The sequence below is a fragment of the Gopherus evgoodei genome, chromosome 3 (genome assembly GCF_007399415.2).
Source record: "Gopherus evgoodei ecotype Sinaloan lineage chromosome 3, rGopEvg1_v1.p, whole genome shotgun sequence".
Classification (NCBI taxonomy): Eukaryota; Metazoa; Chordata; order Testudines; family Testudinidae; genus Gopherus; species Gopherus evgoodei.
The window spans coordinates 68,678,484-68,922,276 of record NC_044324.1 but is presented as its reverse complement, the minus strand read 5'-3'; the positions used below and the strand labels follow the sequence as shown (position 1 = coordinate 68,922,276).

Here is a 243,793-nt window from a genome sequence, read left to right as displayed (position 1 = left end):
CTGCTACTCTGAAACCTGTCATTATTTGAGTTTAAAAAGAATTAAATAAATTCATGGAGGATAGTTCCATCAAATGGCTATTAGCCAAGATTGTCAGAGAGACAATCCCATGCTCTGGGTGTCCCTAAATATCGGACTGCCAGATGCTAGCAAGTGACAATAGGGGATGGATTACTTGATAATTGCCCTCTTCTGTTCATTCCCTTTGAAGCATCCGGAATTGGCCACTGTTGGAAGACAGGCCACTGGGCTAGAAGGATCATTGGTCTGACCTAGCATGGCCATTCTTATTGTTGTCCTTCTTGACCATTGTGCTTAATTTTGTAAATAATTCACAACATTTATTGCCATTTTTTAGTAGAAGCGTTTCCTTCCTCTTCACATTAGCTGATGGATGGCACCTGTCTCCTAACAAGTCCTGGTTTAAATCCACCGCTAGATTGCGCTGTTGGACAATAAATGATAGGACTAATTCTCTCCCCCCCCCCCCCCACACTAATTCCTTTGTGGGAGCTGCCACACAGAAGGCTTACAGAGGGAGGGAAAACCTTCAAACACAGAGCGAGCGAGAGAAATCCAGTCCCTAGTCCTAGTATCTTCCATGGATGCAGCAACGCTGGAACCTGGCGCTCCTGTTCATAGCTCGGGGAGAAAAGGCAGAGTGCTGGGGATGGAGCATCCAGGCGTAATGTCTCTGCAACTGCAGCACTGCTGCAGTGGCTACACCAAAGGGGTGGGGGGCAGCTTATGTGGCTGCGTGTCTGTGGCTGGTTTGAATGTCACTTCAGGCTTCATTTTGAGAGGCAAACGCACAGCTTGTGTGTGCTTGGCTTTTGTGCGCGTGTTCCTAATTTACAAATACTTGCTGGGGATGGGGAAAGATTGGCGCACAGCCGTGACCATGAAGGCCCCCCTTTATTGTGAAGTGGGAGGGGGAAGCCTCCTGCAAGTGTAACCTTCTGTAATAAATGTTTACGATTTCCTGCACACATGGTGGTAAATGGCATCTAAAGGCTAAACACTGAAAAGCTTTGAAGTCATGCCGAGCACCAAATGTAGCCTGCAAAAACAAATCCCCTCGCACTGATGTAAGTGCACGGGTGCAGAAAACCCTTGTTCCGTGCGACTAACACTCAGACAGCGGCTCTGCCCCGGCGTGTTAGAGGGCAGGGCTGTAAAAAATCACCTTCTTTTACGTGTCCTGCAGTTCTACCTTTCAAAGCGGGCAGTGTCAGTGCCTGGAGGGGTTTCCTGGTGTTTGGCAGGCTGCCTTGGATGGATGAGCGCAGGTATGAATCAGGCTGCTTCTGAGGTGTAGGAAGGCGAAAGCTATGGATCAGTGTCTGCAAATGCACACGGGGATGTGCAGGAGCGCGCCCGGCTGTCTGATTTCGGCAGGAGCGTGTCTATGGCTTGGGAGTGTTGAGGCTGGGAATGTCTGCGTGTGGCTGGGTGTCTCCAGGTGGTGGGAGAGCCGGAGTCACTCTGTATTGCTACGTTTTCTCTACATAGCTTTTGCCTTGTGAGCGCCGTGTACAACTAGGGAGGTGTGTGCTTGAATTCTGTCATGGCTAGAGAATGGAAGTGTGTGTGTGTGTGTGTGTGTGTGTGTGTGTGTGTGTGTGTGTGTGTGTGTGTGTGTGTGTGTGTGTGTTTCGGGGCGTTTGTGTGGCCTGTGTGTGTATTTCTGTGTAAGGACCTGTCTCTGATCTAGACAGTATATACAGGTTCCTGAAGCTGAAATTGTATGTTGGTTTTACCCTGACACTGGCTGAGCAAACTAAATACATCCGGATATTTTAATTATAATCACCCAGCTCCCTGATCCGAGCTCTGTTTAGGTTTCTACACACAGGAAACACTTTCGAAGGTACCCGGTAACGGAACCGTTTATTTCAGGGCAATGCAATGATAAACATATTATTACTGTTGCAAAGCGTACAGTCGCTGGGCCCAGGAAAGCTCATGCTCCAAAATGTCTGTTAGTCTATAAGGTGCCACAGGATTCTTTGCTGCTTTTACAGATCCAGACTAACAGGGCTACCCCTCTGATACTTGGGCCCTAGTGGTATCATCAGTGGGCAGACACAGGTAGCGATGGACTGGCCCAGTTCCAAATCTCTGTGCCATGGTGTCTGCGCCCTCTGCCCAGCTATTCCCCTACAACTTTCCTGCCGCCTGGGGCTAGTGGCAGACATTTAGGCTGGATAATAAGTGAAGGGGTCGAAAGAGGAGGCGGCAGGGCGGGGTATCCGGGCCTGTGGCTTGTGGGGGGGGAAATAGGGAGGTTGGATTGGGAAGATGTATCCTTTAATTTAGGTTCAGTTCGTTCTCTCTTATTGTTTCCTCCCCCCAACAATGGACCCTCCATGTCCCCTTTCTATCTAGTCAGATTCTGTCAGCTCGAGCCTCTGTTGTGTGGTGTGCTTACAAACAATAGATCTCTGCAGCAGGAGTGACTAATCTAGCACACATGCTGGTAGCCAGCGCGCTTCTTCAAACTGTTTCACCTCCTCTTTCTTGGCACGCTGCACGTTTGCCTTTCCTTCGATCGGGTTGATAATCTAGCGCCCTCTCGCTGCCGCCCGGCTCGGCTCTGCCAAGCCCTAGCGGGCATGTGCTTTTATTGTGTTTAAAGGGCAGATTGCGACAACCATCGCTAGCGCCACGATTTCTATTCAACTGAGGGGTGGTTGTTGTTGTTTTCGTCTCTGCAAATGGTTTCAATCACTGGCAGTATCGTAAAACCGCCAATTCAGGAAAAGGACCCACTGGAAACAGACAGTTAGTTACTGGAGACCTTCTAACCTATTTCAATCTGCGCCCTGGGCCGGGCAGCTACCCCCCTCCGGCTGCCCAGAATCGGTGTCCCGCCACCTAACGCAGGTCGATTAAGGTTTTTTTTCTCCTTTCCCCTCTTCCCATTGTTCCCCAGTTTGAAAACTCGTCCTCGCCTCTGCCAGGGAAACCTGATCCGGGTGCAGCTTGGCTTCCAAGCGGAGGAGACAGAGATCCGTCTGGCCTTGGCACGCCGGCCCCTGCCCCCTTCCCCGCCAGGGCACTGCTGCTGCGGCGCTCGCCCTCCTCATGCCTTAGGAATGTTGCGAAGTATGCGCAAGTTTCCAGCAGTAGATCCCCTTTCTTGCTGGAGGAGAGAGGCGCGCATATATCATCCGGTGGCAGCTGTCCACCTTCCCTGCCGTTTCGTAATAGCTTACGAGAGTAAATTGCGAGTTGGGAACAGCCCTCTCTTAAGGAGCAGATTCGGGAGAGGCTCTTCCCACTCGGAGAAGGCAAGTCTTCCCAGGCGCACCCCTCACGTTGGGAGCTACAGCAACCCAGGCGTCTTGGTCATTGCCGCTGCTTCTGCTCCTCCTCCTCTGCTCCTGCTACTTGCTGTTCCCTCCACAAGGTGCCCAGGAGCTCATCCCTCTCCTCCTCCCTTCCTCCTCTCTCCAGGTCCTACCGCTGAGGCTGCAGGCGCTGCCGCAGGAGCTCCCCCACCACGGACCCCGCTACCCGGCGGCTACCACTAAAGGTCTGTGTGCGCGCAGAGGAGAGGGAATCCCCTTCCCTCCTCTCTTCGGAGTCCTGTTGCCTTTCTGTGTCGTTCACACACGCGCGCTTCTGCTTGATGCACTGTATGCACTGACAGCTAACGGCACAGGACCGAAGAGGGACTAGAACAGGGTGTCGCGTGTGTATGTGTGTGTTTTACAACCTAGGAGTCCGGCTTAGAAGTGAAATTGAAGTGGGGGGAAGGGGGGGCGAGGAGACCATCGATGAACTGGGGAGCCTTCTCGCCTGTGGTTACCGGAGCTGAGAAATGCCTCTGTAAGGGGAAACACCTATCACTATTAGCGGATTGTAGCTGATTCTGCTGGAGAGCTGCTGTTTCCTTTAGCCCTCGGGAAGCCTGGCAAAATGTTCGTGGTTTTCCCCACTGAATGGGTGATGATCGCTGTTTTGGGCAGCTGTACAGAAAAGTGAAGATTTTGTAGCAAATCGCATTCAATGGTGCATTTGGAGATGCCGCTCCGCAACTGACTGTACATATATTAGATAGGTAGATAGATAGATAGATGCCCATTTAAAAACAGGTTGGATAGCATCATTGGTTGTTGTGTCTAATATGAAATTAGTTTATAATTTCAATGTGGGTTGCTCACGTGAAATCAGCTGTTTAACGCACTAAAAGACTATTCTGAATAGCTTTGATGACTAATTAAAGATATGTTAGCGCTGCCTTCATTTGGAGGGATCTTCCTCTCTCGCCCCTGGTGTGTGCAGTCCCTTGTAAGTAGCTTCTTCTTGTTTCCAATCTTGAACTGTCTGACAGCTAATTGTGTGGGGAAGCGACAAAAGTTGCTGATTGCATAGGCTTGGAATGACTTTTTGCTGGTCTTCGGGGTGGAGTTGGTATAACGTCGAGATCAAACTGATCCTGGTGCAAGGTCTGTGGTAGCTTTTGAAGTTATTGTCTGAGATCAAAGCCAAGAATTCGGTCCTGGTCCAAAGATAATCTGTTTTTATTTCAGTACAGTAAGCGAAAGGAGCATTCCTCCCCCACCTAAAGGCGGCTCAAGACATAGACGTTTGAAAGCAGAAAGTTGAATGAAGTGTTGCTAGGCAATCAAATAAATGTTTTGGCAAAAAAATTAAAAGTTTTATTTTTGGAAAAATCTACAGGAATGCCCCAGTCTGGCAGCAGCAGCAAAGCACGTCTGGCTGAACTGGTTCAGTTTTTCTCCTGCTCAAAAGATGGCACTCTAAGCCCAGACAAAACTTCGCGGACAAAAGTCCTTTTAACGTTTTGTTTAAAAGGCTTTTAAGACCGTTACCAAATGCTCTTTAGCGGATGTGCTGCAAGAATTGTCCGTCCCCGCGCAGAACAGTGGAATGCGTTTGAAGTTATCAATATACTTTAATCATCCTTATGCCAGTGCCGGGGACTCAAATTTTAGGCATAAGCCTAACTCCAAATATGGGCGTTAGACTCTGAAACAGGCTTTTGTTCTCGACTTTCTCCCAGGTCCAAGTAATTTTTTGCAGTATCAGGCAATTAAGCGAAGCAATTTCATATAGAGCAGCATGGTATGCTTTTAAGTTCAGTGCCAGTAGCTGGGCAGGGTAGTGTTGGATCTTGTCAGCGTTTTATACCAATGAAATATGTCTTGTCTTTGGTTCGCCAGATAGCACAGAACTACTTTTCCTTTGAGCTCTTTCTGTGGGCTATTAGCCTAATGATGTATGCGTTTTCCCTCTTTCTTTCGTTTTGCTCCTCCTGGCACCTTCTTGATTAAATATATTGCTTAATTGCTTGTGGATTTCTCTCTCAGACGACCTTATTGTGGTCTTTGTAGCATTTATTCATAAACACACACAACTCCCCATTTATATAAAGCTCAGAAATTTCCGTGTGGTATGTATCCCCTCCCACCCCGAGAGAATAAGGGCCTAACATTTCAGACAAACTCCTATTCGCTCCTATGGGGGTTTTGTCTTAGTAATGACTGTTGGTTCTGACCTAAAACGTGTAGCCTTAAGCAAACACGGTTATAAATGTACAGCTGCTTGTAATCAGGAATGACTAAAAATCTTTTTAATTCCTAAATATGGTTCTAGACAATCTGCAGCGATGGCATCGTTCGTTCTCTTGTCTTCTTTTATCAAGCGCTGTAAAGCGATTTCCCCTCAGATTGTGTAAACGAATTATAAGATGTTAAAACATCAGGGTTTAGGCGGTCGTGTCAGGTTTCGGTTGTGTGTTACATAAACTTCTGTATAATCTATTGCAGACCTTAAAAAAGGAAGACTTGCATATTTGTAGGCAGAACAAAAAAAGTTTTATTACAATTTCCAAACTACCTCGAGACCATTAAAATACTGTTAACTAAGTGCTTCAGCAGTTTTGAAAAAGGAGCCGAGTAAAATCCCCAGCTGAAAGACACATTTAGTGGATTCAAGGCCAAAATGACCTCTGAATAAGCAATCCTCACACTAGAGGATGAAGTCATGAATCTCAGTCTAAGTTTTGCATATCTAGGAGCAGAAATCTTTTCGCCACTTCCGTGATCAAATTAACTCGAATTCAATGCCACGATTGAATTTTTGTCTGATTAACATGATCAGAAGGGCCCAGTAACAAAAGGCACATTATTGGGAGGCTAGACTCTCCAGCTAGTAAGGCAGAACTGTCAAGTTTGGGTGGCTTCCAAGTCTAGAGGCTGTAACCTGGTCCCGTGGGTGGGGGCTGGGGATAAGGGCGTTAGGGAACACAGTGGTCTCTGCGGCTCTTCTTTTCATGTTTTCTGAATACACCCACCACATCCTCTAACCAGTGCTTATTATTTCTTTCTCTTTTTAATCATCACAGATCCATTCATGTTGTTGTGATCCCAAAGGGCAGACATGAAGATCAGGCTGTCTTCAGCAATTGCTGCTCTATGCGCAGCTCTCCTCCTGTCTTCGACAGAGGCTGAAGGTAAATCATTCCCTCCCAAGGCTCCTTGCAGTGATGGTGCAGAATTAAAACAAACAACCCCCTCCCCCAACTTTCTTGCTCTCCGTTCTCAGTGCAGTTACTTCACTTACTCTTCTCTCTCTCCTTCAGAGAAACGCCTCTTCTTCCTTGTCCCTCTGGTCCAGCTCCTTCTGTGTGTTGTTAATTTCACTTAGCAGATCGTCTCTCTCTCTCTCTCGCTCTCTCTCTGGTGTGCTGTCCACACTGAGGGCCTGCAGCCCTGGGAAAGCCAGGGCTAGGCTGGGGGTGCGGCGCGGTGCTCTCCCTGCCCCCCAGGCTGAGTGCACAGGGCTCAGGGAGAAGGCTCCTGTGCAAACACGAAAGCTCAGATTAAAGCTGAGGAGCCCCGGAGCGCTGGCACACGCCCTCCTGCCTGGTACTCACTCTGCTTTGTGTGTGAAGTCAGAACTGTCTCAGAAGCCCTTGCCAATAAACACCTCCAACAGCGCGTGGCTCTCCGCCTCTCTGTGTTGCGATCGGCTCTTCCCCACCAGGGAGTCACGGGAAGCGGGGAAAGGCATTCGCTGCCCGCTGCTTCTGGCAGCTCCCAGGGGAGGCTCAGTCTCCTTCGCTCAGAACAGGGACACCTCAGTGCGCCGCCTCCCCGGCCGGGCTCGGCTCCCAGCCAGGAGCCGGGCTGCTGAGCTCCCGCGAACGCCTTGGAGACTCCCTCGGTAGCTCCTTCCTCCCCTGGCGGCAGGCCTCTGGCCCGGGTTGGTGCAAGGCTGCAGGCCCCTCGGAAGGCATTGCACAGGCGCTGGGGCGTGCTAGCCCTGGACAGTGCCCGAGGCCCCTAGGGATACAGCCCGCGCTGCGCCCTGCGAATCCCCGAGCCGGCCGCGCGGGCTGCCCTACCCCGCCCCTGTGTGCGCACGGAGCGCTCTGCTTGGAGCTTCTGCTCCCTTCGCAGGACGCAAGAGGGGCCGCCGGGGCCCTACTCTCTCTGCAGTGGGTCCAGGGCCTTCAGCGAAGCTCCTGCTGGGCTCTCGCGGGGATCTGGCGCCGTCTTTCCCACCAGGGGGCTTGGGACCTGGGCCAGATCTCGTAGGAGAAGCCGATCCCAAGCGGCCCAAAGCTGCTTCAACCCCAGCTTGGGCAGCGCTACCCAATCAGTGCCGCTTAAAACCACCCTGCTCGCAGGGGGCATTTGCCTCTCGATGGGCAAGTAGGAGGGGGACGGTGTTTATCTCCCTGGTGAGTTGGATGTGGTTTGTTAATTGTTCGTGAGAAAGCTACCGCTAGCTGACTCCCCTGATCCGCCATGCCTAGGTGGACCTCTGAGGCCAGAAATCCTGTCTGGGTAATAGGCTGAACCAAAACTATCCTCCAAACTTTTTTAAAAGGTTCAGATCCCAGGTATGGAGCTCAGGGTTGTTCTCTGGTTCTGCAAGAGGCTGAATCACAACCCAAATCTGAACACAGGTTGCAGAGTTTGTATCCAGATCTGAACTCCATGGGTCCAGCCTATGGCTAATAATAATAATGATTAATAACAATAATTAATCATTAATAATTGATGAAAAACAATCTCAGTGAAACACTAATGTAATTTGCCCTCCAGAAGCAGCAGTGCTGTTGGTAGGGCCCTACCAAATTCATGTCCATTTTTGGTCAATTTCACCATCAGAGGATTTTAAAAATCGTAAATTTCATGGTTTCAGCTATTTAAATCTGAAAATTCATGGTGTTTTAACGGTAGGGGGGCTGACCTAACTCTGAAAGTAGCAGTGCAGAAGTAAGGGAGGCATGGTATGGTATTGCCACCCTTACTCCTGTGCTGATGCTGAAGGGAGGCTGCCTTCAGAGCTGGGCACCTGGCCAGCAGCTGCTGGTCTCTGGCATCCCGCTCCGAAGGCAATGAAGAAGTAAGCGTGGCAATACTGCAATCCCACTACAATAACATTGCAACACCTTCCCCCCCACTCCCATGATCCTCTTTTGGGTTAGGACCCCCAGTTTGAGAAACACTGGTCTCCCCTGTGAAATCTGTGTAATACAGTGGTTCTCAGACTATTATACTGGTGATCCCTTTCACATAGCAAGCCTCTGAGCATGACCCCCCCCATATAAATTAAAAACACTTGTTTATATATTTTATGCCATTATAAATGCTGAAGGCAAAGCGGGGTTTCGGGTGGAGGCTGACAGCTTGCAACCCCTCATGTAATAACATTTTGACCACCTGAGGGGTCCCGACCCCCAGTTTGAGAACCCCTGGTGTAGTATAAAGTAAAAGTACACAAAAAACCAGTTTTCATATGGGAGATTAGATTTCATGGTCCGTTTTTCACGGCTGTGAATTAGGGTCCTAGCCTGTGATCAGACAGGCACAAAGCAGATCGGCTTGCTGAAAAGTCTGACAATATTATCAACATCTGGTTCCGCTGAAAACGAATGTGATCATTGCCTCTGGCTTCCAGCCACACTGTTGAACCAACGGATGTCATTTAAAATCATTTCAGAGTTTGCATTTGGCGTGCGGGAGCAGTGTGCGAGAGAAAGCAGAAAGTATAGAGCTGATATGGAGAGGGGATGAATATATGTATTTAAAATTTAACAAAAGGGCAAGATCCTACCACCTTTACTCATGTTGAATAGTGCCCTGCTGCTTAGATAGCTTTGGGGATTTCAGTGATGTCACTTCTGGAGTAAGATACTATATATTATGAGTCAGTGTGTCTAAGCTGGACCTTGACCAACTAAGTATTGGGATAACTATCGTGATTGACTGAGTATTGCTGCTGAAAGTTACCAAATTATATTTTTGTGGAGTACAGAAGTATTTAGTTATAGTGAAACTAGATCAGGAGTCAGCAACCTTTCAGAAGTGCTGTGCCAAGTCTTCATTTATTCACTCTAATTTAAGGTTTTGCGTGCCAGTAATACATTTTAATGTTTTTAGAAGGTCTCTTTCTATAAGTCTATAATATATAACAAAACTATTGTTGAATGTAAAGTAAATAAGGTTTTTTAAATGTTTAAGAAGCTTCATTTAAAATTAAATTAAAATGCAGAGCCCCCCCAGACCCGTGGCCAGGACCCAGGCACTGTGAGTGCCACTGAAAATCAGCTCGTGTGCCGCCTTCAGCACGTGTGCCAGAAATTGCCTATGCCTGAACTAGATGCATGTTCAGTCCTTTCATCAAAGTTGATATAGTTCTCATTTCAAGCCCTGTGAAACAATATTAAGGAAAAAAGGACTTGGGCCTGATCCTGTATAGTGCTAAGTGCTGACTGAATGGCTCAACACAGTTCATGAGGCACTCAGCATTTTGCAAACCCAACCTTCACTCTGTATTCAGATGTTTTTGTTAAATAAAATTTATCTATATATCAAGGGCTCACCCAATGGTTTTTTGCATATGCTTGTTCCATTAGCAGTGCCAATTCCTGAAATATTTATGCTCATGTCCTTGCTCATACCAGACAGGTTCTGTTTTCTTTTCTTGGCTGCAGTAACTAGCTGGAAATATTCCTAATAGGAAACAAGTTTGCTTCTGTGAGTTCTCTCTAGGGAAGGGCAAACTTTGTCATAGCTCGGGAGTTCTTGAAATGCTATAACATACCTTAACATAAACAGGACACATTTTTGTCATTGTGAGAAAAATTATATAAGGACTTCTGCAAAGTCAGAAGAATAAAAAAATGTTGAAAATTGTGGGAGTGGGAAGTGGAGTGGGAGCTGGAGGTGCTGTAAATAGGAATGCAAAAACTTATGATTACATCAGGACATACTCCAGTGAGAAAAGGGGTTTCAGTGGGTTTTTTTTTTTTTTGGAGCATTTATAGTTGGCCTTATTCAGTGTTTTTCATCTGTACAGTCTCAGTTGCCCTCCTACATTATTTTAATTTTGTGCCTCAATTTTGCATCATCTTTTGAAGGACATATTGGATCTTGTTTGTCTTGGTCTTACTGTCATTTCTTCATTTAATCTGTCTGCTGAACTATAGCTATCATATGCACATTTCTTCATTTGGTTTGACTCCTCCAACATTCACATCATATTGTCTCTCAGTCCTATTCTGGGTAGGACAGTTCCCAGTTTTTGGCTTCTAACCTGAGCAGGTGCCATAGAAGTTTTTGCTTCAGTTCCTGTCCATATCCATTAGGCTACTGCAGTTGTGCATTTGATACTTCTTTAGCTGACAGAAGATTCCTTTCTCTTCCTGTTCATTACTGCTCCTCCTATGGCTTCCATAGGTAGCGAAGTTTCCTCCCATGCTGAAGTTTAAAGCTTTGTATCTGTCAGGGGTATGTGACACCTGCTGAAGCAGAGGAAGAATGGCAAGTTGGCACTGAAGAGCAGGGCCAGCTCCAGCTTTTTTGCCACCCCAAGCAGCGAAGTGGGGAAAAAAAAAGGATAAAGCTGCGATCAGCGGCACTTTGGCAGTAGCTCTACTGTGCTGCTTCATTCTTCAGCAGCAATTCAGCAGTGGGTCCTTCACTCTGAAAGGGACTGAGGGACCCGCCGCCAAATTGTCACTGAAGACCTGGACGTGCCGCCCCTTTCCATTGGCTGCCCCAGCACCTGCTTCCTTTGCTGGTGCCTGGAGCTGGCCCTGCTGAAGGGGGAAAGTTGAGAGTCTCTGCTACTCTGCCCCCCGCCTCTGTTTTTGAGCCTTCCTTCCTCTCCACTGAATAGCTCCAATCTTTGTCTGCTGCTGCTTATAGTATCCCAAACCCTTGCACAGTGAAATGGACCTATTCTTATCTATTTCATGGATACCTTTCAGGGTTCTGAATAACAGGAATACCCTGCTATAGTTTGGAAAGCGATGAGCATTAGCAAAGACACTGGAATGGGCTGCAGACTTAGGAAGACTGCACTGCTGTGGTTTATATTCAGTTCACTTTGGAAATTTATCTTCATACCAGAAGGGTTAGAAACATAGTATTTTTAAAAATAAACTTCTTAGAAGTTGATGGCACCTCAGTGTGAAAGCTATTCATTCACCCTTAGCAAGTGAGCAATTGGATTTTTCAAGCTCTGCATTTTATGGTTCTCTGTTCTACCTATAATAAAATTCTATATATCATCCATTTAGCTACCTTTTTTCTGACATATTGTATTTTCTACTCTCTGCTTTGATTTCTGGTTTATTATGCTAGACCTCATTCGCTACCTAATGTTTTCCCCCTACTTCTCTAGTTCAGCATTTGTGATAGTCTATAGTACTTTTCATCAATGTCTTATGACAACATCCTCTTTTTTTTTACCTCCTCATATAATTTTTCTTCATCTGGGACCATGAAGAATAGAAGGAAGTCAGTGTATTTTAGAGAAAAATATAAATGTTTTACTTTTTTAGCCATGGACAGGCAAAATACTTTAAGGTATGAATAGCCTTGTAGTTACAGTCTCAGTATACTGCCTTGTTTCATGTCATAGTTTATGTATTATGTTATATTTCTCATACAGGGGAGATGTTCAATAGGGAGTTAGTCACCTAACTGTCATTGACTTTCAAGATCACCTTTGTGCCTTTAAAATCTCTCCCACAGTATCTTAATGAATAATGCCTTATATTATTGGCAATATTAAACATTTGAAGATTGTGACATTTCAGCATTTCAGAAGGTGGTAGATTTGATTTAAATTCAAGAAAAGCCTGTTTTTTCCTGGGAAGGTGGGAGAGCATAATTGTGCTAAGCCATACACTACATCTGGGTAGTTGGGGGGGCCTGAGAGAAAAAAGAATGTCTGTAGGAAAACATATCTCCAGGAAATACAATATGGAGAGTGAAAAATAATATGCAGCCATTGCTGTTAAGGGACTAGGGAAGTTTTATATGTAATGGAGTATGCATTTAATAAAGGGAGAGCAATGAATGGTGATAAGCAAGGGCACATGATGCCTTTCAGCTCTATGTCACCTATTCAGATTTGGATCAAGTTGGTAGTGACTTACCTTTTGATGGCTTGTTACCATTTGCTGGCTGTTGCTTGTTTTCTGACAAGTGAATTGGTGATCTCACCCAAATTCCTAGTGACCATCGCACAAAACCACTGAGTACTAAAGGTGATAGTACAATTTAAATATTTAAAGTGACTGTAACTCCTTATTTTTCTCATTGATTGTAGCAAAGTTTATATCTGTATCTCTATATCTATATCTTCATAATTCAAATTCTGCCAAGTCTACACACACACACACACACACACACACACACACAAACGTGTGTGTGTGTATATATAGACTTGGCAGAATTTGATGTTTTTAAAAAAAATTTCAATGGATAATATTTATGTTTATTTTTAATACTTTTTCTGATTATTATCATTTAAATTTTGAAAGTTTTGGGAGGTTGGGCAATTGAAGGGGTCAGGTAATAATTATTTAATGATAGTAGATGCTGATACTGATAAAGTTAAAGTTTTATAACCATTAAAACACAAATTGTCAACATCACATGTAAAAATATGCAAAGTAAATATCCTTAAATCCAACTCTAATAAGTCCTCAAACAGTATTTTTCTTACTTTGCCTATCTGTAAATTTAGATGATTGATGAAAATATTTTTCATCATTTCTTGTGTATGGTGAAATTGACATTTATCAACATTTATTGATAAAAGTCTAATCATTTGAAGCCTGTGTATATATGTGTGTGTGTATATATATATATATATATATATATATATATATATATATATATATATACACAAACACACAGAACTGTGTGTATATTCAAAAATGTATTTTTATTATATATATATTTTAAAATGTGAAATATTAACAAAGTATACTTCACATAAGTTACATTTTTACTCAAAATGTAAGAAATATGTATAGTTTATAAAAATATGAACACAGATGGCAACCTTGTGGTGTTGTGAGCAACACTGCATATCTGACGAGGTGAGAAGTTATGCTTTACTAAACAGTAGCTTTATTTTATTAAAATAAGAGGCTTATTTTTTCCTTCAGTGAGATCAGTAACTTTGACCTTAATGGGAACAAAGCTGGGTTCAGTGTCCAGTTAGTTGCATAAAAACAAATCCATGCCATATAGAAAAGAAAAGAATAACTGATGAATAAACATGAATATTGGGTCCTGTCCATCCTTCACAGAACTCACTTCAGTAGGAACAAGATTAGATGTATTGTTTGACTGCTGCTGCAATGCTAGCCAGTAGGAGAAATCATACCATACTATTTTATGTGCCCCACAAAAATGGTCGTGGTTACTTTAATTTCTCAATGATGAGGTTGGAATTTTTAGTTAATGGATAGTTAGATGCTGCAGGACAGCAGCGTCTAGAATATGATAATTTTACTATAGGTCAAGTTATGGATCTAAATTATTTGACAGTGTTCTTTTAAGTAATCTTCTCCTCTCTCATTAGATATTCATTGGGAACCTCTAGCAGCTCCCTTGTACAATCTGTGAAATGCCATTGGCTTTTATTTTGTATTGGGTTTCTGCTATCTGCTAAGTAATACAAACCAATATAATGTATACATAAATGGGGAAAAAACGCTTTATTTTTAGGCTTAGAAAATATTCTGATATATACAATATAAATAGTGGCATGAATTAGATATATCATGACTGGACATGCATTTTTTTTGGATATATAATATAGGTTATATAATAAAGAAATTTATCTTACGATAGTTCTAGAACTGACTGAAACATATATGAACACATGAAATATTGGCTTCTAAAAATGGCTTATTGTAAGTTGTTTGTTTAATTCATTGGGGCCTCCTCATTGTCCCCAAGCCCTGGTGGAATTAGTGAATTGTGTGCAGGCCCCCTCAGAGGTCAAGAGGGGCCCAGGACACTTCCAGCTTTTGAGCCCCCGTAGCCATAATAAAAATAAAAAATGATGACACATGAAAACAAAATAAGGCACCAAAAAAAGAGTGAGACATAATTTGAATTTTTTTATTTAACAAATGCTTTTCTAGCCATTTTCTGTGCAAATGCAGTAATTATTGAGGAAAAATCTAGCTGTCGTGCAATGTCACAGTTGATATTAAGCAAGGTGAGCCCATTCAAATGCTTTTGTCCCATAGTTGAACGGTAATAGTTCTTTACCTGCTTCAGCATGTTGAAGGTCCATTCACTTGAAGCCACTCATGCAGGCAAACTGACAAAAATATGCAATATTTATGAACATTTTAAACTATTTAATATGACAAAATCTATATCAGTTAACAAAAAAATTATGTCTTTTACCAAATCACGTCTCTTATTTGCTTAAATTTGCAGCTCTAAGCTGAGAGAGTGTGTCACATTTTGGTCCCATAGAGATGCACATAAAACCAAGTTGTGAAACTTATCAAATGCCAAAAAATTAACAAGTGTCTAAATTTGAGGCCCCCTTTGAGCTTGAGGCCCAGGTCAAATGATTGGCCCTGATTGTGTGGTGGATTGAAACCAGTCTGTGGCCATTTAGGTGCAAGTTCCATGATTTATAGACATTTATATTGTTTTAAATGAGTTCTATATCATTAGTACTACATAAACAATGCAATTTTTCTCTCATTAAGTAACTGTACAATCTTATCAAGAATTACTAGTTTTTGGTTACTAGGCAAATATATCTTATTATTCTCCTTTCCCATATTTGCTGGAATATTATGGCATCACCATATATTAAGGTCCTGATCCTGTATCTCTGAAATCAATGGAAGCATTGCCATTGACAGCACAGGACCAGGCAGTTAATGCCTAGTCTCTGTCTTGCAGAGACTTACACACAGGTAACTTTATTTGCATGAGAAATCTTGATGAGGGCTACTCACATGTTATATGCATACATAGGTCTTTGTAGGATCAGAGCTTTAGGGGCCCAGTTCCTTGGGCCTAGCATAGGCAAACCTCCCATTGTGTTCAGTGGACATTTTGTCTATTAAAGTACTGCAGGGTTGAGCCCATATAACAGGTATATGATTTTGTCATGGTGAGCCAGGGAATACGAATAATAATGTGAAATAGCAGTTGTCTCATTTATTTTTGATTAACATAATGAGATTTTTACCACAGAAATCTTTTATGATGCTTCATTTGACTCCTTGTTCTCAGTCATATGACCACAGTTAGGCCCTGAGCATGCAATAAGTCCCACAGGGGTTAACCCTTGGTCTGTGCAGAACCCCACTGGAGTCTGTGGGGTTTTGGGTGAGGCTTGGATCCAGTTGGAGGCTCAGAGTCTAAAGAGCTTTTCTTTCACTCAAATGGTATTAATTCAATTGAAATGTTAATGGCTGGGGGCCAAATCCTGCATATCCAAGGGAAAATTCCTGTGATTTTAGTGGGAGCAGCATTTGGATTTGTTTAGCTTTCATATGTGGATGGCATTTACAGCAGTTAAATATTGATTGTACTCTACTTTTTAATTTCCAAGTACCACTTATGAGTTTTCATAAAATCCTTTAAAATGTTAAAGACTTTTCCCCACAGTCAGTTTTTCAGTTTATCAGGAATCCGGTCATTTGGATATCAACAAGTTGGGCTGCTGCTGTCCTTCAGCAGTTACAGCCTAAGGTCTCTGCTGCATCAGGTCAATTTACTTTCAAGGTTGGTGGTGCTATTTTTTCCATGTACTGATATTTTTTTTCTTTTGAAGCATGCTCAGGTCAGTTGTCTCTGCCTTTGCATTAAATTTGTCCTGAGCCATTGCTACTGAATCAATATTTTATAATGATATTCTTAATATGCAAATGTATTTTACTATTAACATCTGTTGCATGCTTTTGATACTAAATAACTACTTTGCTGTCTCTAGCAGTGTGATTACAGGAAACAGAATGATGAATAAACTGCATGCAGATTAATAGTCTAATCTCACTGCCTGTGTATGGATAATAGGAAAAATAACATTTATTCCAGTACTAGTATATCTATTATATCAATATTACAAAGCCATATTATCCTATGGTTGGAAGTGACAGTAAATATCTATAAAAAGACTGTCTACTTCATTATTATCATTTATTATTATTGTATAAAGGCTTAGCAGCAGTTTAAATTCTGTGATTTATGTCTCAAAGATGCTCTTTTCATTGAAACGTGTTTAAATAACAGAACAAAAAATCCTTAATCTATGATGGAGATCTTCCAGGAAACAGACAAAGTCTGACTAATAAAGAATGCTTGCAAAACAGAGTAAAGTATTTATGGAAAGTATGGCTGAATCTTATCTTACTTTGTAGACCTGTTTAAATAGTGATCTATACTATACCTACCATGCACTGACAGTGAGTCAGTAAAATACTGCATGACTGAGCATGAAAATTTAAAAAAGAGAATATCATTATAAAATATTTTATGAAACGTCTTTGTGTAATGAACCCTGTACATGGAGGCTTTTGTCCATTGTGGGAAGCTAAAAAAATAATTGACATTTCATGTCCATATGCATGATGCTGCAAGATAGCGTATGTAAACTATTTCTTTCTATACTGTTCAATTACTTTTGTCACCAGCTCCTACAAGTTTTTATTTGCAGTCCTTTGTTCCGATCATTGATGCCCTCTTCACTGTTTTCTATAAGTTCTGTAAATAAATGTCTACAAATATACCTTGATGTTGTCTTTTCATAATTAACCAATGTGTTTGAAAGAACCATACTGGCATTTTATGTTAAAATGCTACTTCTAGTATGGGTACACCTGCTGCAAAGGGAACATGATAACGATGGTTTACACCTTAGAAATTGTACAGCAAACTGGTGTAAACAGGAAGAATCGTAGCTTTGCAAACTTTTGTATCAGTTCAGATATTACAGCAAATTTCTTATAACCATTGTTATTTGTTAACCCCTTCATTCCTGAATTCTTTGCAACCATATGCAAAATATACCCGATTAGTGGCTCCGAGGAACAAAGGGGTTAAGCTCCCAGTACTTTGGAATAATGTAATACATGGATATAGTATTCTTGATATACATTTTACATGTATACTTACATATCGAACATAATATAAATTGTTTGACTAAACATTAAAATGCTCAAACTTTTCCTGTATTATTAAAAATCTATTTTTCTTTATCTCTGCCAAGTTTTTAGATTTAGTGAAATATAATTGGTAAGAAATATGAATATGCAGAGATCATCTAAAAAAGATGATTAATTCTTTGACGTCCTATGGAAAAGAGTACTGTATTGATGTTCTGAACAATCTCATGGTGTTGTAAGCAGGTTGTGATTTGGCATGCTTGTACGATCTGCACCCAGCATGTACAAAAAATCCTTTAATTGTCATGTGACATGTTTGCATATGTGGTTATTATCTGTGAAGTCATTGTACTTGTATCCAAATGTGTTTTCTATTGTGCTTGATTTTGCTGGCCATTCTTGAATGACTTGGCAACTCAAGAAACAAATGTTCTGTGCTGTCCTTTGTAATGCGTATGCTCTCTGATGTTTTGTCATATTTCGTCATCTTTTATTTTACTCTTCTTTCCAACAACATATCTTTATATTTGTTGGAAACAAATTTATGCAAAGACAATCTTAGTAAGCTTTGCTCAACATTATTATTTTGTTTATTAAGATGATGGTGGCTTGTTCTATTTAGTAAACATTTCCCTGATGTAAATCTTTTGCAGTTAATCCACCGTCAGACTTGAATTTTACAATTATAGATGAACATACTGTTCGAATGTCATGGACAAGACCACCTGATGCAATAGAGGGGTACAAGATAACAGTGGTCCCTACAACTGGTAAGGTTTTGTTTTATAAAGTAACATGATCTCACACCACTACATTTGTTTTTGTGAAATCTGTTAAAAATGATTTTTGTGTAAGTGTTGAAATGAGGTGTGAGGATAGATGTTAACGTCCTAATTTTTACATGTAAGATTGTGCCTTGTCCTTACACAGCTCCATAGAGGCGTAGGAGGGAGCAAGGATTTCCCTCTCTTGTGTGGCATGTGTTTTATGGCTTCCTGCATTGTAGCTTCAGTGCTTTGGAATACGCAAGGATTGTGCTCTAGATGCTTCTCCCTTGGAGCATCTAGGTGTGGAGGGGCAGGAAGTAGGTGAAGTGAGGACTCTACTTCCTCCTCCTATGTGCTGGCTGGCCACATTGGTGGAGTATGCTATACCTCATAAAGAGGTGTACATTTCTGCCCCTGAGGGAAAATAGGGAGTTCCTGGGAGGGTGGGCCTGCACTACCCCTGGCTGTGTGATGGAGGCAGATAGCAAAATCTAGCCTCTGTGTGGCTGCGTGATGCAGGCAGACAGCAAAATCTAGCCTCTGTGTTATGCCACCTGTTCAAGTCCTTCACTCATGGTTAATCTCTTCAGCAGTTTAGTTTCATAACAGCCCCTCTCCCAAAACACTTGAAGGCCCAATATTGCAAACTGGAATTTTCAAAGGGCCTAAGAGACTTAGGGACCCAAATCTCATTGAAAGTCATTTGAAAATCCTGGCTGCGAAACCTTATTCATTCCAGTGAGCTCTTACTCTTGTGAGTAGTCTCACTAAAGTCAGTGATACTTCTTACATCCATAAGGGTCTACAGGATTGGGCCCTGGAATCCTGCCGTTGATGTAGAAAGTTTACCCACTCTTTCATTTCCCTAGGACAGTGGTCCCCAACCTTTCTGTTGCTATAGCATATTCATGTTCACAGAAGAGTGTGGCGGGTGGCGGATGACCAGCCGCTGAAATGCCACTGAGAAGCAGCGTCATTGAGAAGCATCGCCACCAAAATGCCTCCGAGAAGTGGCATCATCGAGAAGCATTGCTGCTGAAATGCCACTGAGAAGCGGCGATGCTTTTTGGTGTTGCCACTTCTCAGTGGCATTTCGGCGGCTGGTTGTCCGGCAGCTGTGCTTCTCGGTGGTGGGTTGTCTGGTGGAAGCACTCCTTTGTCAGTAGGCGGACACACATAAATGTCCCAGCGAGCATCATGGCGCCCGCGGGTACTGCCTTGGGGACCATTGCCCTAAGAAATACGTAATCTTGCATAGTTATGAGCACTTTCAGCTCTTGTTAACTTAAATGGGAATTGAGAGCGCTATGCACTGCTCAGGAGACACTATGCAGGATTAGGTCCAAATGTTCTAGGGTTGATAGTAAATATTTATTGATGTTGATTACATTTGCAGAACTTTTTCTTAAACATGTAGCCCATTGTCAGAAATAGTTGCTGAATGACGTACATTGATGGTAGATAGGTCGTGGAAGTTCTGCTACTATTAGGGTGACCAGATGTCCCATTTTTAAAGTGACAGTCCTGTTTTTTGGGACTTTTTCTTACATAGGTGCCTGTCCCATTTTTTCACAGTTGCTTTTGGTCACTCTAGCTATTATTGCTTTTAGCTGTATAGTGGGAAAGGTAATGTCCACTGTTGATAATCTTTTTAATGGTGTCTGATTCCTGGAAATCTTGTTTCAGCTGTTATTCTAGTGTAAATCAGGAGTAATTCCTAATGACCTTAGTGTAAAACTGATATGAATTCAGAATGAGATCCAGACATACTGTTTTTAACCAAAACTGACTCTATAAATGATGGGTCTCTGAATTTCCTCTGCCTTGCCCTTTAACAAGTGCAGAGTGAATATAAAATGCTACTAAGTCCAAGTGACAATATTTCTCATGCTAATTCTCCATACATGTTGGTGGCTACTCGCGGTGTAAGGCAGTTGAGAATCAGGCCCAGGGTAATACCAATTTGGAAACATGTCTCTTCTGCCTGATTTTACATATTGGAAAATTGAAAACAGTCCTCTATTAAGAATATTATAGCTTAAATAACATGAAAGTACCTTATACCAACCATGTGCTTTTTCTAGGGAAAATAGTGTGCATCTCTCTGAATTTAAAATATTAGGGCCACATCTCCTCTCATTTATACCGTGTACATAATTTGTAACTCAACTACAATCACTGGAGTTATACCTGTGTAAAAAGAGGTTAGAATATGAGGTTAGAATATGATACGAGGTTAGAATCAGACCCACTGTATAAACTGATTTTCTGAATGACAGCTAATTTTATTGTACACATGATTGGTGTTAAAATTGATGAGTAAATGAAATGCTTTATTGGAAGCAGTTTTGTATGTCCTTTGCAACTAGGTGTTTCAGGAAGGTAAACAGCTGTTTTAAAATTTTATTTACAGCCTGTGGACAGATAGCTCTTTCTACTGTTTTCAGATTATGAAAAACTCATAATTATTATTACTGGGTTTAGACCCTTTGTGTTAAATGTGCTTTGTATGTTGTATTGCAGATGGACCTACTAAAGAATTTACCCTTGCACCTAGTGTTACTGATACTATATTATCAGATCTTACACCTGATACAGAATATGTTGTGACAATAACTTCATATGATGACAGAGAAGAGAGTCTACCTGTTTTTGGCCAACTTACAAGTAAGTGCACATAAAAAAGTTAGACATAGCTGAATAAAGCAACTTAAGTGGCTATTTAATATTTGGGTTATAGGAGCAAATTCTGGCTTGGTACCAAGTGACCAACAAAACATCATTGCATACCTATAGCCTGTCCATCTGTGGCCCATGAACAGCATTTTTCCCATTATGCTTTGCTTCTGACTTTGCCACAGATTTCTCATATAATCACAAGCATGTTACTTAACCACAGTTTGCCCACCTGTAAGATGGGGATAATATTATTTACCTGATTTACATGGTGTTGCAAAGGTTAATTATTAGTTCTCACAAAACACTTCAGGATGGAAGGTATAGTGTGAGTGCAAGGAATTTGTAATTATTTATGTATTGGACTAAGTCTAATGCTGTCAAATCAGTGTCCAGGAATTGTACTTGTAAATTGCACATATTCATTCCCATTCTGAGAGAGGCACACTACAAATCTGGTTGACATATCTCCTTCTCACCTTGTTTTTCTTGACTTTTACAAAATGTAACCTACAGCCAAGTGACAATTTCTTGTTTCCCTTCCACTAATCCTGTTTATGTTGTGGTTTGTTTAGTTCAGACAGGTGTTGCAGTAGGTCCAGAGGACAAGAAGCCTGACCAGAGTCACATAAAAAGTACGTTTTTTGTCTTCCAGCTTATGTGACATTTTAGTAGTAACTAAGGGTTTGATCCAAAGCCCATTTTAGTCAGTGCAAAGTCTCCCAAAGGGCTTTGGATCAGATGATAAAGTCAAATCCTGTGCCTATGTTGTTTAGCAGTAAGTTTGTATTAACATGTAATCTGGCTATGTGTGTGCTGGGCTGACCAAACTCGAGGAGGGTCTAAAAATCTGCCGGCTCTCTATGGGAAAGAGGTGAAAAGCTGAGCTGAGAGCCAGGGATTTCACGCAAATAAACTCACGTCCTCTGAGCAGCCCTAAGCACATCTCAGCCCTTTAATAAATGTCTCCCTGCTGAGGACACACAGGGTTGCAGAAAAAACCTGTACTGCTGCCATGTTGGGATAAAGGTCAGGGAGGGAGAGAAGAGCAGTGTCAGAATTAATTCTTCCCCAGCATCAAATTCTTCTACAACATTGTATATTGCGGGGTGTGCACTGCTGCAGGAGCTGTATGTCTCCCTTTGTAACTACTGAACACTGCGTGACAAGGTGCTCTTTGACCCCAGCCTGAGCAGGACAGTTCCATTTTGGAGCTCCCAGTTGGAAGGCCCCTGTTGAGGGTGTGCAGCTCCATTTGGGTTCTCCAAACAAAACTTGCCATCAGGAGCTCAGGCTGCACATGCTCAGTGCCTCTCCAATGTCATCCCTTAGTTCCTAGGTAGAGAGAGACTGACACCACTCCGGGACAGGGGAAGAGCTGGTGTTACATTGCTACTTCTAAGGCTGGCTTCCTCCTTTAGCACATAAATAGCTTTTGGGGGCTTTGAAGTCTGGTTGGGGTGCACAGCTTTGGTAGGTCCTGTTCTGCAAATGAACCAAAGCCCAGGATTTGGCCCTCAGGGACAAATTCTTCCTACAGATACGCAGATTTCCTTTGGATATCAGTGGAAAGTTTGCACATATGCAAAGGCACATTTGGCCACAAGCAATTTGGTGTTGATTTAAATTAGACCCATTAATAATAGGTCTAATTTATAAAAGTTATAAAAAGTTAAACAGAGTTGTATGTTTTTTGCATAGATGATCAATGTGTCATACAAAAACAAGTCTGTCACTTCCAAAATCACATTTTAACACATTTTACTAATACTATATTTTATTAGTGGTTTAGTGAAGTTATTTTCCACCAAAATCATTGAATGTTTTGTTCAGTGTTTACTGTTTCTGCCCCAGTGCTTATCAGCATTATTGTAATGAATTTCTTTCAACTGTTCTCTGTTTCTGGAATATCCTCCAAGTAGATATATCACTAAAGCTAGGTGAACAGTGTCCAACGCAAGTAAGATATTTCAAATAAGGATTCTAATCTGCTTAATTTCTGTTTGGCTTGGCTTCTACTTGTTAGAGTTCTATTGTTCATTTTAAACTGCTAGCTTTTGACTATGGTATGGGGTAGTGAAAGTGTTTGACGATATTGACATATAAGTGATCTTTCATTGTTCTGTTAAGAGATTTGTGTTGTTTTTAATATGTTTCAGAGTGTTCCGTCAGTGCACTGACAGATTTAGTTTTTCTTGTGGATGGCTCGTGGAGTGTTGGGAGAAGTAACTTCAGATATATTTTGGACTTCATGGCCACTCTTGTATCAGCTTTTGACATTGGGGAAGAAAAGACACGAATTGGAGTTGTTCAGTACAGTACTGATACAAGAACTGAGTTCAACTTAAATCAATATTTCAGAAGGAATGATCTTCTTAATGCAATTAAAGGAATACCTTACAAAGGTGGCAATACAATGACAGGTACAGAGTTTAGCTCTTGGATAGCATATGAAAGCTAAAAGCAAGAGCTGAGGGAAAAACTTCCCCTGAAATCTGTTTGTATAGCATTTTATTTTACAGCTGAAATACTATTTAAATCCTAGTTCACTCATACCTAAGAAAAGCACAGACCATTTTGTTGTTTTTAGGTGAAGCTATTGATTATCTGATTAGGAATGCATTCACTGAATCTGCTGGAGCAAGAAAGGGCATTCCTAAAGTAGCAATTATCATTACGGATGGAAAATCTCAAGATGAAGTTGAAATTCCTGCAAGAGAGCTTCGCAATGTAGGAGTTGAAGTCTTCTCCTTGGGTATATCAGTTATTCATTAATTATGGTTACTATTTAATATTGTGGGTAAATTTAATGCTCATTAAAGTGAGGCATTAACATTCTAATAACACTGGCTTGATTCATGCATTTTACAGGCTAGGGATGCATGGTACCTGAGACTGACCCTTTGGTCTCTCCTGAGCAGAGAGTCCCAGCTGTGCCAAACTGTGTGGTAGTTTTGTAACATGTCCAGATGGAGACTAGGATATGACCAACAAACTCAGTTTAACATATGACCTCATTAAGTAAAAGTCTACCGCATTAACCCACAGCTTTAATTAAGTTTTAGTAGCCTGGTTGTTAGTAATTACAGAGCTTAACCTGCATCAGCTTTATTTCAAGATGCTTTAAAACTTTAAAAATACACTTACAAAGATCTAAATGTTATACACATAATATGGTCTCATCTGTCATAACTTTTAGGAATCAAAGCAGCAGATGCAAAAGAACTGAAACTAATGGCATCTCAGCCATCCTTGAAGCATGTTTTTAATGTGGCAAATTTTGATGGAATAGTGGACATACAGAATGAAATAATCTCGCAAGTGTGCTCAGGTGTTGATGAACAGCTGGGTGAACTGGTTAGTGGAGAAGAAGGTGAGACATTTGACACAAGTTTATTGTTAACTGGAATGTACTGATATGTGTTTTTAATGTGATGCTCCATGCTTATTTTGATAGTTCCATCCATTTTATAATCTGCCATTAGAATATGGAAGACATGTTTCCAGCTGTATAGATTTAAACAGCAGAGGATTAGAACACATATGAGTGACTGGATTTAAAATATCCCACTGAAGTCCATAACTAAAAATTGTTATGTTGCCTCTAGAGTTATCAAATCCTGAGAACATAAAACTTTAGACCACATGGTGGAAAATGTGTTAAAGGGGAGAATTCACTTGAAAAGATCCACATGTGGAGGGCATGAATCATGCCCTATTGTCTCACTGGTTATTCAGGGCAAAGCAGCTTGGATTAAGGGGCAGAAGATATGGTTTGGCAAGGATCCATGGGTAAAGACTGAAGACTGTTGAAACCAAATATTGCTCAAGCTGTCGTCTTGCACTTCTATGCCTCTTCAAGGTTCCAAAATCTTCCACTTCTAGACAACGACAGAGCAGACTGCTCTATTTCTGTGGTTTCCTGCAGGTGCCTTTATTAATTCAAGCCTTCTGATATGTTTCCGGGAAATAGGGAAAGTTTTATTGCTGGTTTGAATGACAAGGTTTCCGTTGTAACTTTTACTCTTTTTTGAGGCAATATGGAACATAGCTTTTGTTGCTGACCTTCTGCCTCATTTGGAGTCCCCCACCACTCTGCTGAGTTTATTTACATCTACATTTTTTTTAAATAACTAGAGAAAATTAGAACAAATACAACTGTATCTGTCATAAAAGTCGGTCATAAAAACAAATCAATTTTGAAAAAAAAATCTGCTTATCATTGTATTTGATCTTTTTGGATTTGTTTTTAATTTTTCAGCTGTGGAGCCTCCCTCAAACCTAGTGGCCACCCAAATCTCATCAAAATCTATTAGAGTCACTTGGGATCCATCTGCTAGCCAAATAACAGGCTATAGAGTGCAGTTCTTTCCAATGATAGCAGGCGCCAAACAACATGTGCTGAGTGTTGGTCCTCAAACAACTGCTTTAAATGTAAGAGATCTTTCTCCAGAAACAGAGTATCAGATTAATGTATATGCAATGAGAGGAATGGCAGCCAGTGAGCCAATTACAATAATGGAAAAAACACAGCCAGTCAAAGTTCAAGTGGGTAAGTTATCGATATGGTTCTGATATTGTAGCTCTTTTTCATACCTCTAAATGTCTCTTTTAATAAAAGACCTTCACTTACTGGAAGACATAGTTTTAGTTAATGGAATTAGTTTAACCAAAGACCATCATCGTTTAGTGTTTATAAGTGATGAGTCAGCTGACTAGAAAAGCTGCAATAGAAGTGCCATGACTATTGGCTTTTATATTGGTAATTTTTCTCTTTACAGAATGCTCCCGTGGTGTGGATGTAAAAGCTGATATTGTGCTTTTAGTGGATGGCTCCTACAGCATTGGTATCGCCAATTTTGTTAAAGTAAGAGCCTTTTTGGAAGTGTTAGTTAAAAGCTTTGAGATTTCACCTCAAAAAGTACAAATAAGTCTTGTCCAGTACAGCAGGGATCCCTATACGGAGTTTTATTTGAACAGATACAACAAAATTGAAGATATAATTCAGGCTATTCACACCTTCCCCTACAGAGGTGGATCTACAAACACAGGCAAAGCGATGACCTATGTGAGGGAGAAAGTATTTGTTATCAACAGAGGATCAAGGCCAAATGTACCAAAGGTCATGATTCTTATTACTGATGGAAAATCATCAGATGCCTTTAAAGAGCCAGCCATAAAATTGAGGGAATCAGATGTAGAGATATTTGCAGTTGGTGTTAAGGATGCAGTACGTACAGAATTGGAAGCAATTGCTTCACCCCCTGCTGAAACCCATGTGTACACAGTGGAAGATTTTGATGCTTTCCAAAGAATATCTTTTGAACTTACACAGTCTGTCTGTCTACGAATTGAGCAGGAACTGGCTGCTATAAGGAAGAAAAGTAAGTAATTATCAATACTTTGAGAAATTTTTTTAAAAATCAATGAAAATACTCTGAGCCAAATTTGAGTCTCAGTTACATTTATTTAACCCCCTTGTTGTCAATGAAAATGTCCAGGTATGAATGAGGGCACAATCTGTTCATCTGTTTTTAGCTAAAGTGATACAATCAAAACATAAAATAACTCTAAATAATTAGCTAAGTGGACTTGATTCTTCACTTCATTACATCATTGGTTTCCATGCAGGAGCGGCGCCAGACTTTCTGGCGCCATAGGCAGAATTCGGGGGGCGGCATTTTGTGTGCTCCCCAAAGGGCACGCGGGAGCTTCTGGTTCCGCTCCCATCATGCCGCTGAAGAAGGATCCTCTGCTGAAATGCCGCAGGCGACAGCGGCAGTCATTGAGCTGCTCAATTGCCTGCCGCTGTTTTCTGCGACACGTCGGCAGAAAGTCCTTCTTCGGCGGCGCGATGGGAGCAGAACTGGAAGCTCCTGTGCGCCCCGTGGGGAGCGCACAAAATGCCTCCCCCTGAATCCTGGTGCCCTAGGCGACCACCTAGGGTCACCTAATGGAAGCGTCAGCCCTGCTTCCATGGAACAATGCTGATTTAAAGTAATTTAAGATTCGACTGGTCATTTTAAACTTACTAAAAACACTGGGGAAAAACAATTATTTTATGAATGGTAAAGAAGAAAATTACCTGGGAAATATGTCCCCCCTGCAAGTGTTTAAGATGACATTAAAGCTGGAGGGCCAGATTTACACTGATGTAAATATGGAATTACTTCAGATGACTTTCAGCGATTTTGCTTTTACAAAGGAGTCATAGAAGCTAAAATATGTCCTCATGAGTAAAAAATTACTTGCCATTGTCACTGTAAATTCTTCTGCGATTATATTTAAAAGAGTTTAGAAAGTCACCAACTTCACAAATTTCAGGGTAAGAGTGAGAAATCCTTCATGACATTAACCTGGCTTACAGCATTCAAAAATGTGAAGGAATTTTTCATCTGCTGCTACATCCTGTACAATCCTTTACAATTTTTGTATTTAAAAGGGACATTGAAGTTGGATAAGCCCAAAATTTGAAAACCCCAGCCTCTTTAAAAATAAGCCTTTGTTTCAGAAAACCTTTCAGAAACTTTTATGTTGGAGGGCTCAAACACTTGACATCCCCACTGGTAGGCTAGCTAAGCCAGCCAAAACTATCTGAGGACTTCAGGTTTATGTTTGTGCCTCAGGCCATTTCCATTACTCCCCTTTCTGGATCCGTTCTTGTAAGAGTGTTGAAATTCTGTTAATTTCATTTATGTGCTAGTGCTCCAGTAAATTGAGCATGCACTGTTGTCCCTGAGGGAACATGAGAAAGAAAGAACTCGGTTTGATTCTCAGATTCCACTTTAAGTTTTCAGGGCTGGCAGTAACAAATGACAACTTTTTAATTGAACCTAGGACACTTGAGGTGGAAAACATTGAGTTGGTGTTTCTACTCATTGTCATATTGTTTAAGACAACTCAGAGATCATCACAGAATTGTATGCATTCATGAGTGAGAATGACAAATGAGCATAGATGCATATCCAAGAAAATATTTATTGAATCAAAGAAATCAACTGACTACAGGAAATGTTTTTGAGTGATTTTAAAGGGGTTTTTAAGTGTTTTATTGTAATGTGTGGCTTTTTTTTAAACAGGTTATTTACCTGCCCGTAATTTGGCATTTTCTGAGGTAACATCTGACAGTTTCAAAGTGAATTGGTCTCCAGCTGGATCTGAGGTTTTGTCCTATCTTATTAAATATAAAGTAGCTGCTGGTGGAGAAGAATTCCTTGTTTCAGTGCCAGCTTCAAGCACTAGCTCAGTTCTCACTCATTTACTCCCTGAAACTCTCTATTCAGTCAGTGTGATTGCAGAGTATGAAGATGGTGATGGTCCTTCCTTGGATGGGGAAGAAACGACTTTAGAAGGTACCTTTCCTATTATGCTCAGCCAGAAATATGTTATGTATTCAAGTAACAGTCTGCTTTATTGATAGAACTTGTGTATGTGGAATACCAAGCTAATGCTGAGAGATGGCACTGGTATGTGGGATGAGAATGGGAATTACTGTTTCCCAATGCCTTGACTAAGGGTACGTATACACTACCCTTTGGATGGCAGATAGTGATCGATCTGTTGGGGATTGATTTATCGCGTCTAGTGTAGATGCGATAAATCTATCCCCAATTGCTCTGCCATCAACTCCTGTACTCCACCGTGGCGAGAGGTGGAAGCGGAGTTGACAGGGGAGTGGCGTCAGTCGACCCTGTGCTGTGAGGATATGAGGTAAGTTGACCTAAGATATGTCAGTTTCAGCTATGCTATTCTCGTAGCTGAAGTTGCCTATCTTAGATCGATCCCCCTCAGTGTAGACCAGGCCTTTAGGTCTAAAATTCCAATAAAGGACAACTATTAGATTTAAGAGTGTGTTTTATTTCCTTGAAGTTTGCTGGATACTGTATTTTCTTGGAGGTTCAGAGGCACCTTTTCCAGTAGAGTTGGTAGTATCAATAAATTAAATAACAAAAAATGTATAATGTGAACACCCGCTAGTTAAGGCTCCGATCCAGCAAATTCCTTAGGACTATTCACATGCTTAAAGTTAAGCATATACTTAAGTGGTTTGCTGCATCTAGGTCTTTTAACTTGTGTTTATAGAAAAAAAGGTTATATGGATAGAATAAAGAACTCTGTTCCCCAGATGGGAACTCCTTAATAGCAGGACTTAATGGGCCTGACACTATAGATATTAGACTACCATGGGAGTTTTCTGTGAGTACCGTCTGCAAGATCACGCCTATTTTAAGGGGTAACATTACAGTTAATTTATTTTTTTTTACCTCTATGATTAGTTATTCAATTCAATCTAAGATAGCTAGGCTATTAAGCTGTACTTCTTACTTTCCATATTCCTAGTTCACCCTATAATCTTTGACCTTTGTATTCCAAAAGATTCTGGTGAACTACATGAACAAAGGAAATAGCATGAAAAGCTATTCTGTTGATGTATTTTCCTTAGTATTGATTAAAATATGTGTTTATTTATAAAATGGCTTGGATTGAGGGAACAATCCTGTTTGGACAATTTTGGCCCAGATCCTCAAATGTATTTAGACACCTAACCTACTTTGAGATGAATGGGAGTTGAGGATCTGGACTTTCATTCTGTATGTGTTGGTATACACAATCTCACTGTAACTGTACAGGCCATAATGTTTTAACCACATGCAACTCTCCCTTAGGAAATCATCTGCTTCAAATGGCTGCTGGGCTGATACTATCCACAGTTCATAAATCATAGAAATGTAGGGCTGAAATGTGAAGAACTAGGCGAACAGCAGCTTTAACAAAAAATTCAGACATGTCAGAAATACACTCCATATTGTGACTGATAGTGCATTTTAAAATGTTTGTCATTTTGATCTGATAAAATCCTGCCATTTTTGAGACGCCACTAATGCCATGTAAATGCCAATAATTCTGCATGGTGAGTTGCCAGCAGCTTGGGTTGAACAAATGGTTTCTTGATAGCTGATTTGGGCTTTTGGCAGCTACAGAGTTTAAATCCTATTCTGTATTTATGGTCAATTGAAAAAATAAGGTGTTTTTTAAGGAAGTGTTTTTTGTTCAACTTTCAAACTTTAATTTAATAACCAAGACCAATATTTCTGGTATACTGATGTTCAAATGATCTTTGTTGAGGAAGTTTACCTTGATGTGATTAGTGAACACTCAAGAGCAAATGTTGTCCTCAAATGCATGTGAATAAACTCCCGCTGACTGCTGGGCAACGATGATATAATTTGGCCCAAGGTATGTGGCAAAGGATTAAATTCTGCCCTGTTCCATCTATCCAATCCAGCTGAATGTCTCAACTGAAGCCATAATTTTTGTCAAGGAGCAGGCTAGGTTAAAAAGCAGGCCTTAGTTTTTATTATCTTCCAGGATAACAAGTGATTTTCTCTTTTGAGGGGAACAGCCTAATTCATAAATATTTTACATAGTCAATAAATGAAAATTTCATATAAATGCTGAGCATTTAGCTTATAGAGCTCCAATATTTTCAATATTTTTCCTGGTTACTACATTAGATGGCTTTTCAAAATCTGGTATATGCATATGTACAGTCAAGTGCATCTGACACTTATCCATGATTGAGGATGGCACAGAAGTAAATACTCACAATCAGTGAAATGTGTGCAAACCCTCCCCCCAAAAAAACCCTTTATTAAGCAACTTGTTGTTTTAAGAAACTGCTTGAGAGTATACACAAATGTACTGAGTTCAGCTCTACTGTACCTTTATTAGAAGGCTTAAACAGCTACTTTGGCAGATCTTTGAGTGGTTACATAAATCAGCAAGCATTGGTGCAGTTTAAGTTGTAGCTCTGGATCTAAATTTTCAAAAGCAACTCATAATTTTGGTGGCCTGACTTGATAAAACCTTAAGAACGGCCATACTGCATCAGACCAATGGTCCATCTATGCCAGTATCCTGTCTTTCGACTGCGGACAGCGCCAGATGCTTTGGAGGGAATGAACAGAACAAGGCAATTTACTGAGAGATCCATCCCCTGTTTTCTAGTCCCCTTCTGGCAGTCAGAGGCAGGTATGCATTAAAGGGGCCTGATTTTCAGAAAGTGCTGTGTACCAGTTCTCTGAAACACCAAGACCTTATAAGGTGTCTCAGATTGGTCATCCAATATTAGAAGCATAGAAAAATAACTAGTCACTTTTTGAAAATGTAGGCCCTGGTCTTGGTAAGTGGAATGAAGTAATGCAGTTGGTTCTCTGAAGACAAATGTGTGCAAATTATATTTTTGTTTGTTTGCAGTTAAAGGGGCTCCTCGAAACTTAATGATAACAGATGAAACTACTGATAGCTTTAAGGTTGGCTGGACGCCCGCTCCAGGAAATGTTCTGAGGTATAGGGTTGAATACAGGCCAGTGATTGGAAGAGAGAGAAAACATGTAACTGTCCCAGCAAATGAAAGATCAACTACGCTACTGAACTTGACTCCCGATACAAGATATGAAGTTTATGTTATTCCTGAGTATCAGTCTGGGCCTGGAAATTCATTGAATGGATATGCAAAAACTGAAGAAGGTTTGTATTAAATAACAGGCTTGTAGTGTGGCTTGAAAAGAAGGTTGTGCACGTTGATATATTCTTTATTTTCAGTATGTGTAACTTGGATGTTCCTTTCTCTTTTTTCTTGTTACAGCAAGATGAATGGGGTGTTTTAGAATCACGCAAGTTTAATTGAGAAACAATTTAATGTAACAACATCCCAAATTCTAATCAAGAACCTTTGGATTTCGTCTTTTGTATACAGTCTTGAATCTGTAACTCCTAAACGTGTTGATGTGCCTTGGGCAAAATGCCCACATATACGTCAGGCAAAGAAAAAAAGACTTCTGAATTGTCTGCTACAAAAACATTTCAATTTGAAAGGTTTAAACTCAAACGAAGTATATAAGCCTAAAAAAGCCTATATATAAAAATAAGCCTAAAAATTGTTCATGTAATATCATTGTAGGTGACACATCTTTATCTACTTTCAGCAGGTTGCTTATTTAGGGACTAATCCAGCATCCATTAAAATTAGCGATAATCTTTACATTGATTCAATAACTGTTGGATTGGACTCTTAATGTTTACGCAACATTAAAATGTTACAAAAATAAAGACCAAAGTTTGATTGCTAAATGGAAACTGCGGGCAGGAGCAGGGGGAAGGAGGAGACCCCTACATTAGACCCCTCTCTCACCCTCACTTCACAGCAAGCAGGAGGCTCCAAGGAGCAGCTCCAACGCAGAGGGCAGGAGCAGGACATGGCAGTGGGGGAAGGACAGCTGAACTGCTGACAACTGGTAGCCTGCAAGGCAGCTGCCGCACAGGGAACTTAGGGGAGCGGGGAGCTGATGCGGGGCTGTCAGTCCACCCTGGTTCTGAGCCCCCACCAGCTAGCTCCAATGGGCTGTTCTTCCTACAAGCAATGGACAAAGCAGGCCGCTGCCAAATGATGCTATAAGGGAGCATTGCGCAACTTTAAATGAGCATGTTCTCTAATTGATCAGCAACGTAACAATGAAACAACATTAACCCAGACAACTTTAAGTGAGGAGTTACTGTATTGTGTACAGTATTTTTGAGTGGTACTTAAAGTGTCTCATAGGGTCGTTGGACTTTTCCATTGGGAACCATATGTGCTTCTGTGCCTATGCACAAATGGTTACCACAAAAATAATTTTGCACTGTTACCTCACATTTTCATTGTTTTTATAAATTTTGTGCATCAACATGAAAGTTATTTTAATGTAGTTTCTATTCCATATAATATACATACCAATAAAAGATGTGCATAGTGACTTACAGAAGCAAATAGTTCTTCCTTGTCTCTCTGTTTTTTTCTTTCTGTTTTTTGTTTGTTTTTGTTTTGTTTTTTGTTACTGATAGTCTTAGACCTGATTCCATAGGGACCTATTCCGTAGGGGCCCAAGTGATTTGATGGATCAGTTCCAGAGTGCTCAGCAAATTCCAGTATTGGGTCTTGAGTATTTGTAGTAGAAAGTGAGAACTGAGAGTTCACAGGCTACACCCTAATGGACATCTGTGTCCATGGGAAATGGGCAAAAAAGAGTTATCATGGTACGAAAAGCTGGACTATATTGTGGATGTTTATTACATCATGGTAATTTCAAAAACACTTAAAAATATCAAAAACACTAATTTGCCTCAGGGAATAACTTCTTGTGAAGTTATATTTAAAAAATTCCCTTCAGGTCTTAGATCAACCCTCTGGGCTGAATCCTGGAATTTGCTGAGCAGTCTGGAACTGATCCAGCAAATCACCTAAGTGTGTATGCTCTCTCTCTTATAATGATCTGAAAAGAAAGAAAGAAATTAGGCTTGTTTCATGATGTGCTTTCAATATCTTTTAACATGTATAGTCCTAGGGACTCCAAGAAATTTGAGAGTTTCTGATGCTACAACATCCACAATGAAGTTATCTTGGAGTGCAGCACCTGGAAAAGTACAGCGGTACCTTGTAACATATACTCCAGTGGCTGGAGGTGAAACCAAGGAGGTAACCATAAGGGGTGATACTACAACTACAGTGCTGAGAGATTTAGAACACGGCACCAGATATGCCCTGTCCGTGACTGCCTTGTATGCATCTGGAGCAGGTGACGCTCTCTCTGGGCAAGGAGAAACACCTGAAGGTAATTATTTTTAGATAGTATATAATCATTCATTTATTTGGTTACATTTTAGGTGCTTTAAATTGCACCATGTTCCTTAAGTTTCTACAGAAGTAAAATTCTGAATAAAAAATATGTCTAAGAACCTCCCTTCTTCCCTTCGTGACCATCCTTGTAAATCAAGCACAGTTGCCATCCCTCTACTCACAGCACAAGGACTATCTAAGGCTAGCATCCACCAGAGGACAGGAAGGGGTGGGGAATGTTCACTGGACAGGGGGATCCCACTATGCCTCCTGAAAAAGTGTGTTGCATTGGTAATATATCCTCTGGGTTCCTGGAAGCTTTGGATTAAGTCAGCCTTAGTGACTCGCACAACTGGGGCTGTGCTCCTCCAAACCAACCTCAGTATAGGTGTCTGCCTTACAGGATACAGCTGGCTGTGAACTTGGGAACAATTTGGAGATAGATCATTTTTATTATCTTGGTGTTAAAAAGTCTTGTCTGATTGAAAATATGAGCAGAGCTTTAACCTGAATTAGCAGCAAAGAGTCCTATGACACCTTATAGACTAACAGACATTTTGGAGCATGAGCTTTCATGGGTATTCACCCACAAAAGCTCATGCTCCAAAACGTCTATTAGTTTATAAGGTGCCACAGGATTCTTTGCTGCTTTTACAGATCCAGACTAACACGGCTACCCCTCTGATACTTAACCTGTATTGAAACTCTGGTTGGAAATGACATTTACTCTAAATGTAAGACATCCAAGATCACATAAAATGAGCAACAAATAGCCTATGCAGAGGGAGAATGGAATACAGCTGTTTGTGACCAATAAGAGCTAGAGCCTGGAAATGAATGCTAACAGAACACTGGCAGGAATAAGCAGGAGCCATAGGTTTCCTTATATGGACGGTAGGATGATGTCTCTCTGCCTTGCTGTGGTGAATTTTCCAGGTGTATATGTTGCTACTTGCTGTCTGAACATTCTCATTGTCATCCAATATTTGTCAGTGTGTGGGACAACTTTTTGCCACTAGGCTATGAAAGGAACCGTGGCTATGTTCTATGCTGGTCAGAGGTGTATCTTGATTCCCCTAGGAGGTAAAATAACAGCAAATGAATGTAGTTCACAACCAAAAGATAAACTAAAAAGGAATTGTTAATCTCATCCTGGAATATGTTAAGGCAGTGGTCCCCAACCTTTTCTGGGTGGCGGGCGCTGGATGACGAGCCACTGAGGACCGTGGCCGGCGGACAGTCATCCGCTGAGAAATGGCACCGTCAAGAGACATTGCTACCGAAAAGCTGCTTAAAATCAGCAGCATTTTGGCACTGCTGCCTCTTCATGACGCCGCTTTTCTGCAGCATTTCGGCAGATGCTTTTCTGCCGGCCAGTACGTGGGCGCACATAGATGCCCTGTCAGGCGCCATGGTGCCTGCGGGCACAGCGTTGGGGACTCCTGTGTTAAGAGCTTGCTTCTGATTTACATGTGGTCCCTTTTACACTGTGAGAGCAGTATGAAGGGCTCTTAAGGCAGATGAAAATAGGGCCCTGAAACAAGGCACTTCCCAGAAATGCTGTGAGATAAGGTTCCAAATACTGAGAGGAGTATGAAATACACAGCAGAAACCAAAATATAAACTACATAGTCACCAGAAGATTAAAGTTTAATTTCAGAAGTAAAAGGGGGAGAAGGAGTTTAGATTACCGTTGTGTTTGTATATCACCTAGCAACAAAGGGCCTCAATTCTGAGTCAGGCTTTTGTACGCCACTGCAATGTAAATGAATAAGGATAAGAGGAATATGAAAAAGAAACTGGTTGTGGTTTGGAATTTAAGCAATTCAAATTGATAAATGGGACTTATCTCAAGGGTGGTTTTATATAAAAGCACCCAGCCCAGATTTTAAGATCACTTTTTTGCCAGCGCAGGAACAAAAGGGAAGGAGTAAATATGACTAATGTAATAAATCTCACTAACGTAATAAATGAATGGGTGTTTTTGTGTGCTCCATTCATACTGGAGCCCATTGAGAAGCTTAAGTGATTTGCAGTTCAGGAGTGCTCAGCAAATTCCAGAATTGACCCCTAAGTTGGTGTAGTAGAAAGTGAGAATTTAGAGTCCACAGGCTACATCGTAACAGACATGTGTGCCCAAGGGAGCACGTTATCATGATGGTACTAAAAGCTTTCCTATATCATGAATGTTCAAAAGTGATTTATCAAAATTAAGTATTTTATCGTAGTAATTTCAAAAACACTTTCAATGTCTTTTCACATGTATAGCCCGAGGAAGTCCAAGAAATCTGAGAGTTTCTGATGCTACAACATCCACAATGAAGTTATCTTGGAGTGCAGCACCTGGCAAAGTAGAGCGGTACCGTATAACGTATACTCCAGTGGCTGGAGGTGATACCAAGGAGGTAACCACAAGGGGTGATACTACCACTACAGTGCTGAGAGATTTAGAACACGGCACCAGATATGCCCTGTCCGTGACTGCCTTGTATGCATCTGGAGCAGGGGATGCTCTTCCTGGGCAAGGAGAAACACTTGAAGGTAATTATTTATAGATATTATATAATCATTCGTTTATTTGGTTACATTTTAGGTGCTTTAAATTGCACCACGTTCCTGAAGTTTCTACAGAAGTGAAAATATGCGTCATGCCTACATGCACTACTGCAATGCAAATGAATAAGGATAAGAAGAATATGAAAAAGAAACTGCTTGTGGTTTAGATTTTAAGAATTTCAAATTCAAATTCAAATATACGGGCCTTATCTCAGGGTGGTTTCATATAAAAGACCAAGTCCAGATTTTAAGATCACTATTTTGCCAGTGCAGGAACAAAAGGAAAAGAATAAATGTGTCTAATGTAATAAAGATCTATGTGGATTGGCATCGGGCAGGTGCTCACTGAACGGTACTGTATTTTATTTAAAATAGTAAATTGGAAATTTGAAGATATTTAGAAAAAAACTTCTCCAGGTAAAGAAGATGAGAATAAGAGCACAACAATTTTAGATATAAATGAAAGTATCTTTTGGAGCTAAGACTAGAAGTGCACTTAAAATTAGGTCATGTTACTCATGAATTTGATGAACATGGTAGGATTTAGCTGAAATATTACATAAGTCACATCAGCTTCTGAAATGAGGTGAAAATGTAACTAGTGGCATACTTGGATGGCGTGTCTATCTGCTTTGTGCAAATATTGGCACAGACATTAACTCCTGGATAAATCAATGCCAGTCCCTGCGTCCGGCACCCCACCATCAAAATAAATAAAGTCTTTGCTATCTGGGTTTAATGTTAGGAAAAGTGTTTCAGATTTGTTTTTTCCTGTGATCATTACAAAGAAATAAACTGGTTAGTCCAAGGAGGGAAGGTTGAGAAATAATAAGAAAAATAAATAAGCCAATTGAGAAAAGGTAAAGTTAATGAAACAAGGGCGGATAAAACAATCTATAACTGTATCTCCTGCTCTTGTTTAGTCATGATGGATGGAAACAAAAGGAAAAAATCCAAACTTTCCCGTGATTCCATGGAATTCTAATGAATAGGCAATAGAGCCCTTTGGGTACATCTATACTGGAATAAAAGACCCACTGTTGGCCTGGGTAAACTCAGTTGGGCTTGCAGGTCTCAAGCTGTGGGGCTAAAATTGTCACCACCTCATGGGATCCCAGAATTTGAGCTCCAGCCCGAGCCTAAATGTTTACAAAGGGGCTTTGCAGCCCTGCATCCGGAGGCCCACTAGCTTAAGTCAGGTGGTCTTGGCCAGCCGTGGGTGTTTGGTTGCTGCGTAGACATAGTGACTTAAGGCAACATCTTCTTTTTCTTGAGGTCCCTCCAAAGTATATTGTTGCATTTACTAATCCCACTTCCCTATTCTTTCACATCCGTCCTTTTCCTCCCCATTGCAACATGTAAATGTTCTACAGTGTGTTGAGCCTTGTGGGACAGGCTTGTCCTTTCTAGGAGTCTCCCTCAGGAAGAAATACCTCCAAAACATTCAATTGCTGTGGTACTTGTAGTCCTTGTTTACCATTTGGATCTTTTCCTGTTTTCCCTTCCCTTCCCTTTTATCTTTCCCAGGACTTGGTCTGCACTTGTCCAATCTTTTCTTCACTAAAAAAATTGAGGTGCAAAGTTTTCCATAGAACTCCAGCTAATCTCAGCGGTATAAAATGTTTGCATAGCTATCTGATCCAGCCCAAGGATAAACACATTCCAGAGGCCCGGTGTTTTATAAACTGTTCAAAGACAGTCAAGAAGGAAGAATTTAGCAGATGAGAAATTAGAAATGGAGGGCAATATTCCATACTATGAAAGTTATTCCTGTGTAGGGGACATGGGTTTCTTCCTAACTGTTCTGTTGGGGATGGGATGGGGAGGTGTCTTCCCCCACCCCATGAAATAAGCAGGGTTTTTTTTTGTTGCCCTTTGGTACTGCAGTCCATTGACATGCTTAAATGATTTGCTGGATCAGTTCAAGAGTGCTCAGCAAATTCCAGGATTTAGTTCTGAGTCTTTGTAGTGGGAGGTCAGAACTTAGAGTCTACAGACTGCATCCTTACAGACATGTGTGACCATGGGAGATGGGACAGGGAGCATGTTATCATGATGGTACCAAAAGCTTTACTATATCATGGATGTTCAATAGAGTTTTATCAAAATTAAGTATTATATCATGGTAGTTTCAAAAATACTTTAAAAATATTCCAAAACACTAATTTACCGTAGGGAATAACTTCTTGTGAAGTTGTATTTAAAAAATTCCTTTCAGGTCTTAGATCAACACTCTGGGATGGATCCTGGAGTTTGCTGAGCAGTCTGGGACTGATGCAGCAAATCACTTAAGCATGTATACTATCTCTCTTATAATGATCTGAAAAGAAAGAAAGAAATGAGGCTTGTTTCATGATATACTTTCAATATCTTTTCACATGTATAGCCCGAGGAAGTCCAAGAAATTTGAGAGTTTCTGATGCTACAACATCCACAATGAAGTTATCTTGGAGTGCAGCACCTGGAAAAGTACAGCGGTACCGTATAACGTATACTCCAGTGGCCGGAGGTGAAGCCAAGGAGGTAACCATAAGGGGTGATACTACCACTACAGTGCTGAGAGATTTAGAACAAGGCATCAGATATACCCTGTCCGTGACTGCCTTGTATGCATCTGGAGCAGGGGATGCTCTTCCTGGGCAAGGAGAAACACTTGAAGGTAATTATTTATAGATATTATATAATCATTCGTTTATTTGGTTACATTTTAGGTGCTTTAAATTGCACCACGTTCCTGAAGTTTCTACAGAAGTGAAAATATGCATCATGCCTACGTGCACTACTGCAATGCAAATGAATAAGGATAAGAAGAATATGAAAAAGAAACTGCTTGTGGTTTAGATTTTAAGAATTTCAAATTGATATACGGGCCTTATCTTAGGGTGGTTTCATATAAAAGACCAAGTCCAGATTTTAAGATCACTGTTTTGCCAGTGCAGGAACAAAAGGAAAAGAGTAAATGTGTCTAATGTAATAAATCTCATTACTCAGCTCAACATCCTTTGAAAGATGACAGTGGCAGAGTAAAAAGTGTAATAGTGAACTCATTTTGTAATAAATGTGAATATCAGTAAATGCAGTGCCCATTTATTTATCTTAGTTTCTCAAATAAGAGAAAGCCGCATGAAAAGGAACCATAGTATATTGTGACATGAAAGCTATGAGATTCAAACTGGCACAGACCTTAACTCCTGGAGAAATTAGTGCCTTCCCAAGGCGCCCCCCACCCGCCATCAAAATAAATGAAGTCTTTGCTATCTGGGTTTAATGTTTGGAATAGTGTTTCAAATACCGGTATGTTTTTTAACCTGATCAGTACCGAGAAATAAAATGCTTCATCCGTGGAGGGAAGGTTGAGAAATAGTAAGAAAAATAAATAAGGCAACTGAGAAAAGGTAAAACTAATGAAACAAGAATGGATAAAACAATCTAAAAATGTATCTCCTTCTATTGTTCAGTCATAGTGGAAGGAAACAAAAGGAAAAATCCAAACTCTCCAGTGACTCCATGGAATTCTAATGAATAGGCAATAGGGCCCTTTGGGTACATCTACACTGGAATAAAAGGCCCATTGTTCGCCTGGGTCAACTCAGTTGGGCTCAAAGGTCTCAAGCTGAGGGGCTAAAAATTGTCAGCCCCTCATGGGAAACCAGAATTTGAGCTCCAGCCCAAGTTCAAATGTTTACAAAGGGGTTTTATAGCCCTGCAAGCTGAGCCTCACTAGCCCAGGTCAGCTGATCTGAGCCAGGCACAGGTATTTGCTGTGTAGATGTGGTGACTTAAGGCAACTTCTTTTTCTTGCCGTTTCTCCAAAATATATTGTTGCATTTACTAATCCCGCTTCCCTATTCTTTCGAAACCATCCTTTTGCTCCCCATTGCAACACCCAAATGTTCTACAGTATATTCAGCCTTGTGGGACAGGCTTGTCCTTTCTAGGAGTCTCCCTGAGATAAAAAAACCCTCCAAAACTTTCAGTTGCTGTGCTAGTTGTAGTCCTTGTTTACCATTTGGATCTCTTCCTGTTTTCCCTTCCCTTTCCTTTTATCTTTCCCAGGACTTGGTTTGCACTGGCCTCATCTTTTCTCCTTCTAAAAGAATTCAGGTGCAAAGTTTTTCAAAGAACTCCAACTAATCTCAGCTATATAAAATGTTAGCATAGCTTTCTGATCCAGCCCAAGGATAAACACATTCCAGAAGCCCAGTGTTTTATAAACTGTTCAAAGACAGTAGAGAAGGAAGAATGTAGCAGATGAGAAATTAGAAATGGAGGGCCATATTCCATACTATTAAAGTTATTCCTGTGTAGGGGACACTGGTTTCTTCCTTACTGTTTTGTTGGGGATGGGCTGGGGAGGTGGGTTTCCTTAGCCCATGGAATAAAGCAGGTTTTTTTCATGCCACATTCATACAGATCTGAGAAGGTTGACAGTAGTCCTGGGCCTGTTTTTAGAGCACAAGTCTTCAGCCTCTTTTAGCCATTGGCTGAGTGCACCTGTTGGTGAGGAGTAACTGTCAGGGGAAAGTTTGTGGAGGATAAAAATGCTTAAACTGCATCAGCCCTTGACTGGATATCTGCAGGCTCCAGAGATGAGAATGCTGCTGAAGTTGCTCCGTACTCATCCTCTCTCTAAAATATATGGGCCTGACACCACAAAGCTCTGGTTGGATGGCACTGGTAGGTTTCAAGAGGGTGAGCCATTCCTCTTTCCCAGACAGGATCTGACCGCTTTGGCTTCCGTTCACCTCACAGAGGTGACTGGTAGAAGTTTTCCCTTACCAGTAGCTAAATAGAATTGTATTGAATTTTAAATGTGACAGAAATGAAACTGTCAAAAGGAAAAGAAAATTAAACCAACCACAGAATTCAGCTAGTGAAACAGGATATGTGACAGTGAAGGACATAAGCAGGGTCATCTTGTTTTTCATGCAACACTAACAGTATTCTTCATTATTTGTGGTAATTATAACAGGGTGAGGCTCCTTCTCGCCTTTCTTCCTCTGCATATGCAGACCACGTGGAGACTCTTTGCTTGTAAACACCACATGTGGCTTATTTACAGTGTTTCCCCACCATCTTCAAAGCATTGTGCAGCACCTGATCTACAACAGCAAATCACCCTCAGCCCCTTAGACCAAGGGTAGGAGGGGTTGGAGATCTTGCCCTCAGAGTTCTCTCGTGGGACTGACTCTGAGAGCCTGCCTCTTTCTGGTTCTCTCTCCACCCTGGCACTTCCTTCCAGTGCCTTTGCTACGTTCTGGGCTACTGTGTTAATTAGTCTTGTAGCTCTCTCCAACCTATTCCCAATCTCTCAGTTAGGCACAGCTATCTTTGTCAGATTTACTCCCAGGCAACTAATAACAGTTGCAGTGACTGGAGAGCTACATCTGCTGCTGTTCCCTAGCTCTCTGTCCCAGTGACACAACACAAATCACAAGTTGACATACAGACGAGACTTAAGAAAACCCGCAGAAAGATTTCCCCCAGCAGCACACTGAGATGTCCATTTTATTTGGTTACATAAATTCAGCCAAAACCACATGTCATACCCCAGAAATGGAATATAATGGTGAACACAGTGAAGGTGGTGAGTGGAAATCCAGTCGATAGCTAACAATCAACTGTTTCTGAGAGCTACTGTTTTTCTAATCTGTTTTCCCCTGGGAAAGGGGGTGGGAAGAGCAGGCCTGGCAAGAGTTTCCTTTTCTGCCTAGAGGCATATTGTCAGATAACAAGAACATACTATACACAAGCTGTTTAATAGCTTAACTTGAACAGGTAATAGTTTGCAGTTTTTAAAGGAAAACAAATTTCTCTCTAGGTCAGGCAGTCTATACAGGTACGTTTAGTCCTAATCTATTTCTTCATGCTTTGGAAGATGAAAATCTATTTTATGAGCCCCCTGTTGCTGGAAGCTAGGATTTTTGAGAACTGCCTTACGGATATCACAGCTACTGCTGGTGAGGGTGAATGCATCAGACATCTAAAAGCAGAGGAGTTCATTACTATTTTAAATATGAACTTGAGAGCAATGTCACCAAAAAAAGCATTTATGGCTGTTTATCAGAACAAGATACAGTGGGCCCCATTCTGACCTTGCTTGCACCACAGTGATTCCAGAGCAACTCCACTTATGTTAGAAAAGTTACTGGACCAGAATCTCTGCAGGTGTAAATTGACATAACTCGATTGAAGTAAATGAGCTGTGCCAGGCTTTATGCAAGGTGAGGGGTCAGCTCATCATGCATCAGCTCAGTGAAGCTGAGATCAGAATCTAACCCAATACTTATAATGTAGATTAGTGTAATGTAAACAATAAGAACTGCATATTTTACTATACTCAGGAGATATTCTTTACTGGGGATTAAATAATGGTCTTTCCCTCCTTAGTATGAAAGTCTTTCCATTTAAATGTTGTACGGTCCAGTTCTGCCATTTCTTTTAATGCTGTGAGAATTGGGATGTGAGGATTCATTATAGTTGATTCACTTTCTAGTTTCAGGGACTCTTTGTGCTGTATCCATTTCTCAGAGCTTGGGGGGAGAGGGGTTTGCCAGGAAATGAATTGTGGTTTCTTAGTAGGTATATGTTGTTGTTTTTTTGCTGTTTCTATAGCAACATAAGAATGTTTTAGAAATGAATGACCTCTTACAGAGTGAATGGGGCTAACTCAAGTGACATTTCCTGACAAAGAGGTTTTTAGCATATCATAGGAACTTTCCGTAATGTTTGAATTACGTAGTTCTTCTCCATACAGACTGAAACAAGGACTCAGTGTCTTTCAAAGAGATTTAGTGCTGTCTCATGCATTTTTTTCAATGATACATTCCAAGATTTTTCACCCTGACATTTGCAAGTGACTTTTGATAACCATCGAGCAATCATTTGAATTTTCTTGTCAGGGGAAGTATACCACTTGCAGGAAAAAACAAATCCACTCAGAGGAAGTGATTAATTACATAAGAAAAATTGAACTGATTTTCTAAATATTATCTATCAAATAATTAACTAATTAGTTGCTGGGTAATTAATTAATTGCTGGAATAGAGAGATAAGGTAGATTTTCAGGGGCTGATTCTGATCTCATATCAATTTTATGCTGGTATAACTCTGGTGGAGCAGATCCAGGGCTCCTTTGATTCAGCCTCCTGTGAAAAAGAGCCAGCAACCTGGCTTAAAAGGGCAAGTGAGGACTCTGCTTATGTAGAGGAATCCTCCCCTAGCAGAGAGCTGGCACAGGAAATTCTGTTCTACCCCCTTCTGACTTCCCCAGCATAGTGGGTTATGTCACATGACAAGAGGTGTGGCCAGAGTGCTCTGCACTCCCGTATTCAGCTGCATAATGGCCCCTAGGGAGACATTACCAGCCAACATAAGTAGTTTTCCTATCTTATGCCAGAGGCCAATATGACCAGCAGCAGGGCCTGGATGAGGAGTAGTGTTAAGGTAGCTTCCTGTGTCCCACCCAACACACACACACACACGCACGCGCGTCCTACTCTGAGATGAACTTGGCTGGATGTGAGGATCTGGCCTTCTGACTTCAGTGGAGATACTTGTGATTTACACTGTTGTAAACAAGAAAGGAATCAGGTCGTAAAAGTTCAGAGTGTGCAAGGCATGAGGGGGTTTGTTTCCTTAGTTGATTAAATTCTGACCGCTTAGGATATTGGCTCAGATCTAACTTACATTTAATTTAAGTGAAATATGGATCAGTGTGAGATTTACGGTTACATATTAATCTTGAAAACTAGCTTGAGTACATGTATAGAAATGTATATGTTTTAGGCCTGATAGAGGTGTGTATCTTCTGCTGAAATCAGAAGGAATTGTGGGTATGTAACCGAGGACAGAATACAGACATTTATTTTTTATGACTGTTAAGGTTTTTACCCTAGGCTATGTCAACACTATGAACTGTGGATGAGATTCCTTTGCGGGTGTACATACACTAGGGGTAGTTCTGATCAAGCTCAAGTAGAAGCAGTGGAGGCCCAGCCCAGCCATACTGAGTACAGACCCATCGGTTTTAACTGGGCTTGTACTCGGCATTGCTTAGCTGTGCCTCTGCTACAGCTACCCATGCTACTGCAGCTTTGCTGGTGTTTATACGCCCACCCCTAGCTAGTAGTGTAGGTGTAGCCTTAACTGATTAAGTCATGTGTTCAGGAGCAAAAATGATTGCTGGAGAGCTCAGGAGACAGGAGCCAAGCAAGTGCAGGAAAGTTACTTAAATTGGATATTGTGTCTCTCGCTCAGCATGGTGAAAAACCTTGATGTGGAAAGTGAAGACCTGAAGAGATTCAGGGCTGGAAGGAAGAGAACCTGTTTTATATCTAAGGATCTGTCTACACTAAATGAGGAAAAGTATCAGAAGGGTAGCCATGTTAGTCTGGATCTGTAAAAAGCGACAAAGAGTCCTGTGGCACCTTATAGACTAACAGATGTATTGGAGTGTGGAAACTATTGTAGAGACATTGAGAATCTGAGCCAAAGCCCACTGAAGTCAAAGGGAGTCTTCAGTACTACAGTGGGCTTTGGATCCGGCTCTGATGGCAGGAAATGGTTGCTTGCCTTTGCAATGGTTTGACATGTCCACACAGCAGCACTGGTTTGATGCTTATAGACACAGCAAGGCTTCAACTGTGCTTGTGCTAGTGAATTCTGGAACTCTTGAACACCACAGTGCCGAGCACAGAATCCTTCTTGTTGGAGCATTTAGCCAGGGCCAGCTCTAGGTTTTTTGCTGCCCCAAGCAAAATATTTGCCACCCCAAGCTCCAAGACTGCAACTTCTCAAGCAAGCAAGCAAGCAAGCAAGCAAACAAACAAACAAACAAACAAAAACACGGGTGGTCGGAATGCCACCCCTGGAATCGTGCCACCCCAAGTACGTGCTTGCTTTGTTGGTGCCTAGAGCCGGTCCTGCATTTAGCAATTAAGATTCTTGAACATTTAAACAGAAGATCAGAATAATTGCTCAGATATGTTAGTGATAGGCAGCAGTGCAAACAGATAAATACTAGGTAAGCAGAGTTACCATGTGATTTGCATAATTGTACTTCTCAGACAAACTAAACATGGTTAATAGGTATAATTGTATGCCTACTAGCCATTACATTATACTGGTAATGTTACCGAACTTAAGAATATTTCTAAACTCCCAATGTAGCAGCTTAGTTAATGCTTAGTGGAATCTTAGGACTTTGCACCACATTCTAAACACAGCTGCTTTTCTCCCCCACTTCCAGACCCATAGATACTCATGTGGTAGCTTCTTGTGAAAATATCTGCCTACAAACTTATACCTCACACATGAGGTGCAAATCAAATTAGTGTGTTATTTTAGATAAATGTTTTCAGTTGCAGTATTACATATTAAAAGTCTAATTTCCCTTAGTTGGTAAGATGTCTTGTCAGCAGTTTCCAGCTATTTGAAGTCAAATTTTTCCATTTAGGCCCAGCGGCTTGGTAGGAAGCCCGAAGTTTATTTTTATTCAACAAAAAATGGTACTTTAGTTCCATATGATTTATTTTTTCTTTCCAGAGCTAACATTTGTCAGTAGCTGGGCTTGATTACACTCCATTGAAAATAAATTATTTTCTTCTGCTATTTAGTGGCACATATAATAATTTAATAATTGGTTTAAATATGTAGTGATTGTTGCAGTGCCTCCAACACATCATTAGCCATACTATCCCGATGTTATTTGCTGAGAATTGTGCTGTGGTAGCAGATAGTTTAATACTGAAATCACATTGTGGCAGAGACTTGATTTGAAGTAGTCAATATAAAGTGACTTGTGTATTTATATTACATTAAAATATGGAAAAAGAGGTTTTTATTGTGAAACATCTGCGCATTCTATCATGTTGGGTTTTCCATAATATTTCCATTTGGAGTATATTCAGATTTTTATATTGAATGAAAAAGCCAAGGGTTGGGAGCAGAAACTTTAGAGTAGACAGAAAATTGATGTGATTTACTTTTGAAGACAAATCTTTTTTCAGTCTTCCAGGAAAGTTACTCTTTGGGGTCCAAATTCTGCCCTGACTTAATGGACTGAAATCAGTGAATTTGCATGGAGTGTATATCAGGATGAATCTGGCTCTTATAGCATAACAGGGTAAAGTTACACTGAAAGATGCAGTAGTGTAGTTATTTTTTCTTATGACAATAAATAATTCAACTGTAACAAAAAGCTGGATCTTAAAATGTTGTTTTTGAAATCAAGAGTGCCTCTGTGTGCGTGTCATATTTAGAGTGGCGGGCGAGAAGGATTGAAGGAATTTTTGTTTAAGTTTGGATGGAAAAACCAGTTATCTCCAGAGAAAGGTGATAAGATATCCAAAGGATCCTTGTCTGGATCACATACTAGCAATGGGTTGGGTTTAGAAAAATAAGATTTACAAATATATTCTGTTTATTAAAGATACAACTACTAAGAACATTTTAATAAAATTCCAGCAACTGTGTCCTATCATCAATAAACCAAAATGGAATTATTCTTTCACTGATTCAGAATTCATGTGAGACTGTGTTTATTTAATCTGTTGATTATTGCTACAACAATATCATTCAAACCTTCAGCCTTTATACAAGTAGTCCTACCAATTCCAATGGGATTAAGCTCCCTCCATGCATCTGAAGAAGTGCGCTTTTTACCCGTGAAAGTTTTACCCAATCTGTTAGTCTTTAAGGTGCCACCGGACTCCTCATTGTTTTTGTGGATACAGACTAACACGGCTGCTCCTCTGATATCCAGTGGGATTGCATGTGTTGGATCAGGGTTTAAATAAAGACAGATGCCTAGGAAGATTAAACCATGGTATATAAGTTGGGACCAATCTCAAAATCCTTCCAGACATAGTTCTGCATTGAAATCTGTTCACAATTATAAACTTCTTGCCTGATAGTATTTGCAAAGATGAGCCTGCTCTATGGAGGTTGGATTGGGGTTGAAACTTCCCCCGCATTCAAAGAGGTTTGATTCTGGTACTATGGCTTTGGTCAATCTCAGATATATTAGTGGGTACTTGTCACTGTGGGTAAAGCTTACCTGTGGTGCAGAGGGCTGGCTCAAGGCCCTCCTCACTGCTTAAGCCTAGAACAGAGATTGGTTTGGGGGAACCTCTTGCTAAGCAGCTATTCAGGGGAGCCACTGTAGCTCTGCTCACTGCAGGAAGGCCTTACGGAGATCAGTAAGGAATTCCACATAGAGTACACGTCGAAGTAGGCGCTGCATCTGTGTGTGTGGGGATTTTTGTTTATAACTACAACTTTGCCATTGCATAAAGAAAAAAAACTAGGGCTCTAGCCATTCCAGTAGCATGTTTTAGCTCCCATTAATAAGTGTACCCAGATGTCACAATGAATGCAGCAAACTCCATAGACCTAATCCTCCGGGCTGTTTCATTAATTTTAAACCAGTGAGCTCTATTAAAGTCAACAGAGTTATACGGGCATGAAACTGGTGTATTAAAGTGAGCATCAAACCGCTAGCTTATACCTTCTTGATTATACAAACTAAGGAACTGTTTAGTGCACTCCAAGAAATGTGAGGACAACCAGCTATGAAGAACAATACAACAGGAGTCTGGCAAAACTTAGTACAGACAAGATAGCACCTCCAGCCTACAATTACTACACTTTATGTTGTAAATACATGACAGCTGAGTTGTAAATAGATACAATGGGTGCAGCTGACAGGTATATTCTCACACCATTCAGGAAGACGGGTGCTGGTAGCAATGGTAGCAGCCAAATGTATAATTCTCAGGCACTGGAAAGAAAGGAAGGGCTGAAAACAATGACAGACATTTCCTAAATGGGGGCATGTTATGAAAAACCTGTGTGCAGTTCTTAACCCATTACTATAATAAAGATGTTATACAACAAAGAACAAGTAGAATGACAGAGGAACTTGATTATCCTACCTGATGCTTTAGGTCAGCCGGGATCCAAGTCACATAGATGTAAATTCTGTTAACTGCAGTTGGACTCATAATGTTTCCTGAAAAACAAGCAAACAAAAACTCTTAAGTGTCTGAATTAATCAATCAGTGGAAAGCGATTTATTTCTGGTAAATCCAATAAACCCTATATGCATAAATGCCCTTGCATCAGTGGTAGAACAGACTTCTAAAAAGGGATCTCATTGGCGTATATAGACATAAAAGAAAGTGAGAGGATAGCTGTTTTGGGGCAGTGTCAAATATAAGGATAAGGGGATATGAACAAGTAAAGAAAAGGTGAAGGACTCAAGAAATTTAGAAGGAATTTTTTTCACAGAGATTTAACATCAGGAAAAAATTACCCAAGGTTTCATTATTTGCCTATAAATGAGTTACTTGAGCTTTTGGGATGAAGATGGATTGTGAGGCATAATTGCTAGTCTGGAAGATAAAGCTAACCTAAATTAACTGCAGAGTACTGAAGCACATGCTTAATTTTAAGCATGTAAGTAATTCCATCCCTGTTCAGCAAAGTATTCAAGATTGAGTGTCTTGCTGAGTAGTGTTGAGATTGCGCATGTATTTAAAAGTGGTAGCCATGTTAGTCTGTTTCAGCAAAAAGAACGAGGAGTACTTGTGGCACCTTAGAGACTAACAAATTTACACTTCAGCCTCCCTGGTCCCTCTATTACAGACCTAAAAGTCACAATTATTCAACAAAAAAACTTCAAAAACAGAGTCCAATGAGAAACTGCAGAACTGGAATTAATATGCAAAATGGACACCATTAAATTAGGCTTGAATAAAGACTGGGAGTGGATGGGTCATTACACAAACTAAACTGGTTCCCCATGCTAATTCCCCCCCTACTGTTACTCACACCTTCTTGTCAACTGTTTGAAATGGGCCATCCTGATTATTACTACAAATGTTTTTTGTCTCCTGCTTTTAGCCCACCTTATTCAATTAGTCTTATTAGCATTGGTATGGCAACACCCATTTTTTTCATGTTCTGCATATCTTCCTACTGTATTTTCCACTGCATGCATCTGATGAAGTGGGCTTTAGCCCATGAAAGCTTATGCTCAAATACATTTGTTAGTCTCTAAGGTGCCACAAGTGCTCATCGTTCTTCATGTATTTAAAGTTAACCATAGTCTGAAGTATTTTGCTGAACAAGGGCCTTAATCTTCCTCATAAAAGAATGACTGTATGTCATTTGAGCTGGTGTTGTGAACATTTTAATTTTATTCTGTGAGCATTTTATTTTTCTGTTCCTATTTCGCTGTGTCTTAGTCATAGTCCCTCTCTTATGACTTCCTTTCTTGCAGACCGTGGCTCACCTCGTGATTTGCTTATTAGAGACATAACTGACACTACAATGGGACTATCTTGGACAGCAGCTCCAGGAGCAGTTCGTCGTTATAGAATAGTATGGAGATCGCTTTATGATGGTCAGACTGGGGAGAGCACAGTTCCTGGAAATGTAATAAATACTGTGCTGGAGAATTTACAGCCAGAGACTAAATATAAAATTTCAGTCATTGCTTCCTATAGCAGTGGAGACGGAGCTCCTTTAGAAGGAGAGGCAACTACTGAAGGTAAATGCAGTACAACATAGCCACCCTAAAGAACAGCCTGAATTGTGACCTGGGATATTGTGACACTTATTATCCCACACACAAACTCTTGATAATCCTATTAATGCAACTTGCATTGACAAGAGACTAGACCTTATTTTTTATTAACCCCCCTCCTTAAAAAAATCAGCCAAACCCTTGCCCATCTCAACTCAGTGAGGTACCAACCCTCCACTTTTTTTCTGAGCTATGATTATTTATAATCATAAGTCATTTATATCTCATGGAACCAGATTCAGCTACTTTTATTCATGTTAAATTGTATCCTATTCTGCAAGGAGTCCCCACTGAAATTAACGGGGTTTCTTAGAGAGTAAGCTACAGTTTAACGTGAGTAGAGTGGCAGAATCTGGGGATAGTTACTGGGGCTTTGTGGGTTGGAGGGTATATTGTTGGGGAAGAAATGGGAGGAACAAGTGACCAGGGTAGAGAGGAAAGTCAGAGTTCATTCCATTGGGGTTAGTAAGTTTCCTGCCCTGTGATTTCCTCCTCCCAGGCTCAGGTGAGTGGGTTTGAAGTTGGCTACATCTCTTACTCACAGTTCTAGATTTTTCTTATGTGACCAACACCACATAGTATTAATCTTCCTAATGTTACAGCTGTTTGAAAGTGAACAGACCAGAATAGAAAGACTAGATGACCCTTGCAGTCCCTTCTAAGCCTATGAGTCTATGACCAGTTCCAAATGCTGAGAGAGATTATTTCAGCATTCTGTGGCATAGCTCTTAGTGAAGTGAAAACCAACTCTGACTCTGGCACACCAAGAAGGCTCTGCATTGCCAAAACCTAGGGTAGCATGCCCAGCTGACAGCCAGATCCAGACATGCCTTCCATTTCACTTCAGGTTTTTTATTTGATGGTGTTTGCTACAAGGCAGGAACATGACTTAAAAAGCCTGGGTGTTATTGCCTGGAGAATGAAACTGAAGTTCTTTATAAGACATCCACACTCTTCAGAATTGTTATTGCCTTAAGATTAGAGGTGGGAGACTTACAAAAGATTGGGCTGGTCTGTTTGTTTTGAGATAACCATCCAATAGTTTGGATGCTTGTCAGCACCTTGTCAGAACAATCTGAACTTCTTTGGTCTGAAAAATGGCTTCACAGGGAGATTCGCCTGTATAAAAAAATCCCCCTTCCCCCCCCCCCAAAAAAAAACAAGTCATGCTGCAGGATTTGGCCCTTTAGCACTAGCATTTGGAAGTGCTGAACTCATTATTTAAACAATAGGTTACCAAAAATGATGTTTTACTGTGTAGAACTCCCTATTATGCTGGATTGTTGTATTACATGAATTGCTCATTTTTTTGCTCTGTGATGGAAAGCATAGTTATCTAAGCATAGCTGTTGTGTTAATTTACTCCAGCAGGATCAGAAAGTTTTCATGGTGGGCTCTTAGAACCACAAATGAACTCCTGTTTAATGATATGCTGTAACATGAAAGGACAAATCACAGATGATATTTGTAGTGCTGAATGAATGTGTAGACATATCTGTGCATGTTTGTATGTGACAAAATATTTATCTATATGTTTACACTGAAAAGTGTCACCAAATGCCAGGAGGGTGAGAGTAGATGAAGAGACGGAGAATTCAATGAGAGTTACATGGCAGCCTGCACCTGGGAAAGTTGTGAGCTATCGTGTAGTTTATCGACCTGTCAGTGGAGGAAGACAGGTGGTTGCAAAAGTACCAGCTACTTCCACAGCTACAGTGTTAAAACGACTTCAGCCTCTAACCAAATACAACATCTCTGTTATTCCAATGTATAAATCTGGGGAAGGAAAACACAGGCAAGGAGAAGGAACAACAGGTATGTATTACATATAATTAAATTAGAATAAATAGTAAAAAGCTTATGATTAAAGGTATTCATTGTAGGGAGTAGAAAAGCAATTGTACAGTAAGTAGACCGGGTGTTAGCTAATCCATTATCTACAAAATCTCCAAGAACAGAAATTAACAAAAAATTGCTACAGGATGGGCATGGAGTTGGGACTGCTGAAAATTTTACCTGTGCCATGGCCTGATCGTTGCCTCCTGCTATTTGAGATTGGGGTATACCACTTTTGTTAGAGCAGCAAACCTGTTCTGGTGGCTGGTCCTTAGAAGTCAATGGAAAATAAATGTTTCTGGCAGTTTTGTGAGAGAATATTGTTCCTTCAACAGACCACTTCTCAGTGGTTTGTTAGGACTTTGTAATTTGTCTTTGGTTCTCAGGTGTTCTTGAAGTGGCCTATGGGGAACTTATTCCTTGGCATTGTCCTCATGGGTCTTCTTCATATGGCTGATATAAATATAGAGCAATAACTACACATTGGCATTTAAATGGTTACGCCAAATAATTGCATCTGAAGTAGCAGAGTGAATTGAGGTGATGTCTCCTTAGTATTTGTGAATTGAGCATTGAGTTGTTATATGTTCCATGGCACTCTGGAGAATCTTTAATTTTCCATTTGTGTAGCAAGTATCTGTATCTGCCCTGGTTTGTGCGGATGTGGTGTATGATTGCCCATGAGCTTCGTGGGAGATTGAAGCCAGGAATCTTCTGCATCAGGTCTTTCACGAGGGATCTGGGGCAAAATCAGTCCTCGGTACTGCTAGTGAAGGCAGGGGGCTGGACTCGGTGACCTTTCAGGGTCCCTTCCAGTTCTAGGAGATAGGTTATCTCCATATATAATATAAAAATTAAAAAGTGCTTCCTTTTGCAATGCAATTATCTGGTGCTTTGCAGAGAAAATCAAATGGATTTGGATTTAATTGTGTTCTTCCATGGATGTAGGGCAATATCTGAAAGAGACAAATGTTACAACTTCTCTGCTTCAGTTGCTGCCAATGTGGCTCACTGGGGCACTAGAGTCACTGTGAGCACATTGTGCCACAACCTGCACTTTGGACCCATCTCATGCTGAGCTGGTGGTGCTCAAGGAGGATGAAATGTGTCCATTATTGGTGGAGATTGTGAACATTTTGGTTAGGAAAGGCAGCTTTCTGGCTATTAAGAAAGTGCTTATAAGGCTGTTACTTGACACTGACAGTCTGGTCAGCTATTGTCAAATGATTAGCTTGCAAGCCTTGGTTATGGTTATTGTGAAAATTGTGGTGAGATAATTCTTAGATACTCAGCTGCCTAAGATCTCCATGGCCTGTGATAATTGTGGTACAGGCAAGGCTATGACATAGAGACTGCACAGGCATTGTAGTAGATGATCTCCTCCTGGTGACTGAATATCTATCTGACCTACCTGTGAACTCAAGTGGGAGAAAACAGGTCTTCCCTTTCAGTTTTTAGATGGTTCTGCATAATAGCTCTTCTTCTTCAAGGACTGCCTTGTGGGATTCTGGACAGCTCTGTCTTGTCCCTCTTCTTCCACATGTGTATGAGGCTATTGGAAGAGTTAGGGAGGAAGCATGTGCTATAGTGCTTTCAAGATACTGATGACACTCAGCTTCATGTCTATTTTATTCTGTAACCAGACCAGCTGCCACCCAGATACCTCTACATGGCCTAGGATCATGCTACAGGCAGCCTGCCTCAGTTTCCCCTCTTAGATTGTTCACTTTAAGCTTTTTATTTGTCAGAAAATACCCCTGCTTGGGGACTGGGATTATTAATATCAAATAAGTGGTAAATAAAACTAAAAATCCCAATATAAAGTCCATTCATAAGTCCACACAACCCAAAGTTTCTCCTGCTCCTTCTCCCAGGTCTTTCTACCAGGGACCATTGCATTTCCTCCCCTGCTTGGTCAGAGTCTCTCCCTGCCTGGAGAGTTTTCCTCACTTTCTGCAGATCCTGCCACAGATTGCTGAGCTTTCCCCCCTCTTTATATTGGAATCACCTGATTCCTCTCAGGTGGGGCTCATCCTGTAATCAAAGTTGACTTAGCCCCAGGCTCTTCAGCTCAGGGGCAAGCCACCCTGTTACATATCTGATTAAGGTAGTTCTGTTGAGCACCTTACCCAGTGCTTGGTAAGGACTGAGACATGAACAGCTAGATAGCTGAGTCTCCAGCTGGATAAGGCTGGTGTCATTTGGCTAGGATGAGGAAGTAACTGGAAGATGTACAAAGTTATTCATGATCTATTAAGTGAGGGGGTATGCCCACCATTCGTTAGCTTCCTGCCTTACATGGTGATATCCCCAGCAAACCAAATGGCCTAAAAGACGGGTGCTCATGCCTGTGCTTTGCTTTTTGTTCAAGAACTATTACCATATATTGTCAGCAGTTATAAGTTATCACACAGTTCCTTTTAAGCAAGCACATTTATTCTTAAAGTAAAAGCATTTCAGAGAAAATGTATTAAAACAATACAAGAACATACATACATTCTAAAAAGCTTACCAGAGGTCAATCCTGATTCCAAACTAGAATGCTGATAGGTGTCAGTCCTTCAAAACCCACAACTAGGTGTTTCCTGTGGTCACAAGTTCATCCTCTTAGATCCTGAACCAGAATGAAGGCTCGGCAGAGCAGCCATTTTTTTATACAGCTTGGGCCTTGATCTTGGTCTTTGGGAACAAGTAATCAGCAGAAAATTACCTTCTCCTCAGGGTGTAGCTTCAGACAGCTGGATTATTGTAAAACTGGAATTGGGGAATACTCATGAACAAATTGGAGAAAGTCCAGAGAAGAGCAACAAAAATGATTAAAGAGCTAGAAAACATGACCTAGGACCTTTACCCCATCTCTCCCTCGAGAGATTACATAGAATCCTGGCCCACAATAATATGTAAACTTAATACAATAAGGTCTTTCATGGACTGTGCAAGAAATTGCCATGTCTATCAACCACTTGTTTGCTAAGCAGTGTCTCTCACCAGGAGCACATGACACCAGTGCGCTCTGATCTGAACCGGCTGCCTATCAGTTTCAAAATAAAGAGTAAAGTTTGACATGTCAATCTCTAAATGGCTTGAGACCTGCCACACTGCCTTCTGAGCACAAAAGGAGGGAACTGCTGGCAGGGCATTTTTTATGAAGGACTTCAACTTTGGAATTTATTTCCCTCCTTGGTGTGAAATAGCCTGAATCTTTTGAACTTCAGGACATGCTGCAAGGCCTGTCTCTTTACCCCTAAGGAGGAAGAGGCTGAGAAGGTCTGGTAGTATTTGTGGGTGAGGACGGTTGGGCTTTTTTTAATGTCTGGTTGGTAATTTTCTTATTTTCTGGTTCTGGGTTGAAAGCAAGCATCTGGTCTTGCCTCTCATGGCTTGGTACTAGTGATTATGTCAAGCAAATCCAGTACGAGCCTGGAATAGGTGCTTTTAAAATATTGTTTTAAATTGAAAAATACACAAACAATTAATAACCGATGTCAGTTGTACATGAATTTTTTGCAGTAGTATTTACTAATATTTTTCATATACATAAATGATCTAAATTATGGCTTTTTCCCCTTTGCTCCTGGCAGCCTCTCCGTATAAACCACCCAGAAACCTGAAAACTTCTGATTCCACTATGTCAAGTTTCAGAGTAACTTGGGAGCCAGCCCCTGGGGAAGTGAGAGGTTACAAAATAACTTTCCATCCGACAGGAGAAGATAGACTTGGAGAACTAATTGTTGGGCCATATGACAATACAGTTGTATTGGAGGAGCTTAGGTATGGCTAATAATTCTTTTTAATTTTGTGTTAATAGTTTAATTAATAGAAATAAAATGGCTCAGGTTATGAATAGCTTTACCATCCCTTCTTTACAGCAATATGTTTATGAAAAAAGTATGTGTTTTTTCACAAAGATACCCCTTTTTCCTTAGTTTTAATGCTATTGTAGGTAAAGGCTGCACTAGGGCCACGATGATACAGAGGCTGGTAGGTAGGATAGAATCAAGCATAAGTAAGAAAAACCTTTAAGGGCCAGGAGCTTCCAGGGAATTGTTATTCAACCCCAGAAAGGCATCTGCAAGCATGGATTCCAATGTTCTGTTTGTGATCTCACTGGGGCATGTGAGAGAGCAAGATGGCATGCTTGATACTAGAAGCAAAGGAGAAGATTGAGTTGTCCAAACTTTTTTCTATAGAATTTTGAAGCTAAAACTGTAGCAGTCTAGTTCAGTTCTGGATAGAACTCTATGTTCATTATGGGGAAGACCCAGAGATTTAAAGATGCAATTCTGAGCATGTCATACTCCTCCATGAGCACTGGGAATTGCACAGGAGCATCAGGAATTGTATGTGTGTCAGCTGGGCATGCTCGGAGTGGCACCATTAAAAATCTGACCTCAGATGAACAAACTATGGTATACAGTTACAGATCTGGAACCAGATACTCAGCTGGTATGAAGCGGGAGAGCTCCTTTGACTTCAATGGAATTACACCGCATTATATCAGTTGAGGCACAGGACTCGGGGCTTTACATTTCTGGACCTTCTCCTCTATAGAAAAAAACCGAGTAGCTATCTTTAATGTAACAAAGGGCCAGATCATCAATTCCTTAGTTCTTCACTCAGATACTTCCTTAAGGAAAACTCTCACTGAAGTTAAGAGGTATGTAAGCAAACACAGATATATGGATTTAGAATATGTACTATACCATATAACATAATATAGTAATAGTCAGCATAGAAACTATGATTATGCTTTATATGTGAGAAAAAGCAATCAAATCCACGTTAAAAGATCTAATATATTTATTGGTGAAACCTCAGCATTTAGTTGATCAAATTGATTTGACATATCCATGTATTTTTTTACTATTGTAGGGCAGGCACTACCTATAAGGTAAATGTTTTTGGAATGTTTGAAGGAGGGGAGAGTGCACCACTGGTTGGCCAAGAAATGACCACCCTTTCAGATGACACTGTGATGCCATTCTTAGCCAGAGGTAAACTTGATCACACTGTGGCAAATGGAATATCTGTCTTTCGTTTTCTAATGTTTCAGATAGGTTTAGCATTTCCCTGTCACTTTTATCATAAGATACTGCAATACATTTAACTAACAAACATTTATTTACAGGGTTTGATGAATAGTAAAACCTGCATCCTCAAGTATGCCTACGTTCATGAGTACAGTTCTCTTCCACTTTTATTAAAGGATCACTACTGTTAAGCAGTGCTGATTAGTTGAGACCAAGTTCACTGTATTTAGAAGCTATACATGCCTAACTTCTCGCATACAGGGCCAAATGCTTGATCAGAGAATGCTGCCCTCATAAGTGAGTTATGCACACAGGGTGAAATATACCTCTGCACAGAGAGCCAGAACAAGGCCTATCCACCACTTAGCATCCTTAAAATAGGTCATACGTGGGCATAGGCCTTTTGTTTGCTGACTGCAAAGGGATGAATTTCACCTGTGAGATATTGTGCACAGGACTGAGGAACAATACATGTAATGGTCAAGGCAGCTACTCTCCCTGTGTGCGGTGTTGGGCCTGTGTATCTGGATTGACTCATATTTCCCACCATTGCCCCATACCCCCACAGTCATGGGTGCTGCTGCACCTCCTGGCTTGAAGTGGTTTCCATCATATACAGGGTTTATGGTTTGGTTCAATGGCTCCCAGCACCCCCACTATACAAATTTTTCCAGCCACCCTGCCTGGAGTTGAGCTCCAGTTGGTGTAAGGACTGACAAACATGTTTGCGAGGGACCTCTGCTTCCCTTTACCCTACTGTGCTTGTGCGAACCATGGCATTTCTTCTCCATTTCAGGCCTGGCGTGCCCTGCAGAGAGGGACAGAGGGTTTGGCCCTGAGTATCTACTGTAGAAGTCTATCCTAACCCCTGCCAAAGGTCTCTCAGAAATTAATTTGATAAAAACGTACTTTTGGCTGCCAAACATGATATTCAGGCAAACATAAATTCTTTTTTTCTTAGCCTTTTAAAAGATACTCTTTTTTATTCAATGCCCTCTTTGAGCACCATGTTATGGAAAAATAATACTAGTTTATATAACATTTTTCAACAGCAGTTAGAAAATGCTGATGATGTGCTTCAGTAAGTAGATTTTATACTATTTTTGGATTGCCAAAAATTGAAGTACACAGCTCCCTTTTTTTGCAGCAGGTAGGCAGAAAATTACAAGTGTTATTTAGCAGTAGTTGCTGGATTTGAAGAGGTATTTACCTAGGTGGAACTAGAAAAATGGTATGCCTGAAATATAGTGCTTAAGAGAATTTATTGACCTTAGCTAGAAACTCTAGCTAATACTAGAGGGTAAAATTGAGAAAAGTGGCATAGCAGCATGCTACCAGTGAAATGGGAGAGAAACTAGTAATTCTGGCAGAAAAATAATTGCACCAGGCATATTTATTATATTTATGTTACTGCAGCTACCATTCCTTCCTACAATGTCATATACAGTAAGCTAAACTGTTTTAGTAATGCATGGACTAAAATCCTGGTTACTGTGAAAAATGAAGTTTGTAACTGGGAAAGTAAATTCTGTATGCAGTGGTACCCTATATATTTATTAAAATAACAAAAATTAATAAAGATATAGTGCCTTTGCTAGAACTTTCAGATGTGGGATTATGGGATTTGGAAGAAAAGTAAAAGCCAAAATAATTTAATTGGTTAAAGGTACGTGAAGCTTCGTTGGTGAACATATGCATGCACAGTTTTGATCTAACAAGATTTTACTTAAACTCTACTCCACAAACTATTTGTATTGTCCTGATTAAAGACTAGATCTATATTTTCTATGCAGAAGAGGATCATGATTTTAAACCCTCAGGTACATCGAGTAGTTAGGAGTCTACAGTATTGGATCAATTATGTGGAACATAGATGAAATCACAATGTCTTTCAACTGTGATGAGTTTGGCCGATTTTTCTCAATGGGATTTCTTCCATATAAAGACCAGAAGCTATGATGGCAAGAAGCCAGAAAATTTGCAGCTGGTAACTCAATCTCCCGGAAAAGAGAGAGAACAAGTGTTCTTTTTTTCAAATGACTGATAATAAGATCATTTAAATACTTGTATCTTTCTGCTTTGTATAAACGTTCTGTGATTTCTAATATGATGAAACTGAAATTTTTCATATTTTTATTCCATAGTTTGTAAACTGAGGGTATCTGAGATAACTTTCTTCCTTTTCAAAACATTGCAGCTTTGTATAAATGTTTGTTTTTGTCATTTCTGTAACTCTTGACTTGTGTATTTGTTTGCATATCTTCTTCTAAATTATGTTCTCTCTTTCTTGTTTTACATGTGCAAACTTCTGCACCATCTATATTAATTTATTTTATTTCTCTACAAGTTGCGTGATGTTGCTTACTTGATTATGTTAATGATATATACTAATTATTCCAGTGTATAATTGAAAACAGGACATTAGTTTAGCTCCTGATTCTAGACTAAAATAATGTAAATCTGGATCATTTGAAAATGCTCACATATTTTAATTTTATGTTTAGTTTGTTCAAAATATAGGGCAATCCCACTGCCAGATTAGTTATTAGCTTAAACTTCTGTTCCCTGAGGAATCTGAAAAAAATTTATTTTCCATTAATAAAGATCAAGCTAGGTAAAAGCTATCATAGTAGGGAAAAGCATGTTCATTAATTCTGACATGTTAGAAGAAGTCCTTCTGGGAGGGATGTGTGTATGATGAAATTAATAAATCTTGTACCAGTGAAATAATTCATGAATAGTGGATCAGTAGCTGATATTGACAGGCCACAGAGCATCAGTGGATAATGCTAGAAGTACTTCAGTCAGTAAGTCAATTCAATGTATATTATGTAGTGTAGAAGAGGGCAGAAGAAAATAAAGTACCTGGATTAATATGGATAAAGCATTTTTTTTCTGGTTGGTGTGGCAGGCGTGGAGTGTATTACCAGAGCAGAAGCTGATATTGTGCTGCTGGTGGATGGCTCATGGAGTATCGGGAGACCAAATTTTAAAACAGTCAGGAACTTCATTGCTCGTATTGTTGAAGTCTTTGATATTGGTCCTGATAAAGTGCAGATTGGTAAGTCTTGCAGGTATAAAAGGGGTCTGGGCACATAACTGTTCCATAACTGTGTAGTAACCGAGTGATAATGGCTTTTTCAGCTCTTGCTCAGTACAGTGGAGATCCCAGAACAGAATGGCACCTAAATACTTACGGTTCCAAACAGAGTTTACTAGATGCTGTGGCTAACTTACCATACAAAGGAGGCAATACTCTAACTGGTATGTTACATTCCCTTAGTTTTCCTTAAGCTATACTTAAAAATGTTCCATTAATTGCCATAAATTATCTGGTCAGTATTATCAATTAGCTCAGCACTGTGCATCATAAAAAAATGCCCTGCCCAAAGGTGTTTCCAGTCTAGTTTTGACATGACTAAAACTGTTCAGACATATTATAATACGAAAGGTGATGGCATAAGCTTGAGGTGTTGGGGAAATCTTGATGAGGTTATCATTCAAAGGCAAGGGTTCTCAGTAGAGTGTGTTTTAAGGAGGGATTTGATGGAGGAGAGTTTGGGTGGATAAGGAAATAATTTGGCCTATGAAAAGAGAGGAAGGCAATTTAATGCACAAGGGGCAGCATGAAAACAAGTCTGGAGATAAAAAAGGGGTAGTGTGGTGGGGATTTTGGCAGGAGGGAAGGCTATCACTTGCTGGAAGATTCTCTGCACCTTGAAGTCTTTAAACCATGATTTGAGGACTTCATTGGCTCAGACACAGGTTTGATACAGGAGTGGGTGGGTGAGATTCTGTGGCCTGCGTTGTGCAGGAGGTCAGACTAGATGATCATAATGGTCCCTTCTGACCTTGAAGTTTATGATTCTATCATAAAAGGGAGAGGAGGAAGAATGGGGAGCAGAGATGTTGGCAAGGGCAGAGGTGATGCAGGACCTGGTAGAGGAGGATGAGAAGCTTGAATTTGATGTGGAAGATGATGGGATGTAAAGGGGGGATGTAAAGGATATAAAGAGGGGAGTGATGTGGTCAGTGATGGCTATGGTGAAATATATTTGTTTGCCAGTAAGGTATATTTGTAATAGTGTACAGTGCTCACAAGTTGCCTCTTTATGTCACATTAGGAATGGCTTTGAGTTTCATCCTAAAAGACAATTTCAAACCAGAAGTTGGATTGAGGCCTAAAGCTCGCAAAATCGGTGTCCTCATCACTGATGGCAAATCACAAGATGATATAGTGGCTCCTTCAAGGAGACTCAGGGATGAGGGAGTGGAACTTTATGCGATTGGTAAGTACTGTATGAAGAGAAATTGAATGTAGAGATATGTTTTAAAACATAATAGATCAATAGTAATGCACTTGAATCCATGGAATGCTATAGAAATGATGTGTTTCGGTGTGGGGGGTTTAGCTGTATTACACTTGATTTAAGTCTTGTTTATGTGTCGTGTATTTAAGGTATTAAAAATGCGGATGAAAATGAGTTGAAGCAGATTGCAACAGATCCAGATGATACCCATGTTTTCAACGTTGCTGATTTCTCCTTCCTCACTAATATTGTTGATGACTTAACGATTAATCTATGTAATAGTGTAAAAGGCCCAGGTACGTCTTCTTTTTCAATCAAATTCATCCTTTCCCAGTTTATGTGCTTTAATATCTTGACCTGAAAATTCATTTCCATTGCTGCCTGGAAACTGTCAAATCAATCTGCTTTTTCAGCTACCGACCTAAAGAAGCTGTGCAGGCTACCTGGGATAACAACTGTGTTTTGCCTCCACCAGCATTATGTGGCTATCTAAGCCTGCCTTCTTCCCAGGGTCATGCACGTGGAAAAGATGTTGTTTGATGTGTGTCCCCTTACATGGGGGGTCAGGGGAAAGGTTCTTCACTGGCCGACTGACAGCTACGCAACCCGGGAAAAGTTTTAACAGGACTGCACTGCTGAAATGTGAAATCTGGCTGGCTTACAGCTCAGAAGCAGACCTTAGCGTGGAAAAAGAGCCCCTCAAGATGAGGGTTCTCCCTATCAAATGTTAGTGTTCAGGGTGGGGTAGGAAAGAGAAGGAATTTGCATAGGTCTGTTAGGAAGGATACTGCCCACAGAGCCACATAATGACATAGTGCTGGGCTATCATTGTCATTGCTGTTGTAAGGGCTCCCCCGGTGATGTGAGGCTTCATTTCAGAAATACTACCAAAGAACCAGTAAATACCAGTAAATATTTTTTTCAAAGCAGTTGAACTTGTGTATTATTCTGAGTTCCATTCCCATCGTTGGCGAGCTTCCTCATTAATGAGCATCTCCCTTTATTTGTTTCAATGCTGTAGGTGGTTTGTCATCTCCCTCCAACCTGGTGACATCTGAGGTGACACCTCGTTCTTTCAGAGTGACGTGGACTGCACCTGTTGAGAGCGTGGACAGATACAGGGTTGAATACTACCCTGTTTCTGGAGGCCCACCTCAGCAGGTTAGTGCCTGGAGTCTCTGTTCCGATCTTATCTGTATGAACCGCAGACTCTTGCATATTGAAGTTTCTCTCATCTAGATTCTGCCAAGACAGCATGGTACCAATTTAAGGTTTGTGTTAATCTGAAAGAATACTGATTATGTGTGGAGTGGTGTGAGGTGGGAAAGGACGTCTGTCTCAAAGAGCATGGAGGCATCTTACAAAAGGGATATATTCCTGGCCACAAATAGCACGTTACATTCTTTTTGCTTTGTGTTTCAAAAACCTAACAGAAGTGAGGTTCATACTACAGATGACCTTTGATATTTTAAAATTATAAAACCAGGAGTTTAATATACCTCGGAAATGTCTATGTTTCCTAGTAATGCCCATTGGTTCAAATGTCCACAGTCATATGTTCCTTTAATCAAGTCCATTCATGAAATCTCTCTGACCATATCAGCAACTAGAAATAGTAGTCCTTTAGTCCCCCTTGTTCTGGGTCATGGTTAAAAGCAAGAGGGATGGTGGGCTCTACAGGTTGTGAGAGAGTATTTAGGTTAAGGTCAAAGTTAGGGTCAAGACTGTTAAATCCATACTCAGATCTGACTCAGCCTAAACTAGCACTTTCTTCCAGATTTGTCCTTTGGTTACGGCAGGTGGCAGCCATTCTGGCACATGTTGACTTTATACCTTGCTTATCCAGTGGCATTTTATTTTGAAGACTTTCTGCTTGTTTTTGGTTGATCCTTGTTACTAATATCACTGCATACAGTACATGTGCTATACAAGTCTCAATTTTCCATGGTGCCATACTGTCTACATTCTATTTCCAAAACAAGGAGGAAGAATTTGAACTACATTTCCAAGCATGTTCCCCATTCAACCAAATAATGTGTAGCACAGGAGTTCTCAAACTGGGGGTTGGGACCCCTCAGAGGATTGTGAGGTTATTACATTGGGGGTCACAACTTGTCAGCCTCCACCCCAAACCCCGCTTTGCCTCCAGCATTTATAATGGTGCTAAATATGTTAAAAGGTGTTTTTAATGTACTCAGAGGCTTGCTGTCTAAAAGGGGTCACCAGTACAAAAGTTTGAGAACCACTGGGTAGCATAAATACCACCTGTGATAGCAGAGAGTCATTTTAATCTGTTGTACATTGTTATACGTGTGTATCCCTATTGAAAACATATGTCTGCCTAAATCCCTACAACTTGTTTTTTCATACATAATGGAGGCAGAATACTGAAAAACTAAACATGCAGAAGACTAAGGGATGGATTTATTTATAGTGTAATTCCACTGATGCAAGAGTAATATGCAGCAAAACTGAAGATGCCTTTGGTAAATGAAATTAACATTGCTTTTATTTTTGTGTAGTTTTATGTAAATCGAGTGGAAACTACTACAGTTCTGAAGAACCTGAAACCTGAAACAGAATATGTTGTTAAAGTGTTCTCTGTGGTAGAAGATGAAAGCAGTGAACCTCTAAGTGGCACAGAAACAACTTGTAAGTTAAAATTCCAGTATGATCAATGTGTTTAACAACTGGTGTGACATCCATGATAGTCCCTCAGTAGAACACTTATTACTGCAATACGTCTTGACAACATAAAATGGTAGTTTGGTCCTTTGAGCCCATATAACCATGCCTGGAAAGTTGTGGCCATAAGAGACAGCAGCAGGGTGGAAATTGTCTGCCCTGGCTCTGGCTTCCTTCCAAACTCGTAAAGACACTGCTTTACTAGTCCTCTTGGGCCAGAGCCCTGGAGAAACATTCCAGAAAATAACTTATAACCTCAGGGAATATGGTCCAGAAGTTGTCAAATACACACCTTCATTCAACCTGTGCAACCTCCATATTACACAGATCATTCTTGCTCCAGGCAGCCGAAACGTTGTCTCAAATTGACTCTGATTTTGCAACATTAATGTGTGCCTGGTTCAGAGCAATTACATCAATTTTATGCTTACGGGCATAGATTGTCTCATGTTTCCATTATCAGCTGTTCAAATGATTGATAATATGTATGTTGTTACTGAGTGCAAGATAAAGTGGCATCCTGAGCCTGTCAAAATGTTGATCATTAGCAATTCCCTTCTGTCATACGTGATTGCTCTACGTTAGGCAGGTCATAAATTCAAAATTAATTTATTCACATTAGTGCTTTAAAATTTGAGGTGATTTTTTTTTTTACTGTTCGTGTAGCTTTTTACAGAGTAAGAAAAATGTGTAACAGAGTAAAGAAAATAGATACAAAAATGTTCCCTTTACATGTACAAATCCACAAGCCCGCTATGTTTGGAGTTGATAATCAACATTTAATATTAATTAAGGTAGAACTTTAGAATATTCAAGAATCTTAATATACACTTCAAAATGCAGCTTTGTCCTTTATGAAGGGAATGTTAAAGTTTTGAAAATTAGTGTTATGACAGAAAATCACTGGACACATTAAAAAAGATATGATTGTTACTAATTCTTTAAGTTAATCACCACTTACAACAACAAAATCTATGGATTCCCTATTTCACTAACCCTATACCTCCTTATTCCCAAGTGACCTATTCTCTATAGTACTGCTGGATGCTGTGTAATGCTAAAAGGTGGTGGAGTAGGCAGAAAAATAATAAATAAAGTGATTGAATAAAATGAATAATTTCATATTTTCACAGTGCCAATCCCTACAATCAGAAACCTGAATGCTTATGACATTGGATCGACTTCCATGAGAGTGAGATGGGAACCTCTCAGGGGAGCTACTGGTTATCGGTTATTGTATGAACCTCTCAATGCCACAATACCAGCTGTAGAAAAAGAGGTGTGGAAAGTTACCTTTAGTTCTCTGTAACTTGTCTCTCCTCTCTGGATCACCACAAAAAGCTCTTAGATTTTCAAGGGTATCCCATAATAGTAAGAAAAGTCTGGCAGGTATTTATGAAGTGCAGCACATTTACTGGAGTGTTATATACAATGAAATCAGTCAGGAAGTTGTAAATGTAATGTAAATCTTGGAAACAAAGTTCTCTTTTAATTAAATCATTGCTTTTTTCTTTCTGCTTTCTTTTATTTTTCAACACCTGCATCTTTCTTTCACGTGCAGATGCGCGTTGGATCAACAGTGAATGATGTTCAGCTGGTAGACCTCATCCCCAATGCTGCCTACACTTTAACTATTCATGCAGAGTTTGGCGATCTCAGCAGTGACCCACTTACCACTCAGGAAGTGACATGTAAGGGCTTCTTGAATTCTTGCTTTGCTTTTTGTTGTATCAGTAATATCTAACTTACATTATATTTTAGCAGCGATGTGTGGGTGGAGGAGCAGGGCATTTATTTTGTCACTTTTTGCCAATTTTTTTCTCTAGATATGGATTTTTTATCATTGCAAGGGTTTTGAAGGGTCATAGAGCTACTTCAACTGAAAATGATCTAATTAAAAAAAAAACACCAATATGGCTTCCCCTCCAAGCTCATGGGAGCTTGATAAAGGAAGGGCAATTTGGCTAACAACTTGCAAACAGCAGATTACAGTGGATTTATTTTATTGTGAGCCTACTTATACCAGTTTTCAAAAAGATTCAGTATTTTAAAAATTAAAGTGGAAGAAGACTAAAGGTAGAGGAAAAGTTGGACTGTCTCGCATTACCTGTAGCTACTAAAAGCCAAATTCTGCTTGCTTTACGCACATCACTGAGTTCAGTGGGACTGTTCACCTAAATATAACAACTAGGATTTGGGTGCAAAAAGGATTATTTAAAAACAATAAACACATTTGAAATGGTGTTTATTTAAAATGGCATCACCTGTACTTTCTAATTAAAGCAACCTCCTTTAAATGACATTGAAATTATGTTTATAAGAGGATCTGGGCCTTTTCTAGCCAATACTGATTAATTTTGAAATCGCCAACATGAGCAGAGTACAGGTCTTCAGCTATTCTGGTGGCTGGATAATTTGTTGAAATGACTCATCTGGTGACCAAAACAGGGATTCCCTTTGATAAGTTTTTGGCTTTTTTTCTTTAACAAAAAAAGATGTGAAAAGAGTTTCTTTTCTAGTTTGAGAATAGTAGTTGTATATTATGGTTCTATTTTACAGTACCTTTAGCTGGAGCCAAAAGCTTGAGGGTTAGAGACATTACTCACAGCAGCATGAATGTCATTTGGGATCCTGCCCCAGGAAAAGTCCGCAAATACCTATTGAGATACAAAACAACTTTGGGAGATGAACCAAAAGAGGTAGGTGGAAAGCATTTTAGCAAGTAACTGAAGATTGTTTTACTGTAAGAAGCTTAAATATAATATTAGAAACAGGTAGTAAAAACAGAGAACATCAGCTCTTGGCAGCTGCAATATCATTAAAAGGGTACTGACATCCTGGAAGGTTTACAAGCTTGGATTGAAATACCCCTCCCCCCCCCGATCCCCTTGGTTCTACAAAGGGACTGGAAAAGCCCCTTAGCTGGCCAAAGGACAATTTCTGTGCAGTAAGCACTGGACATTCTGTGTGGCCCTGCTGCCCATAGACAGCCAAAGATGGGCTGAGGTAACTTAGTCAATCCTTCAGGCTTTCTAAGCGTGGCTACATCACCCCTGGAACACCTCAAAGTCAGGAGGGCATAAAGGGGGCTTCAAGCTATTTTAATCCCCTGTGGCCCTGGATTACAGCTGCATGTGCTGCTCTTCCAGGAGGCACAGCACACAATTGCACCCCTAGAGCCATTTGCACTGAGTGATATAACAGGGTGTGCATATTTATACTGAGGGAACATAACTTAGTGTAATGACTTAGCTGTTACTGGAAACCTGACAATAAAGTACATTGTCAAAAGGGCCAAGGCTCCTTTTGCAGGTGCAATTTGCATCTGCATTATTGTACATGGATAATCATAGAATTGTAGGACTGAGAGGAACCTCGAGAGGTCTTCTAGTCCACTCCCCTGCACTCATGGAAGGACTAAGTATTATCTAGACCATCCCTGACAAGTGTTTGTCTAGCTGCTTTTAAAAATCTCCAACAACGGAGATTGAACAACCTCCCTATGCAATTTATTCCAATGTTTAAGTACCCTGACAGTTAGGAAGCTTTTTCCTAATGACCAACCTAAACCTCTCTTGCTGCAATTTAATCCCATTGCTTCTTGTCCTATTCTCAGAGGTTGACGAGAACAATTTTCCTCCCTCCACCTGATAACAATCTTTTATGTACTTGAAAATGGTTATCATGACCCTTCTCAGTCTTTTCTTCTCCAGACTAAAAACCCCAATTTTTCTCAATCTTCCATCATAGCTCATGTTTTCTAGATTTTTAATCATTTTTGTTGTTCTTCTCTGTACTTCCTCCAATTTGTCCACATCCTTCCTGAAATGTGGTGCCCAGAACTGGACACAATACTCCAGTTGAGGCCTAATCAGAGCAAAGTGGAAGAATTACTTCTTGTGTCTTGATTGCAACACTCCTGTTAGTATATCCCAGAATGATGTATGCTTTTTTGCCACAGTGTTATACTGTTGACTCATATTTAGCTTGTGATCCACTGTGACCCCTCAGGTCCCTTTCTGCAGTACTCCTTCCTAGGAACATTTTGTATGTTTGCACATGATTGTTCCCTCCTAAGTGGAGTACTTTGCATTTGTCCTTATTGAATTTCATCCTGTTTACTTCAGACCATTTCTCCAGTTTGTCCAGATCATTTTCAATTTTAATCATATCCTCCAAAGCACTTGCAACCCCTCCCTGCTTGGTATTATCCACAAACTTTATAACTGTACTCTCTCTATACCATTACCTAAATAATTGATGAAGATATTGATCAGAACCAGACCCAGAACTGAACCCTGCAGAACCCTCTTGGTATGCCCTTCCAGCTTGACTGTGAACCACTGAGAACTACTTTCCAACCAGTTATTCTACCTCATAGCAGGTACATATAGGTTGTATTTCCCTAGCTTTTTTATGAGGTGATTCGAAACAGTATCAAAAGCCTTACTTAAGTCAAGATATTCCACATCTACTGCTTCCCCCCATTCACAAGCTTGTTACCCTGTCAAAGAAAGCTATTAGGTTGGTTTGACACAATTTGTTCTTGACAAATCCATGCTCACTGTTACTTATCACCTTCTTATCTTCTAGGTGTTTGCAAATTGATTGCTTAATTATTTGCTCCATTATCTTTCCGGGTACTGAAGTTAAGCTGACTGGTCTGTAATTCCCGGGGCTGTCCTTATTCCACTTTTTATAGATTGTCACTATATTTGCCCTTTTCCAGTCCTCTGGAATCTCTCTTGTCTTCCATGACTTTTGGAAGATAATGGCTAATGGCTTAGATATTGCCTCTGTCTGCTCCTTGAGTACTCTACAATGTATTTCATCAGTCCCTGATTTCTTGAAGTGAACTCTAGGTGCCAGTTACAGTACTTGCTGCTTAAACGACTTATTTTTCACCTACAGTCTGGTAGTCAGAGGTATGACTACCCAGATTTGCACCCACAGTTCAAGTGCAGGTGCAACAATGTAGGTACAAATTGCACCCTCAAAAGGAATGCAAAATTATCCCAGAATATCTTCATCTTTTTTTGTAGCAATGACTACAATATATTAATGTGCAGATATAGGCACAGAAACTTAACTGTGTGCCAATTTACAATTCTTCTCCTTTATTTTTGTTTCTAGGTGGAAGTCGATAAATCAAAAACAAGCACAGTTCTTCCTAGTCTTCTCTCACAAACCCTGTATGATCTACAACTCGTTGCAGTATATGATGAAGGAGAATCTATACCAGTAGCTGCTAAAGCTACCACTTGTAAGCTGTGGGGATATTTAATTTAACTCTGCTATTAAATATGTTGTCTTAGATTCTGTTTAAGCAAAATATGCTGCATATTATTATAGAATTTAGGCAGAAATATCATTTAATCCATTTCCTAACCTTCAGTTTGAGAATTCTAAATTCTTCTTATTAAGTAGGATGCTTACCGGGCAGAATTCTGCCCTCTGGGACCTATACAACTTCTGAAGCTGTCCAGTGGATAAGGCATAGCATTAGGAATCAGGACATATGGGTTCTGTTCCCAGTTTTGCATTAATAAACTGTGTGGCTTTGCATAAGTCACTCTTTCTCTCAATTTCTTCATCTGTAAAATGGGAATAGCCCTCTGCCCTTATACAGGGGAAAAAAGGCTGATACTGAAAAGTTTTTTAACCTAGCAGATTTTTTGTCTGTGACAGAAAAAACATGGAAAGTGTTCAGCCACAAGATATTGGATTCAGTGCAGGAATTCTTGGGTGAAGTTCTAAGAATTATTTATGCAGGAGCTCAGACTAGATGGTCATAATTATACCTTCTGGGAAACCTATGTTCCAGAACTTCAGCTGCTATGAATTGGTGTAGTTCTACTGAAGTCAATGGAGCTGTGCCAGTTTATATTAGCTGAGGACCTGGCCCTATGAAAGATAAATTGCTCTGTATAACTGCTGAGTAACACTACAATTTATATTAAAGTCATTGGAAAGTGTCTGGGAGCGTACTCTGTTGCAAAGAAGGTTGTTTATTAATGGAGCTTTGTGGTTGTGATTATTCTTAGTTTATAGGCTGTATCTTTTGTTTGTTTGTTTGTTTGTTTAAGTATTTTTCCTTTCTTCATAATAGTGCCTGTACCAGCACCAGTCAATCTCAGACTCACAGAAGTAACAAAGCAAAGTTTCAGAGGCACTTGGGACCATGGAGCTCCAGATGTGGCTCTCTATAGAATCACCTGGGGACCCTATGGTGGAACAGAAAAGCAGGAGGTAGGAATGAATAGTCAACATGTAGTTTTCTTTAGGATGCTATCAGAGCAGTACTTTTTATCTGAAATTAAATTCGTGAATGGCCTCAATCTTGGAAAGCCTTCAGTGGGAATTGCATGTGGAGAGGCTTTCAGGATCTGATCCAATATTTGCAGCCAACTAAAATGTCACAATGTAAAGAAAAATGTTCAGTTATCTCCTTTCTTTCCTCTCACCACCAGACCATCCTAAATGGTGATGAAAATTCTCTGGTTTTTGAAAATCTGAACCCAGACACCCTATATGATGTCTCAGTTACTGCCATCTATCCTGATGAATCTGAAAGTGATGACTTGATTGGCAGTGAGCGAACATGTAAGTAATCAATTCCCTAAAAGGGATAATGTGTGTTATTAATTATTATTATTATTAGGGCTGTCAAGTGATTAAATTTTATTGTGATTAATCACACGTTTAATCCTACTGTTAAACAATAATAGAATGCATTTATTTAAATCTTTTTGGATATTTTCTAGATTTTCATATATATTGATTTCAGTTACAACACAGAATACAAAATGTACAGTGCTCTTTATACTTAATACTTATTTTTTTTACAAGTATTTGCATTGTAAAAAAAAAAAGAAATAGTATTTTTGAATGCCCCTAAGAAAAGTAGTGTAGTGCAATCTCTTGAACATTAAACTTACAAATATAGAATTATATACAAAAAACTGCGTTCAAAAATAAAAATGTAAAATTTTAGAATCTACAAGTCCACTCAGTCCTACTTCTTGTTCAGTCAATTGCTGAGACAAACATGTTAGTTTACATTTGCAGGAGAAAATGCTGCCCACTTCGTGTTTAAACTGAGAACAGGTATTTGCATAGCACTGGCGTTGCAAGATATTTATGTGCCAGATGCTCTAAAGATTCATATGTTCTTTCATGCTTCAACCATCATTCCAGGAGAGACATGTTGTTGCTGCTCACAGATTCTGCTCAATAACAATCCAAAGCAGTGCAGATGGACGCATGTTCATTTTCATTATCTGAGTCAGATGCCACCAGCAGAAGATTGATTTTCTTTTTTGATGGTTCAGGTTCTGTAGTTTTCACATTGGAATGTTGCTCTTTTAAGATTTCTGAAAGCATGTCCCACACCTCATCCCACTCAGATTTTGGAAGGCACTTCAGATTCTTAAACCTAGAGTCGAGTGCTGTAGCTATCTTTACAAATCTCACATTGGTACCTTTGCGTTTTGTCTAATCTACAATGGAAGTGTTCTTAAAATGAACAATGTGTGCTGGGTCATCATTCAAGACTGTTATGGCAGAATGTAGGTAAAACAGAGCAGGGAACATACAATTCTCTCCAGGGAGTTCAGTCACAAATTAATTAATTAATGTATTATTTTTTAATGAGTGTCATCAGCATGGAAGCATTGTCCTCTGGAATGGTGGCTGAAGCATGAAGGGGCCTATGAATGCTTAGCATATCTGGCACATAAATACCTTGCAATGATGGCTACAAAAGTGTCTCACTTTCTGGTGACATTGTAAATAAGAAGAGGGTAGCATTATTTCCCATAGATATTTGCCTTAGTGATTGGCTGAACAAGAAATAGGACTTAGTGGACTTGTAGGCTCTGAAATTTTACAATGTTTTGTTTTTGAGTGCAGTTATGTAACAAAAAAAATACATTTGTAAGTTGCACTTGCACGACAAAGAGATTGCCTCTTGTAGTATTTGTGTGAGGTGAATTTAAAAATATTATTGCTTTTGTTTATCATTTTTACAGTGCAAATATTTATAATAAAAAATAATATACACTTTGGTTTCAATTACCACACAGAATACAATATATATGAAAATGTAGAAAAACACCCAAAATATTTAATAAATTTCAATGGGCATGCTATTGTTTAACAGTGCAATTAAAACTGCAATTAATTGTGATTAACTTTTTAAATCGCGATTATTTTTTTGAGTTAATCGTGTGAGTAAACCACAATAATCAGCATCCCTAATTATTATTATTATTAACTATTAAATTAGAATTAAAGGCAGTACTTCTAAAAAATTCTTGTACTTTTTCCTAGTACCTGCAATACGTCCAACAACACAAGGTAAGAACCTGAATTATCAGGTTTCATGTTATTTAAAGAAGTCATCATTCCCATTTAAAACTGAATAGTATATTTACGATGATCTCAGCTTGTTAATAAATATATTTTTTAATTTGGAGTGATACTAAACATATGGTTAACCCACGCTTCATTATTTTACTAATATTCCAGTTAAATTCTCTTCTTGATTGTATTTTGAAAACTCTGGGCCAAATTCTGCACATGCCTGGCTCAGTGAAGCCAGTGGCATCCTGGCTCACACCAAATACAGAATTTGGCCCATTGTTTGAACTGTGTGCTTACCCTGTGCTTCAATAACTTCAAATCAGCACCAAAGAGCGGCCCTCGAAACCTTCAGGTGTACAATGCGACTTCCAATAGCCTGACTGTAAAGTGGGATCCAGCCAGTGGCCGAGTGCAGAGATACAGGATCACTTACCAGCGTACAACTGGGGATGGTGCTGAACAATCGGTAACTAATTTTTAAGGACTATAATTATTAGACCATGAAAAACAAATTTGACCATGTAGTTCTTAAGATTAGTGTGTCAGAACAATTTAGTTTCAAATCAGAGCAGTGCGGATATTAATAGGGGCATTTTTAGATGAAGCTTTATGTTCAGAATAAATATGTGTATTTGTATATTAAATATAACATTTCCAAACTAATATGTTCTTTATGGGGGAAAAAAGTGCCCATTTGGAAAGTCAATTTTCTTGAGATCTTCTTGCATCCCATTATCTGTACAGATCAGATAATAAAGTAAAACTAGCTATACTTCTACCTTAAATATGTACAAATCAAATAAAAATATCAAAATGTAAGTCCTGGAGAACTGTGATTCACAAATATCTTCTAGTCCAGGACTTGTCTGAGATTTTCACTGTGTGGTTAACATGCTAATAGAGGGACTGTGTCACGGTTGACTAATTCAAGATAGTGTGGACCACCGTCTATTCCAGTAGTGAATAAGTAACATCTCTATGGTAACTACAGCAACTGCTTAAGTGAGAAAGTAGTATTAGGAAAGCAGTGAAGGTAGTTTAGCTTCTTTTAATATGCTTTAGCTTTTGTAAACAAGGAGGACAGCTGGCACCATGTGACCAGCTTCCCACGGACCACCAGCTAGTGCTCTTTACACCACTGGTTGTCCATACAGCTCATTTGGGCAGCCACTGATCCAGCCCCTCTCCTAGTCACCCAGTTTACCTGAAATGTATGCTACTAATAACAAAACCAAACCCTACTGACTAATAGCATGCCCAGTTGATTGTCTGCACTTGTGGTTTATTATGAAAAATGTTCAAAATAACCAAATGTAGCCAGTTCTATTGCTAAAAATCAGTAATAGTACAGGAAAGAGTTACTAGGTTACCAATCCTTCTAGCAAGCTGTTTCTTGCATTGTGTCTGTTCACGGTATGCAGAAAGTGCTCCCAAAATACTCCCTCCAAACTAGCTGTATTCATAGTAGACCTGTTTACAAGTGAAAGACATTCTCAGTGTCACCCAAGACTAAAATTCACCAATCAGCTTTTTACCTTGTTTTTTGATACCATAGCATACCCCTTATCTCTTGTATTTGAACAAGCATTCAAAACCGGTTGGGCCATGAAGACATTCCCTACCTTGTACCAGGGTAGAAAATTCATGTATCTTGATTTTTGGCAGGGTTTACAGCAGACACCACATTTAGCTTTGCAGGGTAGCTTTTCGCATAAGTGGGCAAGAGTGAACCTAATGAAACTTAGCGTAAGGTTGTGTTAGCATTCATATATATTATAATTTATATAATATTAACGTGGTGTGTAATACATATTGATATGGTGTGCAATATGTATAACATACATGTTGGCTAACAGCTCTATTCTGTAATATGAGACTATTGTGGTGATTAACATTGGATTCAAAGCCCTTGGAAGAAAGCCAGTAACATTTGGCTCAATATAATAATCCGAGAGCCTACATGTTCACAAGCATATCAAGGCAATATTTACTTTAGATTTGGCTGGATGTTTTCACATCCAATTTTACTTTTCTATGAACAGCATATATTTGAGTTAAAATCTGAAATATGTGATTCTTTGAAAACCCAAACTATGTCAATAAGCAGCAACATGTATTAGAAAGGCCTGGAAGTATCTGTGAGGAATTAAGGGGGTGTGTTTTCAACAGTCATTGCAGCTATAATGAAAAGTCAGTAAATAACAGAGAACAGTGATAAGGTCAATTAAACAGGGAATGATTTGCCAAGAGGGGCTGTGATCTGTAACTGGTGGTTTTCAAGTGAGACAGGGCAAAAAGAGGCATTCTGTAGAAATCTATGAATACTCTGTCCTTAAGCAAAGCGGGGGATGGACTAGATCAATTATTCTCCCTCATTTGGAGAGCAACGCTGTATGGGACTGGGAGAAGAGATCACCCATGAGGAGGCCTCCTCCTGGAGAGCGTTCCTCAGAACAAAAATGTTGAGAACCATCGGACTAGTGATGACCCAGATGCCCCTTTCCAAACCTCACATTTGTATTATATAATACATTATGTATATAATTTTTGGATTCATGGTATATTGATCAATAAAATCAGTATTTGCTAATGATTACCAGCCATATGACAGTAATTTCTTGACTACTTTTCTGGTGTAGGTATTTGATTAAACTGCTGGTACTATTGGATTATATCAGTACCTCATCTAAAACTTTCAAAACCAAATTTTCAAAAAGAGGCTGTAGGTTGCTCTGAGAGATTGGTCGAGTGCCAAACAGCCCCATGATCAGGGAAGAGAAAGGTGGTTTCAAGCCACACCCCAGTATCTGAGCCAATACCAGTGACTTAGGGCCAGGTTTGTAAAGGTATTTAGGCACCTAAAGATGGAAATCGGTACCTAGTGGTATTTTCAAAAACTCCTGGGTGCCTTACTTCCAACAGGAGTTAGGAAGGCACCTAGGAACTTGTGAAAATCCTGCTAGGTGCCTAAACACCTTTAAAACTCTGGCCCTTAGTAACTATATACAAATAATAAGGATTTAAACCTGTTATTTAGATTCCTTGTTTCATTAGCATATGCTAAAGGTTGTTCCGCTAAAGATTGTAGATTACTCTGAAATTTAGAATATGTCAGTGGATGGGTGGGCACTAAGTTAAAAACATCTGGACTCCAGTAAAATGTCCAGATGTCTAAATGCTTACTCATTTTGGGAGTTCTCCATTTTCAACTGATTCTAATTTCTGTGGCATAAACGTGAATTCAGTAGACTGTTAAAAATGTACAAATTGTATAAGAGGATTGTTAGGCTACTTTGAGCAATGTATGAAAACACTGATTTCACATAATGAAAGAAAATTGAGCCTGCTAGCATGGTGTCATTCTCAAGTCACTGTAAATCTTTTACCTATGTGGTCTGAGAAGGACTGTAGTCGCATGGTTAACTGTCTAAGTATAATTGAAGTAGAAAGGTTATTGTATTTTTTGGATTAAAGCAAAAATGTTTAGGACATTTCTAGAATCAACATGCAACGAAATGTGTGAAAGTGAGGCTAGAATTCCATAATTTTAATATTATACAATTATTTGTGTTTTAGAGCTCTACAGAGTGTTATCATCATTTCTTGAAATACACCTGAGCAATAGGCGTGATATGCCTACTCCAAAGCTCGTTGAAGTTAATGGAAAGGCTGATTTCGATGGGCTATGGATCAGGAGCTATCTGGGAAGAAATATCTCTACAGTGGCACTAAATAGATTGAAAGTCATTATTTCATTGTTATATACAAGTTTGGAAATCTTTTCACAAATGCTGGCTTTGTATTACTGTAGTCTTTTAAAACCAGCCTTAATGAATTTTGCCACACTGAACTGAATATAATTACTGTTTAATTTATTAGTGAGCTTTCTGATCATGACAGGAGCAATACCCCATGTAGTCTATACAGGATTCTATTGTGTGTATCAAATACTTGCATTCTTTACTATAGCAGTGAGACTTGGTAAATACGTGATTTTAATGGTTCATTTTTGTCTTACTCCAGACCATGGTAGGAGGGAGGCAGAACAGTGTAGTGCTACAGAAGCTGCAGCCCGACACACCATATACTATTACTGTATCGTCTATGTATGCGGATGGGGAAGGAGGACGGATGACAGGCAGGGGCAAGACCAGTAAGTAAAAGAACTGTTTGTGGTGGCAAATGGCAATGGTTAGCAAATGGCTGTAAAACCATTTATACCTTGTGCTGGAGATCAGCAGATCGACTAGTTTTGCTTTGGGAGGGGGTGTCTTATAGTGTGGACCTTCTGGAGTGTAATCCATCACATTTTGTCCCTATCCTACAACTTAAAAACATCTGAAATCTTCTTCCCTCCCTTCATAGCACATGTGCTTCATTCCCTGTGTTAATTGTCGTGAATTTGCCGGAGAGGGAGTGTGATTTCAGCATCTGACAGGGCTTTCGATGTATTTCAGAGCCACTCAACACCGTAAAGAACCTCCGGGTGTATGATCCAACCACCAGCACACTGAGTGTACGATGGGATCATGCTGAAGGAAGTCCTCGCCAGTATAAAGTATATTATGTGCCAACAACAGGCGGTGCAGAGGAAATGGTAATAATTCTTGTGGGTCTTATTAGTTGTCTCAGAAAAGTTGCCATATAAACCCCTGAAAAAAATTGACAATGATGAGAGCCTCTCTCCAATACAAGGACATATATAGACCTTGTGCAAATTCTGTTCTCTGCTACACTGGTATAAATTCAGAGTAGCTCCATGGAAGTCAGTGACTTATGCCTTAAGACACATGACTTAATACCACTTTTTTAATGTAATACATTAAGAAGCAAATCTTCAGCGATTAGATGTTAGCACATGTGAGCAACTGTATTTGTATTCCACAGCAACTACTGCACTCCTCCTTCTGAAGGCAAAATATATGGGCATGAATGTTGTCATAAGGGGAAGGGCCAGTGGATAAGGACTTAGGAGACCTCATTTCTGTTCCCATCTTTGCCACTGATGGTGTGACGTTATTCAAGTAACTTCGGATAACAGTTTCAAAAACACATCAGTGATTTAGGTGCCTACATCACACCTTCTAAAAGGACTTCGGAACTTAGGAGCCTAAATCACTTTTGAAAATCTTACTATTCACCTCTTTGTACCTCAGTTTTCCCACCAGTAAACTAATGATAGTGCCACTTATCCGTCTTTCAGAGAGCACTAATCTGTTGCTGAGAAGCACTGTATAAGTGCTAAGTGGTATTACTATATTAAACTGAGAAGTTTGTTACTACCTGCCTTTACAAGTATGTAATGTTACTTATGTATGTGATATTATTAGTACTGAACTCTAAAAATAACTGAGTTGAGATATAATGCTATGAGCCAAATCCTTGTCTTAAACCAATCCTTGCGCGTTTTGGAGTTGATACCGGTGGCATCTGGCCCTAAGTCCACCACCAGTCCAGGTCAGTTCCAAGGGAATGTGTAGCATAGCAAATAACAATCACTGTTTGGAATGGAATATAAAGCTTAAGTACAGAGACAGAGTTTTATCAGGCCCAGTTTCAACCTGTGGAACAAACTCCTTCAGGAACTCAGGACTATCACAAACCTCACCACCTTCCGCTACTAAGTACACACATTTCTTTGACCTGCTTCCTCTAACATAAACACACACAGCAGTGGGTGCACACTTAAAAATAATAAACAGTCAACAACACAAAACCCCTACCACCACAACACAATCCACTGCACCCATATTTCCCTGTCTGCGGAGAGAATGAATTAGACATGACAGATGTTAGCTACGTTATTCAATGCACTGATGGAAGGAGCTCAGATAGTACAATGATGAGGGAAATATAAAAACTTGTGTAGAATAGAATAAATAGAATGAAAGTAATTATGAAGGAGTAATATTAATTAAATTAAAAGTTGAATTAAATAATAACTTTCCCTTTAACTATTTTACTTTTAAACTGACAAAGCACTATTAGTCCTTTGCATTGGTTTTGTCTAAGATACTCTCTTCCACCCAGAAAACTGCTATTTTGCTTCATAGTTCCACTATCCATATAAATAGCTTTTAATAAGGAGAAAAAAGTTTCATCAGCTGGTGTCTTATATTTCCAGCCATCACTCATCATTCATGTGTAAATTGGATGGGATATGGATATTTGTCTTTACATTAACCAGCCAAATGTTTCTTTCTTTGGCTGAGTTTCAGTTTCAAGTTTCACCTATGTTCCAGTTTTGGAAAAGATATTGTCACTTCCCACCTAACAGATGACCCAAGGAAGCGCACAGTTGTCCTTGACATCAGAAGCAGGCTTCTAAACCAACGTGCAGCTGCAGCCTGTCATGTTAAGTTGCACGGATGTAGCTGTAGCTGTCACTTTAAGTAAAAAGAAAATGTGCTTTTGAATATCATTTGTAGTAATTACTAGATCAAATATCTTTAGCTGGTATAAATCAGGGTAGCCCCACTGACTTCATTTGTAGACTCCTTTTTGGGATCATTAAGAAAATCTAAAATAGTTTAAACCAGGGGTCAGCAACTTTTCAGAAGTGGTGTGCTGAGTCTTTATTTATTCACTCTAATTTAAGGTTTTGCGTGCCAGTAATACATTTTAACGTTTTTAGAAGGTCTCTTTCTATAAGTCTATAATGTATAACTGAACTATTGTTGTATTTAAAGTAAATAAGGTTTTTAAAATGTTTAAGAAGCTTCATTTAAAATTAAATTAAAATGCAGAGTCCCCGAAACCGGTGGCCAGAACCCGGGCACTGTGAGTGCCACTGAAAATCAGCTTGTATGCCGCCTTTGGCACGCGTGCCATAGGTTGCCTATCCCTGGTTTAAACTGACGTCTGCAGAGACAGTTGTACTTGAAATGCTCAATTGTTTCATCCTTTATTTAAATACCATGCCACTTTTTTTTAAACCGACAGACAACAGTGCCAGGGAACACAAATTATATCATCCTGAGATCTCTCCAGCCTGACACACCTTACAAAATAACTGTGGTTCCAACTTACCCGGAAGGGGATGGTGGACGTGTATCCGACACTGGAAGAACTTGTAAGTAAAGTGGTCTTATTCATAACATCGTTGGATTTATATATAAATAATTCAAAAATATAGATAGTATAGTCCTAAGTATCAGAGAGGTAGCCATGTTAGTCTGGATCTGTAAAAGCAGCAAAAAGTCCTGGGGGACAAAGTGGGTATTCTCCCACAAAAGCTTATGCTCCAATACGTCCGTTAGTTTATAAGGTGCCACAGGACCCTTTGCTGCTTGTATAGTCCTAATTTACTTTACATTTCCTCTGCAAATTTTCTGATCCTGAGTTAGTTGTGGGGCAGGTACACAAGAATGATGTTCACATGTGTCACTGAATATGATATGAGTATATCATGATTCACTTTCACAATGTACTCAGTCTTCATTGCTCTCTGTAAGGAAGGATTTCAGTCTGCTTTTGCTGACAGGAAGTGAGTTCCAATGATTAGGATGTTAGCCTGTGACTTGGGACACATGAGTTCAATCCCTTGCTTTATCACAGACTTTCTGTATGCCCCGGGGTAATTCACTAGTCTACCTGTACTTCAGCTTTCTATCTATACAAATTGAGACAATAGCGCTTACCTACCTGCTATGGGTGTTGTGAGGATAAACACGTTGAAGACTGTGAGATGCTCAGATACTGTGGTAATGAAGGGCATATGAGTACCTTAGATAGATGAACTGTTAGCACCATTTTTGTGCTACTGTGTGAGTCTGGACGGAACAGAGTTATTCTTGTGTATTCATCTCTTTAACACTTATTTAAATTATCCTTGGCTTAGTGGTTAGAGGAGCAGCAAGAAACATACAAGTTTACAACCCTACACCGAACACCTTGAATGTCCGATGGGAACCTGCACCAGGTCCAGTACAACAGTATAGAGTTGTCTACGCTCCGCTGGTTGGCCCAAGGCCATCAGAGTCTGTAAGTTACTCAGCCTCCTGAGTATTCCTCAAAGAAGTGCTGAGGATGTTACCTCCAGTGATCTCTGGCTCACAGTAACAAAACAGTTATAACCGGGGGCACGAGCAGAATTCTCCTAAGCAGAAGGCCCAGAGCTCTCCCTTCCATGCTCTGCATCATACTCTTTCCCCCACACTCTTCACCTGCAACCAACCCCACACAGTATCCCCACTTCTGCTGCCTCTGCCCCCAGCCCTGAGCTCTCATTCGCTGTTGCTGCACCCGGATCCATGCTCACCACCTGGCACCCTACTTTACACACACTCCCCTTCAGGTGTACCCCATCTAACCCCATGCTCTTCCCCCACGGAACCAGCTCCAAACTTTCCCCCTGCATCCAGCCCCATGATCTCCTCTCCCCTCACTCAGCCCTGAGCTATTACCCAGAGGGGTGGTCAGGCTGTAGAGCATCATCCCCACCAGAGGCCAGGCAGATCTGGGACCACTAGAACCCATCTTCTGCTGCATCTCTACTTCTCCAAGAAGCACCAGAAGCCTGGATTCAATCCTTCCACCTCCTGGAGATTCCTGGTGCCCTCTACTTCACTTTCACCTGGGGCTGGGGTTGCCCAGTGCCCCTGTTACCCCATTATTACGCCATTGATTGTAACCATCTGCATGCAGCATCTCTGCTGAAAACCCCATTTCCATATGAATTTAATGTACTGTATGTAATTGCACCATTCAGTGGAGTAAAAGAATAAAAGCCCCACCCATTTTAAATTTGCTATGGAGAATCCTTTATTGTATTGCCAACAAAAGGGAATTAAATTGGAATATTGATTTTTAAACATAAGAAATACTAAGCAAAGACTATTGATATGTATGTGGGAATGGCTTCAGGTCTCTCTGGGGATGTAAAGTTAGGACGTTATATATGCTTTGATTTGGATAAGAAGTTTTAGGAGTACCTGAGCCCTTGTACGTACAGACAATCACCCACACTCTACAATATATTCACTATAAGCAGTCCAACATCTGTGTGAATCTGTTAGAATTTGTAATGTATTGTTTGCATCTGTAAAGTGTGCGTGCTTATAACTGTGCACACATGTGAGACCTAATAGAGGCCCTTTTGAAAATGTATCCTTAACATATGTCAGTAAATCACAGTGGAGCAATATTTTGCTCTGGATTTTTGTATGTCTCTATCTTTACCAGTCGCAGCTTTTCCATGAACATTCATGTTCAAATAACGTACAATAATTATGGTTTTAAACTATCAGCATTTTAGAAAAAAAGTCATTTTGCACAATGAAAACTCCTGTATTGTACTGCCACATAGTTGCATCTCCTGCTGTTGAGTTTTGTGTTAGGCAAGCAGTACTGACTGGTTCCTATAAACTTGCCTTATTGTAGTTGGAAAATACACAACAGGATCAGGCTTTTAAATTTCCTCCTTTCAATATAAATGACTGATAATTAATTTGGATAATAATAATTTTACAAGGCATTATCCATATTAGGATGTTGTATGGACCTGTCAGATAAAACTTCACTGTCTTTTTCCTTCTAGATTGTGGTTCCAGCGAACACTCGTGACGTTGTGCTGGAGCGCCTGACCCCTGACACTCCTTACTCTGTGAATGTTGTGGCTCTGTATGCTGATGGAGAGGGAAATCAAAGCTCTGGGCAGGGGAGAACAAGTAAGAGGCAAAATTATGTTTATTTACTGCTATCTTTGTGTCTCTATTTGCTGCTTATATGAGCAGGGCCGGCTCTACTGCTTTCGTCTCCCCAAGCAGCACGCCGAATTGCTGCCGTGGACGACGGGGGTAGTTCATGTGCCATTAGAGCTGCTCACGCATTTCCACATGGGCAGCAATTCGGCAGCAGCTTCTGTCTTCAGCTGGAAGATAGAAGCTGTGCCGCCGCAGACAGCTGAACAAAAAAGCTGCCACCGAATTGCCGCTGCTGTGGAAATGTGCGAACCGCCCTAACGGCACACGGACTGCCCCCGCCATCCACGGCGGCAATTCAGTGCGTTGCTTGGAGGCAAAAACACATAGACTGCCACCCCTTGCAGATTGCTGCTCCAAGCACCTGCTTGAAATGCTGGAGCCTGGAGTCGGCCCTGTATATGAGTGAGGGATTGCCTACAAACAAATGTCAGGTACACTTCCCCATGTAGTTCTGCCAGTTCACCTGAGTAATGGCTTTTTCGATTTTAGACCTCCCTGGAACAACAGCTGCCAATTAGGTCAGATAATCTGCTGGTTGTAATGCAGATAAATTCTAACTATGGACCAGACTAGACTGACATTTGTGATGTAAGCTTAAATTGAACCTAGGTCTTTAGCAGTAAAAAAGTCCTTTGGCCTGTAACATTCAATTACAGTTACAATCCTAACTGTCTCTCTCTCTCCAAAACAAATAGCACATTAAAATGGACAGTTTGCTGCCAAAACAGAGGCATAAATTTGAGCTTGAATTCTGGATCTTGTCTGCCATAATAATCACATGAGTGCAACCCAGGGCCAGATTTAGGGGCAGGTGACCCAGGTGACCCAGGCTTGGGGTGTTGTTTTTGTTGTTAGCGACAAAAGGGAACATGTTTGAAGTAACGTGTTTCAGGTATTCCATATGTAGATTCATTTTTCACTAACCTCCTAGAATGTTCCAGACCTTTGCAGAATTTCATGGAATCTTTCAGACTTTCTGAGAACTACATTTTTCTCAAACCTCCTAGAATGTTGTTAGCCATGCCCTTGCGGGTATATTATGGTCGAGATGTCACCAGTCAAACAGTAAGATATAAATACAGATTTACAGATCCTAGTGTGCACATTTATTGTCTTATATGACAGGTATAAATCATGCATGCAAATTGTGCATCGAAATCGTGAAATGGGCTACAAATGCAATAAAAAATAAGGTATTCAAAATGTTAACAAATGAAGGGAGCGGGGCTGCTGAAAACGCTCCTTGCCTGTGTCCCCATTTGGTCTAGTGCCAGCCATGGTACAACCCATTGTAGAGAGCCCACAAAAAACTGCCCCCCATTACCTGAAACAGCAAAACCTATTTGTTATTACCTAATGTACATGTACATGCAGGGATCAGTGGAAGTCCTTGATGTGCACTCCAGGGCAACATCTGACCCACTGACAATGACAGTTGTATATCCCAAGGTATCATAGTGTGAAAGGACTTCTGTCTTCACTGCAGTTCATTGGTCCTTATACATATTCCCCCTTTAGCACCTCGTAGTGGGCCAAGGAACTTGAAGGTGTTTGATCCAACAACAAACAGCCTGTCTGTACAATGGGACCATGCTGACGGGCCAGTTCAGCAATACAGAATCATTTATTCACCCACCGTTGGAGACCCCATAGATGAATATGTAAGTACCTATATATATAATTCATATATATAAAATATATATACATACATATTCATTAATAAGCATTTAAATATCCTCTGTTGATATTAGAGAAAAACAAAAATATCTGATATTTGGATATTGTACATTTTGGTTGCTTAAGGGATGAATTGTTTGGGCATTATTATATAGGGCAATGCTAAGTGGGCACTTAAGGAGCTGGGTCTTAGTCTCTTGAGTGAAACAGTCAGTTCCACAGAGTAGTTGCATACATAAAATATAGAAAGACACCACGGCCTTGAAAGCAATGCATATTATAGTGTTAAAGTTGAGATCAAGGAGAAGATTCTGAGCTGAGCTTGTCACAATATGCTTAGTTCAAGTCATTGTGCTCAGGTAAATAGCCACGTGTTGCTTCACATACTATGTATTATCATGCTAAAACTCCCGGTAAGCACAGCACCATACAGTATATGCGGCAATCAGTAGGTAGAATGAGCTGCGTTAAGAAAGCTGGATTAACCTGAATTCAAATTTTATAGTACTTGCTTAACTTTCTGCTGTTTGATATTTATTTATTTTAATTTTGTGGTTTTGTCTGAATTGTAACAGTTTGTGCCTTAACTTTCTGCTGTTTCACATCAAGTTCCATGGCACAAAGATTTGGCCTATAGAGCACTGAATAGGGCTGAATAGGGCTGAATAGGGCTGGTTGAAAATTAGCCATTCAGAATTAGTTTTTGATGGGAAATTGTATTTTCAACTAAATAGTTTTTTTCTCAAAACATGTCTGCTTTCTGCAAAAAAAAAATTGACTTTCCTTAAAAAAACTACACACTGAAAACCAAATTCATGCTGATTTTCAGCCCCAGACAGAAAACATTTTGTCCAAAACCTCAAAATTTCGATGAGAAAATACCACAGCAGTGTCTCATAGGACTTGTAGTTCCTGTGCCTTATGCTCTCATTCTCTTCTTTGGGACCAGCTGCCATTTGGACTACATCTCCCATGATGTGTTGTGGCCATGGCTGTCCCATGATGCACCACAGTGTCTCTGTAAAAGGAGAGACCATGATGCATGGCTGCAGCAGGAAGCAAGTGGGATACCAGATTGCATAACTTAGGAAAATTTTGCACATCAAAATAATTATTGTTGACATTCATAAAACATTGATATGGTAATGTGGAATATTGTGTACAGTTTTGGTTGGCAAGAAGGATTTCCAGCTTTTAGGTAGAGAGTGGAGGAGGGTAATGGGATTGAGTAATAGCGTGACTGGTTCTGTCTGAAAAGGAAAGGTTAAATGTGCTTAGTATGGAGAAAAAAAGGAGACTGAGAGGGTATCTTACTATGGCTTTTCAGTTTTTAAAGGGGATGTAGAAGGATCCAGGACATTGTTTGGTCCAACTACTGTACAAAGAATGTGGAAAATATGTGGTCATGAAGAGAAGCTGCAGACTGTTAAGGTTTAAGCCAGATACTGGAAAGAGCGCTTACTTCTCATGAAGAGTTTTTGAACAATGAAACAGCTGTGGGAGCAGATGGCACAAATTAGGTGTTTTAAAGGAAAAAATCCAGCTGTTTTATAGGAAAGGTTGATTAGTCAGATAAATGTATTAAAATAATAACTAGTATTTGTTACTTTTGAATTTTGAATGTTAATGTGAAGGAATATTTGTGGAGGTTTCATCTTTTCTGTGCCTTGGATGGCTCAGACTTTATATTCTGGAGGCTGATATATATCTTGAAATTCATATCTGGTTTAACTGCAATGGCTCAGTGGAGATACACCATGAATTAATATAGCTAACTTGTGACAGGTAGAAAAAAGTCGTGTCTTTATCTCATTCCCCTCTGCACATAATTTATCATAGTCCCACCCGCTGTCATTCCATAGCTTCTCCTTCCCCAACCAGCCTCATCTTATCTGTGGATTTGGGAGAGTTTCCAGGCCCAATTCACACCTACTTTTCCCTTCTGTGTATGTCCATCCCATCTCTCTTTACCCTGCTGTTCTGGCCTTGTGCCTCGGAGAAGATGACCATGGTGTTTGTGGGTACTCTGCCTTTTCTCTACTCCACACTCTCACAACGGAAACACACCAACACCCTCCTCCCTTCAGTAGCTTTTGTCTTCTCTTGTTTATTCTCTCTCCAAAAACCCACAACAATAACTTGTCTTCTCTCCATGTGAGTGTATGTGAGGAGGAAACAAATCTTTTGTGTGTGTGTAGCTGTTTAATTCTTGAATGAGGTCTGGAGAAGCCACAGGGAGCTGTGGAATATCACTCTGGTGTGAGGATAGCTACAATATTATAAAGGGAAGGAGACGAGGAGTCCAATTTTTTGACAAAAGTTACAAAGTTGTACTTAAAAATAATTTAAACAGGCCTTGCTGTTAATTTTAGGCAGGATGAAATTGTTCTGAAATGGTAAAGCAGTGGAGTCTTCCTTTCAATAAAATGGATTTCTCTATAGCTGGATTAAAAAACCACAGCTGGGTATTTGCAGTGAAATACATCCACAAATTCCGCAAGGATTGCTCGTTTACAGTTCATTACAATTATAGGTCAGGTAAAATATTACAACATATTCATCTGTATTTCTCTCGTGATTTCTAGACAACAGTACCCGGAAGAAGAAATAATGTGATATTACAGCCACTGCATTCAGACACGCCATATAAAATTACTGTTGTGGCTGTGTATGATGATGGAGACGGTGGACAGCTGACAGGAAATGGACGAACTGGTAACTTAGCTTTAGCATTAAGTACTGTATTCTCATTTCTCCTCCTTATTAATTAATAGTTCTGCTGCAGTCGTGCCAGAGGCCCCCATCTGTGTGGGGGCCCTGTTGTACTAGGCACGATACAAACATATCCAAAGTCATAATTTCTTCTTCAGGGAGTTTACAGTTTACCTGTTATGCTGCTTTAAAAGGCAGTTGCTACTAATAACAATTCTAATGGTTATTCTTTCTTTTCAGTTGGGTTGCTTCCTCCTCAAAACATACATATTTCTGATGAATGGTATACACGATTCAGAGTTTCCTGGGATCCCTCACCATCTCCTGTTCTTGGGTACAAACTTGCATATAAACCTGTAGGTAAGAAAACCTGTCTACTTTGAAGAGAACACTTTGAAAACAATGAGTATTGAGTTAAGATATTTGGGTGGAAATATCCTGTGTATCCTCATGAAAAATGAGCCCTTTGCTTTAAAGGTGTTTTCTTTATTTATTTTAATTTGTGGGTTTATTAACTTTAAAGTAGTAAGAAGTTTTTCTGTTAATTTCAGTGTTTCAAAAGAAAGACTATTAGAACACCAGATACATTGTCACACACATTACAGCACATTTGATTTAATTACGTATTTGATATTTAATACAACATGTATCTCCTGTCCCAGGCCTGTTCTCTTCTCACTTACACCAGTTTTTGTATCTTTCATGGAGATGCTCATTATTTACACAAGTGTGTGAATAGAATCAGGCCTAGAGTTTGAATGAATGACAGTCCTTCAATGCTTTTATTTGACATGAGAATGAATCCACATTTGCATGCTTCTCTGGAAATTAAATTAAATTAAATACAAATTGCACTAGTAAAGCTACATTTATTTTATTAGCAGTGAGAATGTTTACTAAAGTAATAGGTTTAAGAAATAACAAGTATGTTTTTTAAAAAGAAGGACCAAGTTTTGGGGCAGGTCTACACATAAAATGCTGCATCAGTGCAGCTGCGCAGTGTAGCACTTCATTGAAGACACTACTATGCCGATAGGAGAGCTTCTCCCATTGGCAGAGTTAGATGTGTGAGATGCAGTCGCTATGTTGATTGGAGAAGCCCAGCTTCTAGACCTCGTGCTGTGTACACCCGGGGCTAGGTTGATATAACTATGACACTCAGGGGTATGGATTATATAAAAGACCACTGATAGTGCCATAGCAGAATGCTCAGAATTGTGTGTCTTTTTCTGTGATTCCCTTTAACTCAAGGTTCTGCTGAGCCGCCAATGGAGGTGTTTGTTGGGGAAGTGACTTCATACACATTGCACAACCTGTCTCCTAGTACTATCTATGATGTGAATGTTTATGCCCAATACGATTCTGGACTCAGCGCACCCCTGATTGATCAAGGCACTACATGTAAGTCCAAACCACTTTTATTGTAGTCACATAGGGTATAATTGTTGAAGTGATCTCATGTTGACTGAAAAGTCCATGTTTAGGGCCTTGATCCTTAAGGTCTTCACACTCCACAATTATGGATGCTCAGACCTGTGAGAATCAGGCCCATAAATAAAATGAAGCTTAGAAACCCACATTATTTAAACACTGCTTTTACTAATGGCTTGCAATAGACAACCCTCTAGTTCCATTTCTTAAAATTTGTTTGGCTGTAGCTGGGTTTGAGCCTGCAAGGTGCTCAACACCTGCTGCACCCATTGGCTAGAATGTGTTCAGTAGATTGCAGGGTGCAGTCAGCACCATGCAGATTAAGGCCCCTCACTGCTTCTGAGTGCATCTCATGGGTAATAGTGACTGACTACACATTCCATCAAAGCTGAATGTGCTCAGTGGAGGATTGTTTTGTTGCTGAACTCAGTTAATGAGCCATTTGAGATTTCAGCAAAAAAGGATGAGTTGTAAAATCCTGATTTTTTTAAATGGTCTCATTAAAAGCTCTTGGCACTGCCAGTAAATAAAATAAAATACAACGGGGCCTGAATCTGATGCACTTTCCTCATGCTAAATATCTTTATAAGTGATTCTGTTGATTTTAGTGGGACAGCCCATAGAATCAGAAAGTACTTAGCATAATAAAGAGTATCAGAATTTGGGCTTTGGTAAATAACAGAGGTCAGATCTGTGGGACTAAACAGAAAGAACAGAGATGAATTGACTAGAACTATTTTTTTCTTCTGTGTACATTTTTAAAATAAAACCACATGCGGGCAAAATTTACTGCCATAGTGATATATGGGCCAGCACTACTGATGCCATTGTTCTTTCTGATCTGGTTAATTTGATATCTAATGTATTATATTTCCCAGATAATAAATTGAACACTTTCCCTTTTTGCAGTGTACTTGAATGTCACTGATCTAACAAGTTACAAGGTGGGATGGGATACCTTCTGTATCCGATGGTCACCTCACCGGTCAGCGTCTTCCTACAGATTAAAGCTAAACCCATCTGATGGTAAATCCTTTGATTCCTTGTGAATTCTGAGGGCAGATGTACGTGTCGGTTTTATGCCATGACTAACTAAGGATTGTAATGTGACAGGCTGAGGGCCCTGAGTTTGCGATAATTACAACTCCAGTGCCTCCCCCAGGAGGCAAGCTGTGTTGGTAAAACTCCCCAGGCTTGCATGCAGCCTGCCTTTCTAAGAAGATGCAGATTGGAAATTAATGCTGCTTCTATCCATGTTAACTCCCGCTAGGATTTCCCAATGGAAATCTGCTGCTCACCAGAGGTTATGAGTGCATACTATGGAGAGCAGCTGCTCTCTGCCTCTTCCCCTTCAAAGCGTGACAGCTCCCCAGCGGGCAGAGCACCCACCACACAGTGTTGCTGTACAGAGGCTTTCTTGGGCTGGGAAGAGCAAGCAGCAGAGGTGCCATTCATCCCATTTCAGCACCCTCCCTACCTGCACTTGCCCTTGTTTTGTTCTGCACACCTATGGAAAGGGAAGTACTGGACCCTACATCTTCCTTCCTTTGGGTTTGTTTACACAGGATCCCGAGGACAAGAAATTACAGTACGTGGGACAGAAACCAGCCACTGTTTCACTGGCCTTTCACCAGACACCGAATACAATGCTACTGTCTTTGTTCAGACTCCGAACCTTGAGGGACCGCCCATCTCTCTGAAAGAGCGCACATGTAAGTCAGGGGCAATATGAACAGTAAGTGTGTGAATAGAATGGGATGGAAATAGTCCAGACTACAGATTTTACAATTGTCTTGTTTGTACAAGACATACAATACCACAACTGAGGGGTCTATTTTGCTGTGTCTCCAAGTGTAAGTCAGTGGGAAACATCCTGAACTGGGGAACAGACAATAGCAATTATTTGGGGGAAATTCAAATGGAGTATTATCTTGCTCAGGTTAATCCCATTGGGCAGTAACCACGGAGTGAGAGATTTCTCAGTTTGTGTAAAAGTGGCAGAATCTGGTCCCTTGTCATAATTAAGGACTTGCTTTTGTAACAGCAGATTTTTCTTTGCTGATTAGGAATTACTTGCTTTGGTCACCAATAAAAGCATTGATAGTTCTTTCCTCAGTCAGACACAGGGTAATTCACATGCGTGGAGTCTTTTCTTGAGTAAAATGTTACATTAAATAAAAGTTTTTAATTGTTTTACTTCAGTCATCAAACCTACCGAAGCACCAACTCAACCGCCTCCTCCTCCTCCACCTCCCACAATCCCACCAGCTCGGGATGGTAAGTGTGCGTTGTAGATTCGTGGTATATTTTGTCTTACTTGCTGTCCATCCAGACACTCAAAGGTTAGATTGAATTATATTTTTCCTAAATTGAAGTAACTTCAAAAATATATGGGCCTAATGATCCTCTGGCCCACTTTGGACCTTTGCGGCAGCTCTGACACCATCACCTGCCTTATGTAGACAGGGGAATGATGCCTGGGCCTCATTCCCTTGATACTAGCTATTTGCCAGGGTGTTGCATTGGGCTCAGATAGCAACTGGGTCATGGTAGCAATGTGCGTAGATTTGGGGGAATGGCCATGACTCTCAGTATGCACTGTGGATTTGTGAGCTTTGCCTTTTAGCATATGAACCTATTTTTGTTGTAGATTGCCAAGAAAACTGGTGTTAAGTTGCAGTCTTCAGGGTTTTGTTTCATATGAACTTTTTGCACATATATGCCAAAATTTGACCTGAGATGTCCTTGAATGCATAGTGTGAAAACCTGCAAAACCCAGGAAATGCAAGAGATACACGCAAGAGAAACACTACTTTAATATTTAAGAGTAGTCTGCAGGTTGAGAATGTGACTGAAGTTTGCTGAATGTTTGCTCATCTTTCTTTCTTTAAAATTATCAAAACAGTGCTGTTTAGTCCACAGTCCTAAATGAGGTGGGTGTTTTAGAGTTCATTGAGCTGTTTGTCTTTCAGTATGTAAAGGCGCCAAAGCAGACATTGTGTTCCTGACTGATGCTTCCTGGAGTATTGGAGATGATAATTTCAACAAAGTAGTGAAATTTGTTTTTAATACTGTTGGAGCCTTTGACTTAATCAACCCTGCTGGAATTCAGGTGAGTAATTTCCATTACATGCTTTTTGCAGGGAAATTAAACAAACAAACCAACAAACCTGAATTCTTAAAGTCTCCTCTATCTTTTTCTATTGTATAGGATTTCTGCCAATTATTCTGGTACTATGTTGTGTGTATATATATGTGCACTGTGCTATACAAACAACAAGGAAAACACAGTCCCTGTTTAAGAGTAGATACCCTGAAAGACAAAAGACAGATGGCAAGCAGATGAAAGGGAATCAGCATACACGCAGAGTGGTTATGGTGCTCTGTGGCCAATGTAATGTTAGTTGCATGTTTTTGCTTCTTTGTGCATATAAAATATCCTCAGCTGCCCCTCTCCATAGTTGTTATGAATGGGCTAATTTTTGTGTCTCAGCAGAAATGGGCATTGAGAAGGAGTGTGGTGATGAATGAGGGTAATGTCTTGGTGTGTTGGTTCAGAAAGGATGGTGCATGTGCAGTGGGCAGAAGAAAGCATGGAGACAATTGCAGGAGAAGTGGCAAAGAGGATTCACTGGATGAAATTGGATGCATCTTTAAAGAGAAAGCTATAAGGAATATTGGAGAGGCTGAAACATCTTGTCTTTGTCCTAGGTTTCTCCATGTGTCCCTGCCAGACTCCTGAGGAGCCTTTAATTATGTCTTATGGTAATCTTCCCATGGTCAAGACCCTACATCATGACTGTTTTCCTTCTAGATAAGGGGAACTGGATAGGAGCTCTGTCTCGCTCTCATGAGCATTGCTCTTTGATTAGCTAGAGGTGAATGGCATGAGTAAGAATGTCTCTGGAGCTTTGCCATCACCGCTTTGTGCAAGACCATCTTCCCATGTAGGAAGGAAGAAAGTGATTTTCCTTGGAAGGATGTTTTATTTCTGTTTTTCTGAAATGCAGCACCCAGTTATCTTGCTCATGAACAGTTCTCTCCTCCTTCATGCATGCCTTTAGGTCATTGGTTCCCCCTATTTCATTCTGCAGACATACTTCTAGAAAGAAAGATCTCCTCCAGTATCTCCATCCTGCCTAGCTCTAACCTCACACTGCTTGGTTTTCAAACATTTTTTCTTCTTTGGCCCAACAGGAGAGTTGCTGCAAATTAGCAATTGGAGGAGAATAGCTGTGAACTTCCTGGGCTTATTGGGGAAAGACTTAAAGCTCCTTTCCTTTTTTGTCCAGGGCTAGTTACACACATTCTTAGTTCTTTATTTTAGACATTTATGAGGATTAAAAAAGATAAACTTATTTCAGTAAGTGTGAATACTTAGACATCTGCTCAAGACCACCTTAGTAAGGCATGCTAATAATAGAAATGCGACAGTCTAGAAGAAAGGACAGTAGCAAAATACGGACCCTGGACTTCAGAAAAGCAGACTTTGACTCTCTTAGGGAACTGATGGGCAGGATCCCCTGGGAAGCTAATATGAGGGGGCAAGGAGTCCAGGAGAGCTGCCTGTATTTTAAAGAAGCCTTACTGAGGGAGCAGGAACAAACTATCCCGATGTGCAGAAAGAATAGCAAATATGGCAGGCGACCAGCTTGGCTTAACAGTGAAATCTTCGGTGAGCTAAAACTCAAAAAGAAAGCTTACAAAAAGTGGAAATTTGGACAGATGGCTAGGGAGGAGTATAAAAATATTACTAGAGCATGCAGGAGTGTAATCAGGAAGGCCAAAGTACAATTGGAGTTGCAGATAGCAAGGGATGTGAAGAGTAACAAGAAGGGTTTCTGTGTGTATGTTAGCAACAAGGAGAAGGTCAGGGAAACTCTGGGATACTTACTGATTAGGCAACCTAATGACAGATGATGTGGAAAAACCTGAAGTACTCAATGCTTTTTTCCCCTCAGTCTTCACAGACAAGATCAGCTCCCAGACTGCTGCACTGGGCAACACAGTATGGGGAGGAGATGAGCAGCCCTCAGTGGTGAAAGAACAGGTTAAGGACTATTTAGGAAAGCTGGACATGCACAAGTCCATGGGTCCAGATTTAATGCATCCGAGGGTGCTGAGGGAGTTGGCTGATGTGATTGCAGAGCCATTGGCCATTATATTTGAAAATTCGTGGCAATCAGGGGAGGTCCCAGACAAGTGGAAAAAGGCAAATATAGTGCTCATACTTAAAAAAAAAAGGAAGAAAGAGAATGTGGGTAACTTCAGACGGGTCAGCCTCACTTCAGTCCCCGTCAAAATCATGGAGCAGGTACTCAAGGAATCAATTTTGAAGCACTTGGAGAGGAGGAAGGTGATCAGGAACAGTCCACATGGATTCACTAAGGGCAAGTCATGCCTGACCAACCTGATTGCCTTTTATAATGGGATAACTGGCTCTGTGGATATGGGAAAAGTGGTGGATGTGATATATCTTGACTTTAGCAAAGCTTTTGATATGGTCTCCCATAGTATTCTTGCCAGCATGTTAAAAAAGTATGGATTGGATGAATGCACTGTAATATAGATAGAAGCTGGTTAGATTGTTGGACTCAGCAGGTAGTAAGCAATGGCTCGATGTCTAGTTGGCAGCTGGTATCAAGCGGAGTGCCCCAGGGGTCAATTCTGGGGCCAGTTTTGTTCAACATCTTTATTAATGATCTGGATGATGGGATGGATTGCACCCTCAGTAAGTTCACAGATGACACTAAGATGAGGGGAGAGGGATACACTGGAGGGTAAGGATAGGATCCAGAGTGAACTAGACAAATTGGAGGATTGGGCCAAAAGAAAACCGATCAGGTTCAACAAGGACAAGTGCACATAGAAAGGAAGAATTCCATGCATTGCTACAGGCTGGGGACTGACTGGTTATGCAGCAGTTCTGCAGAAAAGGACCTGAGGATTACAGTGGATGAGAAGAAGGAAATGAATCAGCAGTTTGCTCTCGTTGCCAAGATAGCCAACGGCATATTGGACTGTATTAGTAGGAGCATTGCCAGCAGATCGAGGGAAGTGATTATTCCCCTCTATTCCACTCTGGTGAGGCCACACCTGGAGTATTCCATCCAGTTTTGGTCCCCCCCCCGCTACAGAAGAGGTGTGGACAAATTGGAGATAGTCCAGCGGAGGGCAACTAAAATGATTAGGGGGCTGGGGCACATGACTTACAAAGAGAGGCTGAGGGAACTGGACTTATTTAGTCTGCAGAAGAGAAGAGTGAGGGAGGATTTGATAGCAGTCTTCAACTACCTTCCAAAGAAGATGGAGCTAGTCTGTTCTCAGTGGTGACAGATGACAGAATAAGGAGCAATGGTCTCAAGTTACAGTTGGGGAGGTCTAGGTTGGATATTAGGAAACACTATTTCACTAGGAAGGTGGTGAAGCCACTGGAATGGGTTACCTAGGGAGGTGGTGGAATCTCCATCCTTAGTGGCTTTTAAGGCCCGACTTGACAAAGTCTTGGTGGGGATGATTTAGTTGGTGTTGGTCCTGCTTTGAGCAGGGAGTTGGACTAGATGACCTCCTGAGATCTCTTCCAACCCTAATCTTCTATGACTGCAAGGAAATGCAAAATGAAATATACATAATATACATAGGCAGAACATTCACTCTAGGTTTACATGGATATATACAAATATACAAGATGAGTTAACGTTCCAGTTCAGGAAGTATATTATACTGTATGTATCAAATGACTTAAATTCTGGCACATTCCCTATTAATTGCTATGTCATGAGCTTCTTGCATTTTTTTGTAATCTTTAACAGTTTTTATAAGTGCTATATTCCCAAGCTGAACTAGAGAATCAGCACTAAATATGGTGCCACCATAGTTCTAACAAGTATTTTCTAGTGAATGCATTAACTAATAACTTGACCATTGTTATATCTATATTTACATATAACTTCAGTCATGGGTTTCCTTTTTCAATGGTGACTGACAACATAATTCACTTTAGTGGAGAGATCACTTGAAGCCACACAGGTCAAAGGCTGAACGCTGTGCTGCATTTCATTTCAGGTTTCCTTTGTGCAGTACAGCGATGATGCAAAGTCTGAATTTAAACTGAATACATATGATGATAAGGCCCAGGCTCTAGGAGCACTTCAGAATATTCGGTACAAAGGAGGAAATACAAGAACAGGTGCGTCTGATGAATAACGATGTATTCCTTCCCAGTAGTCCATTTTTTGAAAACCTATTCATTATCTTAATCCTCTGTAGTTTAAGGCCAGGCCTTTATGTTCTACTCGTATTAGTTATATTAGTTCTTCAAAGCAAATATTTTCAGTGGCAAATGTGGTGTGAGTCCTCATTCTTTGTGCAATTTGCAGGCAAAGCCCTTACATTTATCAATGAAAAAGTCTTGACTTGGGAAAGTGGCATGAGGAGAGGTGTGCCCAAGGTACTTGTTGTTGTCACAGATGGTCGGTCACAGGATGAAGTTAAGAAAGCTGCTGCAATCATACAGCACTCTGGTAAGCAACCTGTAGAACGAAGTTGAGTTTGACATTCATTTTACTAAGGAGTTTAAGTCATGCAATTTAACATATGGGTGTATGACAGTATCAGGTATTGTTGGTCCTTTATTCATCCTAAATAGGTAGTGGTTCCTGAGAGAGACATTTGAATTACAGTATATGATTTGAAATGGCTCAGACTATTTTAAGAATGTTAAGATTGACTGGACCTAATTCTGGCCTCTTCTTTCTCTGTGGACAGAGCAGTCTTAAACTGTTTGCTGGGAATTCCCCTTACATAGTTACAGAACTTGTCCTATATCACTCCTGACCCTTATTCGGAGGGCGGAGACATTATTAAGTGCCCTTCAGTCCAGTGATCCCAATCTGCTGGAATGGCCCTTAGAGCATTTTTAATGCTGGCACAAGTTAGAGCAGCCCTTCATTTACTCTACCTTGAGCAGGGGTCTGACCAGGCCCCTGGCTCTCTCACCCCGGTTTTGAGGAGGAGGTGGCCAGCTATAGTCCCTCCTTAGATGGACCAAGTGTAATTTACTGTATCTGAGGCTCTAGTTCTCCAATTCTGCATTTTTAGTGCATATTTTGATATACAGTATAAGCAGCCTGGTGATTAATTTCCTATAGAAGCATTTGTTGTGTTTCCTTACCTTAGCTCTGTTTCTTTGTGTCTGTTGATTAAGACTCAGATTGCTTTGTTACCTTGGAATTCTGTATTTGTCCTCCTTGGATTTCATATTAGCTATTAAAAATTGTTAAATTGGCCAAATTCAGCCCAAGTATAAGCAAGCATGCTAAAATCATAGTTACAGGGCTGATTGTAGCTCTCAACTTGTGTTTATATCGTACCTGTTTTGATTGCTAATACTTACTGAAAACAAGAACAACAACAAACAACCGAAGGCTTAAGAAAGCTTAAAGTGCATAATAAAGGCAGTTATATCATATTTGTTGAGCAATACATGTGACTGCTGCCATCAGTGTTTGGGCTGAAGCCAGCATTTGAAATGGTACTTCTTGGGAGAATCACTTTTGCATTCTAAACTGTTTGGCGGAAAGTCCGTTTCCTTCTGCCTCATCTTTTCCTCAGTCTTCAGGTGTATCAGGGAGGTGACAAAGAAAGTGGTAGAGGGGATTTATTGATAAGATGAAGTGGTGAGAGAAGGAGGAGGAGGAGGAAATGGGAGAGAGATATAGGCAGAGACAAAATTATGCAAAGTCCAGAAGCTGAAGAAGATAAGCTAACATTGATGTTCAAGGCAAGAAGATGCCATTAGAAGGATTTGAAGAGGAGAATGACATGGTCTAAGACTCAGATGATGAAGATGACTTTAGCCAGGGTGATTTGGATGGACCACGGGAATGAGATGGAAATCAAGAAGCACAGAAATTAGGAGACTTCAACAGTTAAGGCAGAATGTAACCAAAGTATGGATAAGGATTTTAGACATAGGGACAGAAAGGAAGAGTCAGATTTTTGAAATGTTGTAGAACAGATAGGATTCGGTGGCAGCCTGTATGTTTTGTGAAAGAGTAAGGAGGCTGTCATAGCAAGTTTGTGAGCTTGGATGATGGAGAAGATGATGATATTGTCCAATGGCATTGGAAGAAGGGGAGCGAGTTTTGGAAAAGACATGAGGGGCTCATCATAAGCCTTGTTGAGTTTAATTAGGTGATATGATCTCCAGAGTATATATCAGAAATATAGTCAGATGGAAGACTGATGAACAGGAGAGGTCAGAGATAGAGAAGATTTGTAAACTGTTGGCATGGAGATGACAGTTGAAGCTTGGTGAGTGGATGATTTGCCCAGGGATAAGCTATAAGAAAAACAGAAGACCAAATAGTAGAGTCTTGAGGGTTGCCAAAAGTGTGGAAGAGGAGAGGAAGAAGTGAACTGGAAGGAGCAACCTGACAGGGAGGAGAGGAATCCAGGATGAGAGAGTGATCAACAGTGCCTAAAGTGGAAGAGTATTTTTTTAATCATCCTTTTTATTGAAGAGCAGAGCCTAACTATTTTTGATTAGTTTGTCTTGGGAGTAACCCAGAACTGTTATGCTCTTCGTTTCTCCTCAAATGCCTTCCTGTAATGTTTTCAATGATCCCTCTCATAAGATAATATCGTACATTAGAAAACAGTTTCATTTTCAGCTTCCGGGGGTTTATATAGTGGTGGTTTAATACCAGAAAATTCAGGGTTTCTATTCAGTGTCTTCATTGGCATGAGTTTCTTCACCCTATTCTTGCAAAAGGAAATGTTCAGAATAGTATACGTTCCTCTGCTTGGTTCAGGGAGATTGGCTGGGCACTTCTGATCTAAATTGTGTACTTAGGTTTAGTATGTCTCTTCCTTGGGTGTTCAGTCATCTAACTCATAGATTCATCCATTTCAGCCATTTATTTAGCAGCAAGAAGACCCCATAAAAAGACTCCTTCTGCCTCTTTCAAACCGCTTAGTGCAGCTGAATGATTCCATAACAGAACTTCCCTTCCCTGCAGTACATGAGCCCTTTGCGCCACATTTTTGCTGTTGGTTTTAAATTATTGTTTCTTCTGTTTCATCAAGGTAATGGAGAAAAAGTTTCTCCATTTGACATCCCTTGGTCAAAAGCATATTGAATACTCTTCTCCATTGGGTTTTACTTTATTCTCTATTTTATCCAGAAGTGCAAAGGGACTGGGTTCAACCAAAAGCATATTCTATTTGCATTATTTGGTTCTTGTGTTTTTTAACAGAGAATACAGTATCTCTACATGATGGGGATTTGATATTGAGTTACTGAGCCAATGATAATGTATAAGCATGTATATTCATTGCATTTTCATATAACAAACATTATTTTTGCAGGTTTCAGCATCTTTGTTGTTGGTGTAGCTGATGTGGATTACCATGAGCTGTCAAAGATTGCCAGCAAACCCAGTGAACGTCATGTATTTATTGTTGATGATTTTGATGCCTTTGAGAAGATTGAGGAGAACCTCCTCACTTTTATTTGTGAGACAGCTACCTCAAGTAAGTAAGAGACAATGTTTCTCTCACAAGCTAGTAAATTTGACAATGTACTGCTACAACTCTCATGTCAAGGTTTTCCCATTTACACCTTTTTAAAGAAATATTAATATATATTTCCAGTGAGCAAATGCATGTTTCTTCTTCAAGTGCTTGCTCATATCCATTCCAATTAGGTGTGCGCGCGCCGCGTGCACGTTCGTTGGAGACTTTTTACTCTAGCAACACTCGGTGGGCCAGCAGGTCGCCCCCTCGAGTGGCGCCGGTATGGCGCCCGATATATACCCCTGCTGGCCCGCCCACTCCTCAGTTCCTTCTTACCGCCCGTGTCTGTCGTTGGAATGGTGGAGCACGGCTAGCCGTTCTCCACCTCCCTAGCGTTTCACTCTTTTGCAGTTTAGTGTATATAGTTCTGTTATTATAGTAATAGTTGTAGTTATAAAGTTAGTAAGTGTAGTTGTAAATAGTTATACAGAGGATCGGGGGTTCGCCCCTTTTCCTCCCCGCGGTGCCGGGGCCCATGCCCGGTTCACCCGGCTTTAAGCCTTGTGCGGCACGTCATCGGCCGATGCCAACAGGAGATCCACATGACTCCTGCCTGAGGTGCCTAGGCGAGTCCCACCTCGTGGACAAGTGCCGGATCTGCAAGGCGTTCAAGCCCCAAACGAAGAAGGAGCGGGACAGTCGCCTGAAGCAGATCTTGATGGAGGCAGCGCTGACTCCCCCACCGTCGGCACCGACTCCGGCACCGGGGCCAAGTGGCGCCTCTGCTCCGGACCGCCCGGCACCGGCAAAGGCTTTGACTTCCCGCTCAGCACCAGCCCGGCACCCTAGCCGGCACCGCTCCCTCTCCCCGAGGAGCAAGAAGCACAGGGCTCCTGCGGTGCCTACAACTGCATCGCAGTAGGAGCGTGCCTCCAAACCTGACCGCCCGGCACCGTCATCCGCTGCGGCACCGAGTGTCGTCGCACCGTCGACTCCGGCTCCTCAGGGAACGTTGAGTCTGGTGCATCTCAGCTCCCCTGTGAGAACAGCGGTTGAGCTCGTCACGCCCTCCATGCCGGAGACCTTCTCCGTTGCACGCTACCTCATCGCCATGACAGAGCCCGAGCTGCCCCAACCCCCGGCACCGCCGGTGCGGGTTCTCCAATCGATGGGCAAGCCCACCATGGTGCGGCCGCATTCACCGGGCACTACTGGGCATCGGTCCCGTTTCAGATTGAGGGACCACTCTCAGTGACACCGCTCGAGATCCAGACGCCGCTCGCAGTCCCGAGACCGCTACCTGCGGCACCGGTCATACTCGCGGCACCGTTCAGGATCCCGGTCGCCGTCGTACTACTCTCGGCACCGGTCTAGATCGCGGCACCGACGTTCCTACCGCAGCCGATCCCGGCACAGCAGCGGATGGCACCGGTCGACCTCCCGGCACCGAGCTGGTAGCAGGTCCCGGTCCAGATCAAGGTACCACCATGATTCCCGGTACCGCTCGCCGGCACCGCGCAGTGACGTCGGGGTGCGCAGAGGCCTGACGCAGTCATCGACGGCTCCTCCATGGCCTTCAAGGCACTCGTCCGCTTCCTCCCGAATGGACAGCGCCTCTTACGGGGGTTCAGATGTGCAGGCCCACCCGGACCAGGGACCACCACAATGGTCCTTTTGGACGCCCTGGGCATACCACCAAGCCCAGGGTGAACCTTTGGGCCCCGCTTGCTCCCGCCAATCGGAGCATCGAGCACCGGAGGCCACGGTCAGCTGGCCCCCCCCTCAAGTTTGGAGGAAGCCCCTATGGATCCCGTGGTGCAGCAGGATGCTTGGGAAGTGGAGGTCCCTCTGGACGAGGCTTCAGTTCAGGAACCATTCCTCACTGGGGTGTCTTCTTCCTCGTCCCCAGATGAGGCGGTAGCGGGCACATCTTCATCAGGGCCCCCGCCGATTGATCTCCGGGCACACCAGGACCTTCTGAGGCGAGTCACTCAGAACATAAACCTCCCTATCGAGGAAGTTCTGGAAGTGGAGGACCCGGTGGTGAGCATCCTTTCTGCGGAGGCACCGACCAGGGTAGCCCTCCCCTTCATCAAGTCGATCCAGGCAAAGGCGGATACCATCTGGCAGTCTCCGGCCTCCATTCCACCCACTGCCCGCGGAGTGGAAAGGAAGTATATGGTACCATCCACGGTACCCCGTAGAGGTACCCCTCTATGTACACCCCGCTCCCTGCTCCTTGGTGGTACAGTTAGTCAATGAGTGGGAAAGCCACAGCCAACAAGCTCCTGCGCCAAAATCCAGGGAAGCCAGGCGCATGGACTTGCTGGGCCGCAAAGTTTACTCCGCAGGAGGCCTTCAGCTCCGTGTGGCGAACCAGCAAGCCCTCCTGAGTCGCTACAGCCACAACACCTGGGAGGCTGTCGGCAAATTTACGGAGGTGTTTCCCCAGGACTCACGCCAGGAATTTTCATCTCTCCTGGAAGAGGGCAGGAGGGTCGCCAGGACCTCCCTACATGCGTCCTTGGATGCCGCAGATTCGGCAGCAAGAACACTGGCATCGGGCGTAGCCATGCACCGTATATCGGGCGTAGCCATGCACCGTGTGTGCATTCCCAGTGACTGCATGATGACTCAGTTATCCTTCAGGCTCTGACGCCTGGGATCTGTCTTCTCAGAGAAAAGGCCCTGCCCATCGAATGGCAGGTCCTGAATCGTGTACTGTAGCTCCGGCGGTAGTCCGGAAGACTGCAGCCCATCATGCGGTCACTGGGAATGCACACACCCCAGACTCAGAGAAAGCCATTCCACCCCTACCATCAGCACACTTACCCCCCGCCTCGCCCCAGACAAGATTTCAACTGGAGGCGAGGTCAGCCGAACCGTAGATGTCAACCACGTCCTCAAAGGGGTAATACTTCCGGGTCCGACAAGCCACCGCAGGGACCCAAGGCAAACTTTTGAAGGTGCGCCCGAGAGCAGCTTACCAATCCCTTCCCTGGATCCACTTCATTTCCTCAACCGCCTCCACCCCTTCCTGCCGTCATGGTCCCAGCTAACCTCGGATCGTTGGGTCCTGCGCAAGGTGCAGTTTGGTTACCATCTTCAGTTTGTTTCTCCATCTCCCTCCTATCCTCCCTCCTCATCCCTCTTCAGGGACCCCTCTCACGAGCAACTGATCGTCCAGGAGGTTCACAAGCTCCTGCTCATTGGAGCTGTAGAGGAGGTGCCAAGGGAGCTAAGGGGCAAGGGGTTTTATTCCCGGTACTTCTTAATCCCCAAGTCAAAAGGGGGCCTTCGACCCATCCTGGACCTGCGAGGACTGAACAAATTCATCAAAAAGTTCAAGTTCTGCATGGTAACCTTAGGAACCATCATTCCCTCCTTGGATCCCGGAGATTGGTACGCCGCTCTCGACATGAAGGATGCATACTTCCACATTGCGATCTTTCCCCTGCACAGGCGGTATCTTCGCTTTGTGGTAAATCAGGACCACTACCAGTTCACGGTCCTCCCCTTTGGGCTCTCCTCAGCCCCCCGGGTTGTGTATGGCGGTCGTCGCTGCTGCCCTGCGCCGCCGTCGTATCCATGTCTTCCCTTACCTCGACGACTGGCTCATTCGAGGCACGTCGGAGGCGCAGGTGAGTGGGCACATCGCCGTCATCAGGGAGCTGTTTGCAAGCCTAGGTCTGACCATCAACCCGGACAAGTCCACTCTGGTGCCTACGCAGAGCATAGAGTTCATCGGGGCAGTGCTAGACTCCAACCTCGCAATGGCCAGCCTCCCTCGGCACCGATTCCAAGCCATAGTGTCCATGGTCACAAGCCTGCAGGCCTTCCTGACCACATCTGCTCGAACGTGCCTCGCTCTCCTGGGGCACATGGCCGCATGCACCTTCGTCACCAGACATGCAAGACTCCGCATGCGCCCGCTGCAGACCTGGCTCGCGTCTGTCTATCGACCAGGCAGGGATGCCATAGACACAATCGTAACGATTCGACCGATTGTTCTAAATTCCCTAGACTGGTGGACAACGCCCTCCCAAGTGTGTGCGGGCCTACCGTTTCACGCCCCTCAGCCCTCAGTGTCCCTGACAACGGACGCGTCATCGCTGGGCTGGGGTGCGCACCTGGGGACCCTGCGTACACAGGGTCTATGGTCACAGAGAGAGTTGACTCTTCACATCAATGTGCGGGAGCTTCGGGCAGTTCGCCTAGCATGCCAGACATTCCAACGCCATTTGCACGGCCGTTGTGTTGCGGTATTCACGGACAACACAACGACCATGTATTACATCAACAAGCAGGGCGGGACCTGGTCCTCCCCGCTGTGTCAGGAAGCAATACGTCTGTGGGACTTTTGCATAGCCCACTCTATTCATCTAGTGGCCTCCTTTCTCCCGGGAGTGCGGAACACCCTTGCGGATCACCTGAGCAGATCCTTCCTGTCCCATGAATGGTCCATCCGTCCGGACGTCCTTTATGTCATTTTCCAGAGGTGGGGGTTTCCCCAGATAGATCTGTTCACCTTCAGATTGAACAGGAAATGCCAGGTGTTCTGCTCTCTACAGGGTCGCTCCCCGGGCTCACTGTCGGACGCATTCCTTATACCGTGGACGGGTCGTCTTTGCTACGCCTTTCCACCCTTCCCTCTCGTCCACCGAGTCCTGATCAAGGTCCGGAGAGACAAGGCCCGCCTCATCCTGATCACTCCAGTGTGGCCGCGGCAGCCTTGGTACACCATGCTGCTCGATCTGTCCCTGGCGAATCCGGTTGCCCTACCTCTTTGGCTGGACCTGATCACACAGGACTTCGGCAGGATGCGCCATCCGGATCTACAGTCCCTCCATCTGTCTGCATGGCTCCTGGCTGGCTAAGCCAGTCCGAGTTGCACTGTTCCGATGCAGTACAGCAAGTGTTGTTGGGCAGCAGGAAGCCTTCCACGCGTTCAACCTACCTAGCGAAGTGGAAACGCTTCTGCTGCTGGTGTAGCCAGCACGGCCACGACCCACTCGCCGCGCTAGTCCCCACCATTTTGGACTACGTGTGGTCTCTCAAGCAGCAGGGCTTAGCGATCTCCTCTCTGCGCGTCCACCTCACGGATATATCCACCTTTCATCCAGGCGAGGCTGGCAAGTCCGTGTTTTCTCACCCGATGGTGTCAAGATTTATCAAGGGCCTGGAGCGACTATACCCTCAGGTCAAACAGCCTGCCCCTACTTGGGACCTGAACCTTGTCCTGACCAGGCTCATGGCGCCCCCTTTCGAACCCTTAGCCACATGCTCGCTGCTGTACCTGTCCTGGAAGGTGGCCTTCCTAGTCGCTATTACGTCGGTCCGGCGAGTCTCGGAGCTTTGGGCTCTGACCGTGGACCCTCCGTATACGGTGTTTCATAAGGACAAGGTACAGCTGCGACCGCACCTGGCATTCCTCCCTAAGATAGTCTCCGCCTTCCATATTAACCAAGGTGTCTTCCTGCCAGTCTTTTACCCAAAGCCACATTCATCCTGAAGAGAGCAACAGCTCCACTCCTTGGATGTCCGAAGGGCTCTCGCGTTCTACATTGAGAGAACTAAACCCTTCCGACGTTCACCACAATTGCTTGTGGCAGTAGCGGAACGAATGAGAGGCATGGCAATCTCCTCCCAGCATATCGCATCCTGGGTCACGTCCTGCATCACGACATGCTATGACTTGGCTCATGTGCCAGCAGGGACCCTTACCGCCCATTCTACCAGGGCCCAGGCTTCGTCGGCTGCGTTTTTGGCTCATGTCCCCATACAGGATATCTGCCGTGCGGCCACATGTTCTTCTGTACACACCTTCGCAACACACTATGCGCTGGTCCAGCAAGCTAGAGACGATGCCGCTTTTGGCGCAGCGGTTTTACAGTCTGCTACGTCTCGCTCCGACCCCACCGCCTAGGTAAGGCTTGGGAATCACCTAATTGGAATGGATATGAGCAAGCACTCGAAGAAGAAAAGACAGTTACTCACCTTTGTAACTGTTGTTCTTCGAGATGTGTTGCTCATATCCATTCCACACCTGCCCTCCTTCCCCTCTGTCGGAGTAGCCGGCAAGAAGTAACTGAGGAGCGGGCGGGCCAGCAGGGGTATATATCGGGCGCCATACCGGCGCCACTCCAGGGGGCAACCTGCTGGCCCACCGAGTGTTGCTAGGGTAAAAAGTCTCCGACGAACGTGCACGCGGCGCGCGCACACCTAATTGGAATGGATATGAGCAACACATCTCGAAGAACAGTTACAAAGGTGAGTAACCGTCTTTTCTTATTTAAGTGGTTATTATATTTTTATCTTATCTCCTACCCTGAGGTGATACTCTATTAAAAATGAATAAACAGTAAGTGACAATTATTTTTCTTTGAAGATCTAGTAGAATGGTAGCTAAAATGGACTTCTGGACAGATTTCCTCTTTACCACTGTTTTTTGGCTGCATTGGGGATGTAGCTAACCCGTGTCTAATATTACTTTTATAAAGATCTAAAATAAAATCCATCTGTTTTCAAATCTGGAGTCCTTCTATGGCAAAAAGAATAAAAAAAAGGGAAATATTTGTACATTTGTATCATCTGCAACTATGTGTTCCCATATTGCCTCCTCCACATACGACTAAGAAGCCATATAAATCTGCAGTTTTTCCTTGTGAATCTGAGTCATAATATGCAGTCTGACTCATGCATAAAAGATCCATGGAAAGATTGTGTCATTGTGCCCATTTCTTTTTATGAATTGGGCTCTTAAAATAAAATATACTTGAAGCTCATCTGTTTGCTATTCCTTATATTCCAGCATGGTAGAAATAGTACATTAAAAAGCCTCATAAATAAGGATTTGAACATTTCACCAACATACTTGGAAATCTACTGCTTGATCTTGAGCAGAATAAAGCTTAAGATCACAAACAGATGATAATTATTGTAGTGGCAGATGTTGGCTGGTAATTAACAATAGTTCAAACTTACGGGAATAAAATCTTTTGAAAATATTTGTATTTCATGATTCCATTTGAATTTTTTAAAATAACACAGTTTTCATCTGTTTCAGCTTGCCCTCTCATTTACTTGGAGGGATACACTTCACCTGGTAAGAATCATATACAAACATCCTAGCATAGGATAATTCTGAAGGTTTTTTTTTTCATTTATCATGATTTCTCCAAATTGTGTTTCTCTCCCCTCCCCCCAAAAAAGGTTTCAAGATGTTGGAATCATACAACTTAACAGAGAAGCATTTTGCCTCTGTACAAGGAGTATCACTGGAATCAGGATCCTTCCCTAGCCACGTGGCATACAGACTCCATAGAAATGCTTTCATCAGTCAGCCTGCATCGTAAGTTATCTGTGAAACCTGTTTTCCTGGAACACTGTATATAGGGGGGAAAGTGAGGAAGGATAATAGAATTTATAGATAATGGTATTAATACCTGCTGGAGGATGAGTTTTATTTTGTTTTTGTTTTTACTGAAGTCCAAGAAATACACTCCAAAGAATGTGCGACCATTGCTCTGATTAAACGTTATTCAGTTCCTTCATTAGTGGTCCTTATATTGGTAATTCCAGCTTCATGATGATGATCATGATTTGTATTACTGTAGTGCCTAAGAGTCCCAGTCATGGACCAGGACCCCATTCTGCTAGGCATTGTATGAACACAGAACAAAGAGACAGTCCCTGTTCATTTCTCAAGAGGATGCCTCATATAACCAGGCCTACTTTAGTTAATTAATTTAATTCACATTACAGGCCCTACACAATAAAAAAATGTCCTCTGTGGTTACTTGTACAAAGAAACCACTTAGCCAGAGAGACTGTTTTTGATTCTGAAGGATAAGTGCCATTTGTTTAGCAGTTGTAACAGGCAACACATTTCTGCCTGTGGTCACAATGCCCCAGGTATGTGACACCACCCAGCCCAGTCACCATATTGGACAAATGGAGAATTTTTCAAGGAGCTATGTCCTGAAGCAAGTCTTCCCTAGCTGACCACTCTGTTCTAGAGCTCAGCTAGAGAGATACTGAGAGGGGTTATGTGGGACCCTCACAAAAAACAGAGCTAGCTAGAATAAGAGGAATCATAGAATCATAGAAGATTAGGGTTGGAAAGGACCTCAGAAGGTCATCTAGTCCAACCCCCTGCTCAAAGCAGGACCAATCCCCAGAAGTCCAGTCATAGAGGAGAAACCCCTTTCCCTTCCCACCATGAAGGGAGGATCCAGAAGATTCTTCTCTTCCCACTCAGGTAAAGTTTAGAATTTAGCGTTGCTCTGCCAGAGGACACGTCTAGAGCCAGTCCACCCCTCTCTCTCCCCATTTTTTATATCATGTAACTCGAGTTGTCCAGTTATGGGAACTTTTGACAGCTGTGCAATCCTACCGGAATGGATAGAAGGGGGCAGACAAAACATAGAAGAATTGCCAAATATAAGGAATAAATTTAAACAGGCTCTTTCGCCTTCCCCTTGCCAGCTTGCTCAACTCTCAATGTGCCACGGTGGAGTATTTGGGGACTTTTTTTTTTTTGTCTTCTTTGGTCAACCAGTCTCTCTCTTTGATAGCTTGGCCTGGGAAAGAGCAAAGCTCTATGGTTTTCTGGATATTGCAGGACTCATAAAGTGCAGATAGTTTGCATTCAGTAGAATCTTATAGCTTGCTTTACCATTTTATTAAGTCAAAGCCTGCACCTAAGTGGGACCTGAGTAAGATGTTTTCTGTGTATTCAAATTAGGAAAAATATTGAAGAATTGGCTGGCTAACTGTAAGGAGAGAGAGAGAGAGAGAGAGACAGAGAGAGACAGAGAGAGAGAGCGCGCAAAAATAGCCTCTGTGGGATCTTCTTGATACATGTATATTATATAAAGCCAGAAAATTAAATTCAATTTAAACTGTAGTGTTCAGGAAATCAATGCTCCCTAGGAATCCTAATGGCACAGTTGCATTAATATCTGAGTTATCACTTGATTTTGAATTATACATAGGTTTGTCATATTCACTTGCTTATCTTGTCCCTTATGTCAGACGCCTTTTATTGAAGCAGCGATATGGTTACTGTAGTAGCGTGATACTAAATGTAAAGGGTTGTCAGTCTTATCCAAAATATATAAAAGCTTCACTACCGGTTTTTGAGGTTTCTCCGTTTTAGCTCACGGTGCCATATGGCCTTCTCAGCCAATGGCAGAATTTCAGCAGTAATAGTGTCAGCCATGTTGTTGGCTAAATTGAAACAAAATTTGCTCCTCCTCACAGTTTCCCTCACATCCACTCTGCTGCTTCCTTTTCACTCCAGACTTTGCTCAGCCAGGTCTCCGGGTTCCCTTTAACATACTTTTATTTACTTGTGGTTTTCTGTCATTTGGTGTCCATGACACAAGCCTAAAAATCCACAGATGACAACTAAGGAAGCGTGTCCGAAACGCTGCACTACATCTGTGGAATAAATTTAATGTCTCCTTCTCCCATTGCACCCTCTGCATGTGAGCCAGCTACAGCTGAGTTCTTTGTGCTCCCAGTGCCTGCCTACTCAAAATGAGATGTGCATGGCAAGAACTAGGTTATGGCCCATCCTCTTCCTATATGGATCACCAGCTGAGTTTATATGGGAGCAGCCCACTTCACATCCTGTAAATGTAACAGAGGTCAGGCACCAAAACCCTGGCTGAGTCAACCAGAATGCCTTGAAAATGCCTATTCTTGCTGGTCCTGCATCAATTTCTCCCCACCTCTACTCTAATGCAGGCTGGGAGTTAAGGTCTCAACATAGTCCATAATGTGATTTCTATTTGCTAAATTCTTTGCTATTTGATTAAAAAGTTAACAGGCTGAGCTTTGCTAAACGATGTAATTTTCCCATTTTGATTATGTCCTGTCTTTTAAAAAAAGTGAAAATGATGAAGATCTTTCCTTTTTCTATGCATGTTTGATGCAAAATATCCTCATGTTCTCTGAACAGGGAGATTCATCCAGATGGATTGCCACATGCTTACACAATCATACTGCTGTTCCGCCTTCTTTCGGAAACCCCCAATGAGCCATTTGCAATTTGGCAGATTACAGACAGGGATTTCAAACCACAAGTCGGAGTAATTATTGATCGTAAGGACGATTTTACTTATTGCATAGAGAATTTGTAGATAGAAATTTACAATTATTTTGCATTCTTTCCAAAATTGTTTCAAAACCCAAATATTCCTACCGGGTAAAAAGGTATATTATTTTGTGTTCTAAATGTTTTTTTAATATTTTATTTCAATTATTCAAAAATCTGTATAAGCAGTATGTTTCTTTATCATTATTAAATCTAAGACCAGTGGAATGCACACTTTCACTAATCTGGGTCTTTAAAACTGTCCCAGTAATTGCAGTGTATACAATTAAAAAGGTACTTGGTAGAACTGTACAATGTATATGTATGTATTGTTAGTGTGGTGGCGTTCTCTTCTTTGAATAACATCAGCACTATGGCCCAAATGACATTTATTTATTGTATCTTCTTGTTGTAGCTTCCACCAAATTATTGTCATTCTTTAACAAGGATACAAGAGGAGAAGTTCAGACAGTAACTTTTGATGATAATGAAGTAAAGAAAATCTTTTATGGAAGCTTCCACAAGGTAAAGGATTAAAATGATGTGCATATTATCTTGCAAATGCTTCTCTGTTAAACAAACAAGCAAACAAAAACAGCTGTAATATTTAAACTTTGTACAGACACAAGGCTGGCTCCAGGTTTTTTATCACCCCAAGCGGTGGGGAAAAAAAAAAGCCTATCGGCAGCACTTTGAAAACAGCTCAATCGCGTCGCTCCATTCTTTGGTGGCAGTTTGGTGGCGGGTCCTTCACTTTCTGTCTTCCTCTTCTGCGGCACTTCGGTGGCAGCTCAAAGAGGAATAGAAGGACTGAGGGACCCATTGCTGAATTCCCATCGAAGACCTGGATGTGCCACCCCAATACTGGATGGAATGCCGCCCCTTTGTATTGGCCACCCCATGCACCTGCTTCCTTCGCTGGTGTCTGGAGCCGGCCCTGTACAGACACATACATTTACATAGTGGTTTACAAATCACAGTGAGACAAGATGCCTGAAGTAACACTTTTCAAGCTCCTATTGATGTCAGTGAAAATGACATGGGGTCCAGTGTTAGAAAGGATTTGCCAAAGGTGTGGAGGGAGGGCCCTATGTGGACAAGAGGCAGGAGACTCTTCCAGGCATATGAGACAGCAAGAAAATTATGAAGCAGAAAATAGGGAAAAGAATCCATAGAGAGAAACAATTGGGAGGAGCCTAGGGAAAGACAGAGAAAAGAGGAAGAAAAAGGAGCAGAGATATATGTGGGTGTGAGAATATGCAGTCAATTGTGAGGCATCGGTAGTTTAAAAGATAAATAGCTATTTGAATTGAAGTCATGTGCTTAACAAGCACGATACATGTAATGCCTAGTAATTATACTAAGTGCAATGGCTTCTGAAATATTGAGTCTAAAATATTATTTAATATGAATTTTAGCAGAGGTGTACAGTACTTAACTAATTGCATAAATTACTGTATCTGGAGAAAGCACATATTGGTTGATAAAGTATGCTTGCAAGTATGTTCTCTTGAGCTGGAACTCTTACTCACTTCTCTGAAAGCTAGCACCAGAATACAGATTCTGTCTGTATCATCACCTTCAGCTTCTAGCATGAGCATAGCATTTTTGAAAAAATGTTTGCCAGTTACAGCTGTGCCTTGAGCCAGGCAGGATCAAAACTTACTTGATTTCTCAAGATTAATAACCATGTTGGGAGAATGTCAGCTCTCAGTCAGCCATAGGGTTATATAGATGAACGAGATAAGTGTATCTGTTGGTTGAGCAGAGTACAGAGAGTCAGGAGACCTGGATTCTGTTCTTCTGTTGGTAGCCGGCTTAGTCTGGGGCCTTGATCAATTCCTTTAATGTCTCACTATCTCAGAGTGCCCATCTGTAACATAGGGACAACACCATCTTTTGTAAGTCTCTCTGAAATCACAAATAAAATTACTACATAGATGCTAAGGTTTTATTTTTTTATGTGGTATCTGTGCAGGATGCATACACAGCAAATGCCTCTGTTGCTCGTTTGCTAGGAATGGGGTTGGCACATGAATCTGCAATGGCTGAATAGAAAAAGTATATAAGGGAAAATTGGATTAAAAGAGATAATTGATGTAAATGCAATTTTTAGACTGAAACCCAGTATGTCTAAAGCATAAATAACTAGTGAGATGTTTGACTATTACCCTAGTGTCACACAGTTGTAGTAATTTTATGCACAGATTATGCATATCCATTTTTGTCTACTTAATTCTGAAAATTTGATCCGAACAGGCTTGTCTGCCTGTAACCAAAGAGCAGATGAAGGAGTCTGGCCCAGACCGTATGAATACATAGGCCTAAAAATCTCTTTTTTAAGCAATTAGATGTAAGCTATGAAAGTGACTTAGAATAACAACATTTTTAATCACCTGAAATATATGTTCTCTTTGCTTTTCTTTATCTCCCTTTTCCTTAGCTTTCTTCTGGCTACTGCATATGGTTGCAACAGGTCCCTTTATTGGTACTAAATTCAGGTTGCTATTATTGCCCACTGAGCCAGATTATATTGTGATCCTATCCTACTCCTTGGGACCTCAGTGAAAGCGGGCTAGGGTTTTTTAACTTCTCTGTAGTAACTGGGGTTTTTTTGTGCCAGCATTTTAGTATGTTGAACCATGATCTTCACACCTAATTAAAACACAAGTGAATAAAAGTCACTCACTGCTAGCTTTTTATAATGTAACAAGCACAGGATACTGCCAAAAACATCATCTTGAGTACATTTATTTTCTGTTGTAATGAACTTTTCTTTCTCCACTTTAAGAAATGTTTATCCCAGGGACTTTGGGAAAGATGTCAGTAAGTGGGTTGGATCACAGCTGCATAGCCCCTAAATCTAGGGTGGTCTCTGTTTTATGCTTGGCCTCTGGCCCTTTGTCTTTCTTTCTATAACAGTTCAGTAAGATACTTGAATTTTAAGTAGTTTTGTCCATATACAGAAATGGAGTAATACTGTCAATAAAATGTAGAATAAATATTTTTCTTGGCATGAAAGTTATATTCATATTTATAACAAAAAAGCAGTTACAAAATGCAGAATAGCACTTAGCATGTCTTATTCCAGATGTCAGTCTCAGGGTTCAAAGTGCTTTCCTAGAGGACTATAAAATACCTGAGTCATTTTTCTAAAGCTCTAAGTGCTATGCTGCCACCTTTCTTTTGAGGTGCCATCATTACGTATATTGGCAGCTGGTGTCATGTTGTTCTTAGCATCCTACTATGAATACAGCAGAGGTGACAAAGTTCTCTGATACTGCTCGTAATAAAGATCAGCTTATAAATCAGAGCTAATGGGAACAAAAAGATAGGGTATTAGTTGTGTGCATTAATTACATTCAGTAAGGCAAAATAAGAATGTAGCATTTGATGTTATTTCTGTCATTAAATAAATGCAGATAGCTACCTGATCACCACTAATTGAGGAGCAGCAGTCGTTTGCAAATTGTTTAAGAAAATCCAGATCCATAAACTGACTACTAGACTATTCCTTATTCTTTAGGGGCAATTGAAATATGTATCCATTCTTTGATGTAGCGGAATGATTCCTTGCACCCTATTCCCAGAACTGAATCAGTAGATCAGAGTTTGAGATTATTTACACCAGTGTTGATCTGGAGTAATTTTGACTTCATTGGAGGTATTCTGGATTTCACACCAGTATAACTGAAATCGTAATCTGGCCATTGGACTCTCTCTCCAGCCTGACTGCTGTATGTGAGTCGGACTCTTGATGATGGCATGAAGGGCCTCCCCTGCTCATGCACCGGGTATCACTTAAAGCCCAACATGCATATGCAGGGATGAATTCTTTGTCAGACCCGTTGATTATCAGTACAGTATAATTCCAGCTGTCTGAATGCCCTGTATCTGGAAATCCTAGTTAGCCAAATCGACAGTGTGTCCACCACATAGTCCTACACTAGTTGAAATAACAACCATTTATCTGAACACCCAATTATCTGAAAGTTTGGGATGTCCCCGAGGCCATTGGGATAAACAGGAGTATTTTGTAGTAATGAATATCTGTAGTTTCAGCTAGTTGAAAGTCTTAGGTTTGGGGGTGGAGGCAGTTTCGAACACATTGTAAAATGTACTTCAGAATTTTTTTGCCATTCAGTGTGAAAAAGATGACACATCTTTAAAACATGACCAAATGTATTCCAGAATATCAAACATTTTTGTGGTTTTCATCTGATGACTTACAGATTCATTCAGTGAAAAGCAGTTAGCCTACAGCTAGTGGTACAGGGGAAATTCACTTTGGCATATTTGTAGGCTTTGTGTAGCATGGTTATGATGAAAACTGTTGAATCTGGCAAGTGCAGTAGGAAAAATATTGGCTCCTGGATACAACCATTAAAATTACATTTAAACCTCTTGGAGAGACAGATATCTTTTATTGTTCTTTCTTTTTACTATGCTAGATTGTCTTTTAGATTACAGTCTTCCAGAAGTTGACTGCAGAGAACTTCGTAACGCACTTTATTTCTTATGATGTGTAGTTTTTTAATGGAACAATAGTTTACATAGTCTGTTGATTAGTTGTAGCTAACAAAGATCATCAATTTTCTTTTAGTATGGTCCATGCAGACACACGCTACTGCAAAGAATATATTTTTTGTAACTCTTCAGTGCCAGATATGGCAACTGGACTTAGTCAGAAATGATGTTTTACATTAGTTGGTTAGAAATTGGAAGGAACGTTTCTCTTAAAGTGGGGGATGTGAAAAAGAATTCAAACCAATGAACTAATATATCTTATATTTATGATCAACTTTAGGTAAATGTGCAAACATTTTTAATTACAGATGTGGTTGATCTGTGAAATTCAAGCCTGGGTTCAGATTCAGATTTAAACTAGTGATGACCTGGAGAGGATTCTCAAGTGTCTGTGGGAGACCCTTATTAAATTTTCACTCTAAAACTGAAAGGAACCTTAGGGTGTTTTTCTTACTTTTGATGGAGTTTAAGTAGCACAGCACTGATATGAACATTTCCAAAGTTTGTTGGCATTCATATCCATTGTTCTGGTTTAGACCCATCTCTTATAATTCACATTTGTAAATAGGTAGTACAGTGTAACTCTTAACTGCTATGCAGATAGGCTTTGGGTAAAGGCGAAAAATATGTGCACACTTTAAATATATTTTAGTTGAAGTAAAACATATCTATAGCATGGTTAAATTTAATATGAAATTGTTTGGTAAAAGCTGCTATGACAGTTTAATCGTGTGTCATATACTAAATGAGAATGAATTTAGGGTCTTGTCATAATGCCTGAAATTTCTTGTTATGGGAGGTTTCATCACCATCCAGGTCTTTATGCCCAGTTATCTGGACATAACACATTTTTGGCATGTTAGATTACATTCTTATTCTTGTTTTGCAAAAGTTCTTCATTTGATTAACACACAAAATTTGGAAAATTAACAAAAAGCTCATAGTACATGTAATATTAGATCATGAAACTAACTGAATTAAAAAAAAATTATGGCAGTTTGTAAAGTCTTAATTCTAATTATATACAGTAATATGAATGTTTGGAGAGTTTTAGATAAGCTAAGCTAATGTCCTGGAGACAACTCTACATGGAAGATAGTTAGCCTGAAAAAAATCTAATTCTCAGGAGATTGGTCAGTCACTAGTTGACTGAAGACATTTAAGAGAGTTTCTGTTTTTTTCAACTTTATGCCAGACTTTTTAAAGTAATTACCAAATACTGTTCTGTTATTTGTACAGTATGTGATGTGATAAACAGAAAATTTGAGCATAAATAAATATACTTCAAGAATTGTCTGCTCCTGTTTTTAGCATTCCTAAATAGTAACATTTAACAGGCAGAGGTATGTAGGACCTGTGAAACCGTTCTGGTGCCCTAGGTCAGGACTAAAATTATTGACCTCTGGCCAGAATTGGCCAAATTCTGTAAATAGGCAAAACTTCATACATAAATAAGGCAACAGTGGACACATTATCCTTGTGATCAGAGAGTCTTCTGGTTGGTTACTGAAAAATTCAACACCAAGTCAAGTTGAAATGAAAAAGAAACATGTTTCTGACAGCTCATCTGTGTCCCTTTTCTTTCCATCACTTGTTTCCTGGCTGTTGTGTCCCCTTTACTGTTGTCCCAGAGCTTGACCCAATTGGTCCATAGGTAAATATAGTCCCGGAGTGGAACCAAGCTGTAAAATACTGAATATTTTGGAGGCAGGACATCCTTTTATTTTATCCAGGCATAATCTGGTACTTAACCATGTACAGTCACAGCAGGACAAATCAGTATGTTTACAGTGTGTTTTACATATCTTTCTCCCTCTCCCTTTAATTACCCCTGATTTCCTTAACAGATTTCATTCTCCTTTCTCACTAGCCTTGTTTCCTTTGCTCATGTCTTTCATTTCTTTTGACCAGTCTTCTTTCTACTACTTGTCATTTGTCCTTTTCTCTTCTTTCCAGTTTTCTATTCCCTGATGGATCTGGTGTGTTTGCTTTGTTTTTTGTTCCCCCCTTTCTTCTCCCTTCTGGGTTGTCATGTATCATGTAACGACACTCCTGCCTGACTCATCTGTGTGACTTGAACCCCAGATCTCTGGATCTAAAACAATCTACTGTCTCAACTATCGGATCAGGTCTGTTAGTTACACATAAATCTCTTGTGTGGTCCCAGCTCTTACAGGAAGAGAAGTGACATTTACTTCTTTCAGTTCTGTTCTTTGTTAGTTTGTTTCTTTCTGTTTTAGAGAATTTTTTATTCAAGCTTTTAAAACTCATGTAAATTGCTCATGGTAGTTCTATGGTTTAAATGATATTATTCTTTTACTTCTTGATTTTACTTGTGTATTCATTTTGCCAAATTTTCAACTTGTTTTAAAGCAGACGTTAGGTGCTATACTTTCCTGAAATTAGCACTTTCCCCCTTTAGAAACTAGGTTCCTGGAAAGGGAATAAAAATAATATAAAAAGACATAAAAAGGTGAACACTATTAAAGGTCAAGTACATTCACATGTTTTTAGTTACATTGCTATGTTTATACCCTTTTTTGTTAGGTTCATATTGTTGTAACCTCAACAAGTGTTAAGATTTACATTGATTGCAGTGAAGTAATGGAGAAACCAATTAAGGAGTCTGGAAACATCACAACTGATGGCTTTGAAATACTTGGCAAACTAGTGAAAGGTGATCGGAAATCAGCAACAGTAAGCAATACATTTGTATTTATTTCTTAACTCAAAACATCTTCATGATTTCTAGATAAATGTTGATTTTCTGAATAAAGGGACTTGAATGGACCAGTAAAAGACACAGTCGTAGCACCAAATCTTGTACAAATTTTGTAAATTTTTTGTACTGCAAGAACTAAGCTACATGATTCAGAAATTTGATAATAGAGGGCTCTATTATAGCAGACAAAGGTCTGACAAGATCCAGTGGATGGAAGATGAAACTAGATAAATTCAGACTAGAAATAAAATGCAAATTTTTAACAGTGAGGGTACTTAACCATTGGAACAACTTATCCCTGGCACTTTTAAAATCAGGATTGGTTGTTTTTTCTCCCTAAAATATATGCTCTAGTTCAAAGATTAATTAATTTTGGGAAGTCCTATGCGTGCTGTTATACAGGAGGTCAGACTAGATAATCACAGTAGTCCATTCTGGCTTTATAATTTATGCTGAACAACTGCTGCGGCTATGAAAGTTATGTCAATTGTCATAGTACAACGGGCTCACTGTATATGTAGTGTATGATCAATACTACTATTTGGGCTTAATAAGGGCCTTAATTCATCAGTCTAATCTTCATCTGTAGACTCTAATGGGTTTCTGGTGGGCACCTGAGTCTGCTTGTGGGGATTAGATTGCAGGATGAGGGCTCATAGATGAAAGAGAAGAAATTGCTGTCATCCTGCAGCTCTATCTAATGGCCATCTTCTTCCCTTAGTCTTCCTTCCAAACTATTCCCCACTGATGTCAGTTTCACACATGGATCTGGGTCAATGTACAACCCAGTGATGCAGTCTGTAAAGTTACTCCAGATGTTCTCAGGCCAGATTCCATGTTGACATGTACAGGCATTTAGCAGATGTGGAAACTGCATTCTTCATTAAGTGCTGTGAAATATTTGTGTATTCAGTTACCTTTTGTGCCAGAACAGGAGCAGGAGGTCAACAGAAGCATCAGTCCTAGGGGTAGTTCCTGTTATTAATGAAATGTTTTAGTGTTTTCAACATTTTTTTTCTTTTATTCTTATCAAAAATAGCAGAGTAAAATTGAAGTATATTAACTATGTACAAAATGGAGCATTCTGTAGATATTTCATTCCTAAATGTATTCATATTAGATCTGCTTCTCTCTTGAAACATTTATAATTAATGCATCAAGGAATAAGAGAAATTTCCTTTGTTTTACAGTTTGAAATCCAGAGTTTTGACATAGTATGTAATGCAGTTTGGACTAGCCGTGATAGATGCTGTGATCTTCCTTCAATGGTAAGTGTAAGTGGACCAGATCCTGTTCAGGAAATAGTATTCATAAAAGACTTGGCAACTTTAATATTAACCAGCTGTTATGCCTCATACCTATGAGCCTATGTCAATCACAGTTGTCAAAGCTGGCAATGTACAGCTCTGTATTTCAAAGTCTTCTGTAGGAAAGAATAAGTTCAGAATGTGCTGAAATGATTCAGCTCAAGAATGATGGCACAAGTATCAGACAGAGTCAGAAATATATTCTAAATTGCAATAATATTTAACTTCCTTGCTATTATGTATGTCATATTCGCATTTATTTGTATTAAAATAGTTGTATGATTGAACTTGAAAAAAATCCCATTTATTTTTGTCTGTGTTAGCTGATTGTCCAATGCAAAACTTTCTGTCTTGGTGAGGGAATAGAAGAGAATTTGGAATTAGAGCATATGGAACACAATAAAGATTGTGCACCAATGTGTGTTCCTGTCCCTCCACTGTTGTAAATATTCCATTGCCTTAAGAAGATCCTAGAGGAAATAAACTAATAACAAATCTGAAAAACACAGTAGGAAATCTTGGAAATTACTATTTTTCTGTTGAACTCAGTTATACTTCAGAATAGAGTTTCTTCTTAGGTTATGGAGATTGTTTTTGTTATTGCTGTGGGGGGAAAAAAACACCACCAGCTAATAAATTTCTTTTAAAGAGAGTGTGTGATGAATGTGCTTGAATTTTCAGAGGGATGAAGCAAAATGCCCAGCTCTTCCAAATGCTTGTACATGTACACAAGACAGCGTGGGACCCCCGGGACCTCCTGGACCTGCTGTAAGCAGCTATTAGTACAGAGAAATTGTCTGGTTTTCTATACGTAGGGAGATGTTTCTCAAAATAAGGAAAGACAGTAATGGCAGAAATCAAAGAAGCATTTCCGTAATGCCCTGTTAATGCACCTCAATCTGGACTTCACAGAACCCTTGCATTTGATCTCCTGGTGTTCCTTTACTACATGGAAATGTCAGCTGTGCTCATGAGTGCCATACTGTGTGGTGGTTTTTGTCAGATGTACAAACATCAACAAGGAAGAAATTTGGGATCAACAGATCCATGTCACCATTTAAATGAGCCCATTATTCTTTTTTCTGAGTTTAAAACACAAGTCAGATTCTGCAACTTTTATCTTGTCTGAGTAGTATGCTACTTCTCAAGTAGTCCCACTGAAGTCAATATGTTTACCTGTGGAGTAAGACACTCTGTGTGTGGACGTCCAGACTAGGGTATTAAAATCGATTTTAGATACGCAACTTCAGCTACGTGAATAACGTAGCTGAAGTCGAATTTCTAAAATCGAGGTACTCACCAGTCTAGACGGCGCGGCATCGATGTCCGCGGCTCTCCGTGTCGATTCCGGAACTCCGTTCGGGTTGATGGAGTTCCAGAATCGATGTAAGCGCACTCGGGGATCGATACATCGCGTCCAGACTAGACGCGATATATCAATCTCCGCGCAATCGATTTTAACCCGCCGATGCCGCGGGTTAGTCTGGACATGGGCAATGAGGAGTAGTAAGGGAGACACAACCTGGTCCAACAAAAGGCAAATCTTCCTCCACTTTGCACTTACAAGTATCTATAGAGAATATATATGGTGGCTCAGTTAAATACAGAGAATTTACCTTTGTGCATCGGAGGAAAATGTCATAACACAGGAGCAATACAGTTGTCTTCAAGGCCTGGGCACTCATAGGAGGTGAAGTAGATTCTTAGGCCCAGATTTGTAAAGGTATTTAGGCTTGGCTGTGTTCAGTGTTGCAATGCCTAACAGCTTTAGAAGCATGAGTCTCATTTTCAAAAGGGATTCAGGCATTTAAGAGCCAAAATCATATTGACAATCAATGGCATTTTGGCTCCTAAGTGTTTGAATTGCTTTTGAAAATGAGGCTTAGGTTCCTAATGCACTGCAATGCTAAGAACAGCAACACTTAAAAACCTTTAAAAATATGGGCATTAGTGCCATTTACTTTTACTCTGCATTGACCTTTTCCTCACCGGCGGTGATGTAGAGGGGCTTTGTACCTGCTCTGCAGTGAGGATCCTTGGAGCTTCCCTTCAGGATGGAACAATGCAAATGAGCAGCTGATGCAAGTGAGTTCAGCACACTTCTTTCCCAAACAGCCTTCTTCAGATCCCTGAGTCATTCTCTCTGCAATGGGCCTGCAGAGGTTACTGCAACCCTGTGGCCACACTTAGTCCCTCAGAACTTCTGAAGGAAGAGGGGAAATGCTGCCCCCCTTAAATCAATGGGCGTTTTGCCACTGATTTAAATGGAGTCAGGATTTTATCCAAAGAGAGAGATTTTTTACTTTGTTGAGGAAAGAAGTTGGTTACCTCTTTGTGGATGGGGAGATCAACAATAGGGCTGTGTATGAAGGATTATCTTCAGCCTCATGGCCCTTTCTTCTCTCATTTTGAAGTTATCAGCCTAGAATGCTGTATTAGGAATTTGCAGTCCTTCTAAGATCCTCCCAGCTGCTCATCAGTCAGCTCGAGAGAACCCATCCAATTGACTTCAAGGAGTTCAGTGCTCCCAGACTCCATCCCAGGGCTCAGGAGGGATGGAGGTGGGTGGCCTATCATAAGCATTACATGGCTGTGTTTTAGGAGGGGACTTGTAGTGTTTGTGTCTGCAGAGCTGGGTTGGGCAGTACAGCTCCAATCAGTTATGTCATTATTCTCAAAGAAGAATATAAGCAAAGGTTCACTATACCTAGAAGTACAGTTTGCACTGTGCAGTGTATTAAACAATACTATACTTCCCTATAAAATGGAGTTCTGCTATGTCTGAAATCACTCTGAGTAACATCCACTATGCAGTATGGTTCATTTCTTAACTAGTAAAAGCATGAGGTTGGATTATCACATTTACAAGTCAATGTGGGATTTGATCCAGGACCGTGGTAAATTCACATTCTGTTTTTATTGAGCTCTAAATTTGATTGATGGAATTGCACCTGATTTGTGTGAGTCAGAGACTGAGATAGGAGATCCTTTTTTTATTCTTCTATTTACATTTTCTCCAAATAACTATGGTGGTGGTGTTATTTGAGTTTCATTAAGAAACATGGATACCTGTCATAGGAACAGCCATATTGGATGAGACCAAAGGTCCATCTAGCCCAGTATCCTGTCTTCTAACAGTGGCCAATGCCAGGTGCCCCAGAGGGAATGAACAGAACAGGTAAACATCAAGTGATCCATCTCATATTGCCCTATCTCAGCTTCTGGCAAACAGAGGCTAGGGACACCACCTCTGCCCATCCTGGCTAATAGCCATTAATTGACCTATCCTCCATGAACTTATCTAGTTCTTTTTTTAATCCTGTCTCTCTGGCCCTAGAGAAATTTTGGCCCTTTCAAACAATCTTTCAGTGATCTTTGAGATTAGTTTTGAAAGTAAACCGTAGTCTCTCAAAAGGACCAAAGGTTGAAATAAGCTTCTTTTAAGATGCACTGTGCTCCACTGAGCAGAGCTGGCAGGGGCTGATTCCACAGTCACAGAGTTCAACCTGGTATCCTGAGTGGGATCCAAACCTCATGGCTGCCATGGAGTGATTGCTCCTCCTGAGTCTGTGATTGCCCACTGAGTCTCTGCGGATGACACCAGAGAGGCCCTGTGCATGCTCAGAACATTCCCATCTCTGTACATTGAGTTGCAGAGAGCCTTGAAGGGGCTGTATGGTCAAAACAGTAATCCCAGGAAACAAACAGCTTCAAATGGAACTGTCAGTTGGGACAGGAGAATGGGTCTTTCCTCCTCTTTGAGGGCAATGAGGAAGGGCAACACAGAAACCTTCTCCTACTCCGAACCTTCTTTGTCTCATGTTAGTTCTCCTCACTCCTTCAGAAGCTGGTCCTCAGGGTTACTGCAATTCCTAGTCTGCAGTATTTCTGTGATCCCCATATGGAGACAGATGGGGTTCATAGTCCACGAGTGCTGCTTGGAGAGCATAAATTCCCTATTTCCTAGGCATCAACACGGGTCCTCTAGGTCAGTGAGGCTGTTGCTGATTTGGGGCCTGATGCAGGTCTTACTCCTGCATTAGTGCTTCTTTGAATACCAAGCATGCCAAGATCTGTTCATATCAGAACTTTATTCTTGCTTGAAACCTTGGGTCAGCTGGTCAGTTTTATCATGGGGATGGATAATTTGTGCCTGTACAAGTTATCTTCTCCTTCCCCCAGTGCGTATATTTATTTTCTTTTCAAATGTCTATTTTAGGGTGGTCCAGGCACTAAGGGGCCTAGAGGTGAAAGGGGTTTGACTGGAACTGCCGTAAGTATCTCTCTGGAATGCATTTCAAAGTTTATATGCACACCACATGAAATTTTGGATGTTAAAATCCATAGTAAACTAATATATCCAAATACCCAAGTTTAAGTGTTTTCTGAGTAGGGATAAGTCTGGATGTTATTTATATATCTGGTCTGTGTGTCCTAGGATCCTGTTGTCCTCTGCTTTTCGCATAGGGGAGCCAGATCATGTGTAGCAGTGGTAGGAGCCATGGAAAGTTGGGAATGCCAACTCTACCTCATGGTTTCCCTTCTCTGAGGAGGCACTAGGGGGTCAGAGGAGGCAGGCAGTCACTCTCTGGGACACTTTCCTCTCCAGAAGTAGTGGATATCTATGTTTATATTCATACTGCCAAATGCATATAGTTTCTTGGCTTGATCCTGCGATCCTTACTAGGGTAGCAGCATCAACCCTCCTATGGACAATGGTGGAAGCACAGCTTGAATAAGAACTTGCAAGTTCAAATGTTATTCAAGTATCAACTAACCCCATGCTGCTGGCCTGTCCTACATGCATGTCCATACAAATCCTTTAGCTGCAACTCTAGGAAGAAACCATGGTTTAATATCTTTTTAATTTTGTGTTTTAAGGGGCCACCTGGTCTTCCTGGTGAGGAAGGTCCACCGGGTCCTCAGGGTCCACCAGGTCCACAAGGGATCAATGGACTTTCAATTCCAGGAGAACCAGTGAGTAACCATTCTGTATCTGTGAGTGAAACTGTGTGGAGACAGAGAACTGATACATCATGGGAGCGGTCTCCGAAAATCTCTGACCATCATGTTTTGTCATTTCTTCTTGCCCTGTAGCTCAAAAGTTGGTTGCCTTTAAAATGTCACATTGTTTTACCCTGAGTGTTACACGTACTACAGTCTTGGGGATTATATATGAAGTAGTGTGTGGTGTGTATCACTGGTTTATTTTACTGCTTTTCTACACACTGTCCAGACCTTCAGACTCTGAGACTCAAATTTTCAAAGTCGGATGTTGAGAAGTTAAGAAACTGAAGTCACAGCTAAGCTTTTTCACAGATTTATGCATGTCTGCAGTGATTTATATATCTAGCTTCTTTCTTTAGGTAACTAAATCAGCAGTTAGAAGTGTAAAGCAGGTAATGGGTGCCTAAATTTAGGCATCCAAGTTTTAAAGCTTGGCCTTATGTTCTTTTGGTGCTTTGTTGGCGCTGTTCCTTTCTTGTATACAGCTATCCATGCCAACTTCTGATTTCGTTTACATTAATGAACATCTAAAGTAACTCCATTAACATCAGTGGACTTTCCCACACTGGTCAGAGAGCAGAATATAGCCCTAAGTGACCACACAGCATCCTGACACTACTACTGCCAACTCTTGGTCACTTCAACATGTAGCCAGAGAAGATCTTATTCTGTCTTAACTTGCTGTTTCCTATGCGAGTATATTAGGGATATCTGGAATGTTGTAACAATCTATATGGTTAAGTGTTATTCTTCATTAGGAATATTGGCAAAGTTGGCTTCTAACTGGAAAACACACCTTACATTCAATAGGCAATTCATCTTCTCTGTCTGATAGATTTATAAGTGGCCTAATTCAAAACAGAAAACCAAAAAGACATGATGGTAGAAATTAGATCCACATTCCCTTTAGGAAAGGACCAAATGGAAGGTCAGTATATGGTTTTCGTGTATGTTTGAAGGAAAATCTTCATCAGGATGGCCCATGGATGCCAAACAGCATGGAAGGCTAAATGCATTCCTTGTGTTTGTGGAATGTGATAAATATTTTTGTTTTGTCCCAGGCAGTTTGAAAGACTTTGAAGTATGAAAACACAAAGAAACATATTGCTTGGAACTTGTCATTGATGAAATTGTTTCCAGAACAAAACATTGTAATGTCTGTCTGAGGTCTTGCCTTCACTTCCAGAGTAAGTCAACCTAAGCTACACTACTCCAGCTACGTGAATAACGTAACTGGAGTCCAGGTACATAGGTCGACTTAACCCCTGTGTCTTCACTGTGCTGTGTCGATGTGGGATGCTCTCCGGTTGACATCCCTTACTCTTCTCAGAGAGGTGGAGTACCGGATCAACCAGAGAACACTCTGCTGTCAATTTAGCGGGTCTTCACTAGACCCGCTAAATCAACCTCTGCTGTATCAATTGAAGCAGCGTCAATCTCCCCATAGTGAAGACCAGCCCTGAGTCATGAAATTGTATTCCTAATACCAATTTGTGATGATTATAGGGTCGCCAAGGAATGAAAGGTGATGCTGGAGAACCAGGGCTACCAGGCCGATCAGTAAGTTAATTTTTTATGTCATTTGCCTGTGCAGCAGTGCATGGACACTTTTTGTACAACTCTCAGTGTTGTGAATAGAACTTTTTTGTATGTATATTGCATAGGATATGTGCTGGGTAACATTAACAATCTGAATTATAGGAAATATGAAACCATTTAAAATGTGAATAAGAGAAAATAAATAAATAGAGAAATCAATGTTCAATTCAGCTTGTTTGCAGTTGTACATATATGTAAGGGCAATGATTCCATGTTGATTGTGGGATTAAGTTTAGAAGAGGAGAACAACTAAGAATGCATAGAATAATCAAATATCAAGAACACGTCTATTGTCTTTTTCAGGGATTTATTTTCAGGGGGCGTTTTGGGACTATGACTTGCTATGACAGCTGTGGACCATATGTATACTGTTGATATATGAGCCTCAATCTGTCCATGCGTTTACATAAATAGGAACCCTTTGTGTAAATTGAGGATAATATACAGCCTATACTATTTGTATTATCTGAAACACTCACTTAGGCAGTAGAAAATGCCTGGAATGGACCAGAAGATATCTCTAATTCCTGTAATTCTGGGCCTGGCCCTGCAAGGTACTGAGGTCCTCAGTTCCCATTAAGCCCTCTGTAACTACCTTCAAGTGTTTCTTCTTGACACAGAAGCTACAATACTAATAAAGAATATAAAATGTGGCAACAGCTAATTATAAAATAGAACAGGCAGAGACTAGTAGGAATGGGAAAAGGGGGTAATAAAGAGAAACTGCAACTCATGCTCTTCACAACAACTGAATTGATAGAGCATTGTCTTACAACCAGAGTTTAGTACCAAGTGTTTAATAACTAGTCAACATTAGTAAGCCATGGCTGAAAGGCTTTTGAAAAAGATCTATATTCTGGTAATAGGATTGAAAATGTAAACCACATTTTTTTAAGGGAAATAAGGAAAAATGGGATAAATAATAAAGTACATTGCATTGTTAAAATACGGCTGGTCTCGTTGCCATAGGAGTGTTTAGTACAGATCAAGTACATTCTGTCTTGTGTGAATGTCTCATTATTTTTTCCCATAGGGAACCCCAGGTTTGTCTGGCCCACCTGGCCCAGTGGGACCACCAGGTGACAGGGTAAGGTCTTTTCAGTCTACAGTGTTATGGCACAAGCCATGCTCCATTTGTAGCACATGAAACTCCAGCACTGCTTTCTGTTTTTCAGCTTCTTCCTTTTTTTAGAAACAAGTCCTCTGCCCAGAGTCCAGCGAGACTCAGGAAAGATGCTTGGTGGGGACCAGGAAGATTGTGGGGAGGATCACCCATGGGCCATAAAACAGCCACAGAACTTGTGCAGAGGCTACTCAAATTCACTGACCGGATTGGGCTCTATGACTCCTATGCAGAGAGAATGAGAGATCCACTGAGCAGGGCTCCTCTGACCCTGCTAATATCCTGGTCCCCTCCCACATTCTGTCTGCTGTTGTTAGGGAGTCCCATGGAATGGCATGTCCACAACATGGGGGATGTGCATGTACAGAATCTACTGTTAAGGCAGGATTTGTCCCTTTATGCTTGACCTCTGATCACTGGGAGTTAACAGCCACTTAGAGAACTGCTGTGTTAGGCTGTTTAGATGGAACTTCTCAAGACCATTCAGAAGCTGCTTCCTTTATCATTTTAGAAGCTTATTCTCTGCATTGCTTAATCCTCTCCATGAGCAGGGCTTTGCTTTATCAAAGTGGGGCAATAAGGAGGAATCTTTGATCTAATGGGCCCCTTTCTTCTTTCTTATTGAGGTCATCAGTCACTTTGGGCTGAACCTCCAATTCCACCTCTGGGAAGGAGGCAGCAGATTTCTAATGATTATATATATGGCTATGTCTGAGAGACAGGCACTCCACTCTCAGTGAGTCAGCAGCCTGAGGCTCTCTTAATTTGGGTAAAACTGTGCCAATGAGATATTTAACTGGCAATAGCAATGGTGCATATTTAAATAACTGATGCATTAAATTATACATACATTTTAGCATTAATTATGAATAGCACCATTATACATAGCTTTAAGGGCCACTAGTTTTAAATGAAGATTGCTGCGGCCTTAGGCCTGTCCTTATTCAGGGCCGGCTCTAGCCATTTCGCTGCCCCAAGCATGACGGCACGCCGCGGGGGGCACTCTTCTGCTCGCCGGTCCTGCGGCTTCGGTGGACCTCCCACAGGCTTCCCTGCGGGGGGTCCAGTGGTCCCGGGGCTCCTGTGGACCTCCTGCAGGCATGCCTGCGGATGCTACACCGGAGCCGCGGGTCCAGCGGACCCTCTGCAGGGATGCCTGTGGGAGGTCCACCGGAGCCGCCTGCCGCCCTCCCGGCAACCGAAAGAGCGCCCCCCGGCATGCCGCCCCAAGCACGCGCTTGGTGCACTGGTGCCTGGAGCCAGCCCTGTCCTTATTAATCTGTAAATATTTTCATTTTTGGAATAGGGTTTCACAGGAAAAGATGGTGCCACAGGACCCAGAGGCCCACCTGGATCAGCGGTAAATATAATACCTCAGCATAGAATGAACCAAGAGATATAACCCAAAAAGGAGAGAATTCCACAATGCTTATTTTGAACTCCATCAAATGAATCCTTTATCATATTTGAAAAAACATATCAAATGAACATTATGATGTTGAAAACTATTGGAAAGGGAAGAAGGGAAGAAGTTGTTTAAAACTTGCAAACTCTTAGTTTAAAAATGATACACAGAACTACTAGGGCTTGATTCTGTTTTCATAGTGGTGTTACTAAGTTGACTTTCATGAACTTTACTTATTCCTTAATTACTGTTGGGTTAGAAAACAATATAGGGAAACTGGATCAGGTAACTATAGACCCAATAATTATGAAAAATTATCACTTCAGGACAAATAGAAGAATATTTGAGTAGTTATGACTAATTAAAAATATTGAACTTTATAGCACATGTTGGTGGCTGTATTGGACAATGTGCTGGTCTTTCATTTGTTCAAATCTATCCAAAAATCACTGACGTGAATGTTGTAGACTCATGGTCATGACTTCTGCACAAATCACAGAACTACAATAGGGCCAAATCATGTGCTCTTTATTCAGGAAACCCTGAATAAAAACGAAACCAGAGGCACCTGGGTGCTTTTGAAAATCCCACTAGGTGCCTATCTGCATCTTTAAGCACCTAAATGCCATTGCAATTCTGGCTCTATGTTAGGGATAAGAATAATTTTCTCTTAAACGTGCTATTCACTTACGTATATTGGGTGCAGCTACACTGAAAACAAAACCCACGGCAATGCATCTCAGAGCCTGGGTCAACTAAAAATAGCAGTGTAGATATTCCCGCTTGGGCTCAGAAACCCACACCATGAGCCCGAATCAGTTGACCCAGGCTCAGAGACTGGCTGCCATCATTTTTGTTTGTTTGTTTTGTACAGCGTAGATGTACCCATTGTGGCAGATTTCAGAACCAATTACGCTCAGCCACTCACGTTGTTTCTTAGCATTCCTTTGTATGTTGTTCTGTTTTAGGGCGCTCCAGGAGTTCCAGGAGTAGCAGGTCCAAGTGGAAAACCAGGGAAACCAGGAGATCGTGGGCCACAAGTGAGAGAATGATTTATATTTACAGTATGAGTTGTAACATACTCTGGCTGCAGATAAATATGTGACTTACCCTGGCTTTAAAATATTTGTCTCATGTATGTTCATGAAAGTGGTAAATACATTGAAGCTGAGCTAAGGCCACAAACCTAATTTTTAAACAATTTCATTTTATAGTACTTCCTTCTGTTCATTTTAATAGTTGGGCCTGGAAACTGTGGTTACTGGTTTCTACTAAGAAAAAAGCACAGTCTGTACGTGCCAAGACACATATTTCTACACTGTGTAAACATCAAGAGCTAGGTCAGCAGAATTACTGGAAATTGTTTTTTTTTTATAGTAAAGAGTGGTATAATGCTGAAGGTGGAAAATCTTTGATAATGTTATATGATCGCTGGTGGTTTGCAAATGTTTGTGATTTAACAACATGATTTAAACATTATTTAAGTACTGTGGGCTCTATTGAGGCTTTGACAGCCACGGCCCCACATTGGAAGGGAGGGAGCAGAAGTAGCGTGGTCCCAGGAAACATTTGAGCTGAATCAGCCAGAAAAGGAGCTGTGATGTCTCTGAAAGGGTGCAGGATTCATTCCCTTGTGCCAGCCAGTTTGGAAAGGGGCAGAGTTCTCCATCTTCATGGAGTGTATAGTTCTTAGGCAGTGTGGTCTGGCGGAATGAGCACAGGAACGAAAAGTTAGGTGTTTGTGTATTCTAATGCTGGCTCAGTCTCTCTGAGGCATTGGGAAGTCACTTCAGCTTTCTTCTTCTGTAAAATGCAATTAATGCTATCTAACCTACCAGCTTGCTGGGGGGTTGTGCGGATTCATTAGTTTGTCTGTCCAATGCTTTGAACAAATAAAGTGCTATTGTTATTTTTAGTTCTGCTATCAGTGCTAGCCACCCCTCCTCCTAACAGGCCAGGAGCACAAAAGCCAACATTGTGTCTGTCCTTGTACAGGCACTCAAAAGAAGAGAGAGGCTATCTATGCCCTGACCCATGCAGGAGTAACCTTAATCTAGCCAAATCTGTATAAATTCAGAAAATACAAGTACTGTTTAAGTACTTCTAAATGCTAATCCCAGAGTTCATGCCATTTAAAAGTATAATTTGCTTCAAATTTCCCACTTTCCTGTGAAGTGACACTGCACGACATCACATCTAGTGTTTCAAATGTTTTCAGAACAGATCCCAGCAGGAGTTCTGGCTTGTGCTTTGTGCAGATGTTTTCTGAGACTCATGGTAGACAGGATTTCGACATTTAAGTTTGTGTTTTGCATTAGAAGTGCCAAAGGTGCAGCCCAAGGGCCAAGTACAGCCTGCAAAATCCTGAAATGTAGTCCAGGCCTGCCTGGTATTTGTAACCGCAGGTCCAGGAGAGAACTGGTCACCTGCCCGCTGCTGTTGGTGAACTCGAGGAGCAAATAACCTCTCTTCACATAGGATTAGATCTTGTCATTTTTGCTCCTGTTGAGTGGTATGTGGTATAAGGTAACACTCAGTGTAAGTAAGAGTGACGGGACCTGGCCCTTACCAGAGAAGATGCAAATATACTCAAATATTATGACCCTATACCAAAAGTTAAATGCAAATTATATGCAGCCCTTGGGCTCCTGACAAATTGCCAGTGAGTGTTGACATCAGGGTTATACATTTGGCCACCTCAGTTTTAGCCAATAAATGTACTGCAGCTCTTACAAACGTTGCAAATTCAAGTAGATCACAGAAGTTCCTTAACGGATTAGTATGGCTGTAAAAGGTTTTGTACCTCAATGCACATTAGTACTAAGTCAAGCTGTTCTCTGAAGCATTAACTGAATTTTCATAGATTTGCAAAGTTTCACCTTGATAATTTGCTAACAAGTACTCCCAAAAGAAAAGGAAGTGGGATTTTAGATCAGTAATAGACAGAAGGGAAGAAAACAAAAAAATCAGAGCACTATGGCATCTGTTAACTGTTAGGAATAAAGAAGTCATTTATGTTTTCTATATAGAGTTGCAATGGAGAGATCCTTCCAGGGACCTAGCATGCTGTGGCTAGCCCTGGAACCCTCTTTAAAGGGGGTTGCACAGTATGTGTAATGGAACTCTGTTCAGGAGTAAATGCAGCCTCAGATTTTATTCACTTCTGTGAATGGTCCCGTGGAGACAGCACATGAGTAGGGGAAGATCTTCTGGGGAAAGCAATCAAGCCTGTTGTCTTTTAAAGTATATTTCTTGGCTTATCCTTTCTCAGCTGCGGAGTCTTGCCATAATTCCAGCCTTCACCCCACTGCTCAGAAAAGTCCCAGATAAAGCAAAAGCTAACATTGCCTCTCAGTCACCCCAAGTATCCTCATCACAGGAGGTCAACAAACTAGAATGGTGGCAGCAGCCGTTTTCTCTCAACATTCTGGCAAGCAGTTGGCTGAAGTGAACATTTTTCTCCGTTAAAAGAAAATAAAGTGAAATCTAAACAGAATGTTGCTAAGTTGGATGAGGACACAAATGGACAAGCTTCACTCAGTAATTGAAAAGACAATTGTGTTGTTGAACAGGTAGTATTCTCAGTCATCCCAATGGAAAATTAGTTTAGTCTTTAGGCAGGTCTGTCTTTAGTATTCAGCTGTATTAATGTCAACCCTTTGCATCATTTACAAATCAAAATCAGAGTATTTCCTTTGCGAGGTTGCTGATGTGAGGCTCAGGATCATTCAGCTTCAGTGAAGTTTTGAAAATTGACTAATGCACCTTCTCATTAATGAGAAAGGAGAGAAAGGATCCATTTGCATTGGCAAGATTAATGCTTTTGATGTTTCTCAGCTATCGAAATTTTGCTGGCAATAAATATCTTTCAGGAATATTTTGCCTTTTGTATTGGAGCAACACTCTCCAACAAAGTCAATGGAAAGGTTGTTGCTTAGAAACCAGTGATGCAATATGCCCCTTTGAAAAAGCTTTTCAACCAGCTAGCATGGCTTTTGGCTGATGTGAGCCTTGAGAAGTTTCTTTTTGTTTGATCGGCACTGCACTGCAAAAATATTTCTGCAAATAGCATGCAGCATGTGAGCATTTGAAGTTTGCTTCAATTGGTTGCCCTCTTTTCTGTGTTCATGTTTTGTAGACACTCCAGCAAATGAGCTCTATGGAACAATTAATTTTAAGCAAACATTAGAGAATATGGTCAGAAAGTGGCTAGGATAATTGACTAAAATGAATTTTTAATTCATATGTGCATCCATTTAATCAGGGAACTGAGACACACTATATGACAATGTTTCCAATCAAAGCAGCTTAAGAACGTTACAGACGAAGAAATATTTACACAAATATATTCAGCAAATAGGTACCGGTATAAATAAATTCATTTCCAGAAAATAGCAACATGCTGACAATTCGCAAACAGAAAGAGAAACTAAATTTATTGAATAAAATTATTTGTGATGAATTCTGGGTGCGATCCAGGTTAGGTGTTGCAGTGGTGAGTGTCATGGAGCCTAACTTGTAGGCACCTAAGAAATACCAGGGACAACACTGTGATCCACAAAGCTGAGTTAGGTGCCTAGGCTCCCTATACAATTAATGGGGAGAGACAGGCTCCTTAGATTGCGATCCACAAAAGCCGGCATGCGAGGTGCAGAGCCTCCTGAACTAGCCAATGGGAGATGCCAACCAGAGGGGTGTGGGCTAAGCCCTGCTCCGCTCAGAGATAGGCACCTAAGTCTGGGCTGCAGGGAGGTGCCTATCGCTTCTTGCAGTCCACGAACAGAACTCTGGAATGAGGTCGCTTAGGCGCCTTAGCGGCTTCTTGTGGGAATGAGTTAGGCCCCTGCTTTGCTGCACACAAAACAGCACTGGAGGAGGAGGAGGAGGAGGAGATGCCTACCTTATAGCTTTTAACCCAGTGCTTTACATACTGACCTGGGAGACACTGGTGTAATTCCCCCTCTCTCCCGAGTAGGAGAGGGGATTTGAAGAGGGATCTCCCACCTTTCAGTAGAGTGCTCCAGCCACTGAACTGTGGAGCACTTTGATGTGGGATTCCCTCAGTCTCTCCCACTGAAGCTGTTCCACTATGGATAAATAACAAAAACGTGACTGGAGCAGGGGGACTGGACCATACACACATGGGTACCTTAGGGCCTAGGCACTGGGCTACAGAGTCATTCCCACTCTCTGAGCCTAAGTTGCTTTGTGGGTTGCACCCTATTTACCGAGATATTCATATTATATATACTGGAGTAGAAAAAGCCGTAATATTTCCCTATGTGATTCAAGAGAGAAATGTGAGAGATGTTTTTGTATCTAGCAGGCCTTTAACATTGTCTGCATAACCGGGAGTCAACTATTCTTGCTTCAACGCTGTTCTGTCAACGTTTGCTTTGAATTTTGAGTATTGATGTGACAGTGTTTTCTTAGGCAAACTTTAATCTCTGAACCCATGATCATATGGGTTGTGTGCTTATTATTAATCAATTATTAGTTTGCAAATTATAGGCATGATGTGCTCCAGTGGCTATGAATCGTGTCCACACGTGCCATTTCAAAGTAGCCATTCCAACTCCTTAATTTGAGGCCTTATGATCTCAAAGGAAGTTTATGAAACACTGCTATTGCATTCAAATTATATCCAGCTCTACTGTGACCTCAGTGGAATGATTTGTTGTAGTGTGTTATTGAAGTTATTTGTGGGTACAACAAGAATGTTATGAAAAAAATCAGCTACTGCCCACATTCAGCATTTGCTTTTATAATAGTGTTAAATGGGCTGCTTAAAAATATTAAATTGTCAAAGGGACCAGGGCTAAGGATGTTACTAATGACGATGGTAGCTAGGTGAAGCAGCAGACTATTGAACGAGTCATCTTTGGGAATTTGCAGAAGGTCTATATTCAGAACTACTTTGCAGTTTGGCATGTTTTGGCAAAATTTGCAGTCTGCTCATGAGACCGTAGGAGTGAGAATTTCAAAAGCACTCAGCGCTGTCCCTAATTCTGTTCCCACTGAAGTCACCAATGAAATGTCTATTGACTTCCGTGGGAGCAAAGTGCTCTTGAACATTTCTAAAATCTGGTGGGTGTTGTTATAGTTATTATGAAAGTGCATTGCTAGAGCTGTACACAAAAGCATCTCTTGCACTAAACATGGGTCAAGCAAGCTATTTCTTTTTGAGCTCTGGGGATATATTTAAAAAAAGGCTTTAAATGGCACCAGATTTTTAGATTTCTCAGACAGCAAACAAATAGTTAAAATGATCATGTGTCTGATTTTTGGCCTATTTGAAATGGGCATCTGTATTTAGCTTGTGGCCATAATTATGTCAGATGGACCAAAACCAGCTATAAACATCTTTGTGAGGTCATTGTTATCTAATGTGAAAATCTGCAAAATTCAACATACTAAGCATCATAATTACATTTTCCCAGGAAACTGTGTCATGCTCTTTCTTGGTCCTTCTATTTGCTAACAGTGGAATGCAAACAAAAGGCTAAAGTCTCAAAACATTACATGGGAGAGGCACACACAAAATTTAATTTTCAGAATGAATTATGTGTACATATTTTCTGAATTGTGTTATTTAAAAATGGCCTCCAAGTGCATTTTATGCAATTGTGACAATTCAGACATTTGTTTTTATAAGTGGATAATCAGTCATTCTTGTTGGCTTCTTGTAAAAACAACACCAACACCAAAAACAAAAACAAACCACCATGGAATGCAAATGCAAATGGGAAAATGCTGTCAGAGAAAGAAATATAGCTCTTGACAAATGAAAATAATTATGGTGACAGCTCAAGCTCACACTACAACAGGTATTTGTAGTATATTGTAAGATTAGAAGCATTCAGCAACTAGTAAGGGAGATGTCATTGGAAATAGAATAGGTACTTGAAGCCATCTCTCCCAATCTTCTATACCTCCTGCCCATAGTCCTGCATCCCTCAAGGCAGGATTACACTCTCTGTTTCTCACTGCTGGGTTTGGAGGAGATAGCTACCCTTCCTGGATGTGCAGTCTTTGGTCTCAGTTTATTTTGTTAATGAATGAGACAGGACATTGTTTCAGACTGAAATTATTATTTACAATTAAAGAGTAACATAATATATGCAACAAGACTGAACCAGATCATATGGCCCTGTTTTCAGAGGTGCCCTGCTAGGAACACAGCCTTTAACCTTACAGTGTGCCCTGTGTCATAATCCCTCAGTCTCTCTGGGTTTAGTTTGACTTTCTCCTTCAGACCTCTTCTCTTCTGGAACCTGCCACAAAGTTCAAAGAGAATCCAGTTGCAGGATTGTGCTGATAGGGTAAACACTCTTTCAAGAATAACACTTCCAGGACCTAAATGTTGGGTGAAATATCTTAATCCGGCAGCTGTTCCCCAGACAGAACTCCTACTGGAGTAAACAGGGCTTTTCTGTGAAAGGACTGCTGTATCAGGTCCCATACAGGACAAAGACCCAGAATGAGGCACATGATAAAAACAATAGTGATGTTAACTCTGAATCATGTGACATTTTTTTCTAACATTTTCTACAACCTCAGTTTCACAATGTTGCTTTTCTACTGTAAATTATTTATAATAAAAGTGAAGTAGTAGTAGATTTGTTTAGGACAGAGACAAATTGAAGAGTAAAGTAAGAATTTGCTTATATTCAGTAACATTTGAAGAAAATAATGTTACTCTTTTATGTTTAAGAAAGTATCTGGGGAAGGTATGGAAAAAACAGGCCTTCAATTTTGGAGAAAGGACTGCAGTCACTTATCAGAATCAGAATAGATCAATATTTCTGATTTAAGGAGAGATAATCAGCATGGCTATCAACAGCAAATACAATGAAAAATGTGATAGAATTTGTGAGGAAATAATATACTGTTTCAACAGACAGGGACACAATTTACCCGGAGTACAAGAGAGCTTTTAACAGGGTACCTTTTTTAAAAGAAAAAAGTGGCCTCTCTTTTTTTGGGCACAGTTTTGCATCTGCTAATAACTGGATACAAATATTTCCATTGAAACGTCTGACCTATCTGATTTGCTGATGAAAAATTGAAGGTGCTGCATGATTGCAGGTGCATGTAAGGACACAACTGGATGCGGTTATTGAACAGTTGCTCTATCAAATCCATCTAAAGCACCTGTCAGTGTGGTATATATGCACCAGACTGCACTTACAAAGCATGTTTTCTTTTTCGTCTTCATTCTTCCATTTTCTTTCATCCCTTTATGTTTCCGTGTTCCTATACAATAAACTGCAGTATATGCAGATGCATTAAATAATAATGGAAATTAACTTGTTTTAGGGTCCACCTGGAATGAAAGGAGAAAAAGGTGACAGAGTAAGTACTTATTACAATTATTAAAATTAGTTTATTTATCACTTACTTTAATGTAATAAATACTGGCTTTTTAAAAGCACAGACAATGTACTAATATAATACTTGTTTTAATTATTAAGGGAGATATTGCTTCTCAGAACATGATGCGAGCTGTTGCAAGACAAGTCTGTGAACAATTGATAAATGGTAAACAATGTTGTGCTTTTTCTTAGTTCTGTTTTCCATATGGCTAATTTAATAGCTCACTTGTGAAAAGTAAAAATGATTTAAATTTGAGATGAAAGGATCCCAGTTGCAAAGCGTAACAGGAGCCAGTGTGTTGTCATTGCTATCTTGTGTACTACCGATCTGATGGAAGGAAAATGCACCACAAAATTGGTTCCTGAATCTGAAGGGCTAACTTGTTAATGAACTAATCGGTCACCTCTGGAGACCCATATTCAGATCGTGCACATGCCACAAAGGGAATGATTTTGTGCAGTCAGTTATGTCCCTGTTTTAGCACTGTCCATGTCATAAAGCCACCACACATTTTGACATAAACCAGGTCTCACCTCTGAGAGATGGGAGGCACAAGGCTGGAATGGAAGGAGCATTACAGGTATTAGGATTGAAGTATATTGTCACATGCTATCTGGGCAAGTGATGCATACAGGACAAATTGTGTTATGCAAGGGAAGAAATAATTTCACTGGGTAAGTCCCAAAATTCAGGCCCCCCCAAACAATATTTAATGGTTCTTGTTTTTACTTCATCCCCAAAGCTGATGTAGCACCCTGTAGCCCTAATGTGCCCCTACCTCCAGGCAGGAGCGACCACTGGACAATTCATTCAGTGGAGGATCCTCTAAGTTTCCTAGGCCACCCTACAGGGAGTAACCCCAGAGTGCAGCTCTGTGCTCCACAGGAAGCGTAACCCCCCTGCACAGCTTCCTCGAATCATCTCTACCTCTTCCACAGCACAGCTGCCCAGCGTTTGCTGTCGGGAAGTCCCCCAAGGAAGACAGGGCAATATTTGCTTATGCCTTGTTATTTATGCAATATGGCATGTTCTGCTTATACCCTGATACTGCTGTTTTTGAGGTAACCCCAGATAGATACAGAATTGTGACATACTTATTTTGTTCAGCCAAAAAATATCAAGTTGTGCCCAAGCAGTGTCACTTGTAATAGAACTACTAGGATGTCTTCTTCTGTTTTAGGTTCCCTATACTGAGCCTTCCTCTGCATGGTCACCATACTTCTAGTCAAGAATAAATAGCTGGGTCTCCCCTCCAGAACTTCTTGCTGCTTACCTGGACACAGCTGTCTCTCTTGAGCAACACAAACATTCTCGGGGAGTTAAATTTGCCCCTGTGACCAGGGCTAGCAGAGGTGTATGCACCCTCAGAGCTTAAGTGGGTCTTAAGTGATACATCGCCCTTGTGCAAGCCCTCGACATGGGGCTGAATTTCATCTTCTGTTCCCTGCCACTGTAATATCTGTTCTTTGAATGCAGAGTACCCAGAAATGTCAATTTTTGTTGGCTAGAATTGCATTTTAGATCATCTTTTGGAATTAGCCTTTGCTGTCTGCAGACTAGGAGAGAGTTCTTTGCCAGGTCTCAACCAACAAGGCTGTTGTAATCCAAAACTCAGTTTTGGTGGCTGTGAATTTTTATCTACTCATGTCTGCTGCCAGAATCTCCCCTCTCCCCCTCCCCTTCCCCATGTATTTTACGTGATCATAGCTTGCATTCATCTTAATCTGTGCATATGTTCCAATTCTCCATTATTTGGACAGTGGGTGGTGGGTGTGTGTATGTGTGATTTTAATGAAAAATGATTAAAAAACCCTTTCTTTCTCTTTAAAGGCCAAATGAACCGGTTCAATCACATGCTGAATCAAATCCCAAATGATTACTATGCAAACCGCAATCAACCAGGACCTCCAGGACCACCAGGGCCTCCAGGAAGCGCTGGGACAAGAGGAGAACCTGGACCTGGAGGAAGACCAGGGTTCCCAGGAACACCTGGCGACCAAGGACCACCTGGTGAAAGAGGTGAGTAGTGCTCAAACAGCACATGTATGACCATATTTCAAAAACTGTCAGCAGAGGAATGCAATGCAATGCAGCTGCATCAGCCAGAAAGGCCATGAAACATATAGCTTTCCATAGCCAATCGAATTGCTCTGAAGGTATTGGTACAGCTGGTACAGTGGAATATTCAGTGTCTGAAGACAAGATCTAAAATGACAAAGATTTGCTTCTACAGTACTTCTCTCTCCGTGTGGTATTTATGGAACACCAGTCACTGCCGAGTCTCAATGCTATCTCAAGAAAATATATCAACTTAATCAAGATATCTTAGTACAAAGAACATTCTCTTCTCAAAGCTATTTCTGCTATTAGCTGCATCTTGACAAGCTACTTTTCTGAACTGGCATCTGGATGAGGGGAAAATAAGATTCGTTAACAAGAATGTGGGGTGAACCGTAGCTTAGTAACACTGCAGTTGTGTGTCTCAGCTGCAGCAGAGTAGTAGGTATATGGGAAATATATGATTAGATGTGCCAGTACACTTCAGCTGCTTTGAGCTGCTCTGGTGATGCAAAGTTGGTGTAAACTCAGTTTAAATGGCTGATTAAGCCTGGGTTATGGCTGGTTTACAATAGCATAAGGGACCCAGGCTGTAACCAATGAATCTGGCCCTCAGTTGTTCTGGCTCTTACACTTCAGAATGTGGACATAGTGTTGTGTTTTCTAACATAGATTTTACTGTAAATATTTACCACTTAAAAGAAAATAATGAACTTCTGAATCCAGCTATATAATAACATTGACTTACACAATTTCATTAGGTTTTGAAGGATGCATGAAGTGTATTTGTAACAGAAATGTACAAAGCTTGTATCCCTTTACTCTTGTTGGTAGATGTGTGGAATGAATGTCTATCATATCAAGGATACCTCAAAGATGTTACTATGTTTTAAGACAGTCTCTTCACACCAGGTTGCCTCTGTAAACTACATTTAAAAATCTTGTCTTTCAAACTGAGATGTTTGTTTCCTTAAAATATTTTCCTCATCCAAATTAAGACTTCCTAAATTAGAGATATAAAGCAATAAACTATTTGAAGTATATGTTATAATCAATGAGAGAGCATGAAAATATATAGTTTTCTGACATGGTTTCTTTTTGTGTGTGTGGTTTTTATTTCCTTTTGGATCTTTAGGACTACCAGGAGAGAAAGGTGAAAGAGGGATTGGATCACAAGGACCACGAGGTTTGCCTGGACCACCTGGTAAATTTTCTGTTTTTAATTTACATCAGCTTACAGAACAGGAGAAGTAAAAGAGAACAAAAACTTCCTAGAAAGTCAGATTGCTTAATTGCTCTTTATAGCAAATAAGCATATGTTACTCAATGCACTGTACATTTTTGACATTTATTGGAAATAAAGTGAAATCCTGAAAACTGTAACTAGAAATAGTTTTTAGACATGGCTAGTTCAAAGTTGGCTTTATCATATAATTTTTTCTTCTGGCACATTTGCGCATGAAAATATTTTTGATGAAAATACTGATTGAACCTTTATTGACTCAGTAATCAGGAGTTGATTCCCACTGAAATGGACATTTTCTCACTTTTTTCTTTTTGATAGAAACAAAATATCACCTGATACTTTTGGAATGTCTAGTGCCATTGTTGGATTATGTTTGCAGTTACCCTGATGTCCTTTAGCGGCAAAGCATAGCATTACTAGTCCAGAATATGATCCTTTCTCTGTTACTTTTGTTCTTTGTGTCATTTGATTTCATTCACTGATCATTTACTGATGTCTTGGCAGAAATAGTTAGGCTTTCTCATTGTTTCTGCCTTTAATTTACTAGTTTAAACATGATTTTTTCATTACAAGAGCCATAAGAAGCTTGCAACAAATTCTAGCCTCAGTTGAAACTCTACATTTCTGTTAACCATAATACAGCCTGTTCCAAAGAAAACATTACCTCATCTACTCTAGGGTTGCAGGGTAGCAGAATTAATACACTCCTATGTTTTAATTGAAATCCAATGTGCTTGTCTAATGTAGTAGTTTCCCTTGAGATCTTCATATCTCACACAGAGTGGAAATAAACCAGAGAATTCATTGATGTCTTTAGCGTGGCTCAAACCTTGCCAAATCAGTTTCTGTGAATAAAGATCTTAAATTAGCCACACACAGGAAAGCAACTAGTGATGAGTCACATTTTGGTTCTCTTTGGTTGTTTCATTGACCACATGTAGAAGCCAAATATCAACATTTTCTTACCAAAGGCTCATTCATAGTCTAGATGGCAGTAGTGCCAGTGGTTTATGACAGGTTGACTCATTAAAAAAATTATCTTCCTTTTAATTCTAAAATTAGGTCCACCAGGAGAGTCTCGAACTGGCCCACCAGGTTCTACAGGTTCACGAGGGCCACCTGGGCCACCGGGTCGTCCTGGAAATGGGGGTATTCGAGGTCCCCCAGGCCCACCTGGGTATTGTGATTCATCCCAGTGTTCTAGCATCGCTTACAATGGTCAAGGATTCCCAGGTAGGTTATTGACAACTTAAACTGTAGTCATTTTAAATAGCCTTCCCAGATGCAGAGCTGCTTTATGCAAGACAGGCCCGCTAGTGTGGACGTAGTGAATCATTTCAGGAGCAAATGGTACTGAAACTGCTTAGTTGTAACATATCTTGGAACAGTTCAGTCCTTCTAACACAGTCAGGTCTTAGAGCAGCTGTTCAGATTGTTATGCAAACTTGTCTCGCGTTGATTTGAAATGTGTTTAGCTTTAGGAAGGAGGTGATTAAAGTATACAGATAATTGGTTTGTAATACATAGAAGATTAGTAGATGATTATTTTGCTGTTGGGATTTAAATGACCATTTTCTTCTTCTTCTTCTCCTCTCCCTCCCTCCAATCTTCAGAACAAGGTTGAATACTCCATGTTTCTCTTGAAAAGTAAAAAGAACGCTCTGGTTGGCAATTTTTGTGTGTGTGTTTTTTGATCAACATCAGGATTATTTATACAAAATTAATACCTGACATTAAAATTTTCCACAAACAAAAACTGTTCTCTGTTACAGTGCAAACAACTGAAAAACTCCACTATCCTACAATTTACACTGAGTTAAACCCCATGCGTCTCTATTAGCCCTGAGTCATGTCAGCCTCCTGCTGCGAGAAGCAGTTTAAAACAATGGGCTGTCACAGGGAGTCAAATAATGGATGACAATGGCCATCAATTTCTGACTAATGAGAAGACACTAATATATTCTATACCTAGGGTCCTGCAGGCCATTTTCACGAAGAATTCCAGGCCCGCAGTATTGTTAACAAATTCATATGTGTGCACTGTAGCATTTTACAATTAGTGTATGTGATACTGATGTTGGATATGGTTTGCCACTAGCATACTGTGCATGTATACATGAAAAAATATATATATATATATGTGTATACAGACGCAGTGCTGTTGGGTGTAAAAAGCCAAGTACTTGCACAGATCTAATCCAAGATTCCTGTTTAAATGAAAAAGAGCTAAACTTGTACCCATTGTGCAGCAGTGCTATCCTTCCTAGTGAACAGCTATGTATACATATATAGATATATGCGTATGACTTAACCATTGTGTATTTTAGTTGGATGACAATATATTTTTGCACAGCAGTCTGACTTTTTAAAAATTAACATCATCTTTGACCTGTTTCAGGTTCCGGCTAACACATTTTCTAAGTCTCCAGTGCTGCTTACAGTTTGAATACATGAAAAACCTGTTTCTGAGATGTTTGCGCACGTGCTTAGTAGGAAATGAGTCTGTATGGATATTTCACCACGGATATGGTTAAAATTGAACCGTGTTGGCCTTATATAATACTAACAACATTTGTGAATGACATAAGGACAGTGATGTCAACTCATTATCAAGCCTGTTGCATTTCAGTAATAAAGTAGAAAAACAACTATTTTTAACACCCCCTCCCCTCCACACACAAATCATCAGAAGCCTCAGTACTGAAGGAGGCTTATAAAACTACTAACCAGCAGAAGTAACACCATTGTGGGATACAGATTTAACCTGATAAACAAGAAATGACTTATGTAAATAGTAAACTAATTGTGGCTTGTAAATGATTTGTAAGGGATTGTGTCCACTAAAATCAGTTAACATCTTTACATTAAGCTTCTGCATTAAGGCCTGCTGCTGCTTGCTATGTGCCAGAATAACATCTTTGACTCTGTATGAAATCTACCTGTCTGTTGCTTGTGATCAACATGTCTGATTCAGGGCATGTGCCTTTTTGTATATGTAATCTTGTTGGGTTTTGTAATTGCAGTTCTAAATACTAAAGTTTTATAATTATTTTTCTTCTGTTTTGCTGTAGTCTTTGGTGTTCCTTCAGCACCAGCTGTAACTCAGTCTGTTACGAGGAACAGCATCAGAAAATGACATGTACTGCATATTGCCACTGGTGATAGTTATGTGTACATTTATTTCCCACCCTCAAAGAACATTACTAGAAGCCAGTCAAACATTTTCTTTTTACGTAATCCATTTGCTCTATTAATTAATTATTTTTTAAATCAGATCCAAGTATTTTTTAGGTTGATTGAAGTAGATGTAAAAGGCTATTTTTATTTTTTAACAATTTATTGAGCCCTTGCATAACACATTAAGACTGTTTCTACAATGTTTCTTGTGTTATAAAGAGCTGGATCCTGGAAGGCCTTTCAAAACCAAATATCATTTTTCTTATTATTTTACTGCCTCTCCTGCTCTCACCTCCCCCACAAAAATGCCATGAACAAAACTGAAAAAAAACACAGTGAATTATTAATTTAGACATTTATTATATGAAATTAAGATTGAACTAACATTATGTAGCCAAACTAACTTTCATTATATTTGTGGATTCAAAGACATGCGATAACTATAATGTTCAATCAGACAACTATTTTCAACCAGAGTCATACATACCTGAAAGTGGACCCTATCAACCTGAGAGTGAGCCCTACATAGTACCAATGGAGTCAGAAAGGAGAGAGGATGAATATGAGGACTATGAAGTTGAAATGCATTCACCAGGATTACCCTGAACAAATGTGCTGGAAAAGATCATTACCAAGAAAAGCAAAAACAAAACCATAAAAGATCTGTCTTGTTTTGTGTTTTTGGTTGTTTGTTTTTGTTTGTGCTATGCTCTCATATGCAGATACATACAGAGTGGGTGCATCCTATATTCTCCAATGCCACCTTCTCAAATCAGAAATGCACTCGCATCTTGTAGGCGTATCATGCTTATGTGCGAATAGCAATATATGTAACTATAGATTTCGTTCTTGCTCTTGAAATGCCTGTAAAATACTTTTGCTTAAAGTGGCTGCTTAGCACTTAATGTGTGCATTCAGTTATCACAATGCTGCATTTTCTTTAAATAAAAAAACCAAAACAACACAAAACACCAAAAACCAGAGCTGCTGCAAATTTTCAAAGGCCTGTCTGCTTTAGCTCTACAGTTTCCCTCCTTTTATTGCCTGTTTGCAGTAAAGTCACATCACAAGTCTGCATTGTCTAGTAAAAAGCAAACCAACTCCTTCTACATCATTGTCAATTTTTTCTATCCTTAGTTATACCTTGCAGGGCATATATTGCTCTTATACATCTCTTTTAACAACCACAAACCTTAAATAATGTAGCTGAAATCATTGTATCAACTGGATATAGTTTTATAATGCTTTAAATCTCCTTGTAGACTCATTAACATTTATGCCAAATTGCAGTCAATCCTGCAGAGATGGAATTGCATGTTTGTGTTGTATATTTAGTATGGATTTTTTTTTCAGAATATAATGTTTCTTAGTTATCAAAAGCAGTTGGAAATTGTTTGCAAGACTATGGATATAGAATTGCTGCTTTTATATTTTAACTGCAAATTGTGAATTTCACTGCCTTATATTATTTATTTCTGAAACAAAGGAGGCATTTTTCAATAAAACTACTGAAAATTTACTTTGTATGATCATTTCTTGAATGGGGCTGTGAGGATACAGACTTGTAAGTTACAAGAATGAGATGTAACAAACACACCCAGACCATTACATTTTCTTTATTAACTCCTTCTGATGTTATAGTGACCACAAATTAATTTGGAATGTTACTAGTGTTAAAACAGGTCCCTGAGGCTGTGACGCTGGTTGATTAGGGGAGGGTGGTGGAGTTTCTGGATTTAGTTGGCTCCCACCCTGTAGGGTTTTGATGTAGCTGGCAATATAATGCAGCCTGTAACACAGGTGGTAAAAAAAAAACTGAGGCTCCACGCTCCAATTGCTGCACCATCCCCCGTACCTCATTGGTCCGTATGAGATTAGTGGATGGGTGAGCTGCTAGAGAAGCCACTGGAGATTGAAGCAGAGGAATAATGGGGGTGAGAAAATTGCCGGATGCCTCAAAAGTTCTCACTAGGTAGCAGGCAGAGCATGGCCGGTGGTGGCACCTGTTCCACACTTGGCCACACACTCATTGTGCTCTAGCTACATATTTTAGGTACTTATATCCCCCAAAAGTGTAGCATCTGGGTCAATGCCAATGAAAGTGAATGGAAAGATGCCCAAGGTGACACAGGAAGTCTGTGGCAGAGCAGGGAAGTGAACCCAGCTCTCCAGACTCGCACCCTCTCACCATTGGACAATCCCTGTGCTCTAGCGGGAACAATATAGTGAAATTATATTTGAAAGTGCTTAGCTTTTAAAAAGTACGCTTTTTTCCCATTGAATTATTAGTGCCCTAAAATGCAAAATATACAACACAGCTATGTAAACTGCCAGCTTGGTTATATGGTAAATGGAATCCAATCAAGTGAAGTAGCAGAAATGGACTAGAATTAGGGCAGTAAAGTCCATAATCTATTGGGAGTTTAGCAGGAGATATAATGAGCTGAGATGTTCAAAGGAAAGTCAAAGACATCAAGTTCTTATGTTTGGTGTAACCCTCTAGTTGCAAAAGGTAAAGCATAGAAAATGTGGTTCTGCATTATAGTTTTCTATAATGCATTACCTACGACTTGCAGAAAATGATTGATAGGAATTTAGAAAATTGACTGAACTGTGTGTCTTGTATAAAATAATATTATTGGATAAAATCTTGTTTGCAGATTCAGGGATTAAATGTATACCTGGGGAAAGCTTAAAAAGATGCCCAGATCTTCCATGAAGGTGTTCCCATTTATCCACTAAATGAAAAGGCCCATAGCCAAAATATCTTATCTAAAACACAGAATTAAAATTAGTTCTTTATGAAATATATCCAACTCCTGCCAGCTGCAGTGCACAGTAATGCCCATTCAGTAATGTCCTCTATTAAGACTGATAATCTGGAGACACAGAAGATTTAAATAAGAACTATGTTTATGTATAGTTAATACACTTTTATGATTTAATTCTATTCTCAGATCTGCAAGTTATTCCTTAAATGTGTGGAAGTCCCAGTAAAAAATAAGAGGGAAACAGTCAAAATGAGTGAGGATCAGTTCTATGAATCTGAGAGAAGGATTTTGCTGGTAGTCATTGTTTTTCAGACAAGATCAGCAGAGGGCTTCTTCCATCTCAACAAAGGCTGAGAAAGAGCTTCTCTTTCTGAAACTCACTTTTTGAGAAAAAAGACACTTACCAGCATCTCTAAAATTTGGAAGCAATGATATGAAATGTTTGACCTGCATTTAAATGAGTGCTCACTAATGTGGCACAGCGAGAAGGAAGAAATTAAATAATATTTAAGAAATGTAGCCTCAGGGGAATGACTCTCAGGATGGACTAGATAGCACTGTGGTTTTAAGCTTTAACTTCTGGGGAAGTATGTCTGAAACGAAGCCATTCAGTTATAGAAACTAGAAAGACAGCGTATAAAGCAAATATAAACAATCCTTAGTTCCTGCGAAACTCGTGCACATAATGTGCCAATTGCTCAGTTTATTTAGTTTAGCAGTTTTAAACAAGGGGATGGATTAAAGACACACTTCTAAGCTCATCTACAGCTCTCTCGCTGTATTTTGGCAGTGACTGTGCATGTGTGAACAGGTAGACAGCCATGGGCTTCCACTGATCTGAGATTAGAATGGAATGTTTAGGGTGTGACCTTAGTGAAGAAAATAATTCCTCCCCCCTCCACCCACAAACACTCACACACACAGAGCAGATTCTTTGTTGCATTCCTGATACCAAGGATAGGAGAAACTGGAAGAGCCCTGGTAAGGCTGTCTACTTACAATGGCTAAAATTGTACACATTGTGACTGTAGTGTGTAACTACTGGTATGCAAACCAAATAAATAAAGGCAAAAGGGGCTCAGTGGCAAGGATGCAAAGCTATAGCACTTCAACTGAAAGCCTGTTTTTCCACTATTTTTCAGTTGCGTATTTGCAGTAATAATGATTTCTGAAGGAAAGCTGAAGGAAAGCTGAAGTGACTGTGAAGCTAAGACACTTGAAGGAGAGGAACATAAAGGCATACTGATTGATTTTTGCCATGTGCATGGCAGACACCACCATCTGCACCACACAGAGCTGCCATTGGAGCCCAGGCAGGCCCTTCTGGAGAAAATAAATACATAAATAAGTTACAGCTTGACATGGGTCAGCAGGGAGCCCAGGAACATTAATTCCAGACAGCAAAGTCCACTGCAAAAAAAAATAAAAAATGTTCAAGGAACTACACATTCCCCAAAACTCTCCTCTGCTCTAGTGAAGAAAAATTAGACATTGAGATCCTGACTGTGACGTGGCTGAAAAACAAAATCAAAGCTAAAATGGCCACAGATCTACACCTCCTGGGAGACAGTAGAAACCCCAGGTGTTTCGTTGGATATAAATTGGATGACCCAATTTTTAATGGCATTTTGGTTTGGACTTCCTACTAGACTATCTGAACCTGCAGCATACTGATGATCAGTGGAGAACACTCATATTTCAAGTATCCAACCCCGAGGTGAAAAACTGGATTTTTGCAGCCATCAGGCAAATACAAAGTCTAAAGTGCCAAATTGTGTGTTCATTACAGGTAAAAGAAAAGGAGCTTTTCCCTTGGTGAAACTAATTTAAATATGGACAGTCATCTCTTTATGCAATATACAAATCAGCGTGAAACATGAAAGAAAATTCTGTTTTGGAGAATTCTTCTCAGTTGGAAACCTGTTAGCCAACATTCACTTAAGAGCAGTAAATGCAGAAAATGGAGTCAATGGTGAATACAACATGAGCATCTGAAAATAAGAGAAGCATCTTATTTGACTTATCTTTGCACTTCTTTTCCTGCATTGTTTGAGTTATAGGCTTTCGCTCCACTGCTTTTGTTTTGTCGTGTGTTGGATAAGAGTAGCACTACAACTGAGTTCATTGTTCCAAATGACACCTGAGCAGATGGTTAAAAAACTTGGGGTGAAAGCCCATTGAAGTCAAATTTGGAACATTCAGCTGGGGACATACAAGACCCCTCAGCAGATATTGGTTGCAATATAATGAGGAAAGGCATTATCGCCTGTATGAGTTATGATCCACATTCTGCTCTCAGTCACACTCTTATTTTATGTTGTTACTCTGAATTCATACCTGTGTGTAACTGAGAGCAGACTTCAGACCTATCTAGTTCTTTGGGCATATGTACAGAGAGAAATGGTTGGCCAGCTGCCTCATCCTGGCAATCTGCAGTGGCTTTGCTTTAAAGTTGTTTTTACAAGCATATTTTAGCTCACACTTTTGCTTATAATATGTGACTGTGAAATACTTTTTTTTCACCCCCCCTCCCAACTAGCCATTCATGGACACCTCCAGGCTCTAGCTCATGACCATTATGGTTCTTTCTTTAAGTGTGAACTATATTTAAGCCTAAGCTAATAATTGTGGATGTGAACAGCCAAGATTTTCAGCAGTCACTACTGATTTTGGTAGCTAGATCTCCGCATGCTCAGTTGAGACACCCAAGACCAGCTCTAGGCACCAGCAAACCAAACACGTGTTTGGGGTGGCACAATTCCAGGGTTGGCATTCCGGGAGGTTTTTTTTTTTTTTTTTGCTTCATCAGCTGTGTTCTCTGAGTTTTTTTTTTTTTTTTGCTTGGGGGCAGCAAAAAAACCTAGAGCCAGCCCCAGAGACATCTGAGTGAGTTCTGATTTTTAAGGGCCTGCTCAGCCCCTGAATATCCAGCCCCTTTAAGGTGTCTCAAAAGCAGGGCTTCCAAATATTGAGGCACCCACCAAATCATTGGTCCCTTTTGAAAATCATGACCATAAGCTATATTTTAAATGCTTCTTTAGTAAATAAATATTTTCAAAATGTTAAACAATTCATAAATGAAGATGGAAAAAAATAAATAAAAAGACCAATAAGAAATAGAATCTCCTTTTCTGTCATTTTCCTAGCATGTTATCCTTCAAGATACTTAAGCAGAAAATAAAATACAGAGGGAGAGGGATTATGAATACCTACAGCTATGACGAAAGTAGAAAAGCTTCAGCTGTTCAGGAAATACACATGAAAGGGAAAAGGAAAGGATCTGTATCTTTTTTTCCATTAGAAAGGGTATCTGGCCAGTGCCTTCTACCAGAGACATCAGCCAGAATGAGTCTTCATTGACGTGGCACAATAATAAAGACATTTCTAAGTTTACTATTGATTATATTAAAAGTGTTCCTGTCTTGGATAAACAGATGTGTATAACTAATAAATACCTACAGTGAGAATGGTTTTACAGTTGTTAAAGCAAAACAGATGTGAGATGTTTATCAATTACAATGGTCTACTGTTTATGCCTCATAGCAACTGCCACTGGAATGTTGCAACATATTGTTTAATATTTGCAGCTTTCTGGCTCCTTTTATGTAGATAACAGCAAATTATTCAAATTTTCTGTACACTGTACAGTACCTGATTTCTGTTATCAGATCCTCTCACAAATCTCTTTTTGGCCCAGCTTTTCCTCCCCTCTCTTCCCCTTTTGCTCATGTTTGTCTTTGCATTTGGCCCCTTGTTATATTTAGCCCTTTTTTCTTTATCTCTTTTCCACTGGCCCCTTTCTGCTGTATTCAATTCTGTAAAAGCAGCAAAGAATCCTGTGGCACCTTATAGACTAACAGACGTTTTGGAGCATGAGCTTTCGTGGGTGAACGCCCACTTCGTCAGATGCATGTAGTGGAAATTTCCAGGGGCAGGTATATATATGCAAGCAAGCTAGAGATAATGAGGTTAGTTCAATCAGGGAGGATGATACCCTGTTCTAGTAGTTGAAGTGTGAAAACCAAGGGAGGAGAAACTGGTTTGTCAAACTACAAAACCAGTTTCTCTGTCCTTGGTTTTCACACCTCAACTGCTAGAACAGGGCCTCATCCTCCCTGATTGAACTAACCTCATTATCTCTAGCTTGCTTGCATATATATACCTGCCCCTGGAAATTTCCACTACATGCATCTGACGAAGTGGGCGTTCATCCGCGAAAGCTCATGCTCCAAAACGTCTGTTAGTCTATAAGGTGCCACAGGATTCTTTGCTGCTTTTACAGATCCAGACTAACACGGCTACCCCTCTGATAGTTTTCAATTCTGTTCACTTTCCCCCTCTTGCTGCTTTGAGTGCTTACTTTTTCTTTTTATATTTTAGACATAACTGTACTAATACAAGTTTAAGGAACATCCAACTGTACTGCAGATCAATATAAGGTTTTACTTGATTCATATAGTCCAAGGCCAGAAAGGTCCACTGTGATAATCTAGTCTAACCTCTTGCATAACACAGACCATAAAACTTCCCCTAAAAATTCCTTCTGAACTAGCACAGATCTTTTAAAAAAAAATCCAGTTTTGATATAAAAACTGCCGGTGATGCAGAATCCACCACGAGCTTTGGAAAATTGTTCCAGTGGTTAATTACCCTCATTGTTCAAAAATTATGCCTTATTTCTAGTCTAAATTTGTCTTGCTTCAACTTCCAGCCAATGAATCTTGTGATACCTTGCTGTGCTAGATTGAAGAGCCCATTATCAAATATTTGTTTACAAATGTAGGTACTTACAGACTATGATAAAGTCACCCCTTAACTTTCTCTTTGTTAAAATGGAAAAAAAACCATTGAATTCAAAGAAGGCAGGATTTTCCCCATTATGGCTAAATAGTTACATAGAACATAGCCATGGCTTGAATAAGAAAGGAAAACAATTCCCCTGAACTTTAAAGTAACACATTAGTGTATATATACAGAAGGGAGGGGAGATTTTTCTAGTCTAAGAACAAATTCCTCTCACTGATTGCAGTGAACTGGGATTTGTCCTTAAGGACCCAAATGGGATTGTGACCTATGTAAAAACAGCAATATCAGACTTAGCATTCATGTTCCAGTTCTAAGAACTCTAATGGTATGACACATGCCAGTACAGTGACAAATATAGTGAATTTGCTGTGCATAACACCAATAGGTTTACTTGGCAGTCCCTTAGAATGCCACGAACACTCTGTATTGCTACTAGCAATGCCCTGGTACATGGCACAGCTGAAAGAAAATTCTGCTGGACTTCAAAAACCCAGCCAACACATTCTCAGCAGCAGTGTCCTGAGGTTATATTCCTTAAAATGAAACAATCTGCCTAACTTAGCTATGTTGTCAATAGCAGCTAAAGCCAAACCAACACCAAACATTTCAAATAACTGTCCCAAGTTTTCAAGAAACTTTGAAAGGACATTTCCCCCCCCGTCTACAGCATTTCTTTCCCAAAGAAGGCCTTTTATAACTGCTCTTAGACGTTTCATGAATTCAGCTAGAAATATAGTTGTTTTGTATACACCAATGATTAATAGTTTATGATGTTAGGCAGTACATAAGGTCAAATGATCCCAGTATTTGGCCAAACAAAGGACATTTCAGTACAGTTAGAGCTCAAGAGCGCACACACGCACACACTCTGAAGGGGCAATAACTAGTACAGCTGATTGCACTTTTGGAGGAGCCACAGAGTTGATGCTATGCCCTCCCAAATCTGGAAGATGAACAGTGGTTAAGAGGAAGCAGGGAAAAGCAGCTTTTGGCCAGGTTTCTATGGGTATTGACAATGGCTGGGATCTACCTGTTTGGGAGCTATGAATAATGGTTTCTAGCGAAAGTGCATCCTCAACAGCATCACTACTGTGCCATTACAATAAGGAATTTCATAAAGGAAGGTCACCCAGAGAACTCATCATGGGAGCTGTGCCCAGCCTTTGGGTGCACGGTCTTTGATTAATTCCTTTAAATGTAGGATAAATCAAAACCCCTTGCTCCAGCCTACAAGGAAATGTTTTTTGAATTCATTCTTGCTAGGATAAATAAGCTCACAGAGATGAAAAATTCCCACAGGATGATCCGCCAAAACCTGGGTCAGGAATACATGGTTCATTTTATTGAAATATTCATTTTCTCCATCCTCATTTAATAAATTCTCATTCACCCGTCACCATGCTTAATGGTGTTGGTGTCTAGGCCCTGCTACAGCAGCCCAGACACAGCAATAAAGAAGACAGAATGGCAGGGTGCATGGTGGACACCTGATTGTTGCCTCCGGCCACCTGCTGGAGTAGTCTTGGTTGGTTGAGCTGCCTCCCTCCTTGGGAGGAAAATTAAGCCCTCAAGAGCAGAAGAAAAACAATAAACTATCTGGCAGCAGGATGTCCCAGGGACCAGGCAGCAGGAGGGAAAGATGTAACTAATGATCTGTCTGTAATACCTTAAGTTCATGGATTCTAACCCTGTCCAGTCAAGAACAATAGTATATCCTTTTTCTTTCTCTGAAAGAGGGCTGTTATTTAAACGCTTATGCAAGTCAGGAGATGTTTGGGGATATAGTTAATAGCTATAATTAATTGTTGGGAAGGCTGGAACCTTCTCCTTGGGCTGTGGTTTGGCAGTTGAGTTGCTGTTGCATCTTTAAGGCTCCGCTACAGTCCTCTTTTTGGGGGGAGGTGTACAACCCATGTAGTCACAGATCCACTGACTTTGCCCAAGCCTCCCTACAAACTCTTCTAGCATGCCGGAAAGATGGGAGCTCCCATAGGGGAAAAAAGTTCAGGGACTGTGGCCTAGCAGAATGGTAGGTTCCCTCCATCCTGTTTCTTTCATCTCTCATGGCAGCAGAACCACACCATTTATGCTATACTCAGCATTTTTCACACCTGTGGATTAGGGAAGGGACTTGCTTCTTTAAGTTTATAAGAGCCCAACCCCAAACCTTTCAAAATATATTGTCATATCGTGGAGGAAAAAAATGCTAAACAACATGAAGAGATGTGAATGATGGATAGATTCTTCGTAAACTGGAATAAATAATTTGCACACTATGTGAAGATAAATTTCATGGCTAGGTACAGTGACATCACTACCCAAGAGTATATCTTGACAGAAAAAAGTGAGAGGTTTAATAGCTTGAATGATCAGAAGCAAAAGGAGATCAGCCTGCCTCGTGTTCCTTGCCAGTGGGAAATGTTATAAGCTTTGTACTGGCCACACGAACCATAATTGGGTAATGGGAGGAAGTGCTTAAAAATTGGACCCAAAGATAAAAATGTAACCTGTTGCTAACAGATTTTTAAAAGAGTTGAACAAACCCATTTGATATTAAGGTTTTCCCAACTTCACAACAGGGTAGCTGAAGCTTCAGGATATACCCTTTAGATGATGGGTACAGTCTTTTAACAGAGGTGAGGGAGGGACTTCTGATTAATACGTGATCAATAGAGATGTTACTAGGTAGCAACTTAAATGTTGCCTCAGAACTTAAATGTTGGCACAATTTGTATTCTGTATATTAATTACAGTTATTGGCAGATAGGCTGACCTGATGTCCCAAATTAATAGGGACAGTCCTGATATTTGGGGCTCTGCCTTATATAGGTGCCTATTACCCCCAACTCCATGTCCCGATTTTTCACAGTTGCTGTCTGGTCACCCTACTGGCAGATATGGTACTTGCTTTCTTGAAGCCAGTGCTCAAACTTTGTGTGCATTTTCTTTAACGGAGTATTTGACGCCTATCACCAAAGACTCAGCTACTATGGGTCTGTAAGAATTACAAACAAGTGCTAAGGGCTAAATGGAGCTTTGATTATGAAGTGGTGCATAGCTATACCACCCCTGGAATTAATTGCTCCCACTTGCTCCATGGGGAAGGAATCTGGGCCACTCCCTTACCAGGTGCAGGTCATTCCCTTCCCATTCTTCTGGCCAGATATAATGGCTAGTCAAGGCTCTGCTCACTTGACCCTGCTCCTCACTAAACTGCATGGGTAGGGGAGAGAGAGAACTGGACTCTCAGTGCCTGTCATCCCACCTCACCTGAGCAAAAGGCAAAGATGCACAGGGTGTGTGAGTTGGTAGCTTCGAGTTAGGCACTACCTGGTTCTAAAAGTGGGAGAAATTTCCACTTGTTAAATAATCCATTTAGTGCTTTTAGAGGTGTTTGTTGTTGTTTTTTTGGTATTTTATTTTTTAATTCCTTAAATGGCCATCAGTAGGACTGTCCATTTGCCAACTTGAATAACAGATGTGTATGAAATGCGGCACTAATCTTCAAATGGAATATACAGACTTATCTCTCATTAAATTAATGGCCCATCATGAAAAATCTAATATAATCTAATCATATTGTAATATGAAAATGAGAATTAAATGTCACATTGGTAGGAGGTTTACACAAGGATAACAACAAAGGTCTCAGTTGCATGTGGGAAAGGGGAATATTATACAGATCCTAGAAAATTAGGACACTAAATTTACAACAATTGGGCTATATAGACTCAACCAGTTTCATTATTTTAAAAACTATAAAGGGATTGGCTGTATAGATTTTCAAGATAGTTTCCAAAGTAATTTGCTATGGAGATATAACAGGTTTCCCACAACAGGAATAAAGACAAGATAGAGTGTACCTGACTATTTTCTACAATAAAACACAAAAGAAAACTGGCCCACTGTTTGAAATAAAGGTTGCTACTACAAGTTATTCCTGGAAGATATGCAGATAAAGTTGCACACAAGTAACTGCACGTACAAAATTTGCAATACTGTGTATAATCAGATGATTGAATTTGGTTTACATTGAGCTAATTTAAGGATATGATTAAAGACCTTTATCACCAGTGCACCAGAATGAGAAGTGATGACTGGAGAATTATAAGTTTCAGATATATCTTTATAATTAAGATACTTCAGACAATTATCTTTGGAATTTAGGCTCAAGAGGAAATACCTCAATACAGCAGTTCTGTATTAATTAATAGCACCTTTAGAGACCGATCATTAGCATGGTATTTTGGTGTTGGTAAAACTGTGATTTGAGTGCAGACCTTTCAACCAAGCCCTGGTTGAGAAATAAATTTTCTGGTTAGTACAGACTTCCTGAAATAAAGGTTTTCTTTGAAAATTTTGAAAATCCAGCATGAGAAAGCTGCTTCAGTTTTGTGGCTCTGATCAGTGGGTGTGCGATGGAGTGTCTTGAGTTTAGTCTAATTACATTGCTCAGTCTTCCACCTTCTCACTTTCAATTCTTAGTTAGCATAAACATGTTTGTTCTTTCTTCTCCACTTTTACATTCTGAGTCACTATGTTTTTTTACTCAAAGTAGTGATAAGAGCAGGCAGAGAGCATTGAATGACATGACTAAACATCACAGGAAGGGTTTGTCCAAGAGTATCATGAATGCTGTAAAGTATCAGAGGGGGAGCCGTGATAGTCTTGATCTGTAAAAAGCAACAAAGAGTTCTGTGGCACCTTATAGACTAACAGATATATTGGAGCATAAGCTTTCATGGGTGAATACCCACTTCGTCAGATGCATGTAACGAAAATTTCCAGAGGCAGGTATAAATAGGCAGGCAAGAATCAGTAGTGCATTTTTAATAGACATTAAAGTGTGGCTGGCTTATAAATACAGATACCTAAAGTTGTTTATGCTATCTTCAAGCAGAATATACCAAAAAATTGCTCCTTTTTTAAATAATGTCACAGGTAAGAGCAATTGCACCTGTGTTCACCTGCTATGGTCCAACAAGGGCAACCATCACAGACTTCCGGCTGCCAGCCGTCAGCTCGCTTGGGTGGGGACCAGCATGTCTCTCTCCCTACTGACCAGGTTTTTTCCAGGCTGCACAGTTCCCTGCCTTTACTGTGTCATTCCCAACAGAGACAGGCTGCCTAAATAGGTCAACATCTGTACTTTATTTTCTCATTATAGATAATAAACAGCATAATCGTTCATAGTTATAAGGTACTACAAGTTTATTTTTAAGGTGAAAGCATTACAGAGGAAACATATTAAAAACAATAAAAGAACCTATACACATGCTAATAAGCATACCAGAGCACATCTCCCACCTCCCAACTCTTGTAGAGGCTCTGCTCAGAGTCAGTTCTTCAAACCGCACAAAGGGGGGTTTCTATGGTTACAAGCTCATAACAGCTTCAGCTCAGAACAAGCACCCCCATGAATCCTTTAGTCTTTCCTTTATACAGCGTGGCCTTCAGATTCTAGGAACAGGTAACTGGCAGACAACGGTCCCCTTATCAGGGCACAGCTTCAAAAGGCTGGCTAGGGTTTTGCATAATTACAAGTGTGGAATCTGCATTCACCTCTCTCTAGAGTTTCCCCAGGCAAACCATGTAATGCTGTGCATCCAAAAGTTCATTCTTGTCGGGTCCACTGTTCCATAAAAGTACCCAACACTTCCTAGTGCTCACAATAACATCTAACCATTGCATTTAGTACAATGTACTCTAAAGATACCAACTTAAGGCAAGGTTTTTCAAGGATATTGCAGAAAATTGCCATATCTGTCACAAACATGTCCAAGATCCCCTTGCAAAATATGGTCATTTGGGGCTCAATGCTAAACCCATTGAAGTCCATCAGGCTCATAATCAGCAGGGTTCAGGAAAGACAGGATGCATCTTCCTTTTATCAGTTATCAGCTACAGCCAGAGACAGGATACTGGACTTCATCCACCTATTATCTGATTCACTGTGGGAAATGTAATGTTCTATAAACATTTGCCAATGAGAACACAGAAAATTATTCAAATGGTAACGCCCAACAACAAGAGTCTTGTAGAAATATGGTCTGATAGCAGCAATAGAAAAGTTTATTTTGGTGATTCTTAGATAATTCACTACATATGTAAGGAGAAAACTCCAATAAGTTACTATGCCAAAGTCCTGAAGGATCAAAAAACTAACTTACAACCCCCAGATGGTTTATATATCATCGCATTCTTGTTCAGGTTTCCATGCTGGGTAAACAGTGAATGAATTGAGGTATGAATGATGTAGTATAAATGTGTTTTTGTTACACTTATATGTATCATCATATTTTGTCTGATGTGGGATGTCTTTATTTACTTCATCTGCTTGATTTTGTAGTTGTAAGGATCACTCCTGCTGCAATAGTTATGAAAGTTCTCATTATAGCACCAACAATATATTATGTTTTGTCCCCGTGCAGAATATTCCCAGCTTTTATCAGTTACAGCTGATTTGAGTTTGTATATTTTTTCCAGGAGCATCACCAGCACAAAAATGCTGCAAATGATACACATTTCTAAAGCATCTTGAACCAATTCAGCTTTGGCAGTTTAAATTTACAACCGTAATTTCTCATCTTGTTAGTATGTTGACCTGTGGCGTGTTGCCTGACATTATCCATGATGCTTTGGACTGTCGTCATCCTGCAACATTATTGAGACTAAGGCTATGTCTACAGTGCTCCATGGTTGGGACTATGGGGGTGTGAATATCTATATGCTCTAAAGCGCAGTTCTGTAACGCCCACATGTGGAAGCTGCAGGCATGAAGTAGAAGATTCCTAGTTCAGATTAAAGTAGCCCTGTTTAAAAGGACTAAATTAAAACGAACAAGGAACCTTTTAGTTCACACCTGCAGCGTCCACACTGGGAAGTTACAGGCATCGCAGCGCTTTGGCACACACTGTTGTTCACACCCCAGTAGTCCAAAACTGCAGGGTAGCGTAGACAAGCCTTGAGTATCACACTATAGATAAACACAAGTACAGCTCCTATAGGAATTCCAGGAGAGTAAAAAAAACCAGTGGATTTTGACTTGATTAAACTTCTTGAAAACTGATCAGGGTTGAATGTTATACAGCTGAATGTTATACATCTTAAAACTGATCGGTGCTGAATATGATATGGGCCAGATTTTCAAGAGTCCCAAGTACCCACCAACTGAACCCAGATTTTTCAAAAACCTTACCGCCCATTTAGGCAACTAAACGAAATGTCAGATTTTCAAAAACACTCAGCCCCCAACAGTTCCATCATGTATCTCTGTCTTGTTCCATGTAAGCATCCCATGCAGTGTCACTTCTCTTTGAACCTTGCCCAAAAAATGCTAACAAATATCATTTGCAATTCACATGGCCAAATCAATTTTCATGAGAACACAGAAAGACTCTTCTCTGTGAGGACTGCTCTTTCTAAAGACCTACCTTCCAGCCCTCTGACATTTCAGTTCTAGAAATGTTAAAAAAATTGCAAATATTTATTTTAGAATGGGAAGAAGTGTTTTTTGTTTTTTTTAACTCTCTTCTTCTTCATACTTGTTCAAAAGTGAAACCCCTCCCTCTAATATAGGAATGTCATAGTTATGGGGCTGATCACACCTCTGCCCATTTCCCATCTCTCTGAGTAGGGCCCCCCTCAGGGGCCAGGCCTCCTGCCTTTACAACTGTCTTGGGATGGAATCACATGATGCCAACTGCTCATTATCATGCAGGCACAACTGGACTCAGGCGCCAACTTGAACCTCTCTTGGAATCCTGTGACCAGGCCCAGAGTGACTAGCAGTCATCTTAGGACAAATACGTCTATTAGGAAAATTAAACAATATATTATAGAATGATTTCAAAACAACAAACAATCTATACCCATGTTTAATCTAATCTCCTTCAGTACAAGCTAAATGATCTGGGCTTCTCTTTTGAGTTATAGGAAAAGGATGGAACAAATTTGTATTCTTTTAGGAAGCCAAAGAGCTTTTGGGACCCAGTCTGGTCTCCATTTGACTCTCGCTTAGTCTTTTCTTCTGTATCAAACGATCTCTCCTTTCTCCAAGCCCCGCCTTCCCTCTGTGAGTCTGAGCCTAATAACAATATATCTTAGTGGCTTGTGTTACAGGAGGGCTCAGATTATTTTCCTTTCGCCTCAGACTATTTTTCCCCATCAGCCAGACATTGAAGAGAATATCCCTGTGATAGGTGCTCCATCATTGCAATCACAGATCTTTTGATGATTCTTTCCTGTGGGGCAGTGTGCTGAACCTGTCTGCTCCTCCTGACATTCCAACACACCATCTGAGAACTACTATACATAAATCATAATTTCGTGTACAGATCAGTATTCACCAACAAGCAGCCCCTAATTCGTCACAAAACAACAGGCCTGGAAAATTTCATCCTGAAAGGTCAAATTAGGAAATTAGGCAAACTTAACTAAAGATTCTAGTAACCCTGGAAATGGTAGAATTGTCAACAACAATGCAGAAAAGGCAGAAATGTTCAGTAAATATTTCTATTCTGTATTTGGGAAAACCAGATGTTATATTACATGATGGTAAAGAAAACTTTGTGTTCCAATAGTAACTCAAGAGAATATTAAACAGCAACTACTAATGTTAGTCATTTTTTAAATCAGCAGTTCTGCATATCATGCATCCAAGAGGTTTAGAAGTGCTGGCCAAGGAGATCATTGTACTATTAATATTGATTTTTTACTAACTCTTGGAACACTGGGGAAGTTCCAGAAGACTGGGAGAAATCTAATGTTGTGCAAATATTTTAACAAGGTAAATGGGATGACCCAGATAACTATTGGCCTATCATTCTGACATAAAGCCCAGGCTAAATAATGTAATGCCTGATGCGGGACTCGATTAATAAAGACTTAAAGGACAGTAATACAAGGATGGTAATCATTAATGGCAATCAACATAGATTTATGGAAAATTGATTATCAAATTAACTTGTTATCTTTTTTGCTGAGATTGCAATTTTGGGTGATATATTATATTGAGTCTTCAGTAAGGCATTTGGCTTGGTACCAAATATTTTGATTAAAAAACTAGAACACAACAAAATCAACATGGTACCTATTAACTCAACTGTTCCCAAACTTTTTATTAAGGCAATCCACCTTAGTCTTTTTTTGTGACTCATCATTACATATGTATACTCACTGCCCCAGTACCGCAACCCTAATCCCAGCCCTGTGCAGAGTGGAGGCCCTCAGGGGGGATAGAGAGGTTGTTCCAGAGCCAAGTCCACTGTTCTATGCAGCTGCCTACTTGTCTATGGATAGAGTGGACCCTGGACTGGACCTACAATTGTGACCTGGCACACAGGGTTGCAGCACCACTTAGGTTTGGCCTGGCCACCCCTCTGTCATGATGTCTGGAAAACAAATTAGAAAGGACGTTAATAAAGTGGAGAGAATTCAGAGAGAGCCACAAAAATGATTAGTGGACTCCAGTTCAAACATGAATTAATTCAGGGACATTCTATGATCTATTTTATCCGGGAAACAGATTAGATCAGTGGTACTCAGACCTCAGTGGTTCAGGAGCCAAATTAATGACCAATATTACCCAAAAGAGCCACAGTAGTGTGAATTCTTTGTTTCACATACTATTTATACATATATATATTTTTATTATTCTCACAGCAAAATGACTGACCAAGTATTCTACAGTGGTTAATACCATAGTAAAAGCATCCTGACTGGTTAATAACTCAGCCTGGTTACTAATTAAATCACACTGTGTTTTAAAATCAGGTGTTGCAGCAGGAGACACATCGAAGAGACTCTTGTGGCTCCTGAGTATCACTGGACTAGATAATCACAATGCTCCCTTCTGGCCTGAGAATCTATGAATCTATAAAATTAGATATAGGATATAGATATATAATGAATGCTATTGATTTTAAAGTAGTCAGGAACTAAAAGATGTTACAAGGAAAAAATAGGGTGGGATTTTCAAAAGTGCGCAAGAGTTACTGGACTAACTCCCGTAGGCACCTTGGAAAATCCACCCCCCCCATAATTATAATAAAATATAGGGTAGGCACACTTGAAAGTTCAATAACTGCTATAAGTTTGTCTCAAGGAGGAAGTTGTTAAAAAAATCTGTCATTGAACTGAAATATTTAAAATCTTGTACAGGTTGTGAAAACTAATTATTTTAATTAAAGACTGGAATAATGAAACAAATTATGTCATTTCCATATGTCACTCTGTCACCCTATTCTTTTTTATGGACTGTAGTTAGCAAAGCAAGGGCTAGTAAAAAGTTCTTTCTGCTCTGGTTTCTCTCACTCTCATACTGCATTTGAATCTTAAAAGACTTTTCCAGCCAATAATGACTTAATGGAAACCAAGAAATGGGACAAATCCTAGTGGAGGTGGCAGACAACTTACTATAGAGTCATTATTTTTCACTCACTCATCACTCATATAATTTAGTGGAATTATGTACATAAACATATTACCGGCATCTACTGAACTTATATATGCATGTTTTCACTGTTTGCGTAGGCATTAATTCAGGAGACATTAAGCAGCTCATACCCTTATGGAAAGCATCTGAGCAAACACAATAGAAACTGATACTATTCTAGCCTCTGGCCCAATTTGTCATTCTTTTAAACACTTGTTGAGATAAGGCATGGAGATGTTATTAGCAATATATGATCTTTTCCAGATTTTGATGTCTTTCCAATCCAGTCAGCCCCCGCAGCTCCCACTGCAAATTCATTTCAAAGAGAGGGGAAGTGACCTCTACTAATGCACTGTTCTGACATGAGTCATCTAATTTTAATGTTGTTACTTGCTTTATCTTCTTATCAGAGCGCTTAAAAGAAAGGTTGGTCTTCAGAGGTGAATCTTCAGAAAAGATAATCAAGGCAATGCTTTTAGAGACACAAATGAATTGGTACTAAATATAGCCTACTATTCCTGAGTAAGGGTAGAGGCCTATACAGCTGATCTACCTAGAAAGATAGATGTTAAACAACTCTGCTCCAGTCAGCAGGTATCAGTGGGGTTCTATGGAGAAAGAGTCACTCCTCATTCTGGATCTATAGGCAGGGACAGCTCTAGGCATTTTGCTGCCCCAACCACGGCAGCCTGCCTGCTGCCCTCGCGGTGACTGGCAAAGCGCCCCCAGTGGCTTGCCGCCCCAAGCACGCGCTTGGCATGCTGGTGCCTGGAGCCGCCCCTGTTTATAGGATCTGAGTGCCTATATTCCTGTTTAGAACTGAAATACACATGCTGACTCAGAGGTCAAGTTCAGCGATGGTGTAAGCTGCTGTAGTTCAAAACTGGTTTCAGGGCTGAATCTGGACCAGAGTGTGTATCCAGCTGAGTTGATTGAAGGAGAATTATGAGATTAGGAGAAAGACTTTGAGTTAGTTACTTTTCTGGAAATGCCTCTGTAGCTGAGCTATTAAGGGAAGATTCTACCTTAGGGTGGGTACATACTGGGGGAAGCAGAAGGAAACCCTTCCCCTCCACCTTGTATATTTGCATAAGGACACCCTGGAGAGCTTTAGTGAAGGAAGGGATTTCCCTTTAAAGTACTTTTCATAACTATAAAGGGAAGAGTAACAACCCTACTGTATACAATACTATAAAATCCCTCCTTGCCAGAGGCACCAAAATCCTTTTACCTGTAAAGGGTTAAGAAGCTCAAGTAACCTGGCTGACACCTGACTCAAAGGAGCAATAAGAGGACAAGATACTTTCAAATCTTGGGTGGGGGAAGACTTTTTTTTGTGCTCTTTGTTTTTGGTGGTGTTCGCTCTTGGGACTAAGAGTGACCGGACGTCAACCCATGTTCTCCAAATCTTTCTGAACAAGTCTCTCATATTTCAAACTTGTAAGTAACAGCCAGGCATGGCATATTCATTTATCTTTGTTTGCTCAACTTCTAAATTTTACCTTTGCTGGATGGAAGTTGTCACGGAGTGTGGAGGAGACTAGGTCCGGCACCCCCGGCTTCCTGCAAATCACTATGACTCTCAGCCAGTCAGTAAAACAGAAGGTTTATTTAGACGACAGGGAACACAGTCCAAAACAGGTCTAGTCAGTACAGACAACAGGACCCCCTTTGGTTAGGTTCATCTGGGGCCCCCAGGGAGGCCACAGCCCTTTTGGGAAGCCCAAGCCCCGTCAGGGCACCCGTCTACATTTCCCAGCCAGCTCCAAACTCAAACTCCCTCCAGCCTCCCACTCAGCCTCTCACCGGCTCCTTCCCCAGCCTTTTTCCAGTTTCCTGGGCAGAGGTGTTACCTGGCCTCCAATCCCCCACCTGGGTTCTCAGGTTACACGCTCAGGTATGCTTCGTTCCCCAATGCAGGCAGTCCCAAACTCCCCTGCAACATTCCCAGGTTAATACTCCCCACTCAGCATTCACATAACACGTCAAGAACATTCCCACTTCGTCACAGAAATTTATCCATTTTGTTGTAACTTTGAAACTAAGGCTAAACAGGGTTCCTCTGGTCTCTTTGAATCTGATTACCCTGTAAAGTTATTTTCCATCCTGATTTTACAGAGATGATTTTTACATTTTCTTTTTAATAAAATCCTTCTTTTAAGAACCTCACTGATTTTTCCATTGTCCAAAGACCCAGGGGTTTGCGTCTTTGATCACTTTGTAACCAATTGGTTAGGATATTATTCTCAAGCTTCCCCAGGAAAGGGGATGTAAGTGCTTGGGGGGATATGTTTGGGGAAGAGGAACTCCAAGTGGTCCGTTCCCTGTTTCTTGTTAAATCACTTGGTGGTGGCAGCGTACCAGGTTTTAGCCTAAGCTGGTAGAAATAAGCTTAGGGGGCTTTCATGCGGGTCCCCACATCTGTACCCTAGAGTCCAGAATGAGGAAGGAACCCTGAGAGTACTATATATTGGCAATAATCTTGTTTTTTCCCTACTGTTCAATGGACCATAACTTTGGGTTTATCTATTGGGATCAGAGGAGTGTCTGCCATTTGATCAATTTATTTGGAACTAGGGAGTCAGGTGCTGAGGGATCTCAGTCCTTTCTATCTTCATCTGTCCTTCCTTGTCATTATGGTGGAGTAAAATCAATGGAGTACAGTTCCACTCTGTTACCTGGAGAGGAGCAATGCTGGTAGATAACCTTGGGGGGATAGAGAGTAAATCAATATAATGTAAACATTCTTAGCCAGATGAAAATCTTATGACACCTGAACAGAGATGTTTATAATAAGGAAATTCTGACAATCTTAGCTGTAGTGATATGGGAGAAATCAGTGACAACTATGGTAAATAGCTCTACTTCCTCACAGCATATCATCTTACAATGGCAGATCTTTGTTCAGCCACAATATACATTTAGACTGACATTATCTCTGAAATGTTCCAACTGGAGAAATGGATTTCAGGGCTGTCAGTAAGACCCTGATTTCTTGCCAGTATCATGAATAGTACAATAAAGCTTCAAAGAGGCAAGGGAAAAACATCTTTATCTAACTGATCCACCTCAGTTTTGTCACCTCTAGTCCAACTGGCAATGAATACATACACTTGAAGGAAGAAGCGATGTTTAAAGCAAACAGAATCTACTAACTTGCAGGCGGTTCATAATAATTCTATGTCCCTCTCCAGCACATCGGTCTTCAGACCAGGTGCTGAAATGTATTCCATGCAAGTTGGTTAGGAAGTGCTGTCTGCAGATTTATAATGGATAAGGATATTTTAATTCCCACATTACATTTTTCACCCAAACGTATTCAATATGCCAAGTCTAAAGTTAATGATCACTGTATTTTTAAAGCAGAATGTATTTCATAGAAGGGAAAGCTCTCCTAGACTGTGATGTCACTGCCAGAGACAAGTTTGTTTTTGCTGCTGAATGTGACTTGGATTTGGTGTTCCCATTCCTTAATGTTCCCCAGTGCCAGATATTGTACATGCCTTTTAGATTTTGTCTATGTAGAGTCTAGAATGCCAGAGGCATACTATCATAAGGAAATACAAATGTGATCTTTAATATCAATAGGAATTTTTCTTTTGATCTTTTATTTATTTTTGTAATCTCTCTGATGCAATGCCATAATCCTTATTGGCTCAGACATGGTATTAGCGGTTCTAAAATCAGTGCTGCAGCTGCAGCTGGAAAAGCAAGGTTATTCCTGCATTTCCATATGTTTGTGGGCATTTTTTACCTGCATCCCAAGAAGCTTGGGCAGCAATTCAGAATGAGTTTGGTTCTACACTTCATGGTTAACACTGATAATTTTACAGTCTGATTTGATGAGCTGTAAGTAAAATACGCCACGTCTGTGACTTATATGCTGTAATGTCCTTTCCCTGTAGCTGAACTTCTGAATAAAATGAAAATAATAGAGCAGGAGTCGGAGGCCATTCCTGCCTAGATCCTGTCACATTGCCAAACCCAGAATCATCATCATAGGAGAAGGAACCCAGTAAATATCCCATGGCATTACTCTGTGACAAAGAGGGATTTAAAGGACTAATCTACCCGTGTTCAGGTCTGGTCACTGTACCTCAAAACAAATTAAGCAGAAAAAAAAATTTGGCCGTAAAAATGATTAGAGGCAGGGAAAGGCGTCTAGAGACTTAAAAGCTTGAGTAAAGTGAAGAGTTGTCTCAAGACAAATACGATGGGACATGACAGAGTTATTCAGAATATCAAATGGTTCACAGAAGCTAAGTCTGGGGTCTTATTTCCTCTTTTTATAATATAAGAGCAAAAGACATTCAGTGAAATTGAGAGGCAGCAAATTTAAAAGAAAGATACATTTAAAAACATACAGTTAAAAACATACAGTTAACCTGTGGAATTCATTGCGATAAGATATCACTGAGGCCAAGGATTTAGGATTGGACATTTATACGGATAATGGTAAGAATTGCAGATACATTAGATAGGATGAACATTAGTTTAGAAGGGATATAAACCTTTAGACTTCAGATCAGCCACTTTGGGAATGGGTAGGTTATTCCCTAATTATTCATTACAGCCCTTTTTGCACCTTCCTTTGAAGCATCCACTACTAGCTACTGTCTGATAGGATATTAGACTAGATAAACCTCTATTCTGACTGGGTACAGCAATTGATATCTTCTTAACTACTTCAAGGGTGATGTGACCCCCCTCCTAGTAGTCCATAGGAAGTATCTCATTACCAACATTGGCTCTAAAATGAGAGAACCTTGGTAATGTGAAAAGTTCACTGATTCTCACTGGGACTCCACCTCATTACTACTGATCAGTGATACACTCCTGTATTACGTTACACTGGTTTACGAAAAAATTACATTAGACCTTTCGCTGACTTTACCAGTGAAAACAATCAATGACTTATGAATTCAGGACAGATTATCATATTTATGTACTTTTCTATCCTGAGTACTATTATTATTTTACAAAAATAAATGAGAAGGGGGGAAGCATATACTTTCTGGGAGAAAGTCTACACAAAATTCTCCCATTCACCTTACTTTTAGAGTAGTCCTTTATTTAAGGTTGTGATAACTCCAGAATCTGCTAAATGTACTTATGTTTCTACATACTGATTTCTTTCAATGCTAATCTTGTTTTCAAAACTTCTCTTTTTGTAAATACTATCTTATCTTTACTAAGAACCATTTTATTTATTAGTTTATCATTCTGGGCACAGTTACTACACTTACAGATGCTGTCCATGTTGTTTCTGAAGTTTGCTATGAAGAATGAAAACTTTGTACTAAAATGTTTTTAGGTATTATTTTGGACAGTTAATTGGAAAAGGTGCATATCAGTGATATACAAATGCAGTGCAAACAGCGAAAGGTAGTATATAGATCCTAGTCAAATATCTGTGACTCCTGATCCAAGGTCCATTGAAGTCAAAGGTAGTTTTGCTATTGACTTCAGTGGGTTTTGGACAGGTTCAATGTGCATGACTTCCAAAAACACGAACTGTTTGTAAATGGCCCAGGCCATTCATGGTTACTAGAAAATGGATAAAAGGGACAAAGTTATAGTGGAACCTTTTTCAACACCGAGTCTCTCAGAGAGAGAAAGAAGCCTTGTTTTTACAACTCTTATTATGGGTGTCCTGTACTATTGTTCTTGGCATAACTCATGTTAACTATAATTTGTCTCAGGATTATGCAGATTCTTGAATAATCAAAATCTTGGACCATTTTCATTTTATTTTATCCAATAGTTTTCCCAAGCCCATTATCAACAGCCTTGAACCTTGCAACACAAATGTTTTGTGCCAAGTTTTTGCCAATAATAACTTAGTTTGCTCCAGTTTGTGTTATTACTCAGTCTTTTAAAATAGGAATACTAAAACTCCAAACGTAAAGCACTCATTAGCTTGTATACTTGTTATTCAGTGTAAATACTAAACATAAAACCAAATGAAATTTAACTTTAAGGTTGAGAGACATACCCAGTTATTATTCTATTTGCTTTTTATTGGTATAAAAATGTATATTGTACCCTGGGTACACTGGCAGAAATTAAAACATTCCAACTAAGCATGCCAAAAGCTGACAGAACAGCACACAAAAGTCAATCTATTTCAGGTAATTCCATGATCTCCAACTCACACTCTTTAATATATTTTTCCTCCATCTCCATTGTATAGAAGAGAAACTGAAACACAAAATTATTTGTTCAAGGTCACACAAGAAGTCCCTGGCAAAACACTGACTTAAACCCAGGTCTCTTGACTCTCAAACAGCCTAACCACTGAGCCAGCCTTCCTTTCAAGGAGAAGCCACTGCAAAGTATGGTGCAGTGGTTTAATGTGCTCTTGTTTGCTGCACGCAACACTACCTGTGAGTGGTCATTGTAGGTAGCCCTAAGCAGAACCATCTGCAAGTTCAGCCCAGAGTTATCAGAGATATAGAGAGTCTACATCAGAAAGGTTAGGAACTCTTGGTTAGGTTAACTGAAGGTGCTAAAAGTCATGTCAAGCAATGCCTCACAATGTTCTCTAGAGGCCACATATGCACACTGAATGCATGACATGGAAAGATGGAAACTTATAGGCCTCTGCTTATGAGACCCCTTGAGAAGGATAAGCAATTACCTCAGACAGCCCTCTCCAAAAAGGAGCTGTTGTAAACTGACCCTATCCATCATTGCCGGCTCCAGCAAAATGGAAACAATTCCAAAGCTCACTGCAGAATCCCAAGTGCCAAGAGAGCTTTATGCTTAAGTTGTTACCAGTACATCTTTGGCTGCTGAGGGAACTGCAACACTTTGTATGTCCAGGGTTGGGAACTTTACAGAGAGTAGAACCTGTTTACCAAGTGACTCATAACGGAGGGGAACCACTGTTCGTGTAAAAATCTCCAACTTTTGTTTAGTCTTTGTTCTAAAAAGAGCCCTGACTTCTGCTTTTTTCCCCAGTGGTTAAAATTTTGCGACAATAGACAAAATGCTTAGGGAGACTACTAATTTAGTAGCTAATTGAGCTGAAAGGAAAAGGCTCAAGAAATACCATAGACTACATCACCATTTGATCCAGAGCCAGGAAAGTGAAATTCCATGTAGAAACAAACAGAGTAAAATGCTTGGCCTCAATATTTATGTGTTATATATACTCCATGTATAGTGAGCATGCAACCAGCAGGAAAACCAAACCAAATAATTAAAAAAAAAACAAAAAACACTTTTTCCTCAGACATGAAAAATTGAGCAGCTCAAGCACAAAATCTACCCATCCACCCTTTCTCCAGTGATTATGTTAATGACAGACTAATGATAATTTACTTGCCCATAAAAAAATGACTCACACCAGCTCAGTGGAAGTTTGCAAGGCTGGTTTACATATGTGAGCACTGTAATGATTTTGCTACAGACCTTTTATGGGGGAACTGGTTGTGCGTGTGTGTGTGTGTGTGATTCACAGAGAACAATGCAGAACTCATTTCACTGTGTATCAGCTTCCAGTATTGTAGGCATGGAATAAATCAGGGATTAAAAACACAACCTGTCACCCACAGTACAGAACTAACCACACGGAGCTAAAATGGGTGTTTGAGGAAAAGCCCAGAGTAAGGGGTGCTCTGGGATTGCATGCCCTTGGTTGAATATCAGACGTGCTCCCTGGTGTGCAAAGGAAGGATGCATGGGCGATATGCCCCTTTAATGGTTTACAGGCCAATGCAGGAGGAAAAAGGGAACCTGGCTTGACTCCTCCTTGCCCACTTCCACTCCCACTTTTGGGGCACCGTACTCTTGGATGAAAAAGGCCCCAACATGGGGCTACCAGATAATGTGCTGCTGAAAGTGCCAATGGAATCATTAAGGCTTCCCAGGAAGCAGTGTTAACCCTGATGTCCTGACCAAAATTCCTGCTTAGGCAATAACATTCTGCTTATCCAAATTTCATGTGCCACTTCAGTTGCACTTATTATTCTTCACTTCCTATCCTAAACTATTATTGCTGTACATTAAACAGCTCTTGTGTTCCACCTCAGACAGTGGTTGCAAACTCCTTGATGGATGAAGTGACCATGATACATACTTTGCTGACCTTAGATGGTACCATGAGACTCAGTTAACTGATGCATGTGAAGTGCCTTGAGGGCCTCAGTTGAAAAGTGCTATAACACTGTACAATTTTACTATTCAGACATAAAATTATCACAGGCTTCACTGTGGCTAGTATGGTGTGGTATAAGATTTTATTGGCATGAGTTATAATTGGCTGCTTTACTCATCTGTGGTTAGAGACACCATCTATAAGAAGCAATGTTGTCTACCTGATTTCACGGAACTAAAATTCGCCTCAGCAGAAATGCAAATCTACCAAAACTGCCAAGCTACCATCTGCTCAACAACTGGTCATTTCAACGTTGCATATGTTACGGGTTAATTGATTTTAACCAGAAGGGACCAATAGTCTTACTTCCTGCACGTTTATGTTCTATAATGTAGTGACACATTCCCCCAGACTTCTCCTTTGAAAGCTCCATCTCAAAATAAAAAATGGAAACCACTAAACAAAGGAAAGCATAAGATCCAACATTAGGAAGCTGAAGCCAGACAAATTCAGTCCATTTTCTTAAAGAGAAGGTAATTAACCATTGGAATAATTTACCTAGAGACATGGAGAATTCTCCATTACCTGCAGTCTTTAAATCAAGACTGGATATCTTTCTGAAAGGTATATCCTAGCTTAGCCAGACGTTACGGAATCGATGCAGCAATCATTTGATGAATTTCTATGGCCTGTGTTATACAGGAAGTGAGAGTAGATTATCATTATGGTCCCTTAAAATCTATGAGAGGGTTAATGGACACAGTAACGTTTCTGGGTATTATGCTCACTGGTTCAGCAGATTCTTCCGGTTCATCAACAAACCCTTAGTAAGGAGGAAGCTTATTATATTTGGTCTCAGTGCTTTGTCTGTGTCTACTGCCACTTGAATAGATCTGTAACTGACCCATATCCTCTGTGGATCAGGCACAGAGGGGGATGCATAACACATGTTGACTGGTGGGTTACATGATTATCTCAAACATTCTACATTGTGGGGATGCCCTGAATTTGTGGGGTGATGGATTTGTTGTTCATCTCTAACTTCTAGGATCTGGTTTAGGATTGATAGTGCATTTCTAGTCTATATTATACTGTATCAGACCCTTGTTTGGGTGTGCTAGGGAGGAAGGAAAGAGCGTCTGCTAAAGGGCTGGGCACAATGAGCATCCTTAAGTTCAGAAAGTCAAAGGACTCCGCAAAGCTATCACTGTTAGGCCTGGTCTACACTACGCGTTTAAACCGATTTTAGCAGCGTTAAACCGATTTAACGCTGTACCCATCCACACTATGAGGCCCTTTATATTGATATAAAGGTCTCTTTAAATCGGTTTCTGTACTCCTCCCCAACGAGAGGAGTAGCGCTAAAATCGGCATTACCATATCGGATTAGGGTTAGTGTGGCAGCAAATCGATGGTATTGGCCTCCAGGTGGTATCCCACAGTGCACCACTGTGACCGCTCTGGACAGCAATCTCAGCTCGGATGCAGTGGCCAGGTAAACAGGAAAAGCCCCGTGAAATTTTGATTTTCCTGTTTGCCCAGCGTGGAGCTCTGATCAGCATGGATGGCAATGCAGTCCCAAATCCAAAAAGAGCTCCAGCATGGACCGTACGGGAGATACTGAATCTGATTGCTGTATGGGGAGACAAATCTGTTCTATCAAAGCTCCGTTACAGAAGACGAAATGCCAAAGCGTTTGAAAAAAAAATCTACAGGCTACACAGTGCTGCGTGACAAGCATAATGGGAAGCCAGAGACTCAAATGGACGCTCATGGAGGGAGGGAGGTGGTACTGAGGACTCCACCTATCCCAAAGTCCACCGCAGTCTCCGAAAAGTATTTGCATTCTTGGCTGAGCTCCCAATGCTTGTAGGGTCAAACACATTGTCCGGTGTGGTTCAGGGAATAGCTCGTCAATTCACTCCCCCCCCACGTGAAAGAAAAGGGAAAGAAATCATTTCTTGACTTCTTTCAATGTCACCCTATGTCTACTGAATGCTGCTGGTAGACGCGATGCTGCAGCAGTGAAGAGAAGTATCCGCTCCTCTCCCCTCCCCGGTTGCAGACGGTGCAGTAGAACTGGTAACCGTCCTTCTTATCAACCTGTGAGTGCTCCTGGCTGGCTTTAGGTGAGGCTGGCCGGGGGAGCCTGGCTGAAAATAGGAATGACTCCCGGTCATTCCCAGTAGATGGTACAGAACAGCTGGTAACTGTCTTCATCATAGCAACTGGGGGCTGAGCTTCAATCAGCCCCCTCCCTTTCATGTGAAAAGAAAAGATTCTGTACTGCCTGGATTATCATAGCAGTGGGATGCTGGGGTCCTCCCCCCACACTGCTTAATATCCTGCCTGGACTATCATAGCACCGGGAGGCTGCCTCCCCTTCATTTTATGTCACTAAAAACTCAGTGTTTCTTATTCGTGCATTCTTTACTACTTCATGAGACAAATGGGGGGGGACACTGCCACGGTAGCCCAGGAAGGTTGGGGGAGAAGGGAAGCAACGGGTGGGGTTGTTGCAGGGGCATTCCCCGTGAATGGCATGTAGCTCATCATTTCTGCGGGATCTGACAGAGCAGCTGTACTCTCTGATACACTGCTTCTCTAGTACGTTTGCCCCATATTCTAGGCAGGACTGACTATTTTTAGAAACTATAAAGGAGGGATTGACTTGGGGAGTCATTCCCAGTTTTGCTTTTGTGCCCCCGGCCGATCTCAGCCAGGGGCACCGATGATAGCAGCAGACAGCACAGAAGGACAGATAACCGTCATTTCATTGCCAAATTACACTGGCAGCAGACGGTACAGAACAACTGGTAACCATCTCTGCTATCATGCAAAAGCAAATGAATGCCGTTGTGTAGCGCTGGAGTATCGCCTCTGTCTGCGGCATCCAGTACACATACTGTGACTGTAAAAAAAAAAGCTTAACGGGCTCCATGGTTGCCGTGCTATGGCGTCTGCCAGGGCAATCCAGGGAAAAAGGGCGCAAAATGATTGTCTGCCGTTGCTTTCCTGGAGGAAGGAAGGAATGATGACATTTACCCAGAACCACCTGAGACAATGATTTTTGCCCCATCAGCCACTGGGCTCTCAACCCAGAATTCTAAGGGGTGGGGGAGACTGCGGGAACTATGGGATAGCTATGGAATAGCTACCCACAGTGCAATGCTCCGGAAATCGATGGTAGCCTCGGATCATGGACGCACACCGCCGAATTAATGTGCTTAGTGTGGCCACGTGCACTCGACTTCATACAATCTGTTTTATAAAACCGGTTTATGTAAAATCGGAATAATCCCGTAGTGTAGACGTACCCTTAGTGGTGCTAACCTCTGCAAGATGGATGAGGAAAAGCCATGGCCCCGGCACTGCTCAGGAGAGCTGGCTATCCTCTGGAAAAGATCTCATGTTGCACCTTGTATAAGGGAGATGTGTGCGGGGGTGCAGCTCTGCCCTGTCCCTCATACCTAGCTTAGTGGGCTGACAGAGCTTTCTATTTCTATCCTCAATGACAGACTGTGACTGGTTGTTTCATAGAGCTTCAGTCATCATTCCTGTTATCTGAAACTTGCAAACATCACATGAATATGGGAGGAAGCCTGGAAAGTTTTTGTGTGGTTAAAACAATGTCATTACATGTGTTCGGCTTGTCTGTCTCATTCCGAGTCTGGTTTACCATGAAAAAATATTGTGGTGGGGTGGGAAAAAGAAGGAGCCAGAAATCTACCCACTTCTTCAGAATAGCTTCTCTGTTAACAGTCTTGTTTGGAAATTTGCTTGAAAAGCGGAGAGGCAACCTTTCATTTGTGGGGCTGTTGGTTTGGATCTCGCTCTCTCTCTGTCTCACAGTCTCTTCCACCCAGACAGCCAAGTGACGTGAGGCATCTGAGAAACCCTCATGTTCCCCAGCTTCTACGCACAGAATAAAGAGTGAAGAAAAATGGAGTCCTCTCGGAATTATTCTTAATTGATGTTAATGAAGGAAGTAATGGGCTAGGAGTAGTGGGAAGAGAGGAAGGATGGTGGTGGTTATAGCACTAGGATGTGACTCAGGAGATTCAGGGTCAATTTCCACTGCTGCCACATGCTCCCCATGTGACCTCGGGCAGCTGACATACTCTCTCTGTGCCATATTTCCCCATCTGTGATGTGAAGATAGCACTTCCCTTCACCCAACCTTTGCCAGGCTTGTCTGTTTAGATTGTAAGATATTCAGGGCAGGGATTGCCTCTTACTGTGTGTACGCACAATGCTTAGTTAAATTGGTTAAAGCCTACAGGTATTACTGTAATACCAATATTAGTATTATTAATAATAAAAATATGGGCAAATGTGAATGGATACAGAAAAGGGGCAGCAAAGGGTTATAGCAATACAGACAGGAAACCAGAGTACTCTAAAAACACTGCTAAAATGTAAATGACTCAGCCAAATACAATTTCCCCAAGCAACTGTATAACACCATCAGACAGCACAGTAAAAAGAACATTTATTTAAAGCTAACATAACAACACAATGAAAAATTTGTTCTATCTGCTAAGCACAATAAGATCAAATAGGAGGAAAGAAGTTGAAGATCAATAAGAGGCTTTTTTGTGCTTTGAAATATTACTTTGCAGGCTACCTTCTGCTGGAACATGAAAGGGGAAAGATACTGAGATCAAAGCTGGTGGGTGATGGAAAGGCTGAGGAGAGGGGCAGTGAGAACGAAGACTAAGAAAAGAATATAGAGAATGAAACAAGGGGGGTGAGGTAATATATTTTATTGGACTAACTTACGTTTACTGGGACCAACACAGCTACAATAGCACCTTGAGGGCTCGTCTTCACTACTGGGGTAAGTCAACCTAAGTTATGCTACTCCAGCTATGTGAATAAAAGAGCTGAAGTCTACATCACTTTGGTTGATTTGCCATGGTGTCTTCATGGTGCTGCATTGATGGGGGACGTGCTCCGATTGACTTACGTTACTCTTCTTGGGCAGCTGGAGTACTGGAGTCGATCAGAGAGCGCGCTGCTGTCAATTTAGCGGGTCTTCACTAGACCCGCTAAATCGACACCTGCTGCATCGATTGTAGCAGCATCAATCTCCCAGTAGTGAAGACAAGCCATAAGAACATCTGTAAATTTCTGTAAATATCACTCACACTGTCAAAAACTGATGTCCCACAAACTGAAGCTCTGCAAAGCTGCTATAAAGAATGAAGCTACTGTAGTCCTTTGTTCAGGCTAAACCTTTCCATGAATTCTTGGCTTGAGTACATACATGCCACTGTGTTTCTTTTATGAACTGAACTGCTAAAATGCATTCTTTTTGACACTCTAAGGCATTGGCTTATATCACAAGGGAAATGAAACTTCCTACAGGCAGGAGAACTTTTTTTATATGGATAACTTTTGACACACTTTAAAAATGTTTGTATTTTTCTCCTCTTTTCCCTGCCCAGTAAATTATCATTGTCATTTTATTTAATTAAAAAGGACTGATGCCCTCCTGGGCTTCTATCCAATTTCCTATATGTCCTGGGCAGCTACCAGTCTCCAGGGAAAGCTTTTCTACAGAATGATACAGGCCTCTCACCCAGATGAAGTTCCTAGCTTCTGTTTTTGGAGTAAAATTCTTGGCAACTTCAGTAAAGAAAGTTTTCTAATAACACTTTCAGTTTCTTGCTGCCATACTTTCCACAATTTCATACTAATTCTTCATTTGTGCTGACAGTACCTTGTGGATGTCTGTATTCAGTGATTCTTCTCCGGATGCGACTGAAGATGCAGATCTCCAAAGAGGGCAATCAAATCCAGGAGCTTTGCAGATGTTCACACAGAAGCATAGGAAAGGGAGGCCTGTGTGCTGTAATGGGTATGTAGTCTTATTTCTACCTGACACTGGAAATGGGCACTCCTGGCTCTGTGTTAGCTTTTAGATGGAGAGGTGACATCTGGAGAAGCTGAACCTGGAGCAATGGCCAACACACAGGTATTAGGCAGGTTGAGCCATGTGTGAAGCAATGTAATGAGGGATACTAGCTGGAGCACTGCCAGCAGTGGAGTAGTCAGGAATGAGTCCACACAAACCTGAAAGTGGAGTTACTGCTAATCCAGGAAGAGTTATTTCCTGCAATCTAAGACACCAAATAAATTGCTTTTTATTTGTCTGTGGATTAAATGCAATCTAAGATGAACTAACTGCAGTCACTCCAATGTAACAACCCCATGTAGCCAAGGCCTGAATGTATCTTCAAGGCTCAGTTTTGTGCTGGATGAGCATTCCACAAATTTTACTGAAAACTTATAAAGTATTTTTGATTGGCTGTTGATTGCTGCTGTCCTTTGATTGCACTATGTTCATTGGGCCCATCTTCACACTAGCTGTAACTCACCTGGTGAATTCTTAGGTGTAGAATGTGATCACTGCTGCTCTCGGGGACAGATATGATGAACACAGACACATCTTTGAGACTGTTGTATCAACTTTATCATTGTTATCTGTATCACTGTGAGCCAGAGATTGTATGGGAAGGGTTACCAAGCTCCATTCAGGAACTAAAATCAGTGGGGGCTTTGAGAGACTGTCAATGTCCTGTAATATCCTGATAGGGTGACCAACCAGCAAGTTTGATAAATCAGGTCATGGGGTGGGGAGTAATAGGTGCCTATAGAAGATAAAGCCCCAAATATCAGGACTGTCCCTATAAAATCAGGACACCTGGTCACCTTATATCCTGAACAAATTTTATGGCATTAAGACAGGCGCGCTGGCAGCCTTTTTGGTGCCTTAGGCAGCGGAAGGTCCTGCCCCCGAAATACTGCCGACGACTGCGGCGGCCAAACACGAGGCCACTGCGGTCACCACCCCCAAATGTTAGCGCCCTAGGCGACTGCCTAGGTCACCTAATGGGTTGCGCCTGCCCTGTATTAAGATGAAGTTTAACTTAATTCAGTAAAGTTTATCAAAATAGGGTTTTAGTACTTCTGGGGTACTTAGTATATAAAAATGCATTTGTGTATGTTTTATTATGGCATTGTATGTACTTTCCCTAGTAGGGAGGGGGAGATGCTAATATACTTCCTCTCTTACCAACCCTTTGAGGCCATCCACTGGAGAGAGATGCATATATGAATTCAAAGCAGATTCTCCATCAAATCAGAAAGAAAGTATTTTTTGACAAATTTCTTGGTTTTAAACTGGCTCAGAGCCTTCTTCCTGATCCAGCAAATGGAGAAGATCCCTGGTCCATGTATGGCCCCAGTTGGAAGGACTGGATTGACTGGGATCTCATAAGACTGGGTACTTGCTCTGAGCTGAAGCTGTGATGAACTGGTAATCACTTTGGGTGGGGATGTTGAAAGACTGCTCCTGCCAAAATCCATGTGAGGGTTGAGGTTTACTCTGGTAAACTTATTAGCACGTTTTTAGGTCCTTCTATTTTTTTTTAATAAGTTCTCTCTATAATGCTTTTCACCTTAAGAATAAAGTAGGTTTCATGGGAAGTGCTCTGTGGTACCTTATAACTGTAGCAATTGTATCTGTGTTAACCATCTCTGAAGAGAAAGCAAGCAGGTGTCCTTTTAACTGCTCTGTGCTGGGAAATACACAGTGAAGGCAGGGAACTGTACAACCTGGAAATATTTCAGTCAGATGCGAGACAGACATGGGTCTCCACCAATTAAGGCAATTTCTAGGGAGATGGACGTCTGATAGTGGGTGCCCTTGCTGGGCCAGTGAGAGGAAATTCAGGTGCAGTTTCACTGAACTGTGATGTGGATAATTACTGAAGACTCCGAGACAGATAAACAATTCCAGAGAAGAATCACTCCCTGGGGTGAAATGCACATACTGGTTTAGATCAGGTTCAAGAGACTAAGGAGACAAAGAAAGAAAGGGCCAGCTAGAACTGACTAGGTAGACGCCAGATTTTGATAAAAAAATCTGACACAAATCTTTCACAAAGAAGACAAAACCCGCTGAAAGGGTTCAAAGGACTTGAACTTGCCAGGGTCTCCATACGAAAGATGAGAGCCCACAGGAAGTTTAAGTCTGTGTTCAAACCCCTTATTGTTTTATGGTAATTTTTCTCAGTCACGCATTAGCCCTAAAATCAATGCCCTGTTCCCTATGCAGAGCTGTCTGCTCTTTGAGAGAAACTGCAGGTGGTGAGCCAGGTCAGATCTGCTGGGGTAATCACAGTGAGCTGCTGCAGCCTGCAGCCTGAAACCCTGGTGTTGAGAGAGAGGGACAGAGGTCTTTGCCCATAGAGAGGTGATGGCTTGAGGCCTGATATCTAAGGGGGTGTCCCTTAAGCTGACCAAAGAGGGAGTCGGGGTACAGTTACCCTGAAACTGTGGCAGTCTCCTTCCTGCCCTTCAGAACTGAATGGAAGCAAAGGTACCTTACCCTGATTTTAGTAGGAAGGAGTGGTCACTGAGGGACTAGTCAGCTTGACAAGGATGAGTGGTCCAGGTCTATCACTGGTCATAGATAGATGAAAATAAGAAGAGGAGGAGAAGAGAAAACCAAAGAGGGTAGGAGAGTAAGACGACAGGATGCGAAATGCAAAGGATGGACACACAGAGCACAGAAGTAGTGGAAGGAAGAAAGAAAGAAGGGATGAGAAGGGAAATATGAAGTTAGGAGATAAAAGAAAGGATTCCTGTAATCAGTGGTGACAGTTTTAGAAGTAGAATCAGTTAGGGACTGCAAGGGTCATCTTATTTAACCCCCTGCCAAGATTCAGGATTTACTGTGTCTAAATTATCCAAGACAGATGGCTATCATTCAGCCTCCTTTTGAAAAGCTCTAGCGAAGGAGCTTTCACAATCTCCCTAGGCAGTCTGTTCCATTGTCATACTGTTCCTACAGTTTGGAATTTTTTCCTGAGATTTAATCTAAACCTGCTATACTGTAGTTTGAACTCAATTCCTCTTGTTTTTCCCTCTGTGGCAAGAGAAAACAACTTTTCTCCATCTTTTTTTATGGTAAGTATTTGAAGAATGCTACTGTATCCCCCCCTTAATCTCCTCTTTTCCAGACTAAACATACCCAGTTCTTTTAGCCTTTGCTCATATGGCTTGCATTCCATCACTTTGATCATCTTTGTCGCTCACCTCTGGATCCTTTCCAGTTTCTCTACATCCTTTCTATAAATTGATGACCAAAATTGGACACAGTACTCCAGCTGAGGTGTAACCAGCACCGAGTGGTACTATCACCTCCTGTGACTTGCATGCTATGCCTCTGTTAATGCAACCTAAAATTGCATTTTCTTTGTTTTGCAACCACATCACATTGCCGATTCATGTTGAGGTTGCAATCCACCACAACTCTCTGATCCTTCTCAGCACTGCTGCTGCCAAGCCAGTTATTCTCCATTCTGTACTTGTTCATTTGTTTTTTCTTCCCTAAGTGTAGCACCTTACATTTGTCTTTGTTGAATTTCATTTCATTTCATTGTCTATAAACTAGTTCTCCAATATATCAAGATTCCTTTGAATTTTCACTTTATCCTCTAAAGTGTTAGCAACCCTCCTACATTTGTGTCAACTGCAAATATGATTAGTATACTCTCTATACCTACTTCCAGGTAATTAATAAAGATGTTAAGCAACAGCAGACACAAAACAGATCTCTGTGGAACCCCACTTGAAACCTCCCTCCAATCTGACATCATTTCATTAATAGTTATTTTTTGTTTGCAGTTGTATAACCAATTATGTATCCGTTTAATTGTAGTTCTGACGAGCCCTCATTTCTTCAGTTTACTTTTCAGAATGTCATGTGTCAAAAGCCTTGCTGAAGTCCAGGTATATTATTTCCACTATATTCCCCTTATCCACCAAAGCAGTGGCCCTGTCAAAGAAGTAAATCAATATGGTTTGGAATGATTTGTTCTTGATAAATCCATACTGGCAGTTAGTGATTATTCCTTCATCCATCAGGTATTCACAAATTGAATATCTTATACATTGTCCTAGTAGATTCTCAGGTATCAAAGTCAGGCTGATTAGTCTATAGTTTCCCGGCTCCTCCTATTCCCCCTTTTGAAAGATGGACACTGTGTTAGCCCTTCTCCAGTCTTCCAGGACCTCTCCTGTCATCCATGAGTTTGCAAATATTATTGTCAGTGGCTCTGAGATTTCTTTGGCTTATTCCTTCAGTACCCTTGGGTAAATAGCATCAAGTCCTGATGATTTGAATTAATTCAGATTGGTCAGAAGATCTCTGATGTGTTCTTTACTTATACCGATCTCCATTCCTTCCCCTTTACTGACTACGGAAACTTTGCTAGTCATCTGGTCACATGTTATTTTTTGTAAGAAGACTGAAGCAAAGTAGCCATTGAGTAATTTTTCCTTTCTATCATCTCCCGTTACCAGCTCACCTCCATGGAGCAGCTGACCCACAAAGTCCTTGATCTTTCTTTTTTTGTCTGACATATTTGAAGAACCCTTTCTTATAGTCTCTATCATTCCTTGACAGCTGTACATAAGAACATAAGACCCGCCATACTGGGTCAGACCAAAGGTCCATCCAGCCCAGTATCCTGTCTTCTGACAGTGGCCAATGCCAGGTGCCCCAGAGGGAATGAACAAAACAGGTAATAATCAAGTGATTCATCCCCTGTTGTCCATCCAGCTTCTGGCAAACAGAGGCTAGTGTCACCATCCCTGCCCATCCTGGCTAATAGCCATTGATGGACCTATACTTCATGAACTTATCTAGTTCTTTTTTGAGCCATGTTATGGTCTTGGCCTTCACAACATCCTCTGGCAAAGAGTTGCACAGGTTGACTGTGTGTTGCATGAAAAAATACTTCCTTTTGTTTGTTTTGAACCTGCTGCCTATTAATTTCATTTGGTGACCCCTTGTTCATGTATTATGAGAAGGAGTAAATAACACTTCATTTACTTTCTCCACATCAGTGATGATTTTATAGACCTCTACCATATTCCCCTGTAGCGGAGTGGTCACCCCGCTCTGGCCTGGGGAGGTTAAAAGCAGCCCTGGAGAGGGCTGTGGCTGGTGAAAGGCTGACTGGGGAAGCAGCCTCAGCTGGGGCCACAGCTGGCCCTATAAAGAGGCTGCTAGGCTGGAGCTAAGACAGTCTCTCTCGAGCTGTTGAGAGGGATGGGCCTAGCTGCTGGGAGCTGAGCCGGGTACCTAAAGTGGAGTAGGGCTGGGGAAAGGCCAGAGGAGCTGGGGAGCTCTGGCCTGGAAAACCTCCAGACTGCAGCCCTTGTTAAAGGCTGAGAAGGTACTGGGGTTGCAACAGGGCAGCCAAGGGTAGGCAGAGGCAGCAGATCATAGAATCATAGAATATCAGGGTTAGAAGGGACCTCAGGAGGTCATCTAGTCCAACCCCCTGCTCAAAGCAGGACCAATTCCCAACTAAATCATCCCAGCCAGGGCTTTGTCAAGCCTGACCTCAAAAAACCTCTAAGGAAGGAGATTCCACCATCTCCCTAGGTAACTCATTCCTGGGCTTCACTACCCTCCTAGTGAAAAAGTTTTTTCTAATATCCAACCTAAACCTCCCCCACTGCAACTTGAGGCCATTACTCCTTGTTCTGTCATCTGCTACCACTGAGAACAGTCTAGATCCATCCTCTTTGGAACTCCCTTTCAGGTAGTTGAAAGCAGCTATCAAATCCCCCCTCAGTCTTCTCTTCTGCAGACTAAACAATCTCAGTTCCCTCAGCCTCTCCTCATAAGTCGTGTGCTCCAGCTCCCTGATTATTTTTTTTTGTCCTCTGCTGGACTCTTTCCAATTTTTCCACATCCTTCTTGTAGTGTGGGGCTCAAAACTGTATACAGTACTCCAGTGAGGCCTCACCAATGTCGAATAGAGAGGAATGATCACATCCCTCGATCTGCTGGCAATGCCCCTACTTATACAGCCCAAAATGCCATTAGCCTTCTTGGCAACAAGGGCACACTCTTGACTCATATCCAGCTTCTTGTCCACTGTAACCCTTAGGTCCTTTTCTGCAGAACTGCTGCCTAGCCATTTGCTCACTAGTCTGTAACAGTGAATGGATTCTTCTGTCCTAAGTGCAGGACTCTGCACTTGTCCTTGTTGAACCTCATCAGGTTTCTTTTGGCCCAATCCTCTAATTTGTGTAGGTCCCTCTGTATCCTATCCCTACCCTCCAGTGTATCTACCACTCCTCCAAGTTTAGTGTCATCTGCAAACTTGCTGAGAGTGAAGTCCACACCATCTTCCAGATCATTAATGAAGATATTGAACAAAACTGGCCCCAGGACCGACCCTTGGGGCACTCTGCTTGAAACTGGCTGCCAATTAGACATGGAGCCTGTAGCGGGGTGGTTACCCGCTCCTGCCCTGAGGGGTTTAAAAAGTGGCCTGGGAGGGCTTGAAAGCTGCAGCTCTAAAAGCTGGGCTGATTGGAAAAGCAGCCACAGCTGGGCCACACTCTAATCAGGCCAGAGCTGGCCTGTATAAAAAGGCCAGGGAAGCCAGGAGCAAACAGTCTCTCTCTGCCTGTAGAGGGAGAAGAGCCTGGCTGCTTAGAAGCTAGAGACAAGGTACCTAGAGTGGAGCAGGGCTAGGGAGCTCCAGCCTGGAAAACCTCAGCCTGCAGCCTTGATAAAGGCCAAGACACGTACTGGGGCTATAGAGGGGTAGCCAAGGGTAGGCAAAGGCAGCAGGTCCAAACCCCTCTTTGCCAGTGATGAATGGCATGTACACTGCAGTCTGCCCCAGGAAGTAGGGGCTAGATGGTGACTGGCAGTAGCCATATTCTGAGGCAAAGTAGGGGTAGTGGGTTGGGGGTTCCCCAGGAGGGGAGACCCAGATTGGCGGGGTACTGCCAGGTGCAAGCAGGACACTGGCCTGGAGAGGGCACTTCTGAGTGGAAAGAGCTAATTCCCTGGATGTCACACCATTACATCTCCCTTAGTAGTCTTTTTTCCAAGTTGAAAAATCCCAGTCTTATTAATTTATCCTGAGACGGAAGCAGCTCCATACTCTAATCATTTTTGTTGCCCTTTTCTGTACCTTTTTCAATTCCAATATATCTTTTTTGAGATGGGGTGACCACATCTGCACTCAGTATTCAAGATGTTGGCATACCATGAATTTATATAGAGGCAATATGATATTTTCTGTCTTATTATCGATCTCTTTCTTAATGATTCCCAAGATTTTGTTTGCTTTTTTGACTGCCTCTGCACATTGAGTTTATATTTTCAGAGAACTATCCACAATGACTCCAAGATCTCTTTCTTGAGTGGTAACAGATAATTCAGACTCCATCATTTTATATGGAACTCATTCTTTGCCTTGGCTGTCCTGATTTTGTCCCTATATGCTTGCACTATTCCTTTGTAACATGTCCCTCCTTCCATTTCCTGTATGTATCCCTCTTGGGTTTTAGATATCTAAAAAGCTCCTTGTGCAGCCACATTTGCCTCCTGTGGCTCTTCTTATCTTTAATCTGCATCCAAATAGCTTGATGTTGAACCTTGAGTATTACATCTTTTAGGAGCTGCCAGCCCTCTTCAACTCCTTTTCTTCCTAATTGGTCTTTCCATGGCACCTTGCCTACGATTTCTCTGAGCTAGTTGAAATCTACCTCTCTGAAGTCCAGTGTCCTTGTTTTGCTGTCCTCATCTCCTCCTTTCTATAGGATCTTGAATTCGATCACTTCTCGTTCCTCTCAAGTTCCTGACTATCTTCACATCCTCAACTAATTCATCTCTGCTAATCAACATCAGACCCAAAATGAATGATCCCCTAGCTGTTTCCTCTACCCATGCTAAGAATTTGCAGGACATGTTATGTTTTGCTGTAATAGTCTTCCAACAGATATCAGGGATGTTAAAATCCTCCATTAATACTAGCTCATGTGTGTTAGCTAATCTTGTTACCTGCTTGTAGAATGAGACAGCATTACCAAAGCATCAAGAGATCTCATAATGATTTGGGGCCCATTGCATTAGATTCTGTATAAAAAGACAGTAGAAGAGGCAATCCTTGAGCCAATGATCCACAATCTGAGTTACTTTAAGAGTATTAGAGGGGTAACTGTATTAGTCTGTATCCACAAAAACAACCAGGAGTCCAGTGGCACCTTAAACACTAACTGATTTATTTGGGCATAAGCTTTCATGGGTAAAAAAATCCACTTCTTTAGATGCATCATATAAGGGTCTGAGAACTCTGTCCCAATCCAGCACTCTGGATCCAGCAAAGCATTTAAGAAGGGGTAGTTCCATTTAAAAACCAGTGAGGCAATCCATATGTTTAATATTCACCACATACATAAATATTTTTTCTTGATCAGGGTCAGAATGCAGAATTAAGGCTTAAAATGGAGACTTGTGCACTCTCAGCAATCTGGACATCCCACTCCATCTACTAGCTTGAAGCCATTTTTGGAAAACACCATGTTTAGTAATGACTTTCTCTTTCCGTCTGGATATCCAAAACAATGCTGACTAACAGAGACCAGTTGACCTCTGAACATTTTCCAAAATCCTCTTTCCTAAGTAAGAGCTTAGTAAAACTTAGAAACCCGCCCTCCACCCCATTTGTCTCCATAGACATTGCTTCACATAGATTCCCTGAACCAGTGCTCCCACTTACAGGCCTGATGTAAAAAGCATCACTGGAAAAACTCTCACTTATTAGCTGGCTGAAGATAAATCCATCAAAAGCCAAACAATAACTAACAACGTATTTGAAGGATTACGTCTTCTGGTGCTAGTCAGTGAGTGCAACTGTAGCAGCTGGCAGATTATTGTATTTACAAAGAAAAAGAACAGAAGTGGAAGATTAATGTTTTAAGGTCATCACCCTGTAATCCAAGGCTGGAGCAGAAGAATAGTTTCCTTCTTTTTTTTTTAAAGCCAGTTAATGAAGGGATATAACTAGGAATAATTGGAAGTAAATTAGGGCATTGAAATGATTATTTAGTACTTGTTTTTGGTACTACCTGAAGACCCGGCTAAGATCAGGGTCCCATTGTGCTAGGTGCCGTATGAACACATAGTAAGAGGCAATCTCCCACCCCAACCATCTTATGCTCTAACAAAATCACTGACAAAGGTAGAGAGAAATGAAATATTATTTTGCCCATTTCACTTATCTGAACCTTAGGCACAGAAGGATTAAGTGTCTTGCCCAGGGTCATAAAATGAGCCTGTGGAAGCACTAGAAATTGAACTTAGATCTCTTGAACCTGAGTCAAACTCCTAAATCACATGATCAATCTTCTTCTAATCTGGAATGTGCCATTTAAATAATTTCTCTCTTAAAACATGGCAGCCAAAATATCTTCCCTATATCCCTTCTACTGCATTGCCACAAATAAGTGCTGGTAATTAGGGGCAAGGAAATGTGCTCTTAATGTTTCAATCAACAATTAAATTCATAACTAAACATGTAACTCAGACCTGAGTCTATCCTTTCAAGCATTAAGGTATAGTATAGGCTTGCATGCTTCAGATGTTGTTATGTAGTTGACATCCAACCAATTTTAATTAACTGAGAAATGAAAGACCCGCTTTAATGTGCAGAGCCTTGACTGTTCTAAGAAATGGGAATTTCCCGTTATAGACATTTGGAAAAAGAAAATAGCCAGATGAAGGGCCTGATCCAGCTCTCATATAGACCAGCTGGAGTCATTCCATTGACTTAAGGGGGACATGGATTGGGTCCATTTAGGGATTGATGCAAAACCCATTGATGTTCTGGGAGTTTACATTTTAAAAAATGCAGGAAATGTAAAGTCAGCGTTGCTGGTAATAATCTTAGCTTGAAACACTTTGCAATTTGATAGGGTCTTTAATTACATAGTGACAGCCTACTGGTTAAATATTTATTTTACAGGGTTAAATTTTTTATATGTTGGATTCAAAATTAATTTTGAAAAAATGGATACAAGCAACAAAGCACTACAGGCAACCTGGTGGCTGTTTTAAGTGAAAATCTTGTCGCTAAAACAAGTGGTTCCACATGACTGTTGTGAATTTATTTTTGATGATAAACATTTTGATGTTTCTGCCTCGCACTTTAGGTGTTTTAAGTTTCAGACATAAGTTTGGTACCAGACAAGAAGATATGATTATGGCGAATTTTTAATCGTTTATTTAAAAAAAATGACCAATAAATCAGTGAGACTTTCCAAAGGTTAATTCTCTCCACTATGACCTTTTCAACAAATTGTGAATGGTCCCCTGAGACATTTGAAAATGAATGGGAATATCACAATTTAAATTAAAAAGCACTTAGCTGCAATCAACAATTCTTTGTGAAATTGTTAATAACAGTAATTGATTAGTTTAAAAAATCACTGTTGCTGGCGGTTAAAAGGATTTAAAGTGCACAGCATATAATTAATCAAATCATGCATTGCTTTGATTGGAGCAACAAGCTATATTTAAGTACAGCCTATTACCAAGGGGAGCGGAGTTATAAAACACAGCCTGCTGGAACAGATTCAAGGACTCTTTACTGAGCATCATTTATTATTATTGATAATTAACACTATTTATATATAGCACCATAGCTCTGAATGGTTCTTTACAAACCAAATGAATACATTGTCCCTGCCTGGAGTAGTTTACAATATAAATATGTAGGGGGCCAGTCCTATTGTTTGGAGGAAGGAAAATAACCAGGATGCCCCTTTTACAAACAGGGAACTGGACCATGGACAGACAATGTGGTTTGTACAAGGTTGGAAAGAAAGTCTGTAGAGAGCAGGAAACTGATCCCATGTGTCCTGAGTCAAGGTTATTACCCTAACTATTACACCGACCTTCATGTCCCCCTATGTGATCTCTTTGTCTCTCAGTGGAACTTAACTGGGACTGGAGATTTTTGGGGAAGAAAAAAGCTTAGGGTGCTAACACCTTTAAATCTGTTTGGCACAAGCAAAGCAGCAGAAAGCTTCCTAGATTATACTTTAGCCTACCTGGAATTCCGTTTGATTTCCACTAGGAATCTGCTTTTAAGTTATAAAGTTTATTTGTAAATCATAGAACCATGACCAAATAAGCTTAGATCATCCCTGACAGTTGTTTGTCCTTCCTATTCTTAAAGTGATGGGGATTCCACAACCTCCCTTGGTAACACATTAAAGTACTTAATTATCCTTATAATTAAAAAGTTTTTCCTAATATTAAACCTAAATCTTCCTTGCAGCTGGTTAAGCCGATTACTACTTGCCCTTCTTTTGGTGGACATGGTGATTATCATCCTCTTTTAAAACAGCCCTTAACATGTTTGAAGACTGTTATCAGTCCCCCTTCAGTCTCCTTTTCTGAAGACTAAACATGTCCAGTTTTTAACTCTTTCCTCATAGATGAGGTTTTCTAAATCTTTTATCATTTTTGTTGCTCTTCTATGGATTTTCTCCAATTTGTCCACACCTTTCCTTCAGTGGGGTGCACAGAATAGAATACAATACTCCAGCTGAGGCCTCACAAGTGCAGAGTACAGTGGGACAACTACTCTCCTAGTCTTACATGCAACATTCCTGTTAGTACACCCTAGAATGATATTAAATGATTATGTAATAAGAACAGATTGCAAGATCAGAATGGGGAGACAGGAGGCTCATGGGAATTAGGATGAGGGGGACCAGTCTCTAATGCCCCATTTTATCCCCTCAGCCTGCTCCCCCTTGGATCTCATTTTCTTAGTGAGGACTCTCAGGTTACTTTCCAGTTTCAATTAATGTCAATTTTCAAAAAACAGATAAACTATGGACACAGAAGTTCATCCACCTCATGAAACACTGTACAAATTGTTGATACACATGAATATTGGATGAAATGATGATTCAATCTTAAGAAGTAGAAATCTGGCCATTTACTTCAGTAGCATAAGAATTTCACTCATTGTTTTTCTCACTTGAGGGCCTAAACTCATATGCTCTGACAAAAGTGGGGCCTGAAGGTGAGAAGTTTGAGAACTACTTATCAAAGACACAAGACAAGTTTACTTGGTTCAAGGAGAAGAGACAAAACACTGTAAAGGACAAGAACAGAGAGAAAAGAAAAGGCAAAAATGCAAGAAATCCAAGCAAAGGCCTGTGAACTTGGTATGACCTTAGAAAAAGAGAGAGAGAAAGCTTTAGGGTCTGTTGGATAAAGAGGCTAGGCCTGTAAGCTTAGAAACAGCTCCTTTTGTTCTTGATTTCTCCTGCATTCAGAGATGCAGAACTTGTACATTCCTTGTAAATAAACAAGACTGCATCAAAGAAAATACCAGATCCATCAATTTCTCCTTCCAACTGGAATTGGGCCCTGAATTTTGACTAGCCACTCATGTCAAAAAGGGGCAACAGTGGCATTTTCTGTTTGGTTTCTGCCCTGCAAGATAGAATGGGTGTGTGTCAGTGTGTGTATGCAATGGACTTTGCTTATCAAATATTTCCAACTTGAAGGGTTCTGTGATATGCTACAATTTAATGTGAATCTTCAAAGAATTTAAAAGATCAGCAAACCTTATGGTCACTTAGTTAAATCTGAAAAGGAAGGAGACCTTTTCTTTAATTTAATCTTGATAAAATAATTTTATGTGACCAGTCATATGGCTGTTTTAGTTGTTTGTTTAATATTGTGTATTTAAAAAAAAATCTTACATTTTGGTCTGTTTCAAGCCCACATCACAAATTCTGGCACTTTGCAGACCCTAGAAGACAGCAAAGTCTCTTTTGTAGACATGAAAAGAGCAGATAAACCATATTTTGGGGGTTGTATAAACATTGAAAAAATCAAATGAATATGAATCAATGCTGAGTAATAATTCAATTTCCACCACAGGCTGTAATTAAATGGAATATGACAGACAACATTTATACAGAAAGGGCTAAAAAGAAAGATTACTATGCTAAGAGGTTTAAATAGTAGCATTGCAGTTAATTAATTATGAAACAAAAATAAATGTAATGAATTCCTGAGATTAACAATCAAGCAGCAGGGAGGAAAAAGAAATAATGAATAAATTGGTGAATTCAAGGAAGTAACACTGAGAATAAAAGGGCATGTGCTGATCAGTACTGTATGTGGGCTACAAATTCAGCTAAAATATTTTAACTGAGCACTGAAATTGAAAATATAATTATAAAACTCCAAACATGCATACAGATTAGGTTTGATCTAAAATCCACCAGTCAGGATGGTGATTAAAGTTAGCAATGAGAAATATACAATAAACTAATGGATATGTATTGCATATTTAAGAACATGGATAATGGGTGCTTATTAGAAGAAGGTGCTAAAATAGAAATATTGATGTAGGTAAAAATATATCTAAAAATCTAAAGATTATGAAAAGTAGAGGAGAAATTCCAGGAAAGCAAAAGGTTTCATTGAAAAAGCTAGTAAGTCTTTCAAAGGAGTTTAGAAAAGTCAGCGAAACATCCCCCTTTCACACATCCCAGGCGCAAGCAAGTGAAAAGCACCATTCAGTTAGAAGTAATATAGGGAACAATTGAAGGAATAACGTTTGGACAATGAAAAAAGGTAGAACCTCTGGAGAGAAAAAGAAGGATTTTGTCAGGAGGCATCACAGCATAACAAAATGAATACATCCATGCAGATTTTTATTCTGTTCATGTAATTGCATTATTTAAACATATTTTTACTGCCTAAAGCATCTAGGTACCTCACAATAAAACCAAAATGAGCAAAAAGAAAACCTGAATCATCTGTTGGGATGTTTCAGTGTCCTCTGTACTCTAAACTGAGTTATAAAATTAGAAGTCTTGTGTTTAGGAAGATAGCATTGAAAATGCAAATAATGCTTGGTGGTTTTGTTTTATCTGAAGTTAAAAAGTCTAAAAACAATGGATCAAGTTCCTTTGAGCAAAGCCAAAGTAAAAGAGATTTTGCCTCAGGGGCAAACAAGATGTCTGCTTGATCCTACATTTCTATCCATGAAGAGACTGAATCTATCCCATTCAACAATCAAAGGGATACTGAAAGCAAAAAGGGTACAAGTTTTTAACCAAAATCTTTATATAACAGCTCAGAGAATAAGATGGGGAACAGCTAGAGCTGGACTGTTGCTGCTAAAAGCAGCTTGTCTTGTTTACATCTTACTTTCCAATGTTAAAAGTGCCATTTCTCATCCCTGCTAACAGATTGAAAATTACCTCTAATTCATGATGTTGATTACTGATTACTCTCGCCCCTTGCTCCACCAATATGGCCACCAGGTGCCCGTTATCTACCGGGTAATGAGCGTTGGGGTAGGGCGGAGGTTCGATCACTGGATGCCCTGGGGGGGTTGTCAAGTGCCCACGGGTAGCGACGGAGAGCACGCAAGCAATCACTCTTAGTGTTCAAGAGAATGAGGGTTTATTAAATGAATCACAGATAATGATAAGGGAGAACACGATCAGTTACATCTGGGGCTTACAACACACTACCAAAGCAAATAATACAAATACTGCAATTACAAATAAAAGCTGGCCCTGGTATTTTTCTAAGTCCCAATAGTTATCTAAATCATTCCAGGGGTTAGTAGAAGTGATATTGGTGCTATTAGTAATCATAAGTGCAGCAACTAATTTCCCTAAATAAATTGTGAGGCTTAACTGATCCCCCTTGCTTTCAAGAGTTCCTGGTCAACGGGTTTCCCCTAGCAGGAATCTTGGGGCGGCTAGAATCAGTCTTTGCCTCTTATCTACCAGTACAGAATACTTAACAGCTAATTATACTTACACATACAAACCACAAAAGTTTCATTACGGCCGGCAACCGGTTAGGCTTCAGGAAACGCGTGAGCCGAGAGAGCATGCAGGGTGATCAGGCCTGGATACGGTTTCGACAGGAATTCGGGGGCTCTCCGCCCGTCCCCGGGAGGGGACCGGCAATATATAGTAAATTTGTCGTCATAGTTTGTGATAAGCCAATTGGGGGGTCGCGAGTGGCATATGCCCATACAAGGGAGGCAAACGGGCCCCAACATCTCTACCCAGGAAGCAACCGTCGCGAGGGGAACTGTGTCTCTGCAGGCTGGCTGACCACAAGGCTGCTTTTCCTGTTGCAAGTTCTGCTTTCAGAGCAGCTACGTGACCAGTGGCAGTTCTGAGGGCTGGGGGAAAAATCCGTTGGGGGGTGGAGGCCGGAGCACCCGTAGTCTGGCCCTGGGGCCCCACTTGGGGGTCTAACACATGAATGGACAAGATAGAGAAAGAACAGAAATTGTCCCCACACTTACAACCAGCTGCAGGCTCTATTCAGGTCTCTGTTCCTCCAGAGCTGCTGTGGCTCGTGAGATAGAAATTCTAGAAGCTTCTAGATTGTGTTAAAGACAACAGACATGAAATGAAATTAAATGAAAAATCCAGAAACTGAGCAATAGGGAGGAATTTCTAGAATTTAAAATGACTGCAATCCTTGGGTCTGAGAATGAAGTAGCTAAAATCTTGTAAAATTAACACCATGGTGGCCAAGAGCTCAGCGGTTAAAATATCTATGTTAAAACAAGGTTCCTAAGTTTACAATAGGCTAGAAATGTGGCAGAATCAAGCCAGGGACAAAAAATCTTAGCACTGTGAGCTTTCCAAACAAAAACATGCTATGGCGTAGATCTCAGTAAAGATCTAGTATTCTCATAACACTGCTATAGAATCCCTTATGAAGAACAGCACCCATGAGCTCCAGCAAGCAGTTTAATAACTGCCACATGTTCAGAACAGAGGGCAGCTTCTTATGAAAACACTGAAAAAAGATCAGATGGAGATGAATGGCTGCAAGATTCGACTATTCCCTGATATGATCTCTGCTGCTCAGCTGTGGAAAAAAGTGCTGAACAGTGTCAAAAAGGATTTTGTTTCTGAGGGCACCTCAGCTTCACTCCTGTTTCTGTCAAACTTTGACTTAAATACACAGAAATAAATTACCTGTTTTAGAAGGCTAATACAGCCATACAATAACTATCTAAAATAAAGGAAGCAAAGAATCTCTTGAAGAAACTTAATATTGTTCTTGTGTTAAGTGGACTTAATGGTTATAATGCAATATTGGAGGCTTCTAGTAGATGGCACCATATTTTATTTCTGTAAAATGAAGAATTGTCATCTAGGAGAGAAGTGGAGAAGGTCCAAGAATGGAAGTGGCTACTTTTAGATTTTAAGGTCTTTGGGGCAGGGACTGTCATGTTCTATTTGTGTGTTCATTGCATGGCACAGTGGGCCATGATTGGCTAAGGCATCTAGGCACCACAACAATGTGAATGTGTAAATTATAACAACAACCAAATCAATACTGACAACCAGGTAGCTACTGTACATGTAAAATCTGCATTTTCCCCTAACAAAATCTGGAAACAGAATGCCGTCAGATTTCATTTGCTCTATTAGTTCTCCCAGATATTATATATATACTGTTAATAATGGGTTCTTTTAATTAGTAATTATCATCCATGTTGCTCGTAGAATTGATGAATATATGGGTTGGATTGGTACTAGTCACTTACTAATGTTACATTAATCTAAAAGTCAGAAATGTTACTTGAATGATAAAAGCTGGATTAAGAAGGATTGTGACTTTAACGAAGAAAGTAGGATTAGTAGTTGGCAAGAGGTGCAAGTGGTTTATATTATCCACATAAATTAAAACCAGTGCTGAGCCAAAGAAAAACTCTTCAGGAATCCTGGCAGGCACATATGAACACTATTAACAACAAGTTAAAGGGGTACGTTTTCAAAGTGATGGGTGAGATTTGAATGTGAAGAGTCAAAACTCCTGCAGTGCTGTGAAAATTCAGCTCTTTGTGATCATTCGAGCATATGATTGGAGAACTATTCATTCTATTAAAATGCTTATATTTTCCAGTACTTACTGAATAGGGATTTATAAGGTTTTGCATATCAAAGACTTTAAATAAATTGAACACAAAGGCTGTAATAAAAGCTTAAACGAAAGCATCACAATACGTGGATAGGTAGATGGATGAATGGGTGAATATAAATAATTTAGGCTAGCATGAAGCCCAATTTTTCCTTTTAAAAAAACCAACACAATTTTCTTTGCTACCTTAACTCTGTTGAGATATTCTACTATATAGAACTTCTCTATATAGTGTTTGTTGAGAAATTCTAATAATTAACTATTAACTTTTGTCCCATTTAGGAGTTACGATGAATGTGTCATAATTATTGACCAATAAGATTAATCATATTCATCATGTCAAAAGTTTTGCAAGTAAGAAATAATAATCCTTAAAGTGTGCAACAATACCAATTTTATTACTAAATAAAATGAGGTAAAGAATTTAGATGTGCACAGAAAATGAAGTATTAAGGATTAGGAGACATGGAAAGTATTTTCAATCTGCGCTGATAAACAACAGAAGAACACTTAGATGTTGTTTTTAACATCTTACATTATTCACTTTATTTAAAATCCTCAGTAACAGTACAAAGGTAATTGAACTGAGTGAACTGTCTTATGATTCTGTGCTCATCTCCAGACTTTGCTCTCAGATCCAGGAAACTACAGACCTGTTAGTTTGACCTCAACTGTATGCAAAATCTTGGAATGAATTTTGAAAGAGAAAGTAGTTAAGGACATAGAGGTGAATGGTACTTGGGATAAAATACAACATGGTTTTATAAAAGGTAGATGGTGCCAGACCAACCTGATCTCTTTCTTTTAGAAGATAACTGATTTTTTAGACAAAGGAAATGCAGTAGATCTATTCTACCTGGATTTCAGTAAGTCATTTGATGCAGTTCCACATATGAAATTATTAGTTAAATTGGAGAAGATGGGGATTAATATGAGAACTGAAAGGTGGATAAGGAACTGGTTAAAGGGGAGACTACAACAGGTCATTGTGAAAGGTCGGTTACTAATGGAGTTTCTCAGCAATCAGTCTTGGGACCAATCTTATTTTACATTTTTGTTCATGACCTTGTCACAAAAAGTGAGAGTGTGTTAACAAAATTTGTGGATGACAGAAAGTTGGGCTGTATTGCCAATATGGAGGACCACCGAAATATCATACAAGAAGATATGGACGACGTTAAAAACTGGAGAAATGCAAATGGGATTTAATAGTGCAAAGTGCAAGCTTATGCACTTAGGGACCAACAAAAGTAATTTTTGCTATAAGATGGAGATTTATCAGTTGGAAGAGACAGAGGAGGAGGAAAATCTGGATGTATTGGTTGATCACAGGATGACTGTGAGCCACCTATATGATGTGAAAAGGGCTAATGCAATTCTAGGATGTGTCTGGCTAGATATCGCCAGCAAAGATAGTGGGGTGTTATTGCCATTACACAAGATACAGATATTGCCTCATCTGGGATATTGCGTGCAAGTCTGGTCTCCCATGTTTAAGAAAGATGAATTCCAACTGGAACACGCGCAGAGAAGAGTTACTAGGATGGCCAGTGGAAGAGAGAACCTCCTTTACAAAAGGAGAGTCATAGAGCTTGGCTTGTTTTGCCTAACTAAATGAAGGATGAGGACAAATATGATTGCTTTCTGTAAATACATGAGAAGGATAAATACCAGAGAGAGAGAAATGTTATTTATGTTAAGCCCCAATGCTGACAGAAAAGCAAATGGATATAAACTGGCCATCAGCAAGTTTATTGACAAAGTTTTCTAATGATCAGAGGAGTGAAGTTGGAACAGCCTTCCAAGGGGAGCAGTGGGGGGTGGGGAGGGGCAAAAAACCTAACTGGCTTCAAGACTAAGCTTGATAAATTTGTGGAGGGGATGGTATGATGAGATGCCTACAGTGGCATGTGGCCCACCTGCAACTGCTAGTAGCAAATATCCTCACAAGCTGGAGATGAGACACTAGCTGGGGAGGACTCTGAGTCACTACAGAGAATTCTTTCCTGGGGGTCTGACTGGTGAGACTTGCCAACATGCTCAGCGTCCAACTGATCTCCATATTTGGGGTTGGGAAGGAATTTCCACCCAGGTCAGATTGACAGAGACCCAGGAGTTGCGGGGGCGGTCATTTTCCTCTGCAGCATGATGCATGGGTCACTTACAGGTTTAAACTACAGTAAATATTGGATTCTCTGTAACTTGAAGTCTTTAAATTATGATTTGAGGACTTCAGAACTCAGCCAGAAGTTAGGTGATCTATTATTGGAGTGAGGGGTGAGGTTCTGTGGCCTGCGATGTGCAGGAGGTCAGACTAGATGATCACGACAGTCCCTCCTGGCCTTAAAGGCTATGAGTCTGAGAGACTTTAGCACACCTAGATACTTGAGAGCAGGATGGATGGCATGACAGCTTGGTCATTCATTGTTTAGATGTCTAACAGTATCCTCCATAAGTCCATTTTATGACACCCTAAGAATGGTCAGCCATGTGTCATTGAAGCTTCATTAGGCACATCAGCTGAATCTTCTATCTCTGACCCACTTTGCCTCTTGGACAGTCTCTCCTTTTCTTAATATAATCATCTTCTTTGCACCTTATGCCTCCTGGACTTTCTTCTCATTCAGTTCATTTATTATCTAATTGACCATTTATTCAACTTTCTGGACTTTATATCCTCTTTTTCATTTTCTCCTCATTCTTCCGCTCATCTTGTTGAGTCACCAGTTGAATAGCCTATATTGTTGAATGATGAGAGAATCTCAAAAGTTTAGTTTCCTATCTGAAGTTTCTGAACTTTTGAAATCTAAAAAGTCCATGAAAACAGAAAGTTCATGAGAACAGAGCCCCTTACAAGATTTCTAGTCCTTTCTCTTCTAGTTTGGCCAAACATACGATATGAACAGCCTCTCTCACAGTACTTTGGCATTCTCACTTCTAGTTGTTGCCAGAAACCAGAAGTGCAGAGGCATACAAACAAGAAGCACAATGAAAATAAATTAACCAAGCTTCCTAAAGCTAAAAATAATTTGGTTTGCACGGAGTTCAAGTTTGGGGCAAAGGCTCAGGGGTAAGTGCTGGAGAATTTCTCATTGTATCTGGTCCAGTTCGCCTATTACAAATGTTTTTGAGAACTGCAATTTGGACCCTATTTTGTCACTTATTTGGGTACACTTACTCTTTCAGATATTGATATGATTGAGGATGAGCTAGTTCTGTGGTTGCAAAACATAAAGGAGCAAAACACCTGAATGTGGAAAAAGAGACACCCAAGTATATGAGCAGCACTATCACCATGTTTGGCAAAGTTATGGAATGGAAATTCTACCTTCAGCCACATAATTGTATGTGATATCAGATGTGGAGGGCTATGGAGAGTTCAATCCGGTATAAATTATGCTACTGTTCTGGTAGAGAAAGATCTGTTCATAATTACTTATTAGGTTTCTTTCTAGCTAAAATAATAATAAATAAAACACCTAGCTCGTATTTAACAGTCTTTCATGAGTAGATCACAGAGCACTTTAAAAAGAAGTCAGTATAATTTCCCCCCATTGTACAGATGGGAAAACAGAGGCACAGAGAAGGAAATTGACTTGCCCAAGCTCCTCCAGTAGGTCAGGGCTGGGTCCAAGAATAGAATGGCCAGTTTTTCTACAAGGACTAATCATATGATCATTAGTCCCAACTATACATAAAGCATAGCTACCATAGTCAAGACAAATCCTGGAGCACATGGAACTCCCACTGACTTCAATGGAAATTCCATGGTGGGTACCACTATAGGATCAGACCTTTATCAGGGAATCATAGGTCTGGAAGGAACCTTGAGAAGGCAATCTAGTACAGTTCCCTGTACTCATGGCAGGACTAAGTATTATCTAGACCATCCCTGACAGGTGCTCTTAAAAATCTCCAATGATGGAGATTCTACAACCTCTCTAGGAAATTTATTCCAGTGCTTTATTCCACCCTGACAGTCAGGACGTTTTTCCTAATGTCCAGCCTAAACCTCCCTTGCTGCAATTTAAACCCATTGCTTCTTGTCCTAGCCTCACAGGTTAAGAAGAACAATTTTTCTCCCTCCTCGTTGTAACAACCTTTTATGTACTTGAAAACTGTTATCATGCCCCCTCTCAGTCTTCTCTTTTCCAGACTTTCTATTGTTTTATTAAGAGTTTATACAAGTTTCCAGGGAAAGGGAGGTGTAAGAATCTTGTCTACTTGAAAATTGGAGCAAGTTTGAAATTAAATGTATTCTTATTACTTGTTTCAGTAGTGCAAGCAATGTGTTATATGCTGTACAAAGATAGAGACAGTTCCTGCCCTGTGCTGTGGTGGTGTCTGGAGACCACCACTGAAGTGGGGATCCCATTGTGTTAGACGTAGTATTTACACATAGTAAGAGACAGGTTTTGCCCTAAGGTTACAATCTAAATAGAGAAGACAGAATTATTATCCATAGTTTATAGACAGAGATTGAGAGTATGTCTACACTGCAATTAAACACCCACAGCTGACCCATGTCAGCCACTGTGGCTCAGGTTGTAGAACTATAAAATTGCAGTGTAGACATTCGGGCTTGGACTGGAGCCTGGATTCTGGGACCCCCGTGAAGAGGAGGGGGTGTCCCAGAGCCCGGGCTCGAATCCGAGCCCAAAAGTCTAAATTGCAATTTTATAGCCCTGCAGCGCCCCGAGATCCTGAGACTGCAGACCTGGGAAAAGCCATGTGTGTTTTATTGCAGGTAGACATACCCTCAGAGACTTGCTAGACTCACAAAGAGAATCTGTAGCATGGCCAGGAACTGAGCTAAAATCTCCAGCGATGCAACCCAGTGCCTTCATCACAAAACTATCATTCCTAGCTTTTAACAAGAAAGCTTACTGTTAACATTGGCTTTTATATTATATTACATTATTAAAAGCCGGAGGCTTGGAGCAAAGTAAACCAAGGGGTTGTAAATAAAAGCATAGAGAAGGTTACAGTTGTGTGATAAAATTTACTCTGTAGGTACATCCAATTTGAAATTGCCTTTCAGCCATCTTCCAAAGCAAATTTTTTTGATGTTTTATGAGGAAATAAAAGGCAAGTTTTACATGAAGAAAACTATCATTTGGATGGTGAAGTCTTTCTAGAAAAATGATGAACTTGTGTCCAGGCAAATCAACAGATATTTTGGGATGTATCTGGGACCAAATATCACCATTTCTGCTACTAAAATGTGTTTGCTGATGGAAACGGTCAGATTTTTTACCTGAACCAAAATTCACAAAAATCTGGTTACAGGTGGAAAATTAAAATGGAAAGGAAATTGATAGCGTAACACAGATCTACTGGGGCTGCTAGCCTTTAGGGCCCTGAGGGAGAATCCTATATTGACTTTTGATTTCTGAATAAAATTGCTTCCAACAGATCAGTTATGGCACATGAATGTGAGTTTCTAGGGGAATTGAAAAAAGAATTGAAAAGAGAGAGCGGCACAGGAGCCAGCGAACAGAACTGCTAATAGGGGAGTTGCAGTGGGAGTTCTATCGGAGGAGCAGGTTTTTGTAGTTTGTGGATTGTATTGTGGAGTGTGTGTGTGAGTGAGTGTGTGTGCAGGCTGCTAGGGGCTGTGTGCTGGGAGCGAGGCTGAGCCCTGAGTTGGGGGCGGGGCTTACCTGATTAGGGGCCCTATATAAGGAGCCAGGCACTCAGGCAGCGGCACAGGAGCCAGCGAACAGAGCTGCTAACAGGGGAGTTCCAGTGGGAGTTCCCAGGGGGAGGTCACAGGGGAGACCAAGGCAGAGAGACCAGGAAGTCAGACAAGGGAAGGGGCAAGAGTCCAGTGCTCGTTGGTGGCCTGTGGTACAGTGTGAGGCATGGACTGCCAGGCACAGAGTGGGACGGATATGACGGAGGCAGAGGCAGCGGGTAGAGACATGCTGAGGATGACCGGATGCGGTAGCTGTGGCATGTACATGGTCCTGGAGGGGGCACCTGAAAGGAGTTTTGTCTGCATGAAGTGCCGCCTGATAGAGCTGCTGGAAGAAAAGATAAGAGGACTGGAGATGCAAGTGGAAACCCTGGCTGAGTTTAGAAGGGGATTTGAGCGGATGATGGAACACAGACATGATGAGGCGCAGGGGACAAGCCCAGACGAGCGGATAGAAGCAGGACCAAAGAACTCTGAGGAGGGGCTGCCGGGTGAGGAAAGTGGACGGTGGAAACATGTGACTAGGAGAACCAGGCAGAGGAAAAGACGGGCCAGCGATGGAGAAATAGAACTCAGGAACAGGTTTGCTGAATTGGGAAATGAAGATGGAGTACAGCAGGCTGCTGAAGGAGAGAGGGCAAGGAAAAAGAGACGAGCAGCTAGTCCTGCAGAAGGAGGGGAGGAGTCAATGGAGGCGGCACCAAGTATGAGCCCTAGGAGGATTGTAAGGGCGAATACAAATCGCGAGGGCTTGCGGCAGGCTGGTGTGGGGGATAGACCAGAGAATCAAACTGTCGTCAGGAAAAGGGAAGTCTACGTGATTGGAGACTCTTTACTGAGAAGAATAGACAGGCCTGTAACTAGACCTGATCGGGAGAACAGAAGGGTGTGCTGTCTGCCAGGGGCTAAGATACAGGAGGTGGACCTGAGGCTGAATAGGATCATTGCAGGAGTGGGAAAAAATCCATTGATTGTCCTTCATGTGGGAACGAATGATACAGCTAGTTACTCGCTGGACTGTATCAAGGAGGATTATGCCAGACTGGCGAAGACGGTCAAAGAAATTGAGGCTCAGGTGATCTTCAGTGGGATTCTGCCGGTTCCTAGAGCAGGGCGACGAAGGAGTGACAAGATTATGGCGATCAACAGATGGCTCAGGCATTGGTGTTACAAGGAGGGCTTTGGGATGTACGGTCATTGGGAAGCATTTATGGACAGACAACTGTTCGCTCAGGATGGACTTCATCTAAGTAAGGAGGGAAACAGAATTCTAGGATGGAGGCTCACCGACCTCATCAAGAGAGCTTTAAACTAGGAAGTTTGGGGAGATGGTTGGGAGATGTCCAGGAGATCTCCACGCCGGAATATAACCTGGAGAGGGAAGAAAACAAAGTGAGAGGAGATACCCTTGTGGACCAAAGAATTGATCCGAGGAGGAATAGTGGAGTAGGAACCAGATTAACGGGTGATGCTGGTGGTAGAAGGTCTGTGCACGACGGGGGAAAGAAAGTCATTGATGCTAAACGCCAAAAATTAAAATGTCTGTACACTAATGCGAGGAGCCTAGGTAACAAGATGGAGGAACTGGAGCTACTGGTGCAGGAAGTGAAACCGGATATCATAGGGATAACAGAAACCTGGTGGAATAGTACTCATGACTTGAGTACAGGTATTGAAGGCTATGTGCTGTTTAGAAAAGATAGGAAGAAAGGCAAAGGTGGTGGAGTAGCCTTGTACATCAGTGATGAGATTAACTGTAATGAAGTAAGAAGCGATGGAATGGATAAGACAGAGTCTGTCTGGGCAAAAATCACACTGGGTGAAAAAGCAACTAGAGCTTCCCCTGAGATAGTGCTTGGGGTGTGCTATAGACGGCCGGGATCTGATTTGGATATGGATAGAGACCTCTTTAATGTCTTTAATGAAGTAAACACAAAGGGGAAATGTGTGATTATGGGAGACTTCAACTTCCCGGATATAGACTGGAGGACGAGTGCTTGCAAGAATAATAGGGGTCAGATTTTTCTGGATGTGATAGCGGATGGATTTCTTCATCAAGTAGTTGAAGTACCTACGAGAGGGGATGCCATTTTAGATTTGGTTTTGGTGAGCAGTGAGGACCTCGTAGAAGCAATGGTGGTAGGGGATAACTTTGGTTCGAGTGATCATGAGCTGATTCAGTTCAAACTAGATGGGAGGATAAACAAATGTAGATCTCGGATTAGGGTTTTCGATTTCTCGAGGGCTAATTTTAAAGAGTTAAGGAAATTAGTTAAGGAAGTGGATTGGACGGAGGAACTAGCGGATTTAAATGCGGAGGAGGCCTGGAATTACTTTAAGTCGCAGCTGCGGAAATTGTCGGAAGCCTGCATCCCAAGAAAGGGGAAAAAAACCATGGGCAGGAGTTGCATGCCAAACTGGATGAGCAAGCAACTCAGAGAGGGGATTAGGAGAAAGCAGAAAGCCTACAGGGAGTGGAAGAAAGGAGGGATTAGCAAGGGAAGCTACCTTGGTGAGGTCAGAACATGTAGGGATAAAGTGAGGAAGGCTAAAAGCCGCATTGAACTGGACCTTGCAAAGGGAATCAAAACCAATAGTAAAAGGTTCTATAGCCACATAAATAAGAAGAAAACAAAGAAAGAAGAAGTGGGGCCGCTATACACTGAGGATGGAATGGAGGTTAAGGATAACCTAGGCATGGCCCAATATCTAAATAAGTACTTTGCCTCAGTTTTTAATAAGACGAGTGAGGAGTTTAGCGATGATGGAGGGATGATAAACGGGAATGTGGATATGGAGGTGGATATTACCGCATCTGAGGTAGAGGCCAAACTTGAACAGCTTGATGGGACAAAATCGGAGGGCCCGGACAATCTCCATCCGAGGATATTAAAGGAACTGGCGCGTGAAATTGCGAGCCCATTAGCGAGAATTTTTAAGCAATCGATAAACTCAGGGGTTGTGCCTTACGACTGGAGGATTGCTAACGTAGTCCCCTATTTTTAAGAAAGGGAAGAAAAGTGATCCTGGTAATTATAGGCCTGTTAGCTTGACGTCTGTAGTGTGTAAGGTCTTGGAAAAAATTGTAAGGGAGAAAGTAGTCAAGGACATAGAGGTCAATGGTAATTGGGACGAACTGCAACATGGATTTACTAAAGGTAGATCGTGCCAAACCAATCTGATCTCCTTCTTTGAGAAGGTGATGGATTACTTAGATAAAGGAAATGCGGTAGATCTAATTTAGCTCGATTTCAGTAAGGCGTTTGACACGGTTCCGCATGGGGAACTGTTAGTTAAATTGGAAAAGATGGGGATGAATATGAAAGTTGTAAGGTGGATAAGGAACTGGTTAAAGGGGAGACTCCAGCGGGTCGTATTGAAAGGTGAACTGTCAGGCTGGAAGGAGGTCACTAGTGGAGTCCCTCAAGGATCGGTTTTGGGACCGATCTTATTTAACCTTTTTATTACTGACCTTGGCACAAAGAGCGGGAATGTGCTAATAAAGTTTGCGGATGACACGAAGTTGGGGGGTATTGCTAACACGGAGAAGGACAGGGATACTATTCAGGAAGATCTGGACCACCTTGTGAACTGGAGTAAGAGTAATAGGATGAAATACAATAGTGAAAAGTGCAAGGTCATGCACTTAGGGATTAATAATAGGAATTTTAGATATACTTTGGGGACGCATCAGTTGGAAGTGATGGAGGAGGAGAAGGACCTTGGGGTATTGGTCGATAGCAGGATGACTATGAGCCGCCAATGTGATATGGCTGTTAAAAAAGCAAATGCGATTTTAGGATGCATTAGGCGAGGTATTTCCAGCAAGGATAAGGAGGTGTTAGTACCGTTATATAAGGCGCTGGTGAGACCCTATCTGGAATATTGTGTGCAGTTCTGGTGTCCCATGTTCAAGAAGGATGAATTCAAACTGGAACAGGTCCATAGACGGGCTACTAGGATTATCCGAGGAATGGAAAACCTGCCTTATGAAAGGAGACTCAAAGAGCTTGGCTTGTTTAGCCTGGCCAAAAGAAGGCTGCGGGGGGATATGCTTGCTCTATATAAATATATCAGGGGGGTTAACGTTAGGGAGGGAGAGGAATTATTTAAGTTTAGTACTAATGTAGGCACGAGGACGAATGGGTACAAACTGGATATTAGGAAGTTTAGACTTGAAATTAGACGAAGGTTTCTAACCATTAGGGGAGTGAAGTTTTGGAACAGCCTTCCGAGGGAAGTAGTGGGGGCAAAAGACTTATCTGGCTTCAAGACTAAACTTGATAAGTATATGGAGGTGATGTTATGATGGGATAGTTTAATTTGGGCAATTGATCTTGGATTATCACCTGATAAGTCTGCTCAGTGGTTTGCGGGGAGATGTTGGATGGGATGGGAACTGAGTTACAGCAGAGAATTCCTTCTTGGGTGCTGGTGGGTGAGTCTTGCCCACATGCTCAGGGTTTAGCTGATCGCCATATTTGGGGTCGGGAAGGAATTTTCCTCCAGGGCGGATTGGCAGGGGCCCTGGAGGTTTTTCGCCTTCCTCTGCAGCGTGGGGCATAGGTCGCTTGCTGGTGGATTCTCTGCAGTTTGAGGTCTTCAAACCAGTTTTGAGGATTTCAATAACTCAGTCCTGGGTTAGGGGTTGTTATAAAAGTGGATGGGTAGGGTTCTGTGGCCTGCCTTGTGCAGGAGGTCAGACTAGATGATCATATTGGTCCCTTCTGACCTATGAGTCTATGAGTCTATGAGTCTATTTAAAAAATTGTAAAATATGGCGATAAACCCCTTATTTAAAGTGAAATGAAATATGGTACATCTATTAGATAAGATACCACAGCAGAAATGAAAATGAATAATACAGCATAGGCCTATCTTTAAAAAAATGAAGCCATAAAAGCTTAATGTGTCTGAAATGTTTTACACTACATTTTGGAAACCAGCTCATTTTAATGTAGTTTAAAACTTTTATTGTAAAACTTGTTTTCTCGGCAGTCATTATGGATAATGTAACCATAGGTGGGAAAGATATATTTTAAACTAAACAAAAACCAGCGTAATTATAAAGTTATAACAAATAAAACTAGACAATGTCTGTAAAGCACTTTGAACACGAAGGTACTACATAAATCCTGTATATTATGAATTGTTCTAAATGGAAATGTAATGAATCTGGCATTTAAAAGAGCCGCAGTGCCCAAAGCAAACAAAATATGAAGATAAAGTTAAATCTTACACTAACTAAAATTACTGGAATTCAACGGAACTAGGAATGGGGTCTCCTGGCTATTCTTGCACTAGTCTTAAAAAATATGATGCAAAGAAAATGATGCCTGATGTCATTTTATGGGAGTCTGGGGTTTTTATATCAATTTCAACTTTAGGACTTTAATGAACATGTGAGTTTGTCTATGCAGTTTAGGTGAATATGCAGCTACCTGCAAGTATCAGATATGGTGGTGGTCCCAAGTAAAAACCCTGTTTTGCTCCTGAGGGTAAGTGTGCCAATTATGCACCAAATAAACAATTTTGTTAAATTGACATAAACAACCTAGCCTTTTGTGTACTTTTCTAATAACCTTTTTGCACAAGGTATCAGAAAAGAGAATTGTTACATTTCTATTGATCCTACGCTGGATATCCTCAGTGTTCCTCAAAGGAAAGCTGATGCAGCCTCAGCTTGGTTTGAAGGTCATCTGCTTTCTCAAAAGGGATCTATCTTATGTGCAAACAAGAGGATAGTTTACTCCAATTTACCAGAGACTGAAATGTTTTGTCAAAGGTCAGCAGACACAGAGAAGTACTTCCTAGGCTGGAACTTTTAAAGAAAGCTCCTGCAGAAGAGTGAAACATGCCAAAATGCCCTCATTTATAGAAAGAAAAGACATTATGATTCAGTAGATGTCTAAATCACCCCAGCTTACACAGCAGTGCTACTCTATGTCCCCAAACTGTGGGACATGCTCCCCTGGGGGTGTGCTGAGGAACATGTGGGAGGCCCCACCCCCAGCTGCGGCCCCAGCCTTGGCTTTCTTACCCTTCTTCATGTCCCTCCCCCCCCGGAGGGGGGCATGGACAGGGAAAAAGGGTAGGGTTGCCAACTTTCTGATTGCAGAAAACTGAACACCCTTGCCTCGCCCCTTCCCTGTCCCTGCCCCGAAGCCCCACCCCTTCCCTGATGCCCTGCCCCCACTCACTCCATAACCACTCTCTCCATCGTTCATTCTCCCCCACACTCGCCCATTTGTTCACTTTCACCTGGGGCAGGGGCTTAGGGTGCGGAGGGGGTGAGGGCTCCAGCTGGGGGGTGCGTGCTCTTGGGTGGGGCCAGAAATGAGGGGTTCAAGGTGTGGGAGGGGGCTTTGGGCTGGAGCAAGGGGTTGGGGTGTGAGGGAGGGTGAGGATGAGGGCTCTGGCTGGGGTGGAGTCTGGGGTGGGGCCAGGGATGAGGAGTTTGGGGTGCAGGAGAAGGATCAGGGCTGGGGTAGGGGGCTGTGGTATGGGAGGAGGTGCAAGCTTCAGTTCATCTGCAAATTTGACACCATCAGCTCAGGATTAAACAAAGGCTGTGAATGGCTTGCCAACTACAAAACCAGTTTCTCCTCCCTTGGATTTCACACCTCAACTGCTAGAACAGGGCCTCATCCTCTCTGATTGAACTAACCTCATTATCTCTAGCTTGCTTGCATATATATACACCTGCCCCTGGAAATTTCCACTACATGCATCCGACGAAGTGGGTATTCACCCAGGAAAGCTCATGCTCCAAAATGTGTGTTCGTTTATAAGGTGCCACAGGACTCTTTGCTGCTTTTACAGATCCAGACTAACACGGCTAACCCTCTCTTACTTCTTGTCCACTGTAATCCCTAGGTCCTTTTCTGCAGAACTGCCTCTTAGCCAGTTAGTCCCCAGCCTATAGTGGTGCATGGGATTCTTCCAACCTAGGTGCAGATCTCTGAACTTGTCCTTGTTGAACTTTATCAGATTTCTTTTGGCCCAATCCTCCAATTTGTCTAAATCACGATGGATCCTATCTATACCCTCTAGTATATCTACTTCTCCTCCCAGCTTAGTGTCATCTGCAAACTTGCTGAATCCCCCTGTTCTACTTCAGAGATATAGCATGGGTGAGCCAGATCCTTTTGGGATGGTGTCTGTGATTCCTCCCAGTCCCTACTCAGTGTGGTGAGAGGGGAACTTGTTATTCCACCTATAGTGTTTTGTTGTGATAATTGGGCCTATAAATTTATTCTAATGGTAAGCTCAACTGTGAAAAGTACATGTATGTTCATAACATGCCACAATAATCTAAAACAACAGATATTGATGGGAAAATGTGGAAAAGCTAGACAGAGAGACTGAATTAGTCCAAACATAAAGGCCTACTGAACTAACACAAAGACTCCTTTTTCATGTGTTTTGTCTTGTTTTGTCTAATAGGAAATGTGGTCGGACTTTCCCTGTGAGATTGTCAAAGAACGTTTTTTTCCATTTAAAACTCTCTCCAGTGAAAGGCAACAAGGGATGTTGTTAAAATGAAAACTGTACTTAATATTTTACTTTTCAAATGCTTTAACTGTTTTTCTTTCTCTTCTATACATTTAATAAGAGGTTAAAATGTCATTTAATGGTGTATTTTCCTTGGTACTAAGCAGGCTGAGGTTTCTGTATATCAAATCCTGAAACTTGTTTAACACTGTTTAATATTGGACAGCAGAAGAGTCTTGTTAACATCTTTAACTCTTTGGGCCCATGTAATTCATCTAAATAAGTACAACAGGTCTCACTAGTGGAGCTTCAAAAACCAGCGTGAAGCCTGCTGTGCTGCAGCCTGTTGAATGAACAGCATGGGCTAAAATGTCAGCAATACAGAGCTACCTGTCAGCTCTAGGTTATCTTCTCATCATATACAAGCAACACCATCTCAGCTCTCCAGAGATTTGGAGTGAATAAAATGCCGCTGCTTGAATCTGATTCTTGGAAAGAGTGAGGTCATGCTGGTGGGTGAAAGAAGCATTTTGAAGACCCCATCACTCCTGTAACATTAGTAATATTTACTCTCCATTGAGGTTACCCTCTGACCATTAAGACTTTGCTATTTACCTGGACTCCTCACTGTTTTCAATACTTAAATAGCCACAGCTGCAAGAAAAATCCATTTCTGTCCATGACTGGAAAGAAGATTGAATCCTCCTGTTGTTGGATTTGGGCTTAGCCATACTGATTGGCATGGTGATTACTGTCATTCTCTGTGCCTAGGTTTGAAACCACTGACGCTAAAGCAGCTATAATTGGTTTAGAATTCAGCAGTCATCAGCTCTGAGATTGTTGAGAGTCACAGCCTCACCCCTGTGCTGCACTTTCTTCACTGCCTCCCCACTGAATGTTGCCTTGTGGGCAGTGCAGAAATGAGTGTGCTTGATTGGAAAAGGGTTTGTTTTCCATGGCAAAGGCTGAGGGGGACCAGGTGAGGCTGGAGAACACAGGCATTCTGTCATGGTTAACGATAGTTGGAAGATTTGAGATAAATGATGGCTCAGCTATGTAGCTTCCCTTTTTCTTGTTAATGGAGAGGGAAACAGCACCACAGACTCTTTCACATGATACTATTCTACTCTATTCTATCTAAGTTTTTATAATACTATCATCGCTGAGGTATCTGGGAACCTTCATGACATGCATTGAGCAATGTGACTAACATCTAACATATCATTGCTCTTTATCTCATCCTCTCCACAGTGGGGAAATTGTGTGTGTGCAGTGGAGTGTTTGTATTAGTACAATTGAGTTTGGTTTTGATTTGGTTGTTTTCTTTTTACGTGCATGATACTGTGTGTTTATGTGAGCAAAGGGAAAGTTGAAGTGCACTTTTCACTTAGCGCAGAAGGTGGTGAGTGAGGTCTGTGATGGTCCTGTGGAAGTTTATTCCAAATTTGTGGACTGACCCCACAAGAAAGCTCTAGCTCCTGCACAGCTGAGCTTTTCCCTTATGGTAGAGAGTTCCATCGTTTCCTAGGCATGGAGTTGTCAACCATGGACTTCAACCCCAAGCTTAGATATGCTGGGCAGCTGGGCCAAGACCACTGAGCACCTTGAACTGGTCTACCTCTGATCCCTGGTGGAAGAGTTTAGACCTTTGTTTGCGATATTCAGCTATGGAATCACTTCAGAGAAGCAAAGAGATTTCATTTAAATTATCCAGGAGAGAAGAATGTGTTTGTTTATGCTGGACTTCATTAGCTTTCTTTAGAATGAAAGAGTGGATGAATAGTTTTGCTGGAAAGCTAAACACAGACAAACCAGGAACCAGACAAATTTCTACTTTGCCTCCCCATCTCCATGATAGGAGATCACAATCAGGTCCTCTGTTTTTAATTCATCCTGTGGTCCCTGGCTAAACAATGGGAAGCTTCAGTGAAAATGAGAGAGTACAGATTTCTGGAGACACTGTCTCATGAATGGTGAGGGGAATAAGTAAGGAAACACCAAGTCTATTAGTTCCAGTCATGAGTCTCCAGGAGGAGACTTCAGTAGCAATAATAGTAGTCAGAATCGAGACTTCATAACCAGACCTCTCAATGGAAACAGTTTCCTAGAATGCCTTGGAGAGTGATGTAAATCAACTCTATTATAAAAAGGATATGATCAAGTGACCTCCCTAAAGATTTTTTTTGTTGAGAGTCTTCTGATAAAATGCTTGAGATCTTCATTTACTTAAAGAAAAGCCACAATCCATTTTTCAGACAACAGAACACTTGCCTTTAGCTTTTACTCCTACAGAGTTCTGGAATTTATTTTACAGAGCCTTGAAATTAAAAATGGGATGATATGTGACTCTTGCTTTATTTCAGTTTTCCATTAAACTTGTGATTATTTTATTCCATATGAGAAAATACATGAAAAAGACATTATGTTGAATTTCCTTTTATAATGAGGTGTTGCAGACCCTTGTAAAAGGAAATGATCAATCCATGCTCTGGAATAGTGAATTTAAGGGTATCATTGAACTCATCAAAATAAGCATCATTGTACAACATATCTCACCAATATAATTTATTTAGGATCTGACCTGGATTACTGCAAATGTCCAGAACATCCATACATTTGTTTTGCCCATGTTTAATAATGCAAACACATCAGGAGGCAGAAATAAGGTTGCATGGATTACCTGAATTCTGGCATTTCCTAACTCTTGGATGCTTTACTTTGTGACCAGAATAATGTTCTTTTAATGCAGTTTTTAGTATAGCATATTATGATTTTTTTTGTACTGCACATTTTAAATTTATAAAATTGCCTAGAAATGCTTAGTATAAACTGAAATACAAAAAGAAATAAATTCAATGACTGTAGGACTCCAGAACTCTCAAAACTAGAATAATTCATAAGCACTAAATTTTCATAAAATGTAATAATCAAATACATTCTAAATAGCAATTGCTATTTATTCAACCTGCAGTGAAATTTATGCTTGTGGAAGGATGAACTTTTCTGAAATATAATTAAAGACATTTTCATTTCTGTTCACCACTCACTCATGTTTCCCATTGCCATTAACAACCAGAATACTGTGCAGACAAGAAAAGTAATCTCTTTAGTTTATATGCCCAACTGCAAGATATAATGATTGAGTTTATATCTAACAACTCCATGTAATAGCTGGGTTTCCTTATACAATCTTTCATGCCACTATGGATTTCTTGCATGCCATTTTAGAACGTTCTTGGCCCTTGTGGATTTTGTAGAGGGAGATTCGGCGCATGCTATCATGAACTAATTCACATTCTAAGGAAGTTTCAAGCACAAGATGACTTAAGTCTAGTCTTTTTTGCCCCCTGTAGTGGTGGAATGTCCCTTGCATACTTGCATGCTGATTGTTCTCAGATGTGACACAACATATGCTGACATTCCTCTATGTTTTACAATGATAAAGTAATGCATTCTACTTTCATTATGTGTTAATTTGTGGTTAGGACTAACGTGCAGAAAAACAGGAGGAAGTAAGGACTTCTCTGCCCCCTAGCACAGCTGCATTACACCAGCCTGGATTGCAGCTCCAGCCAGGCACAAGAATAGCAGGGACTTTATGCCTGATACTTCTTACTCTGAGCAAGTGGGAGGGAGAGTTAGAGCCATGGCTCCATCCGACAAGCACTGGCCAGAAGAGCTGGCTGGCTATAAGTATGAGAAAACATGCTGAAGAGGGCAGTAACACATGGCTCCATCTATGGAGCAAGAAGAATGTATTGGAGGAATTGCAACTCCACTCCTCCGAGAAGCAAGGGCCCAGATCCTCAAAGCATTGAAGACTGGCAAAGCATAAAACTCGTGTATCAATTAACAGTTTTCTGATACCCAGAAGAACATTCACTTAGGGTGTTTTTTTACATTTAGAAATAACTTTTATACTATAAGTTACAGCGATTTCGTTTATTTTTTTTATATTACAAATCACCTTATCTTGACTTTGTTTATTATCACACCATACAGTATTATCCATTATTGAGATGTGCAATACTATATAAGGCCCCAATTGTGCAAACATATGCATCGCACAAGCTTAACTTTATGCCTGTGATTAAGTCCTGAGTCAATGGGACTAGTCATGTGTGTAAAATTAAATGAACATACAAATGTTTGCAGGACTGAGGCCTAAATTGCATATTCCCATTATCACTCTATGTCACAGCTCATCCCACTGAAAAACCATCAGATGTTTTCCAAAGAATTCTAGTGCAGAAAAGATTCCAGTTACAAAGATCAAGGTGGTAAAACACAGGGAGCTGAGTCATATAACTGCTCCCTGGTAAGAGTCCCTCAAGAGGAGGGCAGAGGAGAAGCAGGCCCTATAGGCAGAAGGCTTCTAAACAGAAGAGCATGCTGTCTCTTTTTCTCACTTTAGTGTAATTATCTGGATGGACAATTTGAAATGGTTGTCTGAACAGCCAAGGTGTACAGGAGCCAACCCAGAAATGTTTCATGACTTGATTGCTGTGAAAATTCTAATAAAGCCAACTTGTGTAGAGATTGAAACTTGACCTCTGTCTCTCAGTTAAGGAACTGTGACAAACAGAGCAAGGGTGTAATATTTCTAACCCAAGAGCTGAGCAGACTCCTTGTAAGTGGTGCCCAGTGGGTAAAACCTCCATCTCCTTCCTGGGATAAAAAGGCAATTAAACAGAGAACCAACACAGTTATGAAAGTTCTCTTTTGTTTTATTTTGCAAGCTACAAAGTCTCTGTGTGCCAATGTTTGGCTGCTTTTAGGGCTTCAACGTGTGGTTGCTTTTAAGGTAAATAGAGAGTTGGCACTAGGCTCTTGAAAGTGTTTTCCATTAATCTGGAGAATGCTTTGAGGCAAGAAATTAAAAGCAACTGTATCACAACGAAACTTTTCTAGTACCTTCCTTGTTCCTAAAAACCCTGCTATGCCCTGCTCCACCAAGTACTAAAGCTCTCTATTTCCACAACTCCTTTCCAACTCAGCCAGCTTTGACTTTCTGCTTCTACTATGTGCCTGTGATAATGCTATCTGTCTGAACACATTTTGATCTTAACTCCTGTCAAAACCTAGTCCCAGATTTGGACCTTAGCGTCCAAAATATGGGGGTTAGCATGAAAACCTCCAAGCTTAGTTACCAGCTTGGACCTGGTAAAGCTGCCACCACCCAAAAAATTAGAGTGTTTTGGGGCACTCTGGTCCCCCCCAAACCTTCCCTGGGGACCCCAAGACCCAAATCCCTTGAGTCTCACAACAAAGGGAAATAAATCTTTTCCCTTCCCCCCCTCCAGGTGTTCCTGGAGACATACACAGAAACAAGCTCTGTGAATCTAAACAGAGGGATTCCACCCTCCCCGTTTCCAGCCTTGGAAAACAAAAGTACCGAGAGCTAATTTCTCTTCCCCCCTCATCCAGAGGGAATGCAGAGTCAGGCTAGTAAATCTAACACACACAGATTTCCCCCTGACTTCTTCCTCCCACCAATTCCCTGGTGAGCACAGACTCAATTCCCTGGAGTTCCTCACTAAAGAAAAACTCCAACAGGTCTTAAAAAGAAAGCTTTATGTAAAAAGAAAGAAAAATACATAAAAAATGGTCTCTCTGTATTAAGGTGACAAATACAGGGTCATTTGCTTAAAAGAAATATGAATAAACAGCCTTATTCAAAAGAATACAATTTAACACATTTCAGCAACTATACCATGTAAATACAAAAGAAAAAAACAATAACCCCTATTGTATTATGATCTCTGTACTCACAACTTGGAAACAGAAGATTAGAAAGCAGGAAACAGAAATCCTCCCATAGCCGAGAGAGAGACAGGCAGAAGACAAAGAACTCAGACACAAACTTCCCTCCACCCAGACCTGAAAAAGTCTGGTTTCCTGATTGGTCCTCTTTCCAGGTGTAAGAGACATTAACCCTTAGCTATCTGTTTATGACAACTCCCACATTTTTCATTAATATTTCACTGGTTCTTGCCATCTGTAACCCAGAGCCTCATCAAGACAGAGACCAACTCAACTTTGAACTGTGACATGGAAAACTAAACTAGAGGGTACACTTGAGAGCAGGAGGCACACAGACCAGGGAAGGCTTTTATTCTTGTTCTGCTACTAAACTGGATTAATTTGGAAAACTCAGATTTCTCACCCCAGAAACATTAAAAAACTTGGTTACAGATAGATGTGGCAATGAATAACTACTACAATTTCAGAAGGCTTATTTTATTCCACTGTTTGAAAATCTAAATAAAGAAATTTACTAATGTAAAATGAGAAAGAAGCCAGTTTTGTTGAGTAGGAACAATTTAAAGAGCATTAACTAAGTTTGAAAATTATCTTCCTTTCTATGAACCTAATAGAAATACCTACAAGAATACTAGTTTGTTGGCTGATGTAAAAGTTACCAAGCACAGAACTATTGAAAGAACTTACAAAGTTTGCATACCATACTGATACAACAATTGGCATTGAAATAGTCAGAAAAGGGGAAAGTGGAATTGTCCCTTCATGCTTATAAGGAGATTAATCTGCAAATAACCATCTTCCTGGAATAAACTCCTTCCTCTATTTATGCACAGGGATGATACACAGTAATGGGCTAGTGATGGATTAGTTGACTGCACTAAGAAAAAGAGAACCAGTTCTAAATAGAAAATGAAGACTTCCCTTGGACAGAGACCAAATATAAATAAAGTAGATATTATATGAAAGGCTTGTATTAGCTAAAAGCCAAATGGAGGGGACACAAAGAGGTTAGCTTCTGAGACTCTAAATCAGTAGTAGCAGGAAAATAAGGGATGAACTACCTCTGTAGATTTTTATAAAATCAACCCAATCCTTCCTAAGGCATTGCTTGCTAAGTTTTATATCTCCAGAATCTAGGCCAAACAGGTGCCTGTTGGCAATTAGCCTTGATAAGCCAACAGAAATCTACTGAGAGCAATGCTAACAAACCTAATTACTAGCAGCTGTGAGTCCTTGGGCTCCCTTGTGGTGTTCAGCCTCCTGATTACAGGTCCCTACAGAGATTCTGGCATCACAGTTGATAGTAAAATAGATGAAAATATGACAGTTCAATTTTGTTGAATTCTTGGCAGATTAGGGATGCACTTTTGCATAAAGTAAGAAATTCGTGAGTAGCTCTTTATTAATGTATGTAAGCGTATAATTCATTTGTATTAGTTTGCAACATAATAAGCCTGGGACAGGGGACGTTATCCACTTGGTTAAGGTCCCAAGTTTATTAAGCAAAATGTTTTGCAGAAGCTAATATGATTAGAGATGGTTTAGAGGTAGCTGGATTAATCACAGTGGAGTGAAAGTAATAAATTTGTAATGTTGTGTCTTCTTATCTACACACCTATTTCCATAGCCACATTATCTGATCACTTTTATCCTGGTATTGATCTAGCTTGTGCAGCTGTTACCTTCTCAGCATTCTTTTCAGATTTTTCTCAGCTAATTTCAGTGTCATTGTTCCATAGGGGATATAGGATGAAGAAGGAAACTGCAGACAATCATTAAGGACCAGAGTAACATCAAGATGAAAACACTAGCAATTTTTATTTTCCTCCACTTATTTGAAGGGATCTCACAGAACATATACAAAATAATCTAATAAAGATTGTGAATGCAGAGCAATGTGTGTCAGAGGTAAAATCTTGTGGACCGCTGGCACAAATAAAAACAAATTCTAAACAGGGGCTCCCATCCCAGAAATTGCTTGGCACTCCAAATCAGGAAATTGAGAAATATGAATTGCTTAACTTAGGAGTAAATACAATATTTCATGTTAGTGCATTTTACTCATTAATATGAACAATGCAGGATCAGAAAGAAATTTATTTTTGTGAATTTATTTCCATTCTTAGTATGCCTGAATTCCATTCTAATAAAACAAAAATTTAAAACCAAAAACTCTTCTTATCAAATATTGCTCTTTGTGGGATATTAACTGTTCTACATAGAATAATAAAGTATTTAACAGAACACATATAAATGTTTCTTATTGCTATTGCTTTCTCAACATTCCAGATGTGGTACTTTTAGCTGAATGACATGATAACTTAGGTCTTGATCCTGTAAGATGCTCTGCCTGGGCAAATATCAGCCCCACTGAGACCTATTGCATTGTAGAAGTTTTGCTGTAAAGGTTAATTATGAAAAAACCCTTCATATTGTAGTATCTGTGACTTCTTAACTACAAAACCAACTCAGTAGCCAATATTTTACCAGTAGAAGCATGCTAGCTCCACTCTATTTTGGTCATCATGACATTTTATGGCATATACCAATTGAAGTTATGTCTTAAGTGTGTTTTTGTCCTCTTTATCATTAGAAAGGGTAAGATCCTCATTCCCACTACAGCCCTGATCTGTACTCCTCTGATGCAGGAATTTAGGAAGGCAGCTGCAAATTATCTTTCCGGAGACCCATTCAAAAGCCTTGGCATAGAGACATGTTGTGGGGATGGGGCTGCAACATGTAGTACTGTGAAGATTTAGGATAACCCACAGTCCTGAGGCCTGAGGAGTTCTGTGCCCTCACCAATTATTAGGGGTGTGTGCTCCTGCTTGCCCCTCATTGTGCACACCCCTGCACACCTAGATACATTAGATCAGTCCTGTTTTCTTGACCTGTAAACAGGGTTCTCCCCTCCCTGCTGTTCATCTCTTCCTGTTAATTTCTTCTAATGAAGTCCCTGTAATATCTTCATTAGCCTTTGACTGAGTATGCAAATTGCCTTCCATCGTAAGACACACAATACAGAATTGTCAACCAGGGACATAAATGTCTCCCCACCTCCTGTTTGGTGGAACCTGACCTAGGTCATGCTACCTCTGGATGACCTGCCTTTAACTTGAGGGCTTTAGAACATAATTTCCAGTATATACACATATCTTCTTACATATTATCCACACAAGCATTTTGCAAAGATTATGATAACCAATGTGACACAGGCTTTCAGAAGAAATTGTACATTACACAGCAGACCCCATTTTAATGGAGTTGCGAGGGCCAACATTAGACTTTCTGGGACTGAGGACTGAAGCTGACGCCTGAGCTCCACCCCCAAGTGGGGCGGCAGGACTTGGGATGTGACCACCTTTCCCCATACCTGAGGCACTGTAGCCCAGTCTCTGCCCCTCTCCCACAGTCATGTAGTAACTCTGCTGTCAGAAGGGGGTCACGGTGTGATGAAGTTTGAGAACCCCTGCTCTAGGCTGAACTAGAAAGTAAATACTAAACCTAGAGAATCCTTGTAACCCTTTTGCACCCCTGTGCTTTCTGGTATCAGATGTTCTTAGGTCACACCATGGTGGTCTTAATTACAGGGGCCACCAGAGCAGCTCAGATAAAAGGTGGCTTAAAGCCACCTTGGTTCTCCTTCACCCTTCCTAGAGGCACAGCTCAGAATATCCCCAAGAACTTCAGGATAAGGGCTTTTGACATTTTTCTGGTTTTGGCTTTTTAATTCCTTGTACATTTTTCCTTATGACAAATTCCTCAGTTTCATTTAATATGCCATAAGAAAAACAATTAAAATGTTCTCTAATATTTTATGATTTTTTTCCAGTTTATAGTAGGTATTTTTACTGACTCTTACCAGCATGAATAGCCTAAAATAGGGAATGAACAAGTTAAAATTACTTAGACAAGTTCAATGTCTTCAAGTCATCAGGGCCTGATGAAATACATGCTAGAATACTCAAGTTGCTGACTGATGAGGTATCTGAGCCATTAGTGATTATTGTTGAAAAGTCATGGAAGACAGGAGAGATTCCAGAAGACTGGAAAAGGGCAAATATAGTGCCCATTTATAAAAAGGGAAATAAGGACAACCCTGGGAATTACAGACCAGTCAGCTTAACTTCTGTACCTGAAAGATAATGGAGCAAGTAATTAAGCAATCAATTTGCAAACACCTAGAAGATAATAAAGTGATAAGTAACAATCAGCACAGATTTGTCAAGAACAAATTATGTCAAACCAATTGCATAACTTTCTTTGACAGGGTAACAAGCCTTGTATATAGGGGAAGCAGTAGATGTGGTATATCTTGACTTTAGTAAGCCTTTTGATACTGTCTTGCATCACCTTCTCATAAATAAACCAGGGAAACACAACTAAGATGGAACTACCATAATGCGGGTGCATAACTGGTTTGAAAACCATTCTGAGAGAGTGGTTATCGGTGGTTCATAGTCATAATAGAAGGGCATAATGAGTGGGGTCCCACAGGAATCAGTTCTGGGTCCAGTTCTGGTCAATATCTTCATCAGTGATTTAGATAATGATATAGAGAGTACACTTATAAAGTTTGCAGCAATTACCAAGCTGGGAGAATTTGCAAGTGCCATGGAGGATAGAATTAAAATTCAAAATGATCTTGACAAAATGGAGAAATGGTCTGATGTAAACAGAATGAAATGCAATAAGGAAAAATGGAAAGTACTCCACTTATGAAGGAACAATCAGTTGCATACATACAAAATGGGAAATGACTGCCTAGGAAGGGGTACTGTGGAAAGGGAACTGGGGCTCATAGCGGATCGCAAGCTAAATATGAGTGAACAGTGTAACACTGTTGCAAAACAAACAAACAGTATTCTGGTATGTATTAGCAGAAGAGTTGTAAGCAAGACACAAGAAGTAATTTTGCCATTTTACTCCATGCTGATTAGGCTTCAACTGGAGTATTGTGTCCAGTTCTGAGCACCATATTTCAGAAAATATGTAGACAAATTGGAGAAAGTCCAGAGAAGAGCAATAAAAATGATTACAGATTTAGAAAACATGATCTAAGAGGGGAAATTGAAAAAAAAAGATTTTATTTAGTCTGGAGAAGAGAAGACTGAGAGGGGACATGATAATATTTTTAAAGTACATAAAAGGTTGTTACAAGGAGCAGGGAGAAAAATTATTCTCCTTAACCTCTGAGGATAGGACAAGAAGCAATGGGCTTAAATTGCAGTAAGGGTGGTTTAAGTTGGACATTAGGAAAAGCTTCTTAACTGTCAGGGTGGTTAAGCACTGCAATAAATTGTCTAGGGAGGTAGTGGAATCTCCATCATTGCAGGTTAGAAAAACAGCTGTTAGGGATGGTCTAGATCAGTGGTTCTCAAAGCCAGTCCACTGCTTGTTCAAGGAAAGCCCCTGTCAGGCTGGGCCAGTTTGTTTACCTGCTGTGTCCGCGGGTTCGGCTGATCACAGTTCCCACTGGCCGCGGTTCGCCACTCCAGGCCAATGGGGGCTGCAGGAAGTGGCGCGGGCCGAGGGATGTGCTGCAATGAGTGCAGGGACTGGACTAGATGACATCTCAAGGTTCCTTCCAGTCCTATGAGTCTATGATTCTATGAATTGAGAACAGGTAGCCAATTTAATATTGGTAATTTAAATGTTCACATTTGGATGCCTTTTTGGAGGACATGCTTTAGTCAGACACAAGTCATTGGGCTCAATACAGGAGTAACTATATTAAATGGTATGGCCTGTGTTACAGAGGTTGTCAGATTAGATGACCTAATGGTCCCTTCTGGCCTTATAACATATGAAGTTTTGCTTTCCAAAATGAAAGTTTGAATTTTGAAATATTACTGGGCTTGATACTGCAAACCTCTATGGATTAAATTCCCATTAGAGTCAATAGGAGTTCTGCCTATGTGAAAAATGCAAGATAAGGCTTATTTTTTGTGTGAGTTTGGGATACTTGTAAATGTCCTGTGTTATGTAACACAAGATGGAACTAATTTCTCAAACAAAGGAAAATATTTTAAAATACGTTTTAGTATGTTATGATATTTTAAAGATGTAAGCCCATGAGAAAACATTATCAGAAGGACTTTTAGCAGCATGTCATATTTTCCACTGTGATTGGCAAAAAACTATGTAAGCATAATGGATATCACACGAGATTATGGGGAAGAAGAATGCATGTCTTTACTTAAATTGTAAATCATGAGCAAGCTGTTTGCTCAGATAAACTGGTAAGTGAAATGGTTTATTAGGTAGGAGACTGGCTCAGGAACGATAATGAAAATGAAGACTTTATTTAATCTTTAGTTCTAGCTGGTAGTGACGAATGATTGATGTCATATGATAACTCTGCTGTGATCTGCCATATTCATTGAAATTCATTGGTGGTCTCACACTCTCAGTGGTTAGGTGTTCCTGCTATGACATGGCAATCATAACTGGTACCCACAGCAGGAAAGCCAGAGATAGAGTTCCTGAGTCAAAACTTGCTGAAAGTTTCTCATTTATACCAAGAGGGCTAGATTCAGGCGAGAATGGGCATGTTTGGATGAGGCACAGTATTGCTGGTCAGATCATGGCTGTTCTGTGGACAGATAAAAAACTTGACTTCTCTGCATTTTGCTCTGAGCCTGCTGCCATTCAGCCGCTATGGGTACATCTACATTTGAGCTGGGAGATGTGATTCCCATCTTGCATAGACTGCTTGTGCTAGCTTTAGTCAAGCTAGCATATGAACAATACCAGCATAGCTGGGGGTAGCACGGGTGCCAGGCTGGGCTAGTCACTTGAGCATATACCTCCCAGGCCCCCCCTGAGTTGTTAGTATAGTGTAGTTAGAAGTACCTCTCATCATCTTTATCACAGGCCATGACGTAGGCCCTGTCTACACTAGCAAGTTTCTGCACAGTAAAGCAGCTCTCTGTGCTGTAACTCCCGAGGTGTACACATTGTCAAGCCACTTAGTGTGCAGAAACTGCACAGTTGTAGTACTTTGACTCTTTCCACTTTCCACTCTGACAGGAGGCATACAGCTTTCTGCGCTGGGAGTACAGTGTCGCAGTGGCAATGTAGACATGATGGCAATTACCGCACTGCATTTGGCCTCCAGAAGGTGTCGCACAATGCCTGTTATCATCTCTCTGGTCATCAGTTTGAACTTACTGCCCTGCCCTCAACTGACCAACCGTCATCACCACCCCATAAATTCCTTTGGAAAATTGAAAGTCCCCTTCCTGTTTACTCGGTGACATGTGCAGTGGTCTCAGTGAATCCTTCCAAGTGGCCATGTCTGCTCCATGCACCAGGTGATCTCCCACTTGGGGCAATGCTGAGCTGCTGGACCTCATCAGCATTTGCGGAGAGGAGGCTGTCCAGTCCCAGCAGTGCTCCAGCCATAGGAATTATGATCCCTGTGGACAGATTTCATGATTCATGATAGAAAGAGATCATGACAGGGACACACTGCAATGTAGGGTAAAAGTGAAGGAGCTGCGGAACACCTACCACAAGGTGCAGGAGGCAAACCGCTGCTCCTGCACTGAGCCCACAAGCTACCAGTTCTACAAAGAGCTGGATGCAATACTCCGCAACGACCCCACCTCCACTGCGAAGGTCCCTGTGGATACTTTGTTGGCTCGCATGCCAATTGAGGGTAGACTCAGCCAAGAGGAGGAAATCTTGGATAAGGATGGGAAGGGGGACCCAGAAGCAGAGGATGACTTGGAGGCCAGAGATACATGCAGCCAAGAGCTCTTTTCTACCCTGGAGGAGCCTAGCCAGTCACAGCAGTCGGTTCTTGGTGAAGCACAAACAGGAGAGGAGGCCCCTGGTAAGCGGATCTGATTTTAGGACTCTCTGAAGCAAATGTTGGGGGCAGGAGGGTTGCAGAAAGCAGGCTTGTCTTCCACTGCATGCCTAGTCTGAACAGTGGAACCGGCTGTTGACTGACTCCCTCATTTCAAGGGAAACTCTCTCACAGATCTCCAGGAAACTCTCATGGAGATATTGGGGCAATCCACTGTCACAGGTTCTTTGGCAGAGCTGCTTTGTTTCTTGCTCCATTAATGGTAACTTTCCCACGCCACTGGGCCATCATGGGAGGAGCGTGGAACAATGTTGCATACAGGTGAGCTGCATATGTGCCAGGGCAGAAGCTCCAGTCTTGGAGAAGACCCTCCTTTGATTCCCTGCTCACTCTCAGCAGCGAGATATCTTCCATAATGATCACAGCCAGTGGAAATTGTGGAGACAGGAATGATGATTATCCGTACCCCCCTCCCTATGGTGCTGGATTCCCCAAGAACCACGTGCCCAGTGTACAGCAGGGTCTCGGAAGAGTGATTCACCCTGCCCCTGCAGCTTCTCACCATATTGGAGGTCTTGTGGCTCATGTGTGCTTGCCTCGGGTCAGCCAGTTAGTGACAGATGTGTGTGTACTGGCTGTGTTTTAAAGTATATGATCCCTGGACATACACAAATCTTTAGCCATCCCGGGACCCATTCCCCTCTCAGATGATGTATTTTTTCATTTGACCCTCTCCACCGGTTGTTGTCTTTTAATAAAAGAATTGTATTGGTTTGAAAGCAATCTTTATTCTATTAACTGAAAACAAAAAGAACACTGCAAAGCAACATACAATTATGTTAAACCCCCTTATTGCATCATGTGCACCAATCACCTCCCAGCATTACAAGCACTGCAGTCCCAAGCATAGCAACAAATATTTCAGCTTCAACTTCAAAGCTGGCTTTCAGCTTCAAATTGTTGCCTCAAGGCATCCCTGATCCTTATGGCCTGCGCTGTTCCCCTCTAATAGTCTTGGTCTCTCGCTGTTCAAACTCATCCTACAGGTGCTGAGCCTCTGTAGTAGTCCTGAGTGAAGCTTTCACCCATCCCTTCACAAATATTATGTAGCGTACCGCATGCAGTTATAAGCATAGGAATATGGTCATTGGCCAGGTCCAGCTTCCCATAGAGGCATCGCCAGCGGGCTTTTAAATGGTCATAAGCACACTCAACAGTCATTCTGCACCTGCTCAGCCTGTTGTTAAACCGCTCATTGCTGCTGTCAAGTTACCCCGTCTGTGGCTTCATAAACCAAGGCATTAAGGGGTAGGTGGGGTCTCCCAGGATCACAGTGGGCATTTCGACTTCCCCTATGGTGATCTTCTGGTCCGGGAAGAAAGTCCCTGCTTGTAGCTTCCTGAACAGGCCAATGATCTGAAAGATGTATGTATCATGCACCTTTCTGGATCAACCTGTGTTAATGTCTGTGAAACACCCATGGTGATCCACAAGCACCTGTACGACCATTGAGAAATACCCCCTGTGATTAATGTACTTGTGGCTAGGCAGTCTGGTGCCAGAATTGGAACGTGTGTGCTATATATCACCCCTCTGCAGTTAGGGAAGCCCATTTGTGCAAAGTCATCCACAATGTCACGCGCGTTGCCCAGAGTCACAGTCTTTGGGAGCAGGATGAGATTAATGGCCCTGCACACTTCTATCAACACAAGATCAACAGTCGACTTTCCCACTCCGAACTGGTTAGCAACCGATTGGTGGCAGTCTGGAGTAGTGCAATCGCCACATGCTCCTCCAATGACTGGGCAGCTCTCATTCTCGTGTCTTTATGCTGTAGGGCTGGGGAGAGCTCATCACATAGTCCTATGATGTGGCTTTCCTCATCCAAAAGTTCTGCAGTCATTGCTTGTCATCCCAGACGTGCATGATGATGTAATCTCACTACTCAGTGCTTGTTTCCCGAGCCCAAAAGTGGCGTTCCAACATGGTCAGCACCTCTATGAATGCCACAAGCAATCTCGTATTGTAGCTACTACGCATGGTGAGATAAAAGTCGCAGCCTCTTGCCTTTGTGGTTTAAGGAATAACTCAACTGCCATTTGTGATGTGTTGGTCAGAGTGAGCAGCATACTGGTCAGCAGTTTGGGATCCATTCCTGCAGTCCAAAGAGGCAGGGCATGCAATACAAAAACCATTGAAAGATGGCGCCAAATGCAGATGGAAGCACAGGGATTTCTGGGATGCGAAGCAATGCATCAGAGGTCACTGGGAAAGGATCCAGGATGCTGCACGACCCCCTCTGCCTTCCCACAAGTCTTAGCAGCAGAAGAGGAAGAGATGCTCTGTGGAATAGCTGCCCAGAGTGCACCACTCCGAATACCGCTGCAAGTGCCACAAGTGTGCACATGCTATTGCGCAGGCAGATGACAGTGTGAACAGATGACTGTAACTGCTGGGTGCTGTAACTTTGCCAGTGTAGATGTGCCCTTAGGGACACTGTGATGATAAACCAACACAGGTTAATTTATTCTGGGAGCTACATAGAATTTCAAGGACCAATAGCGCAAATCAAGAGAAACTTTAAATGTATTATAGCGAAATGCAGTCTCTTCTCTACCACAAGGAACACTACAGAATCTACCCATTGAAAAACTGCCCCCCCCACTGCCTTATTTTATTTTATTCAATTTTAAAAATCAAATAAACAAATAAATCCCAACTTCTTTTACTGCTAGTATTTTCATTTTGCAGTTTTGGACTATGTCTTTCAATATATTTTCTACGGGTTTGCTTTATTTCACAGTTCTGCCTTGGAGATAATATGGTGCTGACCCATCCTGCGGGGAAGGAGGGAAGACAGGACGAGACACTGAATGAAGGCAATCTGCCTCGGAGAAGCAGCTTGCCTCCTGGAGCTCCCCGGTCTGCATGAGAGTGCACAAACTGCTGCACATTTTTGACTACTGTGAAAAACTCTGTGGAGATTCCCACAAACATTCCTTTAATAAAATGTTAACATAGCATCTGAGAGTATTTAAATTTCAAAATTTCCCAGGGGCCAGTCCTTGGCAACTCTTCTGCCATTTCCTTATAGCTCATTTTATGTGGGTTAGCATTTTCTGGCTGCAATTCTGTCATCTGAGCTCCCTGGATTCCTTTTCAGATATTAAAGGACTACCACTTCACAGCCTGCACATTATCCCATGAGGGAGGAAAGCAGTATTAACCCTCTTCCATAAGCAGGGATGCCAAGGCACACAGAAATCCAGTGACTTGCTCAAGGTTTGACAGGAAGTCTGTGAAGGAACCAGGAATAAAAACACAGATCTCCTCATTCTTAGTCCTGTCTTTTAGCCATATAAGGGTATGTCTACACTGCAGTCATGGGTGTGATTAGCAGCTCATGTAGACATACGCATGCTAGCTGTGCTCTAGCTAGTTTGCTAAAAATGGAAGTGAGAATGCAGCAGCATGGGCTTAAGCACTGGCTGCACTCTGAGTACATTTCTGGGGGGAGGGTGTCTGGTAGCTTGTGCAGCCTGTTCTGAAGGGTCCCCACTGTTGTTTTTAACAAGCTAGCTAGAGTACAGCTAGCATGGGTACGTCTCCATGAACTGCAAATCATACCCAGGGCTGCAGTGAAGATGTACGCTCAGCAACAGTTCTTCCTGCACTATAACCCCTATACTGCTGCTAAGTTGGGGACACTTTGGATTAGTTATGATTGAAAAATTGGGTATCATCATATGTCCTGTCCTTATAGGCGAGTTGTTCCTCTGCATTGCATCCATGTTTGCTGCCAGGAGTTTGCAAATGACACATAAGAGCACATGTTTATGGGCGGGAACAGAGGGAATTGTGGGTTTTTGACTCCAACCCTCCACAATTGATTTAGAGTTGCAGAGGCATCCTGCAAAATCCAGCGACAATTTCTCTGGAGGTGGTGTGCTTGGAGGTGGTGTGAAGGGCACTGGGATGTCTATTCACAGTGCAACAAGCTTTTGTGGATATATTTGATGTAGTGTGACTATAGTGTGCTGGTACATGTGCCAGAGTGTGAAAGCACCGTCACTGGCATTATGTCCACAGAACTTTTACCAGCACAACTTTCTGGTGCAGATGGAGCCAGTGATACTGTTGCCCATATTCTGCTGCTAAAACTGGGGACACTTAGGGTTAGTTGTTATTAACAAGTTGGCTCTGTAAATTAAGTGACAGATTTATTTAGCCTCCTGAAATTTCGCTAAATTTTAGGCGATGATATTAGTTTTGGGAGAATGCTACTATAGATTAACCACCTACTGTAAAAGACACTCAAGTGTGAGTTATGTAGAGGAATGGAAGGGATAGACAGATGGCAGGGATGTCCTGGAATGAAACGGACATGTATACAGATATTCCCCGGGTTACACAAATCCAATTTACAGAAAACCAGACTTACGGAAAAAGTTCCATAAGTTCTGTAAGCCTTTTTTTTTTGCGTTATTGTCAGAGATACGTTCCAGACTTACACAAAATGCGACTTATGCAAGGCATTCCGGAACGGAACGCTTGCGTAAGTCGGAGAGCTTCTGTATAGCAGCACAAAACCCCAGTGAATGTCTATCTGTCAGTCCAAAAGTTAGCAGGATTAGAGAAAGCACACAGCTTCTGTCCACACTGCGCAGTCCAAAAAAACATTTCATCACAATCTCCAGTGAGAAAAAGAGCACTTTTTTGCAGAGTTGCACAGAAATGGGCTCCCACCACAATACCAGAATTTTCTATTTTATGTGCTATTTATTTTCAATCAATGCAGGCATGCCTATGCCAGCAAGGTGAGCTTGGCCTGTAGTCTTCACCTGTGGGAAGTCCCAATCTCTGGTTTATTGGCTTCTTCCTTTCTTGACTGAATAAAGAGCACACTGGGACGTCTTTGAAAAAGTAACTTTATTCACTGCAGATTTCTCATTTCCAGAGATCCCCAACTGGGCCTGCTCTGTGCTCCAATGCCATCCACACACGACACATCAAAGCCTGTTGAATTAATCATCAAGCATCACTTAGAGGGAATGGAGTTTTGAAAATGAGGCTATTTAAAATCTGCAAGGCCCTAAGCATCTGGTGACTCAGATGAGGTGCATTCCCATACAAAACTTGCCAAATTCATAGCAAGCACAATTAATCTTATTTCCAAAATTTTGTATCCTCTTCTGGCTACCTGTGTCTCACTTGCCTTTTATTTTATTATTATTATTATTATTTTGTATTGCACTCTGCTTTGCTAAAAGAGACCTAGCTTTAGAAGTGCTCCACTATGTTTGGCGTATGTGCCTGGCAGCTGTTATAGTTTCCTTTTTAAATGAGTTTAGAAGCAAGGATGAGAGAAAAAGAGAAAGAAAAGAAAAACAACAAAACAAACAGAAACATGTAAACAAATGTCTTATTGAGGGTTGGCTGCTAGCTGAGACAGACTTTCCCGCTGGAGCCCAGCAGTATTTCCAACATGCTCTTGTGTACTATCCTTGGCATTCAAATTTATTAAGAATTTACAAACCAGCAACTCTATGCATTACTAATACCCCACAAATTGCAACCCTGAATCACTGTCAAAAGCATCCAGCATAAATAAATCAAAGAGCAATGGCTAAGGCTGACATGGATGCAGACAATGAAAGGGCGTTTTCCCACCCTGAATAAATATAGCAATAGAAAAAATATTTCCTGAAATGTTTATACAGTGTATCCCAGAAGACCCACACAACGAAAACAAAACATATCCTTGTGATTGGATGGATTTGATGTGCAAATGGTTAATAAAGAATGATTTATAGAATTTTGAGGTCTTGAATTCATGTCGCATAAATAGTTATATCCATAGCTCTTATGACCTGTAAAACCTTATACATTGAGCTGAAATTTTACACTATTTGTTTAGCACCAACCATATGGTTAATGCTATACAAAACACAGAACTACAATAAAAAAAAAGGCCTTGCTCTGAGGAGTTTACACTCTAAAGAACAGATACTTAGAAGATGGGGCATACTGGGAAATCCAAAGGAGGGTATCATTTTATTATTTATTATTAATAAAGTCAGTCACATCAAATTGCTTCATATTACTGCTCAGCTGACTCATGAGGATAGCCCCATTGATATTACTAGGACTTCTCCTGTGATAAAGGCAAGCAGCATTTGTCTATGATATAGAGACAGGCATGGAGATTAACCATGTGCGGTTTTACATAATCTGTCATAATAACTCTCATTATAATGTTGCAAACTTACGGTGTGAACAGTGCCTTATAAGGTTTATGGTGTATGACTCCTTGTAGAGAATATTCTCCCTTCCACATCACACTCACTATACACTGCTCACAGGAAACACAAGAGACTGTTCCTTCCGTGCACCCCCAGGACACAAATTGCTGTAAACTGGGCAGGGAGCTCGACCCCTTTCAATGGCCTGCTAAGCTCAATGTTAATGCATGCCAGATCATCCAACTGGTTGGTGTTACATGAGGCCTCCCCCTGCCCTTTGGGGAGCTAGGAAAGGATTGTAGCTGAACCCCCTCTCAGCTGATGTGGTTCCATAGTTCCCTTGACTCTGGGCTTTGGCTAAATGCCACAATCTAGCCCTAAATCTGCCATTTTCTCCCAGACCTGAATTTCAGGTAGTGATACATCTTCACATACCATATGTTGAATGACTTCTTGATCTTCCCAGAATCCTTAGTTTGGTATTGAAAAAGTCTTGTCTCTCCTCAGTGACTATTTTCCTCCTTCACTGCTGATCTGAAAAGAGCAGGCAGTAAAGTCAAATGTGAGTGGTCAAAACCACTAACATGAAAATCTTTTTCATGCTGTCCCTGAGTTTGTTCCTGTGCTTTGACTTTTTATGGTCATGGAATGGATTCCTGTGATGGGGAATCTCAGAGCTGAGAATTAAGAATCTGCAGGTCAGGCTGCATAATGTGACCTGGCCACTTCGAGCTCTATGTTCTTTGGAGTGTTATGTCACGTGATGTGTCCAGAAGAATTCTGCCCACCTTTTCCAGTTCTGTGTGTGTAAACGGCAGAGCTGCTGCAACCGCAGTTAAATGTCTGTCAGCTAAAGATTAGCACTTTTAACAGTGCAGCAGCTGCTAGTTCATATAGGTTAGATATACTGCAGCAACCACTACAACTGTTTCCTTGTGCTGCCCCTGTCGGTCTGGTTCCACCTGTTGTTCCTGGGTTTATATTTAGACTCTAAGCTTTTTAGGGCAGGGATTGTCTTTTTGTTCTGTGTTTATACAGTGCCCTGCACAATGCAGTCATGATCCATGACCAAGCAATGCTGCAATAATCATAATCATCATAACACTGGTCTACAATTTTTGAGAAGTCGTCTGCTTCAGAGATAAAATGTGATATTTATTATGTATTTTGATGTGCTGAATTCAAATATGACAATTAAAACAACTGATTGGCTACTGTTTCTAAGATATTTAAGTTTTTACATTTTATGTCTATGTATATTGTGTAGATAGTAGAGTTTTAATCATACATTATAAACCTAGGTCTTTTCATGTGTTTATGGTTGCTTTACATGATAATATTTCACCTGTCCTGTTTATGTAACACTTTAAAAATCAGCAAAATGGCTATATAAATAAAATGTATTATGAAACAAAAGGCAAAAAACTATTCTGTACATAGTTTAGTCCTATTCAGTGTCTACTCGGCGCTTCTTGGCTTGTCTCTTGTATTCATTAAATGATGCATCTCTTGTCACTGTCCAGCAATAGTCTGCAAGCATTGCTGGGCTCCATTTGCCCTGATAGCCTGCTAGGAGATTCCACTGCTATAGTCTGGAGCCCAACAGCTCTGCCTTACTCTTGGGTAGTTTCAAATCCCTGACAAGGTCATTCAGTTCACCTTGTGTTATGAGGTGTGGTTCAGAGGAGGAGGATGAGAGAAAATGTGGGTCCTGTGACATTGATGGTTCAGGACCAGAAGTTTCATCCTCTTCTTCTTCCTCGTCTGACTCAAGTGAGAATGATTCTGGTGCATCAGGAACCGGCAGTCCTTCTCTGTGGGGTACTGGGTGTATAGCTGATGGAATGTTTGGATAATGCACAGTCCACTTTTTCTTTTTTGACACACCTTTCCCAACTGGAGGCACCATGCAGAAGTAACAATTGCTGGTATGATCTGTTGGCTCTCTCCAAATCATTGACACTGCAAAAGGCATAGATTTCCTTTTCCTGTTCAACCACTGGCCAAGATTTGTTGCACAAGTGTTGCAGCATATGTGTGGGGCCCACCTCTTGTCCTGATCTCCAATTTTGCAGCCAAAATAAAGGGGATAGGCTCTCTTAACCATACTGGTTATACTGTGCTTTTGTGATGCAAAAGTCACTTCACCACAAACATAACAGAAGTTATCTGCACTCTTCACACAAGTATGAGGCATCTCTGCTCACTTTGGCTAAACAGAAATGTGTCCCTTTGCAAAACCAAACACTGACAAATAAGAGAGCACGACACTGTATGATTTCTAGAGCTGATATAGGGCAATTTGTTAGCAGAGTGATGTAAGCTTCCTTATGATTGCATCATCCATGACTTCTAGGAATAACATGATGCAATTCATCTCATGTATGACGCAATACCAGCTTCAGATTGTATCATTCATTGTTTTGCCTAAAAAGCAAGTACTGTCTAAACCAGTCATAGATTTATTCATAGATCCAGTCAAAGATGTATTTTAGTCATTTCTGGTTTAAATTGAGATCCCTTCCCTTTATAACTCACTTATCTCCGCCATTCCGAAGTCAAGGGTTGTACATACTGACCCAATAGCATATCTTGAAAACTAGAGCCAATCAACAATTTTAAGCATCATTTTCATTCTCAGTGACCCAGAATTAGTAAAGTTGGACTACATTTATTTCAGAAGCATTTTGGCTGTAGAGCAGTGTAATTAATGATACAACTAATAATTGCTCTGCCAGCAGTGGGTGGGACCTCACATGCTAAGGGGGAGCTTGAAACCACAACCTGGCTCAGAGGCAAGAGTGTAACCAAATGATCCATGATGAGGATATACATTTTCTTGTGGAATTGGTGCTGAGAGAACACCCTTTGCAATCCACGCCACATTCAAACAACTATGATGTAAGAATTTATAGGAATGAGCCTGGTGACGAGATTGGTTTTGCCACATTTGTTTCATGTCACATTAGTGTATTTTTTCTTTTAGCTTATTTACTTTGGCTTCATCACACTCAGCTGATCATCTGTCTTTTTTGTACTGATGAAATATATGGATCTTCCAGCATTTACCACATACGCTTGTCCTAACATATGATCCCAGAGTTATTGGATACAGGCCGCAGATCTCTAGCTGGGTGGTCAGGTTTGTTCATTTAACCGACTGAGAATTGCAAAATCAGGCTCTCTACCAAAAGTGAGTCCAGGACCCAATTAGTCCAATTTAAGATATATGGAAGTAAATCTGATAGACTACATACTGTTAAGCATTTCAGTTTCACAGCCACAGAAAATCCCAGTCAGTAAATGGCAACCTTTCAAAGAATGAATAAGAAACCACAGCAGGACTGAAACTGCAAATAAGCAAATTGTTTTACAGATTTAATCAGCCTCATGTGTTTATTATCAACAACTTCTAAAGGGATTTGTTACTGATGAAGAAGAACAGCCAGCAGGAAATAGGGGCACACTGCAGTAAATCTGAGAATTCTAATCAATATGAGGAATGGGTATAAATTCTGTTCCTTTGATATCTGACCTCCCCATTTTATTAAGTAACAACTATTTATGTGCTCTGTTTTTTTGAGGTAACAGATTCGGTTGGATGCATTTTTGTTTTCTACTATCAGCTAAAAGAGAAAGTAATTATAACCTAAATTTTTAAACGTTATTTTCAAATGAATGAATAATTCAATAAACAAATTAGTTGCACTTCAGTGATGGGGAAAAATACCCTGTCTGGTGGTGATGATGTAGTGTCCCTCACAGTGTAAAAGGAAGGAGCTAAGAGAAATACAGGGCTATGCTGAAAATAATACTTCACATAAAATAAATGTTCACAATTTGGCACATCAAAGGGGAATTAAAATAACATGAAATCTATTATTCTGACACAGTCTATAGTGTTCAAAGTCACACACAAACACTGTTAGATACTGGATATACATCCTTTCTTCCCTGTATTGTATGAATAGATATAGTAACATGGCAAGATAGATCGATAGATAAAAGCTCTAGCTGAACACAACTTAATTGTCCCTCAGTAATTTCCAAGAACTGACCACCAACTCCAGAGAGCTCCAAAATGCAACAGTAGCTATTGTGTTCTTTCTTCCCTCCTCAGCAAAGAACAAGACTGCAGCGTAAGTTGTTCAGAACTATTAGGACCTGTAATGTGGGCAGTCTGACCTAACGCTCACAGCCGAAAGTAGAGTCAGGGTCAGTAGTCACACCAAGGGTCACAGCCAGAGTTAGAAGTCTCCTCAAGGGTTAAACCAGAGTTGGAGCCAGAGGTCACATCGGGATCAGAGCTAAAGTCAGAGTTAGAAACCATGCCAAGGGTCAAACTGGACTCAGAGTCACACCAAGGGTCAAGCCATAGTCAACAACAGGAGTTAGGGCAAGAAGCAGGAATAAGGCACAAGTCAAGGCAACAGAAAAATGAGCGGGAACCAGAGTTCTAGTCAGCAATAGATCTACTAACTAGTTGCTCAGACAAGGGGTGGGGCAGGAACAGGAAGCTTTATGCAAAGAGGTGCTAATCAAGAGTCTGCTGCTAGTCAGCCGATCATGCCGAGTCAGCAGATGTAGCCTCTCTTTGAGGGGTATCAGTTGCAGTTCCTTCAGCTGGCTTTGCACTGTAGTGATGCAGAGAAATAAGGCTCTTGCTTTGCAGCCCTGTTTGGCCAGGTGTTGAGGCTCATAGTGCTTGACAAGAAAGCTGATGTTTTTCTTTTCTTCTTGATGTTTTTTGCATTAATTGTTACTCAATCCCATAGAGAAATCAAAGCCTCCTGTTAAGACGAAAGGGAAAAAAATGTGAACTATCTTTTATGCCCCTTTTAATAATCTGATAAGTTACTGAGCCACATAAAACTTCTACTTTTATATGGGAATACGTTATAAATTAACTAATACCCTATACTAATTTATTTTATGGTATTGAATAGTGCCCATTGGCATAGGATCTAAGCATTGACACTTAAGATAAATCTTTAAACTAATTCATTAAAATGTAGAGAAGCAGAATCAGAAAAAATATCCATTATAAGCAAAAGTTTGAGTATATCATGTTATTTTGCATAGTAATTGTCATTCAAAATCTTAAAGCAATTTACAAAGATATAAATGGGAAAATTAAGTAAAAGCCCAAGTAGAATAGGACTAAGGTTTAAAACTATTAACAATTTCTATGCTCTTCATACTTAAAGAAAGGAATTCCACATGAAACAAGCAAAACAGGAACAAAAGCCAATACAATATTTTAATACAAGCTCAGATAAAACTCGATGTAGAAGTAACCCCAGGTACATGGGATCAGTCAAACACATAAGTCGAGCAAAACTGTGAAATTTCTGTACAACGAATTACTATTATATTCAGTATATTGTCAGATATCCATGCGTGTCCTGCAGAATTGATGTGGTCTATGTTGTAACTACCAGTAGAATTCTGCAGAAGGTAAAAATAAAATAAAAAGCAAAGCAAAATACTAGTCATTTTTGGGTTATTGTATCTCAGGGGTAGGCAACGTATGGCATGCGTGCCGAAGGCAGCACTCGAGCTGATTTTCAGTGGCACTCACACTGCCTTGTCCTGGCCACCGGTCCAAGGGGCTCTGCATTTTAATTTAATTTTAAATGAAGCTTTTTAAATATTTTGAAAGCTTATTTACTTTACATTCAACAATAGTTTAGTTATATATTATAGACTTATAGAAAGAGACCTTCTAAAAACGTTAAAATGTATTACTGGCATGTGAAACCTTAAATCAGAGTGAATAAATGAAGACTCGGCACACCACTTCTGAAAGGTTGTTGACCCCTGTGTAGCTGAATCTCACAGAGACCAAGACTTGAGCAAAAGTATCCAGACTCTGACAAGTTAACAAAGAATAGTAATATTCCTCAGGTGACAGTAGCATTTCTGATTATAAAGTATTAACTGGTATCGGGGAGAAGTATGAAGCAGAAATAACTCCAAGATTTCTAATGAAAGTGTCTATTGTTGCAGTCAACAAACAGATCCATCAGAGAAACTGTAAGAATACGTCAGGCTTATAGAGACATATTTTTAAAAATGGGCTGAACCTAGCCTCTAATTATGTACCTGTACTAAATTGCAGGGGGAGAAATTGTGCATACAAGTAATTATGGAAACAAGTGATAGCATTTAGACATCTCTCTGGTTTATGGGTGCATTCTGATAGGGTATTTATCATTTGTGCCCACAATTAATTGTGGGTGAAATATTTTTTGTTAAAATATTGACCTTCAAAAACCAAGTATCTGAATAACATTGCCAGAAAGAAACACACATAAATCAAAACTAAGTGAGCTAGAAATAGGACTTGGGTTCTTACAACCTAAGTAGGTAATAGCAGATGAGCCATTGTCCATGAAACCACTTGGAAAGATAAAATGGCTTAAATGCTGTTGCTCTAACACCAGGCCAGAATTCAAGTTGTTGCAATACTATAATTGAAGCTAAACTTTCAAAAGACTATTATAGTCGTAGAGTCAAGGAAATGAAGTAAAGAAATCCTTTATTGGCAGAGCGAGGCAAAGGAGTAGTTTGTTTGTAATGCCGGAATTATCTGCTGTGTTTGAAACTTTAAACCACATGACAAGTGAGAATCTTGAATTTGGCCTGAGATCACAGGGAGAGCTCTAAAATGGTTAATTTTTTACTTGGACTTTTCTGAGTATCTTTATTTGGGTAATCAGACTGGGAATCTCATGAGATCAGTTTCCTGAAAACTTTCTAATTAGGCAGGCCATTCAGCTGGTTTTAAGCTGGACAGTCTTGTTTTGTCCTAGCCCAGTACTGCTATAAAATAAAACATGGTTTTGTTTGATATCATCATGGACACACAGAAGATACCATTTTAGCGTGGTTGGGATCACTCAGGTAGGGGTGGATCCATATAATTCAGAACTCCTGTATTCTGGGCATGCATATGTAGCCATCCTATTTCTAACCTTCCTGATTCTGGCTGGGTTAGAAATTAAATCTTGATACAAAGCCCACTGTAGTCACTGGAATGTATTATTTTCCAATGACTCATACTCATAGACATTAAGGCCAGAACGGACCATTGTGATCATCTAGTCTGACCTCCTGCACATTACAGGCCACAAAACCTCCCCCACTCCTGAAATAGAACCCTAACCTCTGGCTGAGTTACTGAAGTCCTCAAATCATGGTTTAAAGATTTCAAGTTGAAGAGAATTCACCATTTACACTGACTTAAATCACAAATGACCGTGCCCCATGGTGTAGAGGGAAAGAGCCAGACATCCTTCCCAGGGAGCCAAACCACCAGCAGAGCCCTTGACCAGCTGTGGCGGGCAATGACCCTCTGGAGCCAGCTTGTGGGAAAAGCAAACCCTTGCCCCAAGAGACTAAGAGACTCAATGAGGGAGCAGTAAGCAGGCCACTTGACAAGGAGACCAGGCCCCAGCAGCCACAGAACAGTTTGACCAGATGCCAGTAGGAAGTAGCCCAGGGAATAGAGACATTGGTCCTGTTGTGTTGCCAGGAGGTAAGACAGTGACCTCACATTCTCACCTCACCCGGTTATGGGATCACCCATTGCTTCTAGGGCCCTGGGTTTGGACTCTGTGGAGCAGGATGGACGCAGGTCCCACTATTCCTGGCCTCGCATCAGGGGCTGGATGAGTGCTAACCCTTACGCTAGAAGGCTGATCCACTGATAGTTGATTTGCTCAACCTTCAGCCAGAAGATCTGAGCTATAGGCTATTGATTTGCTCAGCCCTTACCCAGAAGGACTGAGCCACTCACTCTCCCAGCTCAGCCTTCATTTAGGAGGCCTGAGCTACTGCTTGCTCAGTTGAGAGACTAACCAGCCCCTTCCGCAACATCAGGGAGATCCTGACGCATGTCTACCTGGAGTGTGCAGGTTGCAGCACCTTTTCCAGCTCCTTCAGAACCTTCTCCTAAGGTTCTGACTGCACTTTTCCCCACACTTCCTGATTTACACACACCCTATCTGTGGCTCCATGAAGTCACAAGACCTCTTCATCAACCTCCTCCTGGTGCTTACCAAGATGGCCGTTTATAAAAGTAGGAGGACAGGTTGGTGCTCTGTGTGACTGTGGGACCTATTTCTATTCCTCCATTCGATCATGCATCTGGGCAGAGGTCCTCTGGCCCACATCCGCTGGCTTCCTAGAGATCTTTAAGTAGCAGTGGGATCTTTGAGTAGCAGTAGCTGTCTAGGGTTCTCTGCTCAGTGTCTCCCTCTGATTCCCTGCTTATGGCCCTATGACCTCACACCTGTCCTTGTTTTTTTTATTAGTTGTCCCTAGAATCATTTGAGTCCTGGGTTTAATCGCTTAGGTTAGGGGAAGGACCTTTATACATGGGTAGGCTTGCGCCCACCCACTCCCGGATCTCAATAGGGGAGAGACTAATCAGCTGTGAGCACTGATTCCCTGCCACCACTGAAGGGGGTTCCCTGGGCCCTGAAATGCAGGAATGTTACAGGCATGCCTGGGGAACCCCAAAGGCATTAGAGGAGACTAAAATGCAAAGCAAAATATACACTATACACAGAAAATAATGAGGGCAAAAGAAATACAGAACTCACCCACTGCTGACAAAAGTAACCCTGGTCAAAAGCAAACAGACATAGAGACAGAGAATGGAACACTAGAGAGCCCAGGGAAATCCTTTTGTGGAACGTAGAGGCAAAATCCAGAGCCTCAATGAAATGCCAGTCAAAAGCTGTGAGATAGGAGAAGGTAAGCACAGCAGAACTGAGGACTCAGTAAACTCACTAATATTTAGTAAGCAATATATGGGGGCATAAGGAGCAAAAATAGAATCCTAGGGCCCTATCCTCCCTCCATAAATAAGTATTATTATCACCTGTTTCACAGATAAGGAACTAAGGCAGGGAGGGTATGAGATTTGCTTCTGACAGGATCAGAACATGGGAAATCCTGCCTGACAGTCCTGTACTCAAACAATTCTCACCTGTGTGAGTATAACACAATAGAGAAGTATGATACATTTGCCTTCACTTTTACAGGACTTATAATCCAGGTACCAAGCAAAAAGGATGACCTCAGCACAGGCCAGCAGTAGGTTTTTTCATCTTTAAAAAAAGCACTGAAGAAGTCAGAGGTTATGCAACAGTGACAGTTTTTCAGCACATATGTCTATACTTTGTGATCTGCCTCCTTGATTCTTTTCAGATGGCCTCTAGAATCATAGAATCATAGAATATCAGGTTGGAAGGGACCTCAGGAGGTCATCTAGCAGGACCAATCCCCAACTAAATCATCCCAGCCAGGACTTTGTCAAGCCTGAGCTTAAAAACCTCTAAGGAAGGAGATTCCACCACCTCCCTAGGTAACCCATTCCAGGGCTTCACCACCCTCTTAGTGAAAAAGATTTTCCTAATATCCAACCTAAACCTCCCCCACTGCAACTTGAGACCATTACTTCTTGTTCTGTCATCTGCTACCACTGAGAACAGTCTAGATCCATCCTCTTTGGAACCCCCTTTCAGGTAGTTGAAAGCAGCTATCAAACCCCCCTCATTCTTCTCTTCTGCAGACTAAACAATCCCAGTTCTCTCAGCCTCTTCTCATAAGTCATGTGCCTCAGACCCCTAATCATTTTTGTTGCCCTCCATTGGACTCTTTCCAATTTTTCCACATCCTTCTTGTAGTGTAGGGCCCAAACTGTACACAGTACTCCAGGTGAGGCCTCACCAATGTCGAATAGAGGGGAATGATCACGTCCCTTGATCTGCTGGCAATCCCCCTACTTATACAGCCCAAAATGCCGTTAGACTTCTTGCAACAAGGGCACACTCTTGACTCATATCCAGCTTCTCATCCACTCTAACCCCTAGGTCCTTTTCTGCAGAACTGTTGCCTAGCCATTCGGTCACTAGTCTGTAGCAGCACATGGGATTCCTCCGTCCTAAGTGCAGAACTCTGCACCTTTCCTTGTTGAACCTCATCAGGTTTCTTTTGGCCCAATCCTCTAATTTGTCTAGGTCCCTCTGTATCCTATCCGTACCCTCCAGCATATCTACCACTCCTCCCAGTTTAGTGTCATCTGCAAACTTGCTGAGAGTGCAATCCATGCCATCCTCCAGATCATTAATGAAGATATTGAACAAAACTGGCCCCAGGACTGACCCTTGGGGCACTCTGCTTGATACTGGCTACCAACTAGACATGGAGCCACTGATCACCACCCGTTGAGCTCGACAATCAAGCCAGCCTTCTATCCACCTTTCCATCCAGTCCATTCATCTAGCCCATACTTCTTTAACTTGCTGGCAAGAATACTGTGGGAGACTGTATGTACTGCTAAAGTCAAGGAACAACACATCCACCATTTTCCCCTCATCTATAGACCCAGTTATTTCCTCATAGAAGGCAATTAAGTTAGTCAGGCCTGACTTGCCCTTGGTGAATCCATGCTGACTGGTCCTGATCACTTTCCTCTCCTCTAAGTGCTTCAGAATTGATTCCTTGAGGACCTGCTCCATGATTTTTCCCAGGACTGAGGTGAAGCTGTAGTTCCCCGGATCCTCCTTCTTCCCTGTTTTAAAGATTGACATTACATTAGGCTTTTTCCAGTCACCTGGGACCTCCCCTGATCGCCATGAGTTTTCAAAGATAATGGCCAATGGCTCTGCAATCACATCCGTCAACTCCTTTAGCACCCTCAGATGCAACGCATCTGGTCCCATGGACTTGTGCTCGTCCAGCTTTTCTAAATAGTCCTGAACCACTTCTTTCTCCACAGAGGGCTGGTCGCCTCCTCCCCACGCTGTGCTGCCCGGTGCAGCAGTCTGGGAGCTGACCTTGTTCATGAAGACAGAGGCAAAAAAAGCATTGAGTACGTTAGCTTTTTTCACATTCTCTGTCACTAGGTTGCCTCCCTCACTCAGTAAGGGGCCCACACTTTCCTTGACTTTCTTCTTGTTGCTAACATACCTGAAGAAACCCTTCTTGTTATTCTTAACATCTCTTGCTAGCTGCAACTACAAGTATGATTTGGCCTTCCTGCATGCCTGAGCAATATTTTTATACTCCTCCCTGGTCATTTGTCCAATCTTCCATTTCTTGTAAGCTTCTTTTTTGCATTTAAGATCAGCAAGGATTTCACTGTTAAGCCAAGCTGGTCGCCTGCCATATTTACTATTCTTTCTACACATCAGAATGGTTTGTTCCTGCAATCTCAATAAGGATTCTTTAAAATACAGCTAGCTCTCCTGGACTCCTTTGCCCCTCATGTTATTCTCCCAGGGATTCTGCCCATCAGTTCCCTGAGGGAGTCAAAGTCTGCTTTTCTGAAGTCCAGGGTCCATATTCTGCTGGTATCCTTTCTTCCTTGTGTCAGGATCCTGAACTTGACCATCTCATGGTCACTGCCTCCCAAGTTCCCATCCATTTTTGCTTCCTCTACTAATTCTTCCCAGTTTGTGAGCAGCAGGTCAAGAAAAGCTCTGCCCTTAGTTGGTTCCTCCAGCACTTGCACCAGGAAATTGTCCCATACATGTTCCAAAAACTTCCTGGATTTTCTGTGCACTGCTGTATTGCTCTCCCAGCAGATATCAGGGTGATTAAAAATGAAAGCCTCAGTGCACTCTCCCCAGGCGAACTCCCAGGAAAACTCCCTCTATTAGCCTCTGCTGTTCACCATTCAGCTGGTTCATTGCTGACTGCCTTTTTATAACAGTCAGGCCCACTCAAGGCCCATCTGGAACAAAGCACTCCCAATTCACACTTTTCAAACAAACAATCAAGCACACGGTCAAACTGACAAACTGGCAACTGTCCCCGCAACAGACACTCAGATACTCACCAACACAGTCCCCCTAATGCAGCACTTAGCGTACCTCCTCTTGGACAGATCCCAGGCAAACTCCCTCTGTTAGCCTCTGCTGTTAGCTGCCATCAATGTTTGCGTGCTGTAGTTTGCCCTTAAACTGAGTGCCAGCATCCATTACTTTTCATTCACTTATGTTTTGACAGGACGTGTTCTTAATAAAGTCCTCTGTGCACAAGCTAGTATAACCTGTCTCTTTATCTGACTATTTATTTCCATTTCAGTTCTCTGTGAATCTGTGGTGGGTACTACACAAACCCCTTGGCTTCCTTTCCCAAAGTATTCTACATCAGCTCATAAATATGCATGAACAATCTGGTGTAAATAGGCACGTGATATCAATGGAGAAAAGCGTTAAAGAAAAAACAATCTGAAGAAGAGATGGTGCTTACAATGATCAGCATCCTGCCCATCTAAACATATCTTTGGTGCACGTGCTCATGCCTGTGTGCATCTGTCATCGTGAGTGTGGCATTATGCCTCATATTCTTCATAGTAATATTATTATGATATGATTATGACATAATTATAATGTACTTTATGCAAGATAGGTCATGTGAGATATCATTGGAAAGGTTTTAATTTATTGAATTATCCTATTTGTATGCATGTATCATTTTTATATCTGAAGTTAGGAATATTGACTATGTGTCTGTATTACAAATTGTGTTTACACATGGGGAATGCCCACTAGACAAAAAGCTATCAGTCTAGATGGCTGGCTGGGAAGAAAACATTCAAGTTAATCGACCATTAGGGAGAAAAATAGGCCTTAGAAGAAGGTAGTCTTCCATCAGGAAGCCTTCCAGAGGAGTCTTCCCGTGGACACTACAAACAGCCTCTGAGTCATGGCTGCTATGTCCCTACAGGGGCATGTGACCAAGTCACCTGGTACTGGACTCCATCATAGAATACGAGTGTTTTTTCCACTGAAAGGCGTGAGAACTAAAGTTAGAGACAAAGGGTTCCCACCATATGCAAAAGCTATTTAAGGCAGGGGAGTGACATCATTTTAGTTCTTCTTCACTGTCTCGCTGCCCAAAGGGAAACTTGGAAACAACTGAGAAACAAGGACTGAACTGTGGGGAGAAGGGCTGAACCCTGGCTAGAGGGATTTCTAGCCTGTGAAAGGAATACCTGGAGTTTTAAGCTGCAAGCAAGTGCAGCGTGCCTTCAAGAATATCTGCAATCTGCCTAAAACAACATTTAGTGTGAGAATTTGCTACACATATCCAATTTCTTTAGTATATTAATCTTAGTTTGTGTGTTTTGCTTTATTTGCTCAGTAACCCGCTTTGATCCGTTTGCTTAAGTTGCTTTAATCATTTAAAATATATCTTTTGTAGTTAATAAACTTTTTTATGCGTTGTCTAAAAGCAATGTGTGGAAGTCATAACTGGAGGCAGAAAACTGTGTATATTTTCCACACTGAGGGTGGGGGCGAATCTCATGAGTTTATGCTGTACAAATCTCTGTGCAGAGCAAGATGGTATAATTTAGAGTTTACCTTCCAGAGGGGGCCGGGTGTGTTAGGAACTGGGAGGTACATTAGCTGAAACCTTCCCATGCAGAGCTGATCTCAGGAGGAGCTGCAGCTAGGTGTGTCCATACCTGCGTACTGGTGAAAATGTGAGACTGGGAGCATGTCTGCAGCTTGTCACAGCATTACCAGGGCCGCCCAGAGGATTCAGGGGGCCTGAGGTCCTCAGTGGCGGGGGAGCCCCGCTTTGGCGGTAATTCGGTGGCGGGGGGTCCTTTTGCTCCGGGACTTGCTTCCGAAGTGCCCCGAAGACCTGCGGTGGGGGCCCCCTGCCATCGAATTACCGCCGAAGACCGGCACTTTGGCAGTGGGTCCTGGGGCAGAAGGGCCCTCCGCTGTGGATCTTTGGGGCACTTCAGTGGTGGGTCCCAGAGCAGAAAGACCCCCCTGCCACCGAATTGCTGCCAAAGACCCAGAGCGGAAGAAGCTCCGGAGGCTCAGGCCCCGCGAGAGTTTTCTGGGGCCCCTGGAGCGAGTGAAGGACCCCGTTCCAGGGCCCCTGAAAAACTCTCGTGGGGGCCCCTGCAGAGCCCAGGACCTGGGGCAAATTGCCCCACTTGCCCCCCCCTCTGGGTGGCCCTGAGCATTACAAGGGAGTGGGAACCCAGGTTGGTGGGTCAGGCAGGCACAGTGGTAACCCAGTTCCAGGCGGCACAGTGACTTCAAAAAATGGACTACATTTCCATAACATATAGGAACAATTATTTGCTGATAAGCAACGATGATTGTGGGTAGATGGGGTATTATCTGAAGCCAGGGGAATCTTAACAGTCCTTACAGTTATAAATTCCTAAAGGGCACAGGATTTTCTATTGCTATTACAGCTCAGAAGAGGATGAACTTCTAAACATGTTTAAAATGCTTCTCCAAGGTAGTTTCATGTCCAAGGATGAGTATTCTGCAATTAGTGGGTATCCATTACACCTCCTTATGGCTTTCCATGGGAAGTTCCCAAGCAGATGGCTAAATAGAACTGACTAGAAAGCATTCTGCAAGATGACCACATTTCTGCTGAATAGCTAGAAAGCAAAGGAAGCCCATTATGTGGTTTCTGCAAGTCTTGTAATGCGTGGAAAAGATAGGTAACATTTCTGCTGAATAAATGGCGTTGTAATTATCTATATTTTCTCTACTAAACTGCATGGCTCAAAGCTTTTCATATGCATTGGAAGGAAGATATTTGTTGCATGAAATACACTAAATATTTACAAAGTGTCTGCTTACTTTTACATAATTTGCAAAAGAGTCATTTAAAAGCAATATATACCATTCTTGGTTAAAAAAAAAAAGCATACCAAAACTCTCATGCTATACATTTATAAATCAAGTTATTTGCAAATATTGCCTCTATCTCTTTGAACCCCCTATGTACTGTAATTTATTTTCCTACTGTGGTAAGTGTGCTATTTACAAATGATCATTACAAAATTTTTTTCTGAGAGAATCACACAGAACCATTCTAAAGACACCTTTGGGCTTACACAACATATGGCTTCCATATATGGTACATTCCATAGAATTGCTTCTAGCTGTGAAAAGGAATAGACGTGATGCAGTCATTTCTTTTGGAGTTCAGCTTGCATTACAGACATCTCACTCTTATTACACTTTGCCTTCCAATGATCACTTCCCGCTTCCTTTTTAATTTTCTCCTTTCTCAGACAAACCTTTTAATGTCGATATTCATTCTCACTGGGTCATTCCATTGGTGTTCAGCTTTTCATCAAGCCTGGAAAAATGCTGTATTGTTCCCCTTTAGTTCACCTCCTATTTTGGATAGAGCTGGTAATGTAAATATTAAAATACTATTGAAAGTCTGTCACCACAATGCACTTGAATGTGAAGGAAACTTGGAATTACTTCAAGTGAAAGTTACAGAAACTATCTGAAGCCTGCATCCTAAACAAGGGGGAAAAATGTGTAGGGAAGGGTTGCAGACCAAGCTGGATGAACAAGCATCTCAAACAGATGATTTAAAAAAAGAAGAAAGCCTACAGAGAATGGAAGATGGAAGGAAATTTCCCCTGGGTCTGGTTGGCAGAGACCCTGGGTTTTTTTCACTTTTATGGTCTGGCTTCAGCTGAGATGCAGGACCCTGCTCTTATATTTCCTTCCCTCCACCCTCACACTTCCTGCAAGAGGGGTGGGGACGGGTTAGCTGAGCCCAACAGAGTGAGTTAATCTCCCTGTCACTGGAATGAAGCCACTCCACCTTATTAGAATGCCAGTCCTGGAAAATGGAATGCACTGCAAATGAGGATGGGATAAAGTCTGGCTCAAACTCAAAAAGAAACCAATGGCTAATACTAGTATGTCCAGGCAGATTGCTCAGCCAGAATATATTCTTCTATTATGTGAGGAGCAATATCTGTCAGTAAACTTCAAAGGCCTGCTTTTCTCAGGATGGAGGAGTGTAGCAGCTCAGGTACACTGTGGAAGTAATGTACTTCCTTTGCTTATGGTCAGGTGACTCTTAAATCTTCTTTTCAGGACCTTCTTCTGGTCACCCTAGAGATAAATAATAATACATTAAAAAAAGATTGCCTTTTCTGTCCTCTCTCCGGCGTAACTGCTGTCAAGTCAGTATCACCACCAATGCCTTTGTGGTGGTAGAATTACAATCATCATTATTACATACATAACTACTGCACACCAGCCATACAACCATTACAACCACCAGCTGAAGCACTGAACACTGGAATATGCAACTGGTAGCATCGCTCCTGCAGTTGATAACCTTAGCTGGTGTAGTGTAGATGAATTGGGCCTGATTCCTCTCACATAGGCTGGGATCAATCAGGAGTAAATCTGTCGAAGTCAATGGAGTTACACTATGTACAATCAATGCAAGTCAGAGTAGAGTCAGACCTGCTTTGTCTGTGCTGCTTTTAGTTGAGAAAATGCAGATGAACTTTCATTGCTTAAATTAGATTGGGGGAGCCAGTGGCCTGGGTTCTGTGCCTGTGAAAGGGCAGAAGGGGAAGGAAGACTCACCCATACACACCTAGTGTGTCTCTGTGTGGCCTCCCCTAGACCTTAGGTCCAGGTACATATGGGTAAATGGCTGCTTGCCCCTCCTCTCCAAACAAGGCAATGCTAATGGACAGTCTTGGCCCTTCCCATCACTCCCAACTCATAGGCCATTGTAGCTAGAAGGACATGTGGAGATAACAATCCACAGATGGCATGGGTCAGTAAGGGAGCAGCAAAGAAGGAATTGTGACTCAGTGAGGCATACATGATTCCTCCCATGCTGCCCCTTCGTCATGGCTCAAAGGAGAATCTGATTATTGTTATCAGCTAGAATGTAGTACCTAATCAGAATCACATCTGACAATTTACACATGCCTGAAGCTGTTGCATATGTGTATTATTTATATGAACTGTTCTGATAATTCTGTTCCACAAGGTGGGATTGAGCCTTTATGGGGCACCTTATATCTGGCTGTTCCTTTGTGAAGGCCTATTCCTTTGCTGATGCAGAATGTACTGGGTATCTGTATGCAAACATTGTGTTAACTACTGGAATGGGTTACCTAGGGAGGTGGTGGAATCGCCTTCCTTAGAGGTTTTTAAGATCAGGCTTGACAAAGCCCTGGCTGGGATGATTTAGTTGGGGATTGGTCCTGCTTTGAGCAGCAGATTGGAGTAGATGATCTCCTGAGGTCCCTTCCAACCCTGATATTCTATGATTCTGTTCATTACTGATATAGCCTGACACTGAATACCTTGATATCAATGTAATATCTATTTAAAGTACCAACAAATCCATTCAGTAGTGAAGAGGTTAAAATATCTTAGTGTATCTAGTTTAAATTCCTTTATTTTGTTTAACTATTCCTAGAGGCTTCTAAATTCTGATTAAGTGCAGTAGAGTATGAAACTGCAGGTAATCTAGGAGCTTTTAAGGTAGGTTCTCAAGGACAGGGTTTAAATAGCTTGTAAAACATATACACACATGTTGAGCTGAGGGTGGATTCCTACTGGCTTGCCATCTAAAAGCACTGCAGGTACATTTGGATTTGCCAACTTTAACTGTAGTATAAACTCACTTTAATTGCTTCATTATAGGATCAAACAAGAAGTTACAGGAGAAATGAATGCAGAATCTCTACACTGTTTAAACATGAATAATGAATGGTGGCAAAGGGCACAGAAGAAAATGTGAACCTGTGGGTGTGTATTTAGTTGTTATGGAAAACCAATGCTGCTGTTTCATAGCTTTTTGTTATTTTCATAATATTTGTGTAGTGTCTCACTCTTTGATCATCTGCAAATGGTTTTCGTCAAAGATCTGTTGATTTCCCCCCCCAGAACACCTTATTCTCTTAAAAAAAAAAAAACAAAAAAACCAAGCAAACATAAGAACTGGATCCTGAGACACTGGAAGAGGACATGGAATGCTGAACAGTGCCATGACCCTGCTTTCTCAAATAACATTTAGAGAGGCCAGAAATTATTAGGCAGTTGCAAAGTCTGATAAACAGTGTGCCCCCAAATAATTTGCTCTTTGCCTAGAGAAAATATAGAACAAAGATGTACCCACTAGTTTTGTGGTAGAGGTTTAATAAGTGAGAAATTGTTCCGTGGAGCTAGCAGAAGATTTGAGGACCAGATACTGGCCTATGCTATAGAGCAGGAAATTTTGCAGTAAATGGGCACCTGAGGATTTCTGTGGATCGTTAAAACTTGCTCCATGCCATTACCCTGGCATATGGGTCATGTTGTGAAGGTCTTGGCTACAGTACTCTGTACTTCAGTGTCCCGTGGTTGGTGTAATGTCCATTAGGGGTCATTACATGTTGCTATAAGTTAAAGCAGCATTGCAGCTGTCATAACTCAGGCCTGGCCCCCCAAAATCTCCCTACTTCCCCCCATGATCTGAGTAGAGCTTAGCTGAGCCTGAAGACCAGGCCCTAGGACAATTTCAAGTCTGGGATTCTATATAGTTGCTGGTAAAACACTGAATACAGTGAATACTCTTAATATGGAAACCTTGGTGGATTGCCTGTTTTCATTTTTTGTTTTTTTTGATGGAACTAGCTGTCCATTTAAGAGACAGACCCATTTTAAAAGTTTGAAAAGACTTAAACCACAATACTGTGCTAAACGTGGCCCATCTCCTGCAACTGTCTGTGAATAGGTATAAGAATATGGGGTCTTGTTGATTCCACTGGCCTTTGTGCAGGCTCACAGTCCACCCACATGTACTCAATTGCAGGACCAGTGCCTAAAAAGACAAGAGTAACTTTCACTCCATTTTTTCTCTTTGTTTCCTCTTCTTTTTATGTTTGTTTGACAATTTCTCTGTGACTAGAGGCCAGAATTCCATTTTCAGTAGCCACCCTGGGCTTCTGGAACTTACCCTCATTGGAGAAACAGGCTGTGTGTGACTGTGATGGGGCAGCTATCCCCTCACTGGTATGTAAGCGGTTAAAGCAATCTTGGGGAGGCTGCATGGGAAGCAGCCAATAAGGAAAAGATTTGTAATGCCAGCCAATTAGGGGAAGGTTTATTGGAGGAGCCAGTCAGAGCCAGGCTGCTGCATATAAGAAGGGGCTGCTGAGCAAAGCAGATGCAGTAATTCCCTAGAGTTTGAGGGAAGAGAACCATGGACAGAGCAGTGTTGGGCAGGGTCAGTAGAGTATGAGGAAGCTCCAGGCTGACAGTTGCCCGACTCAGGCCCTGATACAAGGGCAGAGGAGATGAGAGGTGCAGGGGCTGCAGGGAAGTGGCCTGGGGAAGGAGATGGTGGAGTTGAAGGAGGGGCAGCACATGGCTGCCAGCTGTAGGGTCCCTGGGTTAGAACCTGGAGTAGTGGGCGGGCCTGGGTCCTCCCCTTGTTTAATCCCCTTGCCACTGAGGGGAGTGGCAGTGTACAGACTGCAGTTTGCCACTGAGATAAGTGGCTAGAACCTGGACTGCAGTTTGCCACTGAGGCAAGTGGTTGGACTGAGGACTGTTGGTCCCCCTGGAAAGGCGGAAAAAACTGAGGGGGGCACAGCCAGGGAGCTGTGTCCAGAAGAGGATGACATGGTCAGGGGAGTGATTGGGTCCTGGAGGTAGAGACAGAAGTGATGATGGGTGAGACACCACCAGAGGAGGGTGCCCTGGCAACTCCAAGCTAATTCCCAGAATAGCCAGCCAGAGGTGCCATGATGGTGAGCCAAACACGCTGTTAGAGTGGCCTATATACCCAGACTTTCTTTGAAGTGTGGCTTGAGTGGGTGGAGCGGGACTTGCCTTTGAGTCACCGCACTTCATTGCTGACTTTTGATTAGCCTATATATTTTCTGTGTATTTTTAAATTTGGATTATTTGTGGCTAGAACACTGAATGGCATGTTTTAATATATCTAATTAGGTGAATTGGAATGAGCAATGAAGTCAAAGGGGAGGAGAACAGGAAGCTTCGTGCACAGCACTTTTGCTTGGGAAGCCAAGTCACTAAAACTTTTTCAAAAGATAAAAGAACCTCAATCCTGTGTCTTAGAACCCTGGAGGAGTCACATCCAAAGTGACATTTTTGAAGGTGGGAGATGGGGATTGGGAGGGAGTAATAGAGATTTTACCTTTGAAAAATGCACTCCCATAGCAGTTGGTAAAGCACACATGGTGAAAAGCTGCTCCAAAACATAGAACTCTAAACTGCACCTTATCATCCCATTAGTTTTCAATGGGAGTATTAACTGGTGGGTGTTTGAGTGAGTGCAGATGTTCCAGACAAGGAAGGGGAAAAATTTATCCACATAAAATAACAGTGCCCTCATTTTTGTCTCTTGGCAGCCCAGCAGAGGTCCTGATCCAGCTCCCACTGAACTCAATGGAAATAATCCCATTGGTTTTAATGGGATCTGGATCAAGCCCCTATATCAGACAATCTGTAACCAGGATGGAAGAATAGGGTTATTGGTGTAAATTACAATCTTTTTGAGGGGGTTGGTTGAAATATGTACCCGTCCAGTCACATGCACATGGCACACGAGACAAATTCACTGGTTTTCTAAATATTTCATGAAACCTCTGGAATGTTTTGGGAGTGGGCCAGAGCCTGGAAGAAAAAAACATTGGAGCTTCTGGGGGAAAAATAGCAGTAATTGTGTAAAAGAGCATTAATTTAGAGTGACTAAGGAAAGCTGCTGAGCAGGCAGACTGGTTGTATGAAGTTCCAGATTTAGAAATTTTGTTGGAAATCAAGCGTTTCAATAAAATATAGAGAGTTTGGGCTAAGACTTATTTTTACCTCTTGGTTTTGCTAAGAACTCTTCCCTGATGATTAATATCGCACATTATCAGACCTGTACGCAGTGCCATCTAGTGGGTCTCGGAGTCCCACTGGTTTCCTTTTCTTTGAACTATTAAAATAGCATTGTAGATAGTTTTATCATTTACTCCAAAAACTAGCATATTTATTTCAACACTACCATTCCAGCTAACTCAAAAATGGTTAACTTACTACCACATACAATATTTAAACAAGACTAAATCTCGTAAGAGCCATACAAGACTGAAATACATCATCTGCTATCATAGTCGGCATGTTATATGGGCCCGTGGTGCCCCTGCTCCACCAATGTTTGGGCTTATATTTTTGGAGCCGTCCGGTCCATAGGACATATCGGGGCAACCGCCCTGGGCCCCGTGCTTTGGGGGGCTCTGTGCTTCATGGGGAAGCAGGGTCCAGGGCAGCCTGGGGGTGTAGTGGGCGGCCTGACACTAGTGGCAGCAGGCGACCTGGCCCAAGCCTCCCCCATTCCATGCTGCCTCTTCCCACCCTTGTTTTGCCCTCTCCCCACGCCCACTCCCACCCCTTCCCCAAGC

General features: G+C 41.1%; 1 protein-coding gene across 7 annotated transcripts; it reads left to right on the top strand.

Moving 5' to 3' along the window:
• Positions 1–1,217: 1,217 nt before the first annotated feature.
• Positions 1,218–146,141, top strand: COL12A1 (collagen type XII alpha 1 chain). 7 transcript variants are annotated; one of them, XM_030555772.1, is made up of 69 exons: positions 1,218–1,289; positions 3,460–3,538; positions 6,377–6,484; positions 18,088–18,204; positions 20,725–20,868; positions 21,453–21,512; positions 23,037–23,300; positions 23,468–23,632; positions 24,077–24,250; positions 25,139–25,429; positions 25,659–26,261; positions 27,957–28,229; positions 31,135–31,407; positions 33,255–33,527; positions 35,801–36,073; positions 38,475–38,747; positions 49,374–49,643; positions 51,228–51,494; positions 55,097–55,286; positions 56,388–56,509; positions 59,457–59,606; positions 59,690–59,809; positions 60,670–60,834; positions 61,005–61,151; positions 61,877–62,016; positions 63,378–63,507; positions 64,674–64,819; positions 65,102–65,231; positions 66,100–66,239; positions 68,674–68,803; positions 69,650–69,789; positions 70,011–70,143; positions 71,872–71,898; positions 72,228–72,370; positions 75,928–76,057; positions 76,362–76,501; positions 78,847–78,976; positions 79,745–79,887; positions 81,443–81,572; positions 83,127–83,269; positions 85,871–86,000; positions 86,238–86,357; positions 87,249–87,398; positions 88,338–88,454; positions 88,994–89,140; positions 89,631–89,705; positions 90,401–90,540; positions 94,494–94,617; positions 94,808–94,951; positions 97,800–97,964; positions 105,013–105,051; positions 105,159–105,297; positions 107,914–108,056; positions 108,464–108,573; positions 115,123–115,272; positions 116,488–116,565; positions 117,286–117,372; positions 120,824–120,877; positions 121,486–121,581; positions 123,118–123,171; positions 124,244–124,297; positions 125,640–125,693; positions 126,707–126,778; positions 134,058–134,093; positions 134,213–134,279; positions 135,945–136,133; positions 137,308–137,376; positions 138,481–138,651; positions 144,509–146,141. In XM_030555772.1, exons 3-69 carry the CDS (start codon positions 6,412–6,414, stop codon positions 144,523–144,525), a joined length of 9,753 nt encoding a protein of 3,250 aa, XP_030411632.1. In that variant the 5' UTR covers positions 1,218–1,289; positions 3,460–3,538; positions 6,377–6,411; the 3' UTR covers positions 144,526–146,141. The 7 variants fall into 7 exon arrangements, with proteins under 7 accessions (XP_030411632.1, XP_030411631.1, XP_030411638.1 ...); XM_030555771.1 differs by lacking the exon at positions 1,218–1,289 and having other exon boundaries at positions 3,300–3,538; XM_030555778.1 differs by lacking the exons at positions 1,218–1,289; positions 144,509–146,141 and adding an exon at positions 141,053–142,114 and having other exon boundaries at positions 3,300–3,538.
• Positions 146,142–243,793: the final 97,652 nt, after the last annotated feature.

Coding starts and splice junctions, on each gene's coding strand:
- COL12A1 (XM_030555778.1), top strand. CDS start 6,412: ATGAAGATCAGGCTGTCTTCAGCAATTGCTGCTCTATGCGCAGCTCTC. Junction 59,607..59,689: donor TCCTGATAAAGTGCAGATTG/GTAAGTCTTGCA, acceptor TGGCTTTTTCAG/CTCTTGCTCAGTACAGTGGA. Junction 70,144..71,871: donor GATTGGCAGTGAGCGAACAT/GTAAGTAATCAA, acceptor ACTTTTTCCTAG/TACCTGCAATACGTCCAACA.